Below are 288358 nucleotides of genomic sequence, written 5' to 3'. Positions count from 1 at the left end.
CAATTTGTAATCACCAATAAAGTTCTCTTAAGGGCCAGTTCACACTTGGGGTGCTTTCATAAGTAGTTTTTCTGCTCTTTGCTGATAGCCGGTATTCAGCAAAGCACTGCGGTAAATCCTTGCAGTGCCTGTGATGTGCGTATATCGCAAAAGTGCACTGCGTGTAACATTTTGCTGGCAGTTAGAACGCCATTCTAATTCTCTGGAACGAGACTGAAAAACGCAATCACTGTAACATGGAGCCACAATTGCTTGGTAGATATGCAATTACACTCCATAGGCGATTGCGATTTGCCTTTTGCGATCCCAATGTTGATCCCGGTCTAAGGGGGACCAGCTGGATCCCAATTATTTATCAGGTGGTCGCTGTGTTCCCCGACTTTGCACTTCATGGTGTAAGAGTGGTACCCCTTAAGACCACCTATCCCCATCTTCCTTCTCCAAAACGCTATCCCCTATTCCTCTCTCACTCCTATTCCCTAACCCGCCCTAATAGAGTCTACCTTACCATGGTGGGCCGGCTTACAATCCTATTGGCCAAAATGTGATTTAGTTTTAGCCAACTGGATTAGCCAAAGGACTCTGTTAAAAAAAGAATATAATAAACTATCTTAGATGGAGATTAAGTAATTAGGGCCCTTTTTATTAAGCACGTTTCGATTTAAAAATTGTATCGTTCCCATTTTGCCAATAGCAACAGCACGGCGATGAACATGTGAATTGCATTGCCGGGTTTTTGCTAGTGCAATTGGTATTTTCCAGAATTACAATTGTTGGCCTGCATCTTTTTTTGTTTTGTTTGCGTTTCTATGCTTTGACCCTTTTTGGTGAGGATTGGTATGGCTATGGGGAGGAGGAGGCCATTATTAGAATTTGGGGGTATATTTAAATCATTTTAAATATGCCCCTGAGTTCTACTCTGCAGGTTGCAACAATTTGTAATCACCAATAAAGTTCTCTTAAGGGCCAGTTTACACTTGGGTTGCTTTAATAAGTAGTTTTTCTGCTCTTTGCTGATAGCCGGTATTGAGCAAAGCACTGCGGTAAATCCTTGCAGTGCCTGTGATGTGCGTATATCGCAAAAGTGCACTGCGTGCAACATTTTGCTGGCAGTTAGAAGCCATTCTCATTCTCTGGAATGAGACAGAAAAACGCAATCACTGTAACATGGAGCCACAATTGCTTGGTAGAAATGCAATTACACTCCATAGGTGATTGCGATTTGCCTTTTGCAATCCCAGTATTGAACCCGGCCTAAGGGGGACCAGCTGGATCCGAATTATTTATCAGGTGGTCGTTGTGTTCCCCAACTTTGCACTTGATGGTGTAAGAGTGGAACCCTTTAAGACCACCTATCCCCCTCTTCCCTCTCCAAAACGCTATACTCTATTCCTCTCTCACTCCCATCACCTAACCCGCCCTAATAGAGTCTACCTTACCATGGTGGGCCTGCTTACAATCCTATTGGCCAAAATGTGATTTAGTTTAAGCCAACTGGATTAGCCAAAGGACTCTGTTAAAAAAAGAATATAATAAACTATCTTAGATGGAGATTAACTAATTAGCGCCCTTTTTTATTAAGCATGTTTCGATTTAAAAATTGTATCGTTCACATTTTTCCAATAGCAACAGCACGGCGATGAACATGTGAATTGCATTGCCGGGTTTTTGCTAGTGCAATTGGTATTTTCCAGAATTACAATTGTTGGCCTGCATCTTTTTTTGTTTTGTTTGCAGTTCTATGCTTTGTACCTTTTTGGTGAGGATTGGTATGGCTATGGGGAGGAGGAGGCCATTATTAGAATTTGGGGGTATATTTAAATCATTTTAAATACGCCCCTGAGTTCTACATTGCAGGTTGCAACAATTTGTAATCACCAATAAAGTTCTCTTAAGGGCCAGTTCACACTTGGGGTGCTTTTATAAGTAGTTTTTCTGCTCTTTGCTGATAGCCGGTATTCAGCAAAGCACTGCGGTAAATCCTTGCAGTGCCTGTGATGTGCGTATATCGCAAAAGTGCACTGCGTGTAACATTTTGCTGGCAGTTAGAACGCCATTCTCATTCTCTGGAACGAGACTGAAAAACGCAATCACTGTAACATGGAGCCACAATTGCTTGGTAGATATGCAATTACACTCCATAGGCGATTGCGATTTGCCTTTTGCGATCCCAGTGTTGATCCCGGCCTAAGGGGGACCAGCTGGATCCCAATTATTTATCAGGTGGTCGCTGTGTTCCCCGACTTTGCACTTCATGGTGTAAGAGTGGTACCCCTTAAGACCACCTATCCCCATCTTCCTTCTCCAAAACGCTATCCCCTATTCCTCTCTCACTCCTATTCCCTAACCCGCCCTAATAGAGTCTACCTTACCATGGTGGGCCGGCTTACAATCCTATTGGCCAAAATGTGATTTAGTTTTAGCCAACTGGATTAGCCAAAGGACTCTGTTAAAAAAAGAATATAATAAACTATCTTAGATGGAGATTAAGTAATTAGGGCCCTTTTTATTAAGCACGTTTCGATTTAAAAATTGTATCGTTCCCATTTTGCCAATAGCAACAGCACGGCGATGAACATGTGAATTGCATTGCCGGGTTTTTGCTAGTGCAATTGGTATTTTCCAGAATTACAATTGTTGGCCTGCATCTTTTTTTGTTTTGTTTGCGTTTCTATGCTTTGACCCTTTTTGGTGAGGATTGGTATGGCTATGGGGAGGAGGAGGCCATTATTAGAATTTGGGGGTATATTTAAATCATTTTAAATATGCCCCTGAGTTCTACTCTGCAGGTTGCAACAATTTGTAATCACCAATAAAGTTCTCTTAAGGGCCAGTTTACACTTGGGTTGCTTTAATAAGTAGTTTTTCTGCTCTTTGCTGATAGCCGGTATTCAGCAAAGCACTGCGGTAAATCCTTGCAGTGCCTGTGATGTGCGTATATCGCAAAAGTGCACTGCGTGCAACATTTTGCTGGCAGTTAGAAGCCATTCTCATTCTCTGGAATGAGACAGAAAAACGCAATCACTGTAACATGGAGCCACAATTGCTTGGTAGAAATGCAATTACACTCCATAGGTGATTGCGATTTGCCTTTTGCAATCCCAGTATTGAACCCGGCCTCAGAGGGACCAGCTGGATCCCAATTATCTATCAGGTGGTGGTTGTGTTCCCCGACTTTGCACTTGATGGTGTAAGAGTGGAACCCTTTAAGACCACCTATCCCCCTCTTCCCTCTCCAAAACGCTATACTCTATTCCTCTCTCACTCCCATCACCTAACCCGCCCTAATAGAGTCTACCTTACCATGGTGGGCCGGCTTACAATCCTATTGGCCAAAATGTGATTTAGTTTTAGCCAACTGGATTAGCCAAAGGACTCTGTTAAAAAAAGAATATAATAAACTATCTTAGATGGAGATTAACTAATTAGCGCCCTTTTTTATTAAGCATGTTTCGATTTAAAAATTGTATCGTTTACATTTTTCCAATAGCAACAGCACGGCGATGAACATGTGAATTGCATTACCGGGTTTTTGCTAGTGCAATTGGTATTTTCCAGAATTACAATTGTTGGCCTGCATCTTTTTTTGTTTTGTTTGCAGTTCTATGCTTTGTACCTTTTTGGTGAGGATTGGTATGGCTATGGGGAGGAGGAGGCGATTATTAGAATTTGGGGGTATATTTAAATCATTTAAAATACGCCCCTGAGTTCTACATTGCAGGTTGCAACAATTTGTAATCACCAATAAAGTTCTCTTAAGGGCCAGTTCACACTTGGGGTGCTTTTATAAGTAGTTTTTCTGCTCTTTGCTGATAGCCGGTATTCAGCAAAGCACTGCGGTAAATCCTTGCAGTGCCTGTGATGTGCGTATATCGCAAAAGTGCACTGCGTGTAACATTTTGCTGGCAGTTAGAAGCCATTCTCATTCTCTGGAATGAGACAGAAAAACGCAATCACTGTAACATGGAGCCACAATTGCTTGGTAGAAATGCAATTACACTCCATAGGTGATTGCGATTTGCCTTTTGCAATCCCAGTATTGAACCCGGCCTCAGAGGGACCAGCTGGATCCCAATTATTTATCAGGTGGTGGTTGTGTTCCCCGACTTTGCACTTGATGGTGTAAGAGTGGAACCCTTTAAGACCACCTATCCCCCTCTTCCCTCTCCAAAACGCTATACTCTATTCCTCTCTCACTCCCATCACCTAACCCGCCCTAATAGAGTCTACCTTACCATGGTGGGCCGGCTTACAATCCTATTGGCCAAAATGTGATTTAGTTTTAGCCAACTGGATTAGCCAAAGGACTCTGTTAAAAAAAGAATATAATAAACTATCTTAGATGGAGATTAACTAATTAGCGCCCTTTTTTATTAAGCATGTTTCGATTTAAAAATTGTATCGTTTACATTTTTCCAATAGCAACAGCACGGCGATGAACATGTGAATTGCATTACCGGGTTTTTGCTAGTGCAATTGGTATTTTCCAGAATTACAATTGTTGGCCTGCATCTTTTTTTGTTTTGTTTGCAGTTCTATGCTTTGTACCTTTTTGGTGAGGATTGGTATGGCTATGGGGAGGAGGAGGCGATTATTAGAATTTGGGGGTATATTTAAATCATTTAAAATACGCCCCTGAGTTCTACATTGCAGGTTGCAACAATTTGTAATCACCAATAAAGTTCTCTTAAGGGCCAGTTCACACTTGGGGTGCTTTCATAAGTAGTTTTTCTGCTCTTTGCTGATAGCCGGTATTCAGCAAAGCACTGCGGTAAATCCTTGCAGTGCCTGTGATGTGCGTATATCGCAAAAGTGCACTGCGTGTAACATTTTGCTGGCAGTTAGAACGCCATTCTAATTCTCTGGAACGAGACTGAAAAACGCAATCACTGTAACATGGAGCCACAATTGCTTGGTAGATATGCAATTACACTCCATAGGCGATTGCGATTTGCCTTTTGCGATCCCAATGTTGATCCCGGTCTAAGGGGGACCAGCTGGATCCCAATTATTTATCAGGTGGTCGCTGTGTTCCCCGACTTTGCACTTCATGGTGTAAGAGTGGTACCCCTTAAGACCACCTATCCCCATCTTCCTTCTCCAAAACGCTATCCCCTATTCCTCTCTCACTCCTATTCCCTAACCCGCCCTAATAGAGTCTACCTTACCATGGTGGGCCGGCTTACAATCCTATTGGCCAAAATGTGATTTAGTTTTAGCCAACTGGATTAGCCAAAGGACTCTGTTAAAAAAAGAATATAATAAACTATCTTAGATGGAGATTAAGTAATTAGGGCCCTTTTTATTAAGCACGTTTCGATTTAAAAATTGTATCGTTCCCATTTTGCCAATAGCAACAGCACGGCGATGAACATGTGAATTGCATTGCCGGGTTTTTGCTAGTGCAATTGGTATTTTCCAGAATTACAATTGTTGGCCTGCATCTTTTTTTGTTTTGTTTGCGTTTCTATGCTTTGACCCTTTTTGGTGAGGATTGGTATGGCTATGGGGAGGAGGAGGCCATTATTAGAATTTGGGGGTATATTTAAATCATTTTAAATATGCCCCTGAGTTCTACTCTGCAGGTTGCAACAATTTGTAATCACCAATAAAGTTCTCTTAAGGGCCAGTTTACACTTGGGTTGCTTTAATAAGTAGTTTTTCTGCTCTTTGCTGATAGCCGGTATTCAGCAAAGCACTGCGGTAAATCCTTGCAGTGCCTGTGATGTGCGTATATCGCAAAAGTGCACTGCGTGCAACATTTTGCTGGCAGTTAGAAGCCATTCTCATTCTCTGGAATGAGACAGAAAAACGCAATCACTGTAACATGGAGCCACAATTGCTTGGTAGAAATGCAATTACACTCCATAGGTGATTGCGATTTGCCTTTTGCAATCCCAGTATTGAACCCGGCCTAAGGGGGACCAGCTGGATCCGAATTATTTATCAGGTGGTCGTTGTGTTCCCCAACTTTGCACTTGATGGTGTAAGAGTGGAACCCTTTAAGACCACCTATCCCCCTCTTCCCTCTCCAAAACGCTATACTCTATTCCTCTCTCACTCCCATCACCTAACCCGCCCTAATAGAGTCTACCTTACCATGGTGGGCCTGCTTACAATCCTATTGGCCAAAATGTGATTTAGTTTAAGCCAACTGGATTAGCCAAAGGACTCTGTTAAAAAAAGAATATAATAAACTATCTTAGATGGAGATTAACTAATTAGCGCCCTTTTTTATTAAGCATGTTTCGATTTAAAAATTGTATCGTTTACATTTTTCCAATAGCAACAGCACGGCGATGAACATGTGAATTGCATTACCGGGTTTTTGCTAGTGCAATTGGTATTTTCCAGAATTACAATTGTTGGCCTGCATCTTTTTTTGTTTTGTTTGCAGTTCTATGCTTTGTACCTTTTTGGTGAGGATTGGTATGGCTATGGGGAGGAGGAGGCGATTATTAGAATTTGGGGGTATATTTAAATCATTTAAAATACGCCCCTGAGTTCTACATTGCAGGTTGCAACAATTTGTAATCACCAATAAAGTTCTCTTAAGGGCCAGTTCACACTTGGGGTGCTTTCATAAGTAGTTTTTCTGCTCTTTGCTGATAGCCGGTATTCAGCAAAGCACTGCGGTAAATCCTTGCAGTGCCTGTGATGTGCGTATATCGCAAAAGTGCACTGCGTGTAACATTTTGCTGGCAGTTAGAACGCCATTCTAATTCTCTGGAACGAGACTGAAAAACGCAATCACTGTAACATGGAGCCACAATTGCTTGGTAGATATGCAATTACACTCCATAGGCGATTGCGATTTGCCTTTTGCGATCCCAATGTTGATCCCGGTCTAAGGGGGACCAGCTGGATCCCAATTATTTATCAGGTGGTCGCTGTGTTCCCCGACTTTGCACTTCATGGTGTAAGAGTGGTACCCCTTAAGACCACCTATCCCCATCTTCCTTCTCCAAAACGCTATCCCCTATTCCTCTCTCACTCCTATTCCCTAACCCGCCCTAATAGAGTCTACCTTACCATGGTGGGCCGGCTTACAATCCTATTGGCCAAAATGTGATTTAGTTTTAGCCAACTGGATTAGCCAAAGGACTCTGTTAAAAAAAGAATATAATAAACTATCTTAGATGGAGATTAAGTAATTAGGGCCCTTTTTATTAAGCACGTTTCGATTTAAAAATTGTATCGTTCCCATTTTGCCAATAGCAACAGCACGGCGATGAACATGTGAATTGCATTGCCGGGTTTTTGCTAGTGCAATTGGTATTTTCCAGAATTACAATTGTTGGCCTGCATCTTTTTTTGTTTTGTTTGCGTTTCTATGCTTTGACCCTTTTTGGTGAGGATTGGTATGGCTATGGGGAGGAGGAGGCCATTATTAGAATTTGGGGGTATATTTAAATCATTTTAAATATGCCCCTGAGTTCTACTCTGCAGGTTGCAACAATTTGTAATCACCAATAAAGTTCTCTTAAGGGCCAGTTTACACTTGGGTTGCTTTAATAAGTAGTTTTTCTGCTCTTTGCTGATAGCCGGTATTCAGCAAAGCACTGCGGTAAATCCTTGCAGTGCCTGTGATGTGCGTATATCGCAAAAGTGCACTGCGTGCAACATTTTGCTGGCAGTTAGAAGCCATTCTCATTCTCTGGAATGAGACAGAAAAACGCAATCACTGTAACATGGAGCCACAATTGCTTGGTAGAAATGCAATTACACTCCATAGGTGATTGCGATTTGCCTTTTGCAATCCCAGTATTGAACCCGGCCTAAGGGGGACCAGCTGGATCCGAATTATTTATCAGGTGGTCGTTGTGTTCCCCAACTTTGCACTTGATGGTGTAAGAGTGGAACCCTTTAAGACCACCTATCCCCCTCTTCCCTCTCCAAAACGCTATACTCTATTCCTCTCTCACTCCCATCACCTAACCCGCCCTAATAGAGTCTACCTTACCATGGTGGGCCTGCTTACAATCCTATTGGCCAAAATGTGATTTAGTTTAAGCCAACTGGATTAGCCAAAGGACTCTGTTAAAAAAAGAATATAATAAACTATCTTAGATGGAGATTAACTAATTAGCGCCCTTTTTTATTAAGCATGTTTCGATTTAAAAATTGTATCGTTCACATTTTTCCAATAGCAACAGCACGGCGATGAACATGTGAATTGCATTGCCGGGTTTTTGCTAGTGCAATTGGTATTTTCCAGAATTACAATTGTTGGCCTGCATCTTTTTTTGTTTTGTTTGCAGTTCTATGCTTTGTACCTTTTTGGTGAGGATTGGTATGGCTATGGGGAGGAGGAGGCCATTATTAGAATTTGGGGGTATATTTAAATCATTTTAAATACGCCCCTGAGTTCTACATTGCAGGTTGCAACAATTTGTAATCACCAATAAAGTTCTCTTAAGGGCCAGTTCACACTTGGGGTGCTTTTATAAGTAGTTTTTCTGCTCTTTGCTGATAGCCGGTATTCAGCAAAGCACTGCGGTAAATCCTTGCAGTGCCTGTGATGTGCGTATATCGCAAAAGTGCACTGCGTGTAACATTTTGCTGGCAGTTAGAACGCCATTCTCATTCTCTGGAACGAGACTGAAAAACGCAATCACTGTAACATGGAGCCACAATTGCTTGGTAGATATGCAATTACACTCCATAGGCGATTGCGATTTGCCTTTTGCGATCCCAGTGTTGATCCCGGCCTAAGGGGGACCAGCTGGATCCCAATTATTTATCAGGTGGTCGCTGTGTTCCCCGACTTTGCACTTCATGGTGTAAGAGTGGTACCCCTTAAGACCACCTATCCCCATCTTCCTTCTCCAAAACGCTATCCCCTATTCCTCTCTCACTCCTATTCCCTAACCCGCCCTAATAGAGTCTACCTTACCATGGTGGGCCGGCTTACAATCCTATTGGCCAAAATGTGATTTAGTTTTAGCCAACTGGATTAGCCAAAGGACTCTGTTAAAAAAAGAATATAATAAACTATCTTAGATGGAGATTAACTAATTAGCGCCCTTTTTTATTAAGCATGTTTCGATTTAAAAATTGTATCGTTTACATTTTTCCAATAGCAACAGCACGGCGATGAACATGTGAATTGCATTACCGGGTTTTTGCTAGTGCAATTGGTATTTTCCAGAATTACAATTGTTGGCCTGCATCTTTTTTTGTTTTGTTTGCAGTTCTATGCTTTGTACCTTTTTGGTGAGGATTGGTATGGCTATGGGGAGGAGGAGGCGATTATTAGAATTTGGGGGTATATTTAAATCATTTAAAATACGCCCCTGAGTTCTACATTGCAGGTTGCAACAATTTGTAATCACCAATAAAGTTCTCTTAAGGGCCAGTTCACACTTGGGGTGCTTTCATAAGTAGTTTTTCTGCTCTTTGCTGATAGCCGGTATTCAGCAAAGCACTGCGGTAAATCCTTGCAGTGCCTGTGATGTGCGTATATCGCAAAAGTGCACTGCGTGTAACATTTTGCTGGCAGTTAGAACGCCATTCTAATTCTCTGGAACGAGACTGAAAAACGCAATCACTGTAACATGGAGCCACAATTGCTTGGTAGATATGCAATTACACTCCATAGGCGATTGCGATTTGCCTTTTGCGATCCCAATGTTGATCCCGGTCTAAGGGGGACCAGCTGGATCCCAATTATTTATCAGGTGGTCGCTGTGTTCCCCGACTTTGCACTTCATGGTGTAAGAGTGGTACCCCTTAAGACCACCTATCCCCATCTTCCTTCTCCAAAACGCTATCCCCTATTCCTCTCTCACTCCTATTCCCTAACCCGCCCTAATAGAGTCTACCTTACCATGGTGGGCCGGCTTACAATCCTATTGGCCAAAATGTGATTTAGTTTTAGCCAACTGGATTAGCCAAAGGACTCTGTTAAAAAAAGAATATAATAAACTATCTTAGATGGAGATTAAGTAATTAGGGCCCTTTTTATTAAGCACGTTTCGATTTAAAAATTGTATCGTTCCCATTTTGCCAATAGCAACAGCACGGCGATGAACATGTGAATTGCATTGCCGGGTTTTTGCTAGTGCAATTGGTATTTTCCAGAATTACAATTGTTGGCCTGCATCTTTTTTTGTTTTGTTTGCGTTTCTATGCTTTGACCCTTTTTGGTGAGGATTGGTATGGCTATGGGGAGGAGGAGGCCATTATTAGAATTTGGGGGTATATTTAAATCATTTTAAATATGCCCCTGAGTTCTACTCTGCAGGTTGCAACAATTTGTAATCACCAATAAAGTTCTCTTAAGGGCCAGTTTACACTTGGGTTGCTTTAATAAGTAGTTTTTCTGCTCTTTGCTGATAGCCGGTATTCAGCAAAGCACTGCGGTAAATCCTTGCAGTGCCTGTGATGTGCGTATATCGCAAAAGTGCACTGCGTGCAACATTTTGCTGGCAGTTAGAAGCCATTCTCATTCTCTGGAATGAGACAGAAAAACGCAATCACTGTAACATGGAGCCACAATTGCTTGGTAGAAATGCAATTACACTCCATAGGTGATTGCGATTTGCCTTTTGCAATCCCAGTATTGAACCCGGCCTAAGGGGGACCAGCTGGATCCGAATTATTTATCAGGTGGTCGTTGTGTTCCCCAACTTTGCACTTGATGGTGTAAGAGTGGAACCCTTTAAGACCACCTATCCCCCTCTTCCCTCTCCAAAACGCTATACTCTATTCCTCTCTCACTCCCATCACCTAACCCGCCCTAATAGAGTCTACCTTACCATGGTGGGCCTGCTTACAATCCTATTGGCCAAAATGTGATTTAGTTTAAGCCAACTGGATTAGCCAAAGGACTCTGTTAAAAAAAGAATATAATAAACTATCTTAGATGGAGATTAACTAATTAGCGCCCTTTTTTATTAAGCATGTTTCGATTTAAAAATTGTATCGTTCACATTTTTCCAATAGCAACAGCACGGCGATGAACATGTGAATTGCATTGCCGGGTTTTTGCTAGTGCAATTGGTATTTTCCAGAATTACAATTGTTGGCCTGCATCTTTTTTTGTTTTGTTTGCAGTTCTATGCTTTGTACCTTTTTGGTGAGGATTGGTATGGCTATGGGGAGGAGGAGGCCATTATTAGAATTTGGGGGTATATTTAAATCATTTAAAATACGCCCCTGAGTTCTACATTGCAGGTTGCAACAATTTGTAATCACCAATAAAGTTCTCTTAAGGGCCAGTTCACACTTGGGGTGCTTTTATAAGTAGTTTTTCTGCTCTTTGCTGATAGCCGGTATTCAGCAAAGCACTGCGGTAAATCCTTGCAGTGCCTGTGATGTGCGTATATCGCAAAAGTGCACTGCGTGTAACATTTTGCTGGCAGTTAGAACGCCATTCTCATTCTCTGGAACGAGACTGAAAAACGCAATCACTGTAACATGGAGCCACAATTGCTTGGTAGATATGCAATTACACTCCATAGGCGATTGCGATTTGCCTTTTGCGATCCCAGTGTTGATCCCGGCCTAAGGGGGACCAGCTGGATCCCAATTATTTATCAGGTGGTCGCTGTGTTCCCCGACTTTGCACTTCATGGTGTAAGAGTGGTACCCCTTAAGACCACCTATCCCCATCTTCCTTCTCCAAAACGCTATCCCCTATTCCTCTCTCACTCCTATTCCCTAACCCGCCCTAATAGAGTCTACCTTACCATGGTGGGCCGGCTTACAATCCTATTGGCCAAAATGTGATTTAGTTTTAGCCAACTGGATTAGCCAAAGGACTCTGTTAAAAAAAGAATATAATAAACTATCTTAGATGGAGATTAACTAATTAGCGCCCTTTTTTATTAAGCATGTTTCGATTTAAAAATTGTATCGTTTACATTTTTCCAATAGCAACAGCACGGCGATGAACATGTGAATTGCATTACCGGGTTTTTGCTAGTGCAATTGGTATTTTCCAGAATTACAATTGTTGGCCTGCATCTTTTTTTGTTTTGTTTGCAGTTCTATGCTTTGTACCTTTTTGGTGAGGATTGGTATGGCTATGGGGAGGAGGAGGCGATTATTAGAATTTGGGGGTATATTTAAATCATTTAAAATACGCCCCTGAGTTCTACATTGCAGGTTGCAACAATTTGTAATCACCAATAAAGTTCTCTTAAGGGCCAGTTCACACTTGGGGTGCTTTCATAAGTAGTTTTTCTGCTCTTTGCTGATAGCCGGTATTCAGCAAAGCACTGCGGTAAATCCTTGCAGTGCCTGTGATGTGCGTATATCGCAAAAGTGCACTGCGTGTAACATTTTGCTGGCAGTTAGAACGCCATTCTAATTCTCTGGAACGAGACTGAAAAACGCAATCACTGTAACATGGAGCCACAATTGCTTGGTAGATATGCAATTACACTCCATAGGCGATTGCGATTTGCCTTTTGCGATCCCAATGTTGATCCCGGTCTAAGGGGGACCAGCTGGATCCCAATTATTTATCAGGTGGTCGCTGTGTTCCCCGACTTTGCACTTCATGGTGTAAGAGTGGTACCCCTTAAGACCACCTATCCCCATCTTCCTTCTCCAAAACGCTATCCCCTATTCCTCTCTCACTCCTATTCCCTAACCCGCCCTAATAGAGTCTACCTTACCATGGTGGGCCGGCTTACAATCCTATTGGCCAAAATGTGATTTAGTTTTAGCCAACTGGATTAGCCAAAGGACTCTGTTAAAAAAAGAATATAATAAACTATCTTAGATGGAGATTAAGTAATTAGGGCCCTTTTTATTAAGCACGTTTCGATTTAAAAATTGTATCGTTCCCATTTTGCCAATAGCAACAGCACGGCGATGAACATGTGAATTGCATTGCCGGGTTTTTGCTAGTGCAATTGGTATTTTCCAGAATTACAATTGTTGGCCTGCATCTTTTTTTGTTTTGTTTGCGTTTCTATGCTTTGACCCTTTTTGGTGAGGATTGGTATGGCTATGGGGAGGAGGAGGCCATTATTAGAATTTGGGGGTATATTTAAATCATTTTAAATATGCCCCTGAGTTCTACTCTGCAGGTTGCAACAATTTGTAATCACCAATAAAGTTCTCTTAAGGGCCAGTTTACACTTGGGTTGCTTTAATAAGTAGTTTTTCTGCTCTTTGCTGATAGCCGGTATTCAGCAAAGCACTGCGGTAAATCCTTGCAGTGCCTGTGATGTGCGTATATCGCAAAAGTGCACTGCGTGCAACATTTTGCTGGCAGTTAGAAGCCATTCTCATTCTCTGGAATGAGACAGAAAAACGCAATCACTGTAACATGGAGCCACAATTGCTTGGTAGAAATGCAATTACACTCCATAGGTGATTGCGATTTGCCTTTTGCAATCCCAGTATTGAACCCGGCCTAAGGGGGACCAGCTGGATCCGAATTATTTATCAGGTGGTCGTTGTGTTCCCCAACTTTGCACTTGATGGTGTAAGAGTGGAACCCTTTAAGACCACCTATCCCCCTCTTCCCTCTCCAAAACGCTATACTCTATTCCTCTCTCACTCCCATCACCTAACCCGCCCTAATAGAGTCTACCTTACCATGGTGGGCCTGCTTACAATCCTATTGGCCAAAATGTGATTTAGTTTAAGCCAACTGGATTAGCCAAAGGACTCTGTTAAAAAAAGAATATAATAAACTATCTTAGATGGAGATTAACTAATTAGCGCCCTTTTTTATTAAGCATGTTTCGATTTAAAAATTGTATCGTTCACATTTTTCCAATAGCAACAGCACGGCGATGAACATGTGAATTGCATTGCCGGGTTTTTGCTAGTGCAATTGGTATTTTCCAGAATTACAATTGTTGGCCTGCATCTTTTTTTGTTTTGTTTGCAGTTCTATGCTTTGTACCTTTTTGGTGAGGATTGGTATGGCTATGGGGAGGAGGAGGCCATTATTAGAATTTGGGGGTATATTTAAATCATTTAAAATACGCCCCTGAGTTCTACATTGCAGGTTGCAACAATTTGTAATCACCAATAAAGTTCTCTTAAGGGCCAGTTCACACTTGGGGTGCTTTTATAAGTAGTTTTTCTGCTCTTTGCTGATAGCCGGTATTCAGCAAAGCGCTGCGGTAAATCCTTGCAGTGCCTGTGATGTGCGTATATCGCAAAAGTGCACTGCGTGTAACATTTTGCTGGCAGTTAGAACGCCATTCTCATTCTCTGGAACGAGACTGAAAAACGCAATCACTGTAACATGGAGCCACAATTGCTTGGTAGATATGCAATTACACTCCATAGGCGATTGCGATTTGCCTTTTGCGATCCCAGTGTTGATCCCGGCCTAAGGGGGACCAGCTGGATCCCAATTATTTATCAGGTGGTCGCTGTGTTCCCCGACTTTGCACTTCATGGTGTAAGAGTGGTACCCCTTAAGACCACCTATCCCCATCTTCCTTCTCCAAAACGCTATCCCCTATTCCTCTCTCACTCCTATTCCCTAACCCGCCCTAATAGAGTCTACCTTACCATGGTGGGCCGGCTTACAATCCTATTGGCCAAAATGTGATTTAGTTTTAGCCAACTGGATTAGCCAAAGGACTCTGTTAAAAAAAGAATATAATAAACTATCTTAGATGGAGATTAAGTAATTAGGGCCCTTTTTATTAAGCACGTTTCGATTTAAAAATTGTATCGTTCCCATTTTGCCAATAGCAACAGCACGGCGATGAACATGTGAATTGCATTGCCGGGTTTTTGCTAGTGCAATTGGTATTTTCCAGAATTACAATTGTTGGCCTGCATCTTTTTTTGTTTTGTTTGCGTTTCTATGCTTTGACCCTTTTTGGTGAGGATTGGTATGGCTATGGGGAGGAGGAGGCCATTATTAGAATTTGGGGGTATATTTAAATCATTTTAAATATGCCCCTGAGTTCTACTCTGCAGGTTGCAACAATTTGTAATCACCAATAAAGTTCTCTTAAGGGCCAGTTTACACTTGGGTTGCTTTAATAAGTAGTTTTTCTGCTCTTTGCTGATAGCCGGTATTCAGCAAAGCACTGCGGTAAATCCTTGCAGTGCCTGTGATGTGCGTATATCGCAAAAGTGCACTGCGTGCAACATTTTGCTGGCAGTTAGAAGCCATTCTCATTCTCTGGAATGAGACAGAAAAACGCAATCACTGTAACATGGAGCCACAATTGCTTGGTAGAAATGCAATTACACTCCATAGGTGATTGCGATTTGCCTTTTGCAATCCCAGTATTGAACCCGGCCTAAGGGGGACCAGCTGGATCCCAATTATTTATCAGGTGGTCGTTGTGTTCCCCGACTTTGCACTTGATGGTGTAAGAGTGGAACCCTTTAAGACCACCTATCCCCCTCTTCCCTCTCCAAAACGCTATACTCTATTCCTCTCTCACTCCCATCACCTAACCCGCCTAATAGAGTCTACCTTAGCATGGTGGGCCGGCTTACAATCCTATTGGCCAAAATGTGATTTAGTTTTAGCCAACTGGATTAGCCAAAGGACTCTGTTAAAAAAAAGAATATAATAAACTATCTTAGATGGAGATTAAGTAATTAGGGCCCTTTTTTATTAAGCACGTTTCGATTTAAAAATTGTATCGTTCCCATTTTGCCAGTAGCAACAGCACGGCGATGAACATGTGAATTGCATTGCCGGGTTTTTGCTAGTGCAATTGGTATTTTCCAGAATTACAATTGTTGGCCTGCATCTTTTTTTGTTTTGTTTGCGTTTCTATGCTTTGACCCTTTTTGGTGAGGATTGGTATGGCTATGGGGAGGAGGAGGCGATTATTAGAATTTGGGGGTATATTTAAATCATTTTAAATATGCCCCTGAGTTCTACTCTGCAGGTTGCAACAATTTGTAATCACCAATAAAGTTCTCTTAAGGGCCAGTTTACACTTGGGGTGCTTTAATAAGTAGTTTTTCTGCTCTTTGCTGATAGCCGGTATTCAGCAAAGCACTGCGGTAAATCCTTGCAGTGCCTGTGATGTGCGTATATCGCAAAAGTGCACTGCGTGCAACATTTTGCTGGCAGTTAGAAGCCATTCTCATTCTCTGGAATGAGACAGAAAAACGCAATCACTGTAACATGGAGCCACAATTGCTTGGTAGAAATGCAATTACACTCCATAGGTGATTGCGATTTGCCTTTTGCAATCCCAGTATTGAACCCGGCCTCAGAGGGACCAGCTGGATCCCAATTATTTATCAGGTGGTGGTTGTGTTCCCCGACTTTGCACTTGATGGTGTAAGAGTGGAACCCTTTAAGACCACCTATCCCCCTCTTCCCTCTCCAAAACGCTATACTCTATTCCTCTCTCACTCCCATCACCTAACCCGCCCTAATAGAGTCTACCTTACCATGGTGGGCCGGCTTACAATCCTATTGGCCAAAATGTGATTTAGTTTTAGCCAACTGGATTAGCCAAAGGACTCTGTTAAAAAAAGAATATAATAAACTATCTTAGATGGAGATTAACTAATTAGCGCCCTTTTTTATTAAGCATGTTTCGATTTAAAAATTGTATCGTTCACATTTTTCCAATAGCAACAGCACGGCGATGAACATGTGAATTGCATTGCCGGGTTTTTGCTAGTGCAATTGGTATTTTCCAGAATTACAATTGTTGGCCTGCATCTTTTTTTGTTTTGTTTGCAGTTCTATGCTTTGTACCTTTTTGGTGAGGATTGGTATGGCTATGGGGAGGAGGAGGCCATTATTAGAATTTGGGGGTATATTTAAATCATTTAAAATACGCCCCTGAGTTCTACATTGCAGGTTGCAACAATTTGTAATCACCAATAAAGTTCTCTTAAGGGCCAGTTCACACTTGGGGTGCTTTTATAAGTAGTTTTTCTGCTCTTTGCTGATAGCCGGTATTCAGCAAAGCGCTGCGGTAAATCCTTGCAGTGCCTGTGATGTGCGTATATCGCAAAAGTGCACTGCGTGTAACATTTTGCTGGCAGTTAGAACGCCATTCTCATTCTCTGGAACGAGACTGAAAAACGCAATCACTGTAACATGGAGCCACAATTGCTTGGTAGATATGCAATTACACTCCATAGGCGATTGCGATTTGCCTTTTGCGATCCCAGTGTTGATCCCGGCCTAAGGGGGACCAGCTGGATCCCAATTATTTATCAGGTGGTCGCTGTGTTCCCCGACTTTGCACTTCATGGTGTAAGAGTGGTACCCCTTAAGACCACCTATCCCCATCTTCCTTCTCCAAAACGCTATCCCCTATTCCTCTCTCACTCCTATTCCCTAACCCGCCCTAATAGAGTCTACCTTACCATGGTGGGCCGGCTTACAATCCTATTGGCCAAAATGTGATTTAGTTTTAGCCAACTGGATTAGCCAAAGGACTCTGTTAAAAAAAGAATATAATAAACTATCTTAGATGGAGATTAAGTAATTAGGGCCCTTTTTATTAAGCACGTTTCGATTTAAAAATTGTATCGTTCCCATTTTGCCAATAGCAACAGCACGGCGATGAACATGTGAATTGCATTGCCGGGTTTTTGCTAGTGCAATTGGTATTTTCCAGAATTACAATTGTTGGCCTGCATCTTTTTTTGTTTTGTTTGCGTTTCTATGCTTTGACCCTTTTTGGTGAGGATTGGTATGGCTATGGGGAGGAGGAGGCCATTATTAGAATTTGGGGGTATATTTAAATCATTTTAAATATGCCCCTGAGTTCTACTCTGCAGGTTGCAACAATTTGTAATCACCAATAAAGTTCTCTTAAGGGCCAGTTTACACTTGGGTTGCTTTAATAAGTAGTTTTTCTGCTCTTTGCTGATAGCCGGTATTCAGCAAAGCACTGCGGTAAATCCTTGCAGTGCCTGTGATGTGCGTATATCGCAAAAGTGCACTGCGTGCAACATTTTGCTGGCAGTTAGAAGCCATTCTCATTCTCTGGAATGAGACAGAAAAACGCAATCACTGTAACATGGAGCCACAATTGCTTGGTAGAAATGCAATTACACTCCATAGGTGATTGCGATTTGCCTTTTGCAATCCCAGTATTGAACCCGGCCTAAGGGGGACCAGCTGGATCCCAATTATTTATCAGGTGGTCGTTGTGTTCCCCGACTTTGCACTTGATGGTGTAAGAGTGGAACCCTTTAAGACCACCTATCCCCCTCTTCCCTCTCCAAAACGCTATACTCTATTCCTCTCTCACTCCCATCACCTAACCCGCCTAATAGAGTCTACCTTAGCATGGTGGGCCGGCTTACAATCCTATTGGCCAAAATGTGATTTAGTTTTAGCCAACTGGATTAGCCAAAGGACTCTGTTAAAAAAAAGAATATAATAAACTATCTTAGATGGAGATTAAGTAATTAGGGCCCTTTTTTATTAAGCACGTTTCGATTTAAAAATTGTATCGTTCCCATTTTGCCAGTAGCAACAGCACGGCGATGAACATGTGAATTGCATTGCCGGGTTTTTGCTAGTGCAATTGGTATTTTCCAGAATTACAATTGTTGGCCTGCATCTTTTTTTGTTTTGTTTGCGTTTCTATGCTTTGACCCTTTTTGGTGAGGATTGGTATGGCTATGGGGAGGAGGAGGTGATTATTAGAATTTGGGGGTATATTTAAATCATTTTAAATATGCCCCTGAGTTCTACTCTGCAGGTTGCAACAATTTGTAATCACCAATAAAGTTCTCTTAAGGGCCAGTTTACACTTGGGGTGCTTTAATAAGTAGTTTTTCTGCTCTTTGCTGATAGCCGGTATTCAGCAAAGCACTGCGGTAAATCCTTGCAGTGCCTGTGATGTGCGTATATCGCAAAAGTGCACTGCGTGCAACATTTTGCTGGCAGTTAGAAGCCATTCTCATTCTCTGGAATGAGACAGAAAAACGCAATCACTGTAACATGGAGCCACAATTGCTTGGTAGAAATGCAATTACACTCCATAGGTGATTGCGATTTGCCTTTTGCAATCCCAGTATTGAACCCGGCCTCAGAGGGACCAGCTGGATCCCAATTATTTATCAGGTGGTGGTTGTGTTCCCCGACTTTGCACTTGATGGTGTAAGAGTGGAACCCTTTAAGACCACCTATCCCCCTCTTCCCTCTCCAAAACGCTATACTCTATTCCTCTCTCACTCCCATCACCTAACCCGCCCTAATAGAGTCTACCTTACCATGGTGGGCCGGCTTACAATCCTATTGGCCAAAATGTGATTTAGTTTTAGCCAACTGGATTAGCCAAAGGACTCTGTTAAAAAAAGAATATAATAAACTATCTTAGATGGAGATTAACTAATTAGCGCCCTTTTTTATTAAGCATGTTTCGATTTAAAAATTGTATCGTTTACATTTTTCCAATAGCAACAGCACGGCGATGAACATGTGAATTGCATTACCGGGTTTTTGCTAGTGCAATTGGTATTTTCCAGAATTACAATTGTTGGCCTGCATCTTTTTTTGTTTTGTTTGCAGTTCTATGCTTTGTACCTTTTTGGTGAGGATTGGTATGGCTATGGGGAGGAGGAGGCGATTATTAGAATTTGGGGGTATATTTAAATCATTTAAAATACGCCCCTGAGTTCTACATTGCAGGTTGCAACAATTTGTAATCACCAATAAAGTTCTCTTAAGGGCCAGTTCACACTTGGGGTGCTTTTATAAGTAGTTTTTCTGCTCTTTGCTGATAGCCGGTATTCAGCAAAGCACTGCGGTAAATCCTTGCAGTGCCTGTGATGTGCGTATATCGCAAAAGTGCACTGCGTGTAACATTTTGCTGGCAGTTAGAACGCCATTCTAATTCTCTGGAACGAGACTGAAAAACGCAATCACTGTAACATGGAGCCACAATTGCTTGGTAGATATGCAATTACACTCCATAGGCGATTGCGATTTGCCTTTTGCGATCCCAGTGTTGATCCCGGTCTAAGGGGGACCAGCTGGATCCCAATTATTTATCAGGTGGTCGCTGTGTTCCCCGACTTTGCACTTCATGGTGTAAGAGTGGTACCCCTTAAGACCACCTATCCCCATCTTCCTTCTCCAAAACGCTATCCCCTATTCCTCTCTCACTCCTATTCCCTAACCCGCCCTAATAGAGTCTACCTTACCATGGTGGGCCGGCTTACAATCCTATTGGCCAAAATGTGATTTAGTTTTAGCCAACTGGATTAGCCAAAGGACTCTGTTAAAAAAAGAATATAATAAACTATCTTAGATGGAGATTAAGTAATTAGGGCCCTTTTTATTAAGCACGTTTCGATTTAAAAATTGTATCGTTCCCATTTTGCCAATAGCAACAGCACGGCGATGAACATGTGAATTGCATTACCGGGTTTTTGCTAGTGCAATTGGTATTTTCCAGAATTACAATTGTTGGCCTGCATCTTTTTTTGTTTTGTTTGCGTTTCTATGCTTTGACCCTTTTTGGTGAGGATTGGTATGGCTATGGGGAGGAGGAGGCCATTATTAGAATTTGGGGGTATATTTAAATCATTTTAAATATGCCCCTGAGTTCTACTCTGCAGGTTGCAACAATTTGTAATCACCAATAAAGTTCTCTTAAGGGCCAGTTTACACTTGGGGTGCTTTAATAAGTAGTTTTTCTGCTCTTTGCTGATAGCCGGTATTCAGCAAAGCACTGCGGTAAATCCTTGCAGTGCCTGTGATGTGCGTATATCGCAAAAGTGCACTGCGTGCAACATTTTGCTGGCAGTTAGAAGCCATTCTCATTCTCTGGAATGAGACAGAAAAACGCAATCACTGTAACATGGAGCCACAATTGCTTGGTAGAAATGCAATTACACTCCATAGGTGATTGCGATTTGCCTTTTGCAATCCCAGTATTGAACCCGGCCTAAGGGGGACCAGCTGGATCCCAATTATTTATCAGGTGGTCGTTGTGTTCCCCGACTTTGCACTTGATGGTGTAAGAGTGGAACCCTTTAAGACCACCTATCCCCCTCTTCCCTCTCCAAAACGCTATACTCTATTCCTCTCTCACTCCCATCACCTAACCCGCCTAATAGAGTCTACCTTAGCATGGTGGGCCGGCTTACAATCCTATTGGCCAAAATGTGATTTAGTTTTAGCCAACTGGATTAGCCAAAGGACTCTGTTAAAAAAAGAATATAATAAACTATCTTAGATGGAGATTAACTAATTAGCGCCCTTTTTTATTAAGCATGTTTCGATTTAAAAATTGTATCGTTTACATTTTTCCAATAGCAACAGCACGGCGATGAACATGTGAATTGCATTGCCGGGTTTTTGCTAGTGCAATTGGTATTTTCCAGAATTACAATTGTTGGCCTGCATCTTTTTTTGTTTTGTTTGCAGTTCTATGCTTTGTACCTTTTTGGTGAGGATTGGTATGGCTATGGGGAGGAGGAGGCGATTATTAGAATTTGGGGGTATATTTAAATCATTTAAAATACGCCCCTGAGTTCTACATTGCAGGTTGCAACAATTTGTAATCACCAATAAAGTTCTCTTAAGGGCCAGTTCACACTTGGGGTGCTTTCATAAGTAGTTTTTCTGCTCTTTGCTGATAGCCGGTATTCAGCAAAGCACTGCGGTAAATCCTTGCAGTGCCTGTGATGTGCGTATATCGCAAAAGTGCACTGCGTGTAACATTTTGCTGGCAGTTAGAACGCCATTCTAATTCTCTGGAACGAGACTGAAAAACGCAATCACTGTAACATGGAGCCACAATTGCTTGGTAGATATGCAATTACACTCCATAGGCGATTGCGATTTGCCTTTTGCGATCCCAATGTTGATCCCGGTCTAAGGGGGACCAGCTGGATCCCAATTATTTATCAGGTGGTCGCTGTGTTCCCCGACTTTGCACTTCATGGTGTAAGAGTGGTACCCCTTAAGACCACCTATCCCCATCTTCCTTCTCCAAAACGCTATCCCCTATTCCTCTCTCACTCCTATTCCCTAACCCGCCCTAATAGAGTCTACCTTACCATGGTGGGCCGGCTTACAATCCTATTGGCCAAAATGTGATTTAGTTTTAGCCAACTGGATTAGCCAAAGGACTCTGTTAAAAAAAGAATATAATAAACTATCTTAGATGGAGATTAAGTAATTAGGGCCCTTTTTATTAAGCACGTTTCGATTTAAAAATTGTATCGTTCCCATTTTGCCAATAGCAACAGCACGGCGATGAACATGTGAATTGCATTGCCGGGTTTTTGCTAGTGCAATTGGTATTTTCCAGAATTACAATTGTTGGCCTGCATCTTTTTTTGTTTTGTTTGCGTTTCTATGCTTTGACCCTTTTTGGTGAGGATTGGTATGGCTATGGGGAGGAGGAGGCCATTATTAGAATTTGGGGGTATATTTAAATCATTTTAAATATGCCCCTGAGTTCTACTCTGCAGGTTGCAACAATTTGTAATCACCAATAAAGTTCTCTTAAGGGCCAGTTTACACTTGGGTTGCTTTAATAAGTAGTTTTTCTGCTCTTTGCTGATAGCCGGTATTGAGCAAAGCACTGCGGTAAATCCTTGCAGTGCCTGTGATGTGCGTATATCGCAAAAGTGCACTGCGTGCAACATTTTGCTGGCAGTTAGAAGCCATTCTCATTCTCTGGAATGAGACAGAAAAACGCAATCACTGTAACATGGAGCCACAATTGCTTGGTAGAAATGCAATTACACTCCATAGGTGATTGCGATTTGCCTTTTGCAATCCCAGTATTGAACCCGGCCTAAGGGGGACCAGCTGGATCCGAATTATTTATCAGGTGGTCGTTGTGTTCCCCAACTTTGCACTTGATGGTGTAAGAGTGGAACCCTTTAAGACCACCTATCCCCCTCTTCCCTCTCCAAAACGCTATACTCTATTCCTCTCTCACTCCCATCACCTAACCCGCCCTAATAGAGTCTACCTTACCATGGTGGGCCTGCTTACAATCCTATTGGCCAAAATGTGATTTAGTTTAAGCCAACTGGATTAGCCAAAGGACTCTGTTAAAAAAAGAATATAATAAACTATCTTAGATGGAGATTAACTAATTAGCGCCCTTTTTTATTAAGCATGTTTCGATTTAAAAATTGTATCGTTCACATTTTTCCAATAGCAACAGCACGGCGATGAACATGTGAATTGCATTGCCGGGTTTTTGCTAGTGCAATTGGTATTTTCCAGAATTACAATTGTTGGCCTGCATCTTTTTTTGTTTTGTTTGCAGTTCTATGCTTTGTACCTTTTTGGTGAGGATTGGTATGGCTATGGGGAGGAGGAGGCCATTATTAGAATTTGGGGGTATATTTAAATCATTTTAAATACGCCCCTGAGTTCTACATTGCAGGTTGCAACAATTTGTAATCACCAATAAAGTTCTCTTAAGGGCCAGTTCACACTTGGGGTGCTTTTATAAGTAGTTTTTCTGCTCTTTGCTGATAGCCGGTATTCAGCAAAGCACTGCGGTAAATCCTTGCAGTGCCTGTGATGTGCGTATATCGCAAAAGTGCACTGCGTGTAACATTTTGCTGGCAGTTAGAACGCCATTCTCATTCTCTGGAACGAGACTGAAAAACGCAATCACTGTAACATGGAGCCACAATTGCTTGGTAGATATGCAATTACACTCCATAGGCGATTGCGATTTGCCTTTTGCGATCCCAGTGTTGATCCCGGCCTAAGGGGGACCAGCTGGATCCCAATTATTTATCAGGTGGTCGCTGTGTTCCCCGACTTTGCACTTCATGGTGTAAGAGTGGTACCCCTTAAGACCACCTATCCCCATCTTCCTTCTCCAAAACGCTATCCCCTATTCCTCTCTCACTCCTATTCCCTAACCCGCCCTAATAGAGTCTACCTTACCATGGTGGGCCGGCTTACAATCCTATTGGCCAAAATGTGATTTAGTTTTAGCCAACTGGATTAGCCAAAGGACTCTGTTAAAAAAAGAATATAATAAACTATCTTAGATGGAGATTAAGTAATTAGGGCCCTTTTTATTAAGCACGTTTCGATTTAAAAATTGTATCGTTCCCATTTTGCCAATAGCAACAGCACGGCGATGAACATGTGAATTGCATTGCCGGGTTTTTGCTAGTGCAATTGGTATTTTCCAGAATTACAATTGTTGGCCTGCATCTTTTTTTGTTTTGTTTGCGTTTCTATGCTTTGACCCTTTTTGGTGAGGATTGGTATGGCTATGGGGAGGAGGAGGCCATTATTAGAATTTGGGGGTATATTTAAATCATTTTAAATATGCCCCTGAGTTCTACTCTGCAGGTTGCAACAATTTGTAATCACCAATAAAGTTCTCTTAAGGGCCAGTTTACACTTGGGTTGCTTTAATAAGTAGTTTTTCTGCTCTTTGCTGATAGCCGGTATTCAGCAAAGCACTGCGGTAAATCCTTGCAGTGCCTGTGATGTGCGTATATCGCAAAAGTGCACTGCGTGCAACATTTTGCTGGCAGTTAGAAGCCATTCTCATTCTCTGGAATGAGACAGAAAAACGCAATCACTGTAACATGGAGCCACAATTGCTTGGTAGAAATGCAATTACACTCCATAGGTGATTGCGATTTGCCTTTTGCAATCCCAGTATTGAACCCGGCCTCAGAGGGACCAGCTGGATCCCAATTATCTATCAGGTGGTGGTTGTGTTCCCCGACTTTGCACTTGATGGTGTAAGAGTGGAACCCTTTAAGACCACCTATCCCCCTCTTCCCTCTCCAAAACGCTATACTCTATTCCTCTCTCACTCCCATCACCTAACCCGCCCTAATAGAGTCTACCTTACCATGGTGGGCCGGCTTACAATCCTATTGGCCAAAATGTGATTTAGTTTTAGCCAACTGGATTAGCCAAAGGACTCTGTTAAAAAAAGAATATAATAAACTATCTTAGATGGAGATTAACTAATTAGCGCCCTTTTTTATTAAGCATGTTTCGATTTAAAAATTGTATCGTTTACATTTTTCCAATAGCAACAGCACGGCGATGAACATGTGAATTGCATTACCGGGTTTTTGCTAGTGCAATTGGTATTTTCCAGAATTACAATTGTTGGCCTGCATCTTTTTTTGTTTTGTTTGCAGTTCTATGCTTTGTACCTTTTTGGTGAGGATTGGTATGGCTATGGGGAGGAGGAGGCGATTATTAGAATTTGGGGGTATATTTAAATCATTTAAAATACGCCCCTGAGTTCTACATTGCAGGTTGCAACAATTTGTAATCACCAATAAAGTTCTCTTAAGGGCCAGTTCACACTTGGGGTGCTTTTATAAGTAGTTTTTCTGCTCTTTGCTGATAGCCGGTATTCAGCAAAGCACTGCGGTAAATCCTTGCAGTGCCTGTGATGTGCGTATATCGCAAAAGTGCACTGCGTGTAACATTTTGCTGGCAGTTAGAAGCCATTCTCATTCTCTGGAATGAGACAGAAAAACGCAATCACTGTAACATGGAGCCACAATTGCTTGGTAGAAATGCAATTACACTCCATAGGTGATTGCGATTTGCCTTTTGCAATCCCAGTATTGAACCCGGCCTCAGAGGGACCAGCTGGATCCCAATTATTTATCAGGTGGTGGTTGTGTTCCCCGACTTTGCACTTGATGGTGTAAGAGTGGAACCCTTTAAGACCACCTATCCCCCTCTTCCCTCTCCAAAACGCTATACTCTATTCCTCTCTCACTCCCATCACCTAACCCGCCCTAATAGAGTCTACCTTACCATGGTGGGCCGGCTTACAATCCTATTGGCCAAAATGTGATTTAGTTTTAGCCAACTGGATTAGCCAAAGGACTCTGTTAAAAAAAGAATATAATAAACTATCTTAGATGGAGATTAACTAATTAGCGCCCTTTTTTATTAAGCATGTTTCGATTTAAAAATTGTATCGTTTACATTTTTCCAATAGCAACAGCACGGCGATGAACATGTGAATTGCATTACCGGGTTTTTGCTAGTGCAATTGGTATTTTCCAGAATTACAATTGTTGGCCTGCATCTTTTTTTGTTTTGTTTGCAGTTCTATGCTTTGTACCTTTTTGGTGAGGATTGGTATGGCTATGGGGAGGAGGAGGCGATTATTAGAATTTGGGGGTATATTTAAATCATTTAAAATACGCCCCTGAGTTCTACATTGCAGGTTGCAACAATTTGTAATCACCAATAAAGTTCTCTTAAGGGCCAGTTCACACTTGGGGTGCTTTCATAAGTAGTTTTTCTGCTCTTTGCTGATAGCCGGTATTCAGCAAAGCACTGCGGTAAATCCTTGCAGTGCCTGTGATGTGCGTATATCGCAAAAGTGCACTGCGTGTAACATTTTGCTGGCAGTTAGAACGCCATTCTAATTCTCTGGAACGAGACTGAAAAACGCAATCACTGTAACATGGAGCCACAATTGCTTGGTAGATATGCAATTACACTCCATAGGCGATTGCGATTTGCCTTTTGCGATCCCAATGTTGATCCCGGTCTAAGGGGGACCAGCTGGATCCCAATTATTTATCAGGTGGTCGCTGTGTTCCCCGACTTTGCACTTCATGGTGTAAGAGTGGTACCCCTTAAGACCACCTATCCCCATCTTCCTTCTCCAAAACGCTATCCCCTATTCCTCTCTCACTCCTATTCCCTAACCCGCCCTAATAGAGTCTACCTTACCATGGTGGGCCGGCTTACAATCCTATTGGCCAAAATGTGATTTAGTTTTAGCCAACTGGATTAGCCAAAGGACTCTGTTAAAAAAAGAATATAATAAACTATCTTAGATGGAGATTAAGTAATTAGGGCCCTTTTTATTAAGCACGTTTCGATTTAAAAATTGTATCGTTCCCATTTTGCCAATAGCAACAGCACGGCGATGAACATGTGAATTGCATTGCCGGGTTTTTGCTAGTGCAATTGGTATTTTCCAGAATTACAATTGTTGGCCTGCATCTTTTTTTGTTTTGTTTGCGTTTCTATGCTTTGACCCTTTTTGGTGAGGATTGGTATGGCTATGGGGAGGAGGAGGCCATTATTAGAATTTGGGGGTATATTTAAATCATTTTAAATATGCCCCTGAGTTCTACTCTGCAGGTTGCAACAATTTGTAATCACCAATAAAGTTCTCTTAAGGGCCAGTTTACACTTGGGTTGCTTTAATAAGTAGTTTTTCTGCTCTTTGCTGATAGCCGGTATTCAGCAAAGCACTGCGGTAAATCCTTGCAGTGCCTGTGATGTGCGTATATCGCAAAAGTGCACTGCGTGCAACATTTTGCTGGCAGTTAGAAGCCATTCTCATTCTCTGGAATGAGACAGAAAAACGCAATCACTGTAACATGGAGCCACAATTGCTTGGTAGAAATGCAATTACACTCCATAGGTGATTGCGATTTGCCTTTTGCAATCCCAGTATTGAACCCGGCCTAAGGGGGACCAGCTGGATCCGAATTATTTATCAGGTGGTCGTTGTGTTCCCCAACTTTGCACTTGATGGTGTAAGAGTGGAACCCTTTAAGACCACCTATCCCCCTCTTCCCTCTCCAAAACGCTATACTCTATTCCTCTCTCACTCCCATCACCTAACCCGCCCTAATAGAGTCTACCTTACCATGGTGGGCCTGCTTACAATCCTATTGGCCAAAATGTGATTTAGTTTAAGCCAACTGGATTAGCCAAAGGACTCTGTTAAAAAAAGAATATAATAAACTATCTTAGATGGAGATTAACTAATTAGCGCCCTTTTTTATTAAGCATGTTTCGATTTAAAAATTGTATCGTTTACATTTTTCCAATAGCAACAGCACGGCGATGAACATGTGAATTGCATTACCGGGTTTTTGCTAGTGCAATTGGTATTTTCCAGAATTACAATTGTTGGCCTGCATCTTTTTTTGTTTTGTTTGCAGTTCTATGCTTTGTACCTTTTTGGTGAGGATTGGTATGGCTATGGGGAGGAGGAGGCGATTATTAGAATTTGGGGGTATATTTAAATCATTTAAAATACGCCCCTGAGTTCTACATTGCAGGTTGCAACAATTTGTAATCACCAATAAAGTTCTCTTAAGGGCCAGTTCACACTTGGGGTGCTTTCATAAGTAGTTTTTCTGCTCTTTGCTGATAGCCGGTATTCAGCAAAGCACTGCGGTAAATCCTTGCAGTGCCTGTGATGTGCGTATATCGCAAAAGTGCACTGCGTGTAACATTTTGCTGGCAGTTAGAACGCCATTCTAATTCTCTGGAACGAGACTGAAAAACGCAATCACTGTAACATGGAGCCACAATTGCTTGGTAGATATGCAATTACACTCCATAGGCGATTGCGATTTGCCTTTTGCGATCCCAATGTTGATCCCGGTCTAAGGGGGACCAGCTGGATCCCAATTATTTATCAGGTGGTCGCTGTGTTCCCCGACTTTGCACTTCATGGTGTAAGAGTGGTACCCCTTAAGACCACCTATCCCCATCTTCCTTCTCCAAAACGCTATCCCCTATTCCTCTCTCACTCCTATTCCCTAACCCGCCCTAATAGAGTCTACCTTACCATGGTGGGCCGGCTTACAATCCTATTGGCCAAAATGTGATTTAGTTTTAGCCAACTGGATTAGCCAAAGGACTCTGTTAAAAAAAGAATATAATAAACTATCTTAGATGGAGATTAAGTAATTAGGGCCCTTTTTATTAAGCACGTTTCGATTTAAAAATTGTATCGTTCCCATTTTGCCAATAGCAACAGCACGGCGATGAACATGTGAATTGCATTGCCGGGTTTTTGCTAGTGCAATTGGTATTTTCCAGAATTACAATTGTTGGCCTGCATCTTTTTTTGTTTTGTTTGCGTTTCTATGCTTTGACCCTTTTTGGTGAGGATTGGTATGGCTATGGGGAGGAGGAGGCCATTATTAGAATTTGGGGGTATATTTAAATCATTTTAAATATGCCCCTGAGTTCTACTCTGCAGGTTGCAACAATTTGTAATCACCAATAAAGTTCTCTTAAGGGCCAGTTTACACTTGGGTTGCTTTAATAAGTAGTTTTTCTGCTCTTTGCTGATAGCCGGTATTCAGCAAAGCACTGCGGTAAATCCTTGCAGTGCCTGTGATGTGCGTATATCGCAAAAGTGCACTGCGTGCAACATTTTGCTGGCAGTTAGAAGCCATTCTCATTCTCTGGAATGAGACAGAAAAACGCAATCACTGTAACATGGAGCCACAATTGCTTGGTAGAAATGCAATTACACTCCATAGGTGATTGCGATTTGCCTTTTGCAATCCCAGTATTGAACCCGGCCTAAGGGGGACCAGCTGGATCCGAATTATTTATCAGGTGGTCGTTGTGTTCCCCAACTTTGCACTTGATGGTGTAAGAGTGGAACCCTTTAAGACCACCTATCCCCCTCTTCCCTCTCCAAAACGCTATACTCTATTCCTCTCTCACTCCCATCACCTAACCCGCCCTAATAGAGTCTACCTTACCATGGTGGGCCTGCTTACAATCCTATTGGCCAAAATGTGATTTAGTTTAAGCCAACTGGATTAGCCAAAGGACTCTGTTAAAAAAAGAATATAATAAACTATCTTAGATGGAGATTAACTAATTAGCGCCCTTTTTTATTAAGCATGTTTCGATTTAAAAATTGTATCGTTCACATTTTTCCAATAGCAACAGCACGGCGATGAACATGTGAATTGCATTGCCGGGTTTTTGCTAGTGCAATTGGTATTTTCCAGAATTACAATTGTTGGCCTGCATCTTTTTTTGTTTTGTTTGCAGTTCTATGCTTTGTACCTTTTTGGTGAGGATTGGTATGGCTATGGGGAGGAGGAGGCCATTATTAGAATTTGGGGGTATATTTAAATCATTTTAAATACGCCCCTGAGTTCTACATTGCAGGTTGCAACAATTTGTAATCACCAATAAAGTTCTCTTAAGGGCCAGTTCACACTTGGGGTGCTTTTATAAGTAGTTTTTCTGCTCTTTGCTGATAGCCGGTATTCAGCAAAGCACTGCGGTAAATCCTTGCAGTGCCTGTGATGTGCGTATATCGCAAAAGTGCACTGCGTGTAACATTTTGCTGGCAGTTAGAACGCCATTCTCATTCTCTGGAACGAGACTGAAAAACGCAATCACTGTAACATGGAGCCACAATTGCTTGGTAGATATGCAATTACACTCCATAGGCGATTGCGATTTGCCTTTTGCGATCCCAGTGTTGATCCCGGCCTAAGGGGGACCAGCTGGATCCCAATTATTTATCAGGTGGTCGCTGTGTTCCCCGACTTTGCACTTCATGGTGTAAGAGTGGTACCCCTTAAGACCACCTATCCCCATCTTCCTTCTCCAAAACGCTATCCCCTATTCCTCTCTCACTCCTATTCCCTAACCCGCCCTAATAGAGTCTACCTTACCATGGTGGGCCGGCTTACAATCCTATTGGCCAAAATGTGATTTAGTTTTAGCCAACTGGATTAGCCAAAGGACTCTGTTAAAAAAAGAATATAATAAACTATCTTAGATGGAGATTAACTAATTAGCGCCCTTTTTTATTAAGCATGTTTCGATTTAAAAATTGTATCGTTTACATTTTTCCAATAGCAACAGCACGGCGATGAACATGTGAATTGCATTACCGGGTTTTTGCTAGTGCAATTGGTATTTTCCAGAATTACAATTGTTGGCCTGCATCTTTTTTTGTTTTGTTTGCAGTTCTATGCTTTGTACCTTTTTGGTGAGGATTGGTATGGCTATGGGGAGGAGGAGGCGATTATTAGAATTTGGGGGTATATTTAAATCATTTAAAATACGCCCCTGAGTTCTACATTGCAGGTTGCAACAATTTGTAATCACCAATAAAGTTCTCTTAAGGGCCAGTTCACACTTGGGGTGCTTTCATAAGTAGTTTTTCTGCTCTTTGCTGATAGCCGGTATTCAGCAAAGCACTGCGGTAAATCCTTGCAGTGCCTGTGATGTGCGTATATCGCAAAAGTGCACTGCGTGTAACATTTTGCTGGCAGTTAGAACGCCATTCTAATTCTCTGGAACGAGACTGAAAAACGCAATCACTGTAACATGGAGCCACAATTGCTTGGTAGATATGCAATTACACTCCATAGGCGATTGCGATTTGCCTTTTGCGATCCCAATGTTGATCCCGGTCTAAGGGGGACCAGCTGGATCCCAATTATTTATCAGGTGGTCGCTGTGTTCCCCGACTTTGCACTTCATGGTGTAAGAGTGGTACCCCTTAAGACCACCTATCCCCATCTTCCTTCTCCAAAACGCTATCCCCTATTCCTCTCTCACTCCTATTCCCTAACCCGCCCTAATAGAGTCTACCTTACCATGGTGGGCCGGCTTACAATCCTATTGGCCAAAATGTGATTTAGTTTTAGCCAACTGGATTAGCCAAAGGACTCTGTTAAAAAAAGAATATAATAAACTATCTTAGATGGAGATTAAGTAATTAGGGCCCTTTTTATTAAGCACGTTTCGATTTAAAAATTGTATCGTTCCCATTTTGCCAATAGCAACAGCACGGCGATGAACATGTGAATTGCATTGCCGGGTTTTTGCTAGTGCAATTGGTATTTTCCAGAATTACAATTGTTGGCCTGCATCTTTTTTTGTTTTGTTTGCGTTTCTATGCTTTGACCCTTTTTGGTGAGGATTGGTATGGCTATGGGGAGGAGGAGGCCATTATTAGAATTTGGGGGTATATTTAAATCATTTTAAATATGCCCCTGAGTTCTACTCTGCAGGTTGCAACAATTTGTAATCACCAATAAAGTTCTCTTAAGGGCCAGTTTACACTTGGGTTGCTTTAATAAGTAGTTTTTCTGCTCTTTGCTGATAGCCGGTATTCAGCAAAGCACTGCGGTAAATCCTTGCAGTGCCTGTGATGTGCGTATATCGCAAAAGTGCACTGCGTGCAACATTTTGCTGGCAGTTAGAAGCCATTCTCATTCTCTGGAATGAGACAGAAAAACGCAATCACTGTAACATGGAGCCACAATTGCTTGGTAGAAATGCAATTACACTCCATAGGTGATTGCGATTTGCCTTTTGCAATCCCAGTATTGAACCCGGCCTAAGGGGGACCAGCTGGATCCGAATTATTTATCAGGTGGTCGTTGTGTTCCCCAACTTTGCACTTGATGGTGTAAGAGTGGAACCCTTTAAGACCACCTATCCCCCTCTTCCCTCTCCAAAACGCTATACTCTATTCCTCTCTCACTCCCATCACCTAACCCGCCCTAATAGAGTCTACCTTACCATGGTGGGCCTGCTTACAATCCTATTGGCCAAAATGTGATTTAGTTTAAGCCAACTGGATTAGCCAAAGGACTCTGTTAAAAAAAGAATATAATAAACTATCTTAGATGGAGATTAACTAATTAGCGCCCTTTTTTATTAAGCATGTTTCGATTTAAAAATTGTATCGTTCACATTTTTCCAATAGCAACAGCACGGCGATGAACATGTGAATTGCATTGCCGGGTTTTTGCTAGTGCAATTGGTATTTTCCAGAATTACAATTGTTGGCCTGCATCTTTTTTTGTTTTGTTTGCAGTTCTATGCTTTGTACCTTTTTGGTGAGGATTGGTATGGCTATGGGGAGGAGGAGGCCATTATTAGAATTTGGGGGTATATTTAAATCATTTAAAATACGCCCCTGAGTTCTACATTGCAGGTTGCAACAATTTGTAATCACCAATAAAGTTCTCTTAAGGGCCAGTTCACACTTGGGGTGCTTTTATAAGTAGTTTTTCTGCTCTTTGCTGATAGCCGGTATTCAGCAAAGCGCTGCGGTAAATCCTTGCAGTGCCTGTGATGTGCGTATATCGCAAAAGTGCACTGCGTGTAACATTTTGCTGGCAGTTAGAACGCCATTCTCATTCTCTGGAACGAGACTGAAAAACGCAATCACTGTAACATGGAGCCACAATTGCTTGGTAGATATGCAATTACACTCCATAGGCGATTGCGATTTGCCTTTTGCGATCCCAGTGTTGATCCCGGCCTAAGGGGGACCAGCTGGATCCCAATTATTTATCAGGTGGTCGCTGTGTTCCCCGACTTTGCACTTCATGGTGTAAGAGTGGTACCCCTTAAGACCACCTATCCCCATCTTCCTTCTCCAAAACGCTATCCCCTATTCCTCTCTCACTCCTATTCCCTAACCCGCCCTAATAGAGTCTACCTTACCATGGTGGGCCGGCTTACAATCCTATTGGCCAAAATGTGATTTAGTTTTAGCCAACTGGATTAGCCAAAGGACTCTGTTAAAAAAAGAATATAATAAACTATCTTAGATGGAGATTAAGTAATTAGGGCCCTTTTTTATTAAGCACGTTTCGATTTAAAAATTGTATCGTTCCCATTTTGCCAATAGCAACAGCACGGCGATGAACATGTGAATTGCATTGCCGGGTTTTTGCTAGTGCAATTGGTATTTTCCAGAATTACAATTGTTGGCCTGCATCTTTTTTTGTTTTGTTTGCGTTTCTATGCTTTCACCCTTTTTGGTGAGGATTGGTATGGCTATGGGGAGGAGGAGGCCATTATTAGAATTTGGGGGTATATTTAAATCATTTTAAATATGCCCCTGAGTTCTACTCTGCAGGTTGCAACAATTTGTAATCACCAATAAAGTTCTCTTAAGGGCCAGTTTACACTTGGGGTGCTTTAATAAGTAGTTTTTCTGCTCTTTGCTGATAGCCGGTATTCAGCAAAGCACTGCGGTAAATCCTTGCAGTGCCTGTGATGTGCGTATATCTCAAAAGTGCACTGCGTGCAACATTTTGCTGGCAGTTAGAAGCCATGCTCATTCTCTGGAATGAGACAGAAAAACGCAATCACTGTAACATGGAGCCACAATTGCTTGGTAGAAATGCAATTACACTCCATAGGTGATTGCGATTTGCCTTTTGCAATCCCAGTATTGAACCCGGCCTAAGGGGGACCAGCTGGATCCCAATTATTTATCAGGTGGTCGTTGTGTTCCCCGACTTTGCACTTGATGGTGTAAGAGTGGAACCCTTTAAGACCACCTATCCCCCTCTTCCCTCTCCAAAACGCTATACTCTATTCCTCTCTCACTCCCATCACCTAACCCGCCTAATAGAGTCTACCTTAGCATGGTGGGCCGGCTTACAATCCTATTGGCCAAAATGTGATTTAGTTTTAGCCAACTGGATTAGCCAAAGGACTCTGTTAAAAAAAGAATATAATAAACTATCTTAGATGGAGATTAACTAATTAGCGCCCTTTTTTATTAAGCATGTTTCGATTTAAAAATTGTATCGTTTACATTTTTCCAATAGCAACAGCACGGCGATGAACATGTAAATTGCATTGCCGGGTTTTTGCTAGTGCAATTGGTATTTTCCAGAATTACAATTGTTGGCCTGCATCTTTTTTTGTTTTGTTTGCAGTTCTATGCTTTGTACCTTTTTGGTGAGGATTGGTATGGCTATGGGGAGGAGGAGGCGATTATTAGAATTTGGGGGTATATTTAAATCATTTAAAATACGCCCCTGAGTTCTACATTGCAGGTTGCAACAATTTGTAATCACCAATAAAGTTCTCTTAAGGGCCAGTTCACACTTGGGGTGCTTTCATAAGTAGTTTTTCTGCTCTTTGCTGATAGCCGGTATTCAGCAAAGCACTGCGGTAAATCCTTGCAGTGCCTGTGATGTGCGTATATCGCAAAAGTGCACTGCGTGTAACATTTTGCTGGCAGTTAGAACGCCATTCTCATTCTCTGGAACGAGACTGAAAAACGCAATCACTGTAACATGGAGCCACAATTGCTTGGTAGATATGCAATTACACTCCATAGGCGATTGCGATTTGCCTTTTGCGATCCCAGTGTTGATCCCGGCCTAAGGGGGACCAGCTGGATCCCAATTATTTATCAGGTGGTCGCTGTGTTCCCCGACTTTGCACTTCATGGTGTAAGAGTGGTACCCCTTAAGACCACCTATCCCCATCTTCCTTCTCCAAAACGCTATCCCCTATTCCTCTCACTCCTATTCCCTAACCCGCCCTAATAGAGTCTACCTTACCATGGTGGGCCGGCTTACAATCCTATTGGCCAAAATGTGATTTAGTTTTAGCCAACTGGATTAGCCAAAGGACTCTGTTAAAAAAAAGAATATAATAAACTATCTTAGATGGAGATTAAGTAATTAGGGCCCTTTTTTATTAAGCACGTTTCGATTTAAAAATTGTATCGTTCCCATTTTGCCAGTAGCAACAGCACGGCGATGAACATGTGAATTGCATTGCCGGGTTTTTGCTAGTGCAATTGGTATTTTCCAGAATTACAATTGTTGGCCTGCATCTTTTTTTGTTTTGTTTGCGTTTCTATGCTTTGACCCTTTTTGGTGAGGATTGGTATGGCTATGGGGAGGAGGAGGCCATTATTAGAATTTAGGGGTATATTTAAATCATTTTAAATATGCCCCTGAGTTCTACTCTGCAGGTTGCAACAATTTGTAATCACCAATAAAGTTCTCTTAAGGGCCAGTTTACACTTGGGGTGCTTTAATAAGTAGTTTTTCTGCTCTTTGCTGATAGCCGGTATTCAGCAAAGCACTGCGGTAAATCCTTGCAGTGCCTGTGATGTGCGTATATCGCAAAAGTGCACTGCGTGCAACATTTTGCTGGCAGTTAGAAGCCATTCTCATTCTCTGGAATGAGACAGAAAAACGCAATCACTGTAACATGGAGCCACAATTGCTTGGTAGAAATGCAATTACACTCCATAGGTGATTGCGATTTGCCTTTTGCAATCCCAGTATTGAACCCGGCCTCAGAGGGACCAGCTGGATCCCAATTATTTATCAGGTGGTGGTTGTGTTCCCCGACTTTGCACTTGATGGTGTAAGAGTGGAACCCTTTAAGACCACCTATCCCCCTCTTCCCTCTCCAAAACGCTATACTCTATTCCTCTCTCACTCCCATCACCTAACCCGCCCTAATAGAGTCTACCTTACCATGGTGGGCCGGCTTACAATCCTATTGGCCAAAATGTGATTTAGTTTTAGCCAACTGGATTAGCCAAAGGACTCTGTTAAAAAAAGAATATAATAAACTATCTTAGATGGAGATTAACTAATTAGCGCCCTTTTTTATTAAGCATGTTTCGATTTAAAAATTGTATCGTTTACATTTTTCCAATAGCAACAGCACGGCGATGAACATGTGAATTGCATTGCCGGGTTTTTGCTAGTGCAATTGGTATTTTCCAGAATTACAATTGTTGGCCTGCATCTTTTTTTGTTTTGTTTGCAGTTCTATGCTTTGTACCTTTTTGGTGAGGATTGGTATGGCTATGGGGAGGAGGAGGCGATTATTAGAATTTGGGGGTATATTTAAATCATTTAAAATACGCCCCTGAGTTCTACATTGCAGGTTGCAACAATTTGTAATCACCAATAAAGTTCTCTTAAGGGCCAGTTCACACTTGGGGTGCTTTCATAAGTAGTTTTTCTGCTCTTTGCTGATAGCCGGTATTCAGCAAAGCACTGCGGTAAATCCTTGCAGTGCCTGTGATGTGCGTATATCGCAAAAGTGCACTGATTGTAACATTTTGCTGGCAGTTAGAACGCCATTCTCATTCTCTGGAATGAGACTGAAAAACGCAATCACTGTAACATGGAGCCACAATTGCTTGGTAGATATGCAATTACACTCCATAGGCGATTGCGATTTGCCTTTTGCGATCCCAGTGTTGAACCCGGCCTAAGGGGGACCAGCTGGATCCCAATTATTTATCAAGTGGTCGCTGTGTTCCCCGACTTTGCACTTGATGGTGTAAGAGTGGTACCCCTTAAGACCACCTATCCCCATCTTCCTTCTCCAAAACGCTATCCCCTATTCCTCTCTCACTCCTATTCCCTAACCCGCCCTAATAGAGTCTACCTTACCATGGTGGGCCGGCTTACAATCCTATTGGCCAAAATGTGATTTAGTTTTAGCCAACTGGATTAGCCAAAGGACTCTGTTAAAAAAAGAATATAATAAACTATCTTAGATGGAGATTAAGTAATTAGGGCCCTTTTTATTAAGCACGTTTCGATTTAAAAATTGTATCGTTCCCATTTTGCCAATAGCAACAGCACGGCGATGAACATGTGAATTGCATTGCCGGGTTTTTGCTAGTGCAATTGGTATTTTCCAGAATTACAATTGTTGGCCTGCATCTTTTTTTGTTTTGTTTGCGTTTCTATGCTTTGACCCTTTTTGGTGAGGATTGGTATGGCTATGGGGAGGAGGAGGCCATTATTAGAATTTGGGGGTATATTTAAATCATTTTAAATATGCCCCTGAGTTCTACTCTGCAGGTTGCAACAATTTGTAATCACCAATAAAGTTCTCTTAAGGGCCAGTTTACACTTGGGGTGCTTTTATAAGTAGTTTTTCTGCTCTTTGCTGATAGCCGGTATTGAGCAAAGCACTGCGGTAAATCCTTGCAGTGCCTGTGATGTGCGTATATCGCAAAAGTGCACTGCGTGTAACATTTTGCTGGCAGTTAGAACGCCATTCTCATTCTCTGGAATGAGACTGAAAAACGCAATCACTGTAACATGGAGCCACAATTGCTTGGTAGATATGCAATTACACTCCATAGGCGATTGCGATTTGCCTTTTGCGATCCCAGTGTTGAACCCGGCCTAAGGGGGACCAGCTGGATCCCAATTATTTATCAGGTGGTCGCTGTGTTCCCCGACTTTGCACTTGATGGTGTAAGAGTGGTACCCCTTAAGACCACCTATCCCCATCTTCCTTCTCCAAAACGCTATCCCCTATTCCTCTCTCACTCCTATTCCCTAACCCGCCCTAATAGAGTCTACCTTACCATGGTGGGCCGGCTTACAATCCTATTGGCCAAAATGTGATTTAGTTTTAGCCAACTGGATTAGCCAAAGGGCTCTGTTAAAAAAAGAATATAATAAACTATCTTAGATGGAGATTAAGTAATTAGGGCCCTTTTTTATTAAGCACGTTTCGATTTAAAAATTGTATCGTTCCCATTTTGCCAATAGCAACAGCACGGCGATGAACATGTGAATTGCATTGCCGGGTTTTTGCTAGTGCAATTGGTATTTTCCAGAATTACAATTGTTGGCCTGCATCTTTTTTTGTTTTGTTTGCGTTTCTATGCTTTGACCCTTTTTGGTGAGGATTGGTATGGCTATGGGGAGGAGGAGGCCATTATTAGAATTTGGGGGTATATTTAAATCATTTTAAATATGCCCCTGAGTTCTACTCTGCAGGTTGCAACAATTTGTAATCACCAATAAAGTTCTCTTAAGGGCCAGTTTACACTTGGGGTGCTTTAATAAGTAGTTTTTCTGCTCTTTGCTGATAGCCGGTATTCAGCAAAGCACTGCGGTAAATCCTTGCTGTGCCTGTGATGTGCGTATATCGCAAAAGTGCACTGCGTGCAACATTTTGCTGGCAGTTAGAAGCCATTCTCATTCTCTGGAATGAGACAGAAAAACGCAATCACTGTAACATGGAGCCACAATTGCTTGGTAGAAATGCAATTACACTCCATAGGTGATTGCGATTTGCCTTTTGCAATCCCAGTATTGAACCCGGCCTAAGGGGGACCAGCTGGATCCCAATTATTTATCAGGTGGTCGTTGTGTTCCCCGACTTTGCACTTGATGGTGTAAGAGTGGAACCCTTTAAGACCACCTATTATTATTATTATTATTATTGATTTATAAAGCGCCAACATATTCCGTGGCGCTGTACAAAGTAAGAAACAAACATGGGGTACATAATAATACAGACAATGGTGTACACCAATATACAAGATACATAATTAGTGACAAAATACAAAGAATGATACAAAATACAAATTATAGAATTGGTAATGACAGTGATAAAATTAACATGATGAATAAAATGTATAATGGTTACCAAGACACAAAAGGGGGAGAGAGCCCTGCCCTTGCGAGCTTACAATCTAAAGGGAATGGGGGGAAACAAGAGGAGGGGTAGTATGCAGCAAATATATAGAGGCTTTGTGTTTTAGGATACCTAGTAGGAGTGCAATTTGGTCTTAGTACAAAGGGAAGTGGCCTAAGGTAGAGCATATGCTTGTCGGAACAAGTGTGTTTTTAGAGAGCGTTTAAAGGTAGCAAAGGTTGGCGAGTGACGGATGTGTTGTGGGAGGGCATTCCAGAGGAGGGGTGAAGCGCGTGCGAAGTCTTGTAAACGTGAATGTGAGGAGTTGATTCTAGAGGAGGACAACAGAAGATCATGTGCCGATCTGAGATTGCGATTGGGTTTGTATCTGGAGATTAATGAGGATATGTACCGGGGGGAGAGATCGTGGAGAGCTTTGTAGGTTAGGGTTAGGAGTTTGAACTGAATCCTCTGGTTAATTGGCAGCCAGTGAAGAGCTTGACAAAGAGGGTCGGCAGAGGAAGATCGAGAAGAGAGATGAATGAGACGAGCAGCTGAGTTCAGTACTGACTGGAGCGGGGCCAGTTTGTTAGACGGTAGTCCACAAAGTAGTACGTTGCAGTAGTCCAGACGAGAAATTATGAGAGCATGTATTAACATTTTAGTTGTGTCTTGAGTGAGAAAGGGACGGATGCGAGATATGTTTTTGAGTTGGAGATGGCAGGAGCTGGTTATGGAGTGAACATGAGGAATAAAAGAGAGAGATGAATCGAATATCACCCCCAAGCACCGAGCTTTGGGAACTGAAGTTATGGGAGTGTTATTAACATTTATTGTTACTTCAGGCAGGGAGGTGGACAGAGACGGTGGAAAAATTATTAGTTCCGTTTTACTCATGTTAAGTTTTAGGAAGCGAGAAGACATGAAGGAGGATATAGCAGACAAGCAGTCAGGAACACGTTTAAGGAGGGAGTTAAGGTCTGGGGCAGAGAGGTACAGTTGTGTATCGTCTGCATAGAGGTGGTATTGAAACCCGAATGAGTTGATTAAATCACCAAGACCATGCATGTAGATGGAAAAGAGGAGGGGACCAAGGACAGAGCCTTGGGGAACCCCGACAGACAAAGCATGAGGAGAAGAGATCTGATCTGAGTAGGAGACTGTGAAGGACCTTCCAGAGAGGTAGGAAGATAACCATGTGAGAGCAAGGCCCTTTATTCCGACATTTGAAAGTATTTGTAGGAGTAAGGTGTGGTCGACAGTATCAAATGCTGATGACAGGTCAAGAAGGATGAGTATGGAAAATTGACCTTTGGATTTGGCTGTAAGAAGGTCATTGGCCACTTTGGTAAGGGCTGTTTCCCCCTCTTCCCTCTCCAAAACGCTATACTCTATTCCTCTCTCACTCCCATCACCTAACCCGCCCTAATAGAGTCTACCTTACCATGGTGGGCCGGCTTACAATCCTATTGGCCAAAATGTGATTTAGTTTTAGCCAACTGGATTAGCCAAAGGACTCTGTTAAAAAAAGAATATAATAAACTATCTTAGATGGAGATTAACTAATTAGCGCCCTTTTTTATTAAGCATGTTTCGATTTAAAAATTGTATCGTTTACATGTTTCCAATAGCAACAGCACGGCGATGAACATGTGAATTGCATTGCCGGGTTTTTGCTAGTGCAATTGGTATTTTCCAGAATTACAATTGTTGGCCTGCATCTTCTTTTGTTTTGTTTGCAGTTCTATGCTTTGTACCTTTTTGGTGAGGATTGGTATGGCTATGGGGAGGAGGAGGCCATTATTAGAATTTGGGGGTATATTTAAATCATTTAAAATACGCCCCTGAGTTCTACATTGCAGGTTGCAACAATTTGTAATCACCAATAAAGTTCTCTTAAGGGCCAGTTCACACTTGGGGTGCTTTTATAAGTAGTTTTTCTGCTCTTTGCTGCTAGCCGGTATTCAGCAAAGCACTGCGGTAAATCCTTGCAGTGCCTGTGATGTGTGTATATCGCAAAAGTGCACTGCGTGTAACATTTTGCTGGCAGTTAGAACGCCATTCTCATTCTCTGGAACGAGACTGAAAAACGCAATCACTGTAACATGGAGCCACAATTGCTTGGTAGATATGCAATTACACTCCATAGGCGATTGCGATTTGCCTTTTGCGATCCCAGTGTTGATCCCGGCCTAAGGGGGACCAGCTGGATCCCAATTATTTATCAGGTGGTCGCTGTGTTCCCCGACTTTGCACTTCATGGTGTAAGAGTGGTACCCCTTAAGACCACCTATCCCCATCTTCCTTCTCCAAAACGCTATCCCCTATTCCTCTCACTCCTATTCCCTAACCCGCCCTAATAGAGTCTACCTTACCATGGTGGGCCGGCTTACAATCCTATTGGCCAAAATGTGATTTAGTTTTAGCCAACTGGATTAGCCAAAGGACTCTGTTAAAAAAAGAATATAATAAACTATCTTAGATGGAGATTAAGTAATTAGGGCCCTTTTTTATTAAGCACGTTTCGATTTAAAAATTGTATCGTTCCCATTTTGCCAGTAGCAACAGCACGGCGATGAACATGTGAATTGCATTGCCGGGTTTTTGCTAGTGCAATTGGTATTTTCCAGAATTACAATTGTTGGCCTGCATCTTTTTTTGTTTTGTTTGCGTTTCTATGCTTTGACCCTTTTTGGTGAGGATTGGTATGGCTATGGGGAGGAGGAGGCCATTATTAGAATTTGGGGGTATATTTAAATCATTTTAAATATGCCCCTGAGTTCTACTCTGCAGGTTGCAACAATTTGTAATCACCAATAAAGTTCTCTTAAGGGCCAGTTTACACTTGGGGTGCTTTAATAAGTAGTTTTTCTGCTCTTTGCTGATAGCCGGTATTCAGCAAAGCACTGCGGTAAATCCTTGCAGTGCCTGTGATGTGCGTATATCGCAAAAGTGCACTGCGTGCAACATTTTGCTGGCAGTTAGAAGCCATTCTCATTCTCTGGAATGAGACAGAAAAACGCAATCACTGTAACATGGAGCCACAATTGCTTGGTAGAAATGCAATTACACTCCATAGGTGATTGCGATTTGCCTTTTGCAATCCCAGTATTGAACCCGGCCTCAGGGGGACCAGCTGGATCCCAATTATTTATCAGGTGGTGGTTGTGTTCCCCGACTTTGCACTTGATGGTGTAAGAGTGGAACCCTTTAAGACCACCTATCCCCCTCTTCCCTCTCCAAAACGCTATACTCTATTCCTCTCTCACTCCCATCACCTGACCCGCCCTAATAGAGTCTACCTTACCATGGTGGGCCGGCTTACAATCCTATTGGCCAAAATGTGATTTAGTTTTAGCCAACTGGATTAGCCAAAGGACTCTGTTAAAAAAAGAATATAATAAACTATCTTAGATGGAGATTAACTAATTAGCGCCCTTTTTTATTAAGCATGTTTCGATTTAAAAATTGTATCGTTTACATTTTTCCAATAGCAACAGCACGGCGATGAACATGTGAATTGCATTGCCGGGTTTTTGCTAGTGCAATTGGTATTTTCCAGAATTACAATTGTTGGCCTGCATCTTTTTTTGTTTTGTTTGCAGTTCTATGCTTTGTACCTTTTTGGTGAGGATTGGTATGGCTATGGGGAGGAGGAGGCGATTATTAGAATTTGGGGGTATATTTAAATCATTTAAAATACGCCCCTGAGTTCTACATTGCAGGTTGCAACAATTTGTAATCACCAATAAAGTTCTCTTAAGGGCCAGTTCACACTTGGGGTGCTTTCATAAGTAGTTTTTCTACTCTTTGCTGATAGCCGGTATTCAGCAAAGCACTGCGGTAAATCCTTGCAGTGCCTGTGATGTGCGTATATCGCAAAAGTGCACTGCGTGTAACATTTTGCTGGCAGTTAGAACGCCATTCTCATTCTCTGGAATGAGACTGAAAAACGCAATCACTGTAACATGGAGCCACAATTGCTTGGTAGATATGCAATTACACTCCATAGGCGATTGCGATTTGCCTTTTGCGATCCCAGTGTTGAACCCGGCCTAAGGGGGACCAGCTGGATCCCAATTATTTATCAGGTGGTCGCTGTGTTCCCCGACTTTGCACTTGATGGTGTAAGAGTGGTACCCCTTAAGACCACCTATCCCCATCTTCCTTCTCCAAAACGCTATCCCCTATTCCTCTCTCACTCCTATTCCCTAACCCGCCCTAATAGAGTCTACCTTACCATGGTGGGCCGGCTTACAATCCTATTGGCCAAAATGTGATTTAGTTTTAGCCAACTGGATTAGCCAAAGGACTCTGTTAAAAAAAGAATATAATAAACTATCTTAGATGGAGATTAAGTAATTAGGGCCCTTTTTATTAAGCACGTTTCGATTTAAAAATTGTATCGTTCCCATTTTGCCAATAGCAACAGCACGGCGATGAACATGTGAATTGCATTGCCGGGTTTTTGCTAGTGCAATTGGTATTTTCCAGAATTACAATTGTTGGCCTGCATCTTTTTTTGGTTTGTTTGCGTTTCTATGCTTTGACCCTTTTTGGTGAGGATTGGTATGGCTATGGGGAGGAGGAGGCCATTATTAGAATTTGGGGGTATATTTAAATCATTTTAAATATGCCCCTGAGTTCTACTCTGCAGGTTGCAACAATTTGTAATCACCAATAAAGTTCTCTTAAGGGCCAGTTTACACTTGGGGTGCTTTTATAAGTAGTTTTTCTGCTCTTTGCTGATAGCCGGTATTGAGCAAAGCACTGCGGTAAATCCTTGCAGTGCCTGTGATGTGCGTATATCGCAAAAGTGCACTGCGTGTAACATTTTGCTGGCAGTTAGAACGCCATTCTCATTCTCTGGAATGAGACTGAAAAACGCAATCACTGTAACATGGAGCCACAATTGCTTGGTAGATATGCAATTACACTCCATAGGCGATTGCGATTTGCCTTTTGCGATCCCAGTGTTGAACCCGGCCTAAGGGGGACCAGCTGGATCCCAATTATTTATCAGGTGGTCGTTGTGTTCCCCGACTTTGCACTTGATGGTGTAAGAGTGGTACCCCTTAAGACCACCTATCCCCATCTTCCTTCTCCAAAACGCTATCCCCTATTCCTCTCTCACTCCCATCACCTAACCCGCCCTAATAGAGTCTACCTTACCATGGTGTAAAAAGACAAACCGAGAGCCCAATATAGTGTAGTAGGTATTAGCCCAAATGAATGGAGATGAAGGGTAAGTATTATACTTACAAAACTGGGTTACCGCTAAGGCAACCACTGTATAGGCAGGTGGGGAGTAAAAACCTGTCCCCACTCAGGAATAAAATGTCGCTCTCCGTGATAGAGGAAAAGAGGGTATATCACCCATCCACCAAGGGTGGTTCACTGGATCAATCGATGTACAGAGGCGCCAGTAGGATAAAAAGTACTAAAAAGTTTAAAATAACTAGGTGGTGGCGGTGGACCGACCAACCCAATATAGACACGATGCTGTCAATTAAAGTCAACGAAAATTTATTCACATACTCCAAAACATACACTGCGACGCGTTTCACGGGCATACAAAACCCGCTTCTTCAGGCATTAAACGATAGGAGTATCACACAGCTATAGGTCCTGAGCAGGCTTAGCACCTCTGTGGGACCAGCTGGATCCCAATCATCTATAAAGTGGTCGTTGTGTTCCCCAACTTTGCACTTGATGGTGTAAGAGTGGTACCCCTTAAGACCACCTATCCCCATCTTCCCTCTCCAAAACGCTATCCCCTATTCCTCTCTCACTCCCATTCCATTACCCGACTTAATAGAGTCTACCTTACCATGGTGGGCCGGCTTACAATCCTATTGGCCAAAATGTGATTTAGTTTTAGCCAACTGGATTAGCCAAAGGACTCTGTTAAAAAAAGAATATAATAAACTATCTTAGATGGAAATTAACTAATTAGCGCCCTTTTTTATTAAGCATGTTTCGATTTAAAAATTGTATCGTTTACATTTTTCCAATAGCAACAGCACGGCAATGAACATGTAAATTGCATTGCCGTGTTTTTGCTAGTGCAATTGGTATTTTCCAGAATTACAATTGTTGGCCTGCGTCTTTTTTTGTTTTGTTTGCATTTCTTTGCTTTGTACCTTTTTGGTGAGGATTGGTATGGCTATGGGGAGGAGGAGGCCATTATTAGAATTTGATGGTATATTTAAATCATTTTAAATATGCCCCTTAGTTCTACTCTGCAGGTTGCAACAATTTGTAATCACCAATAAAGTTCTCTTAAGGGCCAGTTCACACTTGGGGTGCTTTAATAAGTAGTTTTTCTGCTCTTTGCTGATAGCCTGTATTCAGCAAAGCACTGCGGTAAATCCTTGCAGTGCCTGTGATGTGCGTATATCGCAAAAGTGCACTGCGTGCAACATTTTGCTGGCATCCTTAGCTGAAAACAGTTCAGCTAAGGATGGGAGTGGCTACCAAAAACATAGATGTAAACTGCCAGATACACACTTTCAATTATGATTGGCCAATCACTGACCAATTTTACCAAATGGGTGTAGTAATGAGAGATTACCTACCCAATCTGTTCGTAGTTTTCAATATCTGTTGAAACTCATACTACATGGAGATGATAAAATTGGTCAGTGATTGGCCAATCAAGATTGAAAGTGTGTACCGGGCTTTAGGGAAACATGGAAAATTCCTTTACCTGCACTGAGCATTAATTGTACATTGCGATATAGCTGAAAGCAGCTGATTCAGTGTAAACCAGCCCTGCATCTATGTGTTTTAAAGGGACCCTGAATTAAAAATGAAATTGGTACTTACCTGGGGCTTCCTCCAGCCCACTGTAGGCTGCGAGGTCCCCCAGGGTCCTCTTGACTTCATGAAAGTGTGTACCTGGCAGCATCTATGCATTGCAGCAGGCCTGGTTTTTGGTAGCCACTCCCATCCTCAGCTGAACTGTTTTCCCAGTCCTGCTGGTGGCTCCGTTAACAGTGACTTTTGGGCTGAAAGTTGTCCATATACTTCCAGTAAGTCCACGTTCTGTGTCAGCATGACGGCCAATGTTACAGTCTGACGCAGGACTGTCACTCCGGCCAGCGTGATGATGCGTAGCGGCTGGCATGAGGACGCAGAGCATGGTCTTCCTGGAAGTATACGGACAACTTTCAGCCCAAAAGTCGCCATTAACAGAGCCACCAGCAGGGCTGGGAGAGGAGCCAGTAGGACACCGGGGGACCTTGCAGCCTATGGTGGGCTGGAGGAAGCCCCAGGTGAGTATTAATTTAATTTTTTACGACTGCTCAGCATCCCTTTAAATAAAAGCTTTTCACAACGCACTGCTGCATATACTTTTTATGCATTATGGCCCAATACATACAAATGTGCAGGAAAATGCACAGCGACTAATAGAGAGTGCAGAACAACTGTACAATTAAGATGCGTTATCTGTCGGCGGTGTAACTCTGCAGCTCCCATATCTGTTTAGCTTCTGCAAAATTCAGGTTCAGCCTCACAAACCCAGAGCCGGCATTTTCATAGGGTAAAGCTAAGGGCCCCTGAGCCCGCTGCCACACCCCCAGGTCTCCCCAACTTTCTTGTACTCTGCAGAGTGTTCAGCTGCAAAGTGAACTCCCCTGTCCGGCCGGCTCGCTCCTCCGTCAGTATGTGTGCTCCCGTCTTTCCTCTAGCTGCCTCTTCATGGCATATTATTACATAACAACATACCGCCAGGTCACGGTGCAGAGGCGCCCCTGCAGAGAGGAAGACAGCAGCGCATGGACTGATGGAGGAGCGTGTCGCCGGACAGGTGAGTTCGCTCTGCAGCTGGTTCGGGACCCGAAGGGGGTAGATTTATGAGAAACAAAGGGTCCTCTAATGCAGTATGCAGTTTCCTGGACGGACGGGGATCAGTCTCAGGGGTAATCGGGCAAGAACAGCGCTGGAGATTTGGGTGCTGCAATAGGTGCCATGTGAATTACGGCTATAGCAGCGCTCAGTCAGTAATTTGGGCGCCATTAAAAGACGAAGCCTAAATTATGATAAAAGCAGCACATGGAGGCTGCCATATTTATAAATATGGTGGGGGCGGGTTACTGCGCGCGCGACCTAGTGGACAGTGTCGTGCGCAGCGGGTTACGGGGGGAGGGGCTGGGGTGCGGCGGCATAGCTAGCATAGTTGCCTCAGTATAGGGAGTTTAGTTGCCCCAGTATGGCTAGTATAGTTACCCCAGTATAGCTAGTATTGTGACCAGTATACCTAGTATAGTCCCAGTATGGGTCAGTAGTGCCCTAGTATAGCGCCCAGTATAGCTAATATAGTGTCCAGTATGGGTAGGTAGTGCCCCAGTATAGCTAGTAAAGTGCCCAGTATAGTGCCCCAGTATGGCTAGTAAAGTGCCCAGCATGGCTAGGCTAGTATAGTTACCCCAGTATAGCTAGTATAGTGCCCCAGTATGGCTAGTAAAGTGCCCAGCATGGCTAGTATGGTTACCCCAGTATGGCTAGTATAGTGCCCCAGCATGGCTAGTATAGTGCCCAGCATGGCTAGTATAGTGCCCAGCATGGCTAGTACAGTGCCCAGCTATAGCTAGTATAGTGTCCCAGCATGGCTAGTATAGTGTCCCAGCATGGCTAGTATAGTGTCCCAGCATGGCTAGTATAGTGCCCAGCATGGCTAGTATAGTGCCCAGCATGGCTAGTAAAGTGCCCAGTATAGGTAGGTGGTGCCCACGCGGCCGCCGCTTCTGTTACCTTATGAGCGGGCGGGCGGCCGCTTCCGGATTCCCCCAGGCGCCGCTCTCCTTCATGCATGCAGTACTATCTCCTCCTATAACAGCAGCGCGTCTTGCGTCTGCTGTAAGGAGGGAAGGAGGCGGGGCAGCGGCTTCCTGTAGCGGCGATATGCATCCTCGGGGAATCCGGAAGCGGCCGCCCGCACATAAAGTAACAGAAGTGGCGGGCGCGGGGGGGGGGGGGGACCAGGGGCAAGATGACAGACCCGCCGCGGCCCAGCTGGAAACTGCCAACGGACCGGCAGTGGGCCGCGGCCCGGTGGTTGGGGACCCCTGCCTTAGAGTGCTGAAATATATAATAATAATAATCCGAACATTTATATAGCGCTTTTCTCCTTTCAGACTCAAAGCGCTCAAGAGCTGCAACCACTGGGACGCATTCAAGAGGCCACCCTGCAGTGTTAGGGAGTCTTGCCTTGAAATCCTTACTGAATAGGTACTGACCCTAGCCAGGATTCAAACCCTGGTCTCCCATGTCAAAGGCAGTGCCCTTAACCAGTACACTATCCAGCCACTAGTACTCTGTTGAGCCACTATGAAATATTGACCTTTTTTTATTTCTATCCTCTCCTGGCAGAGAACTGGGCTTCCTAGAGTAAAGTAGTTTATGGCTGTAATTCCTTATCAGTAGTCTCACTGGGTCCTGACTGGAGAAAAACTGTTAAGGTGCCCATACATCAGGAGATCATGGGCAGATTCGACAAAGAGACAAATTGAACTCTAATCGAATCTGATTAGATAAATTTGTCTGTTAACCAAAGCTGCCCATATACTGCAGGCCAATTCCCGTCCGATTTAAGCATGAAATCTTAAGGGAATCGGCTGTGCCCACCGCGTCCGCCCCGCTGCTGCCCTCCTAATGTATAAATGTGCCCCCCCAGTGTGTGCATTTATGAATTACCTGTCCTCTAGCAGCCTCTGCGCGGTGTCCGTAACGTCCGAGCGGCTCTCTGTACACGCCACTGGCGCATAGTGTCTGGCGTTACACGCTGTGCGCTGGTGGCGTGTACGGAGGCTACCCGGAGGTTACAGACACCGTGAGGAGGCTGCTACAGGACAGGTAATGTATAAATGCACACACAGGTGGGCACATTTATACATTAAGGCGGCAGCGGCGGGGGTTTCGTGCTCATTTCAAAATCGGCCGCCATACCGCCGCACACCCGAGCAACCAACTTTCGGTCTTAAATGGGTTGTATCATCGATTGGGTCTGCACTTGGCGGCACTGATTTTCAACCAATTCGATAATAATCGAATTGGTTGGTCAATGGACCGCCAAATAGCCTGATGTATGGGCACCTTTAGTTGCATAATACAATATTACCTCTTTCAGGCAGAGAAAGAAGAAAAGCAGTGCTTCTGTTTTTCTTCATGCACACAAATTGTGAAGCAGCCTATTGATTTCAATAGGCTGCAATTCTGAATTTAGATGTGTGCATGTGAACAGTGCTGCTCAAATCCGGATCCGGGAGATGCCCGGATAGTTGCTATCTGGATATCTCCCAGTAAACCTGTGCGGTGTGGGCGGGGGGGGGGGGGGGGGGGGACAGGGGCCTTAAGGTATTCATTTTTTTCTGCTTTGTTTTACTCAAAGATGGTCTTCCATACCTTGTTTTTCTCAGAGATAATGTTGTCCTCAGTGTATCTTGTTTCTGGTGAGCCAGGGGCTGCATCCAAAGGTAATGATGTAGAGCCCCATAGAGTGCCATGGCAGATTTGTATGTCCCAGAATGCCAGTGGGATGAACAATGCGGAGCGGTCTAGGGTAGGGGGAAGAAGAGGAGACTGGTCAGGTGATCACACTTTTTCTAGGCAAAAACAGAAATTGAGAGACATTTGTATTGATACAGAAGAAAGGGACAGCATTGGCAAGCAAATCTGGATGCATGGAAGTCAGCTGTGTGCTAACCCTCTCTACTGGCACTAAATACAAAATAAGGGCTCGTTTCCATATAGTGCACTTTTATGTACACTTATGGAAATGCAATCACAGGGACAGCAGACAGTGCATAGACTGCACTGTCTGCCATTACCATTCATGCACGGTGATTCAGCGCTGAATCGCTCATGGTTTGCTGCATTTCGGGGTGCTTTAGCCCGTCGCAAGCCCCGCTCATCCGCCGAGTGTGACGTGTAGCCACTGGGCTCTGCGCTTCAATGGAAAGAAGCCCTAAGGCTACACAACCATCAGCAGATGTCTATCTGGATCTGAAGTCACTAAATAAAATATAAGTAACCAGAAGGGGGCTACAGCAGCTACATATTACACACTCTACCTCCCTGTTATACCGGACTGTTATAAAAGTGAGGACACAATCAACAATAAAAAAGTTTATTTGCATTTTAAATTTTCAGTTGCGGGATCCTAGATACATTCTCTCATTTTCTGTCACATCAAGGGTCTTTAAAGGCGCTTCTCATTTTCCAACCTACCCAAAACTTAACGTGGATCCGAGATAAACTTTTACTCATTGCATAATTGTGTTCCTTTCATATAGTTTATGGGGCATTCCTCAAGCCAAATACTTTGTTTTGTTTTAATACTCTAAATTCCCTAAAACTAAACAGGCCTCGCCCACAGCTCCTATTGTGCCTTGGCACTGTAGCAAGGGCTTATGGGAGCTCAGTCTGGGCAGGAGGAGGAGGAGGTTGTTACTAGACATTGATTTCAGAGGTAGAGGGGAGGATGGAGGAGGAGAGGGGACTACATTTACACACAGGCAAGCTGATAGCATCTCCAGCCCTTAGCCTGTGACAATGTGACAAACAGAACATGGCTGCCCTAATTGTATCACAGGAATAAATAATCATAAACGTTTGAAGCTGTTTGCAGCTAGATATGCTGTGTAAACTATCTAAACTTTAGATAAGATATATAGACAAGTTACTTGTTATAGTTAGTTTTTCATCTCAGATCTGCTTTAAAGGACTTACGAGGCGAAGTTAAGAAAAAAAGTTAATCACCTGCCTCATCTTTTAAGGCACGGAGGACGCCGTCCGCGCCCTCTGTGCCGATCCGCCGGGTCTCCCCGCTCATTAGCCCCCCGGGCCGGCTGCCGACCCCACGGCCCGGGTCGAGCTCTCCTGCCTCTCGTAAAATGGCCGCTTGCTCTGGCTGCGGCTGCGCAGTCCGCATAGCCGCGAGTGCGGCTGCGCAGCTCTAGGGCCATCCCCCCCGATCCACGCTATGCAGCCGCGGCCAGAGCAAGCGGCCATTTTACGAGAGGCAGGAGAGCCCGACCCGGGCCGTGGGGTCGGCAGCCGACCCGGGGGGCTAATGAGCGGGGGGACCCGGCAGATCGGCACGGAGGGTGCGGACAGCGTCCTCCGTGCCTTAAAAGATGAGGCAGGTGATTAACTTTTTTTCTTAATTTCGCCTCGTCGTAAGTCCTTTAAAGAGGCACTTAAGCCTCAAACCTCATACTGCATGGAAGTAGTAAAATTGGCCAATCAGAATTGAAGCAGGTACAGTGAGTAGTCCTCATGCCCACTGCCCCCCCCCCCCCTCCACATTCACTTCCATCCCCCTCTGCTCTCTCCTAGGAGCCAGCAAAAGCTGATCTGGGTCAGCAGCAGTGCACAAGCGTTAGGCCTGGCAGCACACATCATTGCGCACAAGTCAATGACGCGCACCGCCGGGTAGAGCCGGGACAAGGTCCTTCAGCTCCCAAGGCAGAGACAGCAAAGTGCGCCCCTGCATCCCTCCCACCCCAGCCATCACACACTAATTGCTATTAGACTAAGAGGCGCCTCAGGGCCCCCAGCGTCCCCAACACCTTAATCTCTAGTTATCTGGCTTGCAGTCACTGCTATGTATGCCCTTTTGTTATTTCTTTGTGCTTCAAACACAATTGGGAATGACAGCTGAATGAATTGTGCACCCCCTCCTACACTGCGCCCTGAGGCTGGAGCCTCTTCAGCCTCTGCCTCGGCCCGGCCCTGCCGCCGGGCCTAGTGCCTGCCAACCCTGAAGCAGCTCCTACTGGCATTTAGGAGAGAACAGACGGGGATAGAGTTGAATGGGGACACACATGCGTCTGTCGTTATCCGCTGTTTCAGTTTCAACTGACGATCATTATGTGTGTGCAGAGGCCGCAGATCGCTATTGCTCGGGCAAGAGTACAGTTCCGTCCGGTAGGATTTTTAACGATCCCCGATGCCCAAGCACAACCATTCACAATGCTTTTTACTAGCCCCACCCACTAATTAAAGCGCCTCCGTCATACGCCGATTGTCGTCCCCTCTGCCCTCCTCCATAGCAACAGAGCACATTGCTGGCCTCAAGGCTAGAGGCATGTCTGTACAACATCATTCCCCGAATTATTGCCCGAGGGATCGTTTCTCGATCTCTTATGGGCGACAATTCTCGCATGTGTGTACATAGCTTCAGCATATCGAAGCCATAGCAGCCACCTTGTGGAATATGAGCCAGCCCTACACACTGCCAGCTAAACTCCCCACCTCCCCTTCCCAAACTGCACCATAATATGGCTGAGCATCACCCCATACACAGACCTCAGGTATAATATCGCTCAGCATTGCCCCATACACAGACCTCAGGTATAATATCGCTCAGCATGGCTTCATACACAGACCTCAGGTATAATATCGCTCAGCATCACCCCATACACAGACCTCAGGTATAATATCGCTCAGTATCTCCCTATACACAGACCTCAGGTATAATATCGCTCAGCATCGCCCCATACACAGACCTCAGGTATAATATCGCTCAGTATCGCCCCATACATGGACCTCAGGTATAATATCGCTCAGCATCGCCCCATACAGAGACCTCAGGTATAATATCGCTCAGCATCACCCCATACACAGACCTCAGGTATAATATCGCTCAGCATGGCCCCATACACAGACCTCAGGTATAATATCGCTCAGCATCGCCCCATACACAGACCTCAGGTATAACATCGCTCAGCATCGCCCCATACACAGACCTCAGGTATAATATCGCTCAGCATCGCCCCATACACAGACCTCAGGTATAATATCGCTCAGCATCGCCCTATACACAGACCTCAGGTATAATATCGCTCAGCATCGCCCCATACACAGACCTCAGGTATAATATCGCTCAGCATTGCCCCATACACAGACCTCAGGTATAATATCGCTCAGCATCGCCCCACACACAGACCTCAGGTATAATATCGCTCAGCATCGCCCCATACACAGACCTCAGGTATAATATCGCTCAGCATCGCTCCATACAGAGACCTCAGGTATAATATCGCTCAGCATCGCCCCATACACAGACCTCAGGTATAATATCGCTCAGTATCGCCCTATACACAGACCTCAGGTATAATATCGCTCAGCATGGCCCCATGCAGAGACCTCAGGTATAATATCGCTCAGCATCACCCCATACACAGACCTCAGGTATAATATCGCTCAGCATGGCCCCATACACAGACCTCAGGTATAATATCGCTCAGCATCGCCCCATACACAGACCTCAGATATAATATCGCTCAGCATCGCCCCATACACAGACCTCAGGTATAATATCGCTCAGCATCGCCCCATACACAGACCTCAGGTATAATATATCGCTCAGTATCGCCCTATACACAGACCTCAGGTATATTATCGCTCAGCATCGCCCCATACACAGACCTCAGGTATAATATCGCTCAGCATTGCCCCATACACAGACCTCAGGTATAATATCGCTCAGTATTTGTCACAGGAGCCCTAGTGGTCAGACCACAGATTGCCTTCCAATCGGTTTCTGCACACAGACCATGCAAGCTTTGGTCGCGATCTTTGCGCAGAAACAGACAGGAATTTGGGCAGCAGCCCGACCAGAAGGGAGCCTGTGAGATATGGGTGATTACAACGTCACCCACTGGTTCATGGGATTTGCCACCACCACTGGTATGGGCCAGTGGACCCGATTTACTGACTGACTAATCCTGCGAATAAAACGGTTAAACACACGATATTCTGTCTAGCCAACAACAAACAGTAGCGTATCTTCAGAGACACGGGATCACTTCTGTGTGTGTGCTGATAAGTAGGGTAGCGGAAAGTGAATGACTTGGAGAAAGTCGTTTATTCACGCAATATAAATAATTAATATATACAGACAATTATTAAAATCAACAATCGTTAAGACAGTAATAACCAGTAAGAAAATAAAAGAAGGGAGAAAAATACTTAGTAGGTGGAAAGAGGTCCTTTAGTGGGAAAACTTGTAAAGTCCTTGGTTTCAATCAAAGTCCAGAGTTCAGACCAGGCAGATGCCAGCATATCCTCAAGCTGGCATAAATGAGTTCAAGATGTTTCAGAATGGAGGACACTGAGTTTTAGTCCTCAGCCATTCTTATGCCCCTGCTTCAGTAGGAGGGAGTGAGGGCGGGGAGCTATACACCTCCTTCAAAGATGAGATGAGCCCTCCTCTTGTACTGGGCTAGAAATCATATCTACCCATATATGGGCTCTATCTCACAGAACCGTACAGGTCAGGGCAGATTTATTAACATTTTCAGGTCTGTCTCGATTTACCCAGCGCCCTGATACCAGACATGAGGGGTGGGACCCCTGCGGTATCATCAGGGCATTTTGAGACTGCCTAACTGGTAGTCCTTACCTCAGAATGTTCTGAAACTTCCTCAGAACCAGCACCGGGGCTCATGCTACCCTTCCCCCACGTTTGGCACTGCTGCCACCTTAGGAACCCCAGAAATATGACAGATCTGGGAAGTTATAGATATGGCTATGAGACAGAGGTTATTCCCAGGCAAAGGCTTCTTTGAAGTTTGGGGCAGCCAGCTAGGTGTCATCTCCCCTGCAGTGAGGGAGCCAGTGGGTCTGGCTTTCCCCCCAGCTAGATTGCTTCTGCCAGGATGCTTGTCACCTTGTACCTGATGGATGGCCATCAGCACAGCTTGAAGCCAGGGCCCTCCAGGGCAGATTAGGCTCATTAGCATATCAAAAGAGCCATCCTGCAGTTAAGGTGATGCTATTCCTCTGCTAAGAAGGGACTGCAGACCTCCTACACAATAAATCCAGATTGTACCGATTTGAAGCGCAATCGACGCAGGAATCGAGTGCGATCGTTCTTTTCTTCACGGGCGGTTCCAGGACGCGCCTGCGTCCCCGCAATCGTCCGTGACAGCCCCCCCCCTTGTCCGTGGCTTAGCCACTCATCCGCAAGATGTGTGGCGGCGCCGCTAGCCTGGCTGACGGGTCTCGAGTTGCCGGTACGGCGGGAAAACCTATTGGAGCCTGTGGCTCGGTTCCCCTGGACCGGTCGCGGTCGGCTACCCTCAGGGTTGACCCAACATGGACCGTTCTGGACAGGGCGTTTGCGCCACTGCAGTCGGACGTGGTGTCTGCCGGGACTGCGGACAACGGGCAGTGGGTTGGTTAGGTCAACAGCCAGCCCACGCAGGGTTCCCCTGCTGAGTGGCTGTGGACCTAAGGGAACCCCGCGGGAATCCCTGGACCTTCCCAGCTCCTGACAGACGGCACATGCCCTGCAGTAGTTGGCTACATCCCTGTTCATCCGGGGCCAATAAAACTGTTTCCGAATACCGGCGAGTGTCTTGCGGACACCCGAGTGCCCGGTCAGAGGATTACCATGTGCGGATTTCAGCACATGTCCCCTGAACGCACTCGGGACCACAAGCCATTTGGTATTCGCGGGGGATCTACCTGTAGGGGGCTGTGCAGACTCACTGTACAGTCTCCCACCTTCCCAGTACACCTTGAAAGCGGCCCCGTCTGCGAGGGGCTCAGCGGCTTGCTGCATGAGCACCTCCAGGCTTGGGTCACTTTGTAGTGCGGCTGAGAATACGGCGCTGTCAGTTTCAGCCAACTGGCTCATGTCACACGAGGCCAGCGGCTGAAAGGTCTCATCCCTGCGGTCAGAGGAGGGGGAGGAGGCCGGAACCCCCTCCACCTGTTCTGAGCTCGGGTTCTGAGCAGTGCAGCTGCGCGGTATTGCTAGCACAGGTACACTGTCAGAATGGCACATATTGGCATTACCTACATCATTGTCACAAGCATTTATAACAGTAACAGGAACATTTTCATCACGGACAGTTTGTACAGTAAACTCAGGTACAGTTACAGCATCCTCACAACAGACAGTCTGTACATCAAACTCAGGTGCCTTTGAAGCAGGCACTATTGAACCTGGTACCCTTGAACTGGGCACATTCAACCCGCCTCCCCCTGGTGCTCCCCCAAGTGTATAAAGTACCTGGTGGTGGGTGGAGAGTCCGTCTCCTTCCGTGAGCGACAAGGCGGTCGTGGCAGGTTCATAGTAGGACACAAGCTTGCCCAAATCAGTCCCTAGCAACACAGGGACTGGGAGATCCTTCATAACCCCAACAACCCTTTCTTGGACCCCTCCCACTCCCCAATCCAGCTTCACCCTGGCGTGGGCTATGTGAAAAAGGGTGCCTTCTACTCCAGTAAGGGCAAGGGATCGGCTGGAGTTGATGCTCTCCTTTGGCACAAGGTGTGAGTGAACTAACGTGATGTCAGCTCCGGTGTCTCGGAATCCGGTGACAACTTTGCCGTTCACTCTAACAAGTTGCTGCTGGTCGGTTCGGTCGCGGATTTCCTTTCCGCGGGCAAACAGGACAAAATCTGATGATCCAGGCTGTGGTTCGCTGGCGGGATGCCTCTGCTGTGGGTGAGGTGCAGGTGATGCAGATGATCCAGGTGCTGGTGGTGTCTGTCTCCGCTCCGGGCAGTCGAACTTCATGTGTCCGGGCTGGCGGCAGTAGTGACAGATGACCTCTCCAGGCGCTGCAGCCCTGGGGGCAGAATCTGTGCTGGATGGCCTCTGTGGCGGACGGCTCACAGGGGCAGGAGAGTCTGCCGAGGTATTAGGCTGACCTCCTCTCCAGCTGGATGGGACAGTTCTGCGGGTATCAGCCACCCGGGTAGTTGCAAAAGTCTCAGCAAGGTCTGCAGCGACAGTGGCTGAAGCCGGCTTGCGTTCTAGCACAAATTGTCGTACATCAGCAGGGCAAATGTTCAGAAATTGTTCCAGGACTATCAAGTCCTCCAGGACGCCATAAGACCCTTTGGTGAGGCCTAGAGTCCACTGCCGGAGTGTGGTAAGCAAGCTGCTGACCACATCTCGGTACGAGTCAGAAGATTTTTTCTGCCAGGCCCTGAACTTTTTCCGATAGGCTTCTGGCGTCAGCTGGTACTTAGTAATGATAGCGTCTTTTATAGCAGCATAATCATTATCCTTTTCCGCAGGCAATTCTGCGAAAGCATCAAGCGCTTTGTAGCGCAGCAAAGGTGTCAGATGTCTGGCCCACTGGTCTGGGGACAGACGATACTGACGGCATGCTTTTTCAAAAGACCGCAAAAACAAGTCAATGTCAGTGTCTTTTTCAATATTAGCAAATTTAAATTTTGCACTTACGGGTGCTGCAGCTCCTTCAGCAGGGAGGCTGGGCGGTGAACTCCGGCTGGCCTGTTGCACTTTTGCCATGTTTAGCTCATGCTGTCGTTGGAGCTCCCGTTCCGTAGCAGCCGCTTGCCGCTCCCGTTCCTCCCGCATTTGGCGCTCTGTCCGCGCTTCTGCAGATTGGCGCTCCTCACGCATGTACTGCAGGTACTTGTCCAGGTCAGTGTCCATCAGCTTTTGTAACGCCTGCTGCATTAGCGGATCAGTACAAACGGACAGTCCAGTACTGGCCAGTTCCGGGCGAGTACTGTCAGAAACTCTGGGATTGGGGTCCACACTGACATTCTCCGGCGTAACTGTTGATGCAGGGCCCTCAGGATGCACAACCTCTGTACGGTCAGGAGTCTCAGTCTCTGGTTCCCCTCGATTGTCAGATGGGCTGGTATCCACTTCAGCGGACACTCCCGGCTCCCGCAGTTGCTGGGTATCCCATTGAAACAATTCCGTTACCAGGTCCTGTTGTTTCTTGCGGCCGACATCAATGCCTCTCTCTTGGCAAAGATTTTGCAGGTCCGCCAGGCCCATTTTCTTGTAGTTCCCGGACATTTCCATGCCAAATAAAATAAAACTTTTGGGGAGGGGTACTGGCTACACAGTCTCTCTGTATATATAAAAAATATATTGCCTTCCAGCTACACCAACGAATTAGTTCGTTTCTCGATAGCGCTAGCGCTATCGTAGATACTTTCAGCACAACACAGGTCCCAACCGCTGCCTAACACTGTCACAGGAGCCCTAGTGGTCAGACCACAGATTGCCTTCCAATCGGTTTCTGCACACAGACCATGCAAGCTTTGGTCGCGATCTTTGCGCAGAAACAGACAGGAATTTGGGCAGCAGCCCGACCAGAAGGGAGCCTGTGAGATATGGGTGATTACAACGTCACCCACTGGTTCATGGGATTTGCCACCACCACTGGTATGGGCCAGTGGACCCGATTTACTGACTGACTAATCCTGCGAATAAAACGGTTAAACACACGATATTCTGTCTAGCCAACAACAAACAGTAGCGTATCTTCAGAGACACGGGATCACTTCTGTGTGTGTGCTGATAAGTAGGGTAGCGGAAAGTGAATGACTTGGAGAAAGTCGTTTATTCACGCAATATAAATAATTAATATATACAGACAATTATTAAAATCAACAATCGTTAAGACAGTAATAACCAGTAAGAAAATAAAAGAAGGGAGAAAAATACTTAGTAGGTGGAAAGAGGTCCTTTAGTGGGAAAACTTGTAAAGTCCTTGGTTTCAATCAAAGTCCAGAGTTCAGACCAGGCAGATGCCAGCATATCCTCAAGCTGGCATAAATGAGTTCAAGATGTTTCAGAATGGAGGACACTGAGTTTTAGTCCTCAGCCATTCTTATGCCCCTGCTTCAGTAGGAGGGAGTGAGGGCGGGGAGCTATACACCTCCTTCAAAGATGAGATGAGCCCTCCTCTTGTACTGGGCTAGAAATCATATCTACCCATATATGGGCTCTATCTCACAGAACCGTACAGGTCAGGGCAGATTTATTAACATTTTCAGGTCTGTCTCGATTTACCCAGCGCCCTGATACCAGACATGAGGGGTGGGACCCCTGCGGTATCATCAGGGCATTTTGAGACTGCCTAACTGGTAGTCCTTACCTCAGAATGTTCTGAAACTTCCTCAGAACCAGCACCGGGGCTCATGCTACCCTTCCCCCACGTTTGGCACTGCTGCCACCTTAGGAACCCCAGAAATATGACAGATCTGGGAAGTTATAGATATGGCTATGAGACAGAGGTTATTCCCAGGCAAAGGCTTCTTTGAAGTTTGGGGCAGCCAGCTAGGTGTCATCTCCCCTGCAGTGAGGGAGCCAGTGGGTCTGGCTTTCCCCCCAGCTAGATTGCTTCTGCCAGGATGCTTGTCACCTTGTACCTGATGGATGGCCATCAGCACAGCTTGAAGCCAGGGCCCTCCAGGGCAGATTAGGCTCATTAGCATATCAAAAGAGCCATCCTGCAGTTAAGGTGATGCTATTCCTCTGCTAAGAAGGGACTGCAGACCTCCTACACAATAAATCCAGATTGTACCGATTTGAAGCGCAATCGACGCAGGAATCGAGTGCGATCGTTCTTTTCTTCACGGGCGGTTCCAGGACGCGCCTGCGTCCCCGCAATCGTCCGTGACAGCCCCCCCCCTTGTCCGTGGCTTAGCCACTCATCCGCAAGATGTGTGGCGGCGCCGCTAGCCTGGCTGACGGGTCTCGAGTTGCCGGTACGGCGGGAAAACCTATTGGAGCCTGTGGCTCGGTTCCCCTGGACCGGTCGCGGTCGGCTACCCTCAGGGTTGACCCAACATGGACCGTTCTGGACAGGGCGTTTGCGCCACTGCAGTCGGACGTGGTGTCTGCCGGGACTGCGGACAACGGGCAGTGGGTTGGTTAGGTCAACAGCCAGCCCACGCAGGGTTCCCCTGCTGAGTGGCTGTGGACCTAAGGGAACCCCGCGGGAATCCCTGGACCTTCCCAGCTCCTGACAGACGGCACATGCCCTGCAGTAGTTGGCTACATCCCTGTTCATCCGGGGCCAATAAAACTGTTTCCGAATACCGGCGAGTGTCTTGCGGACACCCGAGTGCCCGGTCAGAGGATTACCATGTGCGGATTTCAGCACATGTCCCCTGAACGCACTCGGGACCACAAGCCATTTGGTATTCGCGGGGGATCTACCTGTAGGGGGCTGTGCAGACTCACTGTACAGTCTCCCACCTTCCCAGTACACCTTGAAAGCGGCCCCGTCTGCGAGGGGCTCAGCGGCTTGCTGCATGAGCACCTCCAGGCTTGGGTCACTTTGTAGTGCGGCTGAGAATACGGCGCTGTCAGTTTCAGCCAACTGGCTCATGTCACACGAGGCCAGCGGCTGAAAGGTCTCATCCCTGCGGTCAGAGGAGGGGGAGGAGGCCGGAACCCCCTCCACCTGTTCTGAGCTCGGGTTCTGAGCAGTGCAGCTGCGCGGTATTGCTAGCACAGGTACACTGTCAGAATGGCACATATTGGCATTACCTACATCATTGTCACAAGCATTTATAACAGTAACAGGAACATTTTCATCACGGACAGTTTGTACAGTAAACTCAGGTACAGTTACAGCATCCTCACAACAGACAGTCTGTACATCAAACTCAGGTGCCTTTGAAGCAGGCACTATTGAACCTGGTACCCTTGAACTGGGCACATTCAACCCGCCTCCCCCTGGTGCTCCCCCAAGTGTATAAAGTACCTGGTGGTGGGTGGAGAGTCCGTCTCCTTCCGTGAGCGACAAGGCGGTCGTGGCAGGTTCATAGTAGGACACAAGCTTGCCCAAATCAGTCCCTAGCAACACAGGGACTGGGAGATCCTTCATAACCCCAACAACCCTTTCTTGGACCCCTCCCACTCCCCAATCCAGCTTCACCCTGGCGTGGGCTATGTGAAAAAGGGTGCCTTCTACTCCAGTAAGGGCAAGGGATCGGCTGGAGTTGATGCTCTCCTTTGGCACAAGGTGTGAGTGAACTAACGTGATGTCAGCTCCGGTGTCTCGGAATCCGGTGACAACTTTGCCGTTCACTCTAACAAGTTGCTGCTGGTCGGTTCGGTCGCGGATTTCCTTTCCGCGGGCAAACAGGACAAAATCTGATGATCCAGGCTGTGGTTCGCTGGCGGGATGCCTCTGCTGTGGGTGAGGTGCAGGTGATGCAGATGATCCAGGTGCTGGTGGTGTCTGTCTCCGCTCCGGGCAGTCGAACTTCATGTGTCCGGGCTGGCGGCAGTAGTGACAGATGACCTCTCCAGGCGCTGCAGCCCTGGGGGCAGAATCTGTGCTGGATGGCCTCTGTGGCGGACGGCTCACAGGGGCAGGAGAGTCTGCCGAGGTATTAGGCTGACCTCCTCTCCAGCTGGATGGGACAGTTCTGCGGGTATCAGCCACCCGGGTAGTTGCAAAAGTCTCAGCAAGGTCTGCAGCGACAGTGGCTGAAGCCGGCTTGCGTTCTAGCACAAATTGTCGTACATCAGCAGGGCAAATGTTCAGAAATTGTTCCAGGACTATCAAGTCCTCCAGGACGCCATAAGACCCTTTGGTGAGGCCTAGAGTCCACTGCCGGAGTGTGGTAAGCAAGCTGCTGACCACATCTCGGTACGAGTCAGAAGATTTTTTCTGCCAGGCCCTGAACTTTTTCCGATAGGCTTCTGGCGTCAGCTGGTACTTAGTAATGATAGCGTCTTTTATAGCAGCATAATCATTATCCTTTTCCGCAGGCAATTCTGCGAAAGCATCAAGCGCTTTGTAGCGCAGCAAAGGTGTCAGATGTCTGGCCCACTGGTCTGGGGACAGACGATACTGACGGCATGCTTTTTCAAAAGACCGCAAAAACAAGTCAATGTCAGTGTCTTTTTCAATATTAGCAAATTTAAATTTTGCACTTACGGGTGCTGCAGCTCCTTCAGCAGGGAGGCTGGGCGGTGAACTCCGGCTGGCCTGTTGCACTTTTGCCATGTTTAGCTCATGCTGTCGTTGGAGCTCCCGTTCCGTAGCAGCCGCTTGCCGCTCCCGTTCCTCCCGCATTTGGCGCTCTGTCCGCGCTTCTGCAGATTGGCGCTCCTCACGCATGTACTGCAGGTACTTGTCCAGGTCAGTGTCCATCAGCTTTTGTAACGCCTGCTGCATTAGCGGATCAGTACAAACGGACAGTCCAGTACTGGCCAGTTCCGGGCGAGTACTGTCAGAAACTCTGGGATTGGGGTCCACACTGACATTCTCCGGCGTAACTGTTGATGCAGGGCCCTCAGGATGCACAACCTCTGTACGGTCAGGAGTCTCAGTCTCTGGTTCCCCTCGATTGTCAGATGGGCTGGTATCCACTTCAGCGGACACTCCCGGCTCCCGCAGTTGCTGGGTATCCCATTGAAACAATTCCGTTACCAGGTCCTGTTGTTTCTTGCGGCCGACATCAATGCCTCTCTCTTGGCAAAGATTTTGCAGGTCCGCCAGGCCCATTTTCTTGTAGTTCCCGGACATTTCCATGCCAAATAAAATAAAACTTTTGGGGAGGGGTACTGGCTACACAGTCTCTCTGTATATATAAAAAATATATTGCCTTCCAGCTACACCAACGAATTAGTTCGTTTCTCGATAGCGCTAGCGCTATCGTAGATACTTTCAGCACAACACAGGTCCCAACCGCTGCCTAACACTGTCACAGGAGCCCTAGTGGTCAGACCACAGATTGCCTTCCAATCGGTTTCTGCACACAGACCATGCAAGCTTTGGTCGCGATCTTTGCGCAGAAACAGACAGGAATTTGGGCAGCAGCCCGACCAGAAGGGAGCCTGTGAGATATGGGTGATTACAACGTCACCCACTGGTTCATGGGATTTGCCACCACCACTGGTATGGGCCAGTGGACCCGATTTACTGACTGACTAATCCTGCGAATAAAACGGTTAAACACACGATATTCTGTCTAGCCAACAACAAACAGTAGCGTATCTTCAGAGACACGGGATCACTTCTGTGTGTGTGCTGATAAGTAGGGTAGCGGAAAGTGAATGACTTGGAGAAAGTCGTTTATTCACGCAATATAAATAATTAATATATACAGACAATTATTAAAATCAACAATCGTTAAGACAGTAATAACCAGTAAGAAAATAAAAGAAGGGAGAAAAATACTTAGTAGGTGGAAAGAGGTCCTTTAGTGGGAAAACTTGTAAAGTCCTTGGTTTCAATCAAAGTCCAGAGTTCAGACCAGGCAGATGCCAGCATATCCTCAAGCTGGCATAAATGAGTTCAAGATGTTTCAGAATGGAGGACACTGAGTTTTAGTCCTCAGCCATTCTTATGCCCCTGCTTCAGTAGGAGGGAGTGAGGGCGGGGAGCTATACACCTCCTTCAAAGATGAGATGAGCCCTCCTCTTGTACTGGGCTAGAAATCATATCTACCCATATATGGGCTCTATCTCACAGAACCGTACAGGTCAGGGCAGATTTATTAACATTTTCAGGTCTGTCTCGATTTACCCAGCGCCCTGATACCAGACATGAGGGGTGGGACCCCTGCGGTATCATCAGGGCATTTTGAGACTGCCTAACTGGTAGTCCTTACCTCAGAATGTTCTGAAACTTCCTCAGAACCAGCACCGGGGCTCATGCTACCCTTCCCCCACGTTTGGCACTGCTGCCACCTTAGGAACCCCAGAAATATGACAGATCTGGGAAGTTATAGATATGGCTATGAGACAGAGGTTATTCCCAGGCAAAGGCTTCTTTGAAGTTTGGGGCAGCCAGCTAGGTGTCATCTCCCCTGCAGTGAGGGAGCCAGTGGGTCTGGCTTTCCCCCCAGCTAGATTGCTTCTGCCAGGATGCTTGTCACCTTGTACCTGATGGATGGCCATCAGCACAGCTTGAAGCCAGGGCCCTCCAGGGCAGATTAGGCTCATTAGCATATCAAAAGAGCCATCCTGCAGTTAAGGTGATGCTATTCCTCTGCTAAGAAGGGACTGCAGACCTCCTACACAATAAATCCAGATTGTACCGATTTGAAGCGCAATCGACGCAGGAATCGAGTGCGATCGTTCTTTTCTTCACGGGCGGTTCCAGGACGCGCCTGCGTCCCCGCAATCAACCGTGACAGTATTGCCCCATACAGAGACCTCAGGTATAATATCGCTCAGCATCGCCCCATACACAGACCTCAGGTATAATATCGCTCAGTATCGCCCTATACACAGACCTCAGGTATAATATCGCTCAGCATCGCCCCATACAGAGACCTCAGGTATAATATCGCTCAGCATCACCCCATACACAGACCTCAGGTATAATATCGCTCAGCATGGCCCCATACACAGACCTCAGGTATAATATCGCTCAGCATCGCCCCATACACAGACCTCAGGTATAATATCGCTCAGCATCGCCCCATACACAGACCTCAGGTATAATATCGCTCAGCATCGCCCCATACACAGACCTCAGGTATAATATATCGCTCAGTATCGCCCTATACACAGACCTCAGGTATATTATCGCTCAGCATCGCCCCATACACAGACCTCAGGTATAATATCGCTCAGCATTGCCCCGTACACAGACCTCAGGTATAATATCGCTCAGCATTGCCCCGTACACAGACCTCAGGTATAATATCGCTCAGCATCGCCCCATACACAGACCTCAGGTATAATATCGCTCAGCATCGCCCCATACACAGACCTCAGGTATAATATCGCTCAGCATCGCCCCATACACAGACCTCAGGTATAATATCGCTCAGCATGGCCCTATACACAGACCTCAGGTATAATATCGCTCAGTATTGCCCCATACACAGACCTCAGGTATAATATCGCTCAGCATTGCCCCATACACAGACCTCAGGTATAATATCGCTCAGCATCGCCCCATACACAGACCTCAGGTATAATATCGCTCAGCATTGCCCCATACACAGACCTCAGGTATAATATCGCTCAGCATCGCCCCATACACAGACCTCAGGTATAATATCGCTCAGCATCGCCCCATACACAGACCTCAGGTATAATATCGCTCAGCATCGCCCCATACACAGACCTCAGGTATAATATCGCTCAGCATCGCCCCATACACAGACCTCAGGTATAATATCGCTCAGCATCGCCCCATACACAGACCTCAGGTATAATATCGCTCAGCATCGCCCCATACACAGACCTCAGGTATAATATCGCTCAGTATCGCCCCATACACAGACCTCAGGTATAATATCGCTCAGCATCGCCCCATACACAGACCTCAGGTATAATATCGCTCAGCATCGCCCCATACACAGACCTCAGGTATAATATCGCTCAGCATCGCCCCATACACAGACCTCAGGTATAATATCGCTCAGCATGGCCCTATACACAGACCTCAGGTATAATATCGCTCAGTATTGCCCCATACACAGACCTCAGGTATAATATCGCTCAGCATTGCCCCATACACAGACCTCAGGTATAATATCGCTCAGCATCGCCCCATACACAGACCTCAGGTATAATATCGCTCAGCATCGCCCCATACACAGACCTCAGGTATAATATATCGCTCAGTATCGCCCTATACACAGACCTCAGGTATATTATCGCTCAGCATCGCCCCATACACAGACCTCAGGTATAATATCGCTCAGCATTGCCCCATACACAGACCTCAGATATAATATCGCTCAGCATTGCCCCGTACACAGACCTCAGGTATAATATCGCTCAGCATTGCCCCGTACACAGACCTCAGGTATAATATCGCTCAGCATCGCCCCATACACAGACCTCAGGTATAATATCGCTCAGCACCGCCCCATACACAGACCTCAGGTATAATATCGTTCAGCATTACCCCATACACAGACCTCAGGTATAATATCGCTCAGTATTGCCCCATACACAGACTTCAGGTATAATATCGCTCGGCATTGCCCCATACACAGACCTCAGGTATAATATCGCTCAGTATTGCCCCATACACAGATCTCAGGTATAATATCGCTGAGCATCGCCCCATACACAGACCTCAGGTATAATATCGCTCAGCATCGCCCTATACACAGACCTCAGGTATAATATCGCTCAGCATCGCCCCATACACAGACCTCAGGTATAATATCGCTCAGCATCGCCCCATACACAGACCTCAGGTATAATATCGCTCAGCATCGCCCCATACACAGACCTCAGGTATAATATCGCTCAGCATGGCCCTATACACAGACCTCAGGTATAATATCGCTCAGCATCGCCCCATACACAGACCTCAGGTATAATATCGCTGAGCATCGCCCCATACACAGACCTCAGGTATAATATCGCTCAGCATCGCCCTATACACAGACCTCAGGTATAATATCGCTCAGCATCGCCCCATACACAGACCTCAGGTATAATATCGCTCAGCATCGCCCCATACACAGACCTCAGGTATAATATCGCTCAGCATCGCCCCATACACAGACCTCAGGTATAATATCGCTCAGCATGGCCCTATACACAGACCTCAGGTATAATATCGTTCAGTATTGCCCCATACACAGACCTCAGGTATAATATCGCTCAGCATCACCCCATACACAGACCTCAGGTATAATATCGCTCAGCATGGCCCCATACACAGACCTCAGGTATAATATCGCTCAGCATGGCCCCATACACAGACCTCAGGTATAATATCGCTCAGCATGGCCCCATACACAGACCTCAGGTATAATATCGCTCAGCATCGCCCCATACACAGACCTCAGGTATAATATCGCTCAGCATCGCCCCATACACAGACCTCAGGTATAATATCGCTCAGCATCGCCCCATACACAGACCTCAGGTATAATATCGCTCAGCATCGCCCCATACACAGACCTCAGGTATAATATCGCTCAGCATCGCCCCATACACAGACCTCAGGTATAATATCGCTCAGCATCGCCCCATACACAGACCTCAGGTATAATATCGCTCAGTATTGCCCCATACACAGACCTCAGGTATAATATCGCTCAGTATCGCCCTATACACAGACCTCAGGTATAATATCGCTCAGCATCGCCCCATACAGAGACCTCAGGTATAATATCGCTCAGCATCACCCCATACAGAGACCTCAGGTATAATATCGCTCAGCATCACCCCATACACAGACCTCAGGTATAATATCGCTCAGCATCGCCCCATACACAGACCTCAGGTATAATATCGCTCAGCATCGCCCCATACACAGACCTCAGGTATAATATCGCTCAGCATCGCCCCATACACAGACCTCAGGTATAATATCGCTCAGCATCGCCCCATACACAGACCTCAGGTATAATATCGCTCAGCATCGCCCCATACACAGACCTCAGGTATAATATCGCTCAGCATCGCCCCATACACAGACCTCAGGTATAATATCGCTCAGCATCGCCCCATACACAGACCTCAGGTATAATATCGCTCAGTATTGCCCCATACACAGACCTCAGGTATAATATCGCTCAGTATCGCCCTATACACAGACCTCAGGTATAATATCGCTCAGCATCGCCCCATACAGAGACCTCAGGTATAATATCGCTCAGCATCACCCCATACAGAGACCTCAGGTATAATATCGCTCAGCATCGCCCCATACACAGACCTCAGGTATAATATCGCTCAGCATGGCCCCATACACAGACCTCAGGTATAATATCGCTCAGCATCGCCCCATACACAGACCTCAGGTATAATATCGCTCAGCATCGCCCCATACACAGACCTCAGGTATAATATCGCTCAGCATCGCCCCATACACAGACCTCAGGTATAATATCGCTCAGCATCGCCCCATACACAGACCTCAGGTATAATATCGCTCAGCATGGCCCTATACACAGACCTCAGGTATAATATCGCTCAGCATCGCCCCATACACAGACCTCAGGTATAATATCGCTGAGCATCGCCCCATACACAGACCTCAGGTATAATATCGCTCAGCATCGCCCTATACACAGACCTCAGGTATAATATCGCTCAGCATCGCCCCATACACAGACCTCAGGTATAATATCGCTCAGCATCGCCCCATACACAGACCTCAGGTATAATATCGCTCAGCATCGCCCCATACACAGACCTCAGGTATAATATCGCTCAGCATGGCCCTATACACAGACCTCAGGTATAATATCGCTCAGTATTGCCCCATACACAGACCTCAGGTATAATATCGCTCAGCATCGCCCCATACACAGACCTCAGGTATAATATCGTTCAGCATTGCCCCATACACAGACCTCAGGTATAATATCGTTCAGCATTGCCGCATACATAGACCTCAGGTATAATATCGCTCAGCATCGCCCCATACACAGACCTCAGGTATAATATCGCTCAGTATTGCCCCATACACAGACCTCAGGTATAATATCGCTCAGCATCGCCCCATACACGGACCTCAGGTATAATATCGCTCAGCATGGCCCCATACACGGACCTCAGGTATAATATCGCTCAGCATCGCCCCATACACGGACCTCAGGTATAATATCGCTCAGCATCGCCCCATACACAGACCTCAGGTATAATATCGCTCAGTATTGCCCCATACACAGACCTCAGGTATAATATCGCTCAGCATTGCCCCATACACAGACCTCAGGTATAATATCGCTCAGTATTGCCCCATACACAGACCTCAGGTATAATATCGTTCAGCATTGCCCCATACACTGACCTCAGGTATAATATCGTTCAGCATTGCCGCATACATAGACCTCAGGTATAATATCGCTCAGCATCGCCCCATACACAGACCTCAGGTATAATATCGCTCAGCATGGCCCCATACACAGACCTCAGGTATAATATCGCTCAGCATCGCCCCATACACAGACCTCAGGTATAATATCGCTCAGCATCGCCCCATACACAGACCTCAGGTATAATATCGCTCAGCATCGCCCCATACACAGACCTCAGGTATAATATCGCTCAGCATCGCCCCATACACAGACCTCAGGTATAATATCGCTCAGCATCGCCCCATACACAGACCTCAGGTATAATATCGCTCAGCATCGCCCCATACACAGACCTCAGGTATAATATCGCTCAGCATCGCCCCATACACAGACCTCAGGTATAATATCGCTCAGTATTGCCCCATACACAGACCTCAGGTATAATATCGCTCAGTATCGCCCTATACACAGACCTCAGGTATAATATCGCTCAGCATCGCCCCATACAGAGACCTCAGGTATAATATCGCTCAGCATCACCCCATACAGAGACCTCAGGTATAATATCGCTCAGCATCACCCCATACACAGACCTCAGGTATAATATCGCTCAGCATGGCCCCATACACAGACCTCAGGTATAATATCGCTCAGCATCGCCCCATACACAGACCTCAGGTATAATATCGCTCAGCATCGCCCCATACACAGACCTCAGGTATAATATCGCTCAGCATCGCCCCATACACAGACCTCAGGTATAATATCGCTCAGCATCGCCCCATACACAGATCTCAGGTATAATATCGCTGAGCATCGCCCCATACACAGACCTCAGGTATAATATCGCTCAGCATCGCCCTATACACAGACCTCAGGTATAATATCGCTCAGCATCGCCCCATACACAGACCTCAGGTATAATATCGCTCAGCATGGCCCCATACACAGACCTCAGGTATAATATCGCTCAGCATCGCCCCATACACAGACCTCAGGTATAATATCGCTCAGCATCGCCCCATACACAGACCTCAGGTATAATATCGCTCAGCATCGCCCCATACACAGACCTCAGGTATAATATCGCTCAGCATCGCCCCATACACAGACCTCAGGTATAATATCGCTCAGCATCGCCCCATACACAGACCTCAGGTATAATATCGCTCAGCATCGCCCCATACACAGACCCCAGGTATAATATCGCTCAGCATCGCCCCATACACAGACCTCAGGTATAATATCGCTCAGCATCGCCCCATGTGTATGGGGCGATACACAGACCTCAGGTATAATATCGCTCAGCATGGCCCTATACACAGACCTCAGGTATAATATCGCTCAGTATTGCCCCATACACAGACCTCAGGTATAATATCGCTCAGCATTGCCCCATACACAGACCTCAGGTATAATATCGCTCAGTATTGCCCCATACACAGACCTCAGGTATAAAATCGCTCAGTATTGCCCCATACACAGACCTCAGGTATAAAATCGCTCAGCATTGCCCCATACACAGACCTCAGGTATAATATCGCTCAGTATTGCCCCATACAGAGACCTCAGGTATAATATCGCTCAGCATCGCCCCATACACAGACTTCAGGTATAATATCGCTCAGTATCGCCCTATACACAGACCTCAGGTATAATATCGCTCAGCATCGCCCCATACAGAGACCTCAGGTATAATATCGCTCAGCATCACCCCATACAGAGACCTCAGGTATAATATCGCTCAGCATCACCCCATACACAGACCTCAGGTATAATATCGCTCAGCATGGCCCCATACACAGACCTCAGGTATAATATCGCTCAGCATCGCCCCATACACAGACCTCAGGTATAATATCGCTCAGCATCGCCCCATACACAGACCTCAGGTATAATATCGCTCAGCATCGCCCCATACACAGACCTCAGGTATAATATCGCTCAGCATCGCCCCATACACAGATCTCAGGTATAATATCGCTGAGCATCGCCCCATACACAGACCTCAGGTATAATATCGCTCAGCATCGCCCTATACACAGACCTCAGGTATAATATCGCTCAGCATCGCCCCATACACAGACCTCAGGTATAATATCGCTCAGCATCGCCCCATACACAGACCTCAGGTATAATATCGCTCAGCATCGCCCCATACACAGACCTCAGGTATAATATCGCTCAGCATGGCCCTATACACAGACCTCAGGTATAATATCGCTCAGTATTGCCCCATACACAGACCTCAGGTATAATATCGCTCAGTATTGCCCCATACACAGACCTCAGGTATAATATCGTTCAGCATTGCCCCATACACAGACCTCAGGTATAATATCGTTCAGCATTGCCGCATACATAGACCTCAGGTATAATATCGCTCAGCATCGCCCCATACACAGACCTCAGGTATAATATCGCTCAGTATTGCCCCATACACAGACGTCAGGTATAATATCGCTCAGCATCGCCCCATACACAGACCTCAGGTATAATATCGCTCAGCATGGCCCCATACACAGACCTCAGGTATAATATCGCTCAGCATTGCCCCATACACGGACCTCAGGTATAATATCGCTCAGCATCGCCCCATACACAGACCTCAGGTATAATATCGCTCAGCATTGCCCCATACACAGACCTCAGGTATAATATCGCTCAGTATTGCCCCATACACAGACCTCAGGTATAATATCGTTCAGCATTGCCCCATACACAGACCTCAGGTATAATATCGTTCAGCATTGCCGCATACATAGACCTCAGGTATAATATCGCTCAGCATCGCCCCATACACAGACCTCAGGTATAATATCGCTCAGCATGGCCCCATACACAGACCTCAGGTATAATATCGCTCAGCATCGCCCCATACACAGACCTCAGGTATAATATCGCTCAGCATCGCCCCATACACAGACCTCAGGTATAATATCGCTCAGTATCGCCCTATACACAGACCTCAGGTATAATATCGCTCAGCATCGCCCCATACAGAGACCTCAGGTATAATATCGCTCAGCATCACCCCATACACAGACCTCAGGTATAATATCGCTCAGCATGGCCCCATACACAGACCTCAGGTATAATATCGCTCAGCATCGCCCCATACACAGACCTCAGGTATAATATCGCTCAGCATCGCCCCATACACAGACCTCAGGTATAATATCGCTCAGCATCGCCCCATACACAGACCTCAGGTATAATATATCGCTCAGTATCGCCCTATACACAGACCTCAGGTATATTATCGCTCAGCATCGCCCCATACACAGACCTCAGGTATAATATCGCTCAGCATTGCCCCGTACACAGACCTCAGGTATAATATCGCTCAGCATTGCCCCGTACACAGACCTCAGGTATAATATCGCTCAGCATCGCCCCATACACAGACCTCAGGTATAATATCGCTCAGCATCGCCCCATACACAGACCTCAGGTATAATATCGCTCAGCATCGCCCCATACACAGACCTCAGGTATAATATCGCTCAGCATGGCCCTATACACAGACCTCAGGTATAATATCGCTCAGTATTGCCCCATACACAGACCTCAGGTATAATATCGCTCAGCATTGCCCCATACACAGACCTCAGGTATAATATCGCTCAGCATCGCCCCATACACAGACCTCAGGTATAATATCGCTCAGCATTGCCCCATACACAGACCTCAGGTATAATATCGCTCAGCATCGCCCCATACACAGACCTCAGGTATAATATCGCTCAGCATCGCCCCATACACAGACCTCAGGTATAATATCGCTCAGCATCGCCCCATACACAGACCTCAGGTATAATATCGCTCAGCATCGCCCCATACACAGACCTCAGGTATAATATCGCTCAGCATCGCCCCATACACAGACCTCAGGTATAATATCGCTCAGCATCGCCCCATACACAGACCTCAGGTATAATATCGCTCAGTATCGCCCCATACACAGACCTCAGGTATAATATCGCTCAGCATCGCCCCATACACAGACCTCAGGTATAATATCGCTCAGCATCGCCCCATACACAGACCTCAGGTATAATATCGCTCAGCATCGCCCCATACACAGACCTCAGGTATAATATCGCTCAGCATGGCCCTATACACAGACCTCAGGTATAATATCGCTCAGTATTGCCCCATACACAGACCTCAGGTATAATATCGCTCAGCATTGCCCCATACACAGACCTCAGGTATAATATCGCTCAGCATCGCCCCATACACAGACCTCAGGTATAATATCGCTCAGCATCGCCCCATACACAGACCTCAGGTATAATATATCGCTCAGTATCGCCCTATACACAGACCTCAGGTATATTATCGCTCAGCATCGCCCCATACACAGACCTCAGGTATAATATCGCTCAGCATTGCCCCATACACAGACCTCAGATATAATATCGCTCAGCATTGCCCCGTACACAGACCTCAGGTATAATATCGCTCAGCATTGCCCCGTACACAGACCTCAGGTATAATATCGCTCAGCATCGCCCCATACACAGACCTCAGGTATAATATCGCTCAGCACCGCCCCATACACAGACCTCAGGTATAATATCGTTCAGCATTACCCCATACACAGACCTCAGGTATAATATCGCTCAGTATTGCCCCATACACAGACTTCAGGTATAATATCGCTCGGCATTGCCCCATACACAGACCTCAGGTATAATATCGCTCAGTATTGCCCCATACACAGATCTCAGGTATAATATCGCTGAGCATCGCCCCATACACAGACCTCAGGTATAATATCGCTCAGCATCGCCCTATACACAGACCTCAGGTATAATATCGCTCAGCATCGCCCCATACACAGACCTCAGGTATAATATCGCTCAGCATCGCCCCATACACAGACCTCAGGTATAATATCGCTCAGCATCGCCCCATACACAGACCTCAGGTATAATATCGCTCAGCATGGCCCTATACACAGACCTCAGGTATAATATCGCTCAGCATCGCCCCATACACAGACCTCAGGTATAATATCGCTGAGCATCGCCCCATACACAGACCTCAGGTATAATATCGCTCAGCATCGCCCTATACACAGACCTCAGGTATAATATCGCTCAGCATCGCCCCATACACAGACCTCAGGTATAATATCGCTCAGCATCGCCCCATACACAGACCTCAGGTATAATATCGCTCAGCATCGCCCCATACACAGACCTCAGGTATAATATCGCTCAGCATGGCCCTATACACAGACCTCAGGTATAATATCGTTCAGTATTGCCCCATACACAGACCTCAGGTATAATATCGCTCAGCATCACCCCATACACAGACCTCAGGTATAATATCGCTCAGCATGGCCCCATACACAGACCTCAGGTATAATATCGCTCAGCATGGCCCCATACACAGACCTCAGGTATAATATCGCTCAGCATGGCCCCATACACAGACCTCAGGTATAATATCGCTCAGCATCGCCCCATACACAGACCTCAGGTATAATATCGCTCAGCATCGCCCTATACACAGACCTCAGGTATAATATCGCTCAGCATCGCCCCATACACAGACCTCAGGTATAATATCGCTCAGCATCGCCCCATACACAGACCTCAGGTATAATATCGCTCAGCATCGCCCCATACACAGACCTCAGGTATAATATCGCTCAGCATCGCCCCATACACAGACCTCAGGTATAATATCGCTCAGTATTGCCCCATACACAGACCTCAGGTATAATATCGCTCAGTATCGCCCTATACACAGACCTCAGGTATAATATCGCTCAGCATCGCCCCATACAGAGACCTCAGGTATAATATCGCTCAGCATCACCCCATACAGAGACCTCAGGTATAATATCGCTCAGCATCACCCCATACACAGACCTCAGGTATAATATCGCTCAGCATCGCCCCATACACAGACCTCAGGTATAATATCGCTCAGCATCGCCCCATACACAGACCTCAGGTATAATATCGCTCAGCATCGCCCCATACACAGACCTCAGGTATAATATCGCTCAGCATCGCCCCATACACAGACCTCAGGTATAATATCGCTCAGCATCGCCCCATACACAGACCTCAGGTATAATATCGCTCAGCATCGCCCCATACACAGACCTCAGGTATAATATCGCTCAGCATCGCCCCATACACAGACCTCAGGTATAATATCGCTCAGTATTGCCCCATACACAGACCTCAGGTATAATATCGCTCAGTATCGCCCTATACACAGACCTCAGGTATAATATCGCTCAGCATCGCCCCATACAGAGACCTCAGGTATAATATCGCTCAGCATCACCCCATACAGAGACCTCAGGTATAATATCGCTCAGCATCGCCCCATACACAGACCTCAGGTATAATATCGCTCAGCATGGCCCCATACACAGACCTCAGGTATAATATCGCTCAGCATCGCCCCATACACAGACCTCAGGTATAATATCGCTCAGCATCGCCCCATACACAGACCTCAGGTATAATATCGCTCAGCATCGCCCCATACACAGACCTCAGGTATAATATCGCTCAGCATCGCCCCATACACAGACCTCAGGTATAATATCGCTCAGCATGGCCCTATACACAGACCTCAGGTATAATATCGCTCAGCATCGCCCCATACACAGACCTCAGGTATAATATCGCTGAGCATCGCCCCATACACAGACCTCAGGTATAATATCGCTCAGCATCGCCCTATACACAGACCTCAGGTATAATATCGCTCAGCATCGCCCCATACACAGACCTCAGGTATAATATCGCTCAGCATCGCCCCATACACAGACCTCAGGTATAATATCGCTCAGCATCGCCCCATACACAGACCTCAGGTATAATATCGCTCAGCATGGCCCTATACACAGACCTCAGGTATAATATCGCTCAGTATTGCCCCATACACAGACCTCAGGTATAATATCGCTCAGCATCGCCCCATACACAGACCTCAGGTATAATATCGTTCAGCATTGCCCCATACACAGACCTCAGGTATAATATCGTTCAGCATTGCCGCATACATAGACCTCAGGTATAATATCGCTCAGCATCGCCCCATACACAGACCTCAGGTATAATATCGCTCAGTATTGCCCCATACACAGACCTCAGGTATAATATCGCTCAGCATCGCCCCATACACGGACCTCAGGTATAATATCGCTCAGCATGGCCCCATACACGGACCTCAGGTATAATATCGCTCAGCATCGCCCCATACACGGACCTCAGGTATAATATCGCTCAGCATCGCCCCATACACAGACCTCAGGTATAATATCGCTCAGTATTGCCCCATACACAGACCTCAGGTATAATATCGCTCAGCATTGCCCCATACACAGACCTCAGGTATAATATCGCTCAGTATTGCCCCATACACAGACCTCAGGTATAATATCGTTCAGCATTGCCCCATACACTGACCTCAGGTATAATATCGTTCAGCATTGCCGCATACATAGACCTCAGGTATAATATCGCTCAGCATCGCCCCATACACAGACCTCAGGTATAATATCGCTCAGCATGGCCCCATACACAGACCTCAGGTATAATATCGCTCAGCATCGCCCCATACACAGACCTCAGGTATAATATCGCTCAGCATCGCCCCATACACAGACCTCAGGTATAATATCGCTCAGCATCGCCCCATACACAGACCTCAGGTATAATATCGCTCAGCATCGCCCCATACACAGACCTCAGGTATAATATCGCTCAGCATCGCCCCATACACAGACCTCAGGTATAATATCGCTCAGCATCGCCCCATACACAGACCTCAGGTATAATATCGCTCAGCATCGCCCCATACACAGACCTCAGGTATAATATCGCTCAGTATTGCCCCATACACAGACCTCAGGTATAATATCGCTCAGTATCGCCCTATACACAGACCTCAGGTATAATATCGCTCAGCATCGCCCCATACAGAGACCTCAGGTATAATATCGCTCAGCATCACCCCATACAGAGACCTCAGGTATAATATCGCTCAGCATCACCCCATACACAGACCTCAGGTATAATATCGCTCAGCATGGCCCCATACACAGACCTCAGGTATAATATCGCTCAGCATCGCCCCATACACAGACCTCAGGTATAATATCGCTCAGCATCGCCCCATACACAGTATTGCCCCATACAGAGACCTCAGGTATAATATCGCTCAGCATCGCCCCATACACAGACTTCAGGTATAATATCGCTCAGTATCGCCCTATACACAGACCTCAGGTATAATATCGCTCAGCATCGCCCCATACAGAGACCTCAGGTATAATATCGCTCAGCATCACCCCATACAGAGACCTCAGGTATAATATCGCTCAGCATCACCCCATACACAGACCTCAGGTATAATATCGCTCAGCATGGCCCCATACACAGACCTCAGGTATAATATCGCTCAGCATCGCCCCATACACAGACCTCAGGTATAATATCGCTCAGCATCGCCCCATACACAGACCTCAGGTATAATATCGCTCAGCATCGCCCCATACACAGACCTCAGGTATAATATCGCTCAGCATCGCCCCATACACAGATCTCAGGTATAATATCGCTGAGCATCGCCCCATACACAGACCTCAGGTATAATATCGCTCAGCATCGCCCTATACACAGACCTCAGGTATAATATCGCTCAGCATCGCCCCATACACAGACCTCAGGTATAATATCGCTCAGCATCGCCCCATACACAGACCTCAGGTATAATATCGCTCAGCATCGCCCCATACACAGACCTCAGGTATAATATCGCTCAGCATGGCCCTATACACAGACCTCAGGTATAATATCGCTCAGTATTGCCCCATACACAGACCTCAGGTATAATATCGCTCAGTATTGCCCCATACACAGACCTCAGGTATAATATCGTTCAGCATTGCCCCATACACAGACCTCAGGTATAATATCGTTCAGCATTGCCGCATACATAGACCTCAGGTATAATATCGCTCAGCATCGCCCCATACACAGACCTCAGGTATAATATCGCTCAGTATTGCCCCATACACAGACCTCAGGTATAATATCGCTCAGCATCGCCCCATACACAGACCTCAGGTATAATATCGCTCAGCATGGCCCCATACACAGACCTCAGGTATAATATCGCTCAGCATTGCCCCATACACGGACCTCAGGTATAATATCGCTCAGCATCGCCCCATACACAGACCTCAGGTATAATATCGCTCAGCATTGCCCCATACACAGACCTCAGGTATAATATCGCTCAGTATTGCCCCATACACAGACCTCAGGTATAATATCGTTCAGCATTGCCCCATACACAGACCTCAGGTATAATATCGTTCAGCATTGCCGCATACATAGACCTCAGGTATAATATCGCTCAGCATCGCCCCATACACAGACCTCAGGTATAATATCGCTCAGTATTGCCCCATACACAGACCTCAGGTATAATATCGCTCAGCATCACCCCATACACAGACCTCAGGTATAATATCGCTCAGCATGGCCCCATACACAGACCTCAGGTATAATATCGCTCAACATCGCCCCATACACAGACCTCAGGTATAATATCGCTCAGCATCGCCCCATACACAGACCTCAGGTATAATATCGCTCAGCATCGCCCCATACACAGACCTCAGGTATAATATCGCTCAGCATCGCCCCATACACAGACCTCAGGTATAATATCGCTCAGCATCGCCCCATACACAGACCTCAGGTATAATATCGCTCAGCATCGCCCCATACACAGACCTCAGGTATAATATCGCTCAGCATCGCCCCATACACAGACCTCAGGTATAATATCGCTCAGCATCGCCCCATACACAGACCTCAGGTATAATATCGCTCAGCATCGCCCCATACACAGACCTCAGGTATAATATCGCTCAGTATCGCCCCATACACAGACCTCAGGTATAATATCGCTCAGCATCGCCCCATACACAGACCTCAGGTATAATATCGCTCAGCATCGCCCCATACACAGACCTCAGGTATAATATCGCTCAGCATCGCCCCATACACAGACCTCAGGTATAATATCGCTCAGCATGGCCCTATACACAGACCTCAGGTATAATATCGCTCAGTATTGCCCCATACACAGACCTCAGGTATAATATCGCTCAGCATTGCCCCATACACAGACCTCAGGTATAATATCGCTCAGCATCGCCCCATACACAGACCTCAGGTATAATATCGCTCAGCATGGCCCTATACACAGACCTCAGGTATAATATCGCTCAGTATTGCCCCATACACAGACCTCAGGTATAATATCGCTGAGCATGGCCCTATACACAGACCTCAGGTATAATATCGCTCAGCATCGCCCCATACACAGACCTCAGGTATAATATCGCTCAGCATGGCCCTATACACAGACCTCAGGTATAATATCGCTCAGTATTGCCCCATACACAGACCTCAGGTATAATATCGCTCAGCATTGCCCCATACACAGACCTCAGGTATAATATCGCTCAGTATTGCCCCATACACAGACCTCAGGTATAAAATCGCTCAGCATTGCCCCATACACAGACCTCAGGTATAATATCGCTCAGTATTGCCCCATACAGAGACCTCAGGTATAATATCGCTCAGCATCGCCCCATACACAGACTTCAGATATAATATTGCTCAGTATCGCCCTATACACAGACCTCAGGTATAATATCGCTCAGCATCGCCCCATACAGAGACCTCAGGTATAATATCGCTCAGCATCACCCCATACACAGACCTCAGGTATAATATCGCTCAGCATGGCCCCATACACAGACCTCAGGTATAATATCGCTCAGCATCGCCCCATACACAGACCTCAGGTATAATATCGCTCAGCATCGCCCCATACACAGACCTCAGGTATAATATCGCTCAGCATTGCCCCATACACAGACCTCAGGTATAATATCGCTCAGCATCGCCCCATACACAGACCTCAGGTATAATATCGCTCAGCATCGCCCCATACACAGACCTCAGGTATAATATCGCTCAGCATCGCCCCATACACAGACCTCAGGTATAATATCGCTCAGCATCGCCCCATACACAGACCTCAGGTATAATATCGATCAGCATCGCCCCATACACAGACCTCAGGTATAATATCGCTCAGCATCGCCCCATACACAGACCTCAGGTATAATATCGCTCAGCATGGCCCTATACACAGACCTCAGGTATAATATCGCTCAGTATTGCCCCATACACAGACCTCAGGTATAATATCGCTCAGCATTGCCCCATACACAGACCTCAGGTATAATATCGCTCAGCATTGCCCCATACACAGACCTCAGGTATAATATCGCTCAGTATTGCCCCATACACAGACCTCAGGTATAATATCGCTGAGCATCGCCCCATACACAGACCTCAGGTATAATATCGCTCAGCATCGCCCCATACACAGACCTCAGGTATAATATCGCTCAGTATTGCCCCATACACAGACCTCAGGTATAATATCGCTCAGCATTGCCCCATACACAGACCTCAGGTATAATATCGCTCAGTATTGCCCCGTACACAGACCTCAGGTATAATATCGCTCAGTATTGCCCCGTACACAGACCTCAGGTATAATATCGCTCAGCATTGCCCCGTACACAGACCTCAGGTATAATATCGCTCAGCATCGCCCCATACACAGACCTCAGGTATAATATCGCTCAGCATCGCCCCATACACAGACCTCAGGTATAATATCGCTCAGCATTGCCCCATACACAGACCTCAGGTATAATATCGCTCAGCATCGCCCCATACACAGACCTCAGGTATAATATCGCTCAGCATCACCCCATACACAGACCTCAGGTATAATATCGCTCAGCATCGCCCCATACACAGACCTCAGGTATAATATCGCTCAGCATCGCCCCATACACAGACCTCAGGTATAATATCGCTCAGCATCGCCCCATACACAGACCTCAGGTATAATATCGCTCAGCATCGCCCCATACACAGACCTCAGGTATAATATCGATCAGCATCGCCCCATACACAGACCTCAGGTATAATATCGCTCAGCATCGCCCCATACACAGACCTCAGGTATAATATCGCTCAGCATGGCCCTATACACAGACCTCAGGTATAATATCGCTCAGTATTGCCCCATACACAGACCTCAGGTATAATATCGCTCAGCATTGCCCCATACACAGACCTCAGGTATAATATCGCTCAGCATTGCCCCATACACAGACCTCAGGTATAATATCGCTCAGTATTGCCCCATACACAGACCTCAGGTATAATATCGCTGAGCATCGCCCCATACACAGACCTCAGGTATAATATCGCTCAGCATCGCCCCATACACAGACCTCAGGTATAATATCGCTCAGCATGGCCCTATACACAGACCTCAGGTATAATATCGCTCAGGATTGCCCCATACACAGACCTCAGGTATAATATCGCTCAGCATTGCCCCATACACAGACCTCAGGTATAATATCGCTCAGTATTGCCCCATACACAGACCTCAGGTATAATATCGCTCAGTATTGCCCCATACACAGACCTCAGGTATAATATCGCTCAGTATTGCCCCATACACAGACCTCAGGTATAATATCGCTCAGCATTGCCCCATACACAGACCTCAGGTATAATATCGCTCAGTATTGCCCCATACAGAGACCTCAGGTATAATATCGCTCAGCATCGCCCCATACACAGACCTCAGGTATAATATCGCTCAGTATCGCCCTATACACAGACCTCAGGTATAATATCGCTCAGCATCGCCCCATACAGAGACCTCAGGTATAATATCGCTCAGCATCACCCCATACACAGACCTCAGGTATAATATCGCTCAGCATGGCCCCATACACAGACCTCAGGTATAATATCGCTCAGCATCGCCCCATACACAGACCTCAGGTATAATATCGCTCAGCATCGCCCCATACACAGACCTCAGGTATAATATCGCTCAGCATCGCCCCATACACAGACCTCAGGTATAATATATCGCTCAGTATCGCCCTATACACAGACCTCAGGTATATTATCGCTCAGCATCGCCCCATACACAGACCTCAGGTATAATATCGCTCAGCATTGCCCCATACACAGACCTCAGGTATAATATCGCTCAGCATTGCCCCGTACACAGACCTCAGGTATAATATCGCTCAGCATCGCCCCATACACAGACCTCAGGTATAATATCGCTCAGCATCGCCCCATACACAGACCTCAGGTATAATATCGCTCAGCATCGCCCCATACACAGACCTCAGGTATAATATCGCTCAGCATGGCCCTATACACAGACCTCAGGTATAATATCGCTCAGTATTGCCCCATACACAGACCTCAGGTATAATATCGCTCAGCATTGCCCCATACACAGACCTCAGGTATAATATCGCTCAGCATCGCCCCATACACAGACCTCAGGTATAATATCGCTCAGCATGGCCCTATACACAGACCTCAGGTATAATATCGCTCAGTATTGCCCCATACACAGACCTCAGGTATAATATCGCTGAGCATGGCCCTATACACAGACCTCAGGTATAATATCGCTCAGCATCGCCCCATACACAGACCTCAGGTATAATATCGCTCAGCATGGCCCTATACACAGACCTCAGGTATAATATCGCTCAGTATTGCCCCATACACAGACCTCAGGTATAATATCGCTCAGCATTGCCCCATACACAGACCTCAGGTATAATATCGCTCAGTATTGCCCCATACTCAGACCTCAGGTATAATATCGCTCAGCATTGCCCCATACACAGACCTCAGGTATAATATCGCTCAGTATTGCCCCATACAGAGACCTCAGGTATAATATCGCTCAGCATCGCCCCATACACAGACCTCAGGTATAATATCACTCAGTATCGCCCTATACACAGACCTCAGGTATAATATCGCTCAGCATCGCCCCATACAGAGACCTCAGGTATAATATCGCTCAGCATCACCCCATACACAGACCTTAGGTATAATATCGCTCAGCATGGCCCCATACACAGACCTCAGGTATAATATCGCTCAGCATCAACCCATACACAGACCTCAGGTATAATATCGCTCAGCATCGCCCCATACACAGACCTCAGGTATAATATCGCTCAGCATCGCCCCATACACAGACCTCAGGTATAATATATCGCTCAGTATCGCCCTATACACAGACCTCAGGTATATTATCGCTCAGCATCGCCCCATACACAGACCTCAGGTATAGTATCGCTCAGCAGTGCCCCGTACACAGACCTCAGGTATAATATCGCTCAGCATCGCCCCATACACAGACCTCAGGTATAATATCGCTCAGCATCGCCCCATACACAGACCTCAGGTATAATATCGCTCAGCATCGCCCCATACACAGACCTCAGGTATAATATCGCTCAGCATCGCCCCATACACAGACCTCAGGTATAATATCGCTCAGCATCGCCCCATACACAGACCTCAGGTATAATATCGCTCAGCATCGCCCCATACACAGACCTCAGGTATAATATCGCTCAGTATCGCCCCATACACAGACCTCAGGTATAATATCGCTCAGCATCGCCCCATACACAGACCTCAGGTATAATATCGCTCAGCATCGCCCCATACACAGACCTCAGGTATAATATCGCTCAGCATCGCCCCATACACAGACCTCAGGTATAATATCGCTCAGCATGGCCCTATACACAGACCTCAGGTATAATATCGCTCAGTATTGCCCCATACACAGACCTCAGGTATAATATCGCTCAGCATTGCCCCATACACAGACCTCAGGTATAATATCGCTCAGCATCGCGCCATACACAGACCTCAGGTATAATATCGATCAGCATCGCCCCATACACAGACCTCAGGTATAATATCGCTCAGCATCGCCCCATACACAGACCTCAGGTATAATATCGCTCAGCATGGCCCTATACACAGACCTCAGGTATAATATCGCTCAGTATTGCCCCATACACAGACCTCAGGTATAATATCGCTCAGTATTGCCCCATACACAGACCTCAGGTATAATATCGCTGAGCATGGCCCTATACACAGACCTCAGGTATAATATCGCTCAGCATCGCCCCATACACAGACCTCAGGTATAATATCGCTCAGCATGGCCCTATACACAGACCTCAGGTATAATATCGCTCAGTATTGCCCCATACACAGACCTCAGGTATAATATCGCTCAGCATTGCCCCATACACAGACCTCAGGTATAATATCGCTCAGTATTGCCCCATACTCAGACCTCAGGTATAATATCGCTCAGCATTGCCCCATACACAGACCTCAGGTATAATATCGCTCAGTATTGCCCCATACAGAGACCTCAGGTATAATATCGCTCAGCATCGCCCCATACACAGACCTCAGGTATAATATCACTCAGTATCGCCCTATACACAGACCTCAGGTATAATATCGCTCAGCATCGCCCCATACAGAGACCTCAGGTATAATATCGCTCAGCATCACCCCATACACAGACCTTAGGTATAATATCGCTCAGCATGGCCCCATACACAGACCTCAGGTATAATATCGCTCAGCATCAACCCATACACAGACCTCAGGTATAATATCGCTCAGCATCGCCCCATACACAGACCTCAGGTATAATATCGCTCAGCATCGCCCCATACACAGACCTCAGGTATAATATATCGCTCAGTATCGCCCTATACACAGACCTCAGGTATATTATCGCTCAGCATCGCCCCATACACAGACCTCAGGTATAATATCGCTCAGCATTGCCCCGTACACAGACCTCAGGTATAATATCGCTCAGCATCGCCCCATACACAGACCTCAGGTATAATATCGCTCAGCATCGCCCCATACACAGACCTCAGGTATAATATCGCTCAGCATCGCCCCATACACAGACCTCAGGTATAATATCGCTCAGCATCGCCCCATACACAGACCTCAGGTATAATATCGCTCAGCATCGCCCCATACACAGACCTCAGGTATAATATCGCTCAGCATCGCCCCATACACAGACCTCAGGTATAATATCGCTCAGTATCGCCCCATACACAGACCTCAGGTATAATATCGCTCAGCATCGCCCCATACACAGACCTCAGGTATAATATCGCTCAGCATCGCCCCATACACAGACCTCAGGTATAATATCGCTCAGCATCGCCCCATACACAGACCTCAGGTATAATATCGCTCAGCATGGCCCTATACACAGACCTCAGGTATAATATCGCTCAGTATTGCCCCATACACAGACCTCAGGTATAATATCGCTCAGCATTGCCCCATACACAGACCTCAGGTATAATATCGCTCAGCATCGCCCCATACACAGACCTCAGGTATAATATCGATCAGCATCGCCCCATACACAGACCTCAGGTATAATATCGCTCAGCATCGCCCCATACACAGACCTCAGGTATAATATCGCTCAGCATGGCCCTATACACAGACCTCAGGTATAATATCGCTCAGTATTGCCCCATACACAGACCTCAGGTATAATATCGCTCAGCATTGCCCCATACACAGACCTCAGGTATAATATCGCTCAGTATTGCCCCATACACAGACCTCAGATATAATATCGCTGAGCATCGCCCCATACACAGACCTCAGGTATAATATCGCTCAGCATCGCCCCATACACAGACCTCAGGTATAATATCGCTCAGCATGGCCCTATACACAGACCTCAGGTATAATATCGCTCAGGATTGCCCCATACACAGACCTCAGGTATAATATCGCTCAGCATTGCCCCATACACAGACCTCAGGTATAATATCGCTCAGTATTGCCCCATACACAGACCTCAGGTATAATATCGCTCAGTATTGCCCCATACACAGACCTCAGGTATAATATCGCTCAGTATTGCCCCATACACAGACCTCAGGTATAATATCGCTCAGCATTGCCCCATACACAGACCTCAGGTATAATATCGCTCAGTATTGCCCCATACAGAGACCTCAGGTATAATATCGCTCAGCATCGCCCCATACACAGACCTCAGGTATAATATCGCTCAGTATCGCCCTATACACAGACCTCAGGTATAATATCGCTCAGCATCGCCCCATACAGAGACCTCAGGTATAATATCGCTCAGCATCACCCCATACACAGACCTCAGGTATAATATCGCTCAGCATGGCCCCATACACAGACCTCAGGTATAATATCGCTCAGCATCGCCCCATACACAGACCTCAGGTATAATATCACTCAGCATCGCCCCATACACAGACCTCAGGTATAATATCGCTCAGCATCGCCCCATACACAGACCTCAGGTATAATATATCGCTCAGTATCGCCCTATACACAGACCTCAGGTATATTATCGCTCAGCATCGCCCCATACACAGACCTCAGGTATAATATCGCTCAGCATTGCCCCATACACAGACCTCAGATATAATATCGCTCAGCATTGCCCCGTACACAGACCTCAGCTATAATATCGCTCAGCATTGCCCCGTACACAGACCTCAGGTATAATATCGCTCAGCATCGCCCCATACACAGACCTCAGGTATAATATCGCTCAGCACCGCCCCATACACAGACCTCAGGAATAATATCGTTCAGCATTACCCCATACACAGACCTCAGGTATAATATCGCTCAGTATTGCCCCATACACAGACCTCAGGTATAATATCGCTCAGCATTGCCCCATACACAGACCTCAGGTATAATATCGCTCAGTATTGCCCCATACACAGATCTCAGGTATAATATCGCTGAGCATCGCCCCATACACAGACCTCAGGTATAATATCGCTCAGCATCGCCCTATACACAGACCTCAGGTATAATATCGCTCAGCATCGCCCCATACACAGACCTCAGGTATAATATCGCTCAGCATCGCCCCATACACAGACCTCAGGTATAATATCGCTCAGCATCGCCCCATACACAGACCTCAGGTATAATATCGCTCAGCATGGCCCTATACACAGACCTCAGGTATAATATCGCTCAGCATCGCCCCATACACAGACCTCAGGTATAATATCGCTGAGCATCGCCCCATACACAGACCTCAGGTATAATATCGCTCAGCATCGCCCTATACACAGACCTCAGGTATAATATCGCTCAGCATCGCCCCATACACAGACCTCAGGTATAATATCGCTCAGCATCGGCCCATACACAGACCTCAGGTATAATATCGCTCAGCATCGCCCCATACACAGACCTCAGGTATAATATCGCTCAGCATGGCCCTATACACAGACCTCAGGTATAATATCGCTCAGTATTGCCCCATACACAGACCTCAGGTATAATATCGCTCAGCATCGCCCCATACACAGACCTCAGGTATAATATCGTTCAGCATTGCCCCATACACAGACCTCAGGTATAATATCGTTCAGCATTGCCGCATACATAGACCTCAGGTATAATATCGCTCAGCATCGCCCCATACACAGACCTCAGGTATAATATCGCTCAGTATTGCCCCATACACAGATCTCAGGTAAAATATGGCTCAGCATCGCCCCATACACAGACCTCAGGTATAATATCGCTCAGCATGGCCCCATACACGGACCTCAGGTATAATATCGCTCAGCATCGCCCCATACACGGACCTCAGGTATAATATCGCTCAGCATCGCCCCATACACAGACCTCAGGTATAATATCGCTCAGTATTGCCCCATACACAGACCTCAGGTATAATATCGCTCAGCATTGCCCCATACACAGACCTCAGGTATAATATCGCTCAGTATTGCCCCATACACAGACCTCAGGTATAATATCGTTCAGCATTGCCCCATACACTGACCTCAGGTATAATATCGTTCAGCATTGCCGCATACATAGACCTCAGGTATAATATCGCTCAGCATCGCCCCATACACAGACCTCAGGTATAATATCGCTCAGTATTGCCCCATACACAGACCTCAGGTACAATATCGCTCAGCATCACCCCATACACAGACCTCAGGTATAATATCGCTCAGCATGGCCCCATACACAGACCTCAGGTATAATATCGCTCAGCATCGCCCCATACACAGACCTCAGGTATAATATCGCTCAGCATCGCCCCATACACAGACCTCAGGTATAATATCGCTCAGCATCGCCCCATACACAGACCTCAGGTATAATATCGCTCAGCATCGCCCCATACACAGACCTCAGGTATAATATCGCTCAGCATCGCCCCATACACAGACCTCAGGTATAATATCGCTCAGCATCGCCCCATACACAGACCTCAGGTATAATATCGCTCAGCATCGCCCCATACACAGACCTCAGGTATAATATCGCTCAGTATTGCCCCATACACAGACCTCAGGTATAATATCGCTCAGTATCGCCCTATACACAGACCTCAGGTATAATATCGCTCAGCATCGCCCCATACAGAGACCTCAGGTATAATATCGCTCAGCATCACCCCATACAGAGACCTCAGGTATAATATCGCTCAGCATCACCCCATACACAGACCTCAGGTATAATATCGCTCAGCATGGCCCCATACACAGACCTCAGGTATAATATCGCTCAGCATCGCCCCATACACAGACCTCAGGTATAATATCGCTCAGCATCGCCCCATACACAGACCTCAGGTATAATATCGCTCAGCATCGCCCCATACACAGACCTCAGGTATAATATTGCTCAGCATCGCCCCATACACAGATCTCAGGTATAATATCGCTGAGCATCGCCCCATACACAGACCTCAGGTATAATATCGCTCAGCATCGCCCTATACACAGACCTCAGGTATAATATCGCTCAGCATCGCCCCATACACAGACCTCAGGTATAATATCGCTCAGCATGGCCCCATACACAGACCTCAGGTATAATATCGCTCAGCATCGCCCCATACACAGACCTCAGGTATAATATCGCTCAGCATCGCCCCATACACAGACCTCAGGTATAATATCGCTCAGCATCGCCCCATACACAGACCTCAGGTATAATATCGCTCAGCATCGCCCCATACACAGACCTCAGGTATAATATCGCTCAGCATCGCCCCATACACAGACCTCAGGTATAATATCGCTCAGCATCGCCCCATACACAGACCCCAGGTATAATATCGCTCAGCATCGCCCCATACACAGACCTCAGGTATAATATCGCTCAGCATCGCCCCATATGTGTATGGGGCGATACACAGACCTCAGGTATAATATCGCTCAGCATGGCCCTATACACAGACCTCAGGTATAATATAGCTCAGTATTGCCCCATACACAGACCTCAGGTATAATATCGCTCAGCATTGCCCCATACACAGACCTCAGGTATAATATCGCTCAGTATTGCCCCATACACAGACCTCAGGTATAAAATCGCTCAGTATTGCCCCATACACAGACCTCAGGTATAAAATCGCTCAGCATTGCCCCATACACAGACCTCAGGTATAATATCGCTCAGTATTGCCCCATACAGAGACCTCAGGTATAATATCGCTCAGCATCGCCCCATACACAGACTTCAGGTATAATATCGCTCAGTATCGCCCTATACACAGACCTCAGGTATAATATCGCTCAGCATCGCCCCATACAGAGACCTCAGGTATAATATCGCTCAGCATCACCCCATACAGAGACCTCAGGTATAATATCGCTCAGCATCACCCCATACACAGACCTCAGGTATAATATCGCTCAGCATGGCCCCATACACAGACCTCAGGTATAATATCGCTCAGCATCGCCCCATACACAGACCTCAGGTATAATATCGCTCAGCATCGCCCCATACACAGACCTCAGGTATAATATCGCTCAGCATCGCCCCATACACAGACCTCAGGTATAATATCGCTCAGCATCGCCCCATACACAGATCTCAGGTATAATATCGCTGAGCATCGCCCCATACACAGACCTCAGGTATAATATCGCTCAGCATCGCCCTATACACAGACCTCAGGTATAATATCGCTCAGCATCGCCCCATACACAGACCTCAGGTATAATATCGCTCAGCATCGCCCCATACACAGACCTCAGGTATAATATCGCTCAGCATCGCCCCATACACAGACCTCAGGTATAATATCGCTCAGCATGGCCCTATACACAGACCTCAGGTATAATATCGCTCAGTATTGCCCCATACACAGACCTCAGGTATAATATCGCTCAGTATTGCCCCATACACAGACCTCAGGTATAATATCGTTCAGCATTGCCCCATACACAGACCTCAGGTATAATATCGTTCAGCATTGCCGCATACATAGACCTCAGGTATAATATCGCTCAGCATCGCCCCATACACAGACCTCAGGTATAATATCGCTCAGTATTGCCCCATACACAGACCTCAGGTATAATATCGCTCAGCATCGCCCCATACACAGACCTCAGGTATAATATCGCTCAGCATGGCCCCATACACAGACCTCAGGTATAATATCGCTCAGCATCGCCCCATACACGGACCTCAGGTATAATATCGCTCAGCATCGCCCCATACACAGACCTCAGGTATAATATCGCTCAGCATTGCCCCATACACAGACCTCAGGTATAATATCGCTCAGTATTGCCCCATACACAGACCTCAGGTATAATATCGTTCAGCATTGCCCAATACACAGACCTCAGGTATAATATCGTTCAGTATTGCCGCATACATAGACCTCAGGTATAATATCGCTCAGCATCGCCCCATACACAGACCTCAGGTATAATATCGCTCAGTATTGACCCATACACAGACCTCAGGTATAATATCGCTCAGCATCGCCCCATACACAGACCTCAGGTATAATATCGCTCAGCATGGCCCCATACACAGACCTCAGGTATAATATCGCTCAGCATGGCCCCATACACAGACCTCAGGTATAATATCGCTCAGCATCGCCCCATACACAGACCTCAGGTATAATATCGCTCAGCATCGCCCCATACACAGACCTCAGGTATAATATCGCTCAGCATCGCCCCATACACAGACCTCAGGTATAATATCGCTCAGCATCGCCCCATACACAGACCTCAGGTATAATATCGCTCAGCATCGCCCCATACACAGACCTCAGGTATAATATCGCTCAGCATCGCCCCATACACAGACCTCAGGTATAATATCGCTCAGCATCGCCCCATACACAGACCTCAGGTATAATATCGCTCAGCATCGCCCCATACACAGACCTCAGGTATAATATCGCTCAGCATCGCCCCATACACAGACCTCAGGTATAATATCGCTCAGTATCGCCCCATACACAGACCTCAGGTATAATATCGCTCAGCATCGCCCCATACACAGACCTCAGGTATAATATCGCTCAGCATCGCCCCATACACAGACCTCAGGTATAATATCGCTCAGCATGGCCCTATACACAGACCTCAGGTATAATATCGCTCAGTATTGCCCCATGCACAGACCTCAGGTATAATATCGCTCAGCATTGCCCCATACACAGACCTCAGGTATAATATCGCTCAGCATCGCCCCATACACAGACCTCAGGTATAATATCGCTCAGCATGGCCCTATACACAGACCTCAGGTATAATATCGCTCAGCATCGCCCCATACACAGACCTCAGGTATAATATCGCTCAGCATGGCCCTATACACAGACCTCAGGTATAATATCGCTCAGTATTGCCCTATACACAGACCTCAGGTATAATATCGCTCAGCATTGCCCCATACACAGACCTCAGGTATAATATCGCTCAGTATTGCCCCATACACAGACCTCAGGTATAAAATCGCTCAGCATTGCCCCATACACAGACCTCAGGTATAATATCGCTCAGTATTGCCCCATACAGAGACCTCAGGTATAATATCGCTCAGCATCGCCCCATACACAGACTTCAGATATAATATCGCTCAGTATCGCCCTATACACAGACCTCAGGTATAATATCGCTCAGCATCGCCCCATACAGAGACCTCAGGTATAATATCGCTCAGCATCACCCCATACACAGACCTCAGGTATAATATCGCTCAGGATGGCCCCATACACAGACCTCAGGTATAATATCGCTCAGCATCGCCCCATACACAGACCTCAGGTATAATATCGCTCAGCATCGCCCCATACACAGACCTCAGGTATAATATCGCTCAGCATCGCCCCATACACAGACCTCAGGTATAATATATCGCTCAGTATCGCCCTATACACAGACCTCAGGTATATTATCGCTCAGCATCGCCCCATACACAGACCTCAGGTATAATATCGCTCAGCATTGCCCCATACACAGACCTCAGGTATAATATCGCTCAGCATTGCCCCGTACACAGACCTCAGGTATAATATCGCTCAGCATTGCCCCGTACACAGACCTCAGGTATAATATCGCTCAGCATCGCCCCATACACAGACCTCAGGTATAATATCGCTCAGCATCGCCCCATACACAGACCTCAGGTATAATATCGCTCAGCATCGCCCCATACACAGACCTCAGGTATAATATCGCTCAGTATTGCCCCATACACAGACCTCAGGTATAATATCGCTCAGCATTGCCCCATACACAGACCTCAGGTATAATATCGCTCAGTATTGCCCCGTACACAGACCTCAGGTATAATATCGCTCAGTATTGCCCCGTACACAGACCTTAGGTATAATATCGCTCAGCATTGCCCCGTACACAGACCTCAGGTATAATATCGCTCAGCATCGCCCCATACACAGACCTCAGGTATAATATCGCTCAGCATCGCCCCATACACAGACCTCAGGTGTAATATCGCTCAGCATTGTCCCATACACAGACCTCAGGTATAATATCGCTCAGCATCGCCCCATACACAGACCTCAGGTATAATATCGCTCAGCATCACCCCATACACAGACCTCAGGTATAATATCGCTCAGCATCGCCCCATACACAGACCTCAGGTATAATATCGCTCAGCATCGCCCCATACACAGACCTCAGGTATAATATCGCTCAGCATCGCCCCATACACAGACCTCAGGTATAATATCGCTCAGCATCGCCCCATACACAGACCTCAGGTATAATATCGATCAGCATCGCCCCATACACAGACCTCAGGTATAATATCGCTCAGCATCGCCCCATACACAGACCTCAGGTATAATATCGCTCAGCATGGCCCTATACACAGACCTCAGGTATAATATCGCTCAGTATTGCCCCATACACAGACCTCAGGTATAATATCGCTCAGCATTGCCCCATACACAGACCTCAGGTATAATATCGCTCAGCATTGCCCCATACACAGACCTCAGGTATAATATCGCTCAGTATTGCCCCATACACAGACCTCAGGTATAATATCGCTGAGCATCGCCCCATACACAGACCTCAGGTATAATATCGCTCAGCATCGCCCCATACACAGACCTCAGGTATAATATCGCTCAGCATGGCCCTATACACAGACCTCAGGTATAATATCGCTCAGGATTGCCCCATACACAGACCTCAGGTATAATATCGCTCAGCATTGCCCCATACACAGACCTCAGGTATAATATCGCTCAGTATTGCCCCATACACAGACCTCAGGTATAATATCGCTCAGTATTGCCCCATACACAGACCTCAGGTATAATATCGCTCAGTATTGCCCCATACACAGACCTCAGGTATAATATCGCTCAGCATTGCCCCATACACAGACCTCAGGTATAATATCGCTCAGTATTGCCCCATACAGAGACCTCAGGTATAATATCGCTCAGCATCACCCCATACACAGACCTCAGGTATAATATCGCTCAGTATCGCCCTATACACAGACCTCAGGTATAATATCGCTCAGCATGGCCCTATACACAGACCTCAGGTATAATATCGCTCAGGATTGCCCCATACACAGACCTCAGGTATAATATCGCTCAGCATTGCCCCATACACAGACCTCAGGTATAATATCGCTCAGCATTGCCCCATACACAGACCTCAGATATAATATCGCTCAGCATTGCCCCGTACACAGACCTCAGGTATAATATCGCTCAGCATTGCCCCGTACACAGACCTCAGGTATAATATCGCTCAGCATCGCCCCATACACAGACCTCAGGTATAATATCGCTCAGCACCGCCCCATACACAGACCTCAGGTATAATATCGCTCAGCATCGCCCCATACACAGACCTCAGGTATAATATCGCTCAGCATCGCCCCATACACAGACCTCAGGTATAATATCGCTCAGCATGGCCCTATACACAGACCTCAGGTATAATATCGCTCAGTATTGCCCCATACACAGATCTCAGGTATAATATCGCTGAGCATCGCCCCATACACAGACCTCAGGTATAATATCGCTCAGCATCGCCCTATACACAGACCTCAGGTATAATATCGCTCAGCATCGCCCCATACACAGACCTCAGGTATAATATCGCTCAGCATCGCCCCATACACAGACCTCAGGTATAATATCGCTCAGCATCGCCCCATACACAGACCTCAGGTATAATATCGCTCAGCATGGCCCTATACACAGACCTCAGGTATAATATCGCTCAGTATTGCCCCATACACAGACCTCAGGTATAATATCACTCAGTATTGCCCCATACACAGACCTCAGGTATAATATCGTTCAGCATTGCCCCATACACAGACCTCAGGTATAATATCGTTCAGCATTGCCGCATACATAGACCTCAGGTATAATATCGCTCAGCATCGCCCCATACACAGACCTCAGGTATAATATCGCTCAGTATTGCCCCATACACAGACCTCAGGTATAATATCGCTCAGCATCGCCCCATACACAGACCTCAGGTATAATATCGCTCAGCATGGCCCCATACACAGACCTCAGGTATAATATTGCTCAGCATCGCCCCATACACGGACCTCAGGTATAATATCGCTCAGCATCGCCCCATACACAGACCTCAGGTATAATATCGCTCAGTATTGCCCCATACACAGACCTCAGGTATAATATCGCTCAGCATTGCCCCATACACAGACCTCAGGTATAATATCGCTCAGTATTGCCCCATACACAGACCTCAGGTATAATATCGTTCAGCATTGCCCCATACACTGACCTCAGGTATAATATCGTTTAGCATTGCCGCATACATAGACCTCAGGTATAATATCGCTCAGCATCGCCCCATACACAGACCTCAGGTATAATATCGCTCAGTATTGCCCCATACACAGACCTCAGGTATAATATCGCTCAGCATCACCCCATACACAGACCTCAGGTATAATATCGCTCAGCATGGCCCCATACACAGACCTCAGGTATAATATCGCTCAGCATCGCCCCATACACAGACCTCAGGTATAATATCGCTCAGCACCGCCCCATATACAGACCTCAGGTATAATATCGCTCAGCATCGCCCCATACACAGACCTCAGGTATAATATCGCTCAGCATCGCCCCATACACAGACCTCAGGTATAATATCGCTCAGCATCGCCCCATACACAGACCTCAGGTATAATATCGCTCAGCATCGCCCCATACACAGACCTCAGGTATAATATCGCTCAGCATCGCCCCATACACAGACCTCAGGTATAATATCGCTCAGCATCGCCCCATACACAGACCTCAGGTATAATATCGCTCAGCATCGCCCCATACACAGACCTCAGGTATAATATCGCTCAGTATCGCCCCATACACAGACCTCAGGTATAATATCGCTCAGCATCGCCCCATACACAGACCTCAGGTATAATATCGCTCAGCATCGCCCCATACACAGACCTCAGGTATAATATCGCTCAGCATCGCCCCATACACAGACCTCAGGTATAATATCGCTCAGCATGGCCCTATACACAGACCTCAGGTATAATATCGCTCAGTATTGCCCCATACACAGACCTCAGGTATAATATCGCTCAGCATTGCCCCATACACAGACCTCAGGTATAATATCGCTCAGCATCGCCCCATACACAGACCTCAGGTATAATATCGCTCAGCATGGCCCTATACACAGACCTCAGGTATAATATCGCTCAGTATTGCCCCATACACAGACCTCAGGTATAATATCGCTGAGCATGGCCCTATACACAGACCTCAGGTATAATATCGCTCAGCATCGCCCCATACACAGACCTCAGGTATAATATCGCTCAGCATGGCCCTATACACAGACCTCAGGTATAATATCGCTCAGTATTGCCCCATACACAGACCTCAGGTATAATATCGCTCAGCATTGCCCCATACACAGACCTCAGGTATAATATCGCTCAGTATTGCCCCATACACAGACCTCAGGTATAAAATCGCTCAGCTTTGCCCCATACACAGACCTCAGGTATAATATCGCTCAGTATTGCCCCATACAGAGACCTCAGGTATAATATCGCTCAGCATCGCCCCATACACAGACTTCAGGTATAATATCGCTCAGCATGGCCCCATACACAGACCTCAGGTATAATATCGCTCAGCATCGCCCCATACACAGACCTCAGGTATAATATCGCTCAGCATCGCCCCATACACAGATCTCAGGTATAATATCGCTGAGCATCGCCCCATACACAGACCTCAGGTATAATATCGCTCAGCATCGCCCTATACACAGACCTCAGGTATAATATCGCTCAGCATCGCCCCATACACAGACCTCAGGTATAATATCGCTCAGCATCGCCCCATACACAGACCTCAGGTATAATATCGCTCAGCATCGCCCCATACACAGACCTCAGGTATAATATCGCTCAGCATGGCCCTATACACAGACCTCAGGTATAATATCGCTCAGTATTGCCCCATACACAGACCTCAGGTATAATATCGCTCAGTATTGCCCCATACACAGACCTCAGGTATAATATCGTTCAGCATTGCGCCATACACAGACCTCAGGTATAATATCGTTCAGCATTGCCGCATACATAGACCTCAGGTATAATATCGCTCAGCATCGCCCCATACACAGACCTCAGGTATAATATCGCTCAGTATTGCCCCATACACAGACCTCAGGTATAATATCGCTCAGCATCGCCCCATACACAGACCTCAGGTATAATATCGCTCAGCATGGCCCCATACACAGCCCTCAGGTATAATATCGCTCAGCATCGCCCCATACACGGACCTCAGGTATAATATCGCTCAGCATTGCCCCATACACGGACCTCAGGTATAATATCGCTCAGTATTGCCCCATACACAGACCTCAGGTATAATATCGCTCAGCATTGCCCCATACACAAACCTCAGGTATAATATCGCTCAGTATTGCCCCATACACAGACCTCAGGTATAATATCGTTCAGCATTGCCCCATACACAGACCTTAGGTATAATATCGTTCAGCATTGCCGCATACATAGACCTCAGGCATAATATCGCTCAGCATCGCCCCATACACAGACCTCAGGTATAATATCGCTCAGTATTGCCCCATACACAGACCTCAGGTATAATATCGCTCAGCATCACCCCATACACAGACCTCAGGTATAATATCGCTCAGCATGGCCCCATACACAGACCTCAGGTATAATATCGCTCAGCATCGCCCCATACACAGACCTCAGGTATAATATCGCTCAGCAGCGCCCCATACACAGACCTCAGGTATAATATCGCTCAGCATCGCCCCATACACAGACCTCAGGTATAATATCGCTCAGCATCGCCCCATACACAGACCTCAGGTATAATATCGCTCAGCATCGCCCCATACACAGACCTCAGGTATAATATCGCTCAGCATCGCCCCATACACAGACCTCAGGTATAATATCGCTCAGCATCGCCCCATACACAGACCTCAGGCATAATATCGCTCAGCATCGCCCCATACACAGACCTCAGGTATAATATCGCTCAGCATCGCCCCATACACAGACCTCAGGTATAATATCGCTCAGCATCGCCCCATACACAGACCTCAGGTATAATATCGCTCAGCATCGCCCCATACACAGACCTCAGGTATAATATCGCTCAGCATGCCCTATACACAGACCTCAGGTATAATATCGCTCAGTATTGCCCCATACACAGACCTCAGGTATAATATCGCTCAGCATTGCCCCATACACAGACCTCAGGTATAATATCGCTCAGCATCGCCCCATACACAGACCTCAGGTATAATATCGCTCAGCATGGCCCTATACACAGACCTCAGGTATAATATCGCTCAGTATTGCCCCATACACAGACCTCAGGTATAATATCGCTGAGCATGGCCCTATACACAGACCTCAGGTATAATATCGCTCAGCATCGCCCCATACACAGACCTCAGGTATAATATCGCTCAGCATGGCCCTATACACAGACCTCAGGTATAATATCGCTCAGTATTGCCCCATACACAGACCTCAGGTATAATATCGCTCAGCATTGCCCCATACACAGACCTCAGGTATAATATCGCTCAGTATTGCCCCATACACAGACCTCAGGTATAAAATCGCTCAGCATTGCCCCATACACAGACCTCAGGTATAATATCGCTCAGTATTGCCCCATACAGAGACCTCAGGTATAATATCGCTCAGCATCGCCCCATACACAGACTTCAGGTATAATATCGCTCAGTATCGCCCTATACACAGACCTCAGGTATAATATCGCTCAGCATCGCCCCATACAGAGACCTCAGGTATAATATCGCTCAGCATCACCCCATACACAGACCTCAGGTATAATATCGCTCAGCATGGCCCCATACACAGACCTCAGGTATAATATCGCTCAGCATCGCCCCATACACAGACCTCAGGTATAATATCGCTCAGCATCGCCCCATACACAGACCTCAGGTATAATATCGCTCAGCATCGCCCCATACACAGACCTCAGGTATAATATCGCTCAGCATTGCCCCATACACAGACCTCAGGTATAATATCGCTCAGCATTGCCCCATACACAGACCTCAGGTATAATATCGCTCAGTATTGCCCCATACACAGACCTCAGGTATAATATCGCTCAGCATCGCCCCATACACAGACCTCAGGTATAATATCGCTCAGCATCGCCCCATACACAGACCTCAGGTATAATATCGCTCAGTATCGCCCTATACACAGACCTCAGGTATAATATCGCTCAGCATCGCCCCATACACAGACCTCAGGTATAATATCGCTCAGCATCGCCCCATACACAGACCTCAGGTATAATATCGCTCAGCATCGCCCCATACACAGACCTCAGGTATAATATCGCTCAGCATCGCCCCATACACAGACCTCAGGTATAATATCGCTCAGCATCGCCCCATACACAGACCTCAGGTATAATATCGCTCAGTATCGCCCCATACACAGACCTCAGGTATAATATCGCTCAGCATTGCCCCATACACAGACCTCAGGTATAATATCGCTCAGTATTGCCCCATACACAGACCTCAGGTATAATATCGCTCAGTATTGCCCCATACACAGACCTCAGGTATAATATCGCTCAGTATTGCCCCATACACAGACCTCAGGTATAATATCGCTCAGCATTGCCCCATACACAGACCTCAGGTATAATATCGCTCAGTATTGCCCCATACAGAGACCTCAGGTATAATATCGCTCAGCATCGCCCCATACACAGACCTCAGGTATAATATCGCTCAGTATCGCCCCATACACAGACCTCAGCTATAATATCGCTCAGCATCGCCCCATACACAGACCTCAGGTATAATATCGCTCAGCATCGCCCCATACACAGACCTCAGGTATAATATCGCTCAGCATCACCCCATACACAGACCTCAGGTATAATATCGCTCAGCATCGCCCCATACACAGACCTCAGGTATAATATCGCTCAGCATCGCCCCATACACAGACCTCAGGTATAATATCGCTCAGTATCGCCCTATACACAGACCTCAGGTATAATATCGCTCAGCATCGCCCCATACACAGACCTCAGGTATAATATCGCTCAGCATCGCCCCATACACAGACCTCAGGTATAATATCGCTCAGCATCGCCCCATACACAGACCTCAGGTATAATATCGCTCAGCATGGCCCTATACACAGACCTCAGTTATAATATCGCTCAGTATTGCCCCATACACAGACCTCAGGTATAATATCGCTCAGCATTGCCCCATACACAGACCTCAGGTATAATATCGCTCAGCATCGCCCCATACACAGACCTCAGGTATAATATCGCTCAGCATGGCCCTATACACAGACCTCAGGTATAATATCGCTCAGCATCGCCCCATACAGAGACCTCAGGTATAATATCGCTCAGCATCGCCCCATACACAGACTTCAGGTATAATATCGCTCAGCATGGCCCCATACACAGACCTCAGGTATAATATCGCTCAGCATGGCCCCATACACAGACTTCAGGTATAATATCGCTCAGCATGGCCCCATACACAGACCTCAGGTATAATATCGCTCAGCATCGCCCCATACACAGACCTCAGGTATAATATCGCTCAGCATCGCCCCATACACAGACCTCAGGTATAATATCGCTCAGCATCGCCCCATACACAGACCTCAGGTATAATATCGCTCAGCATCGCCCCATACACAGATCTCAGGTATAATATCGCTGAGCATCGCCCCATACACAGACCTCAGGTATAATATCGCTCAGCATCGCCCTATACACAGACCTCAGGTATAATATCGCTCAGCATCGCCCCATACACAGACCTCAGGTATAATATCGCTCAGCATCGCCCCATACACAGACCTCAGGTATAATATCGCTCAGCATCGCCCCATACACAGACCTCAGGTATAATATCGCTCAGCATGGCCCTATACACAGACCTCAGGTATAATATCGCTCAGTATTGCCCCATACACAGACCTTAGGTATAATATCGCTCAGTATTGCCCCATACACAGACCTCAGGTATAATATCGTTCAGCATTGCCCCATACACAGACCTCAGGTATAATATCGTTCAGCATTGCCGCATACATAGACCTCAGGTATAATATCGCTCAGCATCGCCCCATACACAGACCTCAGGTATAATATCGCTCAGTATTGCCCCATACACAGACCTCAGGTATAATATCGCTCAGCATCGCCCCATACACAGACCTCAGGTATAATATCGCTCAGCATGGCCCCATACACAGACCTCAGGTATAATATCGCTCAGCATCGCCCCATACACGGACCTCAGGTATAATATCGCTCAGCATCGCCCCATACACGGACCTCAGGTATAATATCGCTCAGTATTGCCCCATACACAGACCTCAGGTATAATATCGCTCAGCATTGCCCCATACACAAACCTCAGGTATAATATCGCTCAGCATTGCCCCATACACAGACCTCAGGTATAATATCGTTCAGCATTGCCCCATACACAGACCTCAGGTATAATATCGTTCAGCATTGCCGCATACATAGACCTCAGGCATAATATCGCTCAGCATCGCCCCATACACAGACCTCAGGTATAATATCGCTCAGTATTGCCCCATACACAGACCTCAGGTATAATATCGCTCAGCATCACCCCATACACAGACCTCAGGTATAATATCGCTCAGCATGGCCCCATACACAGACCTCAGGTATAATATCGCTCAGCATCGCCCCATACACAGACCTCAGGTATAATATCGCTCAGCATCGCCCCATACACAGACCTCAGGTATAATATCGCTCAGCATCGCCCCATACACAGACCTCAGGTATAATATCGCTCAGCATCGCCCCATACACAGACCTCAGGTATAATATCGCTCAGCATCGCCCCATACACAGACCTCAGGTATAATATCGCTCAGCATCGCCCCATACACAGACCTCAGGTATAATATCGCTCAGCATCGCCCCATACACAGACCTCAGGTATAATATCGCTCAGCATCGCCCCATACACAGACCTCAGGTATAATATCGCTCAGCATCGCCCCATACACAGACCTCAGGTATAATATCGCTCAGCATCGCCCCATACACAGACCTCAGGTATAATATCGCTCAGCATCGCCCCATACACAGACCTCAGGTATAATATCGCTCAGCATGGCCCTATACACAGACCTCAGGTATAATATCGCTCAGTATTGCCCCATACACAGACCTCAGGTATAATATCGCTCAGCATTGCCCCATACACAGACCTCAGGTATAATATCGCTCAGCATCGCCCCATACACAGACCTCAGGTATAATATCGCTCAGCATGGCCCTATACACAGACCTCAGGTATAATATCGCTCAGTATTGCCCCATACACAGACCTCAGGTATAATATCGCTGAGCATGGCCCTATACACAGACCTCAGGTATAATATCGCTCAGCATCGCCCCATACACAGACCTCAGGTATAATATCGCTCAGCATGGCCCTATACACAGACCTCAGGTATAATATCGCTCAGTATTGCCCCATACACAGACCTCAGGTATAATATCGCTCAGCATTGCCCCATACACAGACCTCAGGTATAATATCGCTCAGTATTGCCCCATACACAGACCTCAGGTATAAAATCGCTCAGCATTGCCCCATACACAGACCTCAGGTATAATATCGCTCAGTATTGCCCCATACAGAGACCTCAGGTATAATATCGCTCAGCATCGCCCCATACACAGACTTCAGGTATAATATCGCTCAGTATCGCCCTATACACAGACCTCAGGTATAATATCGCTCAGCATCGCCCCATACAGAGACCTCAGGTATAATATCGCTCAGCATCACCCCATACACAGACCTCAGGTATAATATCGCTCAGCATGGCCCCATACACAGACCTCAGGTATAATATCGCTCAGCATCGCCCCATACACAGACCTCAGGTATAATATCGCTCAGCATCGCCCCATACACAGACCTCAGGTATAATATCGCTCAGCATCGCCCCATACACAGACCTCAGGTATAATATATCGCTCAGTATCGCCCTATACACAGACCTCAGGTATATTATCGCTCAGCATCGCCCCATACACAGACCTCAGGTATAATATCGCTCAGCATTGCCCCATACACAGACCTCAGGTATAATATCGCTCAGCATTGCCCCATACACAGACCTCAGGTATAATATCGCTCAGCATTGCCCCGTACACAGACCTCAGGTATAATATCGCTCAGCATCGCCCCATACACAGACCTCAGGTATAATATCGCTCAGCATCGCCCCATACACAGACCTCAGGTATAATATCGCTCAGCATCGCCCCATACACAGACCTCAGGTATAATATCGCTCAGTATCGCCCCATACACAGACCTCAGGTATAATATCGCTCAGCATTGCCCCATACACAGACCTCAGGTATAATATCGCTCAGTATTGCCCCATACACAGACCTCAGGTATAATATCGCTCAGTATTGCCCCATACACAGACCTCAGGTATAATATCGCTCAGTATTGCCCCATACACAGACCTCAGGTATAATATCGCTCAGCATTGCCCCATACACAGACCTCAGGTATAATATCGCTCAGTATTGCCCCATACAGAGACCTCAGGTATAATATCGCTCAGCATCGCCCCATACACAGACCTCAGGTATAATATCGCTCAGTATCGCCCCATACACAGACCTCAGCTATAATATCGCTCAGCATCGCCCCATACAGAGACCTCAGGTATAATATCGCTCAGCATCACCCCATACACAGACCTCAGGTATAATATCGCTCAGCATGGCCCCATACACAGACCTCAGGTATAATATCGCTCAGCATCGCCCCATACACAGACCTCAGGTATAATATCGCTCAGCATCGCCCCATACACAGACCTCAGGTATAATATCGCTCAGCATCGCCCCATACACAGACCTCAGGTATAATATATCGCTCAGTATCGCCCTATACACAGACCTCAGGTACATTATCGCTCAGCATCGCCCCATACACAGACCTCAGGTATAATATCGCTCAGCATTGCCCCATACACAGACCTCAGGTATAATATCGCTCAGCATTGCCCCATACACAGACCTCAGGTATAATATCGCTCAGCATTCCCCCGTACACAGACCTCAGGTATAATATCGCTCAGCATCGCCCCATACACAGACCTCAGGTATAATATCGCTCAGCATCGCCCCATACACAGACCTCAGGTATAATATCGCTCAGCATCGCCCCATACACAGACCTCAGGTATAATATCGCTCAGCATCGCCCCATACACAGACCTCAGGTATAATATCGCTCAGCATCACCCCATACACAGACCTCAGGTATAATATCGCTCAGCATCGCCCCATACACAGACCTCAGGTATAATATCGCTCAGCATCGCCCCATACACAGACCTCAGGTATAATATCGCTCAGTATCGCCCTATACACAGACCTCAGGTATAATATCGCTCAGCATCGCCCCATACACAGACCTCAGGTATAATATCGCTCAGCATCGCCCCATACACAGACCTCAGGTATAATATCGCTCAGCATCGCCCCATACACAGACCTCAGGTATAATATCGCTCAGCATGGCCCTATACACAGACCTCAGTTATAATATCGCTCAGTATTGCCCCATACACAGACCTCAGGTATAATATCGCTCAGCATTGCCCCATACACAGACCTCAGGTATAATATCGCTCAGCATCGCCCCATACACAGACCTCAGGTATAATATCGCTCAGCATGGCCCTATACACAGACCTCAGGTATAATATCGCTCAGTATTGCCCCATACACAGACCTCAGGTATAATATCGCTGAGCATCGCCCCATACACAGACCTCAGGTATAATATCGCTCAGCATCGCCCCATACACAGACCTCAGGTATAATATCGCTCAGCATGGCCCTATACACAGACCTCAGGTATAATATCGCTCAGTATTGCCCCATACACAGACCTCAGGTATAATATCGCTCAGCATTGCCCCATACACAGACCTCAGGTATAATATCGCTCAGTATTGCCCCATACACAGACCTCAGGTATAATATCGCTCAGCATTGCCCCATACACAGACCTCAGGTATAATATCGCTCAGCATCGCCCCATACACAGACCTCAGGTATAATATCGCTCAGCATCGCCCCATACACAGACCTCAGGTATAATATATCGCTCAGTATCGCCCTATACACAGACCTCAGGTATATTATCGCTCAGCATCGCCCCATACACAGACCTCAGGTATAATATCGCTCAGCATTGCCCCATACACAGACCTCAGGTATAATATCGCTCAGCATTGCCCCATACACAGACCTCAGGTATAATATCGCTCAGCATTGCCCCGTACACAGACCTCAGGTATAATATCGCTCAACATCGCCCCATACACAGACCTCAGGTATAATATCGCTCAGCATCGCCCCATACACAGACCTCAGGTATAATATCGCTCAGCATCGCCCCATACACAGACCTCAGGTATAATATCGCTCAGCATCACCCCATACACAGACCTCAGGTATAATATCGCTCAGCATCGCCCCATACACAGACCTCAGGTATAATATCGCTCAGCATCGCCCCATACACAGACCTCAGGTATAATATCGCTCAGTATCGCCCTATACACAGACCTCAGGTATAATATCGCTCAGCATTGCCCCATACACAGACCTCAGGTATAATATCGCTCAGCATCGCCCCATACACAGACCTCAGGTATAATATCGCTCAGCATCGCCCCATACACAGACCTCAGGTATAATATCGCTCAGCATCACCCCATACACAGACCTCAGGTATAATATCGCTCAGCATCGCCCCATACACAGACCTCAGGTATAATATCGCTCAGCATTGCCCCATACACAGACCTCAGGTATAATATATCGCTCAGTATCGCCCTATACACAGACCTCAGGTATATTATCGCTCAGCATCGCCCCATACACAGACCTCAGGTATAATATCGCTCAGCATTGCCCCATACACAGACCTCAGGTATAATATCGCTCAGCATTGCCCCATACACAGACCTCAGGTATAATATCGCTCAGCATTGCCCCGTACACAGACCTCAGGTATAATATCGCTCAACATCGCCCCATACACAGACCTCAGGTATAATATCGCTCAGCATCGCCCCATACACAGACCTCAGGTATAATATCGCTCAGCATCGCCCCATACACAGACCTCAGGTATAATATCGCTCAGCATCACCCCATACACAGACCTCAGGTATAATATCGCTCAGCATCGCCCCATACACAGACCTCAGGTATAATATCGCTCAGCATCGCCCCATACACAGACCTCAGGTATAATATCGCTCAGTATCGCCCTATACACAGACCTCAGGTATAATATCGCTCAGCATCGCCCCATACACAGACCTCAGGTATAATATCGCTCAGCATCGCCCCATACACAGACCTCAGGTATAATATCGCTCAGCATCGCCCCATACACAGACCTCAGGTATAATATCGCTCAGCATGGCCCTATACACAGACCTCAGGTATAATATCGCTCAGTATTGCCCCATACACAGACCTCAGGTATAATATCGCTGAGCATCGCCCCATACACAGACCTCAGGTATAATATCGCTCAGCATCGCCCCATACACAGACCTCAGGTATAATATCGCTCAGCATGGCCCTATACACAGACCTCAGGTATAATATCGCTCAGTATTGCCCCATACACAGACCTCAGGTATAATATCGCTCAGCATTGCCCCATACACAGACCTCAGGTATAATATCGCTCAGCATCGCCCCATACACAGACCTCAGGTATAATATCGCTCAGCATCGCCCCATACACAGACCTCAGGTATAATATATCGCTCAGTATCGCCCTATACACAGACCTCAGGTATATTATCGCTCAGCATCGCCCCATACACAGACCTCAGGTATAATATCGCTCAGCATTGCCCCATACACAGACCTCAGGTATAATATCGCTCAGCATTGCCCCATACACAGACCTCAGGTATAATATCGCTCAGCATTGCCCCGTACACAGACCTCAGGTATAATATCGCTCAACATCGCCCCATACACAGACCTCAGGTATAATATCGCTCAGCATCGCCCCATACACAGACCTCAGGTATAATATCGCTCAGCATCGCCCCATACACAGACCTCAGGTATAATATCGCTCAGCATCACCCCATACACAGACCTCAGGTATAATATCGCTCAGCATCGCCCCATACACAGACCTCAGGTATAATATCGCTCAGCATCGCCCCATACACAGACCTCAGGTATAATATCGCTCAGTATCGCCCTATACACAGACCTCAGGTATAATATCGCTCAGCATCGCCCCATACACAGACCTCAGGTATAATATCGCTCAGCATCGCCCCATACACAGACCTCAGGTATAATATCGCTCAGCATCGCCCCATACACAGACCTCAGGTATAATATCGCTCAGCATGGCCCTATACACAGACCTCAGGTATAATATCGCTCAGTATTGCCCCATACACAGACCTCAGGTATAATATCGCTCAGCATTGCCCCATACACAGACCTCAGGTATAATATCGCTCAGCATCGCCCCATACACAGATCTCAGGTATAATATCGCTCAGCATGGCCCTATACACAGACCTCAGGTATAATATCGCTCAGTATTGCCCCATACACAGACCTCAGGTATAATATCGCTGAGCATGGCCCTATACACAGACCTCAGGTATAATATCGCTCAGCATCGCCCCATACACAGACCTCAGGTATAATATCGCTCAGCATGGCCCTATACACAGACCTCAGGTATAATATCGCTCAGTATTGCCCCATACACAGACCTCAGGTATAATATCGCTCAGCATTGCCCCATACACAGACCTCAGGTATAATATCGCTCAGTATTGCCCCATACACAGACCTCAGGTATAATATCGCTCAGCATTGCCCCATACATAGACCTCAGGTATAATATCGCTCAGTATTGCCCCATACAGAAACCTCAGGTATAATATCGCTCAGCATCGCCCCATACACAGACCTCAGGTATAATATCGCTCAGTATCGCCCTATACACAGACCTCAGGTATAATATCGCTCAGCATCGCCCCATACAGAGACCTCAGGTATAATATCGCTCAGCATCACCCCATACACAGACCTCAGGTATAATATCGCTCAGCATGGCCCCATACACAGACCTCAGGTATAATATCGCTCAGCATCGCCCCATACACAGACCTCAGGTATAATATCGCTCAGCATCGCCCCATACACAGACCTCAGGTATAATATCGCTCAGCATCGCCCCATACACAGACCTCAGGTATAATATATCGCTCAGTATCGCCCTATACACAGACCTCAGGTATATTATCGCTCAGCATCGCCCCATACACAGACCTCAGGTATAATATCGCTCAGCATTGCCCCATACACAGACCTCAGGTATAATATCGCTCAGCATTGCCCCGTACACAGACCTCAGGTATAATATCGCTCAGCATCGCCCCATACACAGACCTCAGGTATAATATCGCTCAGCATCGCCCCATACACAGACCTCAGGTATAATATCGCTCAGTATCGCCCTATACACAGACCTCAGGTATATTATCGCTCAGCATCGCCCCATACACAGACCTCAGGTATAATATCGCTCAGCATTGCCCCATACACAGACCTCAGGTATAATATCGCTCAGCATTGCCCCATACACAGACCTCAGGTATAATATCGCTCAGCATTGCCCCGTACACAGACCTCAGGTATAATATCGCTCAGCATCGCCCCATACACAGACCTCAGGTATAATATCGCTCAGCATCGCCCCATACACAGACCTCAGGTATAATATCGCTCAGCATCGCCCCATACACAGACCTCAGGTATAATATCGCTCAGCATCGCCCCATACACAGACCTCAGGTATAATATCGCTCAGCATCGCCCCATACACAGACCTCAGGTATAATATCGCTCAGCATCGCCCCATACACAGACCTCAGGTATAATATCGCTCAGTATCGCCCCATACACAGACCTCAGGTATAATATCGCTCAGCATCGCCCCATACACAGACCTCAGGTATAATATCGCTCAGCATCGCCCCATACACAGACCTCAGGTATAATATCGCTCAGCATCGCCCCATACACAGATCTCAGGTATAATATCGCTCAGCATGGCCCTATACACAGACCTCAGGTATAATATCGCTCAGTATTGCCCCATACACAGACCTCAGGTATAATATCGCTCAGCATTGCCCCATACACAGACCTCAGGTATAATATCGCTCAGCATCGCCCCATACACAGACCTCAGGTATAATATCGCTCAGCATGGCCCCATACACAGACCTCAGGTATAATATCGCTCAGCATCGCCCCATACACAGACCTCAGGTATAATATCGCTCAGCATCGCCCCATACACAGACCTCAGGTATAATATCGCTCAGCATCGCCCCATACACAGACCTCAGGTATAATATATCGCTCAGTATCGCCCTATACACAGACCTCAGGTATATTATCGCTCAGCATCGCCCCATACACAGACCTCAGGTATAATATCGCTCAGCATTGCCCCATACACAGACCTCAGATATAATATCGCTCAGCATTGCCCCGTACACAGACCTCAGGTATAATATCGCTCAGCATTGCCCCGTACACAGACCTCAGGTATAATATCGCTCAGCATCGCCCCATACACAGACCTCAGGTATAATATCGCTCAGCACCGCCCCATACACAGACCTCAGGTAGAATATCGCTCAGCATCGCCCCATACACAGACCTCAGGTATAATATCGCTCAGCATCGCCCCATACACAGACCTCAGGTATAATATCGCTCAGCATGGCCCTATACACAGACCTCAGGTATAATATCGCTCAGTATTGCCCCATACACAGATCTCAGGTATAATATCGCTGAGCATCGCCCCATACACAGACCTCAGGTATAATATCGCTCAGCATCGCCCTATACACAGACCTCAGGTATAATATCGCTCAGCATCGCCCCATACACAGACCTCAGGTATAATATCGCTCAGCATCGCCCCATACACAGACCTCAGGTATAATATCGCTCAGCATCGCCCCATACACAGACCTCAGGTATAATATCGCTCAGCATGGCCCTATACACAGACCTCAGGTATAATATCGCCCAGCATCGCCCCATACACAGACCTCAGGTATAATATCGCTGAGCATCGCCCCATACACAGACCTCAGGTATAATATCGCTCAGCATCGCCCTATACACAGACCTCAGGTATAATATCGCTCAGCATCGCCCCATACACAGACCTCAGGTATAATATCGCTCAGCATCGCCCCATACACAGACCTCAGGTATAATATCGCTCAGCATCGCCCCATACACAGACCTCAGGTATAATATCGCTCAGCATGGCCCTATACACAGACCTCAGGTATAATATAGCTCAGCATCGCCCCATACACAGACCTCAGGTATAATATCGCTCAGTATTGCCCCATACACAGACCTCAGGTATAATATCGCTCAGCATCGCCCCATACACAGACCTCAGGTATAATATCGCTCAGCATGGCCCCATACACGGACCTCAGGTATAATATCGCTCAGCATCGCCCCATACACGGACCTCAGGTATAATATCGCTCAGCATCGCCCCATACACAGACCTCAGGTATAATATCGCTCAGTATTGCCCCATACACAGACCTCAGGTATAATATCGCTCAGCATTGCCCCATACACAGACCTCAGGTATAATATCGCTCAGTATTGCCCCATACACAGACCTCAGGTATAATATCGTTCAGCATTGCCCCATACACTGACCTCAGGTATAATATCGTTCAGCATTGCCGCATACATAGACCTCAGGTATAATATCGCTCAGCATCGCCCCATACACAGACCTCAGGTATAATATCGCTCAGTATTGCCCCATACACAGACCTCAGGTATAATATCGCTCAGCATCACCCCATACACAGACCTCAGGTATAATATCGCTCAGCATGGCCCCATACACAGACCTCAGGTATAATATCGCTCAGCATCGCCCCATACACAGACCTCAGGTATAATATCGCTCAGCATCGCCCCATACACAGACCTCAGGTATAATATCGCTCAGCATCGCCCCATACACAGACCTCAGGTATAATATCGCTCAGCATCGCCCCATACACAGACCTCAGGTATAATATCGCTCAGCATCGCCCCATACACAGACCTCAGGTATAATATCGCTCAGCATCGCCCCATACACAGACCTCAGGTATAATATCGCTCAGCATCGCCCCATACACAGACCTCAGGTATAATATCGCTCAGCATCGCCCCATATGTGTATGGGGCGATACACAGACCTCAGGTATAATATCGCTCAGCATGGCCCTATACACAGACCTCAGGTATAATATCGCTCAGTATTGCCCCATACACAGACCTCAGGTATAATATCGCTCAGCATTGCCCCATACACAGACCTCAGGTATAATATCGCTCAGTATTGCCCCATACACAGACCTCAGGTATAAAATCGCTCAGTATTGCCCCATACACAGACCTCAGGTATAAAATCGCTCAGCATTGCCCCATACACAGACCTCAGGTATAATATCGCTCAGTATTGCCCCATACAGAGACCTCAGGTATAATATCGCTCAGCATCGCCCCATACACAGACTTCAGGTATAATATCGCTCAGTATCGCCCTATACACAGACCTCAGGTATAATATCGCTCAGCATCGCCCCATACAGAGACCTCAGGTATAATATCGCTCAGCATCACCCCATACAGAGACCTCAGGTATAATATCGCTCAGCATCACCCCATACACAGACCTCAGGTATAATATCGCTCAGCATGGCCCCATACACAGACCTCAGGTATAATATCGCTCAGCATCGCCCCATACACAGACCTCAGGTATAATATCGCTCAGCATCGCCCCATACACAGACCTCAGGTATAATATCGCTCAGCATCGCCCCATACACAGACCTCAGGTATAATATCGCTCAGCATCGCCCCATACACAGATCTCAGGTATAATATCGCTGAGCATCGCCCCATACACAGACCTCAGGTATAATATCGCTCAGCATCGCCCTATACACAGACCTCAGGTATAATATCGCTCAGCATCGCCCCATACACAGACCTCAGGTATAATATCGCTCAGCATCGCCCCATACACAGACCTCAGGTATAATATCGCTCAGCATGGCCCTATACACAGACCTCAGGTATAATATCGCTCAGTATTGCCCCATACACAGACCTCAGGTATAATATCGCTCAGTATTGCCCCATACACAGACCTCAGGTATAATATCGTTCAGCATTGCCCCATACACAGACCTCAGGTATAATATCGTTCAGCATTGCCGCATACATAGACCTCAGGTATAATATCGCTCAGCATCGCCCCATACACAGACCTCAGGTATAATATCGCTCAGTATTGCCCCATACACAGACCTCAGGTATATCGCTCAGCATCGCCCCATACACAGACCTCAGGTATAATATCGCTCAGCATGGCCCCATACACAGACCTCAGGTATAATATCGCTCAGCATCGCCCCATACACGGACCTCAGGTATAATATCGCTCAGCATCGCCCCATAGACAGACCTCAGGTATAATATCGCTCAGTATTGCCCCATACACAGACCTCAGGTATAATATCGCTCAGCATTGCCCCATACACAGACCTCAGGTATAATATCGCTCAGTATTGCCCCATACACAGACCTCAGGTATAATATCGTTCAGCATTGCCCCATACACAGACCTCAGGTATAATATCGCTCAGCATCGCCCCATACACAGACCTCAGGTATAATATCGCTCAGCATCGCCCCATACACAGACCTCAGGTATATTATCGCTCAGCATCGCCCCATACACAGACCTCAGGTATAATATCGCTCAGCATGGCCCTATACACAGACCTCAGGTATAATATCGCTCAGTATTGCCCCATACACAGACCTCAGGTATAATATCGCTCAGCATTGCCCCATACACAGACCTCAGGTATAATATCGCTCAGCATCGCCCCATACACAGACCTCAGGTATAATATCGCTCAGCATGGCCCTATACACAGACCTCAGGTATAATATCGCTCAGTATTGCCCCATACACAGACCTCAGGTATAATATCGCTGAGCATGGCCCTATACACAGACCTCAGGTATAATATCGCTCAGCATCGCCCCATACACAGACCTCAGGTATAATATCGCTCAGCATGGCCCTATACACAGACCTCAGGTATAATATCGCTCAGTATTGCCCCATACACAGACCTCAGGTATAATATCGCTCAGCATTGCCCCATACACAGACCTCAGGTATAAAATCGCTCAGCATGGCCCTATACACAGACCTCAGGTATAATATCGCTCAGTATTGCCCCATACACAGACCTCAGGTATAATATCGCTCAGTATTGCCCCATACACAGACCTCAGGTATAAAATCGCTCAGCATTGCCCCATACACAGACCTCAGGTATAATATCGCTCAGTATTGCCCCATACAGAGACCTCAGGTATAATATCGCTCAGCATCGCCCCATACACAGACTTCAGATATAATATCGCTCAGTATCGCCCTATACACAGACCTCAGGTATAATATCGCTCAGCATCGCCCCATACAGAGACCTCAGGTATAATATCGCTCAGCATCACCCCATACACAGACCTCAGGTATAATATCGCTCAGCATGGCCCCATACACAGACCTCAGGTATAATATCGCTCAGCATCGCCCCATACACAGACCTCAGGTATAATATCGCTCAGCATCGCCCCATACACAGACCTCAGGTATAATATCGCTCAGCATCGCCCCATACACAGACCTCAGGTATAATATATCGCTCAGTATCGCCCTATACACAGACCTCAGGTATATTATCGCTCAGCATCGCCCCATACACAGACCTCAGGTATAATATCGCTCAGCATTGCCCCATACACAGACCTCAGGTATAATATCGCTCAGCATTGCCCCGTACACAGACCTCAGGTATAATATCGCTCAGCATTGCCCCGTACACAGACCTCAGGTATAATATCGCTCAGCATCGCCCCATACACAGACCTCAGGTATAATATCGCTCAGCATCGCCCCATACACAGACCTCAGGTATAATATCGCTCAGCATCGCCCCATACACAGACCTCAGGTATAATATCGCTCAGTATTGCCCCATACACAGACCTCAGGTATAATATCGCTCAGCATTGCCCCATACACAGACCTCAGGTATAATATCGCTCAGTATTGCCCCGTACACAGACCTCAGGTATAATATCGCTCAGTATTGCCCCGTACACAGACCTCAGGTATAATATCGCTCAGCATTGCCCCGTACACAGACCTCAGGTATAATATCGCTCAGCATCGCCCCATACACAGACCTCAGGTATAATATCGCTCAGCATCGCCCCATACACAGACCTCAGGTATAATATCGCTCAGCATTGCCCCATACACAGACCTCAGGTATAATATCGCTCAGCATCGCACCATACACAGACCTCAGGTATAATATCGCTCAGCATCGCCCCATACACAGACCTCAGGTATAATATCGCTCAGCATCGCCCCATACACAGACCTCAGGTATAATATCGCTCAGCATCGCCCCATACACAGACCTCAGGTATAATATCGCTCAGCATCGCCCCATACACAGACCTCAGGTATAATATCGCTCAGCATCGCCCCATACACAGACCTCAGGTATAATATCGATCAGCATCGCCCCATACACAGACCTCAGGTATAATATCGCTCAGCATCGCCCCATACACAGACCTCAGGTATAATATCGCTCAGTATTGCCCCATACACAGACCTCAGGTATAATATCGCTCAGCATCGCCCCATACACAGACCTCAGGTATAATATCGCTCAGCATCGCCCCATACACAGACCTCAGGTATAATATCGCTCAGCATCGCCCCATACACAGACCTCAGGTATAATATCGCTCAGCATCGCCCCATACACAGACCTCAGGTATAATATCGCTCAGCATCGCCCCATACACAGACCTCAGGTATAATATCGCTCAGCATCGCCCCATACACAGACCTCAGGTATAATATCGCTCAGCATCGCCCCATACACAGACCTCAGGTATAATATCGCTCAGCATCGCCCCATACACAGACCTCAGGTATAATATCGCTCAGCATCGCCCCATACACAGACCTCAGGTATAATATCGCTCAGTATCGCCCCATACACAGACCTCAGGTATAATATCGCTCAGCATCGCCCCATACACAGACCTCAGGTATAATATCGCTCAGCATCGCCCCATACACAGACCTCAGGTATATTATCGCTCAGCATCGCCCCATACACAGACCTCAGGTATAATATCGCTCAGCATGGCCCTATACACAGACCTCAGGTATAATATCGCTCAGTATTGCCCCATACACAGACCTCAGGTATAATATCGCTCAGCATTGCCCCATACACAGACCTCAGGTATAATATCGCTCAGCATCGCCCCATACACAGACCTCAGGTATAATATCGCTCAGCATGGCCCTATACACAGACCTCAGGTATAATATCGCTCAGTATTGCCCCATACACAGACCTCAGGTATAATATCGCTGAGCATGGCCCTATACACAGACCTCAGGTATAATATCGCTCAGCATCGCCCCATACACAGACCTCAGGTATAATATCGCTCAGCATGGCCCTATACACAGACCTCAGGTATAATATCGCTCAGTATTGCCCCATACACAGACCTCAGGTATAATATCGCTCAGCATTGCCCCATACACAGACCTCAGGTATAAAATCGCTCAGCATGGCCCTATACACAGACCTCAGGTATAATATCGCTCAGTATTGCCCCATACACAGACCTCAGGTATAATATCGCTCAGTATTGCCCCATACACAGACCTCAGGTATAAAATCGCTCAGCATTGCCCCATACACAGACCTCAGGTATAATATCGCTCAGTATTGCCCCATACAGAGACCTCAGGTATAATATCGCTCAGCATCGCCCCATACACAGACTTCAGATATAATATCGCTCAGTATCGCCCTATACACAGACCTCAGGTATAATATCGCTCAGCATCGCCCCATACAGAGACCTCAGGTATAATATCGCTCAGCATCACCCCATACACAGACCTCAGGTATAATATCGCTCAGCATGGCCCCATACACAGACCTCAGGTATAATATCGCTCAGCATCGCCCCATACACAGACCTCAGGTATAATATCGCTCAGCATCGCCCCATACACAGACCTCAGGTATAATATCGCTCAGCATCGCCCCATACACAGACCTCAGGTATAATATATCGCTCAGTATCGCCCTATACACAGACCTCAGGTATATTATCGCTCAGCATCGCCCCATACACAGACCTCAGGTATAATATCGCTCAGCATTGCCCCATACACAGACCTCAGGTATAATATCGCTCAGCATTGCCCCGTACACAGACCTCAGGTATAATATCGCTCAGCATTGCCCCGTACACAGACCTCAGGTATAATATCGCTCAGCATCGCCCCATACACAGACCTCAGGTATAATATCGCTCAGCATCGCCCCATACACAGACCTCAGGTATAATATCGCTCAGCATCGCCCCATACACAGACCTCAGGTATAATATCGCTCAGTATTGCCCCATACACAGACCTCAGGTATAATATCGCTCAGCATTGCCCCATACACAGACCTCAGGTATAATATCGCTCAGTATTGCCCCGTACACAGACCTCAGGTATAATATCGCTCAGTATTGCCCCGTACACAGACCTCAGGTATAATATCGCTCAGCATTGCCCCGTACACAGACCTCAGGTATAATATCGCTCAGCATCGCCCCATACACAGACCTCAGGTATAATATCGCTCAGCATCGCCCCATACACAGACCTCAGGTATAATATCGCTCAGCATTGCCCCATACACAGACCTCAGGTATAATATCGCTCAGCATCGCACCATACACAGACCTCAGGTATAATATCGCTCAGCATCGCCCCATACACAGACCTCAGGTATAATATCGCTCAGCATCGCCCCATACACAGACCTCAGGTATAATATCGCTCAGCATCGCCCCATACACAGACCTCAGGTATAATATCGCTCAGCATCGCCCCATACACAGACCTCAGGTATAATATCGCTCAGCATCGCCCCATACACAGACCTCAGGTATAATATCGATCAGCATCGCCCCATACACAGACCTCAGGTATAATATCGCTCAGCATCGCCCCATACACAGACCTCAGGTATAATATCGCTCAGCATGGCCCCATACACAGACCTCAGGTATAATATCGCTCAGTATTGCCCCATACACAGACCTCAGGTATAATATCGCTCAGCATTGCCCCATACACAGACCTCAGGTATAATATCGCTCAGCATTGCCCCATACACAGACCTCAGGTATAATATCGCTCAGTATTGCCCCATACACAGACCTCAGGTATAATATCGCTGAGCATCGCCCCATACACAGACCTCAGGTATAATATCGCTCAGCATCGCCCCATACACAGACCTCAGGTATAATATCGCTCAGCATGGCCCTATACACAGACCTCAGGTATAATATCGCTCAGGATCGCCCCATACACAGACCTCAGGTATAATATCGCTCAGCATTGCCCCATACACAGACCTCAGGTATAATATCGCTCAGTATTGCCCCATACACAGACCTCAGGTATAATATCGCTCAGTATTGCCCCATACACAGACCTCAGGTATAATATCGCTCAGTATTGCCCCATACACAGACCTCAGGTATAATATCGCTCAGCATTGCCCCATACACAGACCTCAGGTATAATATCGCTCAGTATTGCCCCATACAGAGACCTCAGGTATAATATCGCTCAGCATCACCCCATACACAGACCTCAGGTATAATATCGCTCAGTATCGCCCTATACACAGACCTCAGGTATAATATCGCTCAGCATCGCCCCATACAGAGACCTCAGGTATAATATCGCTCAGCATCACCCCATACACAGACCTCAGGTATAATATCGCTCAGCATGGCCCCATACACAGACCTCAGGTATAATATCGCTCAGCATCGCCCCATACACAGACCTCAGGTATAATATCGCTCAGCATCGCCCCATACACAGACCTCAGGTATAGTATCGCTCAGCATCGCCCCATACACAGACCTCAGGTATAATATATCGCTCAGTATCGCCCTATACACAGACCTCAGGTATATTATCGCTCAGCATCGCCCCATACACAGACCTCAGGTATAATATCGCTCAGCATTGCCCCATACACAGACCTCAGATATAATATCGCTCAGCATTGCCCCGTACACAGACCTCAGGTATAATATCGCTCAGCATTGCCCCGTACACAGACCTCAGGTATAATATCGCTCAGCATCGCCCCATACACAGACCTCAGGTATAATATCGCTCAGCACCGCCCCATACACAGACCTCAGGTATAATATCGCTCAGCATCGCCCCATACACAGACCTCAGGTATAATATCGCTCAGCATCGCCCCATACACAGACCTCAGGTATAATATCGCTCAGCATGGCCCTATACACAGACCTCAGGTATAATATCGCTCAGTATTGCCCCATACACAGATCTCAGGTATAATATCGCTGAGCATCGCCCCATACACAGACCTCAGGTATAATATCGCTCAGCATCGCCCTATACACAGACCTCAGGTATAATATCGCTCAGCATCGCCCCATACACAGACCTCAGGTATAATATCGCTCAGCATCGCCCCATACACAGACCTCAGGTATAATATCGCTCAGCATCGCCCCATACACAGACCTCAGGTATAATATCTCTCAGCATGGCCCTATACACAGACCTCAGGTATAATATCGCTCAGTATTGCCCCATACACAGACCTCAGGTATAATATCGCTCAGTATTGCCCCATACACAGACCTCAGGTATAATATCGTTCAGCATTGCCCCATACACAGACCTCAGGTATAATATCGTTCAGCATTGCCGCATACATAGACCTCAGGTATAATATCGCTCAGCATCGCCCCATACACAGACCTCAGGTATAATATCGCTCAGTATTGCCCCATACACAGACCTCAGGTATAATATCGCTCAGCATCGCCCCATACACAGACCTCAGGTATAATATCGCTCAGCATGGCCCCATACACAGACCTCAGGTATAATATCGCTCAGCATCGCCCCATACACGGACCTCAGGTATAATATCGCTCAGCATCGCCCCATACACAGACCTCAGGTATAATATCGCTCAGTATTGCCCCATACACAGACCTCAGGTATAATATCGCTCAGCATTGCCCCATACACAGACCTCAGGTATAATATCGCTCAGTATTGCCCCATACACAGACCTCAGGTATAATATCGTTCAGCATTGCCCCATACACTGACCTCAGGTATAATATCGTTCAGCATTGCCGCATACATAGACCTCAGGTATAATATCGCTCAGCATCGCCCCATACACAGACCTCAGGTATAATATCGCTCAGTATTGCCCCATACACAGACCTCAGGTATAATATCGCTCAGCATCACCCCATACACAGACCTCAGGTATAATATCGCTCAGCATGGCCCCATACACAGACCTCAGGTATAATATCGCTCAGCATCGCCCCATACACAGACCTCAGGTATAATATCGCTCAGCATCGCCCCATACACAGACCTCAGGTATAATATCGCTCAGCATCGCCCCATACACAGACCTCAGGTATAATATCGCTCAGCATCGCCCCATACACAGACCTCAGGTATAATATCGCTCAGCATCGCCCCATACACAGACCTCAGGTATAATATCGCTCAGCATCACCCCATACACAGACCTCAGGTATAATATCGCTCAGCATCGCCCCATACACAGACCTCAGGTATAATATCGCTCAGCATCGCCCCATACACAGACCTCAGGTATAATATCGCTCAGCATCGCCCCATACACAGACCTCAGGTATAATATCGCTCAGTATCGCCCCATACACAGACCTCAGGTATAATATCGCTCAGCATCGCCCCATACACAGACCTCAGGTATAATATCGCTCAGCATCGCCCCATACACAGACCTCAGGTATAATATCGCTCAGCATCGCCCCATACACAGACCTCAGGTATAATATCGCTCAGCATGGCCCTATACACAGACCTCAGGTATAATATCGCTCAGTATTGCCCCATACACAGACCTCAGGTATAATATCGCTCAGCATTGCCCCATACACAGACCTCAGGTATAATATCGTTCAGCATTGCCGCATACATAGACCTCAGGTATAATATCGCTCAGCATCGCCCCATACACAGACCTCAGGTATAATATCGCTCAGTATTGCCCCATACACAGACCTCAGGTATAATATCGCTCAGCATCGCCCCATACACAGACCTCAGGTATAATATCGCTCAGCATGGCCCCATACACAGACCTCAGGTATAATATCGCTCAGCATCGCCCCATACACGGACCTCAGGTATAATATCGCTCAGCATCGCCCCATACACAGACCTCAGGTATAATATCGCTCAGTATTGCCCCATACACAGACCTCAGGTATAATATCGCTCAGCATTGCCCCATACACAGATCTCAGGTATAATATCGCTCAGTATTGCCCCATACACAGACCTCAGGTATAATATCGTTCAGCATTGCCCCATACACAGACCTCAGGTATAATATCGTTCAGCATTGCCGCATACATAGACCTCAGGTATAATATCGCTCAGCATCGCCCCATACACAGACCTCAGGTATAATATCGCTCAGTATTGCCCCATACACAGACCTCAGGTATAATATCGCTCAGCATCACCCCATACACAGACCTCAGGTATAATATCGCTCAGCATGGCCCCATACACAGACCTCAGGTATAATATCGCTCAGCATCGCCCCATACACAGACCTCAGGTATAATATCGCTCAGCATCGCCCCATACACAGACCTCAGGTATAATATCGCTCAGCATCGCCCCATACACAGACCTCAGGTATAATATCGCTCAGCATCGCCCCATACACAGACCTCAGGTATAATATCGCTCAGCATCGCCCCATACACAGACCTCAGGTATAATATCGCTCAGCATCGCCCCATACACAGACCTCAGGTATAATATCGCTCAGCATCGCCCCATACACAGACCTCAGGTATAATATCGCTCAGCATCGCCCCATACACAGACCTCAGGTATAATATCGCTCAGCATCGCCCCATACACAGACCTCAGGTATAATATCGCTCAGCATCGCCCCATACACAGACCTCAGGTATAATATCGCTCAGCATCGCCCCATACACAGACCTCAGGTATAATATCGCTCAGCATCGCCCCATACACAGACCTCAGGTATAATATCGCTCAGTATCGCCCCATACACAGACCTCAGGTATAATATCGCTCAGCATCGCCCCATACACAGACCTCAGGTATAATATCGCTCAGCATCGCCCCATACACAGACCTCAGGTATATTATCGCTCAGCATCGCCCCATACACAGACCTCAGGTATAATATCGCTCAGCATGGCCCTATACACAGACCTCAGGTATAATATCGCTCAGTATTGCCCCATACACAGACCTCAGGTATAATATCGCTCAGCATTGCCCCATACACAGACCTCAGGTATAATATCGCTCAGCATCGCCCCATACACAGACCTCAGGTATAATATCGCTCAGCATGGCCCTATACACAGACCTCAGGTATAATATCGCTCAGTATTGCCCCATACACAGACCTCAGGTATAATATCGCTGAGCATGGCCCTATACACAGACCTCAGGTATAATATCGCTCAGCATCGCCCCATACACAGACCTCAGGTATAATATCGCTCAGCATGGCCCTATACACAGACCTCAGGTATAATATCGCTCAGTATTGCCCCATACACAGACCTCAGGTATAATATCGCTCAGCATTGCCCCATACACAGACCTCAGGTATAAAATCGCTCAGCATGGCCCTATACACAGACCTCAGGTATAATATCGCTCAGTATTGCCCCATACACAGACCTCCGGTATAATATCGCTCAGTATTGCCCCATACACAGACCTCAGGTATAAAATCGCTCAGCATTGCCCCATACACAGACCTCAGGTATAATATCGCTCAGTATTGCCCCATACAGAGACCTCAGGTATAATATCGCTCAGCATCGCCCCATACACAGACTTCAGATATAATATCGCTCAGTATCGCCCTATACACAGACCTCAGGTATAATATCGCTCAGCATCGCCCCATACAGAGACCTCAGGTATAATATCGCTCAGCATCACCCCATACACAGACCTCAGGTATAATATCGCTCAGCATGGCCCCATACACAGACCTCAGGTATAATATCGCTCAGCATCGCCCCATACACAGACCTCAGATATAATATCGCTCAGCATCGCCCCATACACAGACCTCAGGTATAATATCGCTCAGCATCGCCCCATACACAGACCTCAGGTATAATATATCGCTCAGTATCGCCCTATACACAGACCTCAGGTATATTATCGCTCAGCATCGCCCCATACACAGACCTCAGGTATAATATCGCTCAGCATCGCCCCATACACAGACCTCAGGTATAATATCGCTCAGCATTGCCCCGTACACAGACCTCAGGTATAATATCGCTCAGCATTGCCCCGTACACAGACCTCAGGTAAAATATCGCTCAGCATCGCCCCATACACAGACCTCAGGTATAATATCGCTCAGCATCGCCCCATACACAGACCTCAGGTATAATATCGCTCAGCATCGCCCCATACACAGACCTCAGGTATAATATCGCTCAGTATTGCCCCATACACAGACCTCAGGTATAATATCGCTCAGCATTGCCCCATACACAGACCTCAGGTATAATATCGCTCAGTATTGCCCCGTACACAGACCTCAGGTATAATATCGCTCAGTATTGCCCCGTACACAGACCTCAGGTATAATATCGCTCAGCATTGCCCCGTACACAGACCTCAGGTATAATATCGCTCAGCATCGCCCCATACACAGACCTCAGGTATAATATCGCTCAGCATCGCCCCATACACAGACCTCAGGTATAATATCGCTCAGCATTGCCCCATACACAGACCTCAGGTATAATATCGCTCAGCATCGCCCCATACACAGACCTCAGGTATAATATCGCTCAGCATCGCCCCATACACAGACCTCAGGTATAATATCGCTCAGCATCGCCCCATACACAGACCTCAGGTATAATATCGCTCAGCATCGCCCCATACACAGACCTCAGGTATAATATCGCTCAGCATCGCCCCATACACAGACCTCAGGTATAATATCGATCAGCATCGCCCCATACACAGACCTCAGGTATAATATCGCTCAGCATCGCCCCATACACAGACCTCAGGTATAATATCGCTCAGCATCGCCCCATACACAGACCTCAGGTATAATATCGCTCAGTATTGCCCCATACACAGACCTCAGGTATAATATCGCTCAGCATTGCCCCATACACAGACCTCAGGTATAATATCGCTCAGCATTGCCCCATACACAGACCTCAGGTATAATATCGCTCAGTATTGCCCCATACACAGACCTCAGGTATAATATCGCTGAGCATCGCCCCATACACAGACCTCAGGTATAATATCGCTCAGCATCGCCCCATACACAGACCTCAGGTATAATATCGCTCAGCATGGCCCTATACACAGACCTCAGGTATAATATCGCTCAGGATTGCCCCATACACAGACCTCAGGTATAATATCGCTCAGCATTGCCCCATACACAGACCTCAGGTATAATATCGCTCAGTATTGCCCCATACACAGACCTCAGGTATAATATCGCTCAGTATTGCCCCATACACAGACCTCAGGTATAATATCGCTCAGTATTGCCCCATACACAGACCTCAGGTATAATATCGCTCAGCATTGCCCCATACACAGACCTCAGGTATAATATCGCTCAGTATTGCCCCATACAGAGACCTCAGGTATAATATCGCTCAGCATCACCCCATACACAGACCTCAGGTATAATATCGCTCAGTATCGCCCTATACACAGACCTCAGGTATAATATCGCTCAGCATCGCCCCATACAGAGACCTCAGGTATAATATCGCTCAGCATCACCCCATACACAGACCTCAGGTATAATATCGCTCAGCATGGCCCCATACACAGACCTCAGGTATAATATCGCTCAGCATCGCCCCATACACAGACCTCAGGTATAATATCGCTCAGCATCGCCCCATACACAGACCTCAGGTATAATATCGCTCAGCATCGCCCCATACACAGACCTCAGGTATAATATATCGCTCAGTATCGCCCTATACACAGACCTCAGGTATATTATCGCTCAGCATCGCCCCATACACAGACCTCAGGTATAATATCGCTCAGCATCGCCCCATACACAGACCTCAGATATAATATCGCTCAGCATTGCCCCGTACACAGACCTCAGGTATAATATCGCTCAGCATTGCCCCGTACACAGACCTCAGGTATAATATCGCTCAGCATCGCCCCATACACAGACCTCAGGTATAATATCGCTCAGCACCGCCCCATACACAGACCTCAGGTATAATATCGCTCAGCATCGCCCCATACACAGACCTTAGGTATAATATCGCTCAGCATCGCCCCATACACAGACCTCAGGTATAATATCGCTCAGCATGGCCCTATACACAGACCTCAGGTATAATATCGCTCAGTATTGCCCCATACACAGATCTCAGGTATAATATCGCTGAGCATCGCCCCATACACAGACCTCAGGTATAATATCGCTCAGCATCGCCCTATACACAGACCTCAGGTATAATATCGCTCAGCATCGCCCCATACACAGACCTCAGGTATAATATCGCTCAGCATCGCCCCATACACAGACCTCAGGTATAATATCGCTCAGCATCGCCCCATACACAGACCTCAGGTATAATATCGCTCAGCATGGCCCTATACACAGACCTCAGGTATAATATCGCTCAGTATTGCCCCATACACAGACCTCAGGTATAATATCGCTCAGTATTGCCCCATACACAGACCTCAGGTATAATATCGTTCAGCATTGCCCCATACACAGACCTCAGGTATAATATCGTTCAGCATTGCCGCATACATAGACCTCAGGTATAATATCGCTCAGCATCGCCCCATACACAGACCTCAGGTATAATATCGCTCAGTATTGCCCCATACACAGACCTCAGGTATAATATCGCTCAGCATCGCCCCATACACAGACCTCAGGTATAATATCGCTCAGCATGGCCCCATACACAGACCTCAGGTATAATATCGCTCAGCATCGCCCCATACACGGACCTCAGGTATAATATCGCTCAGCATCGCCCCATACACAGACCTCAGGTATAATATCGCTCAGTATTGCCCCATACACAGACCTCAGGTATAATATCGCTCAGTATTGCCCCATACACAGACCTCAGGTATAATATCGTTCAGCATTGCCCCATACACTGACCTCAGGTATAATATCGTTCAGCATTGCCGCATACATAGACCTCAGGTATAATATCGCTCAGCATCGCCCCATACACAGACCTCAGGTAAAATATCGCTCAGTATTGCCCCATACACAGACCTCAGGTATAATATCGCTCAGCATCACCCCATACACAGACCTCAGGTATAATATCGCTCAGCATGGCCCCATACACAGACCTCAGGTATAATATCGCTCAGCATCGCCCCATACACAGACCTCAGGTATAATATCGCTCAGCATCGCCCCATACACAGACCTCAGGTATAATATCGCTCAGCATCGCCCCATACACAGACCTCAGGTATAATATCGCTCAGCATCGCCCCATACACAGACCTCAGGTATAATATCGCTCAGCATCGCCCCATACACAGACCTCAGGTATAATATCGCTCAGCATCGCCCCATACACAGACCTCAGGTATAATATCGCTCAGCATCGCCCCATACACAGACCTCAGGTATAATATCGCTCAGCATCGCCCCATACACAGACCTCAGGTATAATATCGCTCAGCATCGCCCCATACACAGACCTCAGGTATAATATCGCTCAGTATCGCCCCATACACAGACCTCAGGTATAATATCGCTCAGCATCGCCCCATACACAGACCTCAGGTATAATATCGCTCAGCATCGCCCCATACACAGACCTCAGGTATAATATCGCTCAGCATCGCCCCATACACAGACCTCAGGTATAATATCGCTCAGCATGGCCCTATACACAGACCTCAGGTATAATATCGCTCAGTATTGCCCCATACACAGACCTCAGGTATAATATCGCTCAGCATTGCCCCATACACAGACCTCAGGTATAATATCGCTCAGCATTGCCCCATACACAGACCTCAGGTATAATATCGCTCAGCATGGCCCTATACACAGACCTCAGGTATAATATCGCTCAGTATTGCCCCATACACAGACCTCAGGTATAATATCGCTGAGCATGGCCCTATACACAGACCTCAGGTATAATATCGCTCAGCATCGCCCCATACACAGACCTCAGGTATAATATCGCTCAGCATGGCCCTATACACAGACCTCAGGTATAATATCGCTCAGCATTGCCCCATACACAGACCTCCGGTATAATATCGCTCAGTATTGCCCCATACACAGACCTCAGGTATAAAATCGCTCAGCATTGCCCCATACACAGACCTCAGGTATAATATCGCTCAGTATTGCCCCATACAGAGACCTCAGGTATAATATCGCTCAGCATCGCCCCATACACAGACTTCAGGTATAATATCGCTCAGTATCGCCCTATACACAGACCTCAGGTATAATATCGCTCAGCATCGCCCCATACAGAGACCTCAGGTATAATATCGCTCAGCATCACCCCATACACAGACCTCAGGTATAATATCGCTCAGCATGGCCCCATACACAGACCTCAGGTATAATATCGCTCAGCATCGCCCCATACACAGACCTCAGGTATAATATCGCTCAGCATCGCCCCATACACAGACCTCAGGTATAATATCGCTCAGCATCGCCCCATACACAGACCTCAGGTATAATATCGCTCAGCATCGCCCCATACACAGATCTCAGGTATAATATCGCTGAGCATCGCCCCATACACAGACCTCAGGTATAATATCGCTCAGCATCGCCCTATACACAGACCTCAGGTATAATATCGCTCAGCATCGCCCCATACACAGACCTCAGGTATAATATCGCTCAGCATCGCCCCATACACAGACCTCAGGTATAATATCGCTCAGCATCGCCCCATACACAGACCTCAGGTATAATATCGCTCAGCATGGCCCTATACACAGACCTCAGGTATAATATCGCTCAGTATTGCCCCATACACAGACCTCAGGTATAATATCGCTCAGCATTGCCCCATACACAGACCTCAGGTATAATATCGTTCAGCATTGCCGCATACATAGACCTCAGGTATAATATCGCTCAGCATCGCCCCATACACAGACCTCAGGTATAATATCGCTCAGTATTGCCCCATACACAGACCTCAGGTATAATATCGCTCAGCATCGCCCCATACACAGACCTCAGGTATAATATCGCTCAGCATGGCCCCATACACAGACCTCAGGTATAATATCGCTCAGCATCGCCCCATACACGGACCTCAGGTATAATATCGCTCAGCATCGCCCCATACACAGACCTCAGGTATAATATCGCTCAGTATTGCCCCATACACAGACCTCAGGTATAATATCGCTCAGCATTGCCCCATACACAGACCTCAGGTATAATATCGCTCAGTATTGCCCCATACACAGACCTCAGGTATAATATCGTTCAGCATTGCCCCATACACAGACCTCAGGTATAATATCGTTCAGCATTGCCGCATACATAGACCTCAGGTATAATATCGCTCAGCATCGCCCCATACACAGACCTCAGGTATAATATCGCTCAGTATTGCCCCATACACAGACCTCAGGTATAATATCGCTCAGCATCACCCCATACACAGACCTCAGGTATAATATCGCTCAGCATGGCCCCATACACAGACCTCAGGTATAATATCCCTCAGCATCGCCCCATACACAGACCTCAGGTATAATATCGCTCAGCATCGCCCCATACACAGACCTCAGGTATAATATCGCTCAGCATCGCCCCATACACAGACCTCAGGTATAATATCGCTCAGCATCGCCCCATACACAGACCTCAGGTATAATATCGCTCAGCATCGCCCCATACACAGACCTCAGGTATAATATCGCTCAGCATCGCCCCATACACAGACCTCAGGTATAATATCGCTCAGCATCGCCCCATACACAGACCTCAGGTATAATATCGCTCAGCATCGCCCCATACACAGACCTCAGGTATAATATCGCTCAGTATCGCCCCATACACAGACCTCAGGTATAATATCGCTCAGCATCGCCCCATACACAGACCTCAGGTATAATATCGCTCAGCATCGCCCCATACACAGACCTCAGGTATATTATCGCTCAGCATCGCCCCATACACAGACCTCAGGTATAATATCGCTCAGCATGGCCCTATACACAGACCTCAGGTATAATATATCGCTCAGTATTGCCCCATACACAGACCTCAGGTATAATATCGCTCAGCATTGCCCCATACACAGACCTCAGGTATAATATCGCTCAGCATCGCCCCATACACAGACCTCAGGTATAATATCGCTCAGCATGGCCCTATACACAGACCTCAGGTATAATATCGCTCAGTATTGCCCCATACACAGACCTCAGGTATAATATCGCTGAGCATGGCCCTATACACAGACCTCAGGTATAATATCGCTCAGCATCGCCCCATACACAGACCTCAGGTATAATATCGCTCAGCATGGCCCTATACACAGACCTCAGGTATAATATCGCTCAGTATTGCCCCATACACAGACCTCAGGTATAATATCGCTCAGCATTGCCCCATACACAGACCTCAGGTATAAAATCGCTCAGCATGGCCCTATACACAGACCTCAGGTATAATATCGCTCAGTATTGCCCCATACACAGACCTCAGGTATAATATCGCTCAGTATTGCCCCATACACAGACCTCAGGTATAAAATCGCTCAGCATTGCCCCATACACAGACCTCAGGTATAATATCGCTCAGTATTGCCCCATACACAGACTTCAGATATAATATCGCTCAGCATCGCCCCATACACAGACTTCAGATATAATATCGCTCAGTATCGCCCTATACACAGACCTCAGGTATAATATCGCTCAGCATCGCCCCATACAGAGACCTCAGGTATAATATCGCTCAGCATCACCCCATACACAGACCTCAGGTATAATATCGCTCAGCATAGCCCCAGACACAGACCTCAGGTATAATATCGCTCAGCATCGCCCCATACACAGACCTCAGGTATAATATCGCTCAGCATCGCCCCATACACAGACCTCAGGTATAATATCGCTCAGCATCGCCCCATACACAGACCTCAGGTATAATATATCGCTCAGTATCGCCCTATACACAGACCTCAGGTATATTATCGCTCAGCATCGCCCCATACACAGACCTCAGGTATAATATCGCTCAGCATCGCCCCATACACAGACCTCAGGTATAATATCGCTCAGCATTGCCCCGTACACAGACCTCAGGTATAATATCGCTCAGCATTGCCCCGTACACAGACCTCAGGTATAATATCGCTCAGCATCGCCCCATACACAGACCTCAGGTATAATATCGCTCAGCATCGCCCCATACACAGACCTCAGGTATAATATCGCTCAGCATCGCCCCATACACAGACCTCAGGTATAATATCGCTCAGTATTGCCCCATACAGAGACCTCAGGTATAATATCGCTCAGCATCGCCCCATACACAGACTTCAGGTATAATATCGCTCAGTATCGCCCTATACACAGACCTCAGGTATAATATCGCTCAGCATCGCCCCATACAGAGACCTCAGGTATAATATCGCTCAGCATCACCCCATACACAGACCTCAGGTATAATATCGCTCAGCATGGCCCCATACACAGACCTCAGGTATAATATCGCTCAGCATCGCCCCATACACAGACCTCAGGTATAATATCGCTCAGCATCGCCCCATACACAGACCTCAGGTATAATATCGCTCAGCATCGCCCCATACACAGACCTCAGGTATAATATCGCTCAGCATCGCCCCATACACAGATCTCAGGTATAATATCGCTGAGCATCGCCCCATACACAGACCTCAGGTATAATATCGCTCAGCATCGCCCTATACACAGACCTCAGGTATAATATCGCTCAGCATCGCCCCATACACAGACCTCAGGTATAATATCGCTCAGCATCGCCCCATACACAGACCTCAGGTATAATATCGCTCAGCATCGCCCCATACACAGACCTCAGGTATAATATCGCTCAGCATGGCCCTATACACAGACCTCAGGTATAATATCGCTCAGTATTGCCCCATACACAGACCTCAGGTATAATATCGCTCAGCATTGCCCCATACACAGACCTCAGGTATAATATCGTTCAGCATTGCCGCATACATAGACCTCAGGTATAATATCGCTCAGCATCGCCCCATACACAGACCTCAGGTATAATATCGCTCAGTATTGCCCCATACACAGACCTCAGGTATAATATCGCTCAGCATCGCCCCATACACAGACCTCAGGTATAATATCGCTCAGCATGGCCCCATACACAGACCTCAGGTATAATATCGCTCAGCATCGCCCCATACACGGACCTCAGGTATAATATCGCTCAGCATCGCCCCATACACAGACCTCAGGTATAATATCGCTCAGTATTGCCCCATACACAGACCTCAGGTATAATATCGCTCAGCATTGCCCCATACACAGACCTCAGGTATAATATCGCTCAGTATTGCCCCATACACAGACCTCAGGTATAATATCGTTCAGCATTGCCCCATACACAGACCTCAGGTATAATATCGTTCAGCATTGCCGCATACATAGACCTCAGGTATAATATCGCTCAGCATCGCCCCATACACAGACCTCAGGTATAATATCGCTCAGTATTGCCCCATACACAGACCTCAGGTATAATATCGCTCAGCATCACCCCATACACAGACCTCAGGTATAATATCGCTCAGCATGGCCCCATACACAGACCTCAGGTATAATATCCCTCAGCATCGCCCCATACACAGACCTCAGGTATAATATCGCTCAGCATCGCCCCATACACAGACCTCAGGTATAATATCGCTCAGCATCGCCCCATACACAGACCTCAGGTATAATATCGCTCAGCATCGCCCCATACACAGACCTCAGGTATAATATCGCTCAGCATCGCCCCATACACAGACCTCAGGTATAATATCGCTCAGCATCGCCCCATACACAGACCTCAGGTATAATATCGCTCAGCATCGCCCCATACACAGACCTCAGGTATAATATCGCTCAGCATCGCCCCATACACAGACCTCAGGTATAATATCGCTCAGTATCGCCCCATACACAGACCTCAGGTATAATATCGCTCAGCATCGCCCCATACACAGACCTCAGGTATAATATCGCTCAGCATCGCCCCATACACAGACCTCAGGTATATTATCGCTCAGCATCGCCCCATACACAGACCTCAGGTATAATATCGCTCAGCATGGCCCTATACACAGACCTCAGGTATAATATATCGCTCAGTATTGCCCCATACACAGACCTCAGGTATAATATCGCTCAGCATTGCCCCATACACAGACCTCAGGTATAATATCGCTCAGCATCGCCCCATACACAGACCTCAGGTATAATATCGCTCAGCATGGCCCTATACACAGACCTCAGGTATAATATCGCTCAGTATTGCCCCATACACAGACCTCAGGTATAATATCGCTGAGCATGGCCCTATACACAGACCTCAGGTATAATATCGCTCAGCATCGCCCCATACACAGACCTCAGGTATAATATCGCTCAGCATGGCCCTATACACAGACCTCAGGTATAATATCGCTCAGTATTGCCCCATACACAGACCTCAGGTATAATATCGCTCAGCATTGCCCCATACACAGACCTCAGGTATAAAATCGCTCAGCATGGCCCTATACACAGACCTCAGGTATAATATCGCTCAGTATTGCCCCATACACAGACCTCAGGTATAATATCGCTCAGTATTGCCCCATACACAGACCTCAGGTATAAAATCGCTCAGCATTGCCCCATACACAGACCTCAGGTATAATATCGCTCAGTATTGCCCCATACACAGACTTCAGATATAATATCGCTCAGCATCGCCCCATACACAGACTTCAGATATAATATCGCTCAGTATCGCCCTATACACAGACCTCAGGTATAATATCGCTCAGCATCGCCCCATACAGAGACCTCAGGTATAATATCGCTCAGCATCACCCCATACACAGACCTCAGGTATAATATCGCTCAGCATAGCCCCAGACACAGACCTCAGGTATAATATCGCTCAGCATCGCCCCATACACAGACCTCAGGTATAATATCGCTCAGCATCGCCCCATACACAGACCTCAGGTATAATATCGCTCAGCATCGCCCCATACACAGACCTCAGGTATAATATATCGCTCAGTATCGCCCTATACACAGACCTCAGGTATATTATCGCTCAGCATCGCCCCATACACAGACCTCAGGTATAATATCGCTCAGCATCGCCCCATACACAGACCTCAGGTATAATATCGCTCAGCATTGCCCCGTACACAGACCTCAGGTATAATATCGCTCAGCATTGCCCCGTACACAGACCTCAGGTATAATATCGCTCAGCATCGCCCCATACACAGACCTCAGGTATAATATCGCTCAGCATCGCCCCATACACAGACCTCAGGTATAATATCGCTCAGCATCGCCCCATACACAGACCTCAGGTATAATATCGCTCAGTATTGCCCCATACACAGACCTCAGGTATAATATCGCTCAGCATTGCCCCATACACAGACCTCAGGTATAATATCGCTCAGTATTGCCCCGTACACAGACCTCAGGTATAATATCGCTCAGTATTGCCCCGTACACAGACCTCAGGTATAATATCGCTCAGCATTGCCCCGTACACAGACCTCAGGTATAATATCGCTCAGCATCGCCCCATACACAGACCTCAGGTATAATATCGCTCAGCATCGCCCCATACACAGACCTCAGGTATAATATCGCTCAGCATCGCCCCATACACAGACCTCAGGTATAATATCGCTCAGCATCGCACCATACACAGACCTCAGGTATAATATCGCTCAGCATCGCCCCATACACAGACCTCAGGTATAATATCGCTCAGCATCGCCCCATACACAGACCTCAGGTATAATATCGCTCAGCATCGCCCCATACACAGACCTCAGGTATAATATCGCTCAGCATCGCCCCATACACAGACCTCAGGTATAATATCGCTCAGCATCGCCCCATACACAGACCTCAGGTATAATATCGATCAGCATCGCCCCATACACAGACCTCAGGTATAATATCGCTCAGCATCGCCCCATACACAGACCTCAGGTATAATATCGCTCAGCATGGCCCCATACACAGACCTCAGGTATAATATCGCTCAGTATTGCCCCATACACAGACCTCAGGTATAATATCGCTCAGCATTGCCCCATACACAGACCTCAGGTATAATATCGCTCAGCATTGCCCCATACACAGACCTCAGGTATAATATCGCTCAGTATTGCCCCATACACAGACCTCAGGTATAATATCGCTCAGTATTGCCCCATACACAGACCTCAGGTATAATATCGCTCAGTATTGCCCCATACACAGACCTCAGGTATAATATCGCTCAGCATTGCCCCATACACAGACCTCAGGTATAATATCGCTCAGTATTGCCCCATACAGAGACCTCAGGTATAATATCGCTCAGCATCACCCCATACACAGACCTCAGGTATAATATCGCTCAGTATCGCCCTATACACAGACCTCAGGTATAATATCGCTCAGCATCGCCCCATACAGAGACCTCAGGTATAATATCGCTCAGCATCACCCCATACACAGACCTCAGGTATAATATCGCTCAGCATGGCCCCATACACAGACCTCAGGTATAATATCGCTCAGCATCGCCCCATACACAGACCTCAGGTATAATATCGCTCAGCATCGCCCCATACACAGACCTCAGGTATAATATCGCTCAGCATCGCCCCATACACAGACCTCAGGTACAATATATCGCTCAGTATCGCCCTATACACAGACCTCAGGTATATTATCGCTCAGCATCGCCCCATACACAGACCTCAGGTATAATATCGCTCAGCATCGCCCCATACACAGACCTCAGATATAATATCGCTCAGCATTGCCCCGTACACAGACCTCAGGTATAATATCGCTCAGCATCGCCCCATACACAGACCTCAGGTATAATATCGCTCAGCACCGCCCCATACACAGACCTCAGGTATAATATCGCTCAGCATCGCCCCATACACAGACCTTAGGTATAATATCGCTCAGCATCGCCCCATACACAGACCTCAGGTATAATATCGCTCAGCATGGCCCTATACACAGACCTCAGGTATAATATCGCTCAGTATTGCCCCATACACAGATCTCAGGTATAATATCGCTGAGCATCGCCCCATACACAGACCTCAGGTATAATATCGCTCAGCATCGCCCCATACACAGACCTCAGGTATAATATCGCTCAGCATCGCCCCATACACAGACCTCAGGTATAATATCGCTCAGCATCGCCCCATACACAGACCTCAGGTATAATATATCGCTCAGTATCGCCCTATACACAGACCTCAGGTATATTATCGCTCAGCATCGCCCCATACACAGACCTCAGGTATAATATCGCTCAGCATCGCCCCATACACAGACCTCAGATATAATATCGCTCAGCATTGCCCCGTACACAGACCTCAGGTATAATATCGCTCAGCATTGCCCCGTACACAGACCTCAGGTATAATATCGCTCAGCATCGCCCCATACACAGACCTCAGGTATAATATCGCTCAGCACCGCCCCATACACAGACCTCAGGTATAATATCGCTCAGCATCGCCCCATACACAGACCTTAGGTATAATATCGCTCAGCATCGCCCCATACACAGACCTCAGGTATAATATCGCTCAGCATGGCCCTATACACAGACCTCAGGTATAATATCGCTCAGTATTGCCCCATACACAGATCTCAGGTATAATATCGCTGAGCATCGCCCCATACACAGACCTCAGGTATAATATCGCTCAGCATCGCCCTATACACAGACCTCAGGTATAATATCGCTCAGCATCGCGCCATACACAGACCTCAGGTATAATATCGCTCAGCATCGCCCCATACACAGACCTCAGGTATAATATCGCTCAGCATCGCCCCATACACAGACCTCAGGTATAATATCGCTCAGCATGGCCCTATACACAGACCTCAGGTATAATATCGCTCAGTATTGCCCCATACACAGACCTCAGGTATAATATCGCTCAGTATTGCCCCATACACAGACCTCAGGTATAATATCGTTCAGCATTGCCCCATACACAGACCTCAGGTATAATATCGTTCAGCATTGCCGCATACATAGACCTCAGGTATAATATCGCTCAGCATCGCCCCATACACAGACCTCAGGTATAATATCGCTCAGTATTGCCCCATACACAGACCTCAGGTATAATATCGCTCAGCATCGCCCCATACACAGACCTCAGGTATAATATCGCCCAGCATGGCCCCATACACAGACCTCAGGTATAATATCGCTCAGCATCGCCCCATACACGGACCTCAGGTATAATATCGCTCAGCATCGCCCCATACACAGACCTCAGGTATAATATCGCTCAGTATTGCCCCATACACAGACCTCAGGTATAATATCGCTCAGCATTGCCCCATACACAGACCTCAGGTATAATATCGCTCAGTATTGCCCCATACACAGACCTCAGGTATAATATCGTTCAGCATTGCCCCATACACTGACCTCAGGTATAATATCGTTCAGCATTGCCGCATACATAGACCTCAGGTATAATATCGCTCAGCATCGCCCCATACACAGACCTCAGGTAAAATATCGCTCAGTATTGCCCCATACACAGACCTCAGGTATAATATCGCTCAGCATCACCCCATACACAGACCTCAGGTATAATATCGCTCAGCATGGCCCCATACACAGACCTCAGGTATAATATCGCTCAGCATCGCCCCATACACAGACCTCAGGTATAATATCGCTCAGCATCGCCCCATACACAGACCTCAGGTATAATATCGCTCAGCATCGCCCCATACACAGACCTCAGGTATAATATCGCTCAGCATCGCCCCATACACAGACCTCAGGTATAATATCGCTCAGCATCGCCCCATACACAGACCTCAGGTATAATATCGCTCAGCATCGCCCCATACACAGACCTCAGGTATAATATCGCTCAGCATCGCCCCATACACAGACCTCAGGTATAATATCGCTCAGCATCGCCCCATACACAGACCTCAGGTATAATATCGCTCAGCATCGCCCCATACACAGACCTCAGGTATAATATCGCTCAGTATCGCCCCATACACAGACCTCAGGTATAATATCGCTCAGCATCGCCCCATACACAGACCTCAGGTATAATATCGCTCAGCATCGACCCATACACAGACCTCAGGTATAATATCGCTCAGCATCGCCCCATACACAGACCTCAGGTATAATATCGCTCAGCATGGCCCTATACACAGACCTCAGGTATAATATCGCTCAGTATTGCCCCATACACAGACCTCAGGTATAATATCGCTCAGCATTGCCCCATACACAGACCTCAGGTATAATATCGCTCAGCATCGCCCCATACACAGACCTCAGGTATAATATCGCTCAGCATGGCCCTATACACAGACCTCAGGTATAATATCGCTCAGTATTGCCCCATACACAGACCTCAGGTATAATATCGCTGAGCATGGCCCTATACACAGACCTCAGGTATAATATCGCTCAGCATCGCCCCATACACAGACCTCAGGTATAATATCGCTCAGCATGGCCCTATACACAGACCTCAGGTATAATATCGCTCAGCATTGCCCCATACACAGACCTCAGGTATAATATCGCTCAGTATTGCCCCATACACAGACCTCAGGTATAAAATCGCTCAGCATTGCCCCATACACAGACCTCAGGTATAATATCGCTCAGTATCGCCCCATACAGAGACCTCAGGTATAATATCGCTCAGCATCGCCCCATACACAGACTTCAGGTATAATATCGCTCAGTATCGCCCTATACACAGACCTCAGGTATAATATCGCTCAGCATCGCCCCATACAGAGACCTCAGGTATAATATCGCTCAGCATCACCCCATACACAGACCTCAGGTATAATATCGCTCAGCATGGCCCCATACACAGACCTCAGGTATAATATCGCTCAGCATCGCCCCATACACAGACCTCAGGTATAATATCGCTCAGCATGGCCCCATACACAGACCTCAGGTATAATATCGCTCAGCATCGCCCCATACACAGACCTCAGGTATAATATCGCTCAGCATCGCCCCATACACAGATCTCAGGTATAATATCGCTGAGCATCGCCCCATACACAGACCTCAGGTATAATATCGCTCAGCATCGCCCTATACACAGACCTCAGGTATAATATCGCTCAGCATCGCCCCATACACAGACCTCAGGTATAATATCGCTCAGCATCGCCCCATACACAGACCTCAGGTATAATATCGCTCAGCATCGCCCCATACACAGACCTCAGGTATAATATCGCTCAGCATGGCCCTATACACAGACCTCAGGTATAATATCGCTCAGTATTGCCCCATACACAGACCTCAGGTATAATATCGCTCAGCATTGCCCCATACACAGACCTCAGGTATAATATCGTTCAGCATTGCCGCATACATAGACCTCAGGTATAATATCGCTCAGCATCGCCCCATACACAGACCTCAGGTATAATATCGCTCAGTATTGCCCCATACACAGACCTCAGGTATAATATCGCTCAGCATCGCCCCATACACAGACCTCAGGTATAATATCGCTCAGCATGGCCCCATACACAGACCTCAGGTATAATATCGCTCAGCATCGCCCTATACACGGACCTCAGGTATAATATCGCTCAGCATCGCCCCATACACAGACCTCAGGTATAATATCGCTCAGTATTGCCCCATACACAGACCTCAGGTATAATATCGCTCAGCATTGCCCCATACACAGACCTCAGGTATAATATCGCTCAGTATTGCCCCATACACAGACCTCAGGTATAATATCGTTCAGCATTGCCCCATACACAGACCTCAGGTATAATATCGTTCAGCATTGCCGCATACATAGACCTCAGGTATAATATCGCTCAGCATCGCCCCATACACAGACCTCAGGTATAATATCGCTCAGTATTGCCCCATACACAGACCTCAGGTATAATATCGCTCAGCATCACCCCATACACAGACCTCAGGTATAATATCGCTCAGCATGGCCCCATACACAGACCTCAGGTATAATATCGCTCAGCATCGCCCCATACACAGACCTCAGGTATAATATCGCTCAGCATCGCCCCATACACAGACCTCAGGTATAATATCGCTCAGCATCGCCCCATACACAGACCTCAGGTATAATATCGCTCAGCATCGCCCCATACACAGACCTCAGGTATAATATCGCTCAGCATCGCCCCATACACAGACCTCAGGTATAATATCGCTCAGCATCGCCCCATACACAGACCTCAGGTATAATATCGCTCAGCATCGCCCCATACACAGACCTCAGGTATAATATCGCTCAGCATCGCCCCATACACAGACCTCAGGTATAATATCGCTCAGTATCGCCCCATACACAGACCTCAGGTATAATATCGCTCAGCATCGCCCCATACACAGACCTCAGGTATAATATCGCTCAGCATCGCCCCATACACAGACCTCAGGTATATTATCGCTCAGCATCGCCCCATACACAGACCTCAGGTATAATATCGCTCAGCATGGCCCTATACACAGACCTCAGGTATAATATCGCTCAGTATTGCCCCATACACAGACCTCAGGTATAATATCGCTCAGCATTGCCCCATACACAGACCTCAGGTATAAAATCGCTCAGCATGGCCCTATACACAGACCTCAGGTATAATATCGCTCAGTATTGCCCCATACACAGACCTCAGGTATAATATCGCTCAGTATTGCCCCATACACAGACCTCAGGTATAAAATCGCTCAGCATTGCCCCATACACAGACCTCAGGTATAATATCGCTCAGTATTGCCCCATACAGAGACCTCAGGTATAATATCGCTCAGCATCGCCCCATACACAGACTTCAGATATAATATCGCTCAGTATCGCCCTATACACAGACCTCAGGTATAATATCGCTCAGCATCGCCCCATACAGAGACCTCAGGTATAATATCGCTCAGCATCACCCCATACACAGACCTCAGGTATAATATCGCTCAGCATGGCCCCATACACAGACCTCAGGTATAATATCGCTCAGCATCGCCCCATACACAGACCTCAGGTATAATATCGCTCAGCATCGCCCCATACACAGACCTCAGGTATAATATCGCTCAGCATCGCCCCATACACAGACCTCAGGTATAATATCGCTCAGCATGGCCCCATACACAGACCTCAGGTATAATATCGCTCAGCATCGCCCTATACACGGACCTCAGGTATAATATCGCTCAGCATCGCCCCATACACAGACCTCAGGTATAATATCGCTCAGTATTGCCCCATACACAGACCTCAGGTATAATATCGCTCAGCATTGCCCCATACACAGACCTCAGGTATAATATCGCTCAGTATTGCCCCATACACAGACCTCAGGTATAATATCGTTCAGCATTGCCCCATACACAGACCTCAGGTATAATATCGTTCAGCATTGCCGCATACATAGACCTCAGGTATAATATCGCTCAGCATCGCCCCATACACAGACCTCAGGTATAATATCGCTCAGTATTGCCCCATACACAGACCTCAGGTATAATATCGCTCAGCATCACCCCATACACAGACCTCAGGTATAATATCGCTCAGCATGGCCCCATACACAGACCTCAGGTATAATATCGCTCAGCATCGCCCCATACACAGACCTCAGGTATAATATCGCTCAGCATCGCCCCATACACAGACCTCAGGTATAATATCGCTCAGCATCGCCCCATACACAGACCTCAGGTATAATATCGCTCAGCATCGCCCCATACACAGACCTCAGGTATAATATCGCTCAGCATCGCCCCATACACAGACCTCAGGTATAATATCGCTCAGCATCGCCCCATACACAGACCTCAGGTATAATATCGCTCAGCATCGCCCCATACACAGACCTCAGGTATAATATCGCTCAGCATCGCCCCATACACAGACCTCAGGTATAATATCGCTCAGTATCGCCCCATACACAGACCTCAGGTATAATATCGCTCAGCATCGCCCCATACACAGACCTCAGGTATAATATCGCTCAGCATCGCCCCATACACAGACCTCAGGTATATTATCGCTCAGCATCGCCCCATACACAGACCTCAGGTATAATATCGCTCAGCATGGCCCTATACACAGACCTCAGGTATAATATCGCTCAGTATTGCCCCATACACAGACCTCAGGTATAATATCGCTCAGCATTGCCCCATACACAGACCTCAGGTATAAAATCGCTCAGCATGGCCCTATACACAGACCTCAGGTATAATATCGCTCAGTATTGCCCCATACACAGACCTCAGGTATAATATCGCTCAGTATTGCCCCATACACAGACCTCAGGTATAAAATCGCTCAGCATTGCCCCATACACAGACCTCAGGTATAATATCGCTCAGTATTGCCCCATACAGAGACCTCAGGTATAATATCGCTCAGCATCGCCCCATACACAGACTTCAGATATAATATCGCTCAGTATCGCCCTATACACAGACCTCAGGTATAATATCGCTCAGCATCGCCCCATACAGAGACCTCAGGTATAATATCGCTCAGCATCACCCCATACACAGACCTCAGGTATAATATCGCTCAGCATGGCCCCATACACAGACCTCAGGTATAATATCGCTCAGCATCGCCCCATACACAGACCTCAGGTATAATATCGCTCAGCATCGCCCCATACACAGACCTCAGGTATAATATCGCTCAGCATCGCCCCATACACAGACCTCAGGTATAATATATCGCTCAGTATCGCCCTATACACAGACCTCAGGTATATTATCGCTCAGCATCGCCCCATACACAGACCTCAGGTATAATATCGCTCAGCATCGCCCCATACACAGACCTCAGGTATAATATCGCTCAGCATTGCCCCGTACACAGACCTCAGGTATAATATCGCTCAGCATTGCCCCGTACACAGACCTCAGGTATAATATCGCTCAGCATCGCCCCATACACAGACCTCAGGTATAATATCGCTCAGCATCGCCCCATACACAGACCTCAGGTATAATATCGCTCAGCATCGCCCCATACACAGACCTCAGGTATAATATCGCTCAGTATTGCCCCATACACAGACCTCAGGTATATTATCGCTCAGCATCGCCCCATACACAGACCTCAGGTATAATATCGCTCAGCATCGCCCCATACACAGACCTCAGGTATAATATCGCTCAGCATTGCCCCGTACACAGACCTCAGGTATAATATCGCTCAGCATTGCCCCGTACACAGACCTCAGGTATAATATCGCTCAGCATCGCCCCATACACAGACCTCAGGTATAATATCGCTCAGCATCGCCCCATACACAGACCTCAGGTATAATATCGCTCAGCATCGCCCCATACACAGACCTCAGGTATAATATCGCTCAGTATTGCCCCATACACAGACCTCAGGTATAATATCGCTCAGCATTGCCCCATACACAGACCTCAGGTATAATATCGCTCAGTATTGCCCCGTACACAGACCTCAGGTATAATATCGCTCAGTATTGCCCCGTACACAGACCTCAGGTATAATATCGCTCAGCATTGCCCCGTACACAGACCTCAGGTATAATATCACTCAGCATCGCCCCATACACAGACCTCAGGTATAATATCGCTCAGCATCGCCCCATACACAGACCTCAGGTATAATATCGCTCAGCATTGCCCCATACACAGACCTCAGGTATAATATCGCTCAGCATCGCACCATACACAGACCTCAGGTATAATATCGCTCAGCATCGCCCCATACACAGACCTCAGGTATAATATCGCTCAGCATCGCCCCATACACAGACCTCAGGTATAATATCGCTCAGCATCGCCCCATACACAGACCTCAGGTATAATATCGCTCAGCATCGCCCCATACACAGACCTCAGGTATAATATCGCTCAGCATCGCCCCATACACAGACCTCAGGTATAATATTGATCAGCATCGCCCCATACACAGACCTCAGGTATAATATCGCTCAGCATCGCCCCATACACAGACCTCAGGTATAATATCGCTCAGCATGGCCCCATACACAGACCTCAGGTATAATATCGCTCAGTATTGCCCCATACACAGACCTCAGGTATAATATCGCTCAGCATTGCCCCATACACAGACCTCAGGTATAATATCGCTCAGCATTGCCCCATACACAGACCTCAGGTATAATATCGCTCAGTATTGCCCCATACACAGACCTCAGGTATAATATCGCTGAGCATCGCCCCATACACAGACCTCAGGTATAATATCGCTCAGCATCGCCCCATACACAGACCTCAGGTATAATATCGCTCAGCATGGCCCTATACACAGACCTCAGGTATAATATCGCTCAGGATTGCCCCATACACAGACCTCAGGTATAATATCGCTCAGCATTGCCCCATACACAGACCTCAGGTATAATATCGCTCAGTATTGCCCCATACACAGACCTCAGGTATAATATCGCTCAGTATTGCCCCATACACAGACCTCAGGTATAATATCGCTCAGTATTGCCCCATACACAGACCTCAGGTATAATATCGCTCAGCATTGCCCCATACACAGACCTCAGGTATAATATCGCTCAGTATTGCCCCATACAGAGACCTCAGGTATAATATCGCTCAGCATCACCCCATACACAGACCTCAGGTATAATATCGCTCAGTATCGCCCTATACACAGACCTCAGGTATAATATCGCTCAGCATCGCCCCATACAGAGACCTCAGGTATAATATCGCTCAGCATCACCCCATACACAGACCTCAGGTATAATATCGCTCAGCATGGCCCCATACACAGACCTCAGGTATAATATCGCTCAGCATCGCCCCATACACAGACCTCAGGTATAATATCGCTCAGCATCGCCCCATACACAGACCTCAGGTATAATATCGCTCAGCATCGCCCCATACACAGACCTCAGGTATAATATATCGCTCAGTATCGCCCTATACACAGACCTCAGGTATATTATCGCTCAGCATCGCCCCATACACAGACCTCAGGTATAATATCGCTCAGCATCGCCCCATACACAGACCTCAGATATAATATCGCTCAGCATTGCCCCGTACACAGACCTCAGGTATAATATCGCTCAGCATCGCCCCATACACAGACCTCAGGTATAATATCGCTCAGCACCGCCCCATACACAGACCTCAAGTATAATATCGCTCAGCATCGCCCCATACACAGACCTTAGGTATAATATCGCTCAGCATCGCCCCATACACAGACCTCAGGTATAATATCGCTCAGCATGGCCCTATACACAGACCTCAGGTATAATATCGCTCAGTATTGCCCCATACACAGATCTCAGGTATAATATCGCTGAGCATCGCCCCATACACAGACCTCAGGTATAATATCGCTCAGCATCGCCCTATACACAGACCTCAGGTATAATATCGCTCAGCATCGCCCCATACACAGACCTCAGGTATAATATCGCTCAGCATCGCCCCATACACAGACCTCAGGTATAATATCGCTCAGCATCGCCCCATACACAGACCTCAGGTATAATATCGCTCAGCATGGCCCTATACACAGACCTCAGGTATAATATCGCTCAGTATTGCCCCATAAACAGACCTCAGGTATAATATCGCTCAGTATTGCCCCATACACAGACCTCAGGTATAATATCGTTCAGCATTGCCCCATACACAGACCTCAGGTATAATATCGTTCAGCATTGCCGCATACATAGACCTCAGGTATAATATCGCTCAGCATCGCCCCATACACAGACCTCAGGTATAATATCGCTCAGTATTGCCCCATACACAGACCTCAGGTATAATATCGCTCAGCATCGCCCCATACACAGACCTCAGGTATAATATCGCTCAGCATGGCCCCATACACAGACCTCAGGTATAATATCGCTCAGCATCGCCCCATACACGGACCTCAGGTATAATATCGCTCAGCATCGCCCCATACACAGACCTCAGGTATAATATCGCTCAGTATTGCCCCATACACAGACCTCAGGTATAATATCGCTCAGCATTGCCCCATACACAGACCTCAGGTATAATATCGCTCAGTATTGCCCCATACACAGACCTCAGGTATAATATCGTTCAGCATTGCCCCATACACTGACCTCAGGTATAATATCGTTCAGCATTGCCGCATACATAGACCTCAGGTATAATATCGCTCAGCATCGCCCCATACACAGACCTCAGGTATAATATCGCTCAGTATTGCCCCATACACAGACCTCAGGTATAATATCGCTCAGCATCACCCCATACACAGACCTCAGGTATAATATCGCTCAGCATGGCCCCATACACAGACCTCAGGTATAATATCGCTCAGCATCGCCCCATACACAGACCTCAGGTATAATATCGCTCAGCATCGCCCCATACACAGACCTCAGGTATAATATCGCTCAGCATCGCCCCATACACAGACCTCAGGTATAATATCGCTCAGCATCGCCCCATACACAGACCTCAGGTATAATATCGCTCAGCATCGCCCCATACACAGACCTCAGGTATAATATCGCTCAGCATCGCCCCATACACAGACCTCAGGTATAATATCGCTCAGCATCGCCCCATACACAGACCTCAGGTATAATATCGCTCAGCATCGCCCCATACACAGACCTCAGGTATAATATCGCTCAGCATCGCCCCATACACAGACCTCAGGTATAATATCGCTCAGTATCGCCCCATACACAGACCTCAGGTATAATATCGCTCAGCATCGCCCCATACACAGACCTCAGGTATAATATCGCTCAGCATCGCCCCATACACAGACCTCAGGTATAATATCGCTCAGCATCGCCCCATACACAGACCTCAGGTATAATATCGCTCAGCATGGCCCTATACACAGACCTCAGGTATAATATCGCTCAGTATTGCCCCATACACAGACCTCAGGTATAATATCGCTCAGCATTGCCCCATACACAGACCTCAGGTATAATATCGCTCAGCATCGCCCCATACACAGACCTCAGGTATAATATCGCTCAGCATGGCCCTATACACAGACCTCAGGTATAATATCGCTCAGTATTGCCCCATACACAGACCTCAGGTATAATATCGCTGAGCATGGCCCTATACACAGACCTCAGGTATAATATCGCTCAGCATCGCCCCATACACAGACCTCAGGTATAATATCGCTCAGCATGGCCCTATACACAGACCTCAGGTATAATATCGCTCAGTATTGCCCCATACACAGACCTCAGGTATAATATCGCTCAGCATTGCCCCATACACAGACCTCAGGTATAATATCGCTCAGTATTGCCCCATACACAGACCTCAGGTATAAAATCGCTCAGCATTGCCCCATACACAGACCTCAGGTATAATATCGCTCAGTATTGCCCCATACAGAGACCTCAGGTATAATATCGCTCAGCATCGCCCCATACACAGACTTCAGGTATAATATCGCTCAGTATCGCCCTATACACAGACCTCAGGTATAATATCGCTCAGCATCGCCCCATACAGAGACCTCAGGTATAATATCGCTCAGCATCACCCCATACACAGACCTCAGGTATAATATCGCTCAGCATGGCCCCATACACAGACCTCAGGTATAATATCGCTCAGCATCGCCCCATACACAGACCTCAGGTATAATATCGCTCAGCATCGCCCCATACACAGACCTCAGGTATAATATCGCTCAGCATCGTCCCATACACAGACCTCAGGTATAATATCGCTCAGCATCGCCCCATACACAGATCTCAGGTATAATATCGCTGAGCATCGCCCCATACACAGACCTCAGGTATAATATCGCTCAGCATCGCCCTATACACAGACCTCAGGTATAATATCGCTCAGCATCGCCCCATACACAGACCTCAGGTATAATATCGCTCAGCATCGCCCCATACACAGACCTCAGGTATAATATCGCTCAGCATCGCCCCATACACAGACCTCAGGTATAATATCGCTCAGCATGGCCCTATACACAGACCTCAGGTATAATATCGCTCAGTATTGCCCCATACACAGACCTCAGGTATAATATCGCTCAGTATTGCCCCATACACAGACCTCAGGTATAATATCGTTCAGCATTGCCCCATACACAGACCTCAGGTATAATATCGTTCAGCATTGCCGCATACATAGACCTCAGGTATAATATCGCTCAGCATCGCCCCATACACAGACCTCAGGTATAATATCGCTCAGTATTGCCCCATACACAGACCTCAGGTATAATATCGCTCAGCATCGCCCCATACACAGACCTCAGGTATAATATCGCTCAGCATGGCTCCATACACAGACCTCAGGTATAATATCGCTCAGCATCGCCCCATACACGGACCTCAGGTATAATATCGCTCAGCATCGCCCCATACACGGACCTCAGGTATAATATCGCTCAGTATTGCCCCATACACAGACCTCAGGTATAATATCGCTCAGCATTGCCCCATACACAAACCTCAGGTATAATATCGCTCAGTATTGCCCCATACACAGACCTCAGGTATAATATCGTTCAGCATTGCCCCATACACAGACCTCAGGTATAATATCGTTCAGCATTGCCGCATACATAGACCTCAGGTATAATATCGCTCAGCATCGCCCCATACACAGACCTCAGGTATAATATCGCTCAGTATTGCCCCATACACAGACCTCAGGTATAATATCGCTCAGCATTGCCCCATACACAGACCTCAGGTATAATATCGCTCAGTATTGCCCCATACACAGACCTCAGGTATAATATCGTTCAGCATTGCCCCATACACTGACCTCAGGTATAATATCGTTCAGCATTGCCGCATACATAGACCTCAGGTATAATATCGCTCAGCATCGCCCCATACACAGACCTCAGGTATAATATCGCTCAGCATCGCCCCATACACAGACCTCAGGTATAATATCGCTCAGCATCGCCCCATACACAGACCTCAGGTATAATATCGCTCAGCATCGCCCCATACACAGACCTCAGGTATAATATCGCTCAGCATCGCCCCATACACAGACCTCAGGTATAATATCGCTCAGCATCGCCCCATACACAGACCTCAGGTATAATATCGCTCAGCATCGCCCCATACACAGACCTCAGGTATAATATCGCTCAGCATCGCCCCATACACAGACCTCAGGTATAATATCGCTCAGCATCGCCCCATACACAGACCTCAGGTATAATATCGCTCAGCATCGCCCCATACACAGACCTCAGGTATAATATCGCTCAGCATCGCCCCATACACAGACCTCAGGTATAATATCGCTCAGCATGGCCCTATACACAGACCTCAGGTATAATATCGCTCAGTATTGCCCCATACACAGACCTCAGGTATAATATCGCTCAGCATTGCCCCATACACAGACCTCAGGTATAATATCGCTCAGCATCGCCCCATACACAGACCTCAGGTATAATATCGCTCAGCATGGCCCTATACACAGACCTCAGGTATAATATCGCTCAGTATTGCCCCATACACAGACCTCAGGTATAATATCGCTGAGCATGGCCCTATACACAGACCTCAGGTATAATATCGCTCAGCATCGCCCCATACACAGACCTCAGGTATAATATCGCTCAGCATGGCCCTATACACAGACCTCAGGTATAATGTCGCTCAGTATTGCCCCATACACAGACCTCAGGTATAATATCGCTGAGCATGGCCCTATACACAGACCTCAGGTATAATATCGCTCAGCATCGCCCCATACACAGACCTCAGGTATAATATCGCTCAGCATGGCCCTATACACAGACCTCAGGTATAATATCGCTCAGTATTGCCCCATACACAGACCTCAGGTATAATATCACGCAGCATTGCCCCATACACAGACCTCAGGTATAATATCGCTCAGTATTGCCCCATACACAGACCTCAGGTATAATATCGCTCAGCATCGCCCCATACAGAGACCTCAGGTATAATATCGCTCAGCATCACCCCATACACAGACCTCAGGTATAATATCGCTCAGCATGGCCCCATACACAGACCTCAGGTATAATATCGCTCAGCATCGCCCCATACACAGACCTCAGGTATAATATCGCTCAGCATCGCCCCATACACAGACCTCAGGTATAATATCGCTCAGCATCGCCCCATACACAGACCTCAGGTATAATATCGCTCAGCATCGCCCCATACACAGATCTCAGGTATAATATCGCTGAGCATCGCCCCATACACAGACCTCAGGTATAATATCGCTCAGCATCGCCCTATACACAGACCTCAGGTATAATATCGCTCAGCATCGCCCCATACACAGACCTCAGGTATAATATCGCTCAGCATCGCCCCATACACAGACCTCAGGTATAATATCGCTCAGCATCGCCCCATACACAGACCTCAGGTATAATATCGCTCAGCATGGCCCTATACACAGACCTCAGGTATAATATCGCTCAGTATTGCCCCATACACAGACCTCAGGTATAATATCGCTCAGTATTGCCCCATACACAGACCTCAGGTATAATATCGTTCAGCATTGCCCCATACACAGACCTCAGGTATAATATCGTTCAGCATTGCCGCATACATAGACCTCAGGTATAATATCGCTCAGCATCGCCCCATACACAGACCTCAGGTATAATATCGCTCAGTATTGCCCCATACACAGACCTCAGGTATAATATCGCTCAGCATCGCCCCATACACAGACCTCAGGTATAATATCGCTCAGCATGGCCCCATACACAGACCTCAGGTATAATATCGCTCAGCATCACCCCATACACGGACCTCAGGTATAATATCGCTCAGCATCGCCCCATACACGGACCTCAGGTATAATATCGCTCAGTATTGCCCCATACACAGACCTCAGGTATAATATCGCTCAGCATTGCCCCATACACAAACCTCAGGTATAATATCGCTCAGTATTGCCCCATACACAGACCTCAGGTATAATATCGTTCAGCATTGCCCCATACACAGACCTCAGGTATAATATCGTTCAGCATTGCCGCATACATAGACCTCAGGTATAATATCGCTCAGCATCGCCCCATACACAGACCTCAGGTATAATATCGCTCAGTATTGCCCCATACACAGACCTCAGGTATAATATCGCTCAGCATCACCCCATACACAGACCTCAGGTATAATATCGCTCAGCATGGCCCCATACACAGACCTCAGGTATAATATCGCTCAGCATCGCCCCATACACAGACCTCAGGTATAATATCGCTCAGCATCGCCCCATACACAGACCTCAGGTATAATATCGCTCAGCATCGCCCCATACACAGACCTCAGGTATAATATCGCTCAGCATCGCCCCATACACAGACCTCAGGTATAATATCGCTCAGCATCGCCCCATACACAGACCTCAGGTATAATACCGCTCAGCATCGCCCCATACACAGACCTCAGGTATAATATCGCTCAGCATGGCCCTATACACAGACCTCAGGTATAATATCGCTCAGTATTGCCCCATACACAGACCTCAGGTATAATATCGCTCAGCATTGCCCCATACACAGACCTCAGGTATAATATCGCTCAGCATCGCCCCATACACAGACCTCAGGTATAATATCGCTCAGCATGGCCCTATACACAGACCTCAGGTATAATATCGCTCAGTATTGCCCCATACACAGACCTCAGGTATAATATCGCTGAGCATGGCCCTATACACAGACCTCAGGTATAATATCGCTCAGCATCGCCCCATACACAGACCTCAGGTATAATATCGCTCAGCATGGCCCTATACACAGACCTCAGGTATAATGTCGCTCAGTATTGCCCCATACACAGACCTTAGGTATAATATCGCTCAGCATTGCCCCATACACAGACCTCAGGTATAATATCGCTCAGTATTGCCCCATACACAGACCTCAGGTATAAAATCGCTCAGCATTGCCCCATACACAGACCTCAGGTATAATATCGCTCAGTATTGCCCCATACAGAGACCTCAGGTATAATATCGCTCAGCATCGCCCCATACACAGACTTCAGGTATAATATCGCTCAGTATCGCCCTATACACAGACCTCAGGTATAATATCGCTCAGCATCGCCCCATACAGAGACCTCAGGTATAATATCGCTCAGCATCACCCCATACACAGACCTCAGGTATAATATCGCTCAGCATGGCCCCATACACAGACCTCAGGTATAATATCGCTCAGCATCGCCCCATACACAGACCTCAGGTATAATATCGCTCAGCATCGCCCCATACACAGACCTCAGGTATAATATCGCTCAGCATCGCCCCATACACAGACCTCAGGTATAATATATCGCTCAGCATTGCCCCATACACAGACCTCAGGTATAATGTCGCTCAGCATTGCCCCATACACAGACCTCAGGTATAATATCGCTCAGCATCGCCCCATACACAGATCTCAGGTATAATATCGCTGAGCATCGCCCCATACACAGACCTCAGGTATAATATCGCTCAGCATCGCCCTATACACAGACCTCAGGTATAATATCGCTCAGCATCGCCCCATACACAGACCTCAGGTATAATATCGCTCAGCATCGCCCCATACACAGACCTCAGGTATAATATCGCTCAGCATCGCCCTATACACAGACCTCAGGTATATTATCGCTCAGCATCGCCCCATACACAGACCTCAGGTATAATATCGCTCAGCATTGCCCCATACACAGACCTCAGGTATAATGTCGCTCAGCATTGCCCCATACACAGACCTCAGGTATAATATCGCTCAGCATCGCCCCATACACAGATCTCAGGTATAATATCGCTGAGCATCGCCCCATACACAGACCTCAGGTATAATATCGCTCAGCATCGCCCTATACACAGACCTCAGGTATAATATCGCTCAGCATCGCCCCATACACAGACCTCAGGTATAATATCGCTCAGCATCGCCCCATACACAGACCTCAGGTATAATATCGCTCAGCATCGCCCCATACACAGACCTCAGGTATAATATCGCTCAGCATGGCCCTATACACAGACCTCAGGTATAATGTCGCTCAGTATTGCCCCATACACAGACCTCAGGTATAATATCGCTGAGCATGGCCCTATACACAGACCTCAGGTATAATATCGCTCAGCATCGCCCCATACACAGACCTCAGGTATAATATCGCTCAGCATCGCCCCATACACAGACCTCAGGTATAATATCGCTCAGCATGGCCCTATACACAGACCTCAGGTATAATATCGCTCAGTATTGCCCCATACACAGACCTCAGGTATAATATCACGCAGCATTGCCCCATACACAGACCTCAGGTATAATATCGCTCAGTATTGCCCCATACACAGACCTCAGGTATAATATCGCTCAGCATCGCCCCATACAGAGACCTCAGGTATAATATCGCTCAGCATCACCCCATACACAGACCTCAGGTATAATATCGCTCAGCATGGCCCCATACACAGACCTCAGGTATAATATCGCTCAGCATCGCCCCATACACAGACCTCAGGTATAATATCGCTCAGCATCGCCCCATACACAGACCTCAGGTATAATATCGCTCAGCATCGCCCCATACACAGACCTCAGGTATAATATCGCTCAGCATCGCCCCATACACAGATCTCAGGTATAATATCGCTGAGCATCGCCCCATACACAGACCTCAGGTATAATATCGCTCAGCATCGCCCTATACACAGACCTCAGGTATAATATCGCTCAGCATCGCCCCATACACAGACCTCAGGTATAATATCGCTCAGCATCGCCCCATACACAGACCTCAGGTATAATATCGCTCAGCATCGCCCCATACACAGACCTCAGGTATAATATCGCTCAGCATGGCCCTATACACAGACCTCAGGTATAATATCGCTCAGTATTGCCCCATACACAGACCTCAGGTATAATATCGCTCAGTATTGCCCCATACACAGACCTCAGGTATAATATCGTTCAGCATTGCCCCATACACAGACCTCAGGTATAATATCGTTCAGCATTGCCGCATACATAGACCTCAGGTATAATATCGCTCAGCATCGCCCCATACACAGACCTCAGGTATAATATCGCTCAGTATTGCCCCATACACAGACCTCAGGTATAATATCGCTCAGCATCGCCCCATACACAGACCTCAGGTATAATATCGCTCAGCATGGCCCCATACACAGACCTCAGGTATAATATCGCTCAGCATCACCCCATACACGGACCTCAGGTATAATATCGCTCAGCATCGCCCCATACACGGACCTCAGGTATAATATCGCTCAGTATTGCCCCATACACAGACCTCAGGTATAATATCGCTCAGCATTGCCCCATACACAAACCTCAGGTATAATATCGCTCAGTATTGCCCCATACACAGACCTCAGGTATAATATCGTTCAGCATTGCCCCATACACAGACCTCAGGTATAATATCGTTCAGCATTGCCGCATACATAGACCTCAGGTATAATATCGCTCAGCATCGCCCCATACACAGACCTCAGGTATAATATCGCTCAGTATTGCCCCATACACAGACCTCAGGTATAATATCGCTCAGCATCACCCCATACACAGACCTCAGGTATAATATCGCTCAGCATGGCCCCATACACAGACCTCAGGTATAATATCGCTCAGCATCGCCCCATACACAGACCTCAGGTATAATATCGCTCAGCATCGCCCCATACACAGACCTCAGGTATAATATCGCTCAGCATCGCCCCATACACAGACCTCAGGTATAATATCGCTCAGCATCGCCCCATACACAGACCTCAGGTATAATATCGCTCAGCATCGCCCCATACACAGACCTCAGGTATAATACCGCTCAGCATCGCCCCATACACAGACCTCAGGTATAATATCGCTCAGCATGGCCCTATACACAGACCTCAGGTATAATATCGCTCAGTATTGCCCCATACACAGACCTCAGGTATAATATCGCTCAGCATTGCCCCATACACAGACCTCAGGTATAATATCGCTCAGCATCGCCCCATACACAGACCTCAGGTATAATATCGCTCAGCATGGCCCTATACACAGACCTCAGGTATAATATCGCTCAGTATTGCCCCATACACAGACCTCAGGTATAATATCGCTGAGCATGGCCCTATACACAGACCTCAGGTATAATATCGCTCAGCATCGCCCCATACACAGACCTCAGGTATAATATCGCTCAGCATGGCCCTATACACAGACCTCAGGTATAATGTCGCTCAGTATTGCCCCATACACAGACCTTAGGTATAATATCGCTCAGCATTGCCCCATACACAGACCTCAGGTATAATATCGCTCAGTATTGCCCCATACACAGACCTCAGGTATAAAATCGCTCAGCATTGCCCCATACACAGACCTCAGGTATAATATCGCTCAGTATTGCCCCATACAGAGACCTCAGGTATAATATCGCTCAGCATCGCCCCATACACAGACTTCAGGTATAATATCGCTCAGTATCGCCCTATACACAGACCTCAGGTATAATATCGCTCAGCATCGCCCCATACAGAGACCTCAGGTATAATATCGCTCAGCATCACCCCATACACAGACCTCAGGTATAATATCGCTCAGCATGGCCCCATACACAGACCTCAGGTATAATATCGCTCAGCATCGCCCCATACACAGACCTCAGGTATAATATCGCTCAGCATCGCCCCATACACAGACCTCAGGTATAATATCGCTCAGCATCGCCCCATACACAGACCTCAGGTATAATATATCGCTCAGCATTGCCCCATACACAGACCTCAGGTATAATGTCGCTCAGCATTGCCCCATACACAGACCTCAGGTATAATATCGCTCAGCATCGCCCCATACACAGATCTCAGGTATAATATCGCTGAGCATCGCCCCATACACAGACCTCAGGTATAATATCGCTCAGCATCGCCCTATACACAGACCTCAGGTATAATATCGCTCAGCATCGCCCCATACACAGACCTCAGGTATAATATCGCTCAGCATCGCCCCATACACAGACCTCAGGTATAATATCGCTCAGCATCGCCCTATACACAGACCTCAGGTATATTATCGCTCAGCATCGCCCCATACACAGACCTCAGGTATAATATCGCTCAGCATTGCCCCATACACAGACCTCAGGTATAATGTCGCTCAGCATTGCCCCATACACAGACCTCAGGTATAATATCGCTCAGCATCGCCCCATACACAGATCTCAGGTATAATATCGCTGAGCATCGCCCCATACACAGACCTCAGGTATAATATCGCTCAGCATCGCCCTATACACAGACCTCAGGTATAATATCGCTCAGCATCGCCCCATACACAGACCTCAGGTATAATATCGCTCAGCATCGCCCCATACACAGACCTCAGGTATAATATCGCTCAGCATCGCCCCATACACAGACCTCAGGTATAATATCGCTCAGCATGGCCCTATACACAGACCTCAGGTATAATATCGCTCAGTATTGCCCCATACACAGACCTCAGGTATAATATCGCTCAGTATTGCCCCATACACAGACCTCAGGTATAATATCGTTCAGCATTGCCCCATACACAGACCTCAGGTATAATATCGTTCAGCATTGCCGCATACATAGACCTCAGGTATAATATCGCTCAGCATCGCCCCATACACAGACCTCAGGTATAATATCGCTCAGTATTGCCCCATACACAGACCTCAGGTATAATATCGCTCAGCATCGCCCCATACACAGACCTCAGGTATAATATCGCTCAGCATGGCCCTATACACAGACCTCAGGTATAATGTCGCTCAGTATTGCCCCATACACAGACCTTAGGTATAATATCGCTCAGCATTGCCCCATACACAGACCTCAGGTATAATATCGCTCAGCATTGCCCCATACACAGACCTCAGGTATAATATCGCTCAGTATTGCCCCATACAGAGACCTCAGGTATAATATCGCTCAGCATCGCCCCATACACAGACTTCAGGTATAATATCGCTCAGTATCGCCCTATACACAGACCTCAGGTATAATATCGCTCAGCATCGCCCCATACAGAGACCTCAGGTATAATATCGCTCAGCATCACCCCATACACAGACCTCAGGTATAATATCGCTCAGCATGGCCCCATACACAGACCTCAGGTATAATATCGCTCAGCATCGCCCCATACACAGACCTCAGGTATAATATCGCTCAGCATCGCCCCATACACAGACCTCAGGTATAATATCGCTCAGCATCGCCCCATACACAGACCTCAGGTATAATATATCGCTCAGTATCGCCCTATACACAGACCTCAGGTATATTATCGCTCAGCATCGCCCCATACACAGACCTCAGGTATAATATCGCTCAGCATTGCCCCATACACAGACCTCAGGTATAATATCGCTCAGCATTGCCCCATACACAGACCTCAGGTATAATATCGCTCAGCATCGCCCCATACACAGATCTCAGGTATAATATCGCTGAGCATCGCCCCATACACAGACCTCAGGTATAATATCGCTCAGCATCGCCCTATACACAGACCTCAGGTATAATATCGCTCAGCATCGCCCCATACACAGACCTCAGGTATAATATCGCTCAGCATCTCCCCATACACAGACCTCAGGTATAATATCGCTCAGCATCGCCCCATACACAGACCTCAGGTATAATATCGCTCAGCATGGCCCTATACACAGACCTCAGGTATAATATCGCTCAGTATTGCCCCATACACAGACCTCAGGTATAATATCGCTCAGTATTGCCCCATACACAGACCTCAGGTATAATATCGTTCAGCATTGCCCCATACACAGACCTCAGGTATAATATCGTTCAGCATTGCCGCATACATAGACCTCAGGTATAATATCGCTCAGCATCGCCCCATACACAGACCTCAGGTATAATATCGCTCAGTATTGCCCCATACACAGACCTCAGGTATAATATCGCTCAGCATCGCCCCATACACAGACCTCAGGTATAATATCGCTCAGCATGGCCCCATACACAGACCTCAGGTATAATATCGCTCAGCATCGCCCCATACACGGACCTCAGGTATAATATCGCTCAGCATCGCCCCATACACGGACCTCAGGTATAATATCGCTCAGTATTGCCCCATACACAGACCTCAGGTATAATATCGCTCAGCATTGCCCCATACACAAACCTCAGGTATAATATCGCTCAGTATTGCCCCATACACAGACCTCAGGTATAATATCGTTCAGCATTGCCCCATACACAGACCTCAGGTATAATATCGTTCAGCATTGCCGCATACATAGACCTCAGGTATAATATCGCTCAGCATCGCCCCATACACAGACCTCAGGTATAATATCGCTCAGCATCACCCCATACACAGACCTCAGGTATAATATCGCTCAGCATCACCCCATACACAGACCTCAGGTATAATATCGCTCAGCATGGCCCCATACACAGACCTCAGGTATAATATCGCTCAGCATCGCCCCATACACAGACCTCAGGTATAATATCGCTCAGCATCGCCCCATACACAGACCTCAGGTATAATATCGCTCAGCATCGCCCCATACACAGACCTCAGGTATAATATCGCTCAGCATCGCCCCATACACAGACCTCAGGTATAATATCGCTCAGCATCGCCCCATACACAGACCTCAGGTATAATATCGCTCAGCATCGCCCCATACACAGACCTCAGGTATAATATCGCTCAGCATCGCCCCATACACAGACCTCAGGTATAATATCGCTCAGCATCGCCCCATACACAGACCTCAGGTATAATATCGCTCAGCATCGCCCCATACACAGACCTCAGGTATAATATCGCTCAGCATCGCCCCATACACAGACCTCAGGTATAATATCGCTCAGCATCGCCCCATACACAGACCTCAGGTATAATATCGCTCAGCATCGCCCCATACACAGACCTCAGGTATAATATCGCTCAGCATCGCCCCATACACAGACCTCAGGTATAATATCGCTCAGCATGGCCCTATACACAGACCTCAGGTATAATATCGCTCAGTATTGCCCCATACACAGACCTCAGGTATAATATCGCTCAGCATTGCCCCATACACAGACCTCAGGTATAATATCGCTCAGCATCGCCCCATACACAGACCTCAGGTATAATATCGCTCAGCATGGCCCTATACACAGACCTCAGGTATAATATCGCTCAGTATTGCCCCATACACAGACCTCAGGTATAATATCGCTGAGCATGGCCCTATACACAGACCTCAGGTATAATATCGCTCAGCATCGCCCCATACACAGACCTCAGGTATAATATCGCTCAGCATGGCCCTATACACAGACCTCAGGTATAATGTCGCTCAGTATTGCCCCATACACAGACCTTAGGTATAATATCGCTCAGCATTGCCCCATACACAGACCTCAGGTATAATATCGCTCAGTATTGCCCCATACACAGACCTCAGGTATAAAATCGCTCAGCATTGCCCCATACACAGACCTCAGGTATAATATCGCTCAGTATTGCCCCATACAGAGACCTCAGGTATAATATCGCTCAGCATCGCCCCATACACAGACTTCAGGTATAATATCGCTCAGTATCGCCCTATACACAGACCTCAGGTATAATATCGCTCAGCATCGCCCCATACAGAGACCTCAGGTATAATATCGCTCAGCATCACCCCATACACAGACCTCAGGTATAATATCGCTCAGCATGGCCCCATACACAGACCTCAGGTATAATATCGCTCAGCATCGCCCCATACACAGACCTCAGGTATAATATCGCTCAGCATCGCCCCATACACAGACCTCAGGTATAATATCGCTCAGCATCGCCCCATACACAGACCTCAGGTATAATATATCGCTCAGTATCGCCCTATACACAGACCTCAGGTATATTATCGCTCAGCATCGCCCCATACACAGACCTCAGGTATAATATCGCTCAGCATTGCCCCATACACAGACCTCAGGTATAATATCGCTCAGCATTGCCCCATACACAGACCTCAGGTATAATATCGCTCAGCATTGCCCCGTACACAGACCTCAGGTATAATATCGCTCAGCATCGCCCCATACACAGACCTCAGGTATAATATCGCTCAGCATCGCCCCATACACAGACCTCAGGTATAATATCGCTCAGCATCGCCCCATACACAGACCTCAGGTATAATATCGCTCAGTATCGCCCCATACACAGACCTCAGGTATAATATCGCTCAGCATTGCCCCATACACAGACCTCAGGTATAATATCGCTCAGTATTGCCCCATACACAGACCTCAGGTATAATATCGCTCAGTATTGCCCCATACACAGACCTCAGGTATAATATCGCTCAGTATTGCCCTATACACAGACCTCAGGTATAATATCGCTCAGTATTGCCCCATACACAGACCTCAGGTATAATATCGCTCAGCATTGCCCCATACACAGACCTCAGGTATAATATCGCTCAGCATCGCCCCATACACAGACCTCAGGTATAATATCGCTCAGCATGGCCCTATACACAGACCTCAGGTATAATATCGCTCAGTATTGCCCCATACACAGACCTCAGGTATAATATCGCTGAGCATGGCCCTATACACAGACCTCAGGTATAATATCGCTCAGCATCGCCCCATACACAGACCTCAGGTATAATATCGCTCAGCATGGCCCTATACACAGACCTCAGGTATAATGTCGCTCAGTATTGCCCCATACACAGACCTTAGGTATAATATCGCTCAGCATTGCCCCATACACAGACCTCAGGTATAATATCGCTCAGTATTGCCCCATACACAGACCTCAGGTATAAAATCGCTCAGCATTGCCCCATACACAGACCTCAGGTATAATATCGCTCAGTATTGCCCCATACAGAGACCTCAGGTATAATATCGCTCAGCATCGCCCCATACACAGACTTCAGGTATAATATCGCTCAGTATCGCCCTATACACAGACCTCAGGTATAATATCGCTCAGCATCGCCCCATACAGAGACCTCAGGTATAATATCGCTCAGCATCACCCCATACACAGACCTCAGGTATAATATCGCTCAGCATGGCCCCATACACAGACCTCAGGTATAATATCGCTCAGCATCGCCCCATACACAGACCTCAGGTATAATATCGCTCAGCATCGCCCCATACACAGACCTCAGGTATAATATCGCTCAGCATCGCCCCATACACAGACCTCAGGTATAATATATCGCTCAGTATCGCCCTATACACAGACCTCAGGTATATTATCGCTCAGCATCGCCCCATACACAGACCTCAGGTATAATATCGCTCAGCATTGCCCCATACACAGACCTCAGGTATAATATCGCTCAGCATTGCCCCATACACAGACCTCAGGTATAATATCGCTCAGCATCGCCCCATACACAGACCTCAGGTATAATATCGCTCAGCATCGCCCCATACACAGACCTCAGGTATAATATCGCTCAGCATCGCCCCATACACAGACCTCAGGTATAATATCGCTCAGTATCGCCCCATACACAGACCTCAGGTATAATATCGCTCAGCATTGCCCCATACACAGACCTCAGGTATAATATCGCTCAGTATTGCCTCATACACAGACCTCAGGTATAATATCGCTCAGTATTGCCCCATACACAGACCTCAGGTATAATATCGCTCAGTATTGCCCCATACACAGACCTCAGGTATAATATCGCTCAGCATTGCCCCATACACAGACCTCAGGTATAATATCGCTCAGTATTGCCCCATACAGAGACCTCAGGTATAATATCGCTCAGCATCGCCCCATACACAGACCTCAGGTATAATATCGCTCAGCATGGCCCCATACACAGACCTCAGGTATAATATCGCTCAGCATGGCCCCATACACAGACCTCAGGTATAATATCGCTCAGCATCGCCCCATACACAGACCTCAGGTATAATATCGCTCAGCATGGCCCCATACACAGACCTCAGGTATAATATCGCTCAGCATCGCCCCATACACAGTCCTCAGGTATAATATCGCTCAGCATGGCCCCATACACAGACCTCAGGTATAATATCGCTCAGCATCGCCCCATACACAGACCTCAGGTATAATATCGCTCAGCATCGCCCCATACACGGACCTCATGCATAATATCGCTCAGCATGGCCCCATACACAGACCTCAGGTATAATATCGCTCAGCATGGCCCCATACACAGACCTCAGGTATAATATCGCTCAGCATCGCCCCATACAGAGACCTCAGGTATAATATCGCTCAGCATCGCCCCATACACAGACCTCAGGTTACAGACACAGCCCAGAAGATCACAGTATGCCAGATGACAAGCCCGAGATTCAGGTCAGGAGGCCTCTGTTAAACATGATATCCCCAGCATCATTGCTAAGGGCTCATTCACACTACAGAACACATGCATGAATGCAATTTTGTGCATGCGTTTCAATTGCATGGAATGCACATCGAGGTGTCTCAAAGCGCAGACATTGCCAGCAGCAACACAATAGAACCCATTGGGAAAATGTGTACGGTGAAAAGTAACATGAAAGTCCATAGACCATGTCGATGGCACACTATGTTCAATGTGTCAAAACTGACAGCGCAGCACTTAGTGTGAATGAGCCCTAAGAAGAATTAGATAGCCCTCCTATAAGCTGAAGTGGACTGTGTTATCAATGTAAATATAGTCCACCAGAATGATAAGTCCACAGTAACAGCACAAAGGTAATGATTGTAAACCTAGTTGCAGAAACAAGTGTTACATCATTGCATAAAAGCTGTGCTTTACCATTATACAGCCTGACAATATATGCTGTGCCTAGTATTAATCTTCTATTAATATATAGCATATATATTACAGTATAGTCAGCAATGCTATTGCATACATTACATATAGCACTGGCCGGATGAGCTGGAAGCGCGAGGCATCTGCAGCAGGTGAGGTGACCGGAAACATGCCCTCCGCAGACACAGCACGCTCGAGACACTGACAGCCGGAGGAGGTGGACGAGTCACCGCTCTGCACAGCCGAGGAGGAGAGTCCCGCCTACGCCCTTGGAGGCATCACACGGAGCAGCCAGGAACCAGGATCGCGTATGTAAGCTGGCGACATTGTGTGCGGAGCTCCCTCTTGTGGCCGGACTGTAAAATGTTCATGGAACTTGTGTGCGGAGCTTCCCCGTGTGGCCGCTATAGAAGTCTTATTGATGTACACAGACACTGTTAGGAGCCAGTTCTATGGGAGGGCAGTGTATATATTGTGAGTCTGGGGAATACAGTAGTGAGTGAGGCTGCTGGAAGGGACAGAGCTGCTGTATATGGATGCAGGTGGCTGCAGACTGAGCTGCATGTGGTCAGGGGCGCTGCTGCTGCACATGGCAGGCTAAGCAGACAGGAGTGCTCTCCCCCGGCCAGCAGCCCATACTGGTACTTTGCATTGTGTTTTATAATCCGTTCACACTGCACGCGTTTTCAGCCGCGTTTTGGAAACGCGTGCAGGAGGCCGACACGCACGACATCAGACATTGCATAGAGTGCAATGTCTGATGTTCACACTGCATGCGTTCCGGACCTGTACGGTCCGGGAACGCATGCTGCACGCAGATTTTGACAAAACGCGTGGCTGTCCCATTCACTTTTCAGTGATGGGATCAGCCACGCAACGCACACAAACGCGGATGGCCATGCGTTCGTACGCGTTGCGGTCCGCACGCGTTCCGCACGCTGGCCATCCGCATTTGTGATCTGAACGCGCCCTAACAATTATGAAACCAGCAACAGATAGCCTCAGCAACATTGCATCACACTGCGTTTAGTAGGGCTGAACGATTTTCGGTTTTAAACCGAAAATCGCGATCAGCAGTGTGACGATCTTGAGATCGTTAGAGCTGCGATTTTTGCAGCTGCTGATTCCTGCTCTGCTTCCGGCTCCCTCCTCCTCAGTCGCGTATAGCAAAAGCAGAAATGCTCCCTGTAGGTGCTGGAGAGGAGGCCAGTGAGGGGTTAATGAGTCGGATCATTCCCGCTCCCTCTCCGGGTGACAGCCAGGCTGGTTAATGGGGCAGACAGGCATACACAGGAAGGATGGGCTTGTCCCGCCCCCCGTCGCCCGGAAAATGAGAAGAGCCTGAGAGACGCACGCACTGCCCGGGGAGCCGAGCCGTTCACTAGTGATGGGAATTCCGGCTCTTCTCAGAGAATCGGCACTTCTGAATCAGCTCCTATTAAAGAGCCGGCTCTTACGGCTCTGAATCGGCTCTTCATTAAATATCACTAGACACAACTCAGAATTGGATTAAAAGCCCCGCCCCCGTCTCCATGCCAACTCCAGACTACTTTTCTGACTGAGGCAATCCCTCCTGCTACTGCTCTGCTCCGCCCCAAACACTTCTACAAGCTGCAAGAGGAGGACTACATCTCCCAGAATGCCTCAGCGCCCTTTATTACGGAGCAAAGCAGAGCTAAAAGGGGCGCCTGAGGCATCGGCTCTTCTCAGAGTGAGCATCGGCTCCTGTGATTCACTTCAAAGAGCTGGCTCTTAGAGCCGGCTCGTTCGCGAACGACCCATCACTATCGTTCACGCAGTAATTAATTAACACTTCTGTCTGCTCTCTACCTGGCAGGGGACAGTCAGCAAACTACTATTACTGTGGTCCCCTCTCTGCATGCCCTGTGGTGTGTGCTGCTGCGTGCCTGGGTGACAGTGACTGACACTGAAAATGTCACCCTGATAGGCTACATGGGGAGTCATTGTTGTCATGTGATGTCACATAGTACTGAGAAATGTATAGTAATATAGATTATAAATATATAGATATATCTCTATCTCTTACGCAGCGCTGTACAGAGTATATTGTCTTGTCACTTAACTGTCCCTCAGAGGAGCTCACAATCTAATTCCTACCATAGTCATATGTCAATATATGTACCATAGTATAGGGCCAATTTTCAGTAGCCAATTAACTTAACTGTAGGTTTTTTTGGATGTGGGGGGAAACCGAAGTGTCCAGAGGAAACCCAAACAGACATGGAGAGAACATACAAACTCCTCGCAGGGCTAGGACCAGGCTAGAATTTGAACCAGGGACCCAGTGCTGCAAGGCAAGAGCACTAACCACTACACCACTGTGCTGCCTTATATATATTTTTTTCTTCCAGTAGTAATAAGCTGCATAAAAGGGGCACCTATTACTAAATTCTACACCTGGGTTAAGCCTGGGTTCACACACGTTGAGGTTTTGTGTCATGGATGGTCAGAGCGATCTGATCCATCGTTGTGAGTAGAAAATCGTGTATTGAATCGAAATCGCAATTTCTGGCAGAAATCGTTCAATTCAATCTTTTCCTAAAATCGTTCAGGCCTAGCGTTTAGTGATGTTCACTGTATACAGGCCTTACATCTACAGACATGTTACTATATGCTGCTCTGGGTGCACCGGCAGCATTGAGGAGGGGACCAGCAGCGACATATTGAAGGGCAGGCCAGTGTGTCAGTGCCAAGCTGTGGCTAACAAGGTGACAGCTTCTGCTGTATTGCTGGGAGATCAGGGGGCGGAGCTACCCAGTATGACAGCACTGAGGGGAGGAGCAGCCACATTCTAAGGAGCGGGCCAGAATACTCTAGACAGCCGGGCCCTGTGTATATCACATAACCCCATCATTGCAGATAGAGGGAAAGTAACTTAGGGTGCATACACACATCCAACATTGATTGGCCAATTGCTAGCCACTTTTACCACCTCAATGTAGAGTGAGAGACTATAAATACTGAGACCAGCTTGTGCAAGTAAGCCTCTCGTGACATGGCTGTGATAAAATTGGCCAATCAAAATTGGATGTGTGTCCCAAGCTTGAGTGTGGATAGGCATATGCACCTCACTGAGTACATAACTGCATGATGCATGTACAGCAGTATATACAGCGCAGCACACGCGCTCCCTCACCTTTCCCTACTGTACATAATGCCTCACCAATCCACTAGCATGACTCAGCAATAGCAGAGGGGCGTGGTCACGTGTCACTGCAGGTGCCATCCTCAGCGGTGCTCCAGCTGCCCACCTGCACACGCGCGTCACAATAGCTGCTATGACGTCACCTCCATCCACTAGCATGACACAGCAATAGCAGAGGGGCGTGGTCATGTGTCACTGCAGGTGCCATCCTCAGCGGTCTCGAGCGGTCCACCTGCACACGCGTCACAATAGCTTCTATGACGTCACCCGGTACTCAGCCTCCTCGGCTCGCAGACGGAGCAGCGGCAACATCGGAGGCAGACGTGCGGCGTCTCTCTCTGTATCCCCGATAGCCAGGAGCTCTCAGCCCCGACATTCTCAGGCAGAAGCTCCAGGAAGGAACAAGCAGTAATACCGGAGCTCCCCCTAGCGGCCGGTAGCAGGAATTACACAGTGAGGTAGGATGGATACGATACAATCAGATGTCTAGTAACAGAAATAGGTTTATGGCACCCATCCTGGGCTGGCCAATTACTTAAAAAAAAAAACTGCCTTGAATTCGTTTTGGTAGCAAATATACATGGTCAGGGTCTTTATCCTGAGGGGGACTTTACCCTGAGCAGCGGTCATTGACCACAATGGGCTCTATTCTCAAAGAGCCAAATTTTCCGTAAAATTTTACCGCTATATTCCCGCCAGCGGTAAACTCCGCATGTTTTCCACATTTCACTAATATTTTCCGCATGTTTTTCGCATGCGGGAAAAAAAGATGCGGAAACAGCCATTATTCATGTGTTTAAAAAAAAAAAGTTAAAGTCCAGCAAGCACAGCCCTTAAGCCTCCACACTTCATTAAATTCAATGGGATGCGGAATATATCACCTACTACTTGTAGGTGATGAAAAATCGGTAATTAACCTCCTTAGCGGTAACCCCGTGTGTGACACGGGGTAAGCCGCCGGAGGGTGCCGCTCAGGCCCTGCTGGGCCGATTTGCTTAATTTTTTTTTTGCTGGACGCAGCTAGCACTTTGCTAGCTGCGCCAGCACCCCGATCGCCGCCGCCGCGCGCCCGATCGCCGCTATCCGGTGCGGCGCGCGGCCCCCCCCCCCCCCCAGACCCCGAGCGCTGCCTGGCCAATCAGTGCCAGGCAGCGCCGAGGGGTGGATCGGGTCTCCCAATGACGTCCCGACGTCGCTGACGTCGGTGACGTCATCCCGCCCCGTCGCCATGGCGACGGGGGAAGCCCTCCAGGAAATCCCGTTCTTTGAACGGGATTTCCTGATCGCCTATCGCCGGAGGCGATCGGCGGGGCTGGGGGGATGCCGCTGAGCAGCGGCTATCATGTAGCGAGCCCTCGGCTCGCTACATGATAAAAAAAAAAAAAAAATTAAAAAAAACTGTTGCGCTTCCCCCTGGCGGTATTTTTCATACCGCCAAGGGGGTTAACGACGAAATGATGCGCCTGAACATTTTTGAGAATTGATCTTTTATTGCGGAAAATACCGACTTTTGCAGAAATTTTTCCGCATGAATCCCGCACTTTTACCACACTTTTTCCGCATGCGGAAAAACATGCGGAACCTTTTCAGAATTTCAATGTGGCGGTGTTTTGGTCGGTAACTTCCCGCATGCACTTTCCCGCATGCGGGAAGTCTTTGAGAATAGAGCCCAATGTCCCCTTGCAAATCTCTGCCTCTAAATCGAACCACAGCCTCGTCCCCCGCTAGTCCACAATAAGCCCCACCTCCAATGTCTGTTATGCTCCGCCTACAGTCATATGCTTGTGTGCAGCTGGATGCAAACTTGGAGAGGTGAGTTAAAGGGAATCGTATTAAGTAAAAAAAAAAAAAAAGAAATCAAACCAGGTTTAATTTACCTGGGGCTTCTACCAGCCCCCTGCAGCTGCCCTGTGCCCACGCTATCACTAAGCTGCCCTCCAGTCCCCCTCAGCGATCCTCTTCCAGACTGACTGGCCACTGCGCACATGCGGCTCCTCAATACAGTACATTTCAAATCGGCGCCGGTAGACTTGGGCGCAGGATACAGCGGTATATGGCTGATCCTGCTGCTGCACAAGTCCGGGCCATTTTAATTACTATTCCCCCTCCAGGCCGCCATGGATAGTGGGGGAATGAAATAATTTGGCTTCCAGCGATTGCTGGAGGCCGAATTATTGTGTTTTTTAAGCAACTTCGGCTCCGTCTTCTGACGGAGCCGACGTTACTCACTGAGCGCCGCTATAGACTGATAGCATCTCCAGCCCTCAGCCAGTGACAATGTGACAAACAGAACATGGCTGCCCTCATTGTATCATAGGAATAAATAATCATAAACTTTTGAAGCTGTTTGCAGCTAGATATGCTGTGTGAACTATCTAAACTTTAGATAAGATATATAAACAAGTTACTTGTTATAGTTAGTTTTTCATCTCTGATCCGCTTTCAAGAGGCACTTAAGCCTCAAACCTCATACTGCATGGAAGTAGTAAAATTGGCCAATCAGAATTGAAGCAGGCAGGTACAGGGAGTAGTCCTCATGCCCACTGTCCCCCCCCCCCCCCCCCCGCCCCCTCCACATTCACTTCTATCCCCCTCTGCTCTCTCCTAGAAGCCAGCAAAAGCTGCTTCCGGGTCAGCAGCAGTGCGCAAGCGTTAGGCCCGGCAGCACACATCATTGTGCACAAGTCAATGACGCGCACACGCCGGGCCTAGTGCCTACCAACCCTGAAGCAGCTTCTGCTGGCATTTAGGAGAGAACAGAGGGGGATAGAGGTGAATGGGGGTGGGGGGGGACAGTGAGCATGAGAACTGCTCCCTGTACGTGCCTGCTTCACTTCTGATCGACCAATTTTACTACTTCCGTGCAGTATGAGGTTTTACCTACACAGTCTGCTCATATTATGCAGTCTATTGGCCCTCACACTACATAGAGGTGGAAAAATGTGTCAATTATTGTCCAATCAAAACTGCATGTGTATATGCACCCTAAAGCTACGCGCACACATGCGTCTGTCGTTATCCGCTGTTTCAGTTTCAACTGACGATCATTATGTGTGTACAGAGGCTGCAGATCGCTATTGCTCGGGCAACATTGAAGATCCGTCCTGTAGGATGTTTAACGATCCCCGATGCCTGAGCACAACTATTCACAATGCTTTTTACTAGCCCCGCCCATTAATTAAAGCACCTCCGTCATACGCTGATTGTTGTCCCTCTGCCCTCCTACATAGCAACAGAGCACATTGCTGGCCTCAAGGCTAGGGACGTGTCTGTACAACATCATTCCCCGAATTATTGTCCGAGGGATCGTTTCTCGATCTCTTATGGGTGACATTTCTCGCATGTGTGTACGTAGCTTCAGCGTATTGAAACCATAGCAGCCACCTTGTGGAATATGATCCAGCCCTACACACTGCCAGCTAAACTCCCCACCTCCCCTTCCCAAACTGCACCATAATATGGCTCAGCATCGCCCCATACACAGACCTCAGGTATATCGCTCAGCATCGCCCCATACACGGACCTCAGGTATAATATCGCTCAGCATCGCCCCATACACAGACCTCAGGTATAATATCGCTCAGCATCACCCCATACACAGACCTCAGGTATAATATCGCTCAGCATCACCCCATACACAGAACTCAGGTATAATATCGCTCAGCATCGCCCCATACACGGACCTCAGGTATAATATCGCTCAGCATCGCCCCATACACAGACCTCAGGTATAATATCGCTCAGCATCGCCCCATACACAGACCTCAGGTATAATATCGCTCAGCATCGCCCCATACACAGACCTCAGGTATAATATCGCTCAGCATGGCCCCATACACGGACCTCAGGTATAATATCGCTCAGCATCGCCCCATACACGGACCTCAGGTATAATATCGCTCAGCATCACCCCATACACAGACCTCAGGTATAATATCGCTCAGCATCACCCCATACACGGACCTCAGGTATAATATCGCTCAGCATCGCCCCATACACAGACCTCAGGTATAATATCGCTCAGCATCACCCCATACACAGACCTCAGGTATAATATCGCTCAGCATGGCCCCATACACAGACCTCAGGTATAATGTCGCTCAGCATCACCCCATACACAGACCTCAGGTATAATATCGCTCAGCATCACCCCATACACAGACCTCGGGTATAATATCGCTCAGTATCGCCCTATACACAGACCTCAGGTATAATATTACTCAGCATCACCCCATACACAGACCTCAGGTATAATATCGCTCAGCATCGCCCCATACACAGACCTCAGGTATAATATCGCTCAGCATGGCTTCATACACAGACCTCAGGTATAATATCGCTCAGCATGGCCCCATACACAGACCTCAGGTATAATATCGCTCAGCATCGCCCCATACATAGACCTCATGTATAATATCGCTCAGCATCGCCCCATACACGGACCTCATGTATAATATCGCTCAGCATCACCCCATACACAGACCTCAGGTATAATATCGCTCAGCATCGCCCCATACACAGACCTCAGGTATAATATCGCTCAGCATCACCCCATACACAGACCTCATGTATAATATCGCTCAGCATCACCCCATACACAGACCTCAGGTATAATATCGCTCAGCTTCGCCCCATACACAGACCTCAGGTATAATATCGCTCAGCATCACCCCATACACAGACCTCAGGTATATTATCGCTCAGTATTGCCCCATACACGGACCTCAGGTATAATATCGCTCAGCATCACCCCATACACAGACCTCAGGTATAATATCGCTCAGCATCGCCCCATACACAGACCTCAGGTATAATATCGCTCAGCATCACCCCATACACAGACCTCATGTATAATATCGCTCAGCATCACCCCATACACAGACCTCAGGTATAATATCGCTCAGCATCGCCCCATACACAGACCTCAGGTATAATATCGCTCAGCATCACCCCATACACAGACCTCATGTATAATATCGCTCAGCATCACCCCATACACAGACCTCAGGTATAATATCGCTCAGCATCGCCCCATACACAGACCTCAGGTATAATATCGCTCAGCATCACCCCATACACAGACCTCAGGTATATTATCGCTCAGTATTGCCCCATACACGGACCTCAGGTATAATATCGCTCAGCATCGCCCCATACACAGACCTCAGGTATAATATCGCTCAGCATCACCCCATACACAGACCTCAGGTATAATATCGCTCAGTATCGCCCCATACACAGACCTCAGGTATAATATCGCTCAATATCGCTCCATACACAGACCTCAGGTATAATATCGCTCAATATCGCCCCATACACAGACCTCAGGTTATAGACACAGCCCAGAAGATCACAGTATGCCAGGTGACAGGCCCGAGATTCAGGTCAGGAGTCCTCTATTAAACATGATATCCCCAGCACCATTGCTAAGGGCTCAGTCACACTACAGAACACATGCATGAAAGCGATTTTGTGCATGCGTCTCCATCGCACGGAATGCACATCGAGGGGTCTCAAAGCGCAGACATTGGCAGCAGCAACACAGTAGAACCCATTGGGAAAACGCATTCGTTGTGTGATAAGATGTTCCCAGGCGCGTTATATCGCAATGCCAGGGAACGCACAGCTGTACGGTGAATAGTAACATGAAAGTCTATGGGCTTTCATGTAACCATGTGGATGGCACACTATGTGCAATGCGTCAAAACTGACAGCGCAGCACTTAGTGTGAATGAGCCCTAAGAAGAATTGCAGGTGATGTTTTATGACTCAGCAGCTGTGCAACTTGATCTGCAGTGTGATACAGCTGAACCAGTAAGGGCTCTTTCACACTAGGAGCTGCACTGTGCGTTTTGACAGATCCCTCCTAGACTGTGTTTAGGAAGGTAACATGAAAGCCTATTTGACTTTCATGTTAACTTTCACATTAGACAAAGCATTCCAGAGCCAATACGCTGTAACACATGTGGGAGCTTCGTAACGTCCAGCCTCGGCTTTCTCCCGTCGGGTGAATTAGAACTACCGCCACTAATGAGCGTTGCACCGCAACTTCCCGACTTTCATGCCGCAGGTAATAATGCGTGCACGAAATTGGTTCCTGCACACGTTCTGTGATGTGAAAGAGCCCTAATGATTGCTAGAGTTCAGGGAAAGAGATGGAGGTGAGCCCAGAGTTAGATAGCCCTCCTATAAGCTGAAGTGGACTGTGTTATCAATGTAAATATAGTCCACCAGAATGATAAGTCCACAGTAACAGCACAAAGGCAATGATTGTAAACCCAGTTGCAGAAACAAGTGTTAAATCATTGCATAAAAGCTGTGCTTTACCATTATACAGCCTGACAATATATGCTGTGCCTAGTATTAATCTTCTATCAATATACAGCATATATATTACAGTATAGTCAGCAATGCTATTGCATACATTACATATAGCACTGGCTGGGTGAGCTGGAAGCGCGAGGCATCTGCAACAGGTGAGGTGACCGGAAACACGCCCTCCGTGGACACAGCATGCTCAAGAGACTGACAGCCGGAGGAGGTGGACGAGTCTCCGCTCTGCACAGCCGAGGACGAGAATCCGCCTACCTTCTGGAGGCATCAAACGGAGCAGCCAGGAACCAGGATCGCGTATGTAAGCTGGCAGCATTGTGTGTGGAGCTCCCTCTTGTGGCCGGACTGTAAAAATGTCCATGGAACTTGTGTGCGGAGCTCCCCCGTGTGGCCGCTATAGAATGTCTTATTGATGTAAATAGATGCTGTTAGGAGCCAGTTCTATGGGAGCCCTCTGAGAACCTGTGTATGGTGTGAGTCTGGGGAATACAGTAGTTAGGCTGCTGGAAGGGACAGGGCGGCTGTATATGGATGCAAGTGGCTGCAGACTGAGCTGCACGTGATCAGGGGCGCTGATGCTGCACATGGCAGGCTGCTTAGGTAAACACAGTGCAATGGGGGTTTAATCATCAAAGCAAGGTGACTGCTGGGTACATCAGTGACTGCAGGGTAGGCCTGTGTTGGTGGCGCAGGTCACTGCAGGGAAGAAGTACTGTCCACAGCAGGCTGCCTGTGCTGCTCACCCCAACCCCCGACACTACAGGTGAATGGGGCCTCCCAAGCTTCCTGATACTGCCTCTGTAGTATGGCTGTAGGGCGCCTCTCACTGAGCAGACAGGAGTGCTCTCCCTGCCGCCCAGCAGCTCATACTGGTACTTTTCATTGCATTTTATAACGTAACAATCACAAAACCAGCAACAGATAGCCTCAGCAAAATGCACCACACTGCGTTTGGTGATTTTCAGTGTATACAGGCCTTAAATCTACAGATATTTTACTATATGCTTCTCTGGGTGCACCAGCAGCATTGAGGAGGGGAGGAGCAGCGACATACTGAAGGGCAGGCCAGTGTGTCAGTGCCAAGCTGTGGCTAACAAGGTGACAGCTTCTGCTGTATTGTTTGGAGATCAGGGGGTGGAGCTGCCCAGTCTGACAGCACTAAGGCCTCTATTCATAAAACAAAAGTGGAGAAAAAACTCGTGGAGGTAAAATACCCCAGCGGTATTTTAGACTTCTGGGTGGTCATTCATAAAAATCTTGCCAGCTGTGATACAAGTGCGGAGATCTCCCACTGAAGGCTGACGGTAAGCTGTCGGAAGGCATGCGGAAACACTGAAGCCGGCAGTCCCTCCGTGCGCTGCTCTCTCTGGGAGGTCTGTCCCATTCACTTTCATGTAATCCGAACTCTTCTCGCTACATCAGAGGAAGCAGCATTTCCCGTCCGCATACCACTTCCTCTAATGTTTATGAACTGACGTTTTGTAACTTTTTCTAGATAAATCTAGAAAAACACAGCACAAGGCGGAAATTTCTCGCTCTGCTGGGGAATTGTAGCTTATCATGCGGAAACAGCTTTTATGAATGCCCATTTTGCTAAATGGAAGGGAAAGTCAGCTGTTTTGAGCGTTAAACTGGCGGAAAAAGTTTTATGAATAGAGGCCTAAGAAGGGGAGGAGCAGCCACATTCTAAGGGGCGGGTCAGAGTACTCTAGACAGCCGAGCCCTGTGTATATCACATAACCCCAGCATTGCAGATAGAGGGAAAGTAACTTTGGGTGCATACACACATCCAAAATTGATTGGCCAATTGCTAGCCACTTTTACCACCTCAATGTAGAGTGAGAGACTTTAAATACTAAGACCAGCTTGTGCAAGTAAGCCTCTCATACGACATGGCCGTGATAAAATTGGCCAATCAAAATTGGATGTGTGTACCAAGCTTGAGTGTGGATAGGCATATGCACTTCACTGAGTACATAGCTGCATGATGCATGTACAGCAGAATATACAGCGCAGCACACGCTCCCTCACCTTTCCCTATTGCACATAATGCCTCACCTCCATCCACTAGCATTGTCACAGCAATAGCAGAGGGGCGTGGTCACGTGTCACTGCAGGTGCCATCCTCAGCGGTACACGTGAGGCCCACCTGCACACATGCGTCACAATAGCTTCTATGACGTCACCCAGGCACTCATCCTCCTCGCAGACAGAGCTGCGGCAGCATTAGAGACAGACGTGCTGCGTCTCTCTCTGTATCCCCGATAGCCAGGAGCTCTCAGCCCCGAAATTCTCCGGCAGACGCTCCAGGAAGGAACAAGCAGTTATCCCGGAGCTCCTCCTAGCGGCCGGTAGCAGGAATTACACAGTGAGGTAGGATAGAGGCGATAGCATTAGATTTCTAATAACAGAAATGGGTTTATGGCAGCTATCCTGAGCTGATCGATTACTTAAGAAAAACATAACAAACTGCCTTGAATTCCTTTTGATAGCAAATATACATGATCGGTGTCTTTATCCTGAGGGGGACTTCACCCTGTCTCTGCTCACAGATCCACACAGTGTGAGAGACCAGAAATCTTAGGTGGTGCTTTTCATTTTTAACCTGTGAAAGGTAGGAAGATCATATTTTCCTACAGTGTCAGGTTAGAAATTGGGCGTGGCAATTGAGATGCAAATAATTATGAGTTGATGCAGGTTTTGTATGCACATTTATGCAGTTTGAAAATGGACCAATAGAATCCTGACAAGCTGGAATTCCAGTGGTAATTTTTTTTAGCAGCATACAAAGTTTGCATCAGGTTGGAATTCTTTGCATCTCATTGACCTTAACCTAGTTCTAAAAAAAATAATTCTAAGATGATGTAGAATTATGTGAATGTATGCATTTTAAAAATGGACCAATAGTATTCCACCTTGGGGGAATGTAATAGGCCAATTTTTAAGATGCATAATTCTGCATCAATTCAGAATTATTTCCCACCTCCTCAAGTGATAGGTATTACGTCAGGTATTATCCCACTTGTTTCTTCCTGTCTGGTTATGGGATGATCTGGGTCAGAATGAGGATGATCAATGAGATGCAAATAGTTCTGAGTTGATGCAGAATTATGCAAACTTTAGTAAGCAATCAAATCCCACCTAGCCTTCCTTTATTTGGTCAAGCCATATATTTGCATTAGAGTTGCATAATTTTGCACCAACTTGGCTTTATTTGCATCAAATTGCCCATCTCCAATACAGAACAGACTATCAATGAAATTCAAACAATCCTGATGTGCTGCAATCCTGATGTGTTTCCAGATTTAAAAAAAAATCACCAACCAGATACAGCTGTTTTATGTATTACCTGATGACCTCACAATACTCAACTTGGGTATAAAAAGAGGATGCTGGGATTACCTTATAACCTCACAATACTCAGCTGGATAAAAATAGAGGATGCTGGGATTACCTGATGGCCTCACAATACTCAGCTGGGTATAGATAGAGGATGCTGGGATTACTTGATGGCCTCACAATACTCAGCTAGGAGGATGCTGGGATTTCTTTATGGCCTCACAATACTAAGCTGGGTATAGATAGAGGATGCTGGGATTACCTGATGGCCTCACAATACTCAGCTGGGTATAGATAGAGGATGCTGGGATTACTTGATGGCCTCACAATACTCAGCTAGGAGGATGCTGGGATTTCTTTATGGCCTCACAATACTAAGCAGGGTATAGATAGAGGATGCTGGGATTTCTTTATGGCCTCACAATACTAAGCTGGGTATAGATAGAGGATGCTGGGAGTCTCTGGCACACGCCCTCTCAGGTGGTGCTTTTCACTGCTTTTCTAGTCTGGATACACATTGGGGAAGAGGGAGGAATGGAAAGCAGCTCCTGGTCACTCTGTAGTACTGGAGGCCAGGTGCAGGATTCTGCAGAGAATACATCCTCTAAGACAGTCCTGCAGCACTACAAATGGAAGAGGTACCCAAAGTCATTTATCACCACCATTCACAAATGATTGACAACTGTATATGGCCCTAAAATAATGGTCACACTCAATAGAGTAGTCTGATGTCACAACTTAAAGGATGACAAGGTGGCGATAATTTTCCAGTTCTTTCATACAACAGAGAAACAAACTCCAACTTAGGCCATTCCCTCATCAGTCTTTGGCCAAGTTTTGCTCCTCATTAGGTAACCTAAAAACACATCACCTCTTGGTATACATATTGTTTACTACCCCATCCTCCCATTCCCATAGATAGGAAGCTCACAAGGACACGGCTCTCTCACCATTTTGTGTGTAATGTGTTCTACATTTTATTCATCATGTAACATTTGTCACTGTACTTACTTTGTCAACCAATTCTGTATTTTGAGCCAGTGTTTATTTATGATGTTTACCAATTTCTGTATTACAATGCACTCTATGTTTTTCCTTACTTTGTATCGCACACAGAAATTTGTTGGCATTTGGGGTGCTTTTGGTGGGGAACGTTTTTGCTCTTTGCTGATAGCCGGTATTCAGCAAAGCACTTTGGTAAATCCCTGCAGTGCTTGCGATGTGCATATATAGCAAAGACGCACTCCATACAACATTTTGCTGGCAGTTGGAATGCAATTCCCATTCTTTGGAATAGTAATCGAAAACATGGAGCCACAATCGTGCAAAAAAAAAATCACACTCCACAGGCGATTGCGATTTGCCTTTTGCAATCCCAGTGTTAAACCAGGCCTTAGGGGGAAAAGCTGGATCCCAATTATTTATCAGGTGGTCGTTGTGTTCCCCGACTTTGCACTTGAGGGTGTAAGAGTGGTACCCCTTAAGACCACCTATCCCCCTCTTCCCTCTCCAAAACGCCATCCCCTATTCCTCTCTCACTCCTATTCCCTAACCCGCCCTAATAGAGTCTACCTTACCATGGTGTGCCGGCTTAAAATCCTATTGGCCAAAATGTGATTTAGTTTTAGCCAACTGGATTAGCCAAAGGACTCTGTTAAAAAAAAGAATATATTGAACTATCTTAGATGGAGATTAACTAATTAGGGCCTTTTTTTATTAAACACATTTCGATTTAAAAATTGTATCATTCACATTCTTCCAATAGCAACAGCACGGCGATGAACATGTAAATTGCATTGCCGGGTTTTTGCTAGTGCAATTGGTATTTTCCAGAATTACAATTGTTGGCCTGCATCTCTTTTTGTTTTGTTTGCGTTTCTATGCTTTGTACCTTTTGGTGAGGATTGGTATGGCTATGGGGAGGAGGAGGCCATTATTAGAATTTGGGGGTATATTTAAATCATTTTAAATATGCCCCTGAGTTCTACTCTGCAGGTTGCAACAATTTCTAATCACCAATCAAGTTCTCTTAAGGGCCAGTTCACACTTGGGGTGCTTTGGTGGGTAGTGTTTCTCTTCTTTGCTGATAGCCAGTATTCAGCAAAGCACTGCAGTAAATCCTTGCAGTGCCTGTGATGTGCGTATATCGCAAAAGTGCACTGCATGCAACATTTTGCTGGCATGCACCATTCTCATTCTCTGGAATGAGACCGAAAAACGCAATCACTGCAACATGGAGCCAAAATTGCTTGGTAATAATGCAATCACACTCCATAGGCGATTGCGATTTGCCTTTTGCGATCCCAGTGTTGAACCCGGCCTAAGGGGGACCAGCTGGATCCCAATTATTTATCAGGTGGTCGCTGTGTTCCCCTACTTTGCATTTGAGGGTGTAAGAGTGGTACCCTTAAGACCACTTATCCCTATCTTCCCTCTCCAAAACGCCATTCCCTATTCCTCTCTCACTCCCATCCCCTAACCCGCCCTAATAGAGTCTACCTTACCATGGTGGGCCGGCTTTCAATTCTATTGGCCAAAATGTGATTTCGTTTGAGCCAACTGGATTAGCCAAAGGACTCTGTTAAAAAAATAATATAATAAACTATCTTAGATGGAGATTAACTAATTAGCACCCTTTTTTATTAAGCATGTTTCGATCTAAAAATTGTATCATTTACATTTTTCCAATAGCAACAGCACGGCGATGAACATGTGAATTGCATTGCCGGGTTTTTGCTAGTGCAATTGGTGTTTTCCAGAATTACAATTGTTGACCTGCATCTTTTTGGTGAGGATTGGTATGGCTATGGGGAGGAGGAGGCCATTATTAGAATTTGGGGGTATATTTAAATCATTTTAAATACGCCCCTGAGTTCTACTCTGCAGGTTGCAACAATTTGTAATCACCAATAAAGTTCTCTTAAGGGCCAGTTCACACTTGGGGTGCTTTAATAAGTATTTTTTCTGCTCTTTGCTGATAGCCGGTATTCAGCAAAGCACTGTGGTAAATCCTTGCAGTGCCTGTGATGTGCGTATATCGCAAAAGTGCACTGCGTGCAACATTTTGCTGGCAGTTAGAACGTCATTCTCATTCTCTGGAATGAGACCGAAAAACGCAATCACTGTAACATGGAGCCAATATTGCTTGGGAGAAATGCAATTACACTCCATAGGCGATTGCGATTTGCCTTTTGCGATCCCAGTGTTGAACCCGGCCTAAGGGGGACCAGCTGGATCCCAATTATTTATCAGGTGGTCGTTGTGTTCCCCAACTTTGCACTTTATGGTGTAAGAGTGGTACCCCTTAAGACCACCTATCCCCATCTTCCTTCTCCAAAACGCTATCCCCTATTCTTCTCTCACTCCCATTCCCTAACCCGCCCTAATAGAGTCTACCTTACCATGGTGGGCCGGCTTTCAATCCTATTGGCCAAAATGTGATTTAGTTTTAGCCAACTGGATTAGCCAAAGGACTCTGTTAAAAATAGAATATAATAAACTATCTTAGATGGAGATTAAGTAATTAGGGCCCTTTTTTATTAAGCACGTTTCGATTTAAAAATTGTATTGTTCCCATTTTGCCAATAGCAACAGCACGGCGATGAACATGTGAATTGCATTGCCAGGTGTTTGCTAGTGCCATTGGTATTTTCCAGAATTACAATTGTTGGCCTGCATCTTTTTTTGTTTTGTTTGCGTTTCTATGCTTTGTACCTTTTTGGTGAGGATTGGTATGGCTATGGGGAGGAGGAGGCCATTATTAGAATTTGGGGGTATATTTAACTCATTTTAAATCTGCCCCTGAGTTCTACTCTGCAGGTTGCAACAATTTGTAATCACCAATAAAGTTCTCTTAAGGGCCAGTTCACACCTGGGGTGCTTTAATAAGGGGTTTTTCTTCTCTTTGCTGATAGTCGGTATTCAGCAAAGCACTGCGGTAAATCCTTGCAGTGCCTGTGATGTGCGTATATCGCAAAAGTGCACTGCGTGCAACATTTTGCTGGCAGTTAGAACACCATTCTCATTCTCTGGAATGTGACTGAAAAACTCAATCACTGCCACATGGAGCCACAATTGCTTGGTAGAAAAGCAATCACACTCCATAGGCGATTGCGATTTGCCTTTTGCGATCCCAGTGTTGAACCCGGCCTAAGGCGGACCAGCTGGATCCCAATTATTTATCAGGTGGTCGTTGTTTTCCCCGACTTTGCACTTGAGGGTGTAAGAGTGGTACCCTTTAAGACCACCTATCCCCCTCTTCCCTCTCCAAAACGCTATCCCCTATTCCTCTCTCACTCCCATTCCATTACCTGACCTAATAGAGTCTACCTTACTATGGTGGGCCGGCTTACAATCCTATTGGCCAAAATGTGATTTCGTTTTAGCCAACTGGATTAGCCAAAGGACTCTGTTAAAAAAAGAATATAATAAACTATCTTAGATGGATATTAACTAATTAGCGCCCTTTTTTATTAAGCATGTTTCGATTCAAAAATAGTACCGTTTACATTTTTCCAATAGCAACAGCACGGTGATGAACATGCGAATTGCATTGCCGGGTTTTTGCTAGTGCAATTGGTATTTTCCAGAATTACAATTGTTGGCCTGCATCTTTTTTTGTTTTGTTTACATTTCTATGCTTTGTACCTTTTTGGTGAGGATTGGTATGGCTATGGGGAGGAGGAGGCCATTATTAGAATTTGGGGGTATATTTAAATCATTTTAAATATGCCCCTGAGTTCTACTCTGCAGGTTGCAACAATTTGTAATCATCAATAAAGTTCTCTTAAGGGCCAGTTTACACTTGGGTTGCTTTAATAAGTAGTTTTTCTGCTCTTTGCTGATAGCCGGTATTCAGCAAAGCACTGCGGTAAATCCTTGCAGTGCCTGTGATGTGCGTATATCGCAAAAGTGCACTGCGTGCAACATTTTGCTGGCAGTTAGAAGCCATTCTCATTCTCTGGAATGAGACAGAAAAACGCAATCACTGTAACATGGAGCCACAATTGCTTGGTAGAAATGCAATTACACTCCATAGGTGATTGCGATTTGCCTTTTGCAATCCCAGTGTTGAACCCGGCCTAAGGCGGACCAGCTGGATCCCAATTATCTATAAAGTGGTCGTTGTGTTCCCCAACTTTGCACTTGATGGTGTAAGAGTGGTACCCCTTAAGACCACCTATCCCCATCTTCCCTCTCCAAAACGCTATCCCCTATTCCTCTCTCACTCCCATTCCATTACCCGACCTAATAGAGTCTACCTTACTATGGTGGGCCTGCTTACAATCCTATTGGCCAAAATGTGATTTAGTTTTAGCCAACTGGATTAGCCAAAGGACTCTGTTAAAAAAAGAATATAATAAACTATCTTAGATGGAGATTAACTAATTAGCGCCCTTTTTTATTAAGCATGTTTCGATTTAAAAATTGTATCGTTTACATTTTTCCAATAGCAACAGCACGGCAGTGAACATGTAAATTGCATTGCCGAGTTTTTGCTAGTGCAATTGGTATTTTCCAGAATTACAATTGTTGGCCTGCATCTTTTTTTGTTTTGTTTGCGTTTCTATGCTTTGTACCTTTTTGGTGAGGATTGGTATGGCTATGGGGAGGAGGAGGCCATTATTAGAATTTGATGGTATATTTAAATCATTTTAAATATGCCCCTTAGTTCTACTCTGCAGGTTGCAACAATTTGTAATCACCAATAAAGTTCTCTTAAGGGCCAGTTCACACTTGGGGTGCTTTAATAAGTAGTTTTTCTGCTCTTTGCTGATAGCCGGTATTCAGCAAAGCACTGCGGTAAATCCTTGCAGTGCCTGTGATGTGCGTATATCGCAAAAGTGCACTGCGTGCAACATTTTGCTGGCAGTTAGAAACCATTCTCATTCTCTGGAATGAGACAGAAAAACGCAATCACTGTAACATGGAGCCACAATTGCTTGGTAGAAATGCAATTACACTCCATAGGTGATTGCAATTTGCCTTTTGCAATCCCAGTGTTGAACCCGGCCTAAGGGGGACCAGCTGGATCCCAATTATTTATCAGGTGGTCGTTGTGTTCCCCGACTTTGCACTTGATGGTGTAAGAGTGGAACCCTTTAAGACCACCTATCCTCCTCTTCCCTCTCCAAAACGCTATACTCTATTCCTCTCTCACTCCCATCACCTAACCCGCCCTAATAGAGTCTACCTTACCATGGTGGGCCTGCTTACAATCCTATTGGCCAAAATGTGATTTAGTTTTAGCCAACTGGATTAGCCAAAGGACTCTGTTAAAAAAATAATATAATAAACTATCTTAGATGGAGATTAACTAATTAGCACCCTTTTTTATTAAGCATGTTTCGATTTAAAAATTGTATCGTTCACATTTTTCCAATAGCAACAGCACGGCGATGAACATGTGAATTGCATTGCCGGGTTTTTGCTAGTGTAATTGGTATTTTCCAGAATTACAATTGTTGGCCTGCATCTTTTTTTGTTTTGTTTGCAGTTCTATGCTTTGTACCTTTTTGGTGAGGATTGGTATGGCTATGGGGAGGAGGAGGCCATTATTAGAATTTGGGGGTATATTTAAATCATTTTAAATACGCCCCTGAGTTCTACATTGCAGGTTGCAACAATTTGTAATCACCAATAAAGTTCTCTTAAGGGCCAGTTCACACTTGGGGTGCTTTTATAAGTAGTTTTTCTGCTCTTTGCTGATAGCCGGTATTCAGCAAAGCACTGCAGTAAATCCTTGCAGTGCCTGTGATGTGCGTATATCGCAAAAGTGCACTGCGTGTAACATTTTGCTGGCAGTTAGAACGCCATTCTCATTCTCTGGAATGAGACTGAAAAACGCAATCACTGTAACATGGAGCCATAATTGCTTGGTAGATATGCAATTACACTCCATAGGCGATTGCGATTTGCCTTTTGCGATCCCAGTGTTGAACCCGGCCTAAGGGGGACCAGCTGGATCCCAATTATTTATCAGGTGGTCGCTGTGTTCCCCGACTTTGCACTTGATGGTGAAAGAGTGGTACCCCTTAAGACCACCTATCCCCATCTTCCTTCTCCAAAACGCTATCCCCCATTCCTCTCTCACTCCTATTCCCTAACCCGCCCTAATAGAGTCTACCTTACCATGGTGGGCCGGCTTACAATCCTATTGGCCAAAATGTGATTTAGTTTTAGCCAACTGGATTAGCCAAAGGACTCTGTTAAAAAAAGAATATAATAAACTATCTTAGATGGAGATTAAGTAATTAGGGCCCTTTTTTATTAAGCATGTTTCGATTTAAAAATTGTATCGTTCCCATTTTGCCAATAGCAACAGCACGGCGATGAACATGTGAATTGCATTGCCGGGTTTTTGCTAGTGCAATTGGTATTTTCTTTTTTTGTTTTGTTTGAGTTTCTATGCTTTGACCCTTTTTGGTGAGGATTGGTATGGCTATGGGGAGGAGGAGGCCATTATTAGAATTTGGGGGTATATTTAAATCATTTTAAATATGCCCCTGAGTTCTACTCTGCAGGTTGCAACAATTTGTAATCACCAATAAAGTTCTCTTAAGGGCCAGTTTACACTTGGAGTGCTTTAATAAGTAGTTTTTCTGCTCTTTGCTGATAGCCGGTATTCAGCAAAGCACTGCGGTAAATCCTTGCAGTGCATGTGATGTGCGTATATCGCAAAAGTGCACTACGTGCAACATTTTGCTGGCAGTTAGAAGCCATTCTCATTCTCTGGAATGAGACAGAAAAACGCAATCACTGTAACATGGAGCCACAATTGCTTGGTAGAAATGCAATTACACTCCATAGGTGATTGCGATTTGCCTTTTGCAATCCCAGTATTGAACCCGGCCTCAGGGGGACCAGCTGGATCCCAATTATTTATCAGGTGGTCGCTGTGTTCCCCGACTTTGCACTTGATGGTGTAAGAGTGGTACCCCTTAAGACCACCTATCCCCATCTTCCTTCTCCAAAACGCTATCCCCTATTCCTCTCTCACTCCTATTCCCTAACCCGCCCTAATGGAGTCTACCTTACCATGGTGGGCCGGCTTACAATCCTATTGGCCAAAATGTGATTTAGTTTTAGCCAACTGGATTAGCCAAAGGACTCTGTTAAAAAAAGAATATAATAAACTATCTTAGATGGAGATTAAGTAATTAGGGCCCTTTTTTATTAAGCACGTTTCGATTTAAAAATTGTATCGTTCCCATTTTGCCAATAGCAACAGCACGGCGATGAACATGTGAATTGCATTGCCGGGTTTTTGCTAGTGCAATTGGTATTTTCCAGAATTACAATTGTTGGCCTGCATCTTTTTTTGTTTTGTTTGCGTTTCTATGCTTTCACCCTTTTTGGTGAGGATTGGTATGGCTATGGGGAGGAGGAGGCCATTATTAGAATTTGGGGGTATATTTAAATCATTTTAAATATGCCCCTGAGTTCTACTCTGCAAGTTGCAACAATTTGTAATCACCAATAAAGTTCTCTTAAGGGCCAGTTTACACTTGGGGTGCTTTAATAAGTAGTTTTTCTGCTCTTTGCTGATAGCCGGTATTCAGCAAAGCACTGCGGTAAATCCTTGCAGTGCCTGTGATGTGCGTATATCGCAAAAGTGCACTGCGTGCAACATTTTGCTGGCAGTTAGAAGCCATTCTCATTCTCTGGAATGAGACAGAAAAACGCAATCACTGTAACATGGAGCCACAATTGCTTGGTAGAAATGCAATTACACTCCATAGGCGATTGCGATTTGCCTTTTGCGATCCCAGTGTTGAACCCGGCCTAAGGGGGACCAGCTGGATCCCAATTATTTATCAGGTGGTCGCTGTGTTCCCCGACTTTGCACTTGATGGTGTAAGAGTGGTACCCCTTAAGACCACCTATCCCCATCTTCCTTCTCCAAAACGCTATCCCCTATTCCTCTCTCACTCCTATTCCCTAACCCGCCCTAATAGAGTCTACCTTACCATGGTGGGCCGGCTTACAATCCTATTGGCCAAAATGTGATTTAGTTTTAGCCAACTGGATTAGCCAAAGGACTCTGTTAAAAAAAGAATTTAATAAACTATCTTAGATGGAGATTAAGTAATTAGGGCCCTTTTTATTAAGCACGTTTCGATTTAAAAAGTGTATCGTTCCCATTTTGCCAATAGCAACAGCACGGCGATGAACATGTGAATTGCATTGCCGGGTTTTTGCTAGTGCAATTGGTATTTTCCAGAATTACAATTGTTGGCCTGCATCTTTTTTTGTTTTGTTTGCGTTTCTATGCTTTGTACCTTTTTGGTGAGGATTGGTATGGCTATGGGGAGGAGGAGGCCATTATTAGAATTTGATGGTATATTTAAATCATTTTAAATATGCCCCTTAGTTCTACTCTGCAGGTTGCAACAATTTGTAATCACCAATAAAGTTCTCTTAAGGGCCATTTCACACTTGGGGTGCTTTAATAAGTAGTTTTTCTGCTCTTTGCTGATAGCCGGTATTCAGCAAAGCACTGCGGTAAATCCTTGCAGTGCCTGTGATGTGCGTATATCGCAAAAGTGCACTGCGTGCAACATTTTGCTGGCAGTTAGAAACCATTCTCATTCTCTGGAATGAGACAGAAAAACGCAATCACTGTAACATGGAGCCACAATTGCTTGGTAGAAATGCAATTACACTCCATAGGTGATTGCAATTTGCCTTTTGCAATCCCAGTGTTGAACCCGGCCTAAGGGGGACCAGCTGGATCCCAATTATTTATCAGGTGGTCGTTGTGTTCCCCGACTTTGCACTTGATGGTGTAAGAGTGGAACCCTTTAAGACCACCTATCCTCCTCTTCCCTCTCCAAAACGCTATACTCTATTCCTCTCTCACTCCCATCACCTAACCCGCCCTAATAGAGTCTACCTTACCATGGTGGGCCTGCTTACAATCCTATTGGCCAAAATGTGATTTAGTTTTAGCCAACTGGATTAGCCAAAGGACTCTGTTAAAAAAATAATATAATAAACTATCTTAGATGGAGATTAACTAATTAGCACCCTTTTTTATTAAGCATGTTTCGATTTAAAAATTGTATCGTTCACATTTTTCCAATAGCAACAGCACGGCGATGAACATGTGAATTGCATTGCCGGGTTTTTGCTAGTGTAATTGGTATTTTCCAGAATTACAATTGTTGGCCTGCATCTTTTTTTGTTTTGTTTGCAGTTCTATGCTTTGTACCTTTTTGGTGAGGATTGGTATGGCTATGGGGAGGAGGAGGCCATTATTAGAATTTGGGGGTATATTTAAATCATTTTAAATACGCCCCTGAGTTCTACATTGCAGGTTGCAACAATTTGTAATCACCAATAAAGTTCTCTTAAGGGCCAGTTCACACTTGGGGTGCTTTTATAAGTAGTTTTTCTGCTCTTTGCTGATAGCCGGTATTCAGCAAAGCACTGCAGTAAATCCTTGCAGTGCCTGTGATGTGCGTATATCGCAAAAGTGCACTGCGTGTAACATTTTGCTGGCAGTTAGAACGCCATTCTCATTCTCTGGAATGAGACTGAAAAACGCAATCACTGTAACATGGAGCCATAATTGCTTGGTAGATATGCAATTACACTCCATAGGCGATTGCGATTTGCCTTTTGCGATCCCAGTGTTGAACCCGGCCTAAGGGGGACCAGCTGGATCCCAATTATTTATCAGGTGGTCGCTGTGTTCCCCGACTTTGCACTTGATGGTGAAAGAGTGGTACCCCTTAAGACCACCTATCCCCATCTTCCTTCTCCAAAACGCTATCCCCCATTCCTCTCTCACTCCTATTCCCTAACCCGCCCTAATAGAGTCTACCTTACCATGGTGGGCCGGCTTACAATCCTATTGGCCAAAATGTGATTTAGTTTTAGCCAACTGGATTAGCCAAAGGACTCTGTTAAAAAAAGAATATAATAAACTATCTTAGATGGAGATTAAGTAATTAGGGCCCTTTTTTATTAAGCACGTTTCGATTTAAAAATTGTATCGTTCCCATTTTGCCAATAGCAACAGCACGGCGATGAACATGTGAATTGCATTGCCGGGTTTTTGCTAGTGCAATTGGTATTTTCTTTTTTTGTTTTGTTTGAGTTTCTATGCTTTGACCCTTTTTGGTGAGGATTGGTATGGCTATGGGGAGGAGGAGGCCATTATTAGAATTTGGGGGTATATTTAAATCATTTTAAATATGCCCCTGAGTTCTACTCTGCAGGTTGCAACAATTTGTAATCACCAATAAAGTTCTCTTAAGGGCCAGTTTACACTTGGAGTGCTTTAATAAGTAGTTTTTCTGCTCTTTGCTGATAGCCGGTATTCAGCAAAGCACTGCGGTAAATCCTTGCAGTGCATGTGATGTGCGTATATCGCAAAAGTGCACTACGTGCAACATTTTGCTGGCAGTTAGAAGCCATTCTCATTCTCTGGAATGAGACAGAAAAACGCAATCACTGTAACATGGAGCCACAATTGCTTGGTAGAAATGCAATTACACTCCATAGGTGATTGCGATTTGCCTTTTGCAATCCCAGTATTGAACCCGGCCTCAGGGGGACCAGCTGGATCCCAATTATTTATCAGGTGGTCGCTGTGTTCCCCGACTTTGCACTTGATGGTGTAAGAGTGGTACCCCTTAAGACCACCTATCCCCATCTTCCTTCTCCAAAACGCTATCCCCTATTCCTCTCTCACTCCTATTCCCTAACCCGCCCTAATGGAGTCTACCTTACCATGGTGGGCCGGCTTACAATCCTATTGGCCAAAATGTGATTTAGTTTTAGCCAACTGGATTAGCCAAAGGACTCTGTTAAAAAAAGAATATAATAAACTATCTTAGATGGAGATTAAGTAATTAGGGCCCTTTTTTATTAAGCACGTTTCGATTTAAAAATTGTATCGTTCCCATTTTGCCAATAGCAACAGCACGGCGATGAACATGTGAATTGCATTGCCGGGTTTTTGCTAGTGCAATTGGTATTTTCCAGAATTACAATTGTTGGCCTGCATCTTTTTTTGTTTTGTTTGCGTTTCTATGCTTTCACCCTTTTTGGTGAGGATTGGTATGGCTATGGGGAGGAGGAGGCCATTATTAGAATTTGGGGGTATATTTAAATCATTTTAAATATGCCCCTGAGTTCTACTCTGCAAGTTGCAACAATTTGTAATCACCAATAAAGTTCTCTTAAGGGCCAGTTTACACTTGGGGTGCTTTAATAAGTAGTTTTTCTGCTCTTTGCTGATAGCCGGTATTCAGCAAAGCACTGCGGTAAATCCTTGCAGTGCCTGTGATGTGCGTATATCGCAAAAGTGCACTGCGTGCAACATTTTGCTGGCAGTTAGAAGCCATTCTCATTCTCTGGAATGAGACAGAAAAACGCAATCACTGTAACATGGAGCCACAATTGCTTGGTAGAAATGCAATTACACTCCATAGGCGATTGCGATTTGCCTTTTGCGATCCCAGTGTTGAACCCGGCCTAAGGGGGACCAGCTGGATCCCAATTATTTATCAGGTGGTCGCTGTGTTCCCCGACTTTGCACTTGATGGTGTAAGAGTGGTACCCCTTAAGACCACCTATCCCCATCTTCCTTCTCCAAAACGCTATCCCCTATTCCTCTCTCACTCCTATTCCCTAACCCGCCCTAATAGAGTCTACCTTACCATGGTGGGCCGGCTTACAATCCTATTGGCCAAAATGTGATTTAGTTTTAGCCAACTGGATTAGCCAAAGGACTCTGTTAAAAAAAGAATTTAATAAACTATCTTAGATGGAGATTAAGTAATTAGGGCCCTTTTTATTAAGCACGTTTCGATTTAAAAAGTGTATCGTTCCCATTTTGCCAATAGCAACAGCACGGCGATGAATATGTGAATTGCATTGCCGGGTTTTTGCTAGTGCAATTGGTATTTTCCAGAATTACAATTGTTGGCCTGCATCTTTTTTTGTTTTGTTTGCGTTTCTATGCTTTGTACCTTTTTGGTGAGGATTGGTATGGCTATGGGGAGGAGGAGGCCATTATTAGAATTTGATGGTATATTTAAATCATTTTAAATATGCCCCTTAGTTCTACTCTGCAGGTTGCAACAATTTGTAATCACCAATAAAGTTCTCTTAAGGGCCAGTTCACACTTGGGGTGCTTTAATAAGTAGTTTTTCTGCTCTTTGCTGATAGCCGGTATTCAGCAAAGCACTGCGGTAAATCCTTGCAGTGCCTGTGATGTGCGTATATCGCAAAAGTGCACTGCGTGCAACATTTTGCTGGCAGTTAGAAACCATTCTCATTCTCTGGAATGAGACAGAAAAACGCAATCACTGTAACATGGAGCCACAATTGCTTGGTAGAAATGCAATTACACTCCATAGGTGATTGCAATTTGCCTTTTGCAATCCCAGTGTTGAACCCGGCCTAAGGGGGACCAGCTGGATCCCAATTATTTATCAGGTGGTCGTTGTGTTCCCCGACTTTGCACTTGATGGTGTAAGAGTGGAACCCTTTAAGACCACCTATCCTCCTCTTCCCTCTCCAAAACGCTATACTCTATTCCTCTCTCACTCCCATCACCTAACCCGCCCTAATAGAGTCTACCTTACCATGGTGGGCCTGCTTACAATCCTATTGGCCAAAATGTGATTTAGTTTTAGCCAACTGGATTAGCCAAAGGACTCTGTTAAAAAAAATAATATAATAAACTATCTTAGATGGAGATTAACTAATTAGCACCCTTTTTTATTAAGCATGTTTCGATTTAAAAATTGTATCGTTCACATTTTTCCAATAGCAACAGCACGGCGATGAACATGTGAATTGCATTGCCGGGTTTTTGCTAGTGTAATTGGTATTTTCCAGAATTACAATTGTTGGCCTGCATCTTTTTTTGTTTTGTTTGCAGTTCTATGCTTTGTACCTTTTTGGTGAGGATTGGTATGGCTATGGGGAGGAGGAGGCCATTATTAGAATTTGGGGGTATATTTAAATCATTTTAAATACGCCCCTGAGTTCTACATTGCAGGTTGCAACAATTTGTAATCACCAATAAAGTTCTCTTAAGGGCCAGTTCACACTTGGGGTGCTTTTATAAGTAGTTTTTCTGCTCTTTGCTGATAGCCGGTATTAAGCAAAGCACTGCAGTAAATCCTTGCAGTGCCTGTGATGTGCGTATATCGCAAAAGTGCACTGCCTGTAACATTTTGCTGGCAGTTAGAAGCCATTCTCATTCTCTGGAATGAGACAGAAAAACGCAATCACTGTAACATGGAGCCACAATTGCTTGGTAGAAATGCAATTACACTCCATAGGCGATTGCGATTTGCCTTTTGCGATCCCAGTGTTGAACCCGGCCTAAGGGGGACCAGCTGGATCCCAATTATTTATCAGGTGGTCGCTGTGTTCCCCGACTTTGCACTTGATGGTGTAAGAGTGGTACCCCTTAAGACCACCTATCCCCATCTTCCTTCTCCAAAACGCTATCCCCTATTCCTCTCTCACTCCTATTCCCTAACCCGCCCTAATAGAGTCTACCTTACCATGGTGGGCCGGCTTACAATCCTATTGGCCAAAATGTGATTTAGTTTTAGCCAACTGGATTAGCCAAAGGACTCTGTTAAAAAAAGAATATAATAAACTATCTTAGATGGAGATTAAGTAATTAGGGCCCTTTTTTATTAAGCACGTTTCGATTTAAAAAGTGTATCGTTCCCATTTTGCCAATAGCAACAGCACGGCGATGAACATGTGAATTGCATTGCCGGGTTTTTGCTAGTGCAATTGGTATTTTCCAGAATTACAATTGTTGGCCTGCATCTTTTTTTGTTTTGTTTGCGTTTCTATGCTTTGACCCTTTTTGGTGAGGATTGGTATGGCTATGGGGAGGAGGAGGCCATTATTAGAATTTGGGGGTATATTTAAATCATTTTAAATATGCCCCTGAGTTCTACTCTGCAGGTTGCAACAATTTGTAATCACCAATAAAGTTCTCTTAAGGGCCAGTTTACACTTGGGGTGCTTTAATAAGTAGTTTTTCTGCTCTTTGCTGATAGCCGGTATTCAGCAAAGCACTGCGGTAAATCCTTGCAGTGCCTGTGATGTGCGTATATCGCAAAAGTGCACTGCGTGCAACATTTTGCTGGCAGTTAGAAGCCATTCTCATTCTCTGGAATGAGACAGAAAAACGCAATCACTGTAACATGGAGCCACAATTGCTTGGTAGAAATGCAATTACACTCCATAGGTGATTGCGATTTGCCTTTTGCAATCCCAGTATTGAACCCGGCCTCAGGGGGACCAGCTGGATCCCAATTATTTATCAGGTGGTGGTTGTGTTCCCCGACTTTGCACTTGATGGTGTAAGAGTGGAACCCTTTAAGACCACCTATCCCCCTCTTCCCTCTCCAAAACGCTATACTCTATTCCTCTCTCACTCCCATCACCTAACCCGCCCTAATAGAGTCTACCTTACCATGGTGGGCCGGCTTACAATCCTATTGGCCAAAATGTGATTTAGTTTTAGCCAACTGGATTAGCCAAAGGACTCTGTTAAAAAAAGAATATAATAAACTATCTTAGATGGAGATTAACTAATTAGCGCCCTTTTTTATTAAGCATGTTTCGATTTAAAAATTGTATCGTTTACATGTTTCCAATAGCAACAGCACGGCGATGAACATGTGAATTGCATTGCCGGGTTTTTGCTAGTGCAACTGGTATTTTCCAGAATTACAATTGTTGGCCTGCATCTTTTTTTGTTTTGTTTGCAGTTCTATGCTTTGTACCTTTTTGGTGAGGATTGGTATGGCTATGGGGAGGAGGAGGCGATTATTAGAATTTGGGGGTATATTTAAATCATTTTAAATACGCCCCTGAGTTCTACATTGCAGGTTGCAACAATTTGTAATCACCAATAAAGTTCTCTTAAGGGCCAGTTCACACTTGGGGTGCTTTTATAAGTAGTTTTTCTGCTCTTTGCTGATAGCCGGTATTGAGCAAAGCACTGCGGTAAATCCTTGCAGTGCCTGTGATGTGCGTATATCGCAAAAGTGCACTGCGTGTAACATTTTGCTGGCAGTTAGAACGCCATTCTCATTCTCTGGAATGAGACTGAAAAACGCAATCACTGTAACATGGAGCCACAATTGCTTGGTAGATATGCAATTACACTCCATAGGCGATTGCGATTTGCCTTTTGCGATCCCAGTGTTGAACCCGGCCTAAGGGGGACCAGCTGGATCCCAATTATTTATCAGGTGGTCGCTGTGTTCCCCGACTTTGCACTTGATGGTGTAAGAGTGGTACCCCATAAGACCACCTATCCCCATCTTCCTTCTCCAAAACGCTATCCCCTATTCCTCTCTCACTCCTATTCCCTAACCCGCCCTAATAGAGTCTACCTTACCATGGTGGGCCGGCTTACAATCCTATTGGCCAAAATGTGATTTAGTTTTAGCCAACTGGATTAGCCAAAGGACTCTGTTAAAAAAAGAATATAATAAACTATCTTAGATGGAGATTAAGTAATTAGGGCCCTTTTTATTAAGCACGTTTCGATTTAAAAATTGTATCGTTCCCATTTTGCCAATAGCAACAGCACGGCGATGAACATGTGAATTGCATTGCCGGGTTTTTGCTAGTGCAATTGGTATTATCCAGAATTACAATTGTTGGCCTGCATCTTTTTTTGTTTTGTTTGCGTTTCTATGCTTTGACCCTTTTTGGTGAGGATTGGTATGGCTATGGGGAGGAGGAGGCCATTATTAGAATTTGGGGGTATATTTAAATCATTTGAAATATGCCCCTGAGTTCTACTCTGCAGGTTGCAACAATTTGTAATCACCAATAAAGTTCTCTTAAGGGCCAGTTTACACTTGGGGTGCTTTAATAAGTAGTTTTTCTGCTCTTTGCTGATAGCCGGTATTCAGCAAAGCACTGCGGTAAATCCTTGCAGTGCCTGTGATGTGCGTATATCGCAAAAGTGCACTGCGTGCAACATTTTGCTGGCAGTTAGAAGCCATTCTCATTCTCTGGAATGAGACAGAAAAACGCAATCACTGTAACATGGAGCCACAATTGCTTGGTAGAAATGCAATTACACTCCATAGGTGATTGCGATTTGCCTTTTGCAATCCCAGTATTGAACCCGGCCTAAGGGGGACCAGCTGGATCCCAATTATTTATCAGGTGGTCGTTGTGTTCCCCGACTTTGCACTTGATGGTGTAAGAGTGGAACCCTTTAAGACCACCTATCCTCCTCTTCCCTCTCCAAAACGCTATACTCTATTCCTCTCTCACTCCCATCACCTAACCCGCCCTAATAGAGTCTACCTTACCATGGTGGGCCAGCTTACAATCCTATTGGCCAAAATGTGATTTAGTTTTAGCCAACTGGATTAGCCAAAGGACTCTGTTAAAAATAGAATATAATAAACTATCTTAGATGGAGATTAACTAATTAGCGCCCTTTTTTATTAAGCATGTTTCGATTTAAAAATTGTATCGTTTACATTTTTCCAATAGCAACAGCACGGCGATGAACATGTGAATTGCATTGCCGGGTTTTTGCTAGTGCAATTGGTATTTTCCAGAATTACAATTGTTGGCCTGCATCTTTTTTTTGTTTTGTTTGCAGTTCTATGCTTTGTACCTTTTTGGTGAGGATTGGTATGGCTATGGGGAGGAGGAGGCGATTATTAGAATTTGGGGGTATATTTAAATCATTTTAAATACGCCCCTGAGTTCTACATTGCAGGTTGCAACAATTTGTAATCACCAATAAAGTTCTCTTAAGGGCCAGTTCACACTTGGGGTGCTTTTATAAGTAGTTTTTCTGCTCTTTGCTGATAGCCGGTATTGAGCAAAGCACTGCGGTAAATCCTTGCAGTGCCTGTGATGTGCGTATATCGCAAAAGTGCACTGCGTGTAACATTTTGCTGGCAGTTAGAACGCCATTCTCATTCTCTGGAATGAGACTGAAAAACGCAATCACTGTAACATGGAGCCACAATTGCTTGGTAGATATGCAATTACACTCCATAGGCGATTGCGATTTGCCTTTTGCGATCCCAGTGTTGAACCCGGCCTAAGGGGGACCAGCTGGATCCCAATTATTTATCAGGTGGTCGCTGTGTTCCCCGACTTTGCACTTGATGGTGTAAGAGTGGTACCCCTTAAGACCACCTATCCCCATCTTCCTTCTCCAAAACGCTATCCCCTATTCCTCTCTCACTCCTATTCCCTAACCCGCCCTAATAGAGTCTACCTTACCATGGTGGGCCGGCTTACAATCCTATTGGCCAAAATGTGATTTAGTTTTAGCCAACTGGATTAGCCAAAGGACTCTGTTAAAAAAAGAATATAATAAACTATCTTAGATGGAGATTAAGTAATCAGGGCCCTTTTTATTAAGCACGTTTCGATTTAAAAATTGTATCGTTCTAATTTTGCCAATAGCAACAGCACGGCGATGAACATGTGAATTGCATTGCCGGGTTTTTGCTAGTGCAATTGGTATTATCCAGAATTACAATTGTTGGCCTGCATCTTTTTTTGTTTTGTTTGCGTTTCTATGCTTTGACCCTTTTTGGTGAGGATTGGTATGGCTATGGGGAGGAGGAGGCCATTATTAGAATTTGGGGGTATATTTAAATCATTTGAAATATGCCCCTGAGTTCTACTCTGCAGGTTGCAACAATTTGTAATCACCAATAAAGTTCTCTTAAGGGCCAGTTTACACTTGGGGTGCTTTAATAAGTAGTTTTTCTGCTCTTTGCTGATAGCCGGTATTCAGCAAAGCACTGCGGTAAATCCTTGCAGTGCCTGTGATGTGCGTATATCGCAAAAGTGCACTGCGTGCAACATTTTGCTGGCAGTTAGAAGCCATTCTCATTCTCTGGAATGAGACAGAAAAACGCAATCACTGTAACATGGAGCCACAATTGCTTGGTAGAAATGCAATTACACTCCATAGGTGATTGCGATTTGCCTTTTGCAATCCCAGTATTGAACCCGGCCTCAGGGGGACCAGCTGGATCCCAATTATTTATCAGGTGGTGGTTGTGTTCCCCGACTTTGCACTTGATGGTGTAAGAGTGGAACCCTTTAAGACCACCTATCCCCCTCTTCCCTCTCCAAAACGCTATACTCTATTCCTCTCTCACTCCCATCACCTAACCCGCCCTAATAGAGTCTACCTTACCATGGTGGGCCGGCTTTCAATCCTATTGGCCAAAATGTGATTTAGTTTTAGCCAACTGGATTAGCCAAAGGACTCTGTTAAAAAAAGAATATAATAAACTATCTTAGATGGAGATTAACTAATTAGCGCCCTTTTTTATTAATCATGTTTCGATTTAAAAATTGTATCGTTTACATTTTTCCAATAGCAACAGCACGGCGATGAACATGTGAATTGCATTGCCGGGTTTTTGCTAGTGCAATTGGTATTTTCCAGAATTACAATTGTTGGCCTGCATCTTTTTTTGTTTTGTTTGCAGTTCTATGCTTTGTACCTTTTTGGTGAGGATTGGTATGACTATGGGGAGGAGGAGGCGATTATTAGAATTTGGGGGTATATTTAAATCATTTTAAATACGCCCCTGAGTTCTACATTGCAGGTTGCAACAATTTGTAATCACCAATAAAGTTCTCTTAAGGGCCAGTTCACACTTGGGGTGCTTTTATAAGTAGTTTTTCTGCTCTTTGCTGATAGCCGGTATTGAGCAAAGCACTGCGGTAAATCCTTGCAGTGCCTGTGATGTGCGTATATCGCAAAAGTGCACTGCGTGTAACATTTTGCTGGCAGTTAGAACGCCATTCTCATTCTCTGGAATGAGACTGAAAAACGCAATCACTGTAACATGGAGCCACAATTGCTTGGTAGATATGCAATTACACTCCATAGGCGATTGCGATTTGCCTTTTGCGATCCCAGTGTTGAACCCGGCCTAAGGGGGACCAGCTGGATCCCAATTATTTATCAGGTGGTCGCTGTGTTCCCCGACTTTGCACTTGATGGTGTAAGAGTGGTACCCCTTAAGACCACCTATCCCCATCTTCCTTCTCCAAAACGCTATCCCCTATTCCTCTCTCACTCCTATTCCCTAACCCGCCCTAATAGAGTCTACCTTACCATGGTGGGCCGGCTTACAATCCTATTGGCCAAAATGTGATTTAGTTTTAGCCAACTGGATTAGCCAAAGGACTCTGTTAAAAAAAGAATATAATAAACTATCTTAGATGGAGATTAAGTAATTAGGGCCCTTTTTATTAAGCACGTTTCGATTTAAAAATTGTATCGTTCCCATTTTGCCAATAGCAACAGCACGGCGATGAACATGTGAATTGCATTGCCGGGTTTTTGCTAGTGCAATTGGTATTATCCAGAATTACAATTGTTGGCCTGCATCTTTTTTTGTTTTGTTTGCGTTTCTATGCTTTGACCCTTTTTGGTGAGGATTGGTATGGCTATGGGGAGGAGGAGGCCATTATTAGAATTTGGGGGTATATTTAAATCATTTGAAATATGCCCCTGAGTTCTACTCTGCAGGTTGCAACAATTTGTAATCACCAATAAAGTTCTCTTAAGGGCCAGTTTACACTTGGGGTGCTTTAATAAGTAGTTTTTCTGCTCTTTGCTGATAGCCGGTATTCAGCAAAGCACTGCGGTAAATCCTTGCAGTGCCTGTGATGTGCGTATATCGCAAAAGTGCACTGCGTGCAACATTTTGCTGGCAGTTAGAAGCCATTCTCATTCTCTGGAATGAGACAGAAAAACGCAATCACTGTAACATGGAGCCACAATTGCTTGGTAGAAATGCAATTACACTCCATAGGTGATTGCGATTTGCCTTTTGCAATCCCAGTATTGAACCCGGCCTAAGGGGGACCAGCTAGATCCCAATTATTTATCAGGTGGTCGTTGTGTTCCCCGACTTTGCACTTGATGGTGTAAGAGTGGAACCCTTTAAGACCACCTATCCCCCTCTTCCCTCTCCAAAACGCTATACTCTATTCCTCTCTCACTCCCATCACCTAACCCGCCCTAATAGAGTCTACCTTACCATGGTGGGCCTGCTTACAATCCTATTGGCCAAAATGTGATTTAGTTTTAGCCAACTGGATTAGCCAAAGGACTCTGTTAAAAAAAGAATATAATAAACTATCTTAGATGGAGATTAAGTAATTAGGGCCCTTTTTTATTAAGCACGTTTCGATTTAAAAATTGTATCGTTCCCATTTTGCCAATAGCAACAGCACGGCGATGAACATGTGAATTGCATTGCCTCGTTTTTGCTAGTGCAATTGGTATTTTCCAGAATTACAATTGTTGGCCTGCATCTTTTTTTGTTTTGTTTGCGTTTCTATGCTTTGACCCTTTTTGGTGAGGATTGGTATGGCTATGGGGAGGAGGAGGCCATTATTAGAATTTGGGGGTATATTTAAATCATTTTAAATATGCCCCTGAGTTCTACTCTGCAGGTTGCAACAATTTGTAATCACCAATAAAGTTCTCTTAAGGGCCAGTTTACACTTGGGGTGCTTTAATAAGTAGTTTTTCTGCTCTTTGCTGATAGCCGGTATTCAGCAAAGCACTGCGGTAAATCCTTGCAGTGCCTGTGATGTGCGTATATCGCAAAAGTGCACTGCGTGCAACATTTTGCTGGCAGTTAGAAGCCATTCTCATTCTCTGGAATGAGACAGAAAAACGCAATCACTGTAACATGGAGCCACAATTGCTTGGTAGAAATGCAATTACACTCCATAGGTGATTGCGATTTGCCTTTTGCAATCCCAGTATTGAACCCGGCCTCAGGGGGACCAGCTGGATCCCAATTATTTATCAGGTGGTGGTTGTGTTCCCCGACTTTGCACTTGATGGTGTAAGAGTGGAACCCTTTAAGACCACCTATCCCCCTCTTCCCTCTCCAAAACGCTATACTCTATTCCTCTCTCACTCCCATCACCTAACCCGCCCTAATAGAGTCTACCTTACCATGGTGGGCCGGCTTTCAATCCTATTGGCCAAAATGTGATTTAGTTTTAGCCAACTGGATTAGCCAAAGGACTCTGTTAAAAAAAGAATATAATAAACTATCTTAGATGGAGATTAACTAATTAGCGCCCTTTTTTATTAATCATGTTTCGATTTAAAAATTGTATCGTTTACATTTTTCCAATAGCAACAGCACGGCGATGAACATGTGAATTGCATTGCCGGGTTTTTGCTAGTGCAATTGGTATTTTCCAGAATTACAATTGTTGGCCTGCATCTTTTTTTGTTTTGTTTGCAGTTCTATGCTTTGTACCTTTTTGGTGAGGATTGGTATGACTATGGGGAGGAGGAGACGATTATTAGAATTTGGGGGTATATTTAAATCATTTTAAATACGCCCCTGAGTTCTACATTGCAGGTTGCAACAATTTGTAATCACCAATAAAGTTCTCTTAAGGGCCAGTTCACACTTGGGGTGCTTTTATAAGTAGTTTTTCTGCTCTTTGCTGATAGCCGGTATTGAGCAAAGCACTGCGGTAAATCCTTGCAGTGCCTGTGATGTGCGTATATCGCAAAAGTGCACTGCGTGTAACATTTTGCTGGCAGTTAGAACGCCATTCTCATTCTCTGGAATGAGACTGAAAAACGCAATCACTGTAACATGGAGCCACAATTGCTTGGTAGATATGCAATTACACTCCATAGGCGATTGCGATTTGCCTTTTGCGATCCCAGTGTTGAACCCGGCCTAAGGGGGACCAGCTGGATCCCAATTATTTATCAGGTGGTCGCTGTGTTCCCCGACTTTGCACTTGATGGTGTAAGAGTGGTACCCCTTAAGACCACCTATCCCCATCTTCCTTCTCCAAAACGCTATCCCCTATTCCTCTCTCACTCCTATTCCCTAACCCGCCCTAATAGAGTCTACCTTACCATGGTGGGCCGGCTTACAATCCTATTGGCCAAAATGTGATTTAGTTTTAGCCAACTGGATTAGCCAAAGGACTCTGTTAAAAAAAGAATATAATAAACTATCTTAGATGGAGATTAAGTAATTAGGGCCCTTTTTATTAAGCACGTTTCGATTTAAAAATTGTATCGTTCCCATTTTGCCAATAGCAACAGCACGGCGATGAACATGTGAATTGCATTGCCGGGTTTTTGCTAGTGCAATTGGTATTATCCAGAATTACAATTGTTGGCCTGCATCTTTTTTTGTTTTGTTTGCGTTTCTATGCTTTGACCCTTTTTGGTGAGGATTGGTATGGCTATGGGGAGGAGGAGGCCATTATTAGAATTTGGGGGTATATTTAAATCATTTGAAATATGCCCCTGAGTTCTACTCTGCAGGTTGCAACAATTTGTAATCACCAATAAAGTTCTCTTAAGGGCCAGTTTACACTTGGGGTGCTTTAATAAGTAGTTTTTCTGCTCTTTGCTGATAGCCGGTATTCAGCAAAGCACTGCGGTAAATCCTTGCAGTGCCTGTGATGTGCGTATATCGCAAAAGTGCACTGCGTGCAACATTTTGCTGGCAGTTAGAAGCCATTCTCATTCTCTGGAATGAGACAGAAAAACGCAATCACTGTAACATGGAGCCACAATTGCTTGGTAGAAATGCAATTACACTCCATAGGTGATTGCGATTTGCCTTTTGCAATCCCAGTATTGAACCCGGCCTAAGGGGGACCAGCTAGATCCCAATTATTTATCAGGTGGTCGTTGTGTTCCCCGACTTTGCACTTGATGGTGTAAGAGTGGAACCCTTTAAGACCACCTATCCCCCTCTTCCCTCTCCAAAACGCTATACTCTATTCCTCTCTCACTCCCATCACCTAACCCGCCCTAATAGAGTCTACCTTACCATGGTGGGCCTGCTTACAATCCTATTGGCCAAAATGTGATTTAGTTTTAGCCAACTGGATTAGCCAAAGGACTCTGTTAAAAAAAGAATATAATAAACTATCTTAGATGGAGATTAAGTAATTAGGGCCCTTTTTTATTAAGCACGTTTCGATTTAAAAATTGTATCGTTCCCATTTTGCCAATAGCAACAGCACGGCGATGAACATGTGAATTGCATTGCCGGGTTTTTGCTAGTGCAATTGGTATTTTCCAGAATTACAATTGTTGGCCTGCATCTTTTTTTGTTTTGTTTGCGTTTCTATGCTTTGACCCTTTTTGGTGAGGATTGGTATGGCTATGGGGAGGAGGAGGCCATTATTAGAATTTGGGGGTATATTTAAATCATTTTAAATATGCCCCTGAGTTCTACTCTGCAGGTTGCAACAATTTGTAATCACCAATAAAGTTCTCTTAAGGGCCAGTTTACACTTGGGGTGCTTTAATAAGTAGTTTTTCTGCTCTTTGCTGATAGCCGGTATTCAGCAAAGCACTGCGGTAAATCCTTGCAGTGCCTGTGATGTGCGTATATCGCAAAAGTGCACTGCGTGCAACATTTTGCTGGCAGTTAGAAGCCATTCTCATTCTCTGGAATGAGACAGAAAAACGCAATCACTGTAACATGGAGCCACAATTGCTTGGTAGAAATGCAATTACACTCCATAGGTGATTGCGATTTGCCTTTTGCAATCCCAGTATTGAACCCGGCCTCAGGGGGACCAGCTGGATCCCAATTATTTATCAGGTGGTGGTTGTGTTCCCCGACTTTGCACTTGATGGTGTAAGAGTGGAACCCTTTAAGACCACCTATCCCCCTCTTCCCTCTCCAAAACGCTATACTCTATTCCTCTCTCACTCCCATCACCTAACCCGCCCTAATAGAGTCTACCTTACCATGGTGGGCCGGCTTACAATCCTATTGGCCAAAATGTGATTTAGTTTTAGCCAACTGGATTAGCCAAAGGACTCTGTTAAAAAAAGAATATAATAAACTATCTTAGATGGAGATTAACTAAATAGCGCCCTTTTTTATTAAGCATGTTTCGATTTAAAAATTGTATCGTTTACATATTTCCAATAGCAACAGCACGGCGATGAACATGTGAATTGCATTGCCGGGTTTTTGCTAGTGCAATTGGTATTTTCCAGAATTACAATTGTTGGCCTGCATCTTTTTTTGTTTTGTTTGCAGTTCTATGCTTTGTACCTTTTTGGTGAGGATTGGTATGGCTATGGGGAGGAGGAGGCGATTATTAGAATTTGGGGGTATATTTAAATCATTTTAAATACGCCCCTGAGTTCTACATTGCAGGTTGCAACAATTTGTAATCACCAATAAAGTTCTCTTAAGGGCCAGTTCACACTTGGGGTGCTTTTATAAGTAGTTTTTCTGCTCTTTGCTGATAGCCGGTATTAAGCAAAGCAGTGCGGTAAATCCTTGCAGTGCCTGTGATGTGCGTATATATCGCAAAAGTGCACTGCGTGTAACATTTTGCTGGCAGTTAGAACGCCATTCTCATTCTCTGGAATGAGACTGAAAAACGCAATCACTGTAACATGGAGCCACAATTGCTTGGTAGATATGCAATTACACTCCATAGGCGATTGCGATTTGCCTTTTGCGATCCCAGTGTTGAACCCGGCCTAAGGGGGACCAGCTGGATCCCAATTATTTATCAGGTGGTCGCTGTGTTCCCCGACTTTGCACTTGATGGTGTAAGAGTGGTACCCCTTAAGACCACCTATCCCCATCTTCCTTCTCCAAAACGCTATCCCCTATTCCTCTCTCACTCCTATTCCCTAACCCGCCCTAATAGAGTCTACCTTACCATGGTGGGCCGGCTTACAATCCTATTGGCCAAAATGTGATTTAGTTTTAGCCAACTGGATTAGCCAAAGGACTCTGTTAAAAAAAGAATATAATAAACTATCTTAGATGGAGATTAAGTAATTAGGGCCCTTTTTATTAAGCACGTTTCGATTTAAAAATTGTATCGTTCCCATTTTGCCAATAGCAACAGCACGGCGATGAACATGTGAATTGCATTGCCGGGTTTTTGCTAGTGCAATTGGTATTATCCAGAATTACAATTGTTGGCCTGCATCTTTTTTTGTTTTGTTTGCGTTTCTATGCTTTGACCCTTTTTGGTGAGGATTGGTATGGCTATGGGGAGGAGGAGGCCATTATTAGAATTTGGGGGTATATTTAAATCATTTGAAATATGCCCCTGAGTTCTACTCTGCAGGTTGCAACAATTTGTAATCACCAATAAAGTTCTCTTAAGGGCCAGTTTACACTTGGGGTGCTTTAATAAGTAGTTTTTCTGCTCTTTGCTGATAGCCGGTATTCAGCAAAGCACTGCGGTAAATCCTTGCAGTGCCTGTGATGTGCGTATATCGCAAAAGTGCACTGCGTGCAACATTTTGCTGGCAGTTAGAAGCCATTCTCATTCTCTGGAATGAGACAGAAAAACGCAATCACTGTAACATGGAGCCACAATTGCTTGGTAGAAATGCAATTACACTCCATAGGTGATTGCGATTTGCCTTTTGCAATCCCAGTATTGAACCCGGCCTCAGGGGGACCAGCTGGATCCCAATTATTTATCAGGTGGTGGTTGTGTTCCCCGACTTTGCACTTGATGGTGTAAGAGTGGAACCCTTTAAGACCACCTATCCCCCTCTTCCCTCTCCAAAACGCTATACTCTATTCCTCTCTCACTCCCATCACCTAACCCGCCCTAATAGAGTCTACCTTACCATGGTGGGCCGGCTTACAATCCTATTGGCCAAAATGTGATTTAGTTTTAGCCAACTGGATTAGCCAAAGGACTCTGTTAAAAAAAGAATATAATAAACTATCTTAGATGGAGATTAACTAAATAGCGCCCTTTTTTATTAAGCATGTTTCGATTTAAAAATTGTATCGTTTACATATTTCCAATAGCAACAGCACGGCGATGAACATGTGAATTGCATTGCCGGGTTTTTGCTAGTGCAATTGGTATTTTCCAGAATTACAATTGTTGGCCTGCATCTTTTTTTGTTTTGTTTGCAGTTCTATGCTTTGTACCTTTTTGGTGAGGATTGGTATGGCTATGGGGAGGAGGAGGCGATTATTAGAATTTGGGGGTATATTTAAATCATTTTAAATACGCCCCTGAGTTCTACATTGCAGGTTGCAACAATTTGTAATCACCAATAAAGTTCTCTTAAGGGCCAGTTCACACTTGGGGTGCTTTTATAAGTAGTTTTTCTGCTCTTTGCTGATAGCCGGTATTAAGCAAAGCAGTGCGGTAAATCCTTGCAGTGCCTGTGATGTGCGTATATATCGCAAAAGTGCACTGCGTGTAACATTTTGCTGGCAGTTAGAACGCCATTCTCATTCTCTGGAATGAGACTGAAAAACGCAATCACTGTAACATGGAGCCACAATTGCTTGGTAGATATGCAATTACACTCCATAGGCGATTGCGATTTGCCTTTTGCGATCCCAGTGTTGAACCCGGCCTAAGGGGGACCAGCTGGATCCCAATTATTTATCAGGTGGTCGCTGTGTTCCCCGACTTTGCACTTGATGGTGTAAGAGTGGTACCCCTTAAGACCACCTATCCCCATCTTCCTTCTCCAAAACGCTATCCCCTATTCCTCTCTCACTCCTATTCCCTAACCCGCCCTAATAGAGTCTACCTTACCATGGTGGGCCGGCTTACAATCCTATTGGCCAAAATGTGATTTAGTTTTAGCCAACTGGATTAGCCAAAGGACTCTGTTAAAAAAAGAATATAATAAACTATCTTAGATGGAGATTAAGTAATTAGGGCCCTTTTTATTAAGCACGTTTCGATTTAAAAATTGTATCGTTCCCATTTTGCCAATAGCAACAGCACGGCGATGAACATGTGAATTGCATTGCCGGGTTTTTGCTAGTGCAATTGGTATTATCCAGAATTACAATTGTTGGCCTGCATCTTTTTTTGTTTTGTTTGCGTTTCTATGCTTTGACCCTTTTTGGTGAGGATTGGTATGGCTATGGGGAGGAGGAGGCCATTATTAGAATTTGGGGGTATATTTAAATCATTTGAAATATGCCCCTGAGTTCTACTCTGCAGGTTGCAACAATTTGTAATCACCAATAAAGTTCTCTTAAGGGCCAGTTTACACTTGGGGTGCTTTAATAAGTAGTTTTTCTGCTCTTTGCTGATAGCCGGTATTCAGCAAAGCACTGCGGTAAATCCTTGCAGTGCCTGTGATGTGCGTATATCGCAAAAGTGCACTGCGTGCAACATTTTGCTGGCAGTTAGAAGCCATTCTCATTCTCTGGAATGAGACAGAAAAACGCAATCACTGTAACATGGAGCCACAATTGCTTGGTAGAAATGCAATTACACTCCATAGGTGATTGCGATTTGCCTTTTGCAATCCCAGTATTGAACCCGGCCTAAGGGGGACCAGCTAGATCCCAATTATTTATCAGGTGGTCGTTGTGTTCCCCGACTTTGCACTTGATGGTGTAAGAGTGGAACCCTTTAAGACCACCTATCCCCCTCTTCCCTCTCCAAAACGCTATACTCTATTCCTCTCTCACTCCCATCACCTAACCCGCCCTAATAGAGTCTACCTTACCATGGTGGGCCTGCTTACAATCCTATCGGCCAAAATGTGATTTAGTTTTAGCCAACTGGATTAGCCAAAGGACTCTGTTAAAAAAAGAATATAATAAACTATCTTAGATGGAGATTAAGTAATTAGGGCCCTTTTTTATTAAGCACGTTTCGATTTAAAAATTGTATCGTTCCCATTTTGCCAATAGCAACAGCACGGCGATGAACATGTGAATTGCATTGCCTCGTTTTTGCTAGTGCAATTGGTATTTTCCAGAATTACAATTGTTGGCCTGCATCTTTTTTTGTTTTGTTTGCGTTTCTATGCTTTGACCCTTTTTGGTGAGGATTGGTATGGCTATGGGGAGGAGGAGGCCATTATTAGAATTTGGGGGTATATTTAAATCATTTTAAATATGCCCCTGAGTTCTACTCTGCAGGTTGCAACAATTTGTAATCACCAATAAAGTTCTCTTAAGGGCCAGTTTACACTTGGGGTGCTTTAATAAGTAGTTTTTCTGCTCTTTGCTGATAGCCGGTATTCAGCAAAGCACTGCGGTAAATCCTTGCAGTGCCTGTGATGTGCGTATATCGCAAAAGTGCACTGCGTGCAACATTTTGCTGGCAGTTAGAAGCCATTCTCATTCTCTGGAATGAGACAGAAAAACGCAATCACTGTAACATGGAGCCACAATTGCTTGGTAGAAATGCAATTACACTCCATAGGTGATTGCGATTTGCCTTTTGCAATCCCAGTATTGAACCCGGCCTCAGGGGGACCAGCTGGATCCCAATTATTTATCAGGTGGTGGTTGTGTTCCCCGACTTTGCACTTGATGGTGTAAGAGTGGAACCCTTTAAGACCACCTATCCCCCTCTTCCCTCTCCAAAACGCTATACTCTATTCCTCTCTCACTCCCATCACCTAACCCGCCCTAATAGAGTCTACCTTACCATGGTGGGCCGGCTTTCAATCCTATTGGCCAAAATGTGATTTAGTTTTAGCCAACTGGATTAGCCAAAGGACTCTGTTAAAAAAAGAATATAATAAACTATCTTAGATGGAGATTAACTAATTAGCGCCCTTTTTTATTAATCATGTTTCGATTTAAAAATTGTATCGTTTACATTTTTCCAATAGCAACAGCACGGCGATGAACATGTGAATTGCATTGCCGGGTTTTTGCTAGTGCAATTGGTATTTTCCAGAATTACAATTGTTGGCCTGCATCTTTTTTTGTTTTGTTTGCAGTTCTATGCTTTGTACCTTTTTGGTGAGGATTGGTATGACTATGGGGAGGAGGAGACGATTATTAGAATTTGGGGGTATATTTAAATCATTTTAAATACGCCCCTGAGTTCTACATTGCAGGTTGCAACAATTTGTAATCACCAATAAAGTTCTCTTAAGGGCCAGTTCACACTTGGGGTGCTTTTATAAGTAGTTTTTCTGCTCTTTGCTGATAGCCGGTATTGAGCAAAGCACTGCGGTAAATCCTTGCAGTGCCTGTGATGTGCGTATATCGCAAAAGTGCACTGCGTGTAACATTTTGCTGGCAGTTAGAACGCCATTCTCATTCTCTGGAATGAGACTGAAAAACGCAATCACTGTAACATGGAGCCACAATTGCTTGGTAGATATGCAATTACACTCCATAGGCGATTGCGATTTGCCTTTTGCGATCCCAGTGTTGAACCCGGCCTAAGGGGGACCAGCTGGATCCCAATTATTTATCAGGTGGTCGCTGTGTTCCCCGACTTTGCACTTGATGGTGTAAGAGTGGTACCCCTTAAGACCACCTATCCCCATCTTCCTTCTCCAAAACGCTATCCCCTATTCCTCTCTCACTCCTATTCCCTAACCCGCCCTAATAGAGTCTACCTTACCATGGTGGGCCGGCTTACAATCCTATTGGCCAAAATGTGATTTAGTTTTAGCCAACTGGATTAGCCAAAGGACTCTGTTAAAAAAAGAATATAATAAACTATCTTAGATGGAGATTAAGTAATTAGGGCCCTTTTTATTAAGCACGTTTCGATTTAAAAATTGTATCGTTCCCATTTTGCCAATAGCAACAGCACGGCGATGAACATGTGAATTGCATTGCCGGGTTTTTGCTAGTGCAATTGGTATTATCCAGAATTACAATTGTTGGCCTGCATCTTTTTTTGTTTTGTTTGCGTTTCTATGCTTTGACCCTTTTTGGTGAGGATTGGTATGGCTATGGGGAGGAGGAGGCCATTATTAGAATTTGGGGGTATATTTAAATCATTTGAAATATGCCCCTGAGTTCTACTCTGCAGGTTGCAACAATTTGTAATCACCAATAAAGTTCTCTTAAGGGCCAGTTTACACTTGGGGTGCTTTAATAAGTAGTTTTTCTGCTCTTTGCTGATAGCCGGTATTCAGCAAAGCACTGCGGTAAATCCTTGCAGTGCCTGTGATGTGCGTATATCGCAAAAGTGCACTGCGTGCAACATTTTGCTGGCAGTTAGAAGCCATTCTCATTCTCTGGAATGAGACAGAAAAACGCAATCACTGTAACATGGAGCCACAATTGCTTGGTAGAAATGCAATTACACTCCATAGGTGATTGCGATTTGCCTTTTGCAATCCCAGTATTGAACCCGGCCTAAGGGGGACCAGCTAGATCCCAATTATTTATCAGGTGGTCGTTGTGTTCCCCGACTTTGCACTTGATGGTGTAAGAGTGGAACCCTTTAAGACCACCTATCCCCCTCTTCCCTCTCCAAAACGCTATACTCTATTCCTCTCTCACTCCCATCACCTAACCCGCCCTAATAGAGTCTACCTTACCATGGTGGGCCTGCTTACAATCCTATTGGCCAAAATGTGATTTAGTTTTAGCCAACTGGATTAGCCAAAGGACTCTGTTAAAAAAAGAATATAATAAACTATCTTAGATGGAGATTAAGTAATTAGGGCCCTTTTTTATTAAGCACGTTTCGATTTAAAAATTGTATCGTTCCCATTTTGCCAATAGCAACAGCACGGCGATGAACATGTGAATTGCATTGCCGGGTTTTTGCTAGTGCAATTGGTATTTTCCAGAATTACAATTGTTGGCCTGCATCTTTTTTTGTTTTGTTTGCGTTTCTATGCTTTGACCCTTTTTGGTGAGGATTGGTATGGCTATGGGGAGGAGGAGGCCATTATTAGAATTTGGGGGTATATTTAAATCATTTTAAATATGCCCCTGAGTTCTACTCTGCAGGTTGCAACAATTTGTAATCACCAATAAAGTTCTCTTAAGGGCCAGTTTACACTTGGGGTGCTTTAATAAGTAGTTTTTCTGCTCTTTGCTGATAGCCGGTATTCAGCAAAGCACTGCGGTAAATCCTTGCAGTGCCTGTGATGTGCGTATATCGCAAAAGTGCACTGCGTGCAACATTTTGCTGGCAGTTAGAAGCCATTCTCATTCTCTGGAATGAGACAGAAAAACGCAATCACTGTAACATGGAGCCACAATTGCTTGGTAGAAATGCAATTACACTCCATAGGTGATTGCGATTTGCCTTTTGCAATCCCAGTATTGAACCCGGCCTCAGGGGGACCAGCTGGATCCCAATTATTTATCAGGTGGTGGTTGTGTTCCCCGACTTTGCACTTGATGGTGTAAGAGTGGAACCCTTTAAGACCACCTATCCCCCTCTTCCCTCTCCAAAACGCTATACTCTATTCCTCTCTCACTCCCATCACCTAACCCGCCCTAATAGAGTCTACCTTACCATGGTGGGCCGGCTTACAATCCTATTGGCCAAAATGTGATTTAGTTTTAGCCAACTGGATTAGCCAAAGGACTCTGTTAAAAAAAGAATATAATAAACTATCTTAGATGGAGATTAACTAAATAGCGCCCTTTTTTATTAAGCATGTTTCGATTTAAAAATTGTATCGTTTACATATTTCCAATAGCAACAGCACGGCGATGAACATGTGAATTGCATTGCCGGGTTTTTGCTAGTGCAATTGGTATTTTCCAGAATTACAATTGTTGGCCTGCATCTTTTTTTGTTTTGTTTGCAGTTCTATGCTTTGTACCTTTTTGGTGAGGATTGGTATGGCTATGGGGAGGAGGAGGCGATTATTAGAATTTGGGGGTATATTTAAATCATTTTAAATACGCCCCTGAGTTCTACATTGCAGGTTGCAACAATTTGTAATCACCAATAAAGTTCTCTTAAGGGCCAGTTCACACTTGGGGTGCTTTTATAAGTAGTTTTTCTGCTCTTTGCTGATAGCCGGTATTAAGCAAAGCAGTGCGGTAAATCCTTGCAGTGCCTGTGATGTGCGTATATATCGCAAAAGTGCACTGCGTGTAACATTTTGCTGGCAGTTAGAACGCCATTCTCATTCTCTGGAATGAGACTGAAAAACGCAATCACTGTAACATGGAGCCACAATTGCTTGGTAGATATGCAATTACACTCCATAGGCGATTGCGATTTGCCTTTTGCGATCCCAGTGTTGAACCCGGCCTAAGGGGGACCAGCTGGATCCCAATTATTTATCAGGTGGTCGCTGTGTTCCCCGACTTTGCACTTGATGGTGTAAGAGTGGTACCCCTTAAGACCACCTATCCCCATCTTCCTTCTCCAAAACGCTATCCCCTATTCCTCTCTCACTCCTATTCCCTAACCCGCCCTAATAGAGTCTACCTTACCATGGTGGGCCGGCTTACAATCCTATTGGCCAAAATGTGATTCAGTTTTAGCCAACTGGATTAGCCAAAGGACTCTGTTAAAAAAAGAATATAATAAACTATCTTAGATGGAGATTAAGTAATTAGGGCCCTTTTTTATTAAGCACGTTTCGATTTAAAAATTGTATCGTTCCCATTTTGCCAATAGCAACAGCACGGCGATGAACATGTGAATTGCATTGCCGGGTTTTTGCTAGTGCAATTGGTATTTTCCAGAATTACAATTGTTGGCCTGCATCTTTTTTTGTTTTGTTTGCGTTTCTATGCTTTCACCCTTTTTGGTGAGGATTGGTATGGCTATGGGGAGGAGGAGGCCATTATTAGAATTTGGGGGTATATTTAAATCATTTTAAATATGCCCCTGAGTTCTACTCTGCAAGTTGCAACAATTTGTAATCACCAATAAAGTTCTCTTAAGGGCCAGTTTACACTTGGGGTGCTTTAATAAGTAGTTTTTCTACTCTTTGCTGATAGCCGGTATTCAGCAAAGCACTGCGGTAAATCCTTGCAGTGCCTGTGATGTGCGTATATCGCAAAAGTGCACTGCGTGCAACATTTTGCTGGCAGTTAGAAGCCATTCTCATTCTCTGGAATGAGACAGAAAAACGCAATCACTGTAACATGGAGCCACAATTGCTTGGTAGAAATGCAATTACACTCCATAGGTGATTGCGATTTGCCTTTTGCAATCCCAGTATTGAACCCGGCCTAAGGGGGACCAGCTGGATCCCAATTATTTATCAGGTGGTCGTTGTGTTCCCCGACTTTGCACTTGATGGTGTAAGAGTGGAACCCTTTAAGACCACCTATCCCCCTCTTCCCTCTCCAAAACGCTATACTCTATTCCTCTCTCACTCCCATCACCTAACCCGCCCTAATAGAGTCTACCTTACCATGGTGGGCCGGCTTACAATCCTATTGGCCAAAATGTGATTTAGTTTTAGCCAACTGGATTAGCCAAAGGACTCTGTTAAAAAAAGAATATAATAAACTATCTTAGATGGAGATTAACTAATTAGCGCCCTTTTTTATTAAGCATGTTTCGATTTAAAAATTGTATCGTTTACATTTTTCCAATAGCAACAGCACGGCGATGAACATGTGAATTGCATTGCTGGGTTTTTGCTAGTGCAATTGGTATTTTCCAGAATTAAAATTGTTGGCCTGCATCTTTTTTTGTTTTGTTTGCAGTTCTATGCTTTGTACCTTTTTGGTGAGGATTGGTATGGCTATGGGGATGAGGAGGCGATTATTAGAATTTGGGGTATATTTAAATCATTTTAAATACGCCCCTGAGTTCTACATTGCAGGTTGCAACAATTTGTAATCACCAATAAAGTTCTCTTAAGGGCCAGTTCACACTTGGGGTGCTTTTATAAGTAGTTTCTCTGCTCTTTGCTGATAGCCGGTATTCAGCAAAGCACTGCGGTAAATCCTTGCAGTGCCTGTGATGTGCGTATATCGCAAAAGTGCACTGCGTGTAACATTTTGCTGGCAGTTAGAACGCCATTCTCATTCTCTGGAATGAGACTGAAAAACGCAATCACTGTAACATGGAGCCACAATTGCTTGGTAGATATGCAATTACACTCCATAGGCGATTGCAATTTGCCTTTTGCGATCCCAGTGTTGAACCCGGCCTAAGGGGGACCAGCTGGATCCCAATTATTTATCAGGTGGTCGCTGTGTTCCCCGACTTTGCACTTGATGGTGTAAGAGTGGTACCCCTTAAGACCACCTATCCCCATCTTCCTTCTCCAAAACGCTATCCCCTATTCCTCTCTCACTCCTATTGCCTAACCCGCCCTAATAGAGTCTACCTTACCATGGTGGGCCGGCTTACAATCCTATTGGCCAAAATGTGATTTAGTTTTAGCCAACTGGATTAGCCAAAGGACTCTGTTAAAAAAAGAATATAATAAACTATCTTAGATGGAGATTAAGTAATTAGGGCCCTTTTTATTAAGCACGTTTCGATTTAAAAATTGTATCGTTCCCATTTTGCCAATAGCAACAGCACGGCGATGAACATGTGAATTGCATTGCCGGGTTTTTGCTAGTGCAATTGGTATTATCCAGAATTACAATTGTTGGCCTGCATCTTTTTTTGTTTTGTTTGCGTTTCTATGCTTTGACCCTTTTTGGTGAGGATTGGTATGGCTATGGGGAGGAGGAGGCCATTATTAGAATTTGGGGGTATATTTAAATCATTTGAAATATGCCCCTGAGTTCTACTCTGCAGGTTGCAACAATTTGTAATCACCAATAAAGTTCTCTTAAGGGCCAGTTTACACTTGGGGTGCTTTAATAAGTAGTTTTTCTGCTCTTTGCTGATAGCCGGTATTCAGCAAAGCACTGCGGTAAATCCTTGCAGTGCCTGTGATGTGCGTATATCGCAAAAGTGCACTGCGTGCAACATTTTGCTGGCAGTTAGAAGCCATTCTCATTCTCTGGAATGAGACAGAAAAACGCAATCACTGTAACATGGAGCCACAATTGCTTGGTAGAAATGCAATTACACTCCATAGGTGATTGCGATTTGCCTTTTGCAATCCCAGTATTGAACCCGGCCTAAGGGGGACCAGCTAGATCCCAATTATTTATCAGGTGGTCGTTGTGTTCCCCGACTTTGCACTTGATGGTGTAAGAGTGGAACCCTTTAAGACCACCTATCCCCCTCTTCCCTCTCCAAAACGCTATACTCTATTCCTCTCTCACTCCCATCACCTAACCCGCCCTAATAGAGTCTACCTTACCATGGTGGGCCTGCTTACAATCCTATTGGCCAAAATGTGATTTAGTTTTAGCCAACTGGATTAGCCAAAGGACTCTGTTAAAAAAAGAATATAATAAACTATCTTAGATGAAGATTAAGTAATTAGGGCCCTTTTTTATTAAGCACGTTTCGATTTAAAAATTGTATCGTTCCCATTTTGCCAATAGCAACAGCACGGCGATGAACATGTGAATTGCATTGCCGGGTTTTTGCTAGTGCAATTGGTATTTTCCAGAATTACAATTGTTGGCCTGCATCTTTTTTTGTTTTGTTTGCGTTTCTATGCTTTGACCCTTTTTGGTGAGGATTGGTATGGCTATGGGGAGGAGGAGGCCATTATTAGAATTTGGGGGTATATTTAAATCATTTTAAATATGCCCCTGAGTCTACTCTGCAGGTTGCAACAATTTGTAATCACCAATAAAGTTCTCTTAAGGGCCAGTTTACACTTGGGGTGCTTTAATAAGTAGTTTTTCTGCTCTTTGCTGATAGCCGGTATTCAGCAAAGCACTGCGGTAAATCCTTGCAGTGCCTGTGATGTGCGTATATCGCAAAAGTGCACTGCGTGCAACATTTTGCTGGCAGTTAGAAGCCATTCTCATTCTCTGGAATGAGACAGAAAAACGCAATCACTGTAACATGGAGCCACAATTGCTTGGTAGAAATGCAATTACACTCCATAGGTGATTGCGATTTGCCTTTTGCAATCCCAGTATTGAACCCGGCCTCAGGGGGACCAGCTGGATCCCAATTATTTATCAGGTGGTGGTTGTGTTCCCCGACTTTGCACTTGATGGTGTAAGAGTGGAACCCTTTAAGACCACCTATCCCCCTCTTCCCTCTCCAAAACGCTATACTCTATTCCTCTCTCACTCCCATCACCTAACCCGCCCTAATAGAGTCTACCTTACCATGGTGGGCCGGCTTACAATCCTATTGGCCAAAATGTGATTTAGTTTTAGCCAACTGGATTAGCCAAAGGACTCTGTTAAAAAAAGAATATAATAAACTATCTTAGATGGAGATTAACTAATTAGCGCCCTTTTTTATTAAGCATGTTTCGATTTAAAAATTGTATCGTTTACATATTTCCAATAGCAACAGCACGGCGATGAACATGTGAATTGCATTGCCGGGTTTTTGCTAGTGCAATTGGTATTTTCCAGAATTACAATTGTTGGCCTGCATCTTTTTTTGTTTTGTTTGCAGTTCTATGCTTTGTACCTTTTTGGTGAGGATTGGTATGGCTATGGGGAGGAGGAGGCGATTATTAGAATTTGGGGGTATATTTAAATCATTTTAAATACGCCCCTGAGTTCTACATTGCAGGTTGCAACAATTTGTAATCACCAATAAAGTTCTCTTAAGGGCCAGTTCACACTTGGGGTGCTTTTATAAGTAGTTTTTCTGCTCTTTGCTGATAGCCGGTATTGAGCAAAGCACTGCGGTAAATCCTTGCAGTGCCTGTGATGTGCGTATATATCGCAAAAGTGCACTGCGTGTAACATTTTGCTGGCAGTTAGAACGCCATTCTCATTCTCTGGAATGAGACTGAAAAACGCAATCACTGTAACATGGAGCCACAATTGCTTGGTAGATATGCAATTACACTCCATAGGCGATTGCGATTTGCCTTTTGCGATCCCAGTGTTGAACCCGGCCTAAGGGGGACCAGCTGGATCCCAATTATTTATGAGGTGGTCGCTGTGTTCCCCGACTTTGCACTTGATGGTGTAAGAGTGGTACCCCTTAAGACCACCTATCCCCATATTCCTTCTCCAAAACGCTATCCCCTATTCCTCTCTCACTCCTATTCCCTAACCCGCCCTAATAGAGTCTACCTTACCATGGTGGGCCGGCTTACAATCCTATTGGCCAAAATGTGATTCAGTTTTAGCCAACTGGATTAGCCAAAGGACTCTGTTAAAAAAAGAATATAATAAACTATCTTAGATGGAGATTAAGTAATTAGGGCCCTTTTTTATTAAGCACGTTTCGATTTAAAAATTGTATCGTTCCCATTTTGCCAATAGCAACAGCACGGCGATGAACATGTGAATTGCATTGCCGGGTTTTTGCTAGTGCAATTGGTATTTTCCAGAATTACAATTGTTGGCCTGCATCTTTTTTTGTTTTGTTTGCGTTTCTATGCTTTCACCCTTTTTGGTGAGGATTGGTATGGCTATGGGGAGGAGGAGGCCATTATTAGAATTTGGGGGTATATTTAAATCATTTTAAATATGCCCCTGAGTTCTACTCTGCAAGTTGCAACAATTTGTAATCACCAATAAAGTTCTCTTAAGGGCCAGTTTACACTTGGGGTGCTTTAATAAGTAGTTTTTCTACTCTTTGCTGATAGCCGGTATTCAGCAAAGCACTGCGGTAAATCCTTGCAGTGCCTGTGATGTGCGTATATCGCAAAAGTGCACTGCGTGCAACATTTTGCTGGCAGTTAGAAGCCATTCTCATTCTCTGGAATGAGACAGAAAAACGCAATCACTGTAACATGGAGCCACAATTGCTTGGTAGAAATGCAATTACACTCCATAGGTGATTGCGATTTGCCTTTTGCAATCCCAGTATTGAACCCGGCCTAAGGGGGACCAGCTGGATCCCAATTATTTATCAGGTGGTCGTTGTGTTCCCCGACTTTGCACTTGATGGTGTAAGAGTGGAACCCTTTAAGACCACCTATCCCCCTCTTCCCTCTCCAAAACGCTATACTCTATTCCTCTCTCACTCCCATCACCTAACCCGCCCTAATAGAGTCTACCTTACCATGGTGGGCCGGCTTACAATCCTATTGGCCAAAATGTGATTTAGTTTTAGCCAACTGGATTAGCCAAAGGACTCTGTTAAAAAAAGAATATAATAAACTATCTTAGATGGAGATTAACTAATTAGCGCCCTTTTTTATTAAGCATGTTTCGATTTAAAAATTGTATCGTTTACATTTTTCCAATAGCAACAGCACGGCGATGAACATGTGAATTGCATTGCTGGGTTTTTGCTAGTGCAATTGGTATTTTCCAGAATTAAAATTGTTGGCCTGCATCTTTTTTTGTTTTGTTTGCAGTTCTATGCTTTGTACCTTTTTGGTGAGGATTGGTATGGCTATGGGGATGAGGAGGCGATTATTAGAATTTGGGGTATATTTAAATCATTTTAAATACGCCCCTGAGTTCTACATTGCAGGTTGCAACAATTTGTAATCACCAATAAAGTTCTCTTAAGGGCCAGTTCACACTTGGGGTGCTTTTATAAGTAGTTTCTCTGCTCTTTGCTGATAGCCGGTATTCAGCAAAGCACTGCGGTAAATCCTTGCAGTGCCTGTGATGTGCGTATATCGCAAAAGTGCACTGCGTGTAACATTTTGCTGGCAGTTAGAACGCCATTCTCATTCTCTGGAATGAGACTGAAAAACGCAATCACTGTAACATGGAGCCACAATTGCTTGGTAGATATGCAATTACACTCCATAGGCGATTGCAATTTGCCTTTTGCGATCCCAGTGTTGAACCCGGCCTAAGGGGGACCAGCTGGATCCCAATTATTTATCAGGTGGTCGCTGTGTTCCCCGACTTTGCACTTGATGGTGTAAGAGTGGTACCCCTTAAGACCACCTATCCCCATCTTCCTTCTCCAAAACGCTATCCCCTATTCCTCTCTCACTCCTATTCCCTAACCCGCCCTAATAGAGTCTACCTTACCATGGTGGGCCGGCTTACAATCCTATTGGCCAAAATGTGATTTAGTTTTAGCCAACTGGATTAGCCAAAGGACTCTGTTAAAAAAAGAATATAATAAACTATCTTAGATGGAGATTAAGTAATTAGGGCCCTTTTTATTAAGCACGTTTCGATTTAAAAATTGTATCGTTCCCATTTTGCCAATAGCAACAGCACGGCGATGAACATGTGAATTGCATTGCCGGGTTTTTGCTAGTGCAATTGGTATTTTCCAGAATTACAATTGTTGGCCTGCATCTTTTTTTGTTTTGTTTGCGTTTCTATGCTTTCACCCTTTTTGGTGAGGATTGGTATGGCTATGGGGAGGAGGAGGCCATTATTAGAATTTGGGGGTATATTTAAATCATTTTAAATATGCCCCTGAGTTCTACTCTGCAAGTTGCAACAATTTGTAATCACCAATAAAGTTCTCTTAAGGGCCAGTTTACACTTGGGGTGCTTTAATAAGTAGTTTTTCTACTCTTTGCTGATAGCCGGTATTCAGCAAAGCACTGCGGTAAATCCTTGCAGTGCCTGTGATGTGCGTATATCGCAAAAGTGCACTGCGTGCAACATTTTGCTGGCAGTTAGAAGCCATTCTCATTCTCTGGAATGAGACAGAAAAACGCAATCACTGTAACATGGAGCCACAATTGCTTGGTAGAAATGCAATTACACTCCATAGGTGATTGCGATTTGCCTTTTGCAATCCCAGTATTGAACCCGGCCTAAGGGGGACCAGCTGGATCCCAATTATTTATCAGGTGGTCGTTGTGTTCCCCGACTTTGCACTTGATGGTGTAAGAGTGGAACCCTTTAAGACCACCTATCCCCCTCTTCCCTCTCCAAAACGCTATACTCTATTCCTCTCTCACTCCCATCACCTAACCCGCCCTAATAGAGTCTACCTTACCATGGTGGGCCGGCTTACAATCCTATTGGCCAAAATGTGATTTAGTTTTAGCCAACTGGATTAGCCAAAGGACTCTGTTAAAAAAAGAATATAATAAACTATCTTAGATGGAGATTAACTAATTAGCGCCCTTTTTTATTAAGCATGTTTCGATTTAAAAATTGTATCGTTTACATTTTTCCAATAGCAACAGCACGGCGATGAACATGTGAATTGCATTGCTGGGTTTTTGCTAGTGCAATTGGTATTTTCCAGAATTACAATTGTTGGCCTGCATCTTTTTTTGTTTTGTTTGCAGTTCTATGCTTTGTACCTTTTTGGTGAGGATTGGTATGGCTATGGGGATGAGGAGGCGATTATTAGAATTTGGGGTATATTTAAATCATTTTAAATACGCCCCTGAGTTCTACATTGCAGGTTGCAACAATTTGTAATCACCAATAAAGTTCTCTTAAGGGCCAGTTCACACTTGGGGTGCTTTTATAAGTAGTTTTTCTGCTCTTTGCTGATAGCCGGTATTCAGCAAAGCACTGCGGTAAATCCTTGCAGTGCCTGTGATGTGCGTATATCGCAAAAGTGCACTGCGTGTAACATTTTGCTGGCAGTTAGAACGCCATTCTCATTCTCTGGAATGAGACTGAAAAACGCAATCACTGTAACATGGAGCCACAATTGCTTGGTAGATATGCAATTACACTCCATAGGCGATTGCAATTTGCCTTTTGCGATCCCAGTGTTGAACCCGGCCTAAGGGGGACCAGCTGGATCCCAATTATTTATCAGGTGGTCGCTGTGTTCCCCGACTTTGCACTTGATGGTGTAAGAGTGGTACCCCTTAAGACCACCTATCCCCATCTTCCTTCTCCAAAACGCTATCCCCTATTCCTCTCTCACTCCTATTCCCTAACCCGCCCTAATAGAGTCTACCTTACCATGGTGGGCCGGCTTACAATCCTATTGGCCAAAATGTGATTTAGTTTTAGCCAACTGGATTAGCCAAAGGACTCTGTTAAAAAAAGAATATAATAAACTATCTTAGATGGAGATTAAGTAATTAGGGCCCTTTTTTATTAAGCACGTTTCGATTTAAAAATTGTATCGTTCCCATTTTGCCAATAGCAACAGCACGGCGATGAACATGTGAATTGCATTGCCGGGTTTTTGCTAGTGCAATTGGTATTTTCCAGAATTACAATTGTTGGCCTGCATCTTTTTTTGCTTTGTTTGCAGTTCTATGCTTTGTACCTTTTTGGTGAGGATTGGTATGGCTATGGGGAGGAGGAGGCCATTATTAGAATTTGGGGGTATATTTAAATCATTTTAAATACGCCCCTGAGTTCTACATTGCAGGTTGCAACAATTTGTAATCACCAATAAAGTTCTCTTAAGGGCCAGTTCACACTTGGGGTGCTTTTATAAGTAGTTTTTCTGCTCTTTGCTGATAGCCGGTATTGAGCAAAGCACTGCGGTAAATCCTTGCAGTGCCTGTGATGTGCGTATATCGCAAAAGTGCACTGCGTGTAACATTTTGCTGGCAGTTAGAACGCCATTCTCATTCTCTGGAATGAGACTGAAAAACGCAATCACTGTAACATGGAGCCACAATTGCTTGATAGATATGCAATTACACTCCATAGGCGATTGCGATTTGCCTTTTGCGATCCCAGTGTTGAACCCGGCCTAAGGGGGACCAGCTGGATCCCAATTATTTATCAGGTGGTCGCTGTGTTCCCCGACTTTGCACTTGATGGTGTAAGAGTGGTACCCCTTAAGACCACCTATACCCATCTTCCTTCTCCAAAACGCTATCCCCTATTCCTCTCTCACTCCTATTCCCTAACCCGCCCTAATAGAGTCTACCTTACCATGGTGGGCCGGCTTACAATCCTATTGGCCAAAATGTGATTTAGTTTTAGCCAACTGGATTAGCCAAAGGACTTTGTTAAAAAAAGAATATAATAAACTATCTTAGATGGAGATTAAGTAATTAGGGCCCTTTTTATTAAGCACGTTTCGATTTAAAAATTGTATCGTTCCCATTTTGCCAATAGCAACAGCACGGCGATGAACATGTGAATTGCATTGCCGGGTTTTTGCTAGTGCAATTGGTATTTTCCAGAATTACAATTGTTGGCCTGCATCTTTTTTTGTTTTGTTTGCGTTTCTATGCTTTGACCCTTTTTGGTGAGGATTGGTATGGCTATGGGGAGGAGGAGGCCATTATTAGAATTTGGGGTATATTTAAATCATTTTAAATATGCCCCTGAGTTCTACTCTGCAGGTTGCAACAATTTGTAATCACCAATAAAGTTCTCTTAAGGGCCAGTTTACACTTGGGGTGCTTTAATAAGTAGTTTTTCTGCTCTTTGCTGATAGCCGGTATTCAGCAAAGCACTGCGGTAAATCCTTGCAGTGCCTGTGATGTGCGTATATCGCAAAAGTGCACTGCGTGCAACATTTTGCTGGCAGTTAGAAGCCATTCTCATTCTCTGGAATGAGACAGAAAAACGCAATCACTGTAACATGGAGCCACAATTGCTTGGTAGAAATGCAATTACACTCCATAGGTGATTGCGATTTGCCTTTTGCAATCCCAGTATTGAACCCGGCCTAAGGGGGACCAGCTGGATCCCAATTATTTATCAGGTGGTCGTTGTGTTCCCCGACTTTGCACTTGATGGTGTAAGAGTGGAACCCTTTAAGACCACCTATCCCCCTCTTCCCTCTCCAAAACGCTATACTCTATTCCTCTCTCACTCCCATCACCTAACCCGCCCTAATAGAGTCTACCTTACCATGGTGGGCCTGCTTACAATCCTATTGGCCAAAATGTGATTTAGTTTTAGCCAACTGGATTAGCCAAAGGACTCTGTTAAAAAAAGAATATAATAAACTATCTTAGATGGAGATTAACTAATTAGCGCCCTTTTTTATTAAGCATGTTTCGATTTAAAAATTGTATCGTTTACATGTTTCCAATAGCAACAGCACGGCGATGAACATGTGAATTGCATTGCCGGGTTTTTGCTAGTGCAATTGGTATTTTCCAGAATTACAATTGTTGGCCTGCATCTTTTTTTGTTTTGTTTGCAGTTCTATGCTTTGTACCTTTTTGGTGAGGATTGGTATGGCTATGGGGAGGAGGAGGCGATTATTAGAATTTGGGGGTATATTTAAATCATTTTAAATACGCCCCTGAGTTCTACATTGCAGGTTGCAACAATTTGTAATCACCAATAAAGTTCTCTTAAGGGCCAGTTCACACTTGGGGTGCTTTTATAAGTAGTTTTTCTGCTCTTTGCTGATAGCCGGTATTGAGCAAAGCACTGCGGTAAATCCTTGCAGTGCCTGTGATGTGCGTATATCGCAAAAGTGCACTGCGTGTAACATTTTGCTGGCAGTTAGAACGCCATTCTCATTCTCTGGAATGAGACTGAAAAACGCAATCACTGTAACATGGAGCCACAATTGCTTGGTAGATATGCAATTACACTCCATAGGCGATTGCGATTTGCCTTTTGCGATCCCAGTGTTGAACCCGGCCTAAGGGGGACCAGCTGGATCCCAATTATTTATCAGGTGGTCGCTGTGTTCCCTGACTTTGCACTTGATGGTGTAAGAGTGGTACCCCTTAAGACCACCTATCCCCATCTTCCTTCTCCAAAACGCTATCCCCTATTCCTCTCTCACTCCTATTCCCTAACCCGCCCTAATAGAGTCTACCTTACCATGGTGGGCCGGCTTACAATCCTATTGGCCAAAATGTGATTTAGTTTTAGCCAACTGGATTAGCCAAAGGACTCTGTTAAAAAAAGAATATAATAAACTATCTTAGATGGAGATTAAGTAATTAGGGCCCTTTTTATTAAGCACGTTTCGATTTAAAAATTGTATCGTTCCCATTTTGCCAATAGCAACAGCACGGCGATGAACATGTGAATTGCATTGCCGGGTTTTTGCTAGTGCAATTGGTATTATCCAGAATTACAATTGTTGGCCTGCATCTTTTTTTGTTTTGTTTGCGTTTCTATGCTTTGACCCTTTTTGGTGAGGATTGGTATGGCTATGGGGAGGAGGAGGCCATTATTAGAATTTGGGGGTATATTGAAATCATTTTAAATATGCCCCTGAGTTCTACTCTGCAGGTTGCAACAATTTGTAATCACCAATAAAGTTCTCTTAAGGGCCAGTTTACACTTGGGGTGCTTTAATAAGTAGTTTTTCTGCTCTTTGCTGATAGCCGGTATTCAGCAAAGCACTGCGGTAAATCCTTGCAGTGCCTGTGATGTGCGTATATCGCAAAAGTGCACTGCGTGCAACATTTTGCTGGCAGTTAGAAGCCATTCTCATTCTCTGGAATGAGACAGAAAAACGCAATCACTGTAACATGGAGCCACAATTGCTTGGTAGAAATGCAATTACACTCCATAGGTGATTGCGATTTGCCTTTTGCAATCCCAGTGTTGAACCCGGCCTAAGGGGGACCAGCTGGATCCCAATTATTTATCAGGTGGTCGTTGTGTTCCCCGACTTTGCACTTGATGGTGTAAGAGTGGAACCCTTTAAGACCACCTATCCCCCTCTTCCCTCTCCAAAACGCTATACTCTATTCCTCTCTCACTCCCATCACCTAACCCGCCCTAATAGAGTCTACCTTACCATGGTGGGCCGGCTTACAATCCTATTGGCCAAAATGTGATTTAGTTTTAGCCAACTGGATTAGCCAAAGGACTCTGTTAAAAAAAGAATATAATAAACTATCTTAGATGGAGATTAACTAATTAGCGCCCTTTTTTATTAAGCATGTTTCGATTTAAAAATTGTATCGTTTACATTTTTCCAATAGCAACAGCACGGCGATGAACATGTGAATTGCATTGCTGGGTTTTTGCTAGTGCAATTGGTATTTTCCAGAATTACAATTGTTGGCCTGCATCTTTTTTTGTTTTGTTTGCAGTTCTATGCTTTGTACCTTTTTGGTGAGGATTGGTATGGCTATGGGGATGAGGAGGCGATTATTAGAATTTGGGGTATATTTAAATCATTTTAAATACGCCCCTGAGTTCTACATTGCAGGTTGCAACAATTTGTAATCACCAATAAAGTTCTCTTAAGGGCCAGTTTACACTTGGGGTGCTTTAATAAGTAGTTTTTCTGCTCTTTGCTGATAGCCGGTATTCAGCAAAGCACTGCGGTAAATCCTTGCAGTGCCTGTGATGTGCGTATATCGCAAAAGTGCACTGCGTGCAACATTTTGCTGGCAGTTAGAAGCCATTCTCATTCTCTGGAATGAGACAGAAAAACGCAATCACTGTAACATGGAGCCACAATTGCTTGGTAGAAATGCAATTACACTCCATAGGTGATTGCGATTTGCCTTTTGCAATCCCAGTATTGAACCCGGCCTAAGGGGGACCAGCTAGATCCCAATTATTTATCAGGTGGTCGTTGTGTTCCCCGACTTTGCACTTGATGGTGTAAGAGTGGAACCCTTTAAGACCACCTATCCCCCTCTTCCCTCTCCAAAACGCTATACTCTATTCCTCTCTCACTCCCATCACCTAACCCGCCCTAATAGAGTCTACCTTACCATGGTGGGCCTGCTTACAATCCTATTGGCCAAAATGTGATTTAGTTTTAGCCAACTGGATTAGCCAAAGGACTCTGTTAAAAAAAGAATATAATAAACTATCTTAGATGGAGATTAAGTAATTAGGGCCCTTTTTTATTAAGCACGTTTCGATTTAAAAATTGTATCGTTCCCATTTTCCCAATAGCAACAGCACGGCGATGAACATGTGAATTGCATTGCCGGGTTTTTGCTAGTGCAATTGGTATTTTCCAGAATTACAATTGTTGGCCTGCATCTTTTTTTTGTTTTGTTTGCGTTTCTATGCTTTGACCCTTTTTGGTGAGGATTGGTATGGCTATGGGGAGGAGGAGGCCATTATTAGAATTTGGGGGTATATTTAAATCATTTTAAATATGCCCCTGAGTTCTACTCTGCAGGTTGCAACAATTTGTAATCACCAATAAAGTTCTCTTAAGGGCCAGTTTACACTTGGGGTGCTTTAATAAGTAGTTTTTCTGCTCTTTGCTGATAGCCGGTATTCAGCAAAGCACTGCGGTAAATCCTTGCAGTGCCTGTGATGTGCGTATATCGCAAAAGTGCACTGCGTGCAACATTTTGCTGGCAGTTAGAAGCCATTCTCATTCTCTGGAATGAGACAGAAAAACGCAATCACTGTAACATGGAGCCACAATTGCTTGGTAGAAATGCAATTACACTCCATAGGTGATTGCGATTTGCCTTTTGCAATCCCAGTATTGAACCCGGCCTCAGGGGGACCAGCTGGATCCCAATTATTTATCAGGTGGTGGTTGTGTTCCCCGACTTTGCACTTGATGGTGTAAGAGTGGAACCCTTTAAGACCACCTATCCCCCTCTTCCCTCTCCAAAACGCTATACTCTATTCCTCTCTCACTCCCATCACCTAACCCGCCCTAATAGAGTCTACCTTACCATGGTGGGCCGGCTTACAATCCTATTGGCCAAAATGTGATTTAGTTTTAGCCAACTGGATTAGCCAAAGGACTCTGTTAAAAAAAGAATATAATAAACTATCTTAGATGGAGATTAACTAATTAGCGCCCTTTTTTATTAAGCATGTTTCGATTTAAAAATTGTATCGTTTACATGTTTCCAATAGCAACAGCACGGCGATGAACATGTGAATTGCATTGCCGGGTTTTTGCTAGTGCAATTGGTATTTTCCAGAAATACAATTGTTGGCCTGCATCTTTTTTTGTTTTGTTTGCAGTTCTATGCTTTGTACCTTTTTGGTGAGGATTGGTATGGCTATGGGGAGGAGGAGGCGATTATTAGAATTTGGGGGTATATTTAAATCATTTTAAATACGCCCCTGAGTTCTACATTGCAGGTTGCAACAATTTGTAATCACCAATAAAGTTCTCTTAAGGGCCAGTTCACACTTGGGGTGCTTTTATAAGTAGTTTTTCTGCTCTTTGCTGATAGCCGGTATTGAGCAAAGCACTGCGGTAAATCCTTGCAGTGCCTGTGATGTGCGTATATCGCAAAAGTGCACTGCGTGTAACATTTTGCTGGCAGTTAGAACGCCATTCTCATTCTCTGGAATGAGACTGAAAAACGCAATCACTGTAACATGGAGCCACAATTGCTTGGTAGATATGCAATTACACTCCATAGGCGATTGCGATTTGCCTTTTGCGATCCCAGTGTTGAACCCGGCCTAAGGGGGACCAGCTGGGTCCCAATTATTTATCAGGTGGTCGCTGTGTTCCCCGACTTTGCACTTGATGGTGTAAGAGTGGTACCCCTTAAGACCACCTATCCCCATCTTCCTTCTCCAAAACGCTATCCCCTATTCCTCTCTCACTCCTATTCCCTAACCCGCCCTAATAGAGTCTACCTTACCATGGTGGGCCGGCTTACAATCCTATTGGCCAAAATGTGATTTAGTTTTAGCCAACTGGATTAGCCAAAGGACTCTGTTAAAAAAAGAATATAATAAACTATCTTAGATGGAGATTAAGTAATTAGGGCCCTTTTTATTAAGCACGTTTCGATTTAAAAATTGTATCGTTCCCATTTTGCCAATAGCAACAGCACGGCGATGAACATGTGAATTGCATTGCCGGGTTTTTGCTAGTGCAATTGGTATTATCCAGAATTACAATTGTTGGCCTGCATCTTTTTTTGTTTTGTTTGCGTTTCTATGCTTTGACCCTTTTTGGTGAGGATTGGTATGGCTATGGGGAGGAGGAGGCCATTATTAGAATTTGGGGGTATATTTAAATCATTTTAAATATGCCCCTGAGTTCTACTCTGCAGGTTGCAACAATTTGTAATCACCAATAAAGTTCTCTTAAGGGCCAGTTTACACTTGGGGTGCTTTAATAAGTAGTTTTTCTGCTCTTTGCTGATAGCCGGTATTCAGCAAAGCACTGCGGTAAATCCTTGCAGTGCCTGTGATGTGCGTATATCGCAAAAGTGCACTGCGTGCAACATTTTGCTGGCAGTTAGAAGCCATTCTCATTCTCTGGAATGAGACAGAAAAACGCAATCACTGTAACATGGAGCCACAATTGCTTGGTAGAAATGCAATTACACTCCATAGGTGATTGCGATTTGCCTTTTGCAATCCCAGTATTGAACCCGGCCTAAGGGGGACCAGCTGGATCCCAATTATTTATCAGGTGGTCGTTGTGTTCCCCTACTTTGCACTTGATGGTGTAAGAGTGGAACCCTTTAAGACCACCTATCCCCCTCTTCCCTCTCCAAAACGCTATACTCTATTCCTCTCTCACTCCCATCACCTAACCCGCCCTAATAGAGTCTACCTTACCATGGTGGGCCTGCTTACAATCCTATTGGCCAAAATGTGATTTAGTTTTAGCCAACTGGATTAGCCAAAGGACTCTGTTAAAAAAAGAATATAATAAACTATCTTAGATGGAGATTAAGTAATTAGGGCCCTTTTTTATTAAGCACGTTTCGATTTAAAAATTGTATCGTTCCCATTTTGCCAATAGCAACAGCACGGCGATGAACATGTGAATTGCATTGCCGGGTTTTTGCTAGTGCAATTGGTATTTTCCAGAATTACAATTGTTGGCCTGCATCTTTTTTTGTTTTGTTTGCGTTTCTATGCTTTGACCCTTTTTGGTGAGGATTGGTATGGCTATGGGGAGGAGGAGGCCATTATTAGAATTTGGGGGTATATTTAAATCATTTTAAATATGCCCCTGAGTTCTACTCTGCAGGTTGCAACAATTTGTAATCACCAATAAAGTTCTCTTAAGGGCCAGTTTACACTTGGGGTGCTTTAATAAGTAGTTTTTCTGCTCTTTGCTGATAGCCGGTATTCAGCAAAGCACTGCGGTAAATCCTTGCAGTGCCTGTGATGTGCGTATATCGCAAAAGTGCACTGCGTGCAACATTTTGCTGGCAGTTAGAAGCCATTCTCATTCTCTGGAATGAGACAGAAAAACGCAATCACTGTAACATGGAGCCACAATTGCTTGGTAGAAATGCAATTACACTCCATAGGTGATTGCGATTTGCCTTTTGCAATCCCAGTATTGAACCCGGCCTCAGGGGGACCAGCTGGATCCCAATTATTTATCAGGTGGTGGTTGTGTTCCCCGACTTTGCACTTGATGGTGTAAGAGTGGAACCCTTTAAGACCACCTATCCCCCTCTTCCCTCTCCAAAACGCTATACTCTATTCCTCTCTCACTCCCATCACCTAACCCGCCCTAATAGAGTCTACCTTACCATGGTGGGCCGGCTTTCAATCCTATTGGCCAAAATGTGATTTAGTTTTAGCCAACTGGATTAGCCAAAGGACTCTGTTAAAAAAAGAATATAATAAACTATCTTAGATGGAGATTAACTAATTAGCGCCCTTTTTTATTAATCATGTTTCGATTTAAAAATTGTATCGTTTACATTTTTCCAATAGCAACAGCACGGCGATGAACATGTGAATTGCATTGCCGGGTTTTTGCTAGTGCAATTGGTATTTTCCAGAATTACAATTGTTGGCCTGCATCTTTTTTTGTTTTGTTTGCAGTTCTATGCTTTGTACCTTTTTGGTGAGGATTGGTATGACTATGGGGAGGAGGAGGCGATTATTAGAATTTGGGGGTATATTTAAATCATTTTAAATACGCCCCTGAGTTCTACATTGCAGGTTGCAACAATTTGTAATCACCAATAAAGTTCTCTTAAGGGCCAGTTCACACTTGGGGTGCTTTTATAAGTAGTTTTTCTGCTCTTTGCTGATAGCCGGTATTGAGCAAAGCACTGCGGTAAATCCTTGCAGTGCCTGTGATGTGCGTATATCGCAAAAGTGCACTGCGTGTAACATTTTGCTGGCAGTTAGAACGCCATTCTCATTCTCTGGAATGAGACTGAAAAACGCAATCACTGTAACATGGAGCCACAATTGCTTGGTAGATATGCAATTACACTCCATAGGCGATTGCGATTTGCCTTTTGCGATCCCAGTGTTGAACCCGGCCTAAGGGGGACCAGCTGGATCCCAATTATTTATCAGGTGGTCGCTGTGTTCCCCGACTTTGCACTTGATGGTGTAAGAGTGGTACCCCTTAAGACCACCTATCCCCATCTTCCTTCTCCAAAACGCTATCCCCTATTCCTCTCTCACTCCTATTCCCTAACCCGCCCTAATAGAGTCTACCTTACCATGGTGGGCCGGCTTACAATCCTATTGGCCAAAATGTGATTTAGTTTTAGCCAACTGGATTAGCCAAAGGACTCTGTTAAAAAAAGAATATAATAAACTATCTTAGATGGAGATTAAGTAATTAGGGCCCTTTTTATTAAGCACGTTTCGATTTAAAAATTGTATCGTTCCCATTTTGCCAATAGCAACAGCACGGCGATGAACATGTGAATTGCATTGCCGGGTTTTTGCTAGTGCAATTGGTATTATCCAGAATTACAATTGTTGGCCTGCATCTTTTTTTGTTTTGTTTGCGTTTCTATGCTTTGACCCTTTTTGGTGAGGATTGGTATGGCTATGGGGAGGAGGAGGCCATTATTAGAATTTGGGGGTATATTGAAATCATTTTAAATATGCCCCTGAGTTCTACTCTGCAGGTTGCAACAATTTGTAATCACCAATAAAGTTCTCTTAAGGGCCAGTTTACACTTGGGGTGCTTTAATAAGTAGTTTTTCTGCTCTTTGCTGATAGCCGGTATTCAGCAAAGCACTGCGGTAAATCCTTGCAGTGCCTGTGATGTGCGTATATCGCAAAAGTGCACTGCGTGCAACATTTTGCTGGCAGTTAGAAGCCATTCTCATTCTCTGGAATGAGACAGAAAAACGCAATCACTGTAACATGGAGCCACAATTGCTTGGTAGAAATGCAATTACACTCCATAGGTGATTGCGATTTGCCTTTTGCAATCCCAGTATTGAACCCGGCCTAAGGGGGACCAGCTGGATCCCAATTATTTATCAGGTGGTCGTTGTGTTCCCCGACTTTGCACTTGATGGTGTAAGAGTGGAACCCTTTAAGACCACCTATCCCCCTCTTCCCTCTCCAAAACGCTATACTCTATTCCTCTCTCACTCCCATCACCTAACCCGCCCTAATAGAGTCTACCTTACCATGGTGGGCCTGCTTACAATCCTATTGGCCAAAATGTGATTTAGTTTTAGCCAACTGGATTAGCCAAAGGACTCTGTTAAAAAAAGAATATAATAAACTATCTTAGATGGAGATTAAGTAATTAGGGCCCTTTTTTATTAAGCACGTTTCGATTTAAAAATTGTATCGTTCCCATTTTGCCAATAGCAACAGCACGGCGATGAACATGTGAATTGCATTGCCGGGTTTTTGCTAGTGCAATTGGTATTTTCCAGAATTACAATTGTTGGCCTGCATCTTTTTTTGTTTTGTTTGCGTTTCTATGCTTTGACCCTTTTTGGTGAGGATTGGTATGGCTATGGGGAGGAGGAGGCCATTATTAGAATTTGGGGGTATATTTAAATCATTTTAAATATGCCCCTGAGTTCTACTCTGCAGGTTGCAACAATTTGTAATCACCAATAAAGTTCTCTTAAGGGCCAGTTTACACTTGGGGTGCTTTAATAAGTAGTTTTTCTGCTCTTTGCTGATAGCCGGTATTCAGCAAAGCACTGCGGTAAATCCTTGCAGTGCCTGTGATGTGCGTATATCGCAAAAGTGCACTGCGTGCAACATTTTGCTGGCAGTTAGAAGCCATTCTCATTCTCTGGAATGAGACAGAAAAACGCAATCACTGTAACATGGAGCCACAATTGCTTGGTAGAAATGCAATTACACTCCATAGGTGATTGCGATTTGCCTTTTGCAATCCCAGTATTGAACCCGGCCTCAGGGGGACCAGCTGGATCCCAATTATTTATCAGGTGGTGGTTGTGTTCCCCGACTTTGCACTTGATGGTGTAAGAGTGGAACCCTTTAAGACCACCTATCCCCCTCTTCCCTCTCCAAAACGCTATACTCTATTCCTCTCTCACTCCCATCACCTAACCCGCCCTAATAGAGTCTACCTTACCATGGTGGGCCGGCTTACAATCCTATTGGCCAAAATGTGATTTAGTTTTAGCCAACTGGATTAGCCAAAGGACTCTGTTAAAAAAAGAATATAATAAACTATCTTAGATGGAGATTAACTAATTAGCGCCCTTTTTTATTAAGCATGTTTCGATTTAAAAATTGTATCGTTTACATGTTTCCAATAGCAACAGCACGGCGATGAACATGTGAATTGCATTGCCGGGTTTTTGCTAGTGCAATTGGTATTTTCCAGAATTACAATTGTTGGCCTGCATCTTTTTTTGTTTTGTTTGCAGTTCTATGCTTTGCACATTTTTGGTGAGGATTGGTATGGCTATGGGGAGGAGGAGGCGATTATTAGAATTTGGGGGTATATTTAAATCATTTTAAATACGCCCCTGAGTTCTACATTGCAGGTTGCAACAATTTGTAATCACCAATAAAGTTCTCTTAAGGGCCAGTTCACACTTGGGGTGCTTTTATAAGTAGTTTTTCTGCTCTTTGCTGATAGCCGGTATTGAGCAAAGCACTGCGGTAAATCCTTGCAGTGCCTGTGATGTGCGTATATATCGCAAAAGTGCACTGCGTGTAACATTTTGCTGGCAGTTAGAACGCCATTCTCATTCTCTGGAATGAGACTGAAAAACGCAATCACTGTAACATGGAGCCACAATTGCTTGGTAGATATGCAATTACACTCCATAGGCGATTGCGATTTGCCTTTTGCGATCCCAGTGTTGAACCCGGCCTAAGGGGGACCAGCTGGATCCCAATTATTTATCAGGTGGTCGCTGTGTTCCCCGACTTTGCACTTGATGGTGTAAGAGTGGTACCCCTTAAGACCACCTATCCCCATCTTCCTTCTCCAAAACGCTATCCCCTATTCCTCTCTCACTCCTATTCCCTAACCCGCCCTAATAGAGTCTACCTTACCATGGTGGGCCGGCTTACAATCCTATTGGCCAAAATGTGATTTAGTTTTAGCCAACTGGATTAGCCAAAGGACTCTGTTAAAAAAAGAATATAATAAACTATCTTAGATGGAGATTAAGTAATTAGGGCCCTTTTTATTAAGCACGTTTCGATTTAAAAATTGTATCGTTCCCATTTTGCCAATAGCAACAGCACGGCGATGAACATGTGAATTGCATTGCCGGGTTTTTGCTAGTGCAATTGGTATTATCCAGAATTACAATTGTTGGCCTGCATCTTTTTTTGTTTTGTTTGCGTTTCTATGCTTTGACCCTTTTTGGTGAGGATTGGTATGGCTATGGGGAGGAGGAGGCCATTATTAGAATTTGGGGGTATATTTAAATCATTTGAAATATGCCCCTGAGTTCTACTCTGCAGGTTGCAACAATTTGTAATCACCAATAAAGTTCTCTTAAGGGCCAGTTTACACTTGGGGTGCTTTAATAAGTAGTTTTTCTGCTCTTTGCTGATAGCCGGTATTCAGCAAAGCACTGCGGTAAATCCTTGCAGTGCCTGTGATGTGCGTATATCGCAAAAGTGCACTGCGTGCAACATTTTGCTGGCAGTTAGAAGCCATTCTCATTCTCTGGAATGAGACAGAAAAACGCAATCACTGTAACATGGAGCCACAATTGCTTGGTAGAAATGCAATTACACTCCATAGGTGATTGCGATTTGCCTTTTGCAATCCCAGTATTGAACCCGGCCTAAGGGGGACCAGCTAGATCCCAATTATTTATCAGGTGGTCGTTGTGTTCCCCGACTTTGCACTTGATGGTGTAAGAGTGGAACCCTTTAAGACCACCTATCCCCCTCTTCCCTCTCCAAAACGCTATACTCTATTCCTCTCTCACTCCCATCACCTAACCCGCCCTAATAGAGTCTACCTTACCATGGTGGGCCTGCTTACAATCCTATTGGCCAAAATGTGATTTAGTTTTAGCCAACTGGATTAGCCAAAGGACTCTGTTAAAAAAAGAATATAATAAACTATCTTAGATGGAGATTAAGTAATTAGGGCCCTTTTTTATTAAGCACGTTTCGATTTAAAAATTGTATCGTTCCCATTTTGCCAATAGCAACAGCACGGCGATGAACATGTGAATTGCATTGCCGGGTTTTTGCTAGTGCAATTGGTATTTTCCAGAATTACAATTGTTGGCCTGCATCTTTTTTTGTTTTGTTTGCGTTTCTATGCTTTGACCCTTTTTGGTGAGGATTGGTATGGCTATGGGGAGGAGGAGGCCATTATTAGAATTTGGGGGTATATTTAAATCATTTTAAATATGCCCCTGAGTTCTACTCTGCAGGTTGCAACAATTTGTAATCACCAATAAAGTTCTCTTAAGGGCCAGTTTACACTTGGGGTGCTTTAATAAGTAGTTTTTCTGCTCTTTGCTGATAGCCGGTATTCAGCAAAGCACTGCGGTAAATCCTTGCAGTGCCTGTGATGTGCGTATATCGCAAAAGTGCACTGCGTGCAACATTTTGCTGGCAGTTAGAAGCCATTCTCATTCTCTGGAATGAGACAGAAAAACGCAATCACTGTAACATGGAGCCACAATTGCTTGGTAGAAATGCAATTACACTCCATAGGTGATTGCGATTTGCCTTTTGCAATCCCAGTATTGAACCCGGCCTCAGGGGGACCAGCTGGATCCCAATTATTTATCAGGTGGTGGTTGTGTTCCCCGACTTTGCACTTGATGGTGTAAGAGTGGAACCCTTTAAGACCACCTATCCCCCTCTTCCCTCTCCAAAACGCTATACTCTATTCCTCTCTCACTCCCATCACCTAACCCGCCCTAATAGAGTCTACCTTACCATGGTGGGCCGGCTTACAATCCTATTGGCCAAAATGTGATTTAGTTTTAGCCAACTGGATTAGCCAAAGGACTCTGTTAAAAAAAGAATATAATAAACTATCTTAGATGGAGATTAACTAATTAGCGCCCTTTTTTATTAAGCATGTTTCGATTTAAAAATTGTATCGTTTACATGTTTCCAATAGCAACAGCACGGCGATGAACATGTGAATTGCATTGCCGGGTTTTTGCTAGTGCAATTGGTATTTTCCAGAATTACAATTGTTGGCCTGCATCTTTTTTTGTTTTGTTTGCAGTTCTATGCTTTGTACCTTTTTGGTGAGGATTGGTATGGCTATGGGGAGGAGGAGGCGATTATTAGAATTTGGGGGTATATTTAAATCATTTTAAATACGCCCCTGAGTTCTACATTGCAGGTTGCAACAATTTGTAATCACCAATAAAGTTCTCTTAAGGGCCAGTTCACACTTGGGGTGCTTTTATAAGTAGTTTTTCTGCTCTTTGCTGATAGCCGGTATTGAGCAAAGCACTGCGGTAAATCCTTGCAGTGCCTGTGATGTGCGTATATCGCAAAAGTGCACTGCGTGTAACATTTTGCTGGCAGTTAGAACGCCATTCTCATTCTCTGGAATGAGACTGAAAAACGCAATCACTGTAACATGGAGCCACAATTGCTTGGTAGATATGCAATTACACTCCATAGGCGATTGCGATTTGCCTTTTGCGATCCCAGTGTTGAACCCGGCCTAAGGGGGACCAGCTGGATCCCAATTATTTATCAGGTGGTCGCTGTGTTCCCCGACTTTGCACTTGATGGTGTAAGAGTGGTACCCCTTAAGACCACCTATCCCCATCTTCCTTCTCCAAAACGCTATCCCCTATTCCTCTCTCACTCCTATTCCCTAACCCGCCCTAATAGAGTCTACCTTACCATGGTGGGCCGGCTTACAATCCTATTGGCCAAAATGTGATTCAGTTTTAGCCAACTGGATTAGCCAAAGGACTCTGTTAAAAAAAGAATATAATAAACTATCTTAGATGGAGATTAAGTAATTAGGGCCCTTTTTATTAAGCACGTTTCGATTTAAAAATTGTATCGTTCCCATTTTGCCAATAGCAACAGCACGGCGATGAACATGTGAATTGCATTGCCGGGTTTTTGCTAGTGCAATTGGTATTATCCAGAATTACAATTGTTGGCCTGCATCTTTTTTTGTTTTGTTTGCGTTTCTATGCTTTGACCCTTTTTGGTGAGGATTGGTATGGCTATGGGGAGGAGGAGGCCATTATTAGAATTTGGGGGTATATTTAAATCATTTTAAATATGCCCCTGAGTTCTACTCTGCAGGTTGCAACAATTTGTAATCACCAATAAAGTTCTCTTAAGGGCCAGTTTACACTTGGGGTGCTTTAATAAGTAGTTTTTCTGCTCTTTGCTGATAGCCGGTATTCAGCAAAGCACTGCGGTAAATCCTTGCAGTGCCTGTGATGTGCGTATATCGCAAAAGTGCACTGCGTGCAACATTTTGCTGGCAGTTAGAAGCCATTCTCATTCTCTGGAATGAGACAGAAAAACGCAATCACTGTAACATGGAGCCACAATTGCTTGGTAGAAATGCAATTACACTCCATAGGTGATTGCGATTTGCCTTTTGCAATCCCAGTATTGAACCCGGCCTCAGGGGGACCAGCTGGATCCCAATTATTTATCAGGTGGTGGTTGTGTTCCCCGACTTTGCACTTGATGGTGTAAGAGTGGAACCCTTTAAGACCACCTATCCCCCTCTTCCCTCTCCAAAACGCTATACTCTATTCCTCTCTCACTCCCATCACCTAACCCGCCCTAATAGAGTCTACCTTACCATGGTGGGCCGGCTTACAATCCTATTGGCCAAAATGTGATTTAGTTTTAGCCAACTGGATTAGCCAAAGGACTCTGTTAAAAAAAGAATATAATAAACTATCTTAGATGGAGATTAACTAATTAGCGCCCTTTTTTATTAAGCATGTTTCGATTTAAAAATTGTATCGTTTACATATTTCCAATAGCAACAGCACGGCGATGAACATGTGAATTGCATTGCCGGGTTTTTGCTAGTGCAATTGGTATTTTCCAGAATTACAATTGTTGGCCTGCATCTTTTTTTGTTTTGTTTGCAGTTCTATGCTTTGTACCTTTTTGGTGAGGATTGGTATGGCTATGGGGAGGAGGAGGCGATTATTAGAATTTGGGGGTATATTTAAATCATTTTAAATACGCCCCTGAGTTCTACATTGCAGGTTGCAACAATTTGTAATCACCAATAAAGTTCTCTTAAGGGCCAGTTCACACTTGGGGTGCTTTTATAAGTAGTTTTTCTGCTCTTTGCTGATAGCCGGTATTGAGCAAAGCACTGCGGTAAATCCTTGCAGTGCCTGTGATGTGCGTATATCGCAAAAGTGCACTGCGTGTAACATTTTGCTGGCAGTTAGAACGCCATTCTCATTCTCTGGAATGAGACTGAAAAACGCAATCACTGTAACATGGAGCCACAATTGCTTGGTAGATATGCAATTACACTCCATAGGCGATTGCGATTTGCCTTTTGCGATCCCAGTGTTGAACCCGGCCTAAGGGGGACCAGCTGGATCCCAATTATTTATCAGGTGGTCGCTGTGTTCCCCGACTTTGCACTTGATGGTGTAAGAGTGGTACCCCTTAAGACCACCTATCCCCATCTTCCTTCTCCAAAACGCTATCCCCTATTCCTCTCTCACTCCTATTCCCTAACCCGCCCTAATAGAGTCTACCTTACCATGGTGGGCCGGCTTACAATCCTATTGGCCAAAATGTGATTTAGTTTTAGCCAACTGGATTAGCCAAAGGACTCTGTTAAAAAAAGAATATAATAAACTATCTTAGATGGAGATTAAGTAATTAAGGCCCTTTTTATTAAGCACGTTTCGATTTAAAAATTGTATCGTTCCCATTTTGCCAATAGCAACAGCACGGCGATGAACATGTGAATTGCATTGCCGGGTTTTTGCTAGTGCAATTGGTATTATCCAGAATTACAATTGTTGGCCTGCATCTTTTTTTATTTTGTTTGCGATTCTATGCTTTGACCCTTTTTGGTGAGGATTGGTATGGCTATGGGGAGGAGGAGGCCATTATTAGAATTTGGGGGTATATTTAAATCATTTTAAATATGCCCCTGAGTTCTACTCTGCAGGTTGCAACAATTTGTAATCACCAATAAAGTTCTCTTAAGGGCCAGTTTACACTTGGGGTGCTTTAATAAGTAGTTTTTCTGCTCTTTGCTGATAGCCGGTATTCAGCAAAGCACTGCGGTAAATCCTTGCAGTGCCTGTGATGTGCGTATATCGCAAAAGTGCACTGCGTGCAACATTTTGCTGGCAGTTAGAAGCCATTCTCATTCTCTGGAATGAGACAGAAAAACGCAATCACTGTAACATGGAGCCACAATTGCTTGGTAGAAATGCAATTACACTCCATAGGTGATTGCGATTTGCCTTTTGCAATCCCAGTATTGAACCCGGCCTAAGGGGGACCAGCTGGATCCCAATTATTTATCAGGTGGTCGTTGTGTTCCCCGACTTTGCACTTGATGGTGTAAGAGTGGAACCCTTTAAGACCACCTATCCCCCTCTTCCCTCTCCAAAACGCTATACTCTATTCCTCTCTCACTCCCATCACCTAACCCGCCCTAATAGAGTCTACCTTACCATGGTGGGCCTGCTTACAATCCTATTGGCCAAAATGTGATTTAGTTTTAGCCAACTGGATTAGCCAAAGGACTCTGTTAAAAAAAGAATATAATAAACTATCTTAGATGGAGATTAAGTAATTAGGGCCCTTTTTTATTAAGCACGTTTCGATTTAAAAAGTGTATCGTTCCCATTTTGCCAATAGCAACAGCACGGCGATGAACATGTGAATTGCATTGCCGGGTTTTTGCTAGTGCAATTGGTATTTTCCAGAATTACAATTGTTGGCCTGCATCTTTTTTTGTTTTGTTTGCGTTTCTATGCTTTGACCCTTTTTGGTGAGGATTGGTATGGCTATGGGGAGGAGGAGGCCATTATTAGAATTTGGGGGTATATTTAAATCATTTTAAATATGCCCCTGAGTTCTACTCTGCAGGTTGCAACAATTTGTAATCACCAATAAAGTTCTCTTAAGGGCCAGTTTACATTTGGGGTGCTTTAATAAGTAGTTTTTCTGCTCTTTGCTGATAGCCGGTATTCAGCAAAGCACTGCGGTAAATCCTTGCAGTGCCTGTGATGTGCGTATATCGCAAAAGTGCACTGCGTGCAACATTTTGCTGGCAGTTAGAAGCCATTCTCATTCTCTGGAATGAGACAGAAAAACGCAATCACTGTAACATGGAGCCACAATTGCTTGGTAGAAATGCAATTACACTCCATAGGTGATTGCGATTTGCCTTTTGCAATCCCAGTATTGAACCCGGCCTCAGGGGGACCAGCTGGATCCCAATTATTTATCAGGTGGTGGTTGTGTTCCCCGACTTTGCACTTGATGGTGTAAGAGTGGAACCCTTTAAGACCACCTATCCCCCTCTTCCCTCTCCAAAACGCTATACTCTATTCCTCTCTCACTCCCATCACCTAACCCGCCCTAATAGAGTCTACCTTACCATGGTGGGCCGGCTTACAATCCTATTGGCCAAAATGTGATTTAGTTTTAGCCAACTGGATTAGCCAAAGGACTCTGTTAAAAAAAGAATATAATAAACTATCTTAGATGGAGATTAACTAATTAGCGCCCTTTTTTATTAAGCATGTTTCGATTTAAAAATTGTATCGTTTACATGTTTCCAATAGCAACAGCACGGCGATGAACATGTGAATTGCATTGCCGGGTTTTTGCTAGTGCAACTGGTATTTTCCAGAATTACAATTGTTGGCCTGCATCTTTTTTTGTTTTGTTTGCAGTTCTATGCTTTGTACCTTTTTGGTGAGGATTGGTATGGCTATGGGGAGGAGGAGGCGATTATTAGAATTTGGGGGTATATTTAAATCATTTTAAATACGCCCCTGAGTTCTACATTGCAGGTTGCAACAATTTGTAATCACCAATAAAGTTCTCTTAAGGGCCAGTTCACACTTGGGGTGCTTTTATAAGTAGTTTTTCTGCTCTTTGCTGATAGCCGGTATTGAGCAAAGCACTGCGGTAAATCCTTGCAGTGCCTGTGATGTGCGTATATCGCAAAAGTGCACTGCGTGTAACATTTTGCTGGCAGTTAGAACGCCATTCTCATTCTCTGGAATGAGACTGAAAAACGCAATCACTGTAACATGGAGCCACAATTGCTTGGTAGATATGCAATTACACTCCATAGGCGATTGCGATTTGCCTTTTGCGATCCCAGTGTTGAACCCGGCCTAAGGGGGACCAGCTGGATCCCAATTATTTATCAGGTGGTCGCTGTGTTCCCCGACTTTGCACTTGATGGTGTAAGAGTGGTACCCCATAAGACCACCTATCCCCATCTTCCTTCTCCAAAACGCTATCCCCTATTCCTCTCTCACTCCTATTCCCTAACCCGCCCTAATAGAGTCTACCTTACCATGGTGGGCCGGCTTACAATCCTATTGGCCAAAATGTGATTTAGTTTTAGCCAACTGGATTAGCCAAAGGACTCTGTTAAAAAAAGAATATAATAAACTATCTTAGATGGAGATTAAGTAATTAGGGCCCTTTTTATTAAGCACGTTTCGATTTAAAAATTGTATCGTTCCCATTTTGCCAATAGCAACAGCACGGCGATGAACATGTGAATTGCATTGCCGGGTTTTTGCTAGTGCAATTGGTATTATCCAGAATTACAATTGTTGGCCTGCATCTTTTTTTGTTTTGTTTGCGTTTCTATGCTTTGACCCTTTTTGGTGAGGATTGGTATGGCTATGGGGAGGAGGAGGCCATTATTAGAATTTGGGGGTATATTTAAATCATTTTAAATATGCCCCTGAGTTCTACTCTGCAGGTTGCAACAATTTGTAATCACCAATAAAGTTCTCTTAAGGGCCAGTTTACACTTGGGGTGCTTTAATAAGTAGTTTTTCTGCTCTTTGCTGATAGCCGGTATTCAGCAAAGCACTGCGGTAAATCCTTGCAGTGCCTGTGATGTGCGTATATCGCAAAAGTGCACTGCGTGCAACATTTTGCTGGCAGTTAGAAGCCATTCTCATTCTCTGGAATGAGACAGAAAAACGCAATCACTGTAACATGGAGCCACAATTGCTTGGTAGAAATGCAATTACACTCCATAGGTGATTGCGATTTGCCTTTTGCAATCCCAGTATTGAACCCGGCCTAAGGGGGACCAGCTGGATCCCAATTATTTATCAGGTGGTCGTTGTGTTCCCCGACTTTGCACTTGATGGTGTAAGAGTGGAACCCTTTAAGACCACCTATCCCCCTCTTCCCTCTCCAAAACGCTATACTCTATTCCTCTCTCACTCCCATCACCTAACCCGCCCTAATAGAGTCTACCTTACCATGGTGGGCCTGCTTACAATCCTATTGGCCAAAATGTGATTTAGTTTTAGCCAACTGGATTAGCCAAAGGACTCTGTTAAAAAAAGAATATAATAAACTATCTTAGATGGAGATTAAGTAATTAGGGCCCTTTTTTATTAAGCACGTTTCGATTTAAAAATTGTATCGTTCCCATTTTGCCAATAGCAACAGCACGGCGATGAACATGTGAATTGCATTGCCGGGTTTTTGCTAGTGCAATTGGTATTTTCCAGAATTACAATTGTTGGCCTGCATCTTTTTTTGTTTTGTTTGCGTTTCTATGCTTTGACCCTTTTTGGTGAGGATTGGTATGGCTATGGGGAGGAGGAGGCCATTATTAGAATTTGAGGGTATATTTAAATCATTTTAAATATGCCCCTGAGTTCTACTCTGCAGGTTGCAACAATTTGTAATCACCAATAAAGTTCTCTTAAGGGCCAGTTTACACTTGGGGTGCTTTAATAAGTAGTTTTTCTGCTCTTTGCTGATAGCCGGTATTCAGCAAAGCACTGCGGTAAATCCTTGCAGTGCCTGTGATGTGCGTATATCGCAAAAGTGCACTGCGTGCAACATTTTGCTGGCAGTTAGAAGCCATTCTCATTCTCTGGAATGAGACAGAAAAACGCAATCACTGTAACATGGAGCCACAATTGCTTGGTAGAAATGCAATTACACTCCATAGGTGATTGCGATTTGCCTTTTGCAATCCCAGTATTGAACCCGGCCTCAGGGGGACCAGCTGGATCCCAATTATTTATCAGGTGGTGGTTGTGTTCCCCGACTTTGCACTTGATGGTGTAAGAGTGGAACCCTTTAAGACCACCTATCCCCCTCTTCCCTCTCCAAAACGCTATACTCTATTCCTCTCTCACTCCCATCACCTAACCCGCCCTAATAGAGTCTACCTTACCATGGTGGGCCGGCTTACAATCCTATTGGCCAAAATGTGATTTAGTTTTAGCCAACTGGATTAGCCAAAGGACTCTGTTAAAAAAAGAATATAATAAACTATCTTAGATGGAGATTAACTAATTAGCGCCCTTTTTTATTAAGCATGTTTCGATTTAAAAATTGTATCGTTTACATGTTTCCAATAGCAACAGCACGGCGATGAACATGTGAATTGCATTGCCGGGTTTTTGCTAGTGCAATTGGTATTTTCCAGAATTACAATTGTTGGCCTGCATCTTTTTTTGTTTTGTTTGCAGTTCTATGCTTTGTACCTTTTTGGTGAGGATTGGTATGGCTATGGGGAGGAGGAGGTGATTATTAGAATTTGGGGGTATATTTAAATCATTTTAAATACGCCCCTGAGTTCTACATTGCAGGTTGCAACAATTTGTAATCACCAATAAAGTTCTCTTAAGGGCCAGTTCACACTTGGGGTGCTTTTATAAGTAGTTTTTCTGCTCTTTGCTGATAGCCGGTATTGAGCAAAGCACTGCGGTAAATCCTTGCAGTGCCTGTGATGTGCGTATATCGCAAAAGTGCACTGCGTGTAACATTTTGCTGGCAGTTAGAACGCCATTCTCATTCTCTGGAATGAGACTGAAAAACGCAATCACTGTAACATGGAGCCACAATTGCTTGGTAGATATGCAATTACACTCCATAGGCGATTGCGATTTGCCTTTTGCGATCCCAGTGTTGAACCCGGCCTAAGGGGGACCAGCTGGATCCCAATTATTTATCAGGTGGTCGCTGTGTTCCCCGACTTTGCACTTGATGGTGTAAGAGTGGTACCCCTTAAGACCACCTATCCCCATCTTCCTTCTCCAAAACGCTATCCCCTATTCCTCTCTCACTCCTATTCCCTAACCCGCCCTAATAGAGTCTACCTTACCATGGTGGGCCGGCTTACAATCCTATTGGCCAAAATGTGATTTAGTTTTAGCCAACTGGATTAGCCAAAGGACTCTGTTAAAAAAAGAATATAATAAACTATCTTAGATGGAGATTAAGTAATTAAGGCCCTTTTTATTAAGCACGTTTCGATTTAAAAATTGTATCGTTCCCATTTTGCCAATAGCAACAGCACGGCGATGAACATGTGAATTGCATTGCCGGGTTTTTGCTAGTGCAATTGGTATTATCCAGAATTACAATTGTTGGCCTGCATCTTTTTTTGTTTTGTTTGCGATTCTATGCTTTGACCCTTTTTGGTGAGGATTGGTATGGCTATGGGGAGGAGGAGGCCATTATTAGAATTTGGGGGTATATTTAAATCATTTGAAATATGCCCCTGAGTTCTACTCTGCAGGTTGCAACAATTTGTAATCACCAATAAAGTTCTCTTAAGGGCCAGTTTACACTTGGGGTGCTTTAATAAGTAGTTTTTCTGCTCTTTGCTGATAGCCGGTATTCAGCAAAGCACTGCGGTAAATCCTTGCAGTGCCTGTGATGTGCGTATATCGCAAAAGTGCACTGCGTGCAACATTTTGCTGGCAGTTAGAAGCCATTCTCATTCTCTGGAATGAGACAGAAAAACGCAATCACTGTAACATGGAGCCACAATTGCTTGGTAGAAATGCAATTACACTCCATAGGTGATTGCGATTTGCCTTTTGCAATCCCAGTATTGAACCCGGCCTAAGGGGGACCAGCTGGATCCCAATTATTTATCAGGTGGTCGTTGTGTTCCCCGACTTTGCACTTGATGGTGTAAGAGTGGAACCCTTTAAGACCACCTATCCCCCTCTTCCCTCTCCAAAACGCTATACTCTATTCCTCTCTCACTCCCATCACCTAACCCGCCCTAATAGAGTCTACCTTACCATGGTGGGCCTGCTTACAATCCTATTGGCCAAAATGTGATTTAGTTTTAGCCAACTGGATTAGCCAAAGGACTCTGTTAAAAAAAGAATATAATAAACTATCTTAGATGGAGATTAAGTAATTAGGGCCCTTTTTTATTAAGCACGTTTCGATTTAAAAATTGTATCGTTCCCATTTTGCCAATAGCAACAGCACGGTGATGAACATGTGAATTGCATTGCCGGGTTTTTGCTAGTGCAATTGGTATTTTCCAGAATTACAATTGTTGGCCTGCATCTTTTTTTGTTTTGTTTGCGTTTCTATGCTTTGACCCTTTTTGGTGAGGATTGGTATGGCTATGGGGAGGAGGAGGCCATTATTAGAATTTGGGGGTATATTTAAATCATTTTAAATATGCCCCTGAGTTCTACTCTGCAGGTTGCAACAATTTGTAATCACCAATAAAGTTCTCTTAAGGGCCAGTTTACACTTGGGGTGCTTTAATAAGTAGTTTTTCTGCTCTTTGCTGATAGCCGGTATTCAGCAAAGCACTGCGGTAAATCCTTGCAGTGCCTGTGATGTGCGTATATCGCAAAAGTGCACTGCGTGCAACATTTTGCTGGCAGTTAGAAGCCATTCTCATTCTCTGGAATGAGACAGAAAAACGCAATCACTGTAACATGGAGCCACAATTGCTTGGTAGAAATGCAATTACACTCCATAGGTGATTGCGATTTGCCTTTTGCAATCCCAGTATTGAACCCGGCCTCAGGGGGACCAGCTGGATCCCAATTATTTATCAGGTGGTGGTTGTGTTCCCCGACTTTGCACTTGATGGTGTAAGAGTGGAACCCTTTAAGACCACCTATCCCCCTCTTCCCTCTCCAAAACGCTATACTCTATTCCTCTCTCACTCCCATCACCTAACCCGCCCTAATAGAGTCTACCTTACCATGGTGGGCCGGCTTACAATCCTATTGGCCAAAATGTGATTTAGTTTTAGCCAACTGGATTAGCCAAAGGACTCTGTTAAAAAAAGAATATAATAAACTATCTTAGATGGAGATTAACTAATTAGCGCCCTTTTTTATTAAGCATGTTTCGATTTAAAAATTGTATCGTTTACATATTTCCAATAGCAACAGCATGGCGATGAACATGTGAATTGCATTGCCGGGTTTTTGCTAGTGCAATTGGTATTTTCCAGAATTACAATTGTTGGCCTGCATCTTTTTTTGTTTTGTTTGCGTTTCTATGCTTTGACCCTTTTTGGTGAGGATTGGTATGGCTATGGGGAGGAGGAGGCCATTATTAGAATTTGGGGGTATATTTAAATCATTTTAAATATGCCCCTGAGTTCTACTCTGCAGGTTGCAACAATTTGTAATCACCAATAAAGTTCTCTTAAGGGCCAGTTTACACTTGGGGTGCTTTAATAAGTAGTTTTTCTGCTCTTTGCTGATAGCCGGTATTCAGCAAAGCACTGCGGTAAATCCTTGCAGTGCCTGTGATGTGCGTATATCGCAAAAGTGCACTGCGTGCAACATTTTGCTGGCAGTTAGAAGCCATTCTCATTCTCTGGAATGAGACAGAAAAACGCAATCACTGTAACATGGAGCCACAATTGCTTGGTAGAAATGCAATTACACTCCATAGGTGATTGCGATTTGCCTTTTGCAATCCCAGTATTGAACCCGGCCTCAGGGGGACCAGCTGGATCCCAATTATTTATCAGGTGGTGGTTGTGTTCCCCGACTTTGCACTTGATGGTGTAAGAGTGGAACCCTTTAAGACCACCTATCCCCCTCTTCCCTCTCCAAAACGCTATACTCTATTCCTCTCTCACTCCCATCACCTAACCCGCCCTAATAGAGTCTACCTTACCATGGTGGGCCAGCTTACAATCCTATTGGCCAAAATGTGATTTAGTTTTAGCCAACTGGATTAGCCAAAGGACTCTGTTAAAAATAGAATATAATAAACTATCTTAGATGGAGATTAACTAATTAGCGCCCTTTTTTATTAAGCATGTTTCGATTTAAAAATTGTATCGTTTACATTTTTCCAATAGCAACAGCACGGGGATGAACATGTGAATTGCATTGCCGGGTTTTTGCTAGTGCAATTGGTATTTTCCAGAATTACAATTGTTGGCCTGCATCTTTTTTTTGTTTTGTTTGCAGTTCTATGCTTTGTACCTTTTTGGTGAGGATTGGTATGGCTATGGGGAGGAGGAGGCGATTATTAGAATTTGGGGGTATATTTAAATCATTTTAAATACGCCCCTGAGTTCTACATTGCAGGTTGCAACAATTTGTAATCACCAATAAAGTTCTCTTAAGGGCCAGTTCACACTTGGGGTGCTTTTATAAGTAGTTTTTCTGCTCTTTGCTGATAGCCGGTATTGAGCAAAGCACTGCGGTAAATCCTTGCAGTGCCTGTGATGTGCGTATATCGCAAAAGTGCACTGCGTGTAACATTTTGCTGGCAGTTAGAACGCCATTCTCATTCTCTGGAATGAGACTGAAAAACGCAATCACTGTAACATGGAGCCACAATTGCTTGGTAGATATGCAATTACACTCCATAGGCGATTGCGATTTGCCTTTTGCGATCCCAGTGTTGAACCCGGCCTAAGGGGGACCAGCTGGATCCCAATTATTTATCAGGTGGTCGCTGTGTTCCCCGACTTTGCACTTGATGGTGTAAGAGTGGTACCCCTTAAGACCACCTATCCCCATCTTCCTTCTCCAAAACGCTATCCCCTATTCCTCTCTCACTCCTATTCCCTAACCCGCCCTAATAGAGTCTACCTTTCCATGGTGGGCCGGCTTACAATCCTATTGGCCAAAATGTGATTTAGTTTTAGCCAACTGGATTAGCCAAAGGACTCTGTTAAAAAAAGAATATAATAAACTATCTTAGATGGAGATTAAGTAATCAGGGCCCTTTTTATTAAGCACGTTTCGATTTAAAAATTGTATCGTTCTAATTTTGCCAATAGCAACAGCACGGCGATGAACATGTGAATTGCATTGCCGGGTTTTTGCTAGTGCAATTGGTATTATCCAGAATTACAATTGTTGGCCTGCATCTTTTTTTGTTTTGTTTGCGTTTCTATGCTTTGACCCTTTTTGGTGAGGATTGGTATGGCTATGGGGAGGAGGAGGCCATTATTAGAATTTGGGGGTATATTTAAATCATTTGAAATATGCCCCTGAGTTCTACTCTGCAGGTTGCAACAATTTGTAATCACCAATAAAGTTCTCTTAAGGGCCAGTTTACACTTGGGGTGCTTTAATAAGTAGTTTTTCTGCTCTTTGCTGATAGCCGGTATTCAGCAAAGCACTGCGGTAAATCCTTGCAGTGCCTGTGATGTGCGTATATCGCAAAAGTGCACTGCGTGCAACATTTTGCTGGCAGTTAGAAGCCATTCTCATTCTCTGGAATGAGACAGAAAAACGCAATCACTGTAACATGGAGCCACAATTGCTTGGTAGAAATGCAATTACACTCCATAGGTGATTGCGATTTGCCTTTTGCAATCCCAGTATTGAACCCGGCCTCAGGGGGACCAGCTGGATCCCAATTATTTATCAGGTGGTGGTTGTGTTCCCCGACTTTGCACTTGATGGTGTAAGAGTGGAACCCTTTAAGACCACCTATCCCCCTCTTCCCTCTCCAAAACGCTATACTCTATTCCTCTCTCACTCCCATCACCTAACCCGCCCTAATAGAGTCTACCTTACCATGGTGGGCCGGCTTTCAATCCTATTGGCCAAAATGTGATTTAGTTTTAGCCAACTGGATTAGCCAAAGGACTCTGTTAAAAAAAGAATATAATAAACTATCTTAGATGGAGATTAACTAATTAGCGCCCTTTTTTATTAATCATGTTTCGATTTAAAAATTGTATCGTTTACATTTTTCCAATAGCAACAGCACGGCGATGAACATGTGAATTGCATTGCCGGGTTTTTGCTAGTGCAATTGGTATTTTCCAGAATTACAATTGTTGGCCTGCATCTTTTTTTGTTTTGTTTGCAGTTCTATGCTTTGTACCTTTTTGGTGAGGATTGGTATGACTATGGGGAGGAGGAGGCGATTATTAGAATTTGGGGGTATATTTAAATCATTTTAAATACGCCCCTGAGTTCTACATTGCAGGTTGCAACAATTTGTAATCACCAATAAAGTTCTCTTAAGGGCCAGTTCACACTTGGGGTGCTTTTATAAGTAGTTTTTCTGCTCTTTGCTGATAGCCGGTATTGAGCAAAGCACTGCGGTAAATCCTTGCAGTGCCTGTGATGTGCGTATATCGCAAAAGTGCACTGCGTGTAACATTTTGCTGGCAGTTAGAACGCCATTCTCATTCTCTGGAATGAGACTGAAAAACGCAATCACTGTAACATGGAGCCACAATTGCTTGGTAGATATGCAATTACACTCCATAGGCGATTGCGATTTGCCTTTTGCGATCCCAGTGTTGAACCCGGCCTAAGGGGGACCAGCTGGATCCCAATTATTTATCAGGTGGTCGCTGTGTTCCCCGACTTTGCACTTGATGGTGTAAGAGTGGTACCCCTTAAGACCACCTATCCCCATCTTCCTTCTCCAAAATGCTATCCCCTATTCCTCTCTCACTCCTATTCCCTAACCCGCCCTAATAGAGTCTACCTTACCATGGTGGGCCGGCTTACAATCCTATTGGACAAAATGTGATTTAGTTTTAGCCAACTGGATTAGCCAAAGGACTCTGTTAAAAAAAGAATATAATAAACTATCTTAGATGGAGATTAAGTAATTAGGGCCCTTTTTATTAAGCACGTTTCGATTTAAAAATTGTATCGTTCCCATTTTGCCAATAGCAACAGCACGGCGATGAACATGTGAATTGCATTGCCGGGTTTTTGCTAGTGCAATTGGTATTATCCAGAATTACAATTGTTGGCCTGCATCTTTTTTTGTTTTGTTTGCGTTTCTATGCTTTGACCCTTTTTGGTGAGGATTGGTATGGCTATGGGGAGGAGGAGGCCATTATTAGAATTTGGGGGTATATTTAAATCATTTGAAATATGCCCCTGAGTTCTACTCTGCAGGTTGCAACAATTTGTAATCACCAATAAAGTTCTCTTAAGGGCCAGTTTACACTTGGGGTGCTTTAATAAGTAGTTTTTCTGCTCTTTGCTGATAGCCGGTATTCAGCAAAGCACTGCGGTAAATCCTTGCAGTGCCTGTGATGTGCGTATATCGCAAAAGTGCACTGCGTGCAACATTTTGCTGGCAGTTAGAAGCCATTCTCATTCTCTGGAATGAGACAGAAAAACGCAATCACTGTAACATGGAGCCACAATTGCTTGGTAGAAATGCAATTACACTCCATAGGTGATTGCGATTTGCCTTTTGCAATCCCAGTATTGAACCCGGCCTCAGGGGGACCAGCTGGATCCCAATTATTTATCAGGTGGTGGTTGTGTTCCCCGACTTTGCACTTGATGGTGTAAGAGTGGAACCCTTTAAGACCACCTATCCCCCTCTTCCCTCTCCAAAACGCTATACTCTATTCCTCTCTCACTCCCATCACCTAACCCGCCCTAATAGAGTCTACCTTACCATGGTGGGCCGGCTTTCAATCCTATTGGCCAAAATGTGATTTAGTTTTAGCCAACTGGATTAGCCAAAGGACTCTGTTAAAAAAAGAATATAATAAACTATCTTAGATGGAGATTAACTAATTAGCGCCCTTTTTTATTAATCATGTTTCGATTTAAAAATTGTATCGTTTACATTTTTCCAATAGCAACAGCACGGCGATGAACATGTGAATTGCATTGCCGGGTTTTTGCTAGTGCAATTGGTATTTTCCAGAATTACAATTGTTGGCCTGCATCTTTTTTTGTTTTGTTTGCAGTTCTATGCTTTGTACCTTTTTGGTGAGGATTGGTATGACTATGGGGAGGAGGAGGCGATTATTAGAATTTGGGGGTATATTTAAATCATTTTAAATACGCCCCTGAGTTCTACATTGCAGGTTGCAACAATTTGTAATCACCAATAAAGTTCTCTTAAGGGCCAGTTCACACTTGGGGTGCTTTTATAAGTAGTTTTTCTGCTCTTTGCTGATAGCCGGTATTGAGCAAAGCACTGCGGTAAATCCTTGCAGTGCCTGTGATGTGCGTATATCGCAAAAGTGCACTGCGTGTAACATTTTGCTGGCAGTTAGAACGCCATTCTCATTCTCTGGAATGAGACTGAAAAACGCAATCACTGTAACATGGAGCCACAATTGCTTGGTAGATATGCAATTACACTCCATAGGCGATTGCGATTTGCCTTTTGCGATCCCAGTGTTGAACCCGGCCTAAGGGGGACCAGCTGGATCCCAATTATTTATCAGGTGGTCGCTGTGTTCCCCGACTTTGCACTTGATGGTGTAAGAGTGGTACCCCTTAAGACCACCTATCCCCATCTTCCTTCTCCAAAATGCTATCCCCTATTCCTCTCTCACTCCTATTCCCTAACCCGCCCTAATAGAGTCTACCTTACCATGGTGGGCCGGCTTACAATCCTATTGGCCAAAATGTGATTTAGTTTTAGCCAACTGGATTAGCCAAAGGACTCTATTATATTCTTTTTTTAACAAACTATCTTAGATGGAGATTAAGTAATTAGGGCCCTTTTTATTAAGCACGTTTCGATTTAAAAATTGTATCGTTCCCATTTTGCCAATAGCAACAGCACGGCGATGAACATGTGAATTGCATTGCCGGGTTTTTGCTAGTGCAATTGGTATTATCCAGAATTACAATTGTTGGCCTGCATCTTTTTTTGTTTTGTTTGCGTTTCTATGCTTTGACCCTTTTTGGTGAGGATTGGTATGGCTATGGGGAGGAGGAGGCCATTATTAGAATTTGGGGGTATATTTAAATCATTTGAAATATGCCCCTGAGTTCTACTCTGCAGGTTGCAACAATTTGTAATCACCAATAAAGTTCTCTTAAGGGCCAGTTTACACTTGGGGTGCTTTAATAAGTAGTTTTTCTGCTCTTTGCTGATAGCCGGTATTCAGCAAAGCACTGCGGTAAATCCTTGCAGTGCCTGTGATGTGCGTATATCGCAAAAGTGCACTGCGTGCAACATTTTGCTGGCAGTTAGAAGCCATTCTCATTCTCTGGAATGAGACAGAAAAACGCAATCACTGTAACATGGAGCCACAATTGCTTGGTAGAAATGCAATTACACTCCATAGGTGATTGCGATTTGCCTTTTGCAATCCCAGTATTGAACCCGGCCTAAGGGGGACCAGCTAGATCCCAATTATTTATCAGGTGGTCGTTGTGTTCCCCGACTTTGCACTTGATGGTGTAAGAGTGGAACCCTTTAAGACCACCTATCCCCCTCTTCCCTCTCCAAAACGCTATACTCTATTCCTCTCTCACTCCCATCACCTAACCCGCCCTAATAGAGTCTACCTTACCATGGTGGGCCTGCTTACAATCCTATTGGCCAAAATGTGATTTAGTTTTAGCCAACTGGATTAGCCAAAGGACTCTGTTAAAAAAAGAATATAATAAACTATCTTAGATGGAGATTAAGTAATTAGGGCCCTTTTTTATTAAGCACGTTTCGATTTAAAAATTGTATCGTTCCCATTTTGCCAATAGCAACAGCACGGCGATGAACATGTGAATTGCATTGCCGGGTTTTTGCTAGTGCAATTGGTATTTTCCAGAATTACAATTGTTGGCCTGCATCTTTTTTTGTTTTGTTTGCGTTTCTATGCTTTGACCCTTTTTGGTGAGGATTGGTATGGCTATGGGGAGGAGGAGGCCATTATTAGAATTTGGGGGTATATTTAAATCATTTTAAATATGCCCCTGAGTTCTACTCTGCAGGTTGCAACAATTTGTAATCACCAATAAAGTTCTCTTAAGGGCCAGTTTACACTTGGGGTGCTTTAATAAGTAGTTTTTCTGCTCTTTGCTGATAGCCGGTATTCAGCAAAGCACTGCGGTAAATCCTTGCAGTGCCTGTGATGTGCGTATATCGCAAAAGTGCACTGCGTGCAACATTTTGCTGGCAGTTAGAAGCCATTCTCATTCTCTGGAATGAGACAGAAAAACGCAATCACTGTAACATGGAGCCACAATTGCTTGGTAGAAATGCAATTACACTCCATAGGTGATTGCGATTTGCCTTTTGCAATCCCAGTATTGAACCCGGCCTCAGGGGGACCAGCTGGATCCCAATTATTTATCAGGTGGTGGTTGTGTTCCCCGACTTTGCACTTGATGGTGTAAGAGTGGAACCCTTTAAGACCACCTATCCCCCTCTTCCCTCTCCAAAACGCTATACTCTATTCCTCTCTCACTCCCATCACCTAACCCGCCCTAATAGAGTCTACCTTACCATGGTGGGCCGGCTTACAATCCTATTGGCCAAAATGTGATTTAGTTTTAGCCAACTGGATTAGCCAAAGGACTCTGTTAAAAAAAGAATATAATAAACTATCTTAGATGGAGATTAACTAATTAGCGCCCTTTTTTATTAAGCATGTTTCGATTTAAAAATTGTATCGTTTACATGTTTCCAATAGCAACAGCACGGCGATGAACATGTGAATTGCATTGCCGGGTTTTTGCTAGTGCAATTGGTATTTTCCAGAATTACAATTGTTGGCCTGCATCTTTTTTTGTTTTGTTTGCAGTTCTATGCTTTGTACCTTTTTGGTGAGGATTGGTATGGCTATGGGGAGGAGGAGGCGATTATTAGAATTTGGGGGTATATTTAAATCATTTTAAATACGCCCCTGAGTTCTACATTGCAGGTTGCAACAATTTGTAATCACCAATAAAGTTCTCTTAAGGGCCAGTTCACACTTGGGGTGCTTTTATAAGTAGTTTTTCTGCTCTTTGCTGATAGCCGGTATTGAGCAAAGCACTGCGGTAAATCCTTGCAGTGCCTGTGATGTGCGTATATCGCAAAAGTGCACTGCGTGTAACATTTTGCTGGCAGTTAGAACGCCATTCTCATTCTCTGGAATGAGACTGAAAAACGCAATCACTGTAACATGGAGCCACAATTGCTTGGTAGATATGCAATTACACTCCATAGGCGATTGCGATTTGCCTTTTGCGATCCCAGTGTTGAACCCGGCCTAAGGGGGACCAGCTGGATCCCAATTATTTATCAGGTGGTCGCTGTGTTCCCCGACTTTGCACTTGATGGTGTAAGAGTGGTACCCCTTAAGACCACCTATCCCCATCTTCCTTCTCCAAAACGCTATCCCCTATTCCTCTCTCACTCCTATTCCCTAACCCGCCCTAATAGAGTCTACCTTACCATGGTGGGCCGGCTTACAATCCTATTGGCCAAAATGTGATTTAGTTTTAGCCAACTGGATTAGCCAAAGGACTCTGTTAAAAAAAGAATATAATAAACTATCTTAGATGGAGATTAAGTAATTAGGGCCCTTTTTATTAAGCACGTTTCGATTTAAAAATTGTATCGTTCCCATTTTGCCAATAGCAACAGCACGGCGATGAACATGTGAATTGCATTGCCGGGTTTTTGCTAGTGCAATTGGTATTATCCAGAATTACAATTGTTGGCCTGCATCTTTTTTTGTTTTGTTTGCGTTTCTATGCTTTGACCCTTTTTGGTGAGGATTGGTATGGCTATGGGGAGGAGTAGGCCATTATTAGAATTTGGGGGTATATTTAAATCATTTTAAATATGCCCCTGAGTTCTACTCTGCAGGTTGCAACAATTTGTAATCACCAATAAAGTTCTCTTAAGGGCCAGTTTACACTTGGGGTGCTTTAATAAGTAGTTTTTCTGCTCTTTGCTGATAGCCGGTATTCAGCAAAGCACTGCGGTAAATCCTTGCAGTGCCTGTGATGTGCGTATATCGCAAAAGTGCACTGCGTGCAACATTTTGCTGGCAGTTAGAAGCCATTCTCATTCTCTGGAATGAGACAGAAAAACGCAATCACTGTAACATGGAGCCACAATTGCTTGGTAGAAATGCAATTACACTCCATAGGTGATTGCGATTTGCCTTTTGCAATCCCAGTATTGAACCCGGCCTCAGGGGGACCAGCTGGATCCCAATTATTTATCAGGTGGTGGTTGTGTTCCCCGACTTTGCACTTGATGGTGTAAGAGTGGAACCCTTTAAGACCACCTATCCCCCTCTTCCCTCTCCAAAACGCTATACTCTATTCCTCTCTCACTCCCATCACCTAACCCGCCCTAATAGAGTCTACCTTACCATGGTGGGCCGGCTTACAATCCTATTGGCCAAAATGTGATTTAGTTTTAGCCAACTGGATTAGCCAAAGGACTCTGTTAAAAAAAGAATATAATAAACTATCTTAGATGGAGATTAACTAATTAGCGCCCTTTTTTATTAAGCATGTTTCGATTTAAAAATTGTATCGTTTACATATTTCCAATAGCAACAGCACGGCGATGAACATGTGAATTGCATTGCCGGGTTTTTGCTAGTGCAATTGGTATTTTCCAGAATTACAATTGTTGGCCTGCATCTTTTTTTGTTTTGTTTGCGTTTCTATGCTTTGACCCTTTTTGGTGAGGATTGGTATGGCTATGGGGAGGAGGAGGCCATTATTAGAATTTGGGGGTATATTTAAATCATTTTAAATATGCCCCTGAGTTCTACTCTGCAGGTTGCAACAATTTGTAATCACCAATAAAGTTCTCTTAAGGGCCAGTTTACACTTGGGGTGCTTTAATAAGTAGTTTTTCTGCTCTTTGCTGATAGCCGGTATTCAGCAAAGCACTGCGGTAAATCCTTGCAGTGCCTGTGATGTGCGTATATCGCAAAAGTGCACTGCGTGCAACATTTTGCTGGCAGTTAGAAGCCATTCTCATTCTCTGGAATGAGACAGAAAAACGCAATCACTGTAACATGGAGCCACAATTGCTTGGTAGAAATGCAATTACACTCCATAGGTGATTGCGATTTGCCTTTTGCAATCCCAGTATTGAACCCGGCCTCAGGGGGACCAGCTGGATCCCAATTATTTATCAGGTGGTGGTTGTGTTCCCCGACTTTGCACTTGATGGTGTAAGAGTGGAACCCTTTAAGACCACCTATCCCCCTCTTCCCTCTCCAAAACGCTATACTCTATTCCTCTCTCACTCCCATCACCTAACCCGCCCTAATAGAGTCTACCTTACCATGGTGGGCCAGCTTACAATCCTATTGGCCAAAATGTGATTTAGTTTTAGCCAACTGGATTAGCCAAAGGACTCTGTTAAAAATAGAATATAATAAACTATCTTAGATGGAGATTAACTAATTAGCGCCCTTTTTTATTAAGCATGTTTCGATTTAAAAATTGTATCGTTTACATTTTTCCAATAGCAACAGCACGGGGATGAACATGTGAATTGCATTGCCGGGTTTTTGCTAGTGCAATTGGTATTTTCCAGAATTACAATTGTTGGCCTGCATCTTTTTTTTGTTTTGTTTGCAGTTCTATGCTTTGTACCTTTTTGGTGAGGATTGGTATGGCTATGGGGAGGAGGAGGCGATTATTAGAATTTGGGGGTATATTTAAATCATTTTAAATACGCCCCTGAGTTCTACATTGCAGGTTGCAACAATTTGTAATCACCAATAAAGTTCTCTTAAGGGCCAGTTCACACTTGGGGTGCTTTTATAAGTAGTTTTTCTGCTCTTTGCTGATAGCCGGTATTGAGCAAAGCACTGCGGTAAATCCTTGCAGTGCCTGTGATGTGCGTATATCGCAAAAGTGCACTGCGTGTAACATTTTGCTGGCAGTTAGAACGCCATTCTCATTCTCTGGAATGAGACTGAAAAACGCAATCACTGTAACATGGAGCCACAATTGCTTGGTAGATATGCAATTACACTCCATAGGCGATTGCGATTTGCCTTTTGCGATCCCAGTGTTGAACCCGGCCTAAGGGGGACCAGCTGGATCCCAATTATTTATCAGGTGGTCGCTGTGTTCCCCGACTTTGCACTTGATGGTGTAAGAGTGGTACCCCTTAAGACCACCTATCCCCATCTTCCTTCTCCAAAACGCTATCCCCTATTCCTCTCTCACTCCTATTCCCTAACCCGCCCTAATAGAGTCTACCTTACCATGGTGGGCCGGCTTACAATCCTATTGGCCAAAATGTGATTTAGTTTTAGCCAACTGGATTAGCCAAAGGACTCTGTTAAAAAAAGAATATAATAAACTATCTTAGATGGAGATTAAGTAATCAGGGCCCTTTTTATTAAGCACGTTTCGATTTAAAAATTGTATCGTTCTAATTTTGCCAATAGCAACAGCACGGCGATGAACATGTGAATTGCATTGCCGGGTTTTTGCTAGTGCAATTGGTATTATCCAGAATTACAATTGTTGGCCTGCATCTTTTTTTGTTTTGTTTGCGTTTCTATGCTTTGACCCTTTTTGGTGAGGATTGGTATGGCTATGGGGAGGAGGAGGCCATTATTAGAATTTGGGGGTATATTTAAATCATTTTAAATATGCCCCTGAGTTCTACTCTGCAGGTTGCAACAATTTGTAATCACCAATAAAGTTCTCTTAAGGGCCAGTTTACACTTGGGGTGCTTTAATAAGTAGTTTTTCTGCTCTTTGCTGATAGCCGGTATTCAGCAAAGCACTGCGGTAAATCCTTGCAGTGCCTGTGATGTGCGTATATCGCAAAAGTGCACTGCGTGCAACATTTTGCTGGCAGTTAGAAGCCATTCTCATTCTCTGGAATGAGACAGAAAAACGCAATCACTGTAACATGGAGCCACAATTGCTTGGTAGAAATGCAATTACACTCCATAGGTGATTGCGATTTGCCTTTTGCAATCCCAGTATTGAACCCGGCCTCAGGGGGACCAGCTGGATCCCAATTATTTATCAGGTGGTGGTTGTGTTCCCCGACTTTGCACTTGATGGTGTAAGAGTGGAACCCTTTAAGACCACCTATCCCCCTCTTCCCTCTCCAAAACGCTATACTCTATTCCTCTCTCACTCCCATCACCTAACCCGCCCTAATAGAGTCTACCTTACCATGGTGGGCCGGCTTTCAATCCTATTGGCCAAAATGTGATTTAGTTTTAGCCAACTGGATTAGCCAAAGGACTCTGTTAAAAAAAGAATATAATAAACTATCTTAGATGGAGATTAACTAATTAGCGCCCTTTTTTATTAATCATGTTTCGATTTAAAAATTGTATCGTTTACATTTTTCCAATAGCAACAGCACGGCGATGAACATGTGAATTGCATTGCCGGGTTTTTGCTAGTGCAATTGGTATTTTCCAGAATTACAATTGTTGGCCTGCATCTTTTTTTGTTTTGTTTGCAGTTCTATGCTTTGTACCTTTTTGGTGAGGATTGGTATGACTATGGGGAGGAGGAGGCGATTATTAGAATTTGGGGGTATATTTAAATCATTTTAAATACGCCCCTGAGTTCTACATTGCAGGTTGCAACAATTTGTAATCACCAATAAAGTTCTCTTAAGGGCCAGTTCACACTTGGGGTGCTTTTATAAGTAGTTTTTCTGCTCTTTGCTGATAGCCGGTATTGAGCAAAGCACTGCGGTAAATCCTTGCAGTGCCTGTGATGTGCGTATATCGCAAAAGTGCACTGCGTGTAACATTTTGCTGGCAGTTAGAACGCCATTCTCATTCTCTGGAATGAGACTGAAAAACGCAATCACTGTAACATGGAGCCACAATTGCTTGGTAGATATGCAATTACACTCCATAGGCGATTGCGATTTGCCTTTTGCGATCCCAGTGTTGAACCCGGCCTAAGGGGGACCAGCTGGATCCCAATTATTTATCAGGTGGTCGCTGTGTTCCCCGACTTTGCACTTGATGGTGTAAGAGTGGTACCCCTTAAGACCACCTATCCCCATCTTCCTTCTCCAAAACGCTATCCCCTATTCCTCTCTCACTCCTATTCCCTAACCCGCCCTAATAGAGTCTACCTTACCATGGTGGGCCGGCTTACAATCCTATTGGCCAAAATGTGATTTAGTTTTAGCCAACTGGATTAGCCAAAGGACTCTGTTAAAAAAAGAATATAATAAACTATCTTAGATGGAGATTAAGTAATTAGGGCCCTTTTTATTAAGCACGTTTCGATTTAAAAATTGTATCGTTCCCATTTTGCCAATAGCAACAGCACGGCGATGAACATGTGAATTGCATTGCCGGGTTTTTGCTAGTGCAATTGGTATTATCCAGAATTACAATTGTTGGCCTGCATCTTTTCTTGTTTTGTTTGCGTTTCTATGCTTTGACCCTTTTTGGTGAGGATTGGTATGGCTATGGGGAGGAGGAGGCCATTATTAGAATTTGGGGGTATATTTAAATCATTTGAAATATGCCCCTGAGTTCTACTCTGCAGGTTGCAACAATTTGTAATCACCAATAAAGTTCTCTTAAGGGCCAGTTTACACTTGGGGTGCTTTAATAAGTAGTTTTTCTGCTCTTTGCTGATAGCCGGTATTCAGCAAAGCACTGCGGTAAATCCTTGCAGTGCCTGTGATGTGCGTATATCGCAAAAGTGCACTGCGTGCAACATTTTGCTGGCAGTTAGAAGCCATTCTCATTCTCTGGAATGAGACAGAAAAACGCAATCACTGTAACATGGAGCCACAATTGCTTGGTAGAAATGCAATTACACTCCATAGGTGATTGCGATTTGCCTTTTGCAATCCCAGTATTGAACCCGGCCTAAGGGGGACCAGCTAGATCCCAATTATTTATCAGGTGGTCGTTGTGTTCCCCGACTTTGCACTTGATGGTGTAAGAGTGGAACCCTTTAAGACCACCTATCCCCCTCTTCCCTCTCCAAAACGCTATACTCTATTCCTCTCTCACTCCCATCACCTAACCCGCCCTAATAGAGTCTACCTTACCATGGTGGGCCGGCTTACAATCCTATTGGCCAAAATGTGATTTAGTTTTAGCCAACTGGATTAGCCAAAGGACTCTGTTAAAAAAAGAATATAATAAACTATCTTAGATGGAGATTAAGTAATTAGGGCCCTTTTTATTAAGCACGTTTCGATTTAAAAATTGTATCGTTCCCATTTTGCCAATAGCAACAGCACGGCGATGAACATGTGAATTGCATTGCCGGGTTTTTGCTAGTGCAATTGGTATTATCCAGAATTACAATTGTTGGCCTGCATCTTTTTTTGTTTTGTTTGCGTTTCTATGCTTTGACCCTTTTTGGTGAGGATTGGTATGGCTATGGGGAGGAGGAGGCCATTATTAGAATTTGGGGGTATATTTAAATCATTTGAAATATGCCCCTGAGTTCTACTCTGCAGGTTGCAACAATTTGTAATCACCAATAAAGTTCTCTTAAGGGCCAGTTTACACTTGGGGTGCTTTAATAAGTAGTTTTTCTGCTCTTTGCTGATAGCCGGTATTCAGCAAAGCACTGCGGTAAATCCTTGCAGTGCCTGTGATGTGCGTATATCGCAAAAGTGCACTGCGTGCAACATTTTGCTGGCAGTTAGAAGCCATTCTCATTCTCTGGAATGAGACAGAAAAACGCAATCACTGTAACATGGAGCCACAATTGCTTGGTAGAAATGCAATTACACTCCATAGGTGATTGCGATTTGCCTTTTGCAATCCCAGTATTGAACCCGGCCTAAGGGGGACCAGCTAGATCCCAATTATTTATCAGGTGGTCGTTGTGTTCCCCGACTTTGCACTTGATGGTGTAAGAGTGGAACCCTTTAAGACCACCTATCCCCCTCTTCCCTCTCCAAAACGCTATACTCTATTCCTCTCTCACTCCCATCACCTAACCCGCCCTAATAGAGTCTACCTTACCATGGTGGGCCTGCTTACAATCCTATTGGCCAAAATGTGATTTAGTTTTAGCCAACTGGATTAGCCAAAGGACTCTGTTAAAAAAAGAATATAATAAACTATCTTAGATGGAGATTAAGTAATTAGGGCCCTTTTTTATTAAGCACGTTTCGATTTAAAAATTGTATCGTTCCCATTTTGCCAATAGCAACAGCACGGCGATGAACATGTGAATTGCATTGCCGGGTTTTTGCTAGTGCAATTGGTATTTTCCAGAATTACAATTGTTGGCCTGCATCTTTTTTTGTTTTGTTTGCGTTTCTATGCTTTGACCCTTTTTGGTGAGGATTGGTATGGCTATGGGGAGGAGGAGGCCATTATTAGAATTTGGGGGTATATTTAAATCATTTTAAATATGCCCCTGAGTTCTACTCTGCAGGTTGCAACAATTTGTAATCACCAATAAAGTTCTCTTAAGGGCCAGTTTACACTTGGGGTGCTTTAATAAGTAGTTTTTCTGCTCTTTGCTGATAGCCGGTATTCAGCAAAGCACTGCGGTAAATCCTTGCAGTGCCTGTGATGTGCGTATATCGCAAAAGTGCACTGCGTGCAACATTTTGCTGGCAGTTAGAAGCCATTCTCATTCTCTGGAATGAGACAGAAAAACGCAATCACTGTAACATGGAGCCACAATTGCTTGGTAGAAATGCAATTACACTCCATAGGTGATTGCGATTTGCCTTTTGCAATCCCAGTATTGAACCCGGCCTCAGGGGGACCAGCTGGATCCCAATTATTTATCAGGTGGTGGTTGTGTTCCCCGACTTTGCACTTGATGGTGTAAGAGTGGAACCCTTTAAGACCACCTATCCCCCTCTTCCCTCTCCAAAACGCTATACTCTATTCCTCTCTCACTCCCATCACCTAACCCGCCCTAATAGAGTCTACCTTACCATGGTGGGCCGGCTTACAATCCTATTGGCCAAAATGTGATTTAGTTTTAGCCAACTGGATTAGCCAAAGGACTCTGTTAAAAAAAGAATATAATAAACTATCTTAGATGGAGATTAACTAATTAGCGCCCTTTTTTATTAAGCATGTTTCGATTTAAAAATTGTATCGTTTACATGTTTCCAATAGCAACAGCACGGCGATGAACATGTGAATTGCATTGCCGGGTTTTTGCTAGTGCAATTGGTATTTTCCAGAATTACAATTGTTGGCCTGCATCTTTTTTTGTTTTGTTTGCAGTTCTATGCTTTGTACCTTTTTGGTGAGGATTGGTATGGCTATGGGGAGGAGGAGGCGATTATTAGAATTTGGGGGTATATTTAAATCATTTTAAATACGCCCCTGAGTTCTACATTGCAGGTTGCAACAATTTGTAATCACCAATAAAGTTCTCTTAAGGGCCAGTTCACACTTGGGGTGCTTTTATAAGTAGTTTTTCTGCTCTTTGCTGATAGCCGGTATTGAGCAAAGCACTGCGGTAAATCCTTGCAGTGCCTGTGATGTGCGTATATCGCAAAAGTGCACTGCGTGTAACATTTTGCTGGCAGTTAGAACGCCATTCTCATTCTCTGGAATGAGACTGAAAAACGCAATCACTGTAACATGGAGCCACAATTGCTTGGTAGATATGCAATTACACTCCATAGGCGATTGCGATTTGCCTTTTGCGATCCCAGTGTTGAACCCGGCCTAAGGGGGACCAGCTGGATCCCAATTATTTATCAGGTGGTCGCTGTGTTCCCCGACTTTGCACTTGATGGTGTAAGAGTGGTACCCCTTAAGACCACCTATCCCCATCTTCCTTCTCCAAAACGCTATCCCCTATTCCTCTCTCACTCCTATTCCCTAACCCGCCCTAATAGAGTCTACCTTACCATGGTGGGCCGGCTTACAATCCTATTGGCCAAAATGTGATTTAGTTTTAGCCAACTGGATTAGCCAAAGGACTCTGTTAAAAAAAGAATATAATAAACTATCTTAGATGGAGATTAAGTAATTAGGGCCCTTTTTATTAAGCACGTTTCGATTTAAAAATTGTATCGTTCCCATTTTGCCAATAGCAACAGCACGGCGATGAACATGTGAATTGCATTGCCGGGTTTTTGCTAGTGCAATTGGTATTATCCAGAATTACAATTGTTGGCCTGCATCTTTTTTTGTTTTGTTTGCGTTTCTATGCTTTGACCCTTTTTGGTGAGGATTGGTATGGCTATGGGGAGGAGGAGGCCATTATTAGAATTTGGGGGTATATTTAAATCATTTTAAATATGCCCCTGAGTTCTACTCTGCAGGTTGCAACAATTTGTAATCACCAATAAAGTTCTCTTAAGGGCCAGTTTACACTTGGGGTGCTTTAATAAGTAGTTTTTCTGCTCTTTGCTGATAGCCGGTATTCAGCAAAGCACTGCGGTAAATCCTTGCAGTGCCTGTGATGTGCGTATATCGCAAAAGTGCACTGCGTGCAACATTTTGCTGGCAGTTAGAAGCCATTCTCATTCTCTGGAATGAGACAGAAAAACGCAATCACTGTAACATGGAGCCACAATTGCTTGGTAGAAATGCAATTACACTCCATAGGTGATTGCGATTTGCCTTTTGCAATCCCAGTATTGAACCCGGCCTAAGGGGGACCAGCTGGATCCCAATTATTTATCAGGTGGTCGTTGTGTTCCCCGACTTTGCACTTGATGGTGTAAGAGTGGAACCCTTTAAGACCACCTATCCCCCTCTTCCCTCTCCAAAACGCTATACTCTATTCGTCTCTCACTCCCATCACCTAACCCGCCCTAATAGAGTCTACCTTACCATGGTGGGCCTGCTTACAATCCTATTGGCCAAAATGTGATTTAGTTTTAGCCAACTGGATTAGCCAAAGGACTCTGTTAAAAAAAGAATATAATAAACTATCTTAGATGGAGATTAAGTAATTAGGGCCCTTTTTTATTAAGCACGTTTCGATTTAAAAATTGTATCGTTCCCATTTTGCCAATAGCAACAGCACGGCGATGAACATGTGAATTGCATTGCCTCGTTTTTGCTAGTGCAATTGGTATTTTCCAGAATTACAATTGTTGGCCTGCATCTTTTTTTGTTTTGTTTGCGTTTCTATGCTTTGACCCTTTTTGGTGAGGATTGGTATGGCTATGGGGAGGAGGAGGCCATTATTAGAATTTGGGGGTATATTTAAATCATTTTAAATATGCCCCTGAGTTCTACTCTGCAGGTTGCAACAATTTGTAATCACCAATAAAGTTCTCTTAAGGGCCAGTTTACACTTGGGGTGCTTTAATAAGTAGTTTTTCTGCTCTTTGCTGATAGCCGGTATTCAGCAAAGCACTGCGGTAAATCCTTGCAGTGCCTGTGATGTGCGTATATCGCAAAAGTGCACTGCGTGCAACATTTTGCTGGCAGTTAGAAGCCATTCTCATTCTCTGGAATGAGACAGAAAAACGCAATCACTGTAACATGGAGCCACAATTGCTTGGTAGAAATGCAATTACACTCCATAGGTGATTGCGATTTGCCTTTTGCAATCCCAGTATTGAACCCGGCCTCAGGGGGACCAGCTGGATCCCAATTATTTATCAGGTGGTGGTTGTGTTCCCCGACTTTGCACTTGATGGTGTAAGAGTGGAACCCTTTAAGACCACCTATCCCCCTCTTCCCTCTCCAAAACGCTATACTCTATTCCTCTCTCACTCCCATCACCTAACCCGCCCTAATAGAGTCTACCTTACCATGGTGGGCCGGCTTTCAATCCTATTGGCCAAAATGTGATTTAGTTTTAGCCAACTGGATTAGCCAAAGGACTCTGTTAAAAAAAGAATATAATAAACTATCTTAGATGGAGATTAACTAATTAGCGCCCTTTTTTATTAATCATGTTTCGATTTAAAAATTGTATCGTTTACATTTTTCCAATAGCAACAGCACGGCGATGAACATGTGAATTGCATTGCCGGGTTTTTGCTAGTGCAATTGGTATTTTCCAGAATTACAATTGTTGGCCTGCATCTTTTTTTGTTTTGTTTGCAGTTCTATGCTTTGTACCTTTTTGGTGAGGATTGGTATGACTATGGGGAGGAGGAGGCGATTATTAGAATTTGGGGGTATATTTAAATCATTTTAAATACGCCCCTGAGTTCTACATTGCAGGTTGCAACAATTTGTAATCACCAATAAAGTTCTCTTAAGGGCCAGTTCACACTTGGGGTGCTTTTATAAGTAGTTTTTCTGCTCTTTGCTGATAGCCGGTATTGAGCAAAGCACTGCGGTAAATCCTTGCAGTGCCTGTGATGTGCGTATATCGCAAAAGTGCACTGCGTGTAACATTTTGCTGGCAGTTAGAACGCCATTCTCATTCTCTGGAATGAGACTGAAAAACGCAATCACTGTAACATGGAGCCACAATTGCTTGGTAGATATGCAATTACACTCCATAGGCGATTGCGATTTGCCTTTTGCGATCCCAGTGTTGAACCCGGCCTAAGGGGGACCAGCTGGATCCCAATTATTTATCAGGTGGTCGCTGTGTTCCCCGACTTTGCACTTGATGGTGTAAGAGTGGTACCCCTTAAGACCACCTATCCCCATCTTCCTTCTCCAAAACGCTATCCCCTATTCCTCTCTCACTCCTATTCCCTAACCCGCCCTAATAGAGTCTACCTTACCATGGTGGGCCGGCTTACAATCCTATTGGCCAAAATGTGATTTAGTTTTAGCCAACTGGATTAGCCAAAGGACTCTGTTAAAAAAAGAATATAATAAACTATCTTAGATGGAGATTAAGTAATTAGGGCCCTTTTTATTAAGCACGTTTCGATTTAAAAATTGTATCGTTCCCATTTTGCCAATAGCAACAGCACGGCGATGAACATGTGAATTGCATTGCCGGGTTTTTGCTAGTGCAATTGGTATTATCCAGAATTACAATTGTTGGCCTGCATCTTTTTTTGTTTTGTTTGCGTTTCTATGCTTTGACCCTTTTTGGTGAGGATTGGTATGGCTATGGGGAGGAGGAGGCCATTATTAGAATTTGGGGGTATATTTAAATCATTTTAAATATGCCCCTGAGTTCTACTCTGCAGGTTGCAACAATTTGTAATCACCAATAAAGTTCTCTTAAGGGCCAGTTTACACTTGGGGTGCTTTAATAAGTAGTTTTTCTGCTCTTTGCTGATAGCCGGTATTCAGCAAAGCACTGCGGTAAATCCTTGCAGTGCCTGTGATGTGCGTATATCGCAAAAGTGCACTGCGTGCAACATTTTGCTGGCAGTTAGAAGCCATTCTCATTCTCTGGAATGAGACAGAAAAACGCAATCACTGTAACATGGAGCCACAATTGCTTGGTAGAAATGCAATTACACTCCATAGGTGATTGCGATTTGCCTTTTGCAATCCCAGTATTGAACCCGGCCTCAGGGGGACCAGCTGGATCCCAATTATTTATCAGGTGGTGGTTGTGTTCCCCGACTTTGCACTTGATGGTGTAAGAGTGGAACCCTTTAAGACCACCTATCCCCCTCTTCCCTCTCCAAAACGCTATACTCTATTCCTCTCTCACTCCCATCACCTAACCCGCCCTAATAGAGTCTACCTTACCATGGTGGGCCGGCTTACAATCCTATTGGCCAAAATGTGATTTAGTTTTAGCCAACTGGATTAGCCAAAGGACTCTGTTAAAAAAAGAATATAATAAACTATCTTAGATGGAGATTAACTAATTAGCGCCCTTTTTTATTAAGCATGTTTCGATTTAAAAATTGTATCGTTTACATATTTCCAATAGCAACAGCACGGCGATGAACATGTGAATTGCATTGCCGGGTTTTTGCTAGTGCAATTGGTATTTTCCAGAATTACAATTGTTGGCCTGCATCTTTTTTTGTTTTGTTTGCAGTTCTATGCTTTGTACCTTTTTGGTGAGGATTGGTATGGCTATGGGGAGGAGGAGGCGATTATTAGAATTTGGGGGTATATTTAAATCATTTTAAATACGCCCCTGAGTTCTACATTGCAGGTTGCAACAATTTGTAATCACCAATAAAGTTCTCTTAAGGGCCAGTTCACACTTGGGGTGCTTTTATAAGTAGTTTTTCTGCTCTTTGCTGATAGCCGGTATTAAGCAAAGCAGTGCGGTAAATCCTTGCAGTGCCTGTGATGTGCGTATATATCGCAAAAGTGCACTGCGTGTAACATTTTGCTGGCAGTTAGAACGCCATTCTCATTCTCTGGAATGAGACTGAAAAACGCAATCACTGTAACATGGAGCCACAATTGCTTGGTAGATATGCAATTACACTCCATAGGCGATTGCGATTTGCCTTTTGCGATCCCAGTGTTGAACCCGGCCTAAGGGGGACCAGCTGGATCCCAATTATTTATCAGGTGGTCGCTGTGTTCCCCGACTTTGCACTTGATGGTGTAAGAGTGGTACCCCTTAAGACCACCTATCCCCATCTTCCTTCTCCAAAACGCTATCCCCTATTCCTCTCTCACTCCTATTCCCTAACCCGCCCTAATAGAGTCTACCTTACCATGGTGGGCCGGCTTACAATCCTATTGGCCAAAATGTGATTCAGTTTTAGCCAACTGGATTAGCCAAAGGACTCTGTTAAAAAAAGAATATAATAAACTATCTTAGATGGAGATTAAGTAATTAGGGCCCTTTTTTATTAAGCACGTTTCGATTTAAAAATTGTATCGTTCCCATTTTGCCAATAGCAACAGCACGGCGATGAACATGTGAATTGCATTGCCGGGTTTTTGCTAGTGCAATTGGTATTTTCCAGAATTACAATTGTTGGCCTGCATCTTTTTTTGTTTTGTTTGCGTTTCTATGCTTTCACCCTTTTTGGTGAGGATTGGTATGGCTATGGGGAGGAGGAGGCCATTATTAGAATTTGGGGGTATATTTAAATCATTTTAAATATGCCCCTGAGTTCTACTCTGCAAGTTGCAACAATTTGTAATCACCAATAAAGTTCTCTTAAGGGCCAGTTTACACTTGGGGTGCTTTAATAAGTAGTTTTTCTACTCTTTGCTGATAGCCGGTATTCAGCAAAGCACTGCGGTAAATCCTTGCAGTGCCTGTGATGTGCGTATATCGCAAAAGTGCACTGCGTGCAACATTTTGCTGGCAGTTAGAAGCCATTCTCATTCTCTGGAATGAGACAGAAAAACGCAATCACTGTAACATGGAGCCACAATTGCTTGGTAGAAATGCAATTACACTCCATAGGTGATTGCGATTTGCCTTTTGCAATCCCAGTATTGAACCCGGCCTAAGGGGGACCAGCTGGATCCCAATTATTTATCAGGTGGTCGTTGTGTTCCCCGACTTTGCACTTGATGGTGTAAGAGTGGAACCCTTTAAGACCACCTATCCCCCTCTTCCCTCTCCAAAACGCTATACTCTATTCCTCTCTCACTCCCATCACCTAACCCGCCCTAATAGAGTCTACCTTACCATGGTGGGCCGGCTTACAATCCTATTGGCCAAAATGTGATTTAGTTTTAGCCAACTGGATTAGCCAAAGGACTCTGTTAAAAAAAGAATATAATAAACTATCTTAGATGGAGATTAACTAATTAGCGCCCTTTTTTATTAAGCATGTTTCGATTTAAAAATTGTATCGTTTACATTTTTCCAATAGCAACAGCACGGCGATGAACATGTGAATTGCATTGCTGGGTTTTTGCTAGTGCAATTGGTATTTTCCAGAATTAAAATTGTTGGCCTGCATCTTTTTTTGTTTTGTTTGCAGTTCTATGCTTTGTACCTTTTTGGTGAGGATTGGTATGGCTATGGGGATGAGGAGGCGATTATTAGAATTTGGGGTATATTTAAATCATTTTAAATACGCCCCTGAGTTCTACATTGCAGGTTGCAACAATTTGTAATCACCAATAAAGTTCTCTTAAGGGCCAGTTCACACTTGGGGTGCTTTTATAAGTAGTTTTTCTGCTCTTTGCTGATAGCCGGTATTGAGCAAAGCACTGCGGTAAATCCTTGCAGTGCCTGTGATGTGCGTATATCGCAAAAGTGCACTGCGTGTAACATTTTGCTGGCAGTTAGAACGCCATTCTCATTCTCTGGAATGAGACTGAAAAACGCAATCACTGTAACATGGAGCCACAATTGCTTGGTAGATATGCAATTACACTCCATAGGCGATTGCAATTTGCCTTTTGCGATCCCAGTGTTGAACCCGGCCTAAGGGGGACCAGCTGGATCCCAATTATTTATCAGGTGGTCGCTGTGTTCCCCGACTTTGCACTTGATGGTGTAAGAGTGGTACCCCTTAAGACCACCTATCCCCATCTTCCTTCTCCAAAACGCTATCCCCTATTCCTCTCTCACTCCTATTCCCTAACCCGCCCTAATAGAGTCTACCTTACCATGGTGGGCCGGCTTACAATCCTATTGGCCAAAATGTGATTTAGTTTTAGCCAACTGGATTAGCCAAAGGACTCTGTTAAAAAAAGAATATAATAAACTATCTTAGATGGAGATTAAGTAATTAGGGCCCTTTTTATTAAGCACGTTTCGATTTAAAAATTGTATCGTTCCCATTTTGCCAATAGCAACAGCACGGCGATGAACATGTGAATTTCATTGCCGGGTTTTTGCTAGTGCAATTGGTATTATCCAGAATTACAATTGTTGGCCTGCATCTTTTTTTGTTTTGTTTGCGTTTCTATGCTTTGACCCTTTTTGGTGAGGATTGGTATGGCTATGGGGAGGAGGAGGCCATTATTAGAATTTGGGGTATATTTAAATCATTTTAAATATGCCCCTGAGTTCTACTCTGCAGGTTGCAACAATTTGTAATCACCAATAAAGTTCTCTTAAGGGCCAGTTTACACTTGGGGTGCTTTAATAAGTAGTTTTTCTGCTCTTTGCTGATAGCCGGTATTCAGCAAAGCACTGCGGTAAATCCTTGCAGTGCCTGTGATGTGCGTATATCGCAAAAGTGCACTGCGTGCAACATTTTGCTGGCAGTTAGAAGCCATTCTCATTCTCTGGAATGAGACAGAAAAACGCAATCACTGTAACATGGAGCCACAATTGCTTGGTAGAAATGCAATTACACTCCATAGGTGATTGCGATTTGCCTTTTGCAATCCCAGTATTAAACCCGGCCTAAGGGGGACCAGCTAGATCCCAATTATTTATCAGGTGGTCGTTGTGTTCCCCGACTTTGCACTTGATGGTGTAAGAGTGGAACCCTTTAAGACCACCTATCCCCCTCTTCCCTCTCCAAAACGCTATACTCTATTCCTCTCTCACTCCCATCACCTAACCCGCCCTAATAGAGTCTACCTTACCATGGTGGGCCTGCTTACAATCCTATTGGCCAAAATGTGATTTAGTTTTAGCCAACTGGATTAGCCAAAGGACTCTGTTAAAAAAAGAATATAATAAACTATCTTAGATGGAGATTAAGTAATTAGGGCCCTTTTTTATTAAGCACGTTTCGATTTAAAAATTGTATCGTTCCCATTTTGCCAATAGCAACAGCACGGCGATGAACATGTGAATTGCATTGCCGGGTTTTTGCTAGTGCAATTGGTATTTTCCAGAATTACAATTGTTGGCCTGCATCTTTTTTTGTTTTGTTTGCGTTTCTATGCTTTGACCCTTTTTGGTGAGGATTGGTATGGCTATGGGGAGGAGGAGGCCATTATTAGAATTTGGGGGTATATTTAAATCATTTTAAATATGCCCCTGAGTTCTACTCTGCAAGTTGCAACAATTTGTAATCACCAATAAAGTTATCTTAAGGGCCAGTTTACACTTGGGGTGCTTTAATAAGTAGTTTTTCTACTCTTTGCTGATAGCCGGTATTCAGCAAAGCACTGCGGTAAATCCTTGCAGTGCCTGTGATGTGCGTATATCGCAAAAGTGCACTGCGTGCAACATTTTGCTGGCAGTTAGAAGCCATTCTCATTCTCTGGAATGAGACAGAAAAACGCAATCACTGTAACATGGAGCCACAATTGCTTGGTAGAAATGCAATTACACTCCATAGGTGATTGCGATTTGCCTTTTGCAATCCCAGTATTGAACCCGGCCTAAGGGGGACCAGCTGGATCCCAATTATTTATCAGGTGGTCGTTGTGTTCCCCGACTTTGCACTTGATGGTGTAAGAGTGGAACCCTTTAAGACCACCTATCCCCCTCTTCCCTCTCCAAAACGCTATACTCTATTCCTCTCTCACTCCCATCACCTAACCCGCCCTAATAGAGTCTACCTTACCATGGTGGGCCGGCTTACAATCCTATTGGCCAAAATGTGATTTAGTTTTAGCCAACTGGATTAGCCAAAGGACTCTGTTAAAAAAAGAATATAATAAACTATCTTAGATGGAGATTAACTAATTAGCGCCCTTTTTTATTAAGCATGTTTCGATTTAAAAATTGTATCGTTTACATTTTTCCAATAGCAACAGCACGGCGATGAACATGTGAATTGCATTGCTGGGTTTTTGCTAGTGCAATTGGTATTTTCCAGAATTAAAATTGTTGGCCTGCATCTTTTTTTGTTTTGTTTGCAGTTCTATGCTTTGTACCTTTTTGGTGAGGATTGGTATGGCTATGGGGATGAGGAGGCGATTATTAGAATTTGGGGTATATTTAAATCATTTTAAATACGCCCCTGAGTTCTACATTGCAGGTTGCAACAATTTGTAATCACCAATAAAGTTCTCTTAAGGGCCAGTTCACACTTGGGGTGCTTTTATAAGTAGTTTTTCTGCTCTTTGCTGATAGCCGGTATTGAGCAAAGCACTGCGGTAAATCCTTGCAGTGCCTGTGATGTGCGTATATCGCAAAAGTGCACTGCGTGTAACATTTTGCTGGCAGTTAGAACGCCATTCTCATTCTCTGGAATGAGACTGAAAAACGCAATCACTGTAACATGGAGCCACAATTGCTTGGTAGATATGCAATTACACTCCATAGGCGATTGCAATTTGCCTTTTGCGATCCCAGTGTTGAACCCGGCCTAAGGGGGACCAGCTGGATCCCAATTATTTATCAGGTGGTCGCTGTGTTCCCCGACTTTGCACTTGATGGTGTAAGAGTGGTACCCCTTAAGACCACCTATCCCCATCTTCCTTCTCCAAAACGCTATCCCCTATTCCTCTCTCACTCCTATTCCCTAACCCGCCCTAATAGAGTCTACCTTACCATGGTGGGCCGGCTTACAATCCTATTGGCCAAAATGTGATTTAGTTTTAGCCAACTGGATTAGCCAAAGGACTCTGTTAAAAAAAGAATATAATAAACTATCTTAGATGGAGATTAAGTAATTAGGGCCCTTTTTATTAAGCACGTTTCGATTTAAAAATTGTATCGTTCCCATTTTGCCAATAGCAACAGCACGGCGATGAACATGTGAATTGCATTGCCGGGTTTTTGCTAGTGCAATTGGTATTTTCCAGAATTACAATTGTTGGCCTGCATCTTTTTTTGTTTTGTTTGCGTTTCTATGCTTTCACCCTTTTTGGTGAGGATTGGTATGGCTATGGGGAGGAGGAGGCCATTATTAGAATTTGGGGGTATATTTAAATCATTTTAAATATGCCCCTGAGTTCTACTCTGCAAGTTGCAACAATTTGTAATCACCAATAAAGTTCTCTTAAGGGCCAGTTTACACTTGGGGTGCTTTAATAAGTAGTTTTTCTACTCTTTGCTGATAGCCGGTATTCAGCAAAGCACTGCGGTAAATCCTTGCAGTGCCTGTGATGTGCGTATATCGCAAAAGTGCACTGCGTGCAACATTTTGCTGGCAGTTAGAAGCCATTCTCATTCTCTGGAATGAGACAGAAAAACGCAATCACTGTAACATGGAGCCACAATTGCTTGGTAGAAATGCAATTACACTCCATAGGTGATTGCGATTTGCCTTTTGCAATCCCAGTATTGAACCCGGCCTAAGGGGGACCAGCTGGATCCCAATTATTTATCAGGTGGTCGTTGTGTTCCCCGACTTTGCACTTGATGGTGTAAGAGTGGAACCCTTTAAGACCACCTATCCCCCTCTTCCCTCTCCAAAACGCTATACTCTATTCCTCTCTCACTCCCATCACCTAACCCGCCCTAATAGAGTCTACCTTACCATGGTGGGCCGGCTTACAATCCTATTGGCCAAAATGTGATTTAGTTTTAGCCAACTGGATTAGCCAAAGGACTCTGTTAAAAAAAGAATATAATAAACTATCTTAGATGGAGATTAACTAATTAGCGCCCTTTTTTATTAAGCATGTTTCGATTTAAAAATTGTATCGTTTACATTTTTCCAATAGCAACAGCACGGCGATGAACATGTGAATTGCATTGCTGGGTTTTTGCTAGTGCAATTGGTATTTTCCAGAATTACAATTGTTGGCCTGCATCTTTTTTTGTTTTGTTTGCAGTTCTATGCTTTGTACCTTTTTGGTGAGGATTGGTATGGCTATGGGGATGAGGAGGCGATTATTAGAATTTGGGGTATATTTAAATCATTTTAAATACGCCCCTGAGTTCTACATTGCAGGTTGCAACAATTTGTAATCACCAATAAAGTTCTCTTAAGGGCCAGTTCACACTTGGGGTGCTTTTATAAGTAGTTTTTCTGCTCTTTGCTGATAGCCGGTATTCAGCAAAGCACTGCGGTAAATCCTTGCAGTGCCTGTGATGTGCGTATATCGCAAAAGTGCACTGCGTGTAACATTTTGCTGGCAGTTAGAACGCCATTCTCATTCTCTGGAATGAGACTGAAAAACGCAATCACTGTAACATGGAGCCACAATTGCTTGGTAGATATGCAATTACACTCCATAGGCGATTGCAATTTGCCTTTTGCGATCCCAGTGTTGAACCCGGCCTAAGGGGGACCAGCTGGATCCCAATTATTTATCAGGTGGTCGCTGTGTTCCCCGACTTTGCACTTGATGGTGTAAGAGTGGTACCCCTTAAGACCACCTATCCCCATCTTCCTTCTCCAAAACGCTATCCCCTATTCCTCTCTCACTCCTATTCCCTAACCCGCCCTAATAGAGTCTACCTTACCATGGTGGGCCGGCTTACAATCCTATTGGCCAAAATGTGATTTAGTTTTAGCCAACTGGATTAGCCAAAGGACTCTGTTAAAAAAAGAATATAATAAACTATCTTAGATGGAGATTAAGTAATTAGGGCCCTTTTTTATTAAGCACGTTTCGATTTAAAAATTGTATCGTTCCCATTTTGCCAATAGCAACAGCACGGCGATGAACATGTGAATTGCATTGCCGGGTTTTTGCTAGTGCAATTGGTATTTTCCAGAATTACAATTGTTGGCCTGCATCTTTTTTTGTTTTGTTTGCAGTTCTATGCTTTGTACCTTTTTGGTGAGGATTGGTATGGCTATGGGGAGGAGGAGGCCATTATTAGAATTTGGGGGTATATTTAAATCATTTTAAATACGCCCCTGAGTTCTACATTGCAGGTTGCAACAATTTGTAATCACCAATAAAGTTCTCTTAAGGGCCAGTTCACACTTGGGGTGCTTTTATAAGTAGTTTTTCTGCTCTTTGCTGATAGCCGGTATTGAGCAAAGCACTGCGGTAAATCCTTGCAGTGCCTGTGATGTGCGTATATCGCAAAAGTGCACTGCGTGTAACATTTTGCTGGCAGTTAGAACGCCATTCTCATTCTCTGGAATGAGACTGAAAAACGCAATCACTGTAACATGGAGCCACAATTGCTTGATAGATATGCAATTACACTCCATAGGCGATTGCGATTTGCCTTTTGCGATCCCAGTGTTGAACCCGGCCTAAGGGGGACCAGCTGGATCCCAATTATTTATCAGGTGGTCGCTGTGTTCCCCGACTTTGCACTTGATGGTGTAAGAGTGGTACCCCTTAAGACCACCTATACCCATCTTCCTTCTCCAAAACGCTATCCCCTATTCCTCTCTCACTCCTATTCCCTAACCCGCCCTAATAGAGTCTACCTTACCATGGTGGGCCGGCTTACAATCCTATTGGCCAAAATGTGATTTAGTTTTAGCCAACTGGATTAGCCAAAGGACTTTGTTAAAAAAAGAATATAATAAACTATCTTAGATGGAGATTAAGTAATTAGGGCCCTTTTTATTAAGCACGTTTCGATTTAAAAATTGTATCGTTCCCATTTTGCCAATAGCAACAGCACGGCGATGAACATGTGAATTGCATTGCCGGGTTTTTGCTAGTGCAATTGGTATTTTCCAGAATTACAATTGTTGGCCTGCATCTTTTTTTGTTTTGTTTGCGTTTCTATGCTTTGACCCTTTTTGGTGAGGATTGGTATGGCTATGGGGAGGAGGAGGCCATTATTAGAATTTGGGGTATATTTAAATCATTTTAAATATGCCCCTGAGTTCTACTCTGCAGGTTGCAACAATTTGTAATCACCAATAAAGTTCTCTTAAGGGCCAGTTTACACTTGGGGTGCTTTAATAAGTAGTTTTTCTGCTCTTTGCTGATAGCCGGTATTCAGCAAAGCACTGCGGTAAATCCTTGCAGTGCCTGTGATGTGCGTATATCGCAAAAGTGCACTGCGTGCAACATTTTGCTGGCAGTTAGAAGCCATTCTCATTCTCTGGAATGAGACAGAAAAACGCAATCACTGTAACATGGAGCCACAATTGCTTGGTAGAAATGCAATTACACTCCATAGGTGATTGCGATTTGCCTTTTGCAATCCCAGTATTGAACCCGGCCTAAGGGGGACCAGCTGGATCCCAATTATTTATCAGGTGGTCGTTGTGTTCCCCGACTTTGCACTTGATGGTGTAAGAGTGGAACCCTTTAAGACCACCTATCCCCCTCTTCCCTCTCCAAAACGCTATACTCTATTCCTCTCTCACTCCCATCACCTAACCCGCCCTAATAGAGTCTACCTTACCATGGTGGGCCTGCTTACAATCCTATTGGCCAAAATGTGATTTAGTTTTAGCCAACTGGATTAGCCAAAGGACTCTGTTAAAAAAAGAATATAATAAACTATCTTAGATGGAGATTAACTAATTAGCGCCCTTTTTTATTAAGCATGTTTCGATTTAAAAATTGTATCGTTTACATGTTTCCAATAGCAACAGCACGGCGATGAACATGTGAATTGCATTGCCGGGTTTTTGCTAGTGCAATTGGTATTTTCCAGAATTACAATTGTTGGCCTGCATCTTTTTTTGTTTTGTTTGCAGTTCTATGCTTTGTACCTTTTTGGTGAGGATTGGTATGGCTATGGGGAGGAGGAGGCGATTATTAGAATTTGGGGGTATATTTAAATCATTTTAAATACGCCCCTGAGTTCTACATTGCAGGTTGCAACAATTTGTAATCACCAATAAAGTTCTCTTAAGGGCCAGTTCACACTTGGGGTGCTTTTATAAGTAGTTTTTCTGCTCTTTGCTGATAGCCGGTATTGAGCAAAGCACTGCGGTAAATCCTTGCAGTGCCTGTGATGTGCGTATATCGCAAAAGTGCACTGCGTGTAACATTTTGCTGGCAGTTAGAACGCCATTCTCATTCTCTGGAATGAGACTGAAAAACGCAATCACTGTAACATGGAGCCACAATTGCTTGGTAGATATGCAATTACACTCCATAGGCGATTGCGATTTGCCTTTTGCGATCCCAGTGTTGAACCCGGCCTAAGGGGGACCAGCTGGATCCCAATTATTTATCAGGTGGTCGCTGTGTTCCCCGACTTTGCACTTGATGGTGTAAGAGTGGTACCCCTTAAGACCACCTATCCCCATCTTCCTTCTCCAAAACGCTATCCCCTATTCCTCTCTCACTCCTATTCCCTAACCCGCCCTAATAGAGTCTACCTTACCATGGTGGGCCGGCTTACAATCCTATTGGCCAAAATGTGATTTAGTTTTAGCCAACTGGATTAGCCAAAGGACTCTGTTAAAAAAAGAATATAATAAACTATCTTAGATGGAGATTAAGTAATTAGGGCCCTTTTTATTAAGCACGTTTCGATTTAAAAATTGTATCGTTCCCATTTTGCCAATAGCAACAGCACGGCGATGAACATGTGAATTGCATTGCCGGGTTTTTGCTAGTGCAATTGGTATTATCCAGAATTACAATTGTTGGCCTGCATCTTTTTTTGTTTTGTTTGCGTTTCTATGCTTTGACCCTTTTTGGTGAGGATTGGTATGGCTATGGGGAGGAGGAGGCCATTATTAGAATTTGGGGGTATATTGAAATCATTTTAAATATGCCCCTGAGTTCTACTCTGCAGGTTGCAACAATTTGTAATCACCAATAAAGTTCTCTTAAGGGCCAGTTTACACTTGGGGTGCTTTAATAAGTAGTTTTTCTGCTCTTTGCTGATAGCCGGTATTCAGCAAAGCACTGCGGTAAATCCTTGCAGTGCCTGTGATGTGCGTATATCGCAAAAGTGCACTGCGTGCAACATTTTGCTGGCAGTTAGAAGCCATTCTCATTCTCTGGAATGAGACAGAAAAACGCAATCACTGTAACATGGAGCCACAATTGCTTGGTAGAAATGCAATTACACTCCATAGGTGATTGCGATTTGCCTTTTGCAATCCCAGTATTGAACCCGGCCTCAGGGGGACCAGCTGGATCCCAATTATTTATCAGGTGGTGGTTGTGTTCCCCGACTTTGCACTTGATGGTGTAAGAGTGGAACCCTTTAAGACCACCTATCCCCCTCTTCCCTCTCCAAAACGCTATACTCTATTCCTCTCTCACTCCCATCACCTAACCCGCCCTAATAGAGTCTACCTTACCATGGTGGGCCGGCTTACAATCCTATTGGCCAAAATGTGATTTAGTTTTAGCCAACTGGATTAGCCAAAGGACTCTGTTAAAAAAAGAATATAATAAACTATCTTAGATGGAGATTAACTAATTAGCGCCCTTTTTTATTAAGCATGTTTCGATTTAAAAATTGTATCGTTTACATGTTTCCAATAGCAACAGCACGGCGATGAACATGTGAATTGCATTGCCGGGTTTTTGCTAGTGCAATTGGTATTTTCCAGAATTACAATTGTTGGCCTGCATCTTTTTTTGTTTTGTTTGCAGTTCTATGCTTTGTACATTTTTGGTGAGGATTGGTATGGCTATGGGGAGGAGGAGGCGATTATTAGAATTTGGGGGTATATTTAAATCATTTTAAATACGCCCCTGAGTTCTACATTGCAGGTTGCAACAATTTGTAATCACCAATAAAGTTCTCTTAAGGGCCAGTTCACACTTGGGGTGCTTTTATAAGTAGTTTTTCTGCTCTTTGCTGATAGCCGGTATTGAGCAAAGCACTGCGGTAAATCCTTGCAGTGCCTGTGATGTGCGTATATATCGCAAAAGTGCACTGCGTGTAACATTTTGCTGGCAGTTAGAACGCCATTCTCATTCTCTGGAATGAGACTGAAAAACGCAATCACTGTAACATGGAGCCACAATTGCTTGGTAGATATGCAATTACACTCCATAGGCGATTGCGATTTGCCTTTTGCGATCCCAGTGTTGAACCCAGCCTAAGGGGGACCAGCTGGATCCCAATTATTTATCAGGTGGTCGCTGTGTTCCCCGACTTTGCACTTGATGGTGTAAGAGTGGTACCCCTTAAGACCACCTATCCCCATCTTCCTTCTCCAAAACGCTATCCCCTATTCCTCTCTCACTCCTATTCCCTAACCCGCCCTAATAGAGTCTACCTTACCATGGTGGGCCGGCTTACAATCCTATTGGCCAAAATGTGATTTAGTTTTAGCCAACTGGATTAGCCAAAGGACTCTGTTAAAAAAAGAATATAATAAACTATCTTAGATGGAGATTAAGTAATTAGGGCCCTTTTTTATTAAGCACGTTTCGATTTAAAAATTGTATCGTTCCCATTTTGCCAATAGCAACAGCACGGCGATGAACATGTGAATTGCATTGCCGGGTTTTTGCTAGTGCAATTGGTATTTTCCAGAATTACAATTGTTGGCCTGCATCTTTTTTTGTTTTGTTTGCGTTTCTATGCTTTCACCCTTTTTGGTGAGGATTGGTATGGCTATGGGGAGGAGGAGGCCATTATTAGAATTTGGGGGTATATTTAAATCATTTTAAATATGCCCCTGAGTTCTACTCTGCAAGTTGCAACAATTTGTAATCACCAATAAAGTTCTCTTAAGGGCCAGTTTACACTTGGGGTGCTTTAATAAGTAGTTTTTCTACTCTTTGCTGATAGCCGGTATTCAGCAAAGCACTGCGGTAAATCCTTGCAGTGCCTGTGATGTGCGTATATCGCAAAAGTGCACTGCGTGCAACATTTTGCTGGCAGTTAGAAGCCATTCTCATTCTCTGGAATGAGACAGAAAAACGCAATCACTGTAACATGGAGCCACAATTGCTTGGTAGAAATGCAATTACACTCCATAGGTGATTGCGATTTGCCTTTTGCAATCCCAGTGTTGAACCCGGCCTAAGGGGGACCAGCTGGATCCCAATTATTTATCAGGTGGTCGTTGTGTTCCCCGACTTTGCACTTGATGGTGTAAGAGTGGAACCCTTTAAGACCACCTATCCCCCTCTTCCCTCTCCAAAACGCTATACTCTATTCCTCTCTCACTCCCATCACCTAACCCGCCCTAATAGAGTCTACCTTACCATGGTGGGCCGGCTTACAATCCTATTGGCCAAAATGTGATTTAGTTTTAGCCAACTGGATTAGCCAAAGGACTCTGTTAAAAAAAGAATATAATAAACTATCTTAGATGGAGATTAACTAATTAGCGCCCTTTTTTATTAAGCATGTTTCGATTTAAAAATTGTATCGTTTACATTTTTCCAATAGCAACAGCACGGCGATGAACATGTGAATTGCATTGCTGGGTTTTTGCTAGTGCAATTGGTATTTTCCAGAATTACAATTGTTGGCCTGCATCTTTTTTTGTTTTGTTTGCAGTTCTATGCTTTGTACCTTTTTGGTGAGGATTGGTATGGCTATGGGGATGAGGAGGCGATTATTAGAATTTGGGGTATATTTAAATCATTTTAAATACGCCCCTGAGTTCTACATTGCAGGTTGCAACAATTTGTAATCACCAATAAAGTTCTCTTAAGGGCCAGTTTACACTTGGGGTGCTTTAATAAGTAGTTTTTCTGCTCTTTGCTGATAGCCGGTATTCAGCAAAGCACTGCGGTAAATCCTTGCAGTGCCTGTGATGTGCGTATATCGCAAAAGTGCACTGCGTGCAACATTTTGCTGGCAGTTAGAAGCCATTCTCATTCTCTGGAATGAGACAGAAAAACGCAATCACCGTAACATGGAGCCACAATTGCTTGGTAGAAATGCAATTACACTCCATAGGTGATTGCGATTTGCCTTTTGCAATCCCAGTATTGAACCCGGCCTAAGGGGGACCAGCTAGATCCCAATTATTTATCAGGTGGTCGTTGTGTTCCCCGACTTTGCACTTGATGGTGTAAGAGTGGAACCCTTTAAGACCACCTATCCCCCTCTTCCCTCTCCAAAACGCTATACTCTATTCCTCTCTCACTCCCATCACCTAACCCGCCCTAATAGAGTCTACCTTACCATGGTGGGCCTGCTTACAATCCTATTGGCCAAAATGTGATTTAGTTTTAGCCAACTGGATTAGCCAAAGGACTCTGTTAAAAAAAGAATATAATAAACTATCTTAGATGGAGATTAAGTAATTAGGGCCCTTTTTTATTAAGCACGTTTCGATTTAAAAATTGTATCGTTCCCATTTTGCCAATAGCAACAGCACGGCGATGAACATGTGAATTGCATTGCCTCGTTTTTGCTAGTGCAATTGGTATTTTCCAGAATTACAATTGTTGGCCTGCATCTTTTTTTGTTTTGTTTGCGTTTCTATGCTTTGACCCTTTTTGGTGAGGATTGGTATGGCTATGGGGAGGAGGAGGCCATTATTAGAATTTGGGGGTATATTTAAATCATTTTAAATATGCCCCTGAGTTCTACTCTGCAGGTTGCAACAATTTGTAATCACCAATAAAGTTCTCTTAAGGGCCAGTTTACACTTGGGGTGCTTTAATAAGTAGTTTTTCTGCTCTTTGCTGATAGCCGGTATTCAGCAAAGCACTGCGGTAAATCCTTGCAGTGCCTGTGATGTGCGTATATCGCAAAAGTGCACTGCGTGCAACATTTTGCTGGCAGTTAGAAGCCATTCTCATTCTCTGGAATGAGACAGAAAAACGCAATCACTGTAACATGGAGCCACAATTACTTGGTAGAAATGCAATTACACTCCATAGGTGATTGCGATTTGCCTTTTGCAATCCCAGTATTGAACCCGGCCTCAGGGGGACCAGCTGGATCCCAATTATTTATCAGGTGGTGGTTGTGTTCCCCGACTTTGCACTTGATGGTGTAAGAGTGGAACCCTTTAAGACCACCTATCCCCCTCTTCCCTCTCCAAAACGCTATACTCTATTCCTCTCTCACTCCCATCACCTAACCCGCCCTAATAGAGTCTACCTTACCATGGTGGGCCGGCTTACAATCCTATTGGCCAAAATGTGATTTAGTTTTAGCCAACTGGATTAGCCAAAGGACTCTGTTAAAAAAAGAATATAATAAACTATCTTAGATGGAGATTAACTAATTAGCGCCCTTTTTTATTAAGCATGTTTCGATTTAAAAATTGTATCGTTTACATGTTTCCAATAGCAACAGCACGGCGATGAACATGTGAATTGCATTGCCGGGTTTTTGCTAGTGCAATTGGTATTTTCCAGAATTACAATTGTTGGCCTGCATCTTTTTTTGTTTTGTTTGCAGTTCTATGCTTTGTACCTTTTTGGTGAGGATTGGTATGGCTATGGGGAGGAGGAGGCGATTATTAGAATTTGGGGGTATATTTAAATCATTTTAAATACGCCCCTGAGTTCTACATTGCAGGTTGCAACAATTTGTAATCACCAATAAAGTTCTCTTAAGGGCCAGTTCACACTTGGGGTGCTTTTATAAGTAGTTTTTCTGCTCTTTGCTGATAGCCGGTATTGAGCAAAGCACTGCGGTAAATCCTTGCAGTGCCTGTGATGTGCGTATATCGCAAAAGTGCACTGCGTGTAACATTTTGCTGGCAGTTAGAACGCCATTCTCATTCTCTGGAATGAGACTGAAAAACGCAATCACTGTAACATGGAGCCACAATTGCTTGGTAGATATGCAATTACACTCCATAGGCGATTGCGATTTGCCTTTTGCGATCCCAGTGTTGAACCCGGCCTAAGGGGGACCAGCTGGATCCCAATTATTTATCAGGTGGTCGCTGTGTTCCCCGACTTTGCACTTGATGGTGTAAGAGTGGTACCCCTTAAGACCACCTATCCCCATCTTCCTTCTCCAAAACGCTATCCCCTATTCCTCTCTCACTCCTATTCCCTAACCCGCCCTAATAGAGTCTACCTTACCATGGTGGGCCTGCTTACAATCCTATTGGCCAAAATGTGATTTAGTTTTAGCCAACTGGATTAGCCAAAGGACTCTGTTAAAAAAAGAATATAATAAACTATCTTAGATGGAGATTAAGTAATTAGGGCCCTTTTTTATTAAGCACGTTTCGATTTAAAAATTGTATCGTTCCCATTTTGCCAATAGCAACAGCACGGCGATGAACATGTGAATTGCATTGCCTCGTTTTTGCTAGTGCAATTGGTATTTTCCAGAATTACAATTGTTGGCCTGCATCTTTTTTTGTTTTGTTTGCGTTTCTATGCTTTGACCCTTTTTGGTGAGGATTGGTATGGCTATGGGGAGGAGGAGGCCATTATTAGAATTTGGGGGTATATTTAAATCATTTTAAATATGCCCCTGAGTTCTACTCTGCAGGTTGCAACAATTTGTAATCACCAATAAAGTTCTCTTAAGGGCCAGTTTACACTTGGGGTGCTTTAATAAGTAGTTTTTCTGCTCTTTGCTGATAGCCGGTATTCAGCAAAGCACTGCGGTAAATCCTTGCAGTGCCTGTGATGTGCGTATATCGCAAAAGTGCACTGCGTGCAACATTTTGCTGGCAGTTAGAAGCCATTCTCATTCTCTGGAATGAGACAGAAAAACGCAATCACTGTAACATGGAGCCACAATTGCTTGGTAGAAATGCAATTACACTCCATAGGTGATTGCGATTTGCCTTTTGCAATCCCAGTATTGAACCCGGCCTCAGGGGGACCAGCTGGATCCCAATTATTTATCAGGTGGTGGTTGTGTTCCCCGACTTTGCACTTGATGGTGTAAGAGTGGAACCCTTTAAGACCACCTATCCCCCTCTTCCCTCTCCAAAACGCTATACTCTATTCCTCTCTCACTCCCATCACCTAACCCGCCCTAATAGAGTCTACCTTACCATGGTGGGCCGGCTTACAATCCTATTGGCCAAAATGTGATTTAGTTTTAGCCAACTGGATTAGCCAAAGGACTCTGTTAAAAAAAGAATATAATAAACTATCTTAGATGGAGATTAACTAATTAGCGCCCTTTTTTATTAAGCATGTTTCGATTTAAAAATTGTATCGTTTACATATTTCCAATAGCAACAGCACGGCGATGAACATGTGAATTGCATTGCCGGGTTTTTGCTAGTGCAATTGGTATTTTCCAGAATTACAATTGTTGGCCTGCATCTTTTTTTGTTTTGTTTGCAGTTCTATGCTTTGTACCTTTTTGGTGAGGATTGGTATGGCTATGGGGAGGAGGAGGCGATTATTAGAATTTGGGGGTATATTTAAATCATTTTAAATACGCCCCTGAGTTCTACATTGCAGGTTGCAACAATTTGTAATCACCAATAAAGTTCTCTTAAGGGCCAGTTCACACTTGGGGTGCTTTTATAAGTAGTTTTTCTGCTCTTTGCTGATAGCCGGTATTGAGCAAAGCACTGCGGTAAATCCTTGCAGTGCCTGTGATGTGCGTATATATCGCAAAAGTGCACTGCGTGTAACATTTTGCTGGCAGTTAGAACGCCATTCTCATTCTCTGGAATGAGACAGAAAAACGCAATCACTGTAACATGGAGCCACAATTGCTTGGTAGATATGCAATTACACTCCATAGGCGATTGCGATTTGCCTTTTGCGATCCCAGTGTTGAACCCGGCCTAAGGGGGACCAGCTGGATCCCAATTATTTATCAGGTGGTCGCTGTGTTCCCCGACTTTGCACTTGATGGTGTAAGAGTGGTACCCCTTAAGACCACCTATCCCCATCTTCCTTCTCCAAAACGCTATCCCCTATTCCTCTCTCACTCCTATTCCCTAACCCGCCCTAATAGAGTCTACCTTACCATGGTGGGCCGGCTTACAATCCTATTGGCCAAAATGTGATTTAGTTTTAGCCAACTGGATTAGCCAAAGGACTCTGTTAAAAAAAAATATAATAAACTATCTTAGATGGAGATTAAGTAATTAGGGCCCTTTTTTATTAAGCACGTTTCGATTTAAAAATTGTATCGTTCCCATTTTGCCAATAGCAACAGCACGGCGATGAACATGTGAATTGCATTGCCGGGTTTTTGCTAGTGCAATTGGTATTTTCCAGAATTACAATTGTTGGCCTGCATCTTTTTTTGTTTTGTTTGCAGTTCTATGCTTTGTACCTTTTTGGTGAGGATTGGTATGGCTATGGGGAGGAGGAGGCCATTATTAGAATTTGGGGGTATATTTAAATCATTTTAAATACGCCCCTGAGTTCTACATTGCAGGTTGCAACAATTTGTAATCACCAATAAAGTTCTCTTAAGGGCCAGTTCACACTTGGGGTGCTTTTATAAGTAGTTTTTCTGCTCTTTGCTGATAGCCGGTATTGAGCAAAGCACTGCGGTAAATCCTTGCAGTGCCTGTGATGTGCGTATATCGCAAAAGTGCACTGCGTGTAACATTTTGCTGGCAGTTAGAACGCCATTCTCATTCTCTGGAATGAGACTGAAAAACGCAATCACTGTAACATGGAGCCACAATTGCTTGATAGATATGCAATTACACTCCATAGGCGATTGCGATTTGCCTTTTGCGATCCCAGTGTTGAACCCGGCCTAAGGGGGACCAGCTGGATCCCAATTATTTATCAGGTGGTCGCTGTGTTCCCCGACTTTGCACTTGATGGTGTAAGAGTGGTACCCCTTAAGACCACCTATACCCATCTTCCTTCTCCAAAACGCTATCCCCTATTCCTCTCTCACTCCTATTCCCTAGCCCGCCCTAATAGAGTCTACCTTACCATGGTGGGCCGGCTTACAATCCTATTGGCCAAAATGTGATTTAGTTTTAGCCAACTGGATTAGCCAAAGGACTTTGTTAAAAAAAGAATATAATAAACTATCTTAGATGGAGATTAAGTAATTAGGGCCCTTTTTATTAAGCACGTTTCGATTTAAAAATTGTATCGTTCCCATTTTGCCAATAGCAACAGCACGGCGATGAACATGTGAATTGCATTGCCGGGTTTTTGCTAGTGCAATTGGTATTTTCCAGAATTACAATTGTTGGCCTGCATCTTTTTTTGTTTTGTTTGCGTTTCTATGCTTTGACCCTTTTTGGTGAGGATTGGTATGGCTATGGGGAGGAGGAGGCCATTATTAGAATTTGGGGGTATATTTAAATCATTTTAAATATGCCCCTGAGTTCTACTCTGCAGGTTGCAACAATTTGTAATCACCAATAAAGTTCTCTTAAGGGCCAGTTTACACTTGGGGTGCTTTAATAAGTAGTTTTTCTGCTCTTTGCTGATAGCCGGTATTCAGCAAAGCACTGCGGTAAATCCTTGCAGTGCCTGTGATGTGCGTATATCGCAAAAGTGCACTGCGTGCAACATTTTGCTGGCAGTTAGAAGCCATTCTCATTCTCTGGAATGAGACAGAAAAACGCAATCACTGTAACATGGAGCCACAATTGCTTGGTAGAAATGCAATTACACTCCATAGGTGATTGCGATTTGCCGTTTGCAATCCCAGTATTGAACCCGGCCTAAGGGGGACCAGCTGGATCCCAATTATTTATCAGGTGGTCGTTGTGTTCCCCGACTTTGCACTTGATGGTGTAAGAGTGGAACCCTTTAAGACCACCTATCCCCCTCTTCCCTCTCCAAAACGCTATACTCTATTCCTCTCTCACTCCCATCACCTAACCCGCCCTAATAGAGTCTACCTTACCATGGTGGGCCGGCTTACAATCCTATTGGCCAAAATGTGATTTAGTTTTAGCCAACTGGATTAGCCAAAGGACTCTGTTAAAAAAAGAATATAATAAACTATCTTAGATGGAGATTAACTAATTAGCGCCCTTTTTTATTAAGCATGTTTCGATTTAAAAATTGTATCGTTTACATGTTTCCAATAGCAACAGCACGGCGATGAACATGTGAATTGCATTGCCGGGTTTTTGCTAGTGCAATTGGTATTTTCCAGAATTACAATTGTTGGCCTGCATCTTTTTTTGTTTTGTTTGCAGTTCTATGCTTTGTACCTTTTTGGTGAGGATTGGTATGGCTATGGGGAGGAGGAGGCGATTATTAGAATTTGGGGGTATATTTAAATCATTTTAAATACGCCCCTGAGTTCTACATTGCAGGTTGCAACAATTTGTAATCACCAATAAAGTTCTCTTAAGGGCCAGTTCACACTTGGGGTGCTTTTATAAGTAGTTTTTCTGCTCTTTGCTGATAGCCGGTATTGAGCAAAGCACTGCGGTAAATCCTTGCAGTGCCTGTGATGTGCGTATATCGCAAAAGTGCACTGCGTGTAACATTTTGCTGGCAGTTAGAACGCCATTCTCATTCTCTGGAATGAGACTGAAAAACGCAATCACTGTAACATGGAGCCACAATTGCTTGGTAGATATGCAATTACACTCCATAGGCGATTGCGATTTGCCTTTTGCGATCCCAGTGTTGAACCCGGCCTAAGGGGGACCAGCTGGATCCCAATTATTTATCAGGTGGTCGCTGTGTTCCCCGACTTTGCACTTGATGGTGTAAGAGTGGTACCCCTTAAGACCACCTATCCCCATCTTCCTTCTCCAAAACGCTATCCCCTATTCCTCTCTCACTCCTATTCCCTAACCCGTCCTAATAGAGTCTACCTTACCATGGTGGGCCGGCTTACAATCCTATTGGCCAAAATGTGATTTAGTTTTAGCCAACTGGATTAGCCAAAGGACTCTGTTAAAAAAAGAATATAATAAACTATCTTAGATGGAGATTAAGTAATTAGGGCCCTTTTTATTAAGCACGTTTCGATTTAAAAATTGTATCGTTCCCATTTTGCCAATAGCAACAGCACGGCGATGAACATGTGAATTGCATTGCCGGGTTTTTGCTAGTGCAATTGGTATTATCCAGAATTACAATTGTTGGCCTGCATCTTTTTTTGTTTTGTTTGCGTTTCTATGCTTTGACCCTTTTTGGTGAGGATTGGTATGGCTATGGGGAGGAGGAGGCCATTATTAGAATTTGGGGGTATATTTAAATCATTTTAAATATGCCCCTGAGTTCTACTCTGCAGGTTGCAACAATTTGTAATCACCAATAAAGTTCTCTTAAGGGCCAGTTTACACTTGGGGTGCTTTAATAAGTAGTTTTTCTGCTCTTTGCTGATAGCCGGTATTCAGCAAAGCACTGCGGTAAATCCTTGCAGTGCCTGTGATGTGCGTATATCGCAAAAGTGCACTGCGTGCAACATTTTGCTGGCAGTTAGAAGCCATTCTCATTCTCTGGAATGAGACAGAAAAACGCAATCACTGTAACATGGAGCCACAATTGCTTGGTAGAAATGCAATTACACTCCATAGGTGATTGCGATTTGCCTTTTGCAATCCCAGTATTGAACCCGGCCTAAGGGGGACCAGCTGGATCCCAATTATTTATCAGGTGGTCGTTGTGTTCCCCGACTTTGCACTTGATGGTGTAAGAGTGGAACCCTTTAAGACCACCTATCCCCCTCTTCCCTCTCCAAAACGCTATACTCTATTCCTCTCTCACTCCCATCACCTAACCCGCCCTAATAGAGTCTACCTTACCATGGTGGGCCTGCTTACAATCCTATTGGCCAAAATGTGATTTAGTTTTAGCCAACTGGATTAGCCAAAGGACTCTGTTAAAAAAAGAATATAATAAACTATCTTAGATGGAGATTAAGTAATTAGGGCCCTTTTTTATTAAGCACGTTTCGATTTAAAAATTGTATCGTTCCCATTTTGCCAATAGCAACAGCACGGCGATGAACATGTGAATTGCATTGCCGGGTTTTTGCTAGTGCAATTGGTATTTTCCAGAATTACAATTGTTGGCCTGCATCTTTTTTTGTTTTGTTTGCGTTTCTATGCTTTGACCCTTTTTGGTGAGGATTGGTATGGCTATGGGGAGGAGGAGGCCATTATTAGAATTTGGGGGTATATTTAAATCATTTTAAATATGCCCCTGAGTTCTACTCTGCAGGTTGCAACAATTTGTAATCACCAATAAAGTTCTCTTAAGGGCCAGTTTACACTTGGGGTGCTTTAATAAGTAGTTTTTCTGCTCTTTGCTGATAGCCGGTATTCAGCAAAGCACTGCGGTAAATCCTTGCAGTGCCTGTGATGTGCGTATATCGCAAAAGTGCACTGCGTGCAACATTTTGCTGGCAGTTAGAAGCCATTCTCATTCTCTGGAATGAGACAGAAAAACGCAATCACTGTAACATGGAGCCACAATTGCTTGGTAGAAATGCAATTACACTCCATAGGTGATTGCGATTTGCCTTTTGCAATCCCAGTATTGAACCCGGCCTCAGGGGGACCAGCTGGATCCCAATTATTTATCAGGTGGTGGTTGTGTTCCCCGACTTTGCACTTGATGGTGTAAGAGTGGAACCCTTTAAGACCACCTATCCCCCTCTTCCCTCTCCAAAACGCTATACTCTATTCCTCTCTCACTCCCATCACCTAACCCGCCCTAATAGAGTCTACCTTACCATGGTGGGCCGGCTTACAATCCTATTGGCCAAAATGTGATTTAGTTTTAGCCAACTGGATTAGCCAAAGGACTCTGTTAAAAAAAGAATATAATAAACTATCTTAGATGGAGATTAACTAATTAGCGCCCTTTTTTATTAAGCATGTTTCGATTTAAAAATTGTATCGTTTACATGTTTCCAATAGCAACAGCACGGCGATGAACATGTGAATTGCATTGCCGGGTTTTTGCTAGTGCAATTGGTATTTTCCAGAATTACAATTGTTGGCCTGCATCTTTTTTTGTTTTGTTTGCAGTTCTATGCTTTGTACCTTTTTGGTGAGGATTGGTATGGCTATGGGGAGGAGGAGGCGATTATTAGAATTTGGGGGTATATTTAAATCATTTTAAATACGCCCCTGAGTTCTACATTGCAGGTTGCAACAATTTGTAATCACCAATAAAGTTCTCTTAAGGGCCAGTTCACACTTGGGGTGCTTTTATAAGTAGTTTTTCTGCTCTTTGCTGATAGCCGGTATTGAGCAAAGCACTGCGGTAAATCCTTGCAGTGCCTGTGATGTGCGTATATATCGCAAAAGTGCACTGCGTGTAACATTTTGCTGGCAGTTAGAACGCCATTCTCATTCTCTGGAATGAGACTGAAAAACGCAATCACTGTAACATGGAGCCACAATTGCTTGGTAGATATGCAATTACACTCCATAGGCGATTGCGATTTGCCTTTTGCGATCCCAGTGTTGAACCCGGCCTAAGGGGGACCAGCTGGATCCCAATTATTTATCAGGTGGTCGCTGTGTTCCCCGACTTTGCACTTGATGGTGTAAGAGTGGTACCCCTTAAGACCACCTATCCCCATCTTCCTTCTCCAAAACGCTATCCCCTATTCCTCTCTCACTCCTATTCCCTAACCCGCCCTAATAGAGTCTACCTTACCATGGTGGGCCGGCTTACAATCCTATTGGCCAAAATGTGATTTAGTTTTAGCCAACTGGATTAGCCAAAGGACTCTGTTAAAAAAAGAATATAATAAACTATCTTAGATGGAGATTAAGTAATTAGGGCCCTTTTTTATTAAGCACGTTTCGATTTAAAAATTGTATCGTTCCCATTTTGCCAATAGCAACAGCACGGCGATGAACATGTGAATTGCATTGCCGGGTTTTTGCTAGTGCAATTGGTATTTTCCAGAATTACAATTGTTGGCCTGCATCTTTTTTTGTTTTGTTTGCGTTTCTATGCTTTCACCCTTTTTGGTGAGGATTGGTATGGCTATGGGGAGGAGGAGGCCATTATTAGAATTTGGGGGTATATTTAAATCATTTTAAATATGCCCCTGAGTTCTACTCTGCAAGTTGCAACAATTTGTAATCACCAATAAAGTTCTCTTAAGGGCCAGTTTACACTTGGGGTGCTTTAATAAGTAGTTTTTCTACTCTTTGCTGATAGCCGGTATTCAGCAAAGCACTGCGGTAAATCCTTGCAGTGCCTGTGATGTGCGTATATCGCAAAAGTGCACTGCGTGCAACATTTTGCTGGCAGTTAGAAGCCATTCTCATTCTCTGGAATGAGACAGAAAAACGCAATCACTGTAACATGGAGCCACAATTGCTTGGTAGAAATGCAATTACACTCCATAGGTGATTGCGATTTGCCTTTTGCAATCCCAGTGTTGAACCCGGCCTAAGGGGGACCAGCTGGATCCCAATTATTTATCAGGTGGTGGTTGTGTTCCCCGACTTTGCACTTGATGGTGTAAGAGTGGAACCCTTTAAGACCACCTATCCCCCTCTTCCCTCTCCAAAACGCTATACTCTATTCCTCCCTCACTACCATCACCTAACCCGCCCTAATAGAGTCTACCTTACCATGGTGGGCCGGCTTACAATCCTATTGGCCAAAATGTGATTTAGTTTTAGCCAACTGGATTAGCCAAAGGACTCTGTTAAAAAAAGAATATAATAAACTATCTTAGATGGAGATTAACTAATTAGCGCCCTTTTTTATTAAGCATGTTTCGATTTAAAAATTGTATCGTTTACATTTTTCCAATAGCAACAGCACGGCGATGAACATGTGAATTGCATTGCTGGGTTTTTGCTAGTGCAATTGGTATTTTCCAGAATTACAATTGTTGGCCTGCATCTTTTTTTGTTTTGTTTGCAGTTCTATGCTTTGTACCTTTTTGGTGAGGATTGGTATGGCTATGGGGATGAGGAGGCGATTATTAGAATTTGGGGTATATTTAAATCATTTTAAATACGCCCCTGAGTTCTACATTGCAGGTTGCAACAATTTGTAATCACCAATAAAGTTCTCTTAAGGGCCAGTTCACACTTGGGGTGCTTTTATAAGTAGTTTTTCTGCTCTTTGCTGATAGCCGGTATTCAGCAAAGCACTGCGGTAAATCCTTGCAGTGCCTGTGATGTGCGTATATCGCAAAAGTGCACTGCGTGTAACATTTTGCTGGCAGTTAGAACGCCATTCTCATTCTCTGGAATGAGACTGAAAAACGCAATCACTGTAACATGGAGCCACAATTGCTTGGTAGATATGCAATTACACTCCATAGGCGATTGCAATTTGCCTTTTGCGATCCCAGTGTTGAACCCGGCCTAAGGGGGACCAGCTGGATCCCAATTATTTATCAGGTGGTCGCTGTGTTCCCCGACTTTGCACTTGATGGTGTAAGAGTGGTACCCCTTAAGACCACCTATCCCCATCTTCCTTCTCCAAAACGCTATCCCCTATTCCTCTCTCACTCCTATTCCCTAACCCGCCCTAATAGAGTCTACCTTACCATGGTGGGCCGGCTTACAATCCTATTGGCCAAAATGTGATTTAGTTTTAGCCAACTGGATTAGCCAAAGGACTCTGTTAAAAAAAAATATAATAAACTATCTTAGATGGAGATTAAGTAATTAGGGCCCTTTTTTATTAAGCACGTTTCGATTTAAAAATTGTATCGTTCCCATTTTGCCAATAGCAACAGCACGGCGATGAACATGTGAATTGCATTGCCGGGTTTTTGCTAGTGCAATTGGTATTTTCCAGAATTACAATTGTTGGCCTGCATCTTTTTTTGTTTTGTTTGCAGTTCTATGCTTTGTACCTTTTTGGTGAGGATTGGTATGGCTATGGGGAGGAGGAGGCCATTATTAGAATTTGGGGGTATATTTAAATCATTTTAAATACGCCCCTGAGTTCTACATTGCAGGTTGCAACAATTTGTAATCACCAATAAAGTTCTCTTAAGGGCCAGTTCACACTTGGGGTGCTTTTATAAGTAGTTTTTCTGCTCTTTGCTGATAGCCGGTATTGAGCAAAGCACTGCGGTAAATCCTTGCAGTGCCTGTGATGTGCGTATATCGCAAAAGTGCACTGCGTGTAACATTTTGCTGGCAGTTAGAACGCCATTCTCATTCTCTGGAATGAGACTGAAAAACGCAATCACTGTAACATGGAGCCACAATTGCTTGATAGATATGCAATTACACTCCATAGGCGATTGCGATTTGCCTTTTGCGATCCCAGTGTTGAACCCGGCCTAAGGGGGACCAGCTGGATCCCAATTATTTATCAGGTGGTCGCTGTGTTCCCCGACTTTGCACTTGATGGTGTAAGAGTGGTACCCCTTAAGACCACCTATACCCATCTTCCTTCTCCAAAACGCTATCCCCTATTCCTCTCTCACTCCTATTCCCTAGCCCGCCCTAATAGAGTCTACCTTACCATGGTGGGCCGGCTTACAATCCTATTGGCCAAAATGTGATTTAGTTTTAGCCAACTGGATTAGCCAAAGGACTTTGTTAAAAAAAGAATATAATAAACTATCTTAGATGGAGATTAAGTAATTAGGGCCCTTTTTATTAAGCACGTTTCGATTTAAAAATTGTATCGTTCCCATTTTGCCAATAGCAACAGCACGGCGATGAACATGTGAATTGCATTGCCGGGTTTTTGCTATTGCAATTGGTATTTTCCAGAATTACAATTGTTGGCCTGCATCTTTTTTTGTTTTGTTTGCGTTTCTATGCTTTGACCCTTTTTGGTGAGGATTGGTATGGCTATGGGGAGGAGGAGGCCATTATTAGAATTTGGGGGTATATTTAAATCATTTTAAATATGCCCCTGAGTTCTACTCTGCAGGTTGCAACAATTTGTAATCACCAATAAAGTTCTCTTAAGGGCCAGTTTACACTTGGGGTGCTTTAATAAGTAGTTTTTCTGCTCTTTGCTGATAGCCGGTATTCAGCAAAGCACTGCGGTAAATCCTTGCAGTGCCTGTGATGTGCGTATATCGCAAAAGTGCACTGCGTGCAACATTTTGCTGGCAGTTAGAAGCCATTCTCATTCTCTGGAATGAGACAGAAAAACGCAATCACTGTAACATGGAGCCACAATTGCTTGGTAGAAATGCAATTACACTCCATAGGTGATTGCGATTTGCCTTTTGCAATCCCAGTATTGAACCCGGCCTAAGGGGGACCAGCTGGATCCCAATTATTTATCAGGTGGTCGTTGTGTTCCCCGACTTTGCACTTGATGGTGTAAGAGTGGAACCCTTTAAGACCACCTATCCCCCTCTTCCCTCTCCAAAACGCTATACTCTATTCCTCTCTCACTCCCATCACCTAACCCGCCCTAATAGAGTCTACCTTACCATGGTGGGCCTGCTTACAATCCTATTGGCCAAAATGTGATTTAGTTTTAGCCAACTGGATTAGCCAAAGGACTCTGTTAAAAAAAGAATATAATAAACTATCTTAGATGGAGATTAAGTAATTAGGGCCCTTTTTTATTAAGCACGTTTCGATTTAAAAATTGTATCGTTCCCATTTTGCCAATAGCAACAGCACGGCGATGAACATGTGAATTTCATTGCCGGGTTTTTGCTAGTGCAATTGGTATTTTCCAGAATTACAATTGTTGGCCTGCATCTTTTTTTGTTTTGTTTGCGTTTCTATGCTTTGACCCTTTTTGGTGAGGATTGGTATGGCTATGGGGAGGAGGAGGCCATTATTAGAATTTGGGGGTATATTTAAATCATTTTAAATATGCCCCTGAGTTCTACTCTGCAGGTTGCAACAATTTGTAATCACCAATAAAGTTCTCTTAAGGGCCAGTTTACACTTGGGGTGCTTTAATAAGTAGTTTTTCTGCTCTTTGCTGATAGCCGGTATTCAGCAAAGCACTGCGGTAAATCCTTGCAGTGCCTGTGATGTGCGTATATCGCAAAAGTGCACTGCGTGCAACATTTTGCTGGCAGTTAGAAGCCATTCTCATTCTCTGGAATGAGACAGAAAAACGCAATCACTGTAACATGGAGCCACAATTGCTTGGTAGAAATGCAATTACACTCCATAGGTGATTGCGATTTGCCTTTTTCAATCCCAGTATTGAACCCGGCCTCAGGGGGACCAGCTGGATCCCAATTATTTATCAGGTGGTGGTTGTGTTCCCCGACTTTGCACTTGATGGTGTAAGAGTGGAACCCTTTAAGACCACCTATCCCCCTCTTCCCTCTCCAAAACGCTATACTCTATTCCTCTCTCACTCCCATCACCTAACCCGCCCTAATAGAGTCTACCTTACCATGGTGGGCCGGCTTACAATCCTATTGGCCAAAATGTGATTTAGTTTTAGCCAACTGGATTAGCCAAAGGACTCTGTTAAAAAAAGAATATAATAAACTATCTTAGATGGAGATTAACTAATTAGCGCCCTTTTTTATTAAGCATGTTTCGATTTAAAAATTGTATCGTTTACATGTTTCCAATAGCAACAGCACGGCGATGAACATGTGAATTGCATTGCCGGGTTTTTGCTAGTGCAATTGGTATTTTCCAGAATTACAATTGTTGGCCTGCATCTTTTTTTGTTTTGTTTGCAGTTCTATGCTTTGTACCTTTTTGGTGAGGATTGGTATGGCTATGGGGAGGAGGAGGCGATTATTAGAA

Source organism: Hyperolius riggenbachi, chromosome 9, assembly GCF_040937935.1.
Source record: "Hyperolius riggenbachi isolate aHypRig1 chromosome 9, aHypRig1.pri, whole genome shotgun sequence".
Taxonomy (NCBI): domain Eukaryota; kingdom Metazoa; phylum Chordata; class Amphibia; order Anura; family Hyperoliidae; genus Hyperolius; species Hyperolius riggenbachi.
The sequence above is the reverse complement of the archived record's forward strand: the minus strand, read 5'-3'. Positions refer to the sequence as shown.